General features: G+C 39.3%; 1 protein-coding gene and 1 pseudogene across 1 annotated transcript; one reads left to right on the forward strand and one right to left on the reverse strand.

Moving 5' to 3' along the window:
* Nucleotides 1–69,836: 69,836 nt before the first annotated feature.
* P3H2 (prolyl 3-hydroxylase 2) lies at nt 69,837–224,192 on the forward strand. Its single transcript, XM_037131756.2, has 15 exons — nt 69,837–70,910; nt 191,572–191,724; nt 192,648–192,837; nt 198,327–198,458; nt 199,760–199,902; nt 200,226–200,315; nt 202,192–202,232; nt 203,936–204,030; nt 210,731–210,858; nt 211,366–211,461; nt 212,024–212,174; nt 212,973–213,090; nt 214,000–214,075; nt 218,591–218,731; nt 223,170–224,192. The coding sequence occupies exons 1-15, from the start codon at nt 70,437–70,439 to the stop codon at nt 223,260–223,262; spliced, it is 2,121 nt and encodes a 706-aa protein (XP_036987651.2). The 5' UTR covers nt 69,837–70,436; the 3' UTR covers nt 223,263–224,192.
* A 48,636-nt stretch (nt 224,193–272,828) lies between these two features.
* Nucleotides 272,829–273,351, reverse strand: LOC119039089 (COMM domain-containing protein 3-like; annotated as a pseudogene).
* Nucleotides 273,352–281,085: the final 7,734 nt, after the last annotated feature.

The following is a 281,085-nucleotide window of genomic DNA, read 5'->3' on the forward strand; positions in this document are numbered from 1 at the left end:
TATATAATATGAGTGGATTTCCCTAGATCTGTTTTTATCTCCAACTAATGACTGGGTGAATATTTCTCCAACTTTAATATCTTACTCAGACATTAGTCTGAAGATCTGGTTGATGTGTAAAACAGTTAATTAACTTTCTAGAGCTTTGTTGCCATTTGTAAAGTTTGTTTCTCCTAAATTTTCTGGCTTCTTTAGAACAAATCTTTTTCTTGCTTTTCATGTAGGAAAATATGTTCCTGAAAAATTTAGAACTAATTATTATGTTTTAATTGAGTAATGTATTCTCTTTTTTTAAACTACAATACCATTCTTTAAATGAACCATTACTTTGCTCTAGAAGCATAAGAATCCAACTTTTATTTCCTTCTGTCTCTGAAAATATTACATTTCTGTGTGTATAGGCCTGAAATAAATATGAAAAATGCAGTACTTATTAGGGACCTAGAATATGTCTTAAACCTGCACCTCAGAAAGCTTTGCAGTGATTTCTTTACAACCCATAAATGGCTTTATTGCTTTGATTCAGCAAAAGCTCCATATCTCTGAAGCAGGCATGAAGAAGAATGTTATAATTTTACCACTTCTGATTCACTTCGTCACATTGCTCCATGAATATTGTTTTAACTGGTACTGTTAAAACTATCCAGTACCTAAAAAAGCACAACAAAACTTAAATATAAAAATATTTATCTGCTTTTGTAAATTTCCCTTTTGCTTTTACTTTAATAAATGTAGACACATAAACACATGCCTATGTAAGGAAAATAACCATTCTTCTCTTTGATAAATATATAATCTTCTAAAACATGATTTAATATATTATAACTAAGTTATATCTAAGAAATGTCCAGTTTCGGATTTTTCAAAAAATAATACCTTTTAGATCTTAACTATCATAATATGCTGTTAGAGGAATCATTGGTTAAGTATTAAAATTATCCATGGCTCTTCATTCTGCTAGATCAACATGATCTACTGGTCCCTGGTCTGTGGCTATGTGTTTAGAAAGTCGTATTGTTTTGTCTGTGGGATTCTACTTCTCTATGTGTAAGCTGCATCTATTTTCTACCCATGGTTCTTCACCACAAAATGAGGAAGAAAAATGAGATAATGTCTGTAAATGTTAAATGTCTAGAATTTACTTTCCAATAAGTATAAAAGACATCATTAGACATGCAATATTAAACAAAAAATTGTTTCTAAATCTAAGTAATAAAGGGGAGAATAAGGAAACAGACTATTTACTTCCATTTCTTTATTTATTCATTAATTTATTCAAAATGTCATTGAAAGCAGACTGTATCATAGCCATTGTGTAAAGTATCGAGTATGTGAATTACAAAGATAAAAATGGTGCAGTCCTGTAAAAAACATAGTGGAAAAACAGATACAGGAACAAGGAGTTCTAACAAAGGAAGTGGTAAAGGGCGAGTGACTACCAAGGGTTTAGGGTAGAAAAATATCGGTGAAGAAGGGAAGGGGAAGCAAGAGTTTTTGTAACTAACTTATTTTTGTTAAGCTACTGGTAATACTCTATAGTGTTTACAAAGTGCTCTAGGAAATAAAACATTTTAAAGATTATACCAGCACTATAATATCAGAGTCTGTTAGTATTTTTAAATTAATTATAATTCATCTTAATTAATTTTTCTTACCTAACATAGGAAGTTTCTATAAATTTATTATGCGAAGTTAGCAGAGCAAAAGGGGAATCTTTTTTTTTCATTCCCCCTAGTTACCACCTTCTCCCCCTCCTCAGAGGAACCAACCCACTGGCATGGCTTGGCATTCATTCTTGTAGTCCCTTCTATGAATCAACACGCAAGCTCGAGTAAATTACATGCCTATTTCAAAAATAAATGAGATACATTGTTATGCAATTTGCTGTTTTTCATTAAAATTGTTTCTTGGAAATTTCTGTGTTTTATATCAATGTACCTTTTCTTTTAAATTACCATTGCGTATAATTCTACAGTAAAATTTATCTTAAGAATGAAGTATGAGTAAGTACATAGATGTTCCAGGAATATATGTGAATAGAGAAAAAAATTGATTTCCAGATCTTCCACTTTCAAGTATGTTTTTTTCCCTACAATTGCTTTGCCTGAGAATGTGCCTGTGATCTGAATGATCTCCTCTCCTCTTTCCATTTTCATAAGCAATGGACTGTTATTCTCCTACTTAACAGGAGAAAAGCATACTTCTCACCAATTCCTGTTATTTTTCTAGGATAATAGTAAATAACAGCCTCAAAATATAAAAGATTTGGGGCTGCAAACCAAAGGAAAATTAGAGAATGAATAGCTCCTGGGGCAAGGGACCAAAAAATACATTAAAACCAGATGCGGTTTTAATGTATTTAGGGGGTAACATTGATTTCATGCAGGCAACTGGATTAAGTTGGACTTAAATTTCAAAAGTGAGATGACTGTCCTGACACAGATATTTGTCTATTTGAATTGGAAATGAGAGTAAATATTTTTGACACAAATATGAGGATTGTTATTGCTGTCTGGATTATATGGCAGACATTATCCATAAATTGAGTGAGCAAATTGACAGCACTTATATTCGTATCAAAATATATTTAAAGCATGTGCATAAAATATTAAAAGCATTAGAGGACACATAGTTTGCAATAAATCATTATGATTAAAATACAGTTGATGTCATAGTTTCTCAAAACTCTTCTGAAGAATACTTGAAAAAATCAAATACCATTGCCTTATAATACTTTATTATTGATGGATTTCTAATGTCTCTTCACTCAGCAAATACTGAGCACCTACTATATACCAAATAATTCTTTTAAGAGCTGCATGTACATCAGTATATAACAGTAAACAAAATTATAAAACTAATCAAACAAGAAAATCAGGCAAAAAAATAAACTAGTTTCAGCAAGCATAAAATTAATATATGAATTCATAAAGCATAAAATATGTACTATGTCAGATGATAATGATGAAGTGTACAACTTTAAATAGGCCGGTCAGGAAAGGTTCAATGAGAAAATGACAATTGAGTAAAAGCTTAAAATAGGCGAGGAAATAAGTGGAGAAGTACAAGAAGAAGGAATGGTAAGTGCATGTGCCCTATGGTCAAGGTTATGCCTCAGCGATTTGAAGATTTCAAAGGAGAGCAGAACGTCTTAAGTAGAGTGAGTCAGGGGAGAGTGTTGGTAGGTAAGGTGAGAAACATTGAGGGAGAGGAGCTTTGGGAGGAGAGAGTAATTACGAATGAAAATAATGTTGAGTTATGATTTAAAAATTATTTTTAAAACTCTGGCCTTTACTCTGATATAGAAAATCAGTGGAGAATTCCAGGCAACAGAGACTGAATCTGACTTTCATTTTAAAAGAATCACTCTTTCTGCTGCATAGTATTCCATTGTGTAAATGTACCACAGCTTTTTGGTTCTCTCATTTACTGATGGGCACTTAGGTTGCTTTCAGCACTTGTTATTGTAACCTGTGCTGCTATGAACATTGAGGTGCATAAGTTCTTTTGGATTGGTGTTTCAGAATTCTTAGGGTAGTGTCCCAGCAGTGGAATTGCCAAGTCTAAAGGCAGTTCCATTTTAGTTTTCTGAGGAAGTTCCATACTGTTTTTCACAGTGGCTGCACCAGTCTGCATTCCCACCAACAATGTACTAGGGTTCCCTTTTCTCCACAACCTCAGCAGCACTTTTGTTTGTTGATTTGTTTATGATGGCCATTCTGACCAGTGTGAAGTGGTATCTCACTGTGATTTTAATTTGCATCTCTTTGATGGCTAGTGATGCTGAACATCCTTTCATATGTTTCTGGGCCCTCTGTATGTCCTCCTGGGAGAAGTGTCTGTTTAAGTCCTTTGCCCGTTTTTTGGTTGGATTGTTTGTCTTCCTGGAAAAACAATGTGAATTGTTTATACATTTTGTAGATCAAACCCATGTCTGAGATATCATTTGCAAATACATTTTTCCATATGGTTGGTTTCCTTTTCATTTTGATGTTGTTTTCTTTAGCCATGATAGTAACCAGAGGGGAAGTAGGAGGGGAGAATGGGGGGAAAAGAGGGACAGGTTGTCAAGGAACCATGTGTAAGGGACACATGGACAAAGCCTAAGGAAAGTAGGATCAAGGGCGAGAGATGGGGATGGCTGGGGTGAGGGGGAGGGATGGGGGGAAAATGGAGACAATTGTACTTGAACAACAATTAAAAAAAGAATCGCTCTACTGTCTCTATTAAAAGCAGACCACAGCAAGATAAGGTGGGTGTTGGGAGACCAGTTAAAAGGCTATTTCATTCATCCAGATAAGAGGTAATGGGAGCTCAGATCAGAGTATTGAGATTGGGGGAAATGGGAGATTATTGAAGTCTTCATAGATCTTTAAAGCCAATAATATGGCTGCATAAATTGCTGATGAATTGCAGGGAGGAGAGGACAAAATGCGATTTCAAATGTGACGACTAGAATTTTCGTCTGAGCTACTGAAAAAAGAAGTATTTATTTACTAAGATCTAAATGATTAAAACTGAGACCAAGTTTGGAAGAGAAGATCAAGAGTAGTTTTTTAATTGTATGTGTGACACATACTAGATATAGAAAAGAAGCCCACAAGCAGATAGACATATGGACCTGGAGGCCAGAGGAGGAATCAGAGCTAGAAATGGAAATGGTCAAGTGGAGAGTAGTGGATGTCAATCAGAGAGTGTTGAGACCAGATAAGGTCACCAAAGAAGTGACCATAGACAGAGAAGAGACCTCAGGACTGAGTCCTGGGGAACTATAACGTGAGGAGGTGGTGGACATGAGGAAAGACCAGGAAAGAAGATCTAGTCCGGCTGGCCATAGAGGAAGGGAGAAAGCCAGGAGCATGCAGTGTTTTGGAAAACAAGTGAAGAAAATCCTCTAACTTTAAAGTGCTTTCCATTTTTCACTATTATTTTAAAAAATAAAGCAATGAACACATATGTGAATATATGTGAATTTACTTGGGATTGATTCCAGAAATAGAATTGCTAGGTCAAATATATGTGAATTTAACAATTCTAAAGATTCTGCCAAACTGCCTTCCAAGACCGCTTCAACAACTATTCACTTTTAAAGTGTATTTGACAGTGCCTGTTTTCCCAAGTTATTATGCATTCTTGATAGTACCAAATCTTAAAGTGAATAAAATACCTCATTTTAATTTGCATTTGTCCAAACAGTGTTAAATTTGAGGATCTTTTTATCAGTTTTTTGGCCACCTGTAATTCCTCAGTGAAACCCAGTTCAAATCATTTGCCCAGTTTCTCTTGACTTATTTCTTATTGATGTGGAGATGTGGAAACACTTTTATACTCTGAATGCAATTTCCAGTCTATCACTTGCTGTTTAGCTTTGTTTATGGTACCTTTTGTCACAAAGGAATTGAAAAGTTTTATGTAGTCAAGTATGTCAAACCTTTTCTTTATGGCTCTGGACCTGTGCTTTGCTTGGATTCTCCCTGCCATATGGTTACAAATATTATCCTGCATTTTCTTTTGAACACGTCTGTAGTTTTGATTTTTGCATTTAGCTCTCTAAGCCATAAGGAATTTGCACTGGGATGTGGCTTGAAGTTGAAAATAAATACTTTTTTGCAAATGTATAACACATGTTGACAGCACCATGTACTGCATACTTGCTCTTTTCCCCACTGATTTGAAATGATGCTTTGATTAATCAACAGCTGAAGTTCAATACATTTCATGATTCTGTTTCTGGACTCCATATACTATTCAATGGGGTTACTTATTTATTTCTGCATAGTTTTACATTTTTTAATGACTGTTATTTTAATACTTTGAAAATAACTTAAACATGTTGTCTCTTTATCTTGTTCTTTTGGAGGGTTATTATTTCACATTTTTCTTTATTTAAATGGTAAAACCAATTTATAATGTCACAATATACAGACAAAAAAATCTTTGGGGATATTGCCTGGGATGTCTTTGAATTTGTAACTGAATTTAGAAAGATAATGCATATTTATAATAGTGAATGTTTCTTCAATAAATATGATATACCTTCATTAGTCTGTGTTTCTTGGTAGGGTTCTGTTATTTTCTTCATAATTGTCTTTTTCATGCCATGTTAGGTTTATTACTAGTTAATATGTTTTTTTCTAGAATTTCATAAGGAAAAATATTCTGTAAGTGTGCTCAATCTCAACTTTAAGAGGAGGGCATGCCTCAAATTTTTATACTTATAACCATATTGACTGGCCTCCAATATTCACATAGCAGGAACCATAATTAAAATGTGTCTGGGTAAATTTTGGTTTCGATTTTTCCAGCACAATAAAATTGACCACTAGATGGCAGAAGAAGCCACCTTTCCTGGACTTGTGTAACCGGACAGGAAATACAAGTGAGGCAAGACTTAGGGGGGGAGGAACATATTTTGTACATTACGTAAAAATCTAACCACTGTGCTGTACACCTAAAACTATATAAGACTGGATGTCACCTGTAATCAAAAAATTAAAAATTAAAAGGAAAACCTCTAGTTCACAGCTTCACTAAGTGAATAAACTACCTTATAGTCCACAATAAAACAGAATACACTGATAATAATATTGATCTTTAAAAAGTCAATATAAAATAGATCAATGATTTATGACTCAAAAACAATTGCCATAAATTATACTTTATTAAATTATCATATAAACAGGTTTTTATGCTTTTTCTCTAATTCTTTTTCCTTACTCCACTGCAGAACTGTTATATTCTGCAGTTTATTTTTGACCTTATGCTTTGCTGTGCTCATTTGGTTTTTCTACCTCTGAACAACTATCTAACACAAGCCATCATCACTGTGGCCAGAACCCCCAAACTGCATTCATGACTCTGAACTCACTCTGATCCTCAAGCCTCATACCTTTAACAGCAGACTGACATGTCCCATAGTCCATCTAAGTCTTTCTTGCCCTCTAGGAACACAGACTGGTAGTGTGCACCTCTCGTGGTGAGCTCTTGGCTGGTATTTTTCAAGCAACTAGTAGATTGTGAAATCAATTTAGTTAACTGCATCCAGCAATGTACAAAATAAAATATAATGTAATAGCAAAATGTCAGAGTGCAATGCCTATACTAGTAAGGACAAATACTCCTTCTATAGGATATTAGTATCAGCTAAATACGTGCATCTATATGAATATGTGCACTGGTTTTGAGAAAAATGTGTATTTTTTTTACTGTGGGCCATAGTCAAAGTATTTTTTTTGTTTTACTAGAATCCCTCAGACTCCATTTTACCTATATAGTCAGGGATCCCAAGTCTTCACTTTCGGAAGTGCACCAGGTCACTTTATACAGTAGCACTTTGGTCTTAGCACAAATATTGAACTATTGCTGTATGCTTCTAGGCTGATAGGACTGTGAAATCTGCCTTAAGTGTTGTAAGTCCTAGCCTCTCCAGAGGTATGCAGAACCAAACTAAAATAGAGTCACTTATGTCAAGGACAGAATGGAGACAGTCAATGCAGGTATGTGTCTAGTAAATGTATCCTAACCTTACAGGAATTTACAGCTATTCTCAAAAATTAGCAAGTACATCGGCCAATCAGTCCCCAAAGGCCAACGCTGTTCAGGTTGTCTCCAGACTTCGATGTTCCTCTGACTTTCCACCCTCATCCAAACATGAATGAAGACCACTAGGTAATGAACTGGCTGAAAAGCCACTCACCATTCTGTTTTGTTTTATTCAGTGTGTAGAGTTTGGCTTTTGATAGATGCTTATGGGTGTCATGTTCTCCCATCTCTCCTACCATAATTAGCTTCAGAGTTGCTGCATTCTCTCCTCGAAGACCTGCTGAGGGCTATATCCTTGCCTGACATTTTTGCAAGAGTGTGTCTAAGCTTTATCCATTTTTGAAATCCCATTGGACATCCATTTATGTGTTTTACTGTCATTTAAAAGTGAGCACATTTGAATCCTCACTCATTTTCCTTGTTTCAAATCAATTCATATCTTGATTTTTATGGTATTAATTCTCTCAATCTCTTAATTACTTAGTCTTGATATTTTAAAATGAGTATTAGATTAGATGTTAAGAGTATTAGCTTTGGGCTCAGAAAAATCTGCCTTTTAATATGAGCTACCTCACTTTTTCTCCGTGTGTCTTCAAGCAAGTCAGTTAGCATTTCTAATTGTCATACTTTCTCATCTGTAAAATGGAAGTGATAGTAATACCTATGTTATAAAGTCATTGAGAAGACAACGCTGTAACACTTTCAAAGCACTTAATGGGGAAATAGTTAAGAAAATAAATGTGAATTATTGTTTTCAATAGTAGTGGCAGTAGTTATTATTGTACTAGTGGCAACATAAATGAAAGAAATCAACAGAACCTTACTAAATACTTCTTTCACTTTGATATGGTCTGGATTCTTTGAGGTTTTTTTTTCCTCCATAATATTTAGCTTAATGTCTAGTATTGGGTTGGCCAAACAGTGCATTTAGTTTTTTTTATACTATGGCTCTAGCAGTACTTAGCTGTCTTTAACTTCATCTACTGATGGACACTTGGGCTGCTTCCACATCTTGGTGATTATAAATAAACAATGTTGTTAGTGTGTGTTGTGACAGCTGTCATGTCAGCATGCATTTATAAAAAACCTTATCAAAACCAGTGAATTTTTGTGCAGCTATTTTAGTACTGAAGATGGAAGAAAATATACAACATTTTAGCTTATTATGCTTTATTGTCTCAAGAAAGGTAAAAATACAACTGAAATGCAAAAATAAAGATTTGTGCAGTGTATGGAGAAGGTGCTGTGACTGATTGAATGTGTCAAAAATGGTTTGGAAAGTTTCTTGCACTATTGGCATTTTGACTAAATAATCCTTTGCTGTGGGGCTGTCTGATGCATTGGAAGATGTCTAGCAGCACCCCTGGCCTCTACCCACTAGAAACTAGTAACAAGAGATAGCCACTGACATGCTCAAAATATCCAAATCAACAAAGTTATTGGTGAAAATGAAAAATGCATCTTTTATTTTATGGAAAAATTCTAAACTAACTTTTCAGTTAACCCAACACATAAAATTCACTCAATAATAGGGTATGTCTGTTATGTGAATATTCTCCAAGTACTCATTTTAGTTATGTAACTAATCTTTCAATATTATGTTTTTAGAACTTATATTTACCATTTATATTAGAGAATTTATTTTTGTTCAAAATGCTGTTTCTACTCCACAATTTTGTAGTGAAAGTGTGAGATATTAGTGTTATTCTTTTTTTAAAAAAAGAGAAACCTATGTAAGTTGTATGTTTTTAAAGATGACATTAATAAAAACCATTATTCCTCATTACAAAGTTCATGTTCTCAGTGTTAAAATGCACAGAGTCAGGGCCTGAATGTTGGGCTACTACTCTAAAATGACTCATGGTCTCTTTTCTCAAATATTTCATGTGTTTGGAAAATTTAAATTATTTTTCCTTGACATTGTCAAGATATCCTGGCAAGAATATATCTTTAGTGTAGTAGGGAAAAACATGATCTTTAAAAATATTTTGTTCCCTGCTTTATTTCTATACTGAATCCAGTGTCTGGTGTGGTGCTCAACAATATTTACAGAAGGAAGGAAGGAAGGAAGGGAGGAAGGAAGGAAGGAAGGAAGGAAGGAAGGAAGGAAGGAAGGAAGGAAGGAAGGAAAGAAGGAAAGAAGGAAAGAAGGAAGGAAGGAAGGAAGGAAGGAAATCAAATCCTCACTTGGTACTTAATATTCTGATCTCAGTCAGGTTATTTACCTCTAACCTTAGTTTTACTCTTTCCTAAATGGGGAAAGTCTACTTTTTGGCTTTGTTGTCATGTAAAACAAGGATTGCATAAAAGCATATAATAGGTGGAATTGATGGAATAATAAATCTTAACTATCCAAATGTCCAAGTTAGTCTTTTTTATTAAATCTAATCTTTATTGTATTTTTTCCATTACCTTTAGTCCCCTTTACTCCTCCCCCTCCCTCTAGCACTCACCACACTGGTGTCCGCATCCACGAGTCCTTTCTCCTTTTTGCTCAATCCCTCCCCCCGCTAACCTCTCCCCTACCCTACCCAGCTGTCATCTGCTCTCCATCCATGAGTCTGTCTCTGTTTTCCTAGTTAGTTCAGTTTGTTCCTTAGATCCCATATATGAGTGAATACCAAATATCATATGGTGTTTGTCTTTCTCTGACTGGCATTTTTCACTTAGCACAATGTTCTCCAGGTCCATCCATACTGAAGCAAAGGGTAAATTTTTCTTCTTTTTTATGGCTGAGTAGTATTCCATTGTGTAAATGTCCCATAGTCGTTATACTTAGTCATCTACTGATGGACACTTGGGCTGCATCCATGTTTTGGTGATTATAAATAAATAATGCTGCAATGAACATAGGGGTGCTTACAAGGTTTTAATGTTTTGGTAAGCATTTATCTGTATAGGATACATTGTAACAAATGACTCCAAGTTAAACATTAAATACTACTACGAGTTCTAAAAGGGATGTTAGCTCATTTCGTCCTATTGCTTCATTTTATAGGTGAGGAAACTGAGGCACAGAAAGGCAGAGTAACTTTCCCAAGTTCCCACAGCAAGTGAATGTCTGGAGTGAAACAACATTCCGTTTTTTTTTCAATTTAAGTTATATTTTATTATTTATGCTATTACCATTGTCCCAGCTTTCCCCTTTTGCCTCCTTCCACCCAGCCCTCCAGCCCCATTCCCCCAGGCAGTCCCCTCAACGTAGTTCATGTCCGTGGGTCTAGGTATCCTAATGCCCAGCACAACTCAAGATAGTTTTCTTTCTCTCTCCCTCTCCTTCCCTGTTTCCTTTCACTCTCTCCTTCTCTCCCCAACCCCTCCCTTTGCTCCACCAGGCAGCATTCCAAAGTTAGAGTCAGATGATTTTTGGCCAAGAGAGACCCACCAGAGAAGACAGCAAGACAGCAGGCAAAGTTAAGACACAACATCTGTTAATGTTTTATTCTTGAGTTCAACATCAGCTATAGACTAAGGAAGAGCTCTCTGGGGTGGCCTGAGTCGGGCATCACATTCAGCACCAGCCACCCACTTACCCTGATCTTTGAGACTTGGAAGCACTGAAGAGTGGCTAGAGGGAAATGCAAGAGTCAGCAGTTAATCAGAGGGCAAGTCTGTTCTGAGTGATCAGATGGAGAAATCTAACTGGCGCTGCGTCATGTATCACCGGCATCCCACATACAGTAAACATTGAATTCTTGGATTGGTTAAGTATTTAGATATTTTATCAGATTATTTTTTCAAAAAGTATTTTATATTTACTTGTATTAAGGTTCATGATTTTAACTATGTGTCCCTAAATATTTTAACAATGTATTTTATACATAAAAATAAACTTACAAAGAAATTAGTAATTATTTTACTCATTTAAAATTTTAATTTATTATAATTGCATTGATCTTTTAATTGAAATATTTTACTGATTTGGCCACCTCCCTTCTCCAGATTTTTTTCCAAAATACCTTGGCATTTGGTAAAAAGGTGTTAGTTAAAGAATAAAGTAGTTTAAGATTTCTATTTTAAAATAATCAATAAGTTATCATAGCTTTAACTGACTTGGAATAAGTAGATAAAGTAAGTATCATGTTTTTGAGAACTTTTTAATTTCATTAGGAGCTGAATTTTTTCAGATCCAAAGAAGTGGAATTAATTATATTTTAAAATGTCAGCCACTCATTCATTCAGTCAATTACTGAGCATTTCTAGTCTCCAGTCCCATGCTAGGACTTTCCTTATGGTATTACTCTCCACAACATAGCTTTGCAGTAGGTATTAGTCCCACATTCCAGATGAGTAAACTGATATTTAAAAAGCCCAAGTCATCTTACCAGTAATAGGCAAGGCTTGAATTCAAATCCAGGATATTTTGTGCTTTTTTCATTGTCCCATAAAGTCTCAGTAAACTATTAACATTTAGCATTTTTTTAGTAGTTACCAAGTACTAGACATCATTACAGATATTATCTGTTTTTCTCACACCACCTCACACACCGGTAAGTAATATAACAATCAGAAACAGAATTTCTGAAAGCTCATAGTTACTTGTTGCAGAGAGATATTGAAATCTGAATCTCAGTCCGTTTGATTTTAAATTCCATACTTTCCAGGGGTTCTTAATCAGGAATGTAGGGATAGAATTCAAGGGGACTATTAACCTGGATTCAAAAAAATACTGTCATTTCATACTAAACTTGAACATTTTTTCAACCATGAATGGTGACAAAAATAAAAAATAAAAAGCACACTAGTGTTAGAGGTTCAAGGCAGCCACAGGTATCCAGCTTATAAAAGGTTAAGATTCAAAAACTTCCATACTGCCTCTCAAAAGTCTTGAAATGTCTACCCTGTCCCTAGCACAGTGTTTCATAAACCAACAGAAGAACATCACCCCTAGTGAGCTCAGAAATGTGTGAAGAAAATAGATAAATGTGTGTACAATTAAATTTATATATTAGCATTTAAAGGCCATGATAAAGGTGGTGAGACCAACCTTACCCAGGAGAGCTGCACAGGAAGAGAGGCAATCAGGAGACACTTCTGAAAAGAAGAGCTACTGGAGCTTCATCTTCAAGAATAAGAACTCCCTTTGCGAGAACAGTTCAGAGAAGAAGAGCAATTTGGCCAAATAACAACTTATGTGAAAGTTCTAAAATAGGAGAGGCAAGGTGCAACTAGAGAACTCCAAATAGTTCAGGACAAGTGGGCTACAAGGTTTACGTGAGAAGAAGGTTCAGAAGCGGAGGCTGCAAAGGTGGGCAGGGGTCAGTTTGTATTTACTCTACTGCAGTATAACTCTGAGTCCAGGGAAGAGGGGACAAACTCTGAAAAAGTAACTATCTCCCACGGGAATAATGAATAAGTGATCAGGGCTGATCTCTACACATCTTCATTATTTCCTGACTTTACTGCCTTTGGAAGACCACTTGCCTCAATCCCGCTTTAAGCACTGGGTGGTTGATTTCTTAGGGATGCAGCAGACACAGCCGAGGTTGACGAGGTGCCCCTTCCAGTGAGCTGGAGCTTCTCAGGGTGGGGTCCAGGGCTCTGGAATTTAACCAGATGTTCCGACAGAGCCCAGCTTGTTTCCCTTCTGAACATGGTTCTCACTTTACCGCGTTCACTCAGGTCTACAGCTAAAACAGAGAGGAAACGAGGGCTTGTATGGGTTGTCAGAGACGTGAAATCAAACCTTGACTTCTGTCCCAGAGACTAGTGCAGGGCTTCCCACACTGCTCTGAGAGGAGCTCACAGCTTTATTTGGAAAAAAATTAAATGACATCTTCTAAAACTTTTGAGCAGCACTGGTCTGGCTAAAATTGAAATAGGATACGCTTGTGTACCAATAGGGGCCAGAGACAAAATTTATTACAATAATTGTTGTTGGTTCCTTTCTGTATGTCAAGCACTATGCTAAACATTTTACAAACATTAGATCACTTTTTCTTCACAGTAATCCCATGAGGTAGGAATTGCTGTTTCTTATTTTACTGATTAGACAGCTGTGATTAGCAAGGTTAAGTGGTTTCTCAGACTTCACCTTATTGCCACCTGTGTAAAAGCCAAAATTTCACCCAGGGCCCAAAAGTAGAATTTTTAAGGAGTCAATCTGTGTCTAAGTTCTCTCTCTCTGTGACTTAATTTGCTGCAATATGTGGGTTGTCATTTACTCTTTTTCTTCCTTGCATGCAAAATAGAATTAATAATAATTTTATTCACTACAGATATTTGTTCTGGAGATCTAATGAGTTTAGGTATATAAAAGGTTTTTGATGTTGTCAAATTTTATGTTAGAGAATTCACATATTTTTTTATTTCTTTCGAAGCCTCAGTTTTATAACCTATAAACGTGGGATAATTCTGGTCTTGCATAACTCACATAGATGTTGGAAGAAACAACTAAGATGATCTATAAGGAAGTACTTTATAAACTGTGAAGTGTTACAGAAATGAGGTAATGTGCAAGCAATCACCTTATAATTCTAATAGACTGTAAGGAATTATAGTGATTACTGTCAGTTCCTCTGAGACTAATAACATGTATCACTACTCAATATTCTTTCATTTTTATTAGGTTCCTTCTATTGCTATGGTATATATTCTCCAAGTAACTTGGCATGGAACTTGCTCCTGTCCCCTCCTTCCCTCTCCTAGCCCCTTTGCTGCTATAAAACAAGATGACGCCATTATCAAACTGGCAGCATGTTCTTTGAATGACCTGCCCAAGTCAAAGCCTCGTGTAGGGCACATTCTAAGATCTGCACATGCATTAATGCTATAAAAGAAGTTTTGTGAGAGAGACAAATACAAACACCATGAGGTCACTTCTTCCAGAGTATAACAGGATGCAGACTCTTGGAAGAAAATAGTATAAATGTCTTTTTGGAACATTTTGTCTCTGAGCACAGAACACATTATAAGTTTTCCCAGAACCCTCCAACATACAGTACATCAAACAGTGTGCCTTTTCTTTCATTCCTCTCTCTCTTTTTTTCTCTCTCTCTTTCTCATAGTTCTATTTTAAGAAAAAGTAGGGAAATAGTTCTATTTTCAGAGAAAGGAGGAAAACAGGTCTATTTTCAGAGAAAGGAAGAAAAAATTGGGAGGGAGCTTTCAGTTACTAACGGTTTTCAAAGTCCGTTTCTGCCCTTAAGGCCCTGGTCTGTTAGCAGAGAGGGCAAGGTGATGAATCCAGAATCAGGGTGCCAGACCCATTTCCCCAGCTGGGTAAAGAGTTCCATTTTTCGGCCATCTTCATCTGCCAAGGAGGGCAGTAGGACACAGAGTTAAGTAAACAGCAAAGTAGAAATCAAGATATCTGGACTCTTTAAATAATTCTACAAATAATTATGTGACAAAATAACTACTTTTAATAATGTCTGCTAACTCATGGTACCTACCACTTGGCAGAGGCTCAGTAAACAGTTGTTAAATGATGGAACATAGAAGTATATTATATATATTAAAATATATACAAATGTATAACATTAATAATATATATAAAATAGTCAGTAAGCAGTAAGCAAAATTTTACTGCAGGCATTCAGGTCATTGTACTTCCAGACTTCTGGAGGTGCTGGAGGTGGCATGTCACCTGTTTCTGAACATGAGGATAACTCTAGAGGACACGTAAGAACTGTGAGTTGAACTCAGGTCTATTGCCTTCACTGTACTACTGTATCTCCTCTGATAAACAAATTGCCCTCTCTGAGCTTCACTTGTCCATCTATAAATATAGTTAGACTAGATAATCCATAAGACCACCACCAGTTTTGTGAGTCTACTCTTATAGTGTAGCACGTAACAAGTATGAACCCTAGACTTAGAGCCCTGGCTGGTATGGCTCAGTGGATTGAGTGCAGGCCTGTGAATCAAGGGGGTGCTGGTTCAATTCCCAGTCAGGGCACATGCCTGAGTTTTAGGCCAGGTCCCAAGTAGGGTGTGTGTGAGAGGCAACCACACATTGGTGCTTCTCTCTGTCTCTTTCTCCTTCCCTTCTCCTAAATAAATAAATAGATAGATGATAGATAGATAAATAGATAGATAGATAAATATCTTTTTTTAAAAAGGTCCCTAGACTTAGAAAGAATCTTTAGTAATAAATACTTGAAGCTAAATTCCCCTTCTAAGATGAATGACATCAAGCACACAAGAGGTTGTATAGTCTCTTCTTAGGGACAGTAGTGCCATGATCTCCTTTGGTGCCTTACTTGAAAGTCTGGCTACTTTGTTGACCATTAACCCCACATGCACAAACGTTTAGTGCCTTTAGTGCTTGACATTTTTCACTATCAACCTTTTCACTTTATTAAAAGCCTCAAAGACAATGACCTGCTAACCTGCCACAATTCTACTAAAACTTGGGAAAATTACAGCACTCTCCAGAGGAAGTCAGCCCTTTTTCCCACTAGCAAATTACAGCAGTTTCTAGCAGTTTCAAAGACCAATAATTAGAATGTCAGTTTTGATAGTTTACTAACCCCAAGCTTTCTCAACTTTAGCACTATTGACATTTTGAGTTAAATAACTGTATGCATTGTAGGATGTTTTGCAGCTTCCTTGGCCTCTACCCACTAGAGGCTAACCCCTTTTCTCCATTGTAACAACCAAAGGTGTCTCCAGACATCACCAGATATCCCCAGAAGGCAAAGTTGTACCTAAACTAGAAGCACTGATATAGCATCAGGAAATCAATGAGAGTGGTGAGGGTAGGAGATAAAGTTCACTGATGCGGACACTGGCCTGCAGTGTCTGTGTCATTATGGATGAAATGAGACATTCACACAGACTACTGAGTCTGGTGGAGGAAAAGGGACAGCATGGCTTCTCTCTCAAGGGGAGCAAAAGCCCATGGCCTCCACCATGACAGGCCTTTATTGGGTATCTCTGCACAGTACATGATGGTCCTCATTTACTATGCACAGGTTGCTTTAGGTGATTACCTTTTACAGAAAACAATGCCAATGCCACTAATTATATCACAGACGAGGTATATTTGCAAATGAAAAGGGCAAAAGTGGTTGGAGTGGATACACTTGTCCTAGGAAGGTCCAGCATGGATTTTAGGAAGTTATTTTGCAGTAAATGTTTGCCACTGGGGGCTGGGCCCATGCCACACAGAATGGTCTCTAGAGTTCATGACTCTGACTTGGTTATTTATGTGAAGGATGGTGGTACCTTTAACTGGATTAGGGAATAAAGGGGGAGTGTAACCTTGAGAAGACAATGAATTTAGGTTTGTGGTGTGGATTTTGAAATATCCAAGGGCCTTCCCTGAATGGGAAGAACATGGGTAGAGTCATCAGAGGAAATGCCACCAAAAGACTAGAAGCAGAGGTTCTCTGGAATCACTGTGACTCTGAGAGAATGTCACAGAACTGGGTATCAGAAAGAAATTCTTTTAATTTGTTTATTATGTTCCAGGAACTTCTTAAGATCTATTATAAATGGATGTCATATTAACTAGCATGACCCTTTTACTGATGAAAAACTAGATTGAGAGAAGCTGAGTAACTGTTCAAAGTAAAACAAACAAAAAAAGAAGAACAACAAAACTCTTAAGTGGCTAAGTTTGGCCTGTCTCTGGAGTCTAAAGGCTTTCTATAATCTTTCTTCTTTTCTATTTTTTCTTCCTTCCTTCCTTTCTTTCTCTCTCTCTCTCTCCCCCCTTCCTCCACATCTCTTGTTTTCTTTCTTTTATTATCAACTATAAATGACCACATGTACATTAAAGTAAGGTATGGTACATTATGTACTTTAATGGTACATTAAATGACCATGTACCACATGTATGTTAAAGTAAGGAATAGAAACAGTCTTTGTTTCTCATGAAGTTTTCAATGTAACACCAAAGAAAGAAAATTTAAAAAGGAATAATAAACTGTTATTTATTATACAAAAAAATCATAGTTCACAGGATGACAAGATCATTTCTTCCAGTCTTATCTCAAAAGGAGAGAATAGGAAAGACTTCCAGCAGAAAATGACATTTAAACTAAGATGTTACTGATGAGTAAGAATAGAAAAAGAGGAGGGAAAGAATGTTCTATGGGGTCTGTCTGGAAAAAGTCCAACCATTGTTAATATAATGAGAACAGTTTCAGGAACATTGGTACAACCTGGCAGCCAAGGAGAGTGGGCTGGAATGCACACATGTGAACAATGATGACTACACCGCACTAGTCAGTGGGGGCAGGACATGCCGTTGAGTGAGCACATGTACTGTGTGGCCATCACATTCAAAATGACAGAGTGAGTAGAGCAATGAATGAAATGGCATCCAATCTTGTGTTAAGCTTGAACATTCTCCACAGAAACTATTCAGGTGATTCAGAAGGCCACAGCTATTGGCAACTGTTGATTGGCAGCTTCATCACAACAGCATACCCATTCATGTATTGCATCTTGTGCAGTTTTTTGGTGAAACATCAAATCACCCAGGTGACTCAGACCCCCTACAGCTCAGATTTGGTGCCCTCTGACTACTGACTTTCCCCCAAACTAAAATCACCTTTGAAAGGGAAGAGATTTTAGACCATTGATAAGATTCAGAAAAATACAAAGGGGCAGCATATGGCGATTGGGAGAATTGTGTGAGGTCCCAAGGTGCCTACTTTAAACGGGACTGAGGTGTCATTATCCTATGTATAATGTTTCCTCTATTTTGTGTCTTCTTCAACAAACGTCTCTATTTTTTATCATATTGCATGGCTGGATACTTTACAGACATGCCTAGTAATCTTAAGTCTAAATTCTTTTATTTTCTTTAATCTCTAAAACCAATAAGGTTTATATCAGTTTAACAGGTAACTTCATTAAACCACATAAATATGTGATTGTATTTATTGAAAGTACCTTTATCTATATTTCAGTTGCATTGTACAAGGAGAGGCAATATAGCTTGGTGAAGCTTTGAAGCCTAGATTGAAATCCCAGATCTGTAACTTCCTAGAAGTGAAACATTGAGTAGAAAATTTTCATACTGAATTTTACTTTTTTTATTTGCAAAATGGCAATGGACTATTGTAAATATCATATAAGATAATATATATGGAAATGCTAGGCTCTTACTAATAAATGGACTATTATTGTGCCAGCTCAAAGGATCAGCATAAAATGTGAACACAAAAGGTATATTCAAGAAAAAGCAAAAAATCCACATTAACTGGAGCCTTGACATTTTATTGCAAAAAGAGACTGAAAATAAACTTAAGCAGTATGTTAATGGGCCTTAAACACCAGGGGGAGGAGCCTACTGAATTTAATAGGTTATTTATCCCATGTAGATTATGGCTCTTCATTGCTTGACACCAGAGCAAGAGCCAGTGTTTTCTGGGGATCTTTATAGCATTTGGCAATTTCTAGGAAACTTTTATAAATAGCAACATATATGCTATTTATCATATATGCTATAAATCAGTTGATTTCATAACTGATTCAGTAGCAGTTTAAATATTTTTTCAATACCCAAGTATGCCTGGTTTAAAGTTTGGCTCCAGAAAGCTGTTTACAGATGAAATAACATTCCTTGGGTACAAAAAAAGAAATATAAATATTAATCTAAATTTAGATATGTCATAGGATTTTCCAGAATATGGTATGTAGTTGTCCAGCCAAGAAGCTTCTGTGTATATGGTGGTGGAAAGGGTCACAACAATCAGAGAGATGCCTCGAGGATCAGGAATGTGGCTTTGATAAATTTGCACCGAGACACAGAGCTGAACACTGGTGGTGATCTTGAGAAAACCACTGAGAATCATGTCTCTGGAGAGAGGACCCCTGGGGCTGTTGAATGCCCTGGTCTCAGATACACACAGAGGTTCCCATTTAGAAGACCACTTGAAAAATGTGTAATTCAGGAAGGAGACATTGCCTGTAATTCTGGAGTAGGTCTGAGAGGTCTTTTTGAAGAGAACAGGGACACATCTAGTATTGCATAAAAAGCCTGGGTCCTGCCCTGGATGTTGTAGCTCAGTGGATTGAGCGCAGGCCTGCGAACCACAGAATCGCGGTTCGATTCCCAGTCTGAGCACATGCCTGGGTTGCAGGCCAGTTCCCAACAGGAGACTCACGAGAGGCAACCATACACTGATATTTCTCTCCTTCCCCTCCTCTTTAAAAATAAATAAATAAAATATATTTTTAAAAAGCCTGGGTCCTGAAGGCAGAAGACACAGTTCCGAGGCCCAGTAAGCACCTATTGGATTGAATCTTTTAGAAGTCACTGCACGGCCTTGAGACCCATTTTCATTATCTGTCAAATGGAATAAAGTTAGAGCCTTATTCATGAAGTTGCTGTTGTGAAAAACAGTTGATATTACACTTTAAAATATTTCTATTTATTTATTATATAAAAAATAAGGCATAAAATGTTAGTCACAGACCAGAAAATGTTATTGAAAACAGGCAGTGATTAATTTTGTCTTAAATTTAAGATAGCATGTATGTATACAGGGGTAGACAAAAGTAAGTTGACAGTTGTGAGTAAAGAAACACAGATTTAGAAATGCTCAACATGTATGCAGTTCTTGCACCAAGTGTGGTTTAGAATTTAGGATTCTCTTCCTAATGGGAGAAGAAGAGAAGAGCCTAGAGTTGAGGGAGTGTTTAAAATGCACTTTAAAAGACCTTCCCAGTCCAGGGACCTACCCGTGTTGCTTCACTGCTTTCACTGTGAAATGAGTTTCTGGGACAGTCAGAACACGAGGCCCCAGTATTCTCCATCTAGAAGCTAAGTATCTGAAAGTGGATCTTCTCGGATAAAACAATATACGACATTTGTTAAAGTTTTACATACATAGTTAAACTGCCAGTAGAAAGCTTTGTGTATTTTAAATTCTCATTAGTAGTCAGTAGTACGGAATGTTCATTTCCTCACTGCACTGTCAACATAAGATGTTAAAAAATTTTCTTTTAATGTAAAACATCTGGTGTGCTACAAGAAGTTTTAGAATATGCAATACCTGACTATTTATTTAGTCAGGAAACTGATGTATTTTCCCTTAGAATGCCAAATAAAAATGACAGTAGCCAACACAACAATAGCTGTCCAGTGTGAATGAATCAAAATTATACCTATTTCTTGTCAGATCAGCCTAGCATATAATATAGTTTGGATGTGCCACAGAATTTTAGTAATTAATTAATGGGTGCCATGAGATAACAAAGGTTGAAAATCACTTTTTGAGTATAAACAGTATCTTACTATTGCATTTGGTATTTCTTCGAATATAGATAAATGGACTTTTTATCTCAAGAATTTTTTCAATTGTGAATAAAACTACTTGATCAGTAGGTAATTATATTTTCATTTATAAGATATTCACAAATCTTTCTTTACGGCCTTGCAAATTATATCAAAGTGTCTGTTTCCATGCATCCTGAATATTATATTTTTCAACCTTCACCTCAAATCTTTAAAAATCTTATAAAAATAATTTATTTCTTTAATGGGCATTTGAAAAAGTATATAAACAGTTATAAAAATTAGCTTAAAAGAAGCAATGAGAAAGAGAATTAGGCTATCTGAAGAACAAATTAATGTCTGGGGTGAATAAGGTAAAGGTCAAATTACATGGGAAGTTCAAGCTGGATTTAAAAGCAAGAACACTTTTTAAACCAAGATACAGATCATATAGGAATACAAGAGGCAGAATTAAGGAAATATGAAAGCAGACAGGAAAAAATAAAACTGCCCATCGACAACTCCTATGTAATATGTTCAATGACCAATAAAAGAAAGGCACTGCACTATTTTCCAGGATTTTTCTTCCTCTGCTGTCCGGTGCCATGCCACTTTACATTTTGCACTTAACCCTTGATTACATTTTCATCTTGTGGCCCCCCTTCTGCCCTTTGGACTTGATATGAGCTCTTGGAATCCCTGGCTTTGGACTTTGTTGAACACTGAAGACTTTGGCTCATACTCACTTTTCCGATTCATTGTTCTTAGATCCCTTGGCTATTATCTTTTGGATCATGACTTAGCCCTTATTTCAGACTGCAAAGTTCATGAGCAACACTCACACTGAGGTGCTGTTTGGGTATATTTAGATAGTTTGGGTAAAAGAGGTGATGATGAGCAAAGGTATGGGCATTCTTGATCTAAAAGATTACCTGAGCCTTGCATCTTTTTCTCATTAATGTGTGTGTGTGTATGACTTTTAATAACAATCATCGCTCATAATCCCCGAACATGGCTCTGTGTCTTTACTGCATGCTATTCCAAATGCAAACAAAGCTTTTAAACTACTCATCTACTCAATTAGCTCCTTCAAGATATAACTTGAACATTACCTCCTTTATGATGCCTTCCTTGATTCACCCACTCTGCTTGCTAGTTGTTCTGTTATCTGGCCTTCTGTAGTAGTATGAAGCAACAGACAGCAAGTTCCACGTTGTTTTGTAATGTTTTCAAATAAATATGCATCCCCATGGCCATACTATAAATTTCCTCTGCTTTGCCAAACCTGGGGAACAGCTCTGCATACATCAAGCCCTAAGTAAATCCTTCCCAAATAAGCCTTTAGCAACACCTGTGAAGGAAGAAAAACAAGAAAATTGACCTTCACTCTATAAAATAGATGAAGTAATTGAGGAGTATGAGACAAAAAGCCCTGCCTCAGCATGACCCTGAGAGGTAGTATCAAAGCCGGGACTCAAGTCCAAATTCTCTGAAATTAATCATAGGATTCTGTCCCTTCAAAATATCATCCTCAAGTCAAAATGGGATGATAGAGTGCTTAAACAGAAGGAACCAGTGGCCAAAAGCTTAGCAATGTAGCATCAAGGTATGAAGAGTTATGGGTTTGTAATCTCAAAGAAAATGTTTCTAAGGTTAACAATCCACTTTTTTTTAGTTACGTAAGAGGAAACATTATATTCTTCCTGAGCTTATGTTAAGGGGTGGGGTAGTAAACAGTTTATAAAACTCGTGGCATCAAAGACGTTCCAGACTGGTGAAGCACCTCACAGATTAGGATTTATTTTTTAAGTTTTATAAATCTGTTGTTATGTGTCTATGGTCATGTTGAATTTGCACAATGTTTTATGTGTACTTTAAGTGGAGGTTTCTTGGGGCAGATGTGCAAAGTAGTTTGATATAATATTTCTCCCAATTATTAAATCAAAAACTCAAGTACAGAGGCTATGGAGCAACTCAGGGGCAGAGACTCCTGTCTGCAGACGTTTCCTTGGCTCACTGTACCAGATGACAGGACAAAGAGCCATTTTAGGGCTAAGACTTCCTCAGCAGAATCTGTTCTGCGTCATAAAGTTTATTTATTCAGGAATATCTGTGGAACGTTCACAGCAGAACTGGTGGTCTCAGAGTGTGCCTTTAAAGAACAACAGACTTCCAGCTTTCGGAAAGCATCTTCTCACCCACTGCTGTCCACCCCATGACTCCCCCATCCCAAAGCAAGTCTTAAATTCTCTGTCCCAGTGAACCCACCATACCCATCGGGTATCTTGAGATCCAACTTCAGTGCTGTCTTTGACTTGTTTTTCCATCCCACATCTAATATCACATCAGGTCTCTTACTTCTTACTACCAAACTTCTTCAAGCTGTCCTTTCTTCTTTCTCATTGTGACTGGGTTCAGGTCCCAGTATTTCTACTGGGAGTCCCTGCCCTCACGTCTTGCCCCATTCTGATCATTTATATATAGTTAAGCCAGACTATTCTAAATAGAAATTAGACTGTGGCTGTTTGGATGCTCTCAACACCTTCAGTTTTTTTTGGTTGACCTTCCTTTTCTCCCCTTACCTTTTGCCATAGTCTCTTCCACCCCTTCTCTAGGATAAAGTTCAAACACTTTAGTATGACTTAGGAGGCCTTCATAATTTGTTCCTGTGTTTCACCACCCTCCTCTTTCCATTCTTGTACTCTGTGCTCTACCCAGACTGAACAACTTACGGTCCCATGAAGGCACCTGGCTGTTGTACCCGCCCGGTTCTCTGGCCTGTGTAAGTAGTTTCCTCTAACGGAAACATCCTTTTCCCTATTCTCTACTCCGTTCCTTCTCCTTCCACTCAGCCTGGGTAATTTCTACTTGGTTTCTGACCTCAGCCAACTGACCAATTCCTTCAGGAGGCCTTCCTGAGCCTTTTAAGCTGGGTTATGGCTCATGTGGTAGGCTGGTTGACAGCTGTTGTTTACTTCTAGCTAATACAAATGGCATTGCTTTAAAATTGCACATGTATTGTGTGTTTTCTCTATTATACTGTCAGCAATTTGAGTGCAAAGACTGTGCCTTGTATTATTTGTGCAGCTCCACAATAGTTAGCATAATGATTAGACATGGTAGGCTTTCAACAAATATTCATCGAGAGAATAAATAATCTAATCAGTAAATAAAGAATTGATATTATGAAGGTCTTTGTAAATGAAAGTTCTTTTATCTAGAAGAATTAACATATAAATACCTCCCTAGCTCTTGCCTCTAATGCACGTTAATAATATAGAGCAAATTGCTAACATTATGTAACCTTTGCATATGTTTATTTTTGCTGGTTTTTTTTCTTCAGTGGGAGTAGAGCTGAAGGCAACAGTGGAGCTGTGATAAGCAAGGCAGATTTTAAGGGTCCTTGACATTTGTCTCAGCTTTGGCAAAGCTCAGGCTTTATTCTAGCTTTGCTTTAGATGTTATCAGTCAGTGGAACCCTGAGCCAAAGTGATTTGGCACTGATTAAATAACCACATTTTTGTTTACTGAAAAGTGAGTCAGAGTCTATAAATTAGTTTCTGGTAGTGTTTTAGGGACATGCTTTTCAAACTGAAGTATGTGTAGGAATGTGGAGAAGCCTGGAAATTACCTAGTCCCTGTCCTCAAAGATACTCGGGACGTGGTTCCAGAAACAAGCCCATGCACTTATTTAATGCACCAAGCTCATTTAATACTTGACAAAGGAAGCAAGAACATACAATACAGTAAAGACAGTCAATTTAGTAAATGGTGTTGGGAAAATTGGACAGATACACACAAAATAGTGAAATTAGACCATCTTCTTACACCACACACAAGAATAAACTCAAGATGGATCAAACACTTAAATGTAAGACTCAAAACCATAAATGTCCTAGAGGAAAATAGGCAGTAAAATCTTAGACATTTCTCATAGCAATATTTTTTTAGTATATCTACTCAACCAAGGAAAATAGAAGAAAAAATAAACAAATGGGACTACATCAAACTAAAAAGTTTTTGCACAGTAAAGGAAATCATCAACATAAAAAGACAACCCACTGAATGAGAGATCATATTCATTAGTGATACATCTGATAAGGGGTTAATATAAAAAATGTATAAAGAACTCACACAACTCAACACAGAAAAGAAAATGCTACCATTAAAAAATAGGCAAATGACTTGAATAGACACTTCTCCAAAGAGGACATACAGATAGCCAGCAGACATGTGAAAATATGTTCAATGTCACTAATCATCAGAGAAATGGAAATTAAAACCACAATAAGATATCACTTCACACCTGGCAGAATGATTATTATTAATAAATAAACAAACAAGTGTGGAGAAAACAGAACCCTCATGCACTGTTTGTGGGAATGCGAATTGGTACAGCCACTGTGGAAAAAGGTACAGAGTTCCCTCAAAAAATTAAAAACAAAACTGCATTATGAACCAGCAATTTCACTTTTGGCAATATATCTAAAGAAACCCAAAAGACTAACTTGCAATAATATATGCACACCTATGTTCATTGCATCATTATTTATACTCCTTAACATTTGCAAGCATCCCAAATGCCCATCAGATGAGTGGATATAAACTGTGGTGCTTATAGTACTCATGGAATAGTACTCAGCTATGATGAAGAAGAAAACTTTACCTTTTGCGACAGCATGAATGAACTTAGAGAGTATTATGCTGGGTGAAATAAGCCAGTCAGAAAGAGACAAATACCATATGATTTCTCTTATATGTGAAATCTAATTAACAAAATTAACTTACAAACAAAATAGAAGCAGACTCATAGATACAGAAAACAGACTGACAGCTCAGGGGATATGGGAATCGGCAGGCTGAGTGAAAAAGGTGAAGGAATTAAGCAAAAAAAAAAAAATCCCCAAAACTCATAGACACAGAGAATAGTATGATGATTTCCAGAGAGAAAAGTGGGGGTAGGGTCAGGGAGAAGAGGATAAAGGGGTGCTAAATAGTGATGAAAAGAGACTAGACTTTGAGTGGTAAACACACAACACAATATATAGGTGATCTACAATAGAATTGTAGACTTGAAACCTATATAATTTTATTGACCAGTGTCACCCCAATAAATTCAATAAAGATTAAAAAAGCATTTGCATTTCTCACATCTTTTAGGAAAAGCTGGTGCTAGCAGCCCACAGTCCATTGCCTACCACTGGTTCGGTAACAGCAGTCAACAGTTACTTGCTGAGAGTTTTCAGTGTGAGAAACACAACTGGTAGGGAAAGATCCTGCCCAAGGAGACACAATCAATTCCACAAATACTTGCTGAGTGCCTCCAAGTGCTGGCTTATACACAGGGATTCAGACATAAATAAGAAGCCTCCTCTGCTCTCTGAGAGCCCCTAGGGTAGTGCCAGAAGCTGACATGGGTGACTGAGATTGTGGTGCAGGCTGTGGTTGTTGAGATAAGCACTTGGACTCCACTAGAGCATGTCTGTATGTGCTGGGCAAAGACAGGAAAAGGTTCAGGCCAGATCATGAAGGTCTTTGAATCTCATCTTAAGGAATTTGTACATGCTTTTGTTTGCCGTGGGGGAAACAGTATTTTTTAAAAAATAGGATGTGATGTTAATAGCTTCTTGGATCACTGATAGCAATTTGCATGGTTACATACATGGACAGAGATAAGGAGGCTGTTATGGAGGTGCATGCTATGATTCCAGCAAGAAATAATGAGAGAATAAAGTTGGGAGCAGTAGAGTTATGTCATCAATGCAAACACATAGTGGCCTTCACGCACAGCAGTAGAGAGCCTGGGACCTTCTTACTCCTCGGGAATATTTAAGGCCATATGACGGGCTCATAAACCAACTTGTTGGCTCTTTCTTCATGTTGAAATAAAAGTCTATTTTGTTTATTAATGTATTTCTAACACATAATAAAGTTCTTGGCACATAGTAGGTGTTAAATAAATATATAATGATTGATTGCCGAGCTGGAAAAGGCCCTGGGTATCATCTAAAGTTATCCCTTTCTTATTTTTTTAATAAACAGTGAAACTGAGGCCAAACAAGTGGATTTGGCTAAAATCATTCATTTGGTTACTAGTGAAACTAGGACTAGAATCCACATGTCTTGACTTCTAGTCCAGGTTGTTTTTGTTTATTTTAACATCACACCAAACACCAATCCAGCTTCCATTAAAATTGATATTGTGTTAGAGATAATGAGTTACTTCTGCATAACCTCATGTTGTCTGTTTGCCACATGCTGTGGTCTGGCAGATAGCGACGCAGTGAAGTCATCTTTCTACAGCCAATGGCATCCTTGGCTAAGACGATCAAATGTGTTTTTCTCCAACCCATCCCTCTTCGAGTGGTTTGTTTTTCTGGTATTTCACTACAAACAGATTGCAACTTGATTTTATATGCCATTCAAAGAGAGGAAATAAGTGGCTTAACAAGCAGTAATTGCCAAGAGATATTAAATCCTCAAACCACATCTTCAGTTTAAAAAAAGTGTATCACATGGAAAATGCACCAGGGTGCCTTGGCCAAACCTTGTAAAGTGCCTCTGTTGTGAATGTTCCAGGCCATGTCCCCAGTAAAGTCCCTCAACAAATGCATTGTTTTGGCTGCAGTGTGTGTGTTCTGGAGAGAACAGAGAGAAAGGGAGCAGTAGTCCTAGGGCTCCCGGAGGAAAACTGGCCAGCTTTCTACCGCAGCAATCCCCATCTGAACAGTGCCGTGGTGTTGTACGTGCTTCACAGTAATATTGAGCTTCCTGTGTCTAAGATAAGGAAAAGCACTTTGGATTATATAAATTCCAAAGTCATAGAAATTGGTCACTTGATTCACAGGGTTTGTGGCCTCAAATCTACTTTAACCCTTTGCGTTAATTTCCTTATGCCAAAGGAAATAGCAACACCTTACTGATTCATTAAGACAATTTAAAGAGAAAATGAATACAAAAGTAAATGGAACATCCAACACAGTCATGTATTTAAACAGCTAGTAAGAAAAATTGATGTCCCTTGGATCATTTTTATGGCTTTATAACTATATCATGGGGTATAAAAGTGGATGATCCTTGTTAGTAACATGTCAAAGGCCTCACCTTTGATGCCTTTGACATGTTCATCACCTTCTAGCATCACCAGGTCATACGTTTATGTTTCTTTCAAATATAACAATGGCCTTTATTTATTGAGAACTTACCATATGCTAGACACTTTATATGGATGTTAACATAACAGTGATAATAAAATGTGGTCATTATCTTCGTTTTGCAGTGAGGAAAGCAGAGCTCCAACAGGAAGGTCAATTACCAAGCTCAAAGGCAAAAGTTTAGACATGATAGCGCAGAAATTCAAGCTTGATATGTTATGAACTCTATTATCTTTCTTACACCACATTACAGCCAACCTAAACCTTGCCTACTGCCACATTTCATTTAAGATTAGGCAAATCTATATATTTTAAATTTTCAGAAATAACTAATGTACTGAGTTATCTATGAGATAAAAAGAATAACATTAAAATATTTAAATATTTTCGGTGATCATAATGTTGGTGACATCGTTGTTATGGCTTTCTGAGACAATAGAATGCATGCTATGAAGAAATGAAATGCAAAATGAGTGTGTATTCTAATTATATCATTGTTGATGTACTTGACAGCCAAGATTTTTGATAGTTAAAGAAAAAATAAAGGTGTAAGAATAAATTAAGTAAAAATCTGTAGTATTACATTTTAATTTGATATAACACTGAAGAAATGACATATGAATGGTGACAATGTTAACTAAAATTATTTTGGTGATCATTTTCCAACATACACAATATTAAATCATTACATTGCACAACAGCAACTAATACTTGGAAACTACTAAACAATGTTATATGTCAATTTTATCACATTTTTAATCCACTCTTCCATTGCTGGACACTTAAATAATTAATGCTGCAGTAGATATGGGAGCACATATATCTTTTCAAATTGGTGCTTTTGGTTTCTTCAGATATATTCCCAGAAATGGATTGCTGGATCATATGGTACTTCTATTTCTAATTTTTTGGGGACGTTCCATCCTGGTTTTCACAGTGGCTGTACCAGTTTACATTCCAACTGACAGTGCACAGTGTTTGCTTTCTCCACAACTTTGCCAACACTTACTACTTCTTGTCCTTTTTATCATAGTCATTCTAATAGGTGTGAGGTGACATCTTATAGTTTTGCTTTGTGTTTCCTTGGTAATTGGTGATGTCGGGCATCTTTTCATGAGCCTGTTAGCCATCTTTATGTCTTCTTTAGAAACATGTCTATTTAGATCCTCTGCCCATTTTTAAATCAGATCATGTAAGGTTTTTTGCTATTGAGTTGTATAAATTTGTGTTATTTTTAAGCCATGCAGTTTTTGGTGCTTTGTTTAGCGGCTTTAGAGAGTGAAGACAGCACTGGATATTTTAGTATTCATATAAAGTCTTGAGTTTCGTCCTGTGATTCTGCTAAATTACTTGGAAACAGTTTGATCTTTGTGAATCTTGCTTTTAAACTTCTCTGGGAGAAAGCAGTATTTATTCTAGAGCTAATTTTACCCTACTACCAAGACAAGGCCCTTTTTCTGAACACTGCACCAGATGCTCCATAAATTAGGAGTTTTTCTCGTGGAGGAAAAAACGAAGAGACACTCTTCTCAACCTTTCGTAAACTCCAAGTACTGTTACTGCCAGTTTCTTTCGGGTCGATCTTTCCCTTTCCTCAGGTAGTTTTCTTGTAATTACTCATGGATCATTTCTCTGCTGAATACTTAAGGGAGACCCCTTGCAGATCTCTGGGGTGACTGCAGACAGCTGTGCTCTTTGGCACCCTGCCGCTGGAACACCGGCTGCCTCTGTCCTCCCGGCCTTTCAGCTTGATCTGCTCCTTCATTGAGTCTCTGGGCTCCTCCTGTGTCCTGGCCGGGAGCTCTCTCAGCAGTAAGCTGGGGCAATTTTAGTGCTTATTTGTCTCTCCCTTTGTAGTGATTGCTGCTCTTTGTTGCTTGATGTCCAGTGTGTTAAAAACCATTGTTTCACATTTTTTGTCACTTTGTCCAGGTTTTTAGTTGTTTCAAATGTGTGTGGCATGAAGAAAAGAAAATCCAGGCATTGTAAGTCCACTGGCCAGAGGGAGAATTCAATCTTTACTCTAGCATGATGGATCAACACTTGTTTTCATTATTGAGGGTTTTTTTTTAATCCTGGCTCCAGGATATGCTTTTTTTTTTAAATTGATTTTAGAGCAACAGGAAGGAAGGGACAGAGAAAGAGAAGGGAGTGCAAGAGAGAAAATCAATGTGAGAGAGAAACACCTCCTGGTTCCTCCCTTTACATGCCTCAATGGGGGATCAAATATGCAATGTAAGTATGTGTCCTGACTGGGAATCACACCCTTAATCTTTTTGGTGTATGTGATGATGTTCCAACCAACTGAGCCACCCAGCCAGGGCTTTATTACTGAGTTTTAAACACTTTCTTTCTACTTTCCAACTCAGTATTATGTCGTACACAAAAACAATTCAAATGCCTTTAAAATTGCCTGATATGTTGTGTGAAGTTGCATACTTTTTTGATCAAATAATGATCGTACCACATACACTGACTTATTGATGGAAAATGTAAGTTCTTTGTCACGGGAACCCTTTTTTTCTTCAGGCCACTTCACTGTGCCAAAGGCAATTTTGCACGTTGCTTTATCTGGAAGATTCAGGCTTGTCAGGACAAGGGGAAGGAAGCAGGTATGCAGAGACATGACCCCGCTGGGATATACAGGACTTGAACATTCACTCACAACTTTACTCACTATTGTAGTACTTCTAAAGATTTATCCCACCAAACACAGATATTACAGTGCATTCTACTTCACACAGTTCCTGACCAAATAAAAAAAGGAGGGACGATGTTTCCATTGCATAAACTGTGATATTACATATCTTTCTATCAGGAGAGATTTCCTTTTAATCAGGTGTTGATGAGAATTTAAATGTCTGTTTATAGCTTTGACATCTGATGTTTGAAGGAATTTTTCACTCACTGTCTTCTGGATCAATCAGTGCATTTCAAACCTTGTTTCGTCTTCCAGTACCTTACCGTTCACCTGCTGGGTGCTACAAGAGCCATTTTTAGCTCACATGACCTCTGACTCTGCATCTTCATGCCGCATTGCTACACAATAGTAGAAGGACTCCTGAAAATCATTCCTAGGTGAAGGTTAGCACAAGTGTAGTTTATTTTAGCTTTTAATTTATACATAACTAAATTTTACAGAAAAGTTTCAAATATAAAAATGATAAAAGAATAGATATATATATATATATATATATATATATATCTGAATTTCCCTATTGCTACTATTTTACCCTACTTACTCTATTACATTTTAGGCTTTCTATTTTTCCCAATTATTTACTTGCTTATTTATTATCATGTGGGTTCATAAATTCCCACTTATCCACGTTTTATAATTAATTACTATATTCAATTATTTGGGTAATTATATTGTCCCATGTATGGATCAGTCATTAGAGTCCCTTCAAGCTGACTCCTGTGTTCTTGAGGGTGCTTCTATACTCTTTGAGGTACCTTTCTTTCTGGACTAAAAAGTTGTTCAGCAGAGTCACCTTGACCTTTTCTAACATTGGTTCCATTCATAACTTGAGAATACCCAATTCCTTCCAGTGGAGTTGGTATTAGAGACCAAGATCTGTGTGTTAGATGTGCTCTTTGCTACTGCCATGTAGCACTTAAACCATTTTTAAGTAACTGTGTGCCAATGAATATATTACACTAACACAAACTAAATGTATCCCCAACGCAACTTCCCTGTGGCCACTCCAAGACCACACTTCATGAATGAAAGTGTAACAGAAGGGAAGTAGAGAGAAAATTTTATAAACTTTATAACAACATAAGACTATAGGATCATCACGGAAGGGCTCCTCTGGGACTTCAGGAGGGGTCTAGAGAAAGCTTGTCTTCATTGGCTCTATGGGCAAAGTCTGCCTTGATCTGTTGGAAAGTTGATTTCATTTCTAATTATGGGAAGGACATGGACCATTAACAAGAAGCCCTTGCAAAATTAACAAAAATATATTATTTAACTGGGACTTTATGAAAGTTTTTTAGTTCACATTTGTGGCTTTTTAAAAACTCTTTAACATCACTTTTTATTGTCCACCATCTTGACTCTTTCAAATGGGTCCCATTTCATTCCAGCTTCTTATCCCCTGTGCATTCAAAATAATTAAGAGAAAATAGATAATTTAAAATTATTTTGTATTAATCCAACTCTGTAAAAATATGCTTTTATGATATTTTTTGTGACAGAAATATAGGTTTTGGGACCAAACATGCCTCTGAACAACTGTTGAGTAACTACGACTAGTTGGAATTAAGGAGTTCAAAGCCCAAGGGTCCTGGCTAAGATGTCCATCTCTTTGCCCTCTGCAGCCTTTAGCAATAGGTAGTGTCATTTTTATGGCACTAAGGGAGAATCTGTTCTTCTATGACAGAGAGATATTGACTGTTGGAAGAGAATGGTCCCTAGTTTAATCAGAGGTAAGTTAGGTTTATCTTTAGTTTCTGGGAATTCTGTGCACATTTAAAAAATCAGTACTTTCTGAACTCATATTACTCAACATCAAAATTATAACAACCCAATCAAAAATGGGCAAATGACCTGAACAGACACTACTCCAAATATAACATACAGCTCTCTGGCCAATAGACATAACAAAAAAATGTGCAACATCATTAATTATAAGAGGAATGTAAATTAAAACCACAATGAGTATCACCTCATGCTGGTCGGGACAGCCATCATCAGTGAACAAGTGCTGGTGAGAATGTGCGGAAAGGGAATGAATCCTCAGGAACTGTTGGTTGGAATGCAGACTGGTGCAGCCACTGTGGAATACAGTATGGAGTTCCCTCAAAAAATTAAAAATGGGCCTGGCTGGTGTATCTCAGTGGATTGAACACAGGCCTGTGAACCAAAGGATCCTGGTTTGATTCCCACTCAGGGCACATGCCTGGGTTGTGGGCCAGTTCCCAGCAGGGGACACACAAGAGGCAACCATACATTGATGCTTCTCTCCCTCTCTCCTTCCTATTCCCTCTGAAGGTAAATCAATAAAATCTTCTAAAAAATTAAAAATGGAACTGCCTTTAGACCCAGAAAACCCATTTCTGGGAATATATTCAGAGAAACCCAAAATGCTAATTCAAGAGAATAAATGCATCCTTTATGTTCATTGAGTCACTGTGTATAATAGCCAAGATCTGGAAAAAGCCCAGTCCAGCAGTAGATAAATGGATAAAAATACTGTGTTACATTTACTCAGCCATTAAACTTTAAAAGAAAAGGAAATCTTACTTTTTATGACAGCATGGATAGACCTGGAGATCATGTGCTAAGTGCTTATATTTTATGTGATAAAATATAAACAGAAACATGGGTACATGGAACAGACTGTCGAGGGGATGGGGGTTGGGAGACTAGAGGAAAGTAGGTGAAGGGATTAAGTAAAACAAAATACGGGTAACACACAGCCACAGACAAAAGTGTGGTGATAGCCAAAGGGAAAGAGGGTAGTGGTGAGTGCAGGTGGGAAAAGGGGGCAAAATGGGGACAGAAAGGGACTTTGCTCAGGGTGACGGGAGCATGACGCAGTGTGCAGATGATGCTTTGTTGCGTTGTACACTGGAAACGTGTGTGGTTTTGTGCATCAGTGCCACCCCAATAGATTTAATAAAATAAAAAATAATTTAATTTAATTTAAAATATTAAATGAATGCTTTCTAATATGACTATAAATTTCTAGTATTCTTTTAGGAAAATATTATAACTCATGTATATTCTATATAAAATGAATCCATTTAGAGCTTGGACACTTTGAAATCATTTATAAACTTTTTTCTATGAGAAATTACAAACTAAGGTTAAAATTTCTTATCTAGAAATCAACATTTGCATCACTAATATATCAACACACTGATTACTTAAAAACTAACTGAAGATGTACTTATACCGCGCATAATTTTGTTAATTATACTAAAATCTATTCAATATTAACTTTTTAATTATTTGTATCTAACAATCAATAGTACGTAGACCAAGATATAACTGAAGAATTAGAAAGTTTACCTGAGCCCTGGCTGGTGTGGCTCAGTGGTTGGGAGCTGGCCTGTGAAGTCTCTGGTTCAATTCCCAGTCAAGGCCCATGCCTGGGCTGCAGGCCAGGTCCCCAGTAGGTGATGCACCAGAAGCAACCACACATTGAAATTTCTGTCCCTCTCTTTCTCCCTCCTCTCCCTTCTCTAGGAAACAAATAAATAAAATCTTTAAAAAAAAGAAAGTTTACCTGAGTAATCTAAGAACTTAAACATCTTTAATATGTGGAGTTGTTTGTTTGTTTTTTTTTTCAATAATCTGTGAGTACATAGCAACACGTAAAAATTATCAAGGTCAGTTAAGTGGTTAATTCCCCAGGGAGAATTTAAGTAAGAAAGCAAAAATAAGTGTCCTCAGTTCGAATATCAGTCTGCATCCAGATAAAAAAGAAGGAATACACAAATCATAAGGACTTGCTATATTCTGGACTCCTGAGTAAAGTCGAATATTAAAGTGGTCATGTTCAATGTGATCATTTAGCAAAACTAATACTCATTTTAAAATACAAATACAAAAGCTGCATTAAAGTTTTCATAGACTTTCTTATCTTTCAAAGCAGGTTTTTTGTTGTTGTTTTTGTTTTGTTTTTTGAGGAAAGAGCCCAGGAAGTTAACTCCTAAGTGTTTTTAAATTTATATAAAAGTGAAACATTATTTTAACCTGTTTGAACTCTGTCGGTGACTTGCACAGGTGTCTGAACTGCACAAGTGTCTTCTAGCACCTCTGCATGTCCTCACTCAGAGTTAGTTAGTAAAGGAGGCAGACACTCTATTGATAGGAGCCCTGGAACTGAATAATGGGAGCCTTTAACCTCTGCCCCGTAAATAGTCTGCTTCTGTGTCCTTGTGATATAGGAAACTTAGAAAAACCTCTGTTTAACCTTTATTTGCCCAGGCCCCAGGCGCCCTGGGGAGAATGATGGGGCTGTCTAGGATAAGTAAACAACAGTGCATTAGCTAGGACTGAGATTAACACCCCTGCTGTTAAAACTGACCCTCAGGTTTGGCCTTTGTCCTCTGCTTCTACCCCTTAGCTAGAACTAACCTCCGCATTCCGCTTCTGTATCCCGCCTTGCCACGTAGACAAGAAGACCCTGTAAACTATAAAAACCCCAAGAATCCTTTGTTCATTGCTCAGAATTTGGAGGCTGACTCCTCTGAGCCCATGCATGTAAAAGAAATAAACCTCGTACTCCAAAATCCCTCGGTGTTTGGTCGCTTCATTTCCCACAACACTATGACCATGGACACTGGCTGAAGCACCAAAGGTCGTGGGATCGGGTCCTGCCTCTGGTACCAGTTGTCTCTGTGATCAAGTGAGTCACTTCTCCAACAGTGTCAGGGGTGAACTGTATTAGTGCTACTCACTGTATAACCCTTAGACTCATGTTAATTCTTAAAATTTGTGTTACTAGTTTGAGACAAGTACAAACATTAATAGCAAATGTTTAAAAACATTACACAGTCTCCTGATGGAGTAATTTTTATTTCTTGTGAAGATCTGATAAAACTTGGGGCCTATATTTTGCGTATCTTTTTTTCTAGTAATTCATTCTAATTTTGTTTTTCTAAAAGTGTTAATATTAAATAGCTGGGTGTTGGGGTGAAATAAACAAAAACCCAGTCCTTTTGACAGAAACACGGGACCAAATGATCACCAAAGAGCCTTTCTGGTTCTAATACATTCTACCAATTTATGATTATAACAGGCTCATTAGAAAGACAGCAGTTGTCCAACTCTCACTTCCCTCCCAACTAAGCAATTTATAAGAGCACAGCAAAACACAGCTTTTGCCAAAGTTCTTGCTGTTTGCCAACCAATTTTGATTACGAAAGGCTGTCTGGGCTAGCCATATAGTAGCTGATTTGGACTTGTCCAGACAAAAATCAAAAAAGCATTTATGAGGCTGGCTTTGGTACGAAGCAATGACTAGAACACGTGCTATGTTTCCAGTTGTTTCAAGAGAAACGTTCTTTAATTCTAGTTCAGGAAGCAGTGCCAAATTTCCACAGGAATCTACTCATTAATGTTTAATGCAGAAAGTGAAAAGATATTGCTGACTAATTATTAAGAGACCAAGACGTTCATGTGATTTGGCATTCAAGAAGTTTAATGTATAAAAATTTATACATATATGGTACCTGCTCTAAACCCATATAAAACAAGCTTATAACGAGAAATAGTATCTAGACTTCTAGTAGGCATAGGTATTATGTAACAGAAAAATCACCAGGCTAGAATTTGGAAGACAAATTTGAGCTTCATTTCTGCCAGTGATACTGTTACCGAACAAGAAGTCCGAGGGAGGAGGGGCAGTATTTGGCCCACCTAGGGACGCCAAAAACTGCTAGAGAACAGGGGCCCCTCCCAAGGACAAAATACTGGTAACTACTGGGCTCTTCTGTACGCCGCCAACTGGAAAGACATCTCTCAATGCCAGAGATTTGTGAAAAGGAAACAAAATGTTTATTTCATGCTATTTAGGCCTAACGCCTCCACTAAATATCAAAGTCCTTTAGGGTATACACCTACGCCCACACAGCGCTCCCTTCTCCCACTGTCCCAACTCCGGGTATTGTAAATCAGGAAAAGAGCACACGTCTGTGTTGCAGACTGCTGGTATGTCAGCTGTGTCAGGCAGGATCTCCAGTTAATCCAAAGTACTGTGGCAACCTCTCACGGTCTACTGGCAAGAGTTCTTTGTACCCAGTTCCAGTCAAAGTCTCTCCTGCTTTCCAGGCCCCGCAGCCAAAGGGGGCACCCCAAAGCTGTGTGGGCCTCTTCTACCAAAGCTACAGGGGTTCTCACTCCACCAAAGGCACGTGGCTTTCTTCTTCACCTGGCTGCAGGGATCTCCATTCTGGCAAAGCTGCCTGGTTTTCCCTTTCACCTGGGAAAGAGGGGTCTGCACTCTGCCAAAACCACATGGCTCCCTCTTTCACCTCACCAAGAGGGGGTCCTCATTCTGTTGAAACCACGTGGCCCTCCCCTACATGACTGCAGGGGTCCTCACTCTGCCCCAAACCACATTGCTCTCCCTCTCATCTGGCTGCAGGGGTCCCCTCATGTCCAGGAGCCAGTCTTTTCCAAGCTCTCACACCGGCACCCTCACTCAGGAGCGCAGCCCCTAGTTACATCCTGGGTACAAACCACTCCCTTCTCCCCTGGCTCAAAACTTGACCACCGCTATTTAACATATCTATGAAACCAGTTAAAGGTTATAGATATGTTAACTAATCATTCCAGAGGTTAGCTGCAAAACTGTTGCAATGCAAAATAGCTCTCAATGGCCCTGGCTCTATTGGTCTCTTCCCCCGGGGGGGTGGGGGGTGAGGACATCTTATATGTCTCTCCAATATTCCTATACACTTTGAATTCTGGACACCATTCCAAATCTTTTATTTGGGCCCCCCCCCTTGGCTGCACCCTGTATCAATACTTGATCACTTACCTCTCCAGGACACAAAGGAAACATATGTTAAGTGAGTTTATCTGTTAAACATGTTAAATCAGATTATCTGTTAAACGTGTTAAATGAGATTGTCATTTAACATATGTTACATTAAACAGATAAATCTAAAGTGCTTCCATTTCTAATGACCTGCATTCCAAAATAATCTTATGTTTTGCTTCCAAAAGGGAACATTTTATTTTTATTTTTACTTGTGATTGACATAAAAGCCATTAGAAACCAGCAATTGTTTAAAACAATAGCAAAAAACCTTTTAATTACTATTTTTAATTCTTTCTAAACTTTGAAACTCAAGATAATGATATCTACTAGCCCTTTTAAAATTGCTTGTGGTACTTTTATACTAGATGACTGAGGTCTTCTAGTACATTTTTAAATTAGTCAATGCTTGCGGACTGCATCAGAATTCATTGGTGAAATTTTAAAAATATAGATTCCTTCTAGTTGTAATCTCCTGTTGTTTTTGGGACTTCTGTTTAGTAGATCCAATCACTCGGTCTGTATTTTTGAAAAAGCTACCCAAATTTTGTGAGATCATTAATTTGTGAAATCTCTCATATGGTTCAACCATTCCTCTGCAGACTGAATTCCCCAGCGAGTGCTCAGTATGAAGTAGAATTTTACCTCTGCTTAAATTCCTCTACTGATGGGAAATTCTTTTATATTTAGCACTGGGCCTGTTAGGGAGTAAATACTCAACAAATGTGTGAGAAATGACTGTACAGATCAAGAAAGGAAGGAGGGATGGAAGGGAGGAAGGAAGGAAAGGAGGGAGGGAACGATTAAGGGGAATAGAATAAAACTATCTCAAACCACTGCATCATTGAATTTGTGCTGCACTTCGAGTGTTAGTGTTACCGAACAAGAGGAGGTGGTCCGAGGGAGGTGGTGGGCAATACAATATTTGGCCCACCTAGGGATGCCCAAAACTGCTATACAACAGGGGCCCTTCCCAAAAACAAAATACTAAAATCTACTGGGCCCTTCTGTCCGCCGCCAATTGGAAAGACATCTCTCAATGTCAGAGATTTGTGAAAAGGAAACAAAATGTTTATTTAATGCTATTCAGGCCTAATGCCTCCACTAAAATATCAAAGTCCTTTAGGGTATACACCTACACCCACACAGCGTTCCCTTCTCCCACTGTCCCAACTCCGGGTACCGTAAATCAGGAAAAGAGCACACGTCTGTGTTGCAGACTGCTGGTATGTCAGCTGTGTCACTGTGCAGGATCTCGAGTTAATCCAAAGTACTGTGGTATCCTCTCATGGTCCACTGGCAAGAGTCCTTTGTACCCAGTTACAGTCAAAGTCTCTCTTGCTTTTCAGGCCACGCGGCCAAAGGGGGCACCCCAAAGCCGCGTGGGCCTCTTCTACCAAAGCTGCAGGAGTCCGCACTCCACCAAAAGCATGTGGCTGTCTTCTTCACCTGGCTGCAGGGATCTCCCTTCTGGCAAAGCTGCGTGGTTCTTCCCTTTCACCTGGGAAAGAGGGGGTCCACACCCTGCCAAAACCACGTGGCTCCCTCTTTCACCTCACCAAGAGGGGGTCCTCACTCTGCTGAAACGGCGTGGCTCTCCCTTCATCTGGCCAAGCGGGGGTCCTTCATGTCTTGGAGCCAGTCTTCTCCAAGCTCTCACCCAGGCCTTCTCACTCAAGAGTCCCTTGTTACCTTCTGAGTCCAAACCCTTCTCACTCAGGAGAGCAGCCCTTAGTTCCCATCTTGAGTCCCTCAAGTTCCATCCTCAGTCCCTGCTAGTTCCATCTTGAGTCCCCCAGCTGCTCTCTTCTTCCTGGCTCCAAACTTGGCCACAGCTATTTAACATATCTATGAAACCAGTTAAAGGCTATAGATATGTTAAATAACCATTCCTCCAGAGGTTAGCTCCAAAACTGTTGCTATGCAAAATAGCTCTCAATGGCCTGGCTCTATTCATCCCTTCCCCCTGGGGGGGGGGGTGGTTAGGACATCTTAATATGTCTCTCCAATATTCCTATACGCTTTGAATTCTGGACACCATTCTAAATCTTTTTTTGGGGGGCCCCCTGGCTGCACCCTGTATCATTAGGGTTTGCTTTTTCTTTTTTGTTTTTTCTCCTCCATAATTTTCACCCTTTATTCCTACTCTATACAACATATTTTTAAAATAAGTGATGTAAAATTTAAGGGTTTTTTACATACTGCTTTTGTATGCATTATTTTGCTAAAACACCTTAAAAATACAGGTATTTTACAGAAGAGAAAATTGCGGCTGGCTCAAAGAGATTAAACTATGTTGTTCAACCTTATACATAATCATAGAATAGTACTTAGTCACTTAGCATAGCTAAGATCAGAAGACTAGTACTCTTTCCACTAATAATTAGAACTAATATATATATATAGTGTTTGCGGTATCCCGTTGTTTTTTAAGGTCTTTACCATTAATAACCTTATGAGATAGAGGCTCTATTATTACTTCTCCCTTATCTGTGAAGAAACTGAGACACAATGATATGTTGAGTCATTAAATAATCAATGAACTCTTCAGATGTTACGCAGTTGATTAACTTGATGGAAATTATAAAATTTATAATGCATGAATAAAGTCCTTGAAATGTGAAGAGGAAATGGAGTTTAGTGCACAAGTGAAAATTCTGACTTTGAATAGGGCAGCTCATCATTTTAACAGAAAAAATGGCACAGAATATCAATTCTAATACAGCTAATATATGGTTTGTTGGAGGGAGGATGGCCAAGCTCTATCTACATGGCTATTTTTATTTGGATGAATATTAACAGCAACTCATATGCATCAATAAGGATACGGGGAAAAGTGTAAATTGATGTCTAAAGAGAGGAGATGGGTATAGGGATTGATGGGATGTAGTTAGATTGCTCAGTAGTGCTGAGGTCACATGTGAGGTCTGTGTTGTTCATCTAAAGTAGGTTGATGGTTGATTTGTTCTTTTCCAGGTTGATAAAGTAGGTTGATTTGTTCTTTTCCAGACATATTTGATTACTCAGGTTCCAACATGAAGTAATCAAAAGGTCACTTTTACCCAGAAAGATCAATGGAGAGAGAGATAAATAAGTCCCAGAGAAATGCATTGGTTTTTGAAGCATGACAAAAGTCAACTGTGGCACCTGTCAAGAAGAGGCTCAGTGACTGAGAAGTAAAACCACCATCTCACCTCCCACTTCCATCACGGTCTCTACCACTGTAACCTATTCATAATAACATTGTCATTCATCTTAAAAGTAAACCTGAAAAAAAAGGCTTACAAAAATGCAATTTTGAAATTCAAGGTTGCTGCTAGAAAGCAATCACATTTCTTTTCTTGGTTGATTAGAAAAGAGTAGTATAGTAACATGAACATACTGAATACCTCCTTTGCTCCCATGTCCCTTACATAAAGCTTCTCTTTCAAATGATCATCATAATAATTGTCATAAGTGGTCATTTTGTCCTTGACTTTAACTATAAATAAACTGAAGATTTGGGAAGGTAAATAATTTGCCCAAAGTTTCATTGCCAGTAATAAAAGAACTTTATCAAACTTTTTCTATACTGCCCCTGCCACCAATCTTCCAAGCCCAGAGCTGAACACTCTTGGCAAGACTAAGAATAATGTTCTAGATTTTGCCTCTTCCAAAATCTTTCTTTATAAAGGAAATACAGACTTTACTGTCAAAACTCTGAGCCATGAAAGATGAGTAAGAACTTCTACCTCATCACAAGAGAGATAAAAACTCTCTGATTGGGTAAAAATGTTAGAAACAAACAAGAACCATAAAAATAGTTCAAGATAGCAGCCATGCACCTAGCCTGTACTTCAGGAAGCCTGAAAAACGCCAGGAAGCCTGAAAAACGCCAGAGCCCACCCACACACTGATGGGAGAATTACTTGTTGCCAAACTCTCAGATCTATTGGTATCAGTTGAATTCCACCCATAGTCATCTGATTGGGTCCTGAACTACTGCTCTGTGCCAAATCTTCTATAGATCGGAGACCACATTTGGATCATTGGTCCCCTCAAACACTAGCAGGCACACAGGAAAGTTTCAGAGACACCTTAAAAACATTACACTCTCTTTGTTTGAATTAATGGAAGGGATTTGAAGGACTCTGAATTGGCAAATTGAACCAAACTCTTGAGTTATACAGGGGTAGGCAAAAGTAAACCTACTGGTTTATAGTTGTATTGTGATATTCTTTTGAGTTCATATAGCTATTGTAAAAGTCATAACCTATATGTCTTTTTCCATGTGAGCAACTGTAAATCTTGCTCCCAGACTAAGGTGCAATTAGTTGAGACAAATAAAGTTTACCTTCAGATGAGCGGGCCCTGGAACCAGTGAGGTGAGGCAACTTATAAATAACTCATGGGATGAAGGCATGTGACTAAGGCAAACTCAAAAGCCTGACACCAAAACATTGTTCTTCTACAGAGTGAGGAGCGTAGGGTGGGGAGCAAAAAAATAAAATCCATCTCAGCCAGAATGTCATTCAAACAAGTGCTTTCAGGGTCCTTGATGGTTTATTGCAAATCCTCAGTTTTCCTGTGGAGGAGCCAACCTGTGTTACCACTCCCACCAAGGTGACCCACCCTTTGGCAGGTTCACCAGAATTTTAACGGTGCAGTTACAAAGGCCCCCTGTTTACAGTAGAACCACTCAAGAAAGCTGTTTTTGCTTCACAAATAAATAAAACCCTTTTGCCTAGAGTGTTGATTATATATTTATTTATTCTTTATAATGAGAAATAGTCGACCAAAAACTTTCCCTGCTGGGTAAAGAGCAACTTTGTGCTCTATGTTTCTGGTTATTTTGAGCCTCAATATTGGCTTCTCTCTGGAGTAGCCATGAGTAGGCTACTTCTTCCAGATTCTACCTTCAGTTTACCTTTGAAGTTTGGAGGCCATATTTATAATAGCTGATGTGAAAGAGACTTTATCTAAATATTGCCCATCATCTAGTAATGTATGATGAACGTCTAGCACTTTCATTCTTGCCATTCTTCCTTCAGGTTTACAATTTGATCCATCATCCATAACCCCAGCAGCATTATTTTCCTGAAATGCACCCTTGTACCCCAAACTTCTTAATACGGCATTCCAGGTTCTTTACTAACTAACCCCAATCTCCAGATCTATTTTCTGCTGTTAACCTCTACAGTTCATATGATCTAATCATACAGTACTAAGAATTGTTATTAAAAATACCCCTCTGCTTTATATCTTATTATCTTTTTATTTGTGCTGGTCTGCCTTCCAAACACCATCTCTAATTTTGCCTGCTATTAAAACTACTTTTATCAGTGGCCAATCTAAAATGTTCCAGTCACATTATAGTTTTCTTTTTATGTTCCCTTTACTTAAACAACATTAATATCTCTTTTATGTTTGTTTTTGTACAAGTTTATATTTACATTTATAATTAGGTTCATATGATTATTTTCTTTATAATTGTGCCTGTGTGTATTTTAGATATCATGAGCTCCTTGGGAACATAGACTAAATCTTGTCCTTGGCATCCTCAATGTCCTGTATTCTATTTGTTAAATTGAATTAATACAATTACCAAATGTTTTGACAAACAGCTTGTGATTGAGTTTTCTTCTGATTATAATGCAGGGTCTGGCAGAAGTAGCACCTACTTGAAGGTAGTCAGTAGGGTGATAATATGGGTATAATAATTTATAGTTTTAATTTGAACATTTCACCTAAAATGTCATATGGTATGCTTGAGTGTGATATTGTTATGTTATAGAATTATATGCTTATGATTTTGTAATAAAATATTTTAATAAAAGGGGTGTTATTTGTTCTAGATGCTGTACTGTTTTTATTGGTTTGTTTTAATATCAATAAAGACAAAATAAAATATATAGACAACAATGATGAGCCTATGAAACTGATAATAATATATCATATATTCTTCAGATTTAAAAAAATAAAATGTTACACATCAAGTTGTGATACCATGACAAACTTTAATTCCCTGTCCAGATGCAATTTTTTGTAGATTTAGCATATATGCAATCTATATTTTTATATCTTTTCTAAATAAACATAAGTATCAATAAATAAAATATATTACTCTTCCATGTGTTTTTTAAAAATATATACATACTACCATACTGAATGTATTTTTAACTTTCTCTTTTACTGATTATCTACAGATGTTAACTCTTACAGTTTACATTTTAATTTATATATGATATCCCCTCATATAAAAGTATTATAATCAATTTATTCATTCTTCAACTATTAGGACTATTTCTAATTGTTTGCTTCATGTTAACATTTTAATGAGCATTCTTATAGATATCTTCATATGCACACATGTAAGAATTTTTCTAGAAGTTATGCCTAGAAGGGGAATTGTTAGGACATTTTCTGAAGCTAGATTATTTCAGTTCTTCAAAGGGACTATATAAACTCTTAGTATATGACATAGTTGTGTCTCTATAATCTTGTCACACCTTATTGTTTTTGTATTTTCCTTATTATTATCATCATCAGCAGCAGCATCATTATTATTGGTCAGTATTATGGCTTCTCACCTCCCCTTCTAATTTTCCTGGTCCCTAAATGAGCAGCAATTGCCTGGAACCGATTCTTCCCTGAGAACAATGTCTCTCTGTGGTACCCTTTATTCATATAGCCTCAACAAGTTTCGTTGTTGTTTCTTGTCTCCATAGCATTGAGGAAAACACTGAAGAATAGTCCCTTCCCACTGTCTGCTCCTAACCCTCTACTCCCTGCTGACTGTGATTGGTTATCGTATATAATTCTTACAGTTCTACCTTTATCAAGTAGCAGATCAAAGCGCCACCAGCCACTATCCCTGGATCCTTTTTCTTCTCTGCTAAAATATGATCATTTCTAATGCTCTCCCTGGTGCCTCAGCAGCACTTCCTAGGCAACTTCCCTTCTCCCACCCCCAAGAGTCCCATGGGATACTGGTCAAAATTCCTGCCAAACCCCTTCTGTGCCCTAAGAGGCCTCGAGCCCTTCTCCCACTTCTCCATTCCCCTGCTGTTTCCCACAGCCTTTTCCTGACCATGATCTGGCCCTCCCGATCTGATTAGCTGATTCATCATCTTTTTAGTGTCTATTTTTTGGAGCCTCTTGGCTATGACTCAGAAATAACAATATTTCCTCTGCTGCCTCCACCCACTGCTAGTCATCAACAGCAACCATGGCACCTGGTGTATCCAGCCTACACAGGCTCCTGACATACTCATGCCCTGGCAGTTCAAACCCCTATGACTTGCAGGGGTGTTGGCTTTGTAACACCTGGACAAAAAATGTGGGTGGGTGGAGTGCTCTTCACCTCAGAGCAGGCACTCCCTAGGGATGATAAATAGGGTTAGTAGACAAGTTTCTAGTTACCTGCCATACCCAAAGTCCCTAGGAGGAGAAAACTTTTATTTTTCATGCCTCAGCTTACTCCTCCCCTCCTCCTTAGCCACCACAGACGAATGAATATTTGATCAAACATAGCAAAACCCCTTGGTGGTCAGATATATATGACTCATTTGGCTTGGCTTCCAAAGATGATCTATATCATTGGTTTACTACCCTGCTTGAATTTAGAATCATCTGGGAAACTTTTTAACAATGTACCAATGCCCATGTACCTTCCTAAAAACAAATATTTAATTTCCCAATGTGGGATGATGTGGGGCAACTTTGCCCGCAAAGTCCCCCAGTCCGCCATGGATGAAAGTGAAACTACCAAGATGTGATCTGCTTGGGGAGGAAAGGTGGCCAATCTCTCACAGGAGAAGGGCCAAGAGCTTTTTCCTCAATGGGCTTTTACTGGGTTCGTTTGCACAAGAATACAGGTAAGGATCAAACAATAGATAGCATTCAAAGAACTATGAGAGTTTATTCTCAGTCAGGGTCAGATAGCTAAAGAGCCATAAAGCTTTGAGGAACAAACTTCTTGCTTGGACCCTTATCATTTAAATGAGAGCATTCCAAACAAAGCAGATTTCACAGGATTTTACCTATTCTTTCTTAGGCTGGATCACCCTAGAGAACCTGCCCTTTTCAGCACAGGGCTGCACTGCCTTCCCCATCATAGGTTTTTAGGCTTAAGTGGATTAGAGCAAGGAAGAGCTTCTACCAGATGGAAATGGGGACTCGGACTACATCAGAGTAGCCAAGTAGGTGGGGTAAGGGGAGGGTCCATCACTCCCTCTTGGTTGCAGCCCCCCCCTCAAGTCCTTCCATGATGGCCTCCCAAGTGATCATGTCTGGCTTAGGTTGCCCCTCCTCTGAGGAGTCTTACCTGTGTCTGAGTAACCGACCATGCATTGGGGGGAGGGGAGGAAGCAGAGACAAGCTTTATCTCCTTGTAGCTAGTATTTCAGAGGTCTATCATTCAGTCTAAGCCGTGGGGGGCAGTTACAACTCCTGAAACTAGGCAGAGTGGTTCCCAACAGGATGATATATATATGTATTTTAGTGTCATTTCTCCTCCTGTTGATTCTAATAACAGCCAGCATTGACAATTGAAATGCTGGCTTTCGATGGTACACAGTTTACTGTCTAAATTAGCATGATATTAGGAAACTCTAAATCAGGAAGGTAACGTTCCAAATAACTTCATTATTTGTTTCAAGAACTATTGCCCCAAATCCATTTATCTGAACAACAACAGATTATTGAACTATCTCTGTGCATTCCTCCTTAAGACAATATATAAATTCAATAGGATCATCAGAAGACTGTTTATTCAGACTCTTAGAAACTCTTGCTCCTCTGTGTCCACCAACCCTAAATTATTAATTATGTCACAAACTTGCCTAAACTCAAGTTGACTCCAGCATTGAAAGCCTTACCTTAAACTAGAGCTCCACATCCTCATATATATCCCATTCTTGCCATCCCTCTTTTACAAGGTGTCACTATGACTGTCAAAATATTTATGACTTATAGATGTGTAGAAACTCTGTTTCCTTAACATGACCCTTTCTTCTTTCAGTTCATACACTTTCTTCCTTAATCATTAAGCCCTTTGGACATAGATTCTGGTCCTTATCAAACTGTGGTAGGAACAAAGCCTCAGATCTGTTGACCACAGAAGCTGAGTTTCTATCAAGCTAGAGATAGCATCTTGACTTCAGTTGTGTTTCAGCCCCAGTCCCGTGAAAACAGAATCACCCTAAGGACGGACGACACCATCAGGAAACCAGACAAAACGCTGCCAGGCTGGCAGCAGGACCTGATACACCAATCGGCTACTCCCTCCTCTGGCTCCAACCAGGCAGCAGAGCCCACGACCCCGACTCCTTTAGTCACCATGATTAATGATGCTTTTCCCAATTCCCTGGAAGCCACTGGGGAGCCAGGTGTCTAAGCACTAGCTTGCCTGAGACTCCAGGCTTGGAGCCATTTCCTCAGTGAGGAAACCCTTACTTTCTTACTGGCTACAAACTCCTGGTTGTTTTTAATGGGGTTTTGATGCATGCATGCAAATGGACCTCTTTAGTCTGGTAGTCGTCTCTCTTATTGTGCTAAGCAGTAAACGTTGCTTTCCTTTATCATCAGCAAAGAGGTTACTTTGCTGGACAATAGGTTATCTTGTTGATATTTCAGGAAATTGAGAGTAGACAGAACCACTAATTTGGGCCAATCTAATTGTCTCTGTGATCTAAGAGACCCAGAGACTGTTGCAGCTGAAAGTAGGGGCCAGACTTAAGACATCATGTTATATAATTAGGGATCACAGTCATACTCATTATTTGCAAGATGAATATGCATTGGAAGCTAAATGGCAAAGAGGGGAATAGAGCATTGTTCCAATAGAGGAGGAGCAATGGGAGAAACAGGGTGGTCTCTGATGGTCTGCTCAGTACCCAGCATTCTAGGTCCACATTATGTGAGCCCTTGGTATAATGCTTTATTTCCTCACTTGGAAATCTGTTCAAGTGACTGTGGTGCTTGACAGGGCAGGGAGACTCTGTGTTTTGGGCTTTTATATATTTACTTATTTTTGCTGCTTTATCACGAAGTCCCTGTAGTCAAATGTTGATGTATTGAGAAAGAAAGAAATCACTCTCCCTTCCCAACAGATAGAAGAGAGCAATAGTTGTGTTTCTAATGATCTGACCTCAAACATTCGATGATGATATAAAGTGTATTCTCTGTTGCTAAGTCATGTGGTTCCCTCTGATTGGCCATGAAGGTCTCTCTGATTAGTTATTATGCCCACGCAGAACAAGAAACTAAATAAGAATGTACAAAAGATAAAGTGTAAAAAAAGAGGGGTCACAAAAGCAGAAAACGAGCTAGGATGCTTTATGGACTCCATCCTTCAGAGTGGGCCATTGGTGGCCTGTGGCTTATAAGCCAGCAGGGCCTGAGGACCTGCAGAAGAACCATTCAAGTGCTCACAGCTGTTTTTGGCAGACCCAACTCAGTACTTTGGCCAGCTGTTGCTCACTTAGAAAAGCTTGCCCTGGTGTAAAGAGAAATGTTGCCCTGCTTATACTTCTGATTCAGACATCCAGTCAAACTGTGAGTGAATTAAATACCCACTGTGCTTCAAGTTTTTATACACCAAAATCAGTGTTCTTATGCCTGGTGAGTCAAGGGGTATGTCCTTCCAAGTTAGACTGAATATGCTAGTATAATAAAGTTGAGAATAGAGGAGAGTAGACCTCCCACCCCCATGAAGATTATTGTCCATTCATCTCTTTATTTGAACTAGTTTATGTTCCTTGCAATCAAAATTTGTCACTAGAATAGTGATCTTATTTTTGTAGGGTAATAGACATTTCTAAGGCACTTATTAAAGATTGAATGCCTTAAGCTTTAAAGTAACTGTGGGAAGTAAATGTACTCAACTCCAACTTACTAATAATTAAACATATGTTCCATTTTATTAACTTGACCAAAGTCAGATAGCAAGATGAAGGCTGAATGAGTCTAACCCATGTCTTTGTTCCCCATATTACCATCCAGACATGCCCAGGGCTCCTTACCTCAGCAGGACCAAAGCAGGCAGGATAGCAGTTTCATAAGGGGGATAACCAAAGTCACAGCAAAGCTTCACAGCAGTTCTTTTTTTTTTAAATTACTGTATCATTTATTTGTCCACGGCAGTTCTTAAAGCTGAGCTATGGAGAGGAATTCACAGAGAACTATGAAAGTTAACATTATTTTTCATGGCTCAAAACATTCCCCAAAGTTTCAGATCTAATAGTACTAAATAAATGGAACATTTCAGCTGAAAAAGAAAAAACAAATTAAAAAACAGAAAACTTTTTTACTATTATTTTCTTTTAATGATTATCAAGGTTTTTTAGCAGCTGCCTTCTACAACTTCAGAAGGTGTCCCTTTGAAAAATAATTAAATTGTTTTTGAATGTCAAGAAAATCAGTTTCCTTTTTGTTTGGGTGCTTTTCAATCCCAATTAACCTTATTACTTTTGAAGAATTAATTTAATATTACATTTATTTATGAATCAAAGTGTATATATAAAATTTTACTTTATTGAACTCTGTGTGTATTATAGTGTTTTATTCATATTCATTATAACTACAGGGTAGTTATAATTAGAACTCATTTCTAATTTTATCATACCGTTCAGTGTGAATACTAAATAATTTTGTGACCTAGCTAATTTGATCGATTATAAATTTTTCTTTTCTCTCTTTGAGGCCTGGAGCATAATGATTGGCTGGAATTTTCTGAATATAATGGGGAAAAATGGCTACCACCAATAAGTTACCCACATGGAATGATTATAAAGATATTTGCTTTCCTTTTTGAACATAGCCCAGTATCATTAAACATCTAGCAGAATCCAAATGCTTCTTTAGTCTGTTTTTGTTACAAATTCTTAAGACTTTAATAAGAAAATATTGACACAGTAATGTGTAAACTGTGCATATTTCTGTGCCTGGCAGAGCTTTTGGAGACTTGTTGGCTATTCAGACTTTATCCCTTCAATCATCTACCTCAGCAAAGTTGGCCATCTGCTGACAATATCAAAAAAGAGACCTCTTTTTTAGTGATCTAGTTTTTAGTGTGTAGCCAGCTTATCTGTTCTCTTCATCTGTGCATTCATCAACCATGCTAAATTCTTGGGAACCAAACTAAATAGATTAAAGTCCCTGGCTTTGAGGGCTAAAGGGGAAAACAAACATATAGACACCCATTTGTGGGAACCTAGTCACTGAATCTGAAAACACAGGAGGTAGAACCCACCTAAGGTATATTGGGAACATTGAAGAAGGAATTGCTCATCATTGACAGAATGAATTGAGAAAAGCTTCCGAGGGAAATGTCGGTTCAGTTGACTTTTGAAAGAATAACAACAATGAACATTTAGTGAGTTTTTATGAAATCCAGACATGTTTTAAATTTCACATGTATTAACTCACATAATTATCAAAACAAGCTTAAGAGTTAAATATTATTATCCCATTACCTCATTTAATTCCTCATTTTAAATGTGGGGAAATTGCAGAGTGGTTAAATAATTTGCCCTGTGTCACTTGGTGAGGTAATGAAGGAGATTAGGATAGAATTTTCTTTGCTTTGGTTTTGACTGGTGTGAAGTGAGGTAAATATTTGTTATCAAAGTGTAAGCTCTTTCCCATCAATATGGCGTTTGACATAAAATGATACGTGATCTACGGAGTCTCTTGGCCAAATGAGGAATAAAATCAAAGACTGCAAGAGAAAGCGTGACCAGTGGATTTGCAGACAAATTTCTTTGGCAACGTGTTCTTATGCTCTAAATACTCACCCCATTCATTTGGGGGGAGGAGACTCACTTCTTTATATAAGGAGAGAGGTTTCAAGGCAACAGCTAAAAGAACTCTGAAATGTGTGTTTAAAAATTGGGTGGTGCATAGCATTGTGACAGCCTCTCTCCCGAAGAAGCTTTCTCAAGCTGGAAACTAGGAATTCTGTAGGACAAAGGCAGGCTTGGTGTCGGTGGCAGAGCCTGGGGAGAACTTCTGCATAGGTATTCATTCCTCACTGGCTTAAGGAAGGCTTGACCCTTTCCAAGGGTCAGGTAAGAGTCACAGGAAAGAAACCCAAAAAGGTTCTTTTCTGATCCAGTCTCAAAGGACTGATTGCCTGGAAAATGGAGAGGCAATAAGAGAAAGAGACTGAATGTGTAACCTTAAGTAATCAAGTGTTGAAGAAAGAATTGCAGTCATCTGGAATAGAGATGCCAGGAAATTTAAGAGAAATCCAGCAGAACTCAAACAAACTTTACCAAGAGAATAAATTCAGTTCTTAACATTCCTATTCCTAGAGCAGAAAGCCACCCCATCAAGAAATATCCTACCTATTATCTTCCTTTCTTTGTCCACTTAGACTTCAGGAGAGAAGGAAACCTAGTGAGTGGGTCAAAAAGCAAGCTGGGAGAGGTGAGAGAGCAAAAGGACCTTTCACCCTGGGCCTACCCCTTTGTCCAAACCAGATCTCCAGCCAGAAGTAGACCAGCTTTGCCCAGTAGACAAATTAGGGGCTATGATAGGTTCAGGAATTTAACTAGGCTAGGACAGAACATTACAGTGTCTAAATTCAAATTGTGTTTATACTTAAACACAAGTAGGTTACAGTCTTGTAAAGTAACTACAAGACTGTAACCTAAGAATTGAAGCGTTGGGGTCTCTGAATGTGTCATCCAGAGTCTGGGAAAACTTACACCCATGCTAAAAACTTAAAGGGTAGCAGGAGACACACATACAGTTATATTTCATTTACATAATGAATCCAACATATAAGTTATCCTAGTAGAAGTTAAAGTCGTTGTTTCCAACTGTCTTGGTCCCTGAAAAAGAAACAATTTTCCAGATGTTCCCCAGGGAACAATTGATAACTACAGGTGAATTTCCATGTTTCCGTAAGTCTGGCTTTTCTATCTAAAACTGCCTTTTATGAGAGAAGAAATACTGAACATGGAACTAGGATTAGAATAATTCTATTTAAGTCTCTTGGCACACATGTTGGTAACTCATTTAACATCTCATTTGTAAAGTAGAATAAAAATCCATGCCTTGCTCCTCTTATCGTGTTATTGTCAAGAGGAAATAACAGTGGCGTTAGGTAGTATGCACAATGGAATGGGGTGAGTGTGTGCATACCAGTACGGATAAAATTTACAATATAATATTTAAGTAAAAATAAAGGCCAGAAAATGTGTATAACTTAAATTATATTGTAATGAAAAAATAAAGTTCAGAATAACATGTACAGTATAAAATTATATAGAATTTAAAAACCCACACACAACACAAAATAGTAGTGTATGTTGTTCATGGATACATGTGTGTATACATGCATGCATATATACATTTATACATACATTACACACATGCATATGTACACACGTGTGCACATCCATTTGAAAGATATGTGTGTGGAGGTGGATGGGGAAATAATCAAAGAGAACCTTACTTTTAGCTAGAGGGTGTTCATACTTTTTTATGAAGATGGCAAAACACTTTTTATTACCAGGTTATGAAAACTCAGAAATTTGTTATTCTTTGTGCTTTTTGTATTTTGAACTTTATTTTTATAAAGTTCTCCAGAATGGGAGAGATATACATAAAGAGCAAACTAGAAAACAGATGTGAAAGTGCTGGAAAAACTGTAAAAAGCTACATAAATATAAGGTGGTGTTCCTAACATATAGTAATTTTCAGTTTTGAGGTTTAAACTGTGTCTAAGTCTCTTTTTAGATTTCATTAAAGTAAATGACAAATAATAACAAGTAGTTATTTGTTATTATATGCCTAAATATGTCATCAATTGCTGCATAAGAAATGTTTTGTTTTAATTACATAGGCTAACATATGGTCTGTAATTTTAAAAAGTTGGGAGTCTGGGCTTTGTAAATATTAGTTCAAATGTCTAAGCATGGCCCTCTGTTTTTAAAGGGTCTTTCCTGATTTCAAATAATTAAAAGAATCTCAATTTTTGAAACTAACTAGTGTACATTTTTTCTGTTTGTCATAATCACACATGATGTGTGGGAGATTCACAAAACATAAGAGTTAAGTTTTTAAAAATTGAAGCAACCATAATTCCACTTTCTAGAGATGACAACTTTTTTGAAGTACTTTCTCTACAAATACACAGTTGGTATTATTATTTCATGTGTACCTATGTATTTTGTTCTTATCTCTCAACCCTGGCACTTATCACCCAATTTTATTCAAGGCATGTTTTCCTGTGATATGCCAGTATGTGTTAATGTCATTGTTTATCTTACAATCTCCTACTGCTGAAATTACAGGTTATTTTTAATTTCTTAATGTGAGGTATAACAATGTGATACATATCCTTACTTACAAATATTTCTTCATGTTACTGACTTTTTTTTTAGAATAAGTTCCTGAATGCATTATTATTAGGTCAAAAGTAGAACTTTTCTAAGACATTAGATAAATACTGAAATTTTTTTCTCCTCTCCAAAATTAAAGCCCAGGTCCACAATCCCTTATACTTAGAGTCATATATGTTTGAAACTGAGATATTTTTGGACTTTAGAAATATAATACGTTGCATTTACCCTATACTAACAACTTTCTTTAGGAATAGGAAACACATTATATCACACACATTCACACCTCCTTAGCAGAATGTATTAATATTCTCACTAAGTAGGATAAATAATAGTTTCATGTCAATTTAAGTCTGATTTTTCCACCAAATAAGCTATGAAAAACCTTTGAATTTTGTAAGTATAGATGAGGGATTGCAGATAAGCACCAATTTGTAGTATACTCCTCCTCAGAGTATGTGAGAGTAGTAATTCATAGAATTTTTAGCCACTATTATTTTTAAATTTTACCAGTTTGATAAGTGAAAATAAAATATTTCAAAAATGTTACCACTTCCCCATATGTTGTTCATTTGTATTTTCTTTCTTTCAGTGTTCCTATTATGTCTTTTGCTCTTTAACAGTTGAACAATTCATTTTGATTTACAAGAACTGTTTACATTAAAGATAATAATCCTTCACATGTACCATATGCTGAAACTTTTTCACAGTTGATTGCTTATCTGTAATTTAATATTTAAAATATGCACATGTAGTTAAATCTATTGATCTGTTATTTTGTAACTTAATTATTTGCTTTTATATTTCAGAACTTCCTCATTTGTAAATCAAATACTGACTTTCATATTTTCTTGTCCCCCTATGGCTACAGATTTTACATTTAACTTTGACTCTATTAAAATTTTATTTGGTGTATTTGATGTAAGGGAGGAGTTTTATTTTCATGTTTTCTCTGTTAAAAAATGGAACCATTTTAGAGGATATTTAGAAGTCAGTCTTGAATTATATTGGTATGTATGTGAACTGCAGACCTCAGGTGCTTTGATTTTCAATCAGTTGGATGAAAAATATATGTTTAATAACAAAATTTGAATACACAGTTATAAAATATTTTCAGAAGTAAAATTACACAATTGGCATTATTTACAAATATTTAATTTTATCAATTCAAATTATGCTTTATGTTTAACATGGATTTGATTAGCTTTGTATGGATAACAATAAGAAGTTTCAACTTTACTCAAAATGTCAAAATCCATGCTAATCCTTTTCTTCCAACTCCTACCCTCAACTTGCCCTAATTTTTTTATTTTCTATCATTATTAATATTATTATCTGACTTTGGTTGAGTTTTCCGAGAAACAAACTCTGAATTAAGGATATGAGAGTAGGTAGCATATTTGGAAGGTAATTCCAGTAGGAACTAACTGGAAGGGAAGACAAGAAGAAAAGCAGAAAAGAGTAGGAAGCCCATGAAGGATGTGATATGCAGCAAATTACTGCTGTGGGCAACAGAGGCTCAATTCCACTGGAGAAATTATACAGAATGTCCAACATGCTGAGTTTTATCATGACACGGGCTGACTTTTCTTTTCTCTCCATTCCCTCTACCTCCTGCATTTGGTCTGTAGTACCATTTCTTGAGCATTTAAAGTAATCAATCATCTCACTGATAACTCCTCGTTCAGTGGTCCAGAGTTTCCCTCTTTAATACAATTATTTTTCAGGCCACAGTCTAATCTCATAAATGTACAATTGCCACATGCAAAAGAACATCAATAGATTGTCATCCTCTGTAAACAGACTCTAAACCCTGAGAATTAGCCTCCAAAAGTTACCGTCAGCCCTACTTACCATTTACAGCTTACTGCTTCTCAAAACAAGCTCCAATAAAACTGGGCTCCTTTCTATTTCCAAAATATCTTCCGTGTTTTCTAAACACGTGCATCTGTCATACTCTTTTCTCTCCCTGAAGAGCCATTTTCTCCCCACCCCCATATCACTGTACTGAATTCCTACCTCTCCTACGAAGTTCAGCCCAAATACTACCTCTTCTATTTAGTTCTTTGGCCACTTAGAAGCTAATTATATGCCCTTTCGAAGTTTCTTAAAACACATGTCACCTTTTACTTTGCATTTTTTTCTATGTTCCCTAGATTGTTCTCTTTGAGGACAGGTTCTATTAATCTATTCTTGCTTACTCCATTAAATCAAACAAGCCCTTTGCACATAACATATACATAAAAATATGTATTAAATTTATGCAATTTTTTATAAATTGCACTAAAGATGGAAGGATTCAGAAACAGCAAAAGTTGTTTCCAAATATCTGAGGACATGTCAACTCAGTGGAATTCTTTATTCTATTAATCTCACAGGCAATGATTAAAGAAATGATGGAGCCAGCAGGGCTCATGAAGATTAAAAAAAAAAAAGCTGTCCCTGAGGATTTCAGAGTACATCTCCCCTGAATATTTGTCACCTTTTTGTCTACTTACTTTATTTGTTGGTAGGTTCTTTCACTTAGTCAATTGCTAGTGTTAATATAAGTCAGGCAGTTTTATAGTTTCTGGACACACAGTGGTGAACAAAATATCTGGTTCCTGCCTTCATAAAGCAGTGATTTATTAAAGAAAAAATACAAAACCAAACACAAAAATATACAATGTGGCCAATGACACCAAAAATGACAATGTACTTTGCAACAGATTATGATAAGAATTTAGTATTAAAATTAGTATAAAAACAGATCATGATAAGAATAGTGTTAAAATAGTATTACTTAGATAAGTAATTTCTATTAGTATAGAAAAATTCTTCTGAAAAAGTAACATTTACATTGATAACTGAAAAATGGGAGAATCACCAAAAGAGAGCATATTTTGTGGAAAAGAACTGAGATGCAAAGGTATAGGAAATTGTCAGAAAATGAAAGATGTCCAGTAAAAATAGAGAATAATGAGTAGGAAGAAATTTGTAAGAGGTAAATCTGAGTTTGGCATTGTCCACAGCATGCATTATTATTTTCAAAGATTTTATTTATTTATTTTTTAGAGAGAAGAGATGGGGGGAGAAAGAAGGAGAGAAACATTGATGTGTAAGAGAAACGTCTATCCATTGGTTGCCTATTGCACATCCCCAACTGGGGACCTGGCATGCAACCCAGGCTTCTGCCCTGATTAGGAATCAAACCAGAGACCTTTCAGTTTGTGGTATGACACCCACCCACTGAGCCATGATAGTCAGGGCTAAATCATACATTATCTTTTAGGAAAATTGCCTTATCTCAATTGCAGTGGGAAATCATTAAAGAATATTAAGCTGGGGAATGACATGATCATATTTCTATTACTTTAATACACCATTTTTCTGCTTTATGAAGAACAAATTGAAGAACAATCATAAAATTTAGAAGACCAGAAAGAAGGCTATTTCAATTTACTAAGTGACAGATTATATGTGATGCTTTGCTCTAGAGTGGTGGTCTGGATTAGAGAGAAAGGAAATGGATTAAAAAAATATTTTTAATTTTGAGTGGAGAAAGCTGAGTGATTAGCTATTGATTATGAGGAAAGGTGGATCTCAATAACAACTTTAGTGTTTGAGTTTGATCAACTAGGTGAACGTTGGTGGATTTAATGATATTGGGGAAAATTTGAAAAGGACAGATGAGACTGACGGGCAAGACTTGAGACAGAGACACTTTCTCACGCCCCCGGTGTTCCAAAAGTAGTTTGGTTGGATTTACCCAGTCTGCTTTCCCGGGATTATCCAACTTGCCATTTGAATGGAATGTTATCATTCAGAGTCCATCCCTGATCTCTTCTTGAATGTTCTTTGTGTTTAGGTTCATCTTCAGACTCTAGATCTGCTGGACTCAGGTTCAGGTCTGCTGATTATAGTAGCTCTAATTGCTTTTTGGGGTATCTTGACTTGTAGCCTAGAAGTAAATAATATCTCCTTCCATGGAAATCTGAGCACACCACAAATGCAAGGGAAAGTAGAAGCAAAAGCAACTTATAAAGTCATGTGCAGTTGAACAATATTGATGTTTTCAACTTTGGACCTTTGAGAAATTTTGTACATTTTTGTTGTTGTTGTTCTCAGGAATGTCTCCTCCCCAGATCCCACTTGAACTGTCCTGAGTGTGTGTTGGCTGAAGTATGGCATCTTTGAAATAGAGTTTTTTTTAAAGTTTCAAAACAGCAGTGTTTTTTATGTATTATATGCAAATAAAGTCCAAAAGCTTGGGCTGAAATGGAAGCAGGGGTTCTAACAGGTCTCAGGGACTTCTCAGCATCTCACGGAAAACAGTCTAATAAAGATTTTGAGGAAATCAGCAGAGAGAAGTCCAAATGTTAATCTTGATAAGGTTATTCTAAGACAAAGGCTTTGTCTACAAAAGTGTGATTTCCATGCTAGTTCAGCTGCCAAATTACTGTATACAAGTCACTTGCTTTTCTAGGCCTAGGGGTCTTCAGCTGAATGAGGAATCTATACTAGATGATCTTAAAAGTTTCTCTCACCCTGGAATATCCTGTGAGTGTAACTATTCAAGCTTGACTCAGCTGAGGAGATACACGCAAGAGCGTGTATATATAAAGAGCACATATAACCTCTTTAACTTTCCCTTTGAATGATAAGTCAGTGTGTAGTTAGGGGAGGGGAAGGTAGTGGGAAGTTTGCATAAATATGCTACCAGGAGGTTGTGTGATTTGGCTGGTGGGGGTCCTTCATTCACTGACTTAGTTTGGGCTTGTTGTGAGACTGGGAACAAGCAAGTCTTTGGGTCATGATCTTATTCCATTATCAGAAAATTTGAGAAGTTTTGATCTGTACCCATGGGGAAAAGAGCAGAGATTATGAATAAATACATACTATGGCCTCATTGTTCTATTCTTAAAATGGCAGATGGAAAATTCTTTTAAGAGGGATATCACTGAAGAAAAATGAATAAATGAAAAAATTATCTCTGGCTTTTAGTGTTGTTAAGACTTGTCAGAAATCCTTAGTCAAATATGACATAATCTTTCAAGGAAAAAGTTATGTTTTACCAATTAAAGTGAGGCAGCAAATGTAATACAAGGATAATCTCCTGTTTTCATCTCTTCTTTTCTGCTATCCTGCAATAACACAGAAATAGATCCCTGGAGAACTTGGAACTTTGTGATACAAGCTGAGGTGTGGCAATCCTTCAGATGGATAGTGTAGGGATTACCCTCGTTTCTTAGTGGGTATGTCAAGGACAGAGTGGGGAAGAAAAATAGAGGAAAGGGTCATTCAAGAATAACTCTTTGATATAGCTCAAAAATTGGAAATCATTTTGGTGACATTTATGTTTTAAAGTGCTGCAATATCTCTAGAAAATTATGTATATTGTTTCATTAAATTGTTTCCATCCTAGAACATTTTCATTAATGAAAAATATTGAGTGGTGCTGTTGAAAAAGAAGGGGGACTGATTAGTATAGAGTATCTAGTCTGGACTAGATTGTTTTCTGTTTGCTCAGAGCAATCCTAGGGGTCCAATGAGATTTTTAATCTCTTCTGCTTTGCATTATAACCCAAAGCCCTGTGTGGGGAACACGTGGGAGACCGGAAGAGGCGGAGAGACAGCTCCTACCATTTTACATGTGAGGAAGGGCTTTGAAAATAATCAACTACTACAAAAATGAAAGTGATGCTATTTTTTTAAATAGTAATTATTATTACACCTGGAATGCTTATTTGTGAATCGAATACAAAGGTTCTGAGCCCTTAGAAGACTGACTTCAGTCCTTGCAATATTTTTAATGTGAGTGATTCTTTATCTTCTGAGAGTGCACCTGACCCCAGGAAACATCTCAATGTTACCTAGGTTGATTCTGGAGAATGAGTTAAGAAAGACTCTTTTTTTGGTAAAATTCAGTTTTAATTGTAAAATAATATGCGCAATTTCTCTGCAAGTCCTTCCCAAAGCAATATGGCTTCCCAGGGTGTCTACCTTGAAGGAAATTGACTATACGATTTCTTCTTTGTTTATTTCAACAAATCAACTTCAGATGTCATGTTTTGTGGCAGAATCTGAAGTCTGGTATTCTTTCAGAGGCAGAATGGCCAGTTGGTGACCTATGATTTCTTGTGGGCATATTGGTACTGAAGTGGGAAAAAAAACTAGAGGTTTTATTTATGCAACTTGCGTAAGATTTTATTTATACAACTTACAACCTACTTTCTCGTGAAAGTAAGAGGAGGGAGTTGTGTATAGAGTTTTTAAGCATACATATGTATATTTTTATAGTACCTTATAAATAATAATTAAAAGTTCAAAAGTGGTTTGGAGATTAAGTTAATTTTTCAATGTAAATTGCCCCATCCCTCAAGTATAAATGGACACTGGTCACTTTATTACTTACATTCTGAATTCTTTCATGGCGTAAGATGGTGAGAGGGTAAGATTTAATGGAAGAAAGGAGCTAAAATATTGGCTTGACCAATTATTCATTATGTTTCTTTTCAAGTGAGCTGTTTTATCACTGCATGTGGGCCTGCCTTTGTCCATTTATCAAGTTGGATGGGAAAGTGGCCAGTAGTACTTCTAGTTACTATTTCACGTAAATCCTGAACTCTCCTCGTAATTTTTTTCCTTTGGGTAAATGCAGAAGGAGAAGACATGCTGGACAGACTGAAGCAAGAAGTTCCCCAGGGAGCTGGTGCATGTGGATCAACTCTGCTGTGCCCGGAATTGTCATTATGCCACCAGAGGCCTCAAAACAATAACGCCAGTCTCCTGCTCTTCTGGCCGAGGTTGGCTGACATTTCTAGGCAAAACCAACAAGCTCCGAGTAAGCTGAGACTTTTAATGACCCCAGAGAGAGCTTGGAAATTTTCTTGGGAAACAAAGTTTAACTTTATCCCAGACATAGATGTAGGGAGAGGGGCAGTAGTGCCTTGAGAGACCTATGGGAATGTGATGACATTATTTTTTAGATGAAAGAATCAGAGAATACTTATTGCTGGCAGGGTTATCAGAAGTCTGATTCTAGACCTTCTTCATTGATGGGGGAAAAGAGGCCCCAAGAGAAGTGCCTTGTGCTGAGGTATCACAATCAGTTCATGGCAGAGCCAGAACCAGATCTGAGACACTCTGATTTCCTGTCCAGGATTATCCTACGTACACGTCTCTTTTGAAATACCTTCGTTTTGTTCACTCATTTAAATAGCATTTTCTGAAACACAGGCACAGTGTTGAGATCTACTAAATCTCTTTCTTCCCTAGAGGTGAAGAAGATGATTACCACTCCGTATCTCCTTGGGTGAGCTTCCATTTGGGCAGTCTGCACATGGTCAGGCACTGCTGAAAGGTCAGCTAAATGTGGACACAGCAGGAGCACACTGATGCGGGGGAGCATGGTTAAAGAAACCATAGGCAGCATCCTGCCAGGCTGGCAAGGAACAGGTGGTCACGTAATCAGGAAGCTGGACTCCATTTCCAGGGGAGCCGGAATGAGTGGTGAAGTCAGAATCTAAAGTATTCAGGTGTGAGTGACAAGCTCTCCAGCTGAGCCACATTGGTGAGTGTTAGGGGTTCTGCCAATGCTTTCATTCAAGTGAATTTCTTAAAATCACTATAATAAGCAAAATAATCTATTTTAAAGACTTTTTTTTGTATTTTACCTTTGCTAATTTTATTTTGATCACTAAGGTGTATTGAATCGTTTGAACATTCCTGGGGAGGACACTTTTATTTATTCAAAAGGAAAGCAAGCTGCTTTTCCTTCCAACCTTTTTCTTTCATACAAATATGTGTATATATTTGTCTTATTATCTAATTTCCTTTCACTCTATAATTGATAAAAAATCATATGGTTTGTTAATCTTTGTGTCTACAAATCAGACTTTGGTTAAAAAATAGGGTACTGATTTTTATATATATTGACAATGAAACTATAATTGTATTATTATTATTATTATTTATTTTACTTTGAAAGCCATTTATCCTAGATTTTCTGCAGACAAAACTGTGAATGCAATACCAAGATTTCTGGGGCCGGGAGGAAGGACTATACATGTCCTGAGAGTTGGAGGGACCACATGCTGCCACTGATTGGTGTGTCTGCTAATACCTACCAGTCACTGGGGAACGGAACAGAAGAATGGTCTCAACAGTCCTGGCAGAAACACATTTAGATGCTTCCCAGGGAAGTGGGGATACCAGTGTGCAGGGTACAAGATGAGGATATGTTTGGAGATAGTCCAAAGAGAGGGAAATGTGGTAAGTGTGGGCAAAGCAGACTAGAATAATGAGAGAGGCAGGCAACCAACACTAGAATTTAGGGGCTTGTGGTAGCTGAGGCTTAGTGATGTAATATTAGTGCCTTTTTATTTCCCTGTGATCCCAGCAGAAGGTGAGCCTGGAAGCTACCAGAGGGACACTGGAGAGGTTTGCTAGAACGTATCCTCTGTTGCAGATGCTAAAAAGAATTCTTGTCTGGCAACCTTAACAAGAGAAGTATGAAATCTTCAGTAAAGAAGGCTCTGGACTCAGATTCAAGTCCTGACTTCCTACCTTATTTTCTTTATATTTTAACGTTTTCTACCTAGATTTCTTTATTTGTAAAGTTTGCCTAATAATATATTCTTAATGTCTTCCCATCCTCCAACCTTGAGGATCAAATAATATAAAAAAATGCTTCCAGCTCAAGATCTCAATTAGTGCTCCTTAAACCTAAACAAAGCTGAACATTTAATGCTATGAAGGAATTTAATAAAAAATCTCCACCAATCAAGTAATAGCTTTGTATTTCTTCCTGCAGTTTTTGCAGTTTGAGGGGCTTTCCAACTAGGCCCCCAACACAATGTGGAACCTGCAGCAGCCCAAGGTTTTTTGTTTTGTTTTTTTCAAAATGTGTACATGATTGATGCACCCACTGACAAGCAGTGCCTGTAGCATCATGGATGAGACATGAGGCAAATTCACATGAACTGCCAAGTCCTGTGGAGGAAGGAAAGGGCCGGCGAGGCTACTACCTCAAGCGGGGAGAGCCTCAGAATGGCCTCGCCACTCTCTCAAGGGGAGAGCAGCTTGGAGAGGCCAGGAAATTCTCTCACCAGGGTAGAGAGAGTGCCCTGACCCTTCCCTAGTCAGGTTTGTATTGGGATTTTTGCACAGGAGTTCAGGTACAGCTTATCAATCATTGTCAGGCAGTAAACAGTAGATCGTATACAAAGAACCATTAGGGTTTCTTCTAAATCAGGGCCTGTCAGCTAAAGGGCTACAGAACTTTGGGAACATAAACTCTTCTTCTGCTTGGGCCCTTAAAATCTAACTAAAAGCATTCTTTAAAAAAATATTTATTTATTTTTAGAGAGAGGGGAAGGGAAGGAGAAAGAGTGGGAGAGAAACATCAACGTGTATTTTCCTCACATGTATCCCCTACTGGGGACCTGGCCTGCAACCCAGGCATGTGCCCTGAGTGGGCATTGAACTGGCGATCCTTTGCTTCACAGGCCTGTGTTCAATCCACTGAGCTACACCAGCCAGGGCTAACTAAAATCATTCTTAAACAAAGCAGGTCTCACAGGGTTTCATGTATTCCTTCTCAGGCCTAATTACCCAGGGAGCCCGCCATTCCCAGCACTAGGCTTGCACTGCCTTCCCCATCATAGATTTTTAGGCTTAAGTGGATTAGAGCCAGGAAGTACTTCTCCCAGTGGACATGGAAACTCGGGCTTCATCATAACCAGCGGGGAGAGGGTCCATCACTCCCTCTTTGTCGCAGCCCCCGAGTCCTTCCATGATGGCCTCCCGAGTGATCGTGTCTGGCCTAGGTTGCCTCTCCTCTGAGGGGTCTCACCTGTCTCTGATCATCCGACCATACTTTGGGGGCAGGGAGATGAAGATGAAGCAGGGACAGCATCTGCTGCCAGAGACAAGCCTTGTCTCCTTAGGGGCTCACATTCCAGAGGTCGCACATTCAGCCTTAAATGGTTGCAATTCCTGAAACCAGGCAGGGTGATCCCCAACACATGATACAATTCATTTGAAGTGATCTTCTCCAATTTTTCCCCAGGAAGCTGAGGCCAGAGAGGTGAGTCATGTACAGCTCTGTTCTAGGGAGGACAGGCCCCAGAGCCCGCTTGCAGACCAGTCAGAAGTAGACCAGACCATCCAGAAGGAAGGTCCTGACAGCTGGTCTGAAACACTTAGGAGGGCCAGACTCAGGGGCACAGTCTCAGCCAACAGAGGGATGAAATGCAGCCAGGCGTCCAAGTGTGGCTGTAAGAAGAGACAAAGGGCACAACAGCAGAGAGATGAAGCTCAGTCCTAAGCATTCTGTCAGCTAGAACGAGGTGCTGGTTCAGGCTGGTTACTGTTATTAGTGATGTCTGACAGATGGAAATAGGGACTTGCTTTAGGGAAAGTCTTAGAGTGAGCAAGAATGAGCAGGGGTGCCGTTCCAGAGGATGTGGGGTGATTATTTTCATTAGATAAATAGAGAGCTGGAAGGGAGCTCCTATTTTCCTTATCTGTGTTGATGAAGTTCTAGAGTAACACTTCAGTAGGTCACCAGCTTGCTCTGAGACTGGACAGGTAAGTTTGAGTTGAAGCTGTGGGTGGCAGAAGTAATAAAAAGATTATTTACTGCATATTAAAATATATACTCTTCAAACCTGCTTTTCAATAAAGGTAATTACATGGGTATTTATTGCTTCCATTTATGGGTCCACCCAAGTCGTTCCAAAACTGAAGTTGAAGAAAGAGAAGTGATTAATTATACACCTTAATATGTCCAAAAAGGAGCAGATAAGGGTTTACATTCTAAGACAAGGACTTAGTTTCTAAGACAAGGATTCAGGTTCTAAACAAGAGTTCAAAAGCAGAACAGGCCATGAGGAGAACACTATGCTTCAGAACATGAATTCAGAATCAGTTCTGCTATGAAGCATTCAGGAATGGAATTGGGAAGGGGGTCCCAAAGATAGACAGGCCACGAGGGAATCTCAGAATGATGAATTACATATGCATACAGAATAATCTTCTCCCCCAGAATTTCTGATAGGCAAGGTTTTTGTTTGTATCCATCCAAAGCAATCTGGCACCTCTTATGCAGGAATAAATTGAGACCTATTTACTCTTGTGGTCATGACTGTTTCTACCTGCATTACGTCACCTGTCAATTTGAGTTCACAGTCACATTCTGCTTCTGTCTAGTACACATCGTTTCTCCCTCTTGCTCCTTCTCTCTCTCTGTCTCTCTGTCATGCACACATACATACCTGGTCCACATTTATTTTGAAAAGCATGTTATGTGTGTGTGACTCTAGCTGAATGAGGAACATAGAGCAAAGTTGGTGACTAAAGAAAACATGTGGTCCATACTCATTAAACCAAATCAGAACTTTCACAGGAGCTATGAAGACCATTTTGGCTTAGAAAGAGGCAGCGTAGACCAGTGGGGAAAGCACTAAACGAGCTTCAGTCCTGACCTCATAGCCTGCAAACTGGACTTTGGCAAGTCATTTCTCTTGTGTTAAGACTCAACTTTCTCACTGGCACAATTATAATAATAATGCCTTATTCAAAAAGACCCTTAAAACTTAAATGACAAAATTCTATGAAAAGAACTGGGTTGATATTCACCATACAGGGTCTGTGCAATTCTCTAGATTTCAATCTGAGAGTGTTGTGGTTTTAACTTAAATAATTTTGAGAATAATTAGTATTCTTTATTTCACTTTTTTCTTGTTTGCTTAAAATGTGAGTCTCCCAAGGAATAGAGTTAGAATGCCTCCATTACAAGAGTGTATGGACAGAGTGTTTGTACTGTTTTGCTTGATTTGGAGTTTTAAAGCCCAATTAGGAATTAAAGTAAGTACAGGGACAGAGCTATTAAGGAACTTGGAAAGGAACAGACAGTCTTGGAATGTGGCAGCTCCTGTTTGATTTTAAATGTAAGTTAAATATTAATTTTTCTAAAAAAACACTCTTCTTCCAGGGAGTCCTTTTTTTCTTCCTCTCCCTCTCTTATGTTGACAGACTGTTGGTGGCTTGCCTTTCACACTAACTTATTTGGAGGAAAGAAAGTCTTCAGATGATTCTATTTGTATAAGAGGAAAAAAAAGTCTTCAAAACAGCTCCCTTGTCGCCAGCATCAACAGCAGCTGAACAGGGTTGGGTTGTTGCATATTGAGAATTATTCCTTTCATTTCAAAGGAATCAAAGATGTTTGGGGCAAGCAAGAGCGCTGGTTGCACATGATCAAAATAAACTAATATTAGATTTGCATATTGAAAGAATCTACTGTCAATGAAGTCTACTGCAGAAGTTTGAGTACATTTTTTTTATTGTTCCACAAGGATTTTGGAGCAGAGAAAGGCATCAGCTTTGAAAACCTAAGCTGATTTGGGGAAAATAAGAAACATTTGAAGATCTCTTTTCTGAATCCCTTCCTGCTGGAAGTTCCCTGGGCAAGCTGGAGCCATGCTGCTGTTGACTTGTAAACAGAAATCAAAAGGATATTCAAGCTTCTGTCAAGATTCACTCCAAATGTAATAAAAAAGGAAGTGATTGAATCCTTTTTAAAGTTTTTGAATGGACTTTCTTTGTTCTCTGCATTTATAAGAAATGGGAACAATAGAGAAATTATAGGCTCCTAGTTCATACCTATCTGAGCAGAATTCCAACATTGTATGCTTTCAGTGGCTCCTTTTCCCAAATCATTTCTTTCCTTCATGCATATTTGTTTTCTTTCTCTTTAAAAAAAAAAACCCTCACAACACTATATCATCCGGTGCTAGCTATATGACATTCAATGTCCATGTTTAATATTTTGGTATATAAAATTAAGCATACTACTTTTTTCACTGCCTAGTTATATGACCTGTGGGCCTAAATTTCCTCATTTGTAAATAAGAGAATTGAATAAGACTTGCAGCTCTAAAACTACGTTTTATCCCAAGGTTCTTCAACTTGTGCACTCTTGATACTTTAGGCAGGGTAATTCCTTGTGTGGGAGGCTGTCTAGTTCATCCAGGGATGGTTAGTACCGTTAGATGCCAGTGGTGCAACTCTGCTACCCTACCCTAGTTGTGACAACCAGCAATGTCTCCAGGTGGGAAATCACTCACTAAAGCAGTGGTTCTCAAACAATGGTGGGTATCAGAATCCCTGGGGAACTTGGTGAAAATATAAAGACCCAGACTTGACTCTACTCTAAAAGCCAGGGCCTCTGTGTTATTATTAGTTTATTTCATACCCAATAGAGTCTGACAACCACTCTTCATAAGGAACAGTATGAATGAAGTGGTTCCCAATGTATGGTTCTTACTCCAAGGGCCTCGGCATCACCAACGAACTTGTTAGAAATGCACATTTTGGAGCCTCCACCTAGAATCAGTAAATCAGAAGCTCTGAGTTGGGACCCCATTGTTGTAGTAGACCACTCTGCCTAGTTTTAGGAATTGTATCTCTACCCCTTGTGGCTAAGGGTGAGGGACCACCTTTGGAATGCAAGACACAGGAGACAAAGCCTGTCTCTGGTAGCAAAGCTTGGTCAGAAGTCAATGATGGGTAAGACCCCTCACAGCGGGGGGAAACCCAAGCCAGACTCAATCACTTGGGAGGTCTTCATGGAAGGACTCAGGGGGCTGCAACAAAGAGCAATGGACTCTAATGCCCCCCTACCCTTTGTCAAAGCCCAAGTCCCCACGTTCTCTGGGAGAAGTGCTTCCTGGCTATAATCCCCTTAAGCCTGAATACCTGATTGGGAGAGGTACAGTTCCTTGCCTTGCTAGAGCTTGTCCTAGGGAAAACCTGGCATCACAAAGACTTGCTGATAAACCTGTGAAATCTGCTCTGCTAAGAGTGCTTTCATTCATATGATAAGGGTCCAAGAGGAAATGAGTATGTCTCCCAAAGTTTCTGCAACTCTCTTCCTGACAGACACAGACTCAGAACTCTTTGTAATGTTATCTACTGTTTGATCCTTGCTGCCCTGTATTCCTGTGTATTACAACCCAATAAAAGGCTATGGAAGAGGGCGCTCGGGGCCTTTTTCTCCTCAGAGGAACTGGCCGCTGCTGGCCTTTGTCTCCCCTGAGAAACTGGCCACAGCCCACTCCTCCTCCCCAAACAGATCTCATCTTGTCTCGGCCATATTTACTCATTCACGCGTGTCCGTGGCACCGGGGGGACTCGAGAGAGAAGTCACCCTCACACCATCTAGAAAATATCCCAGGTAAAGAAGAGCAATCTTGATATGCCCAGCAAGATATTCAGGAGCATGAGGGATCTAGGGAGGACTGTCTTCCTCAACACAGAGTTGATACCATTGGCTAGAGCATTGCTTAAAATCAACTTCTCAGCCCTGCATCACTCTCATCCCCATAATCTCATGAACTTTGGTCCTGATTCGGGCTTAAAAGGCAGGTCAGATTGTCCTTCTTGGGAAGGGGAGATCTGAGGAATGGCACATCTCAGATGCATAAATTCCCCATAGAACCTGAAGCTCTAACTCACAGACTTATTCTCTGAGCTATGATGTTAACATCAGACCAGCAGTTTTCAATCTTGGCTTCATGTTAGAATCACCTAGGGAACTATTAAAAAAATCTTAGTCCTCAGGCCATACCCCAGACAAATTAAAGCATAGTATCTCAGAGTGAGAGACAGAATCAGTATTTTTGACTTCTCAGGTGATTTTCATGTTCAAGAAAGTTTAAGATGTTGATTGAACACTTTCTATAAAGTCAGGCAGGATTTATATAGAGGGAAATAAAGTAGTAGTAGAACACGTAGAAGGTTTGGAAAGCACATGGTCGGTTTGCAGATCAGCAGAAGTTTGGTAAGTTTTGACTCTGTGGAAGTGTCAGTTCTTCCCCTGAGTTTTCCTAGATCCTTGCACCAGAAGTCAGTGTGGGCTCTGAATTTCCATTTCGCTGTGACTTCAATATGACATGTATAACCGAACAGGGGCCTGGCCCTGAGTGGGCCTGCCAAGGGCGAGCTATAGTGTGTGGGTTCTAGACTTCCTGTAGGAAAGATTTCACGACATGAGTCCAGGTGACTATGAGGATACATTTATTAAAGCTGGGGACAGTGACATGAGGAAGGGCTTAGAATAGAAGAAACGACAGGAAAGGCTAGCCTGGGCTGCCTTGGTTCACTGGGAAGTCAGAGAAAAGGGTGCTCTGGAGACAGGAGCAGGGATCAGTCTGGGACAAGCCGCCAACTGCCCATTCCATTGCCTTAAGTTTAGGAGACACGTTTCTGTGAAGAAAGAAGTGGAGGGTGGGGGAAAAAAAGAGCAAGAAATGGCCCCTGACTGCTCTCCAGAGGGAGAGTGCAAGAGCTGGGAGTGAGAGAGATGGGTCCTTTGTCTTGAGGCTTTTATCTCTTTCTTGCAGTTGGCAATCTTAGGGAATATCTCAGGGTAGGGTTTCAGTAGAATATTCGTCAATTCCCCAGTGTGTCCTTTCATGGTCATGGTCTCCTCTGGCTGGTCAGTGACAGCGCAGGGGGCCTTTAGTCATTGCAGCAGGTTCTAGCAGAGCTCGCCTGGTTTTGCTGCTTTTCTGGGCCTGGAGCTGAAATACAACTGAGGCCTAGATGTTATCTCCAGGGAGGAAAGGCCAGGGGAGGAGAGGTTGCCTGGGGGTGAGATTCTTGTTTTCTTTTCCACCAAGCACTGGGGATTTCCGGCCTGGTGACAATCTGCATCTCGCTATAAATTGCTTGGCCATTGTATTCAGCTATCTGTCTCATTTTTCCCTATTCAACATGCCAAGGAATTTCCCTAGGTTCTTACTATCCTGTCTCTCATGTACCACATTCTATCTTGTATCATAGTTCTGTATATAATATTTGTCTCCTTTATAACATTGTAAACTCCCAGGAGTTTACCCTGGCTCATTTGCCTCTTCTCCCCCCAGGAACACTTATTTTGATAGTAGGTATCCAAAGATATAAATTTAATTGAACAAACATTAAATAATGTCTAAATGTCAAAGAATGTAAAGGTAATCTATGGCAAAGTGTCCCCCACAGTGGGACTTCCCAACCTAGTATGCTTTAAAACCTTCCACAAGTGGATTGATAACTCTGGACTCTAAAGTCTTGATCTGACAAGAGAGATAATTCCTAGAGAAAATGGGCAGATGGCTCAAGTGCAAGTTCTGGAAAGTTGAATATCCAACATTGAATACACACTCAGCTCCAAACCGAAATTTCTCCATCAGTGGAATGAGGCATAAAAGTGAGGTTTCATGGAGGAAAATAATAAAGAAATTATTCTTTGGCATGTCTTAGAGTTACAGAGTGAAAGTATTCATAGTCAGAGTGCTTAAATTCAACAAAATGAATGAAGGGATGAGCATGAGACTCTGGCAACCGTCTGTGCAGAGTGGTGATTCCTCACAAAAGCCTTCTTTAGGAAATTCACATCAACTACGTGACACATGTGGTTCTTTCCCATTGCTCTTGCCTTGCTCACCATTCCAGTAACCAGGAGGGCTGGTGAAATCGCTACAGGCACTAGAAGACCACAAGAATGCCTTCAGGGGGCAGGCTGGAGTCAAGCGTCCTTTGCTTAAGCTCTTAGGCATCCTTGTGAGACTGTGGAGCCAAAGAACAGGGAAGAGGGAACATCTTGGCTCGGAAGGTGTTTATGAGAGAGACGCAAAAGAACAGGAAAGGCTTCAGCTAGTCCTTTGGAGTCTGGCAGCCATTTCTGTCAGCTTTCCCATTCCAAGCCTGATACTCATTGCTTAAGTCCTGTGGGTACTGGATATATTAATTTCTTCTTTGTTCAACTCTTAGAAGAATTTATATCTGAAAACTATTTGACATGTTGGGACATTTGTCTGCTGTAGGAGATAGAGGACTGAGGCTAGGTTGCACAATGTCACAGGGCGGGTGAACAGAGAAGGCAGAATTTTAAGTACAGCGGCTCCTTCCTTCAGCAGTTCTCTGGGTCCTGTAATATATTGCCTTCTGCATAGAAAGGAGGACTATTTATAGTTCCTCCTTAGCCCCCAACTCCCCCTCCACTGCACAAACACACACCCACACAAAGTGGGATGCGTAGCCAGGGGAGGGCCCCTTCCCAAGGGTAGAAACTGTAAGCTTTGATTCCCAAGTCCCAGAGGGTGAGGTCTATAAACTAGGAATAATCGCTCTTCTGAAGCCTCCGCAACCGGGCCAACTGGCCCTTCACTGCTTTCTCACAGTCAGAGAGGGAGCTTCAGTGCTTCCCCTGAAGGTGAAGGTCCCTGCAAACTGCGAGGTCATGTTATCAATTCCAGAAAATGATAACGCCAATCTCACTGGCCCGGACTTCCTTCCTCTCCAAAAAGGGAGTAATCATATCCAGTTTACAATCTAGAAGGGGACACCTCGTGTAGAGCTTCGCCCAGGTTACCCTCAAGCAGCGCTGGCACAGGGGTGTGCAGCCCTTGGCACCCCGCGGCTGCGGCCAGGAGCCGGCAGGGCGCGCGCTGAGCGACGGCGGAAAGCTCTCGAACGCTCGGGCAGCAGGAGGAGCGTGTGAGCTGTGGGCGTCCCTTTAAGAGCTGCCGGCGGACTGGCCTCCGCCTCCCAGTCCTCCAAGCGCCTGTGGTTACCTGGGGCTCGCTGGACAGCCAGATCGCTGCAGGACCAGCGGTCTTGCCCGCGGAGGTGGGAGAAGAGGCCGGGACTCCGGGTGCGGGGAGCAGTCTGGGAAGTGTGGCCATCCTCCGTCTCTCCGCGGAGGAGAATGCGGGAGCGCATCTGGGCGCCGCTGCCGCTGGTGGTGGTGCTGCTGCTGCTACCGCCGCCACTGTGGGGCGGCCCCCCGGACAGCCTGCGCACGGAGCTTGAGTCGGAGCCGGGGCCTCTGCAGCCCTTTGACCAGCTCTACGCCAGCGGCGTGGCCGCTTACTATAGAAGAGACTACGAACTTGCAGTGCGCGACTTGGAAGCAGCGCTGCACAGCCACCGCCGCCTGCGGAAGATCCGCGCAGGTTGCGCTCGCCACTGCGCAGCCCGCAGCCCGCTCGCGCCCCCGGGCGCTGGGCCCGGGGCGGAGCTGCCCTTCTTCCGCTCACTGCTGGAGCGGGCGCGCTGCTACCGCAGCTGCCAGACCCAGCGCCTCGGGGGCTCCGCATCCCGCCACCGCGTCAGTGAGGATGTGCGCAGCGACTTCCAGCGCCGAGTGCCCTACAACTACCTGCAGCGAGCCTACATCAAGGTACCAGAGAGCACACCTAACGCTCCCTGAGGCTCCAGGTGCTCTCGAGCCCACTCCACTGTTCTTGACTCCTTGCTAGTTTGAGTCTCCTTTAATGTTTCTTTAAAAAATATATTGAATTTATTGGGGTGGCAATGGTTAATAAATTCTACAGGTTCAGGTGTGCAGTTCTATATAATACATCATCTGTATATCGTATTGTGTTCACCAACCCAAGGCAAGTCTCCTTCTATCACCATTTAAAAATGCTCCCCATTATCCACTTCTACTCCTGCTCTTCTTTCCCCTTGATAATCACCATACTGTTGTCTGTGTTTGTAAGTTTTTTTCTTTTGCTTAATCCCTTCACCTTTTTCACCCAGCCCCCAACCTTCCTCCCCTCTGACAACTGTCAGTCTGTTCTCCTAATCTATGAGTCTGTTTCTATTTTGTTTGCTGGTTTATTTCTTTTTATTTGATTCCACATATGAGTGAAATCATGTGGTATTTGTCTTTCTCTGACTGGCTTATTTCACTTAGCATAATACTCTCCAGGTCCATTCATACTGTTGCAAAAAGGAAGATCTTCTCTTCTCCTTCCTATTCTTCCTCTCCTCACCCTCCTATTTTTTTTTTACAAATGAATAGTAAAATAGTATTCTATTCTGTAAATGCACCACAGCTTTATATAGAGGACCCTGAAGATTCCACCATAAAAATTACTAGAACTGAGAGATGAATTCGGTAAAGTGGTAGGATACAAAATAAATATCCACAATCAGTTGCATTGTTATATACCAATAATGAACTATCAGAAAAGGAAACTAACAAAACAACCCCATTTATAATTACATCAAAAAATAGGATACAATACCTTGTAATAAATTTAATTAAGAATTTAAAAGGCCTGTACTTTTGGGAAATTATAGGACACTGAAGAAAGAAATTGTAGAACATAGAAGTAAGTGGAATCATATATGTGCTCATGGACAGAAAGAATTGACATCCATAACATCCAAACTACCCAAAGCAATCTATAGATTCACCGCAATTCTTATCAAAATACCAGTGTAGTATCTCAGAGAACTAGAACAAATATCCCCAAAACTTATATGAAACCACAAAATGATCCTGAATAGCCACAGCAATTTTGAGAAAGAAGAAACAAAATCAGAGAAATCACAACCAAACAATAGTACATGGCCAAAATAATTCTTTAATGTTTGTGTCTTCTGTTTGTGGATTCAGGTGTCTGGTGGCAAGAACTCTGTAACCAACATTAGATGAACCTGGGCAAGTGGTTAGCTCCATTGCAGTTAACCTCTCTCTCAAAAAGGACTGTTACTGATAAGGTGATGTTTAAAGTTCCCACTAAGCACTAATTCTTGAGAGTTTGTCAGAACTGAATCTACCATAAGGTCTCCCTTCTCTTGCTTCATTTCTTGGTGTAGCCTCACAGCCATTTCTCAGCTGTCTCCACTCCTTTATCCCTACACTAGTGTGTGCGAGCTCCTACACACTAGTCTGCACCTCTGCTCTCAGGTTTTTTTAAAAAACATTCCCAAAACAAAGGAGTTAAAAGTAGATTCACTCTTGAACAAATCTCTCCCTTCCTCTGCATCTACAAAATATTAAGATCAAAGGTTAATTAAAGAGGAGGAAAGTTTGGAAAAGGTGAATTCTGTGTGAGGCAATCTCATTAGGGCTTTCTGTGTCTGGAGGTAAGCATTGGATTGGGTTTTTCAACATTAGATGCCCAGTGATCTCCTTCTGTTTTTATTTCTGTCTGTTCAACTTGCCTGAACTTAGTGTCAGGGGGCATATGGTGTATGTGAACATTTCCCCCAATGTCCACAATTTTGAAGATCTGTCTGGATGCTTCAGCAGAGAGAATGTAGCTTGTGTTCCTCAACCCTACACCCACTCTCACTCATTCATGTTGCTCTTAACTTGCATTTTCCCCCCTTTCTGTCTCTAGTTCTATGTCACTCTGTCAATGTCTCACCTACAGCTTTTGGAGAAGTGGCAGGTCTTGCCAGCCAATGGGCCAGGCTGCTTTTCTGGAGTGGTGAAAATACGCCACGTGCAGATACCCACATAGGTTTTGTAGCTCCTTCCTGAAGATCTGCCCCCTCCCAGGTGATAGGATACTTGGTAGATTTGCAGTTGTTGTTGGAATTCAGGAAATCATAACAGAGACAAACACTTAACTCTCATTGCTGTGGCTAAGGTGCTGGAGTTCACTATGTTATCTTGGGCAATAAATCAGGAGAGAGCCAGAATCCTTTCCAGGATTTGTCTTCTACTTACTCGTGCCTCTTGATAGATTTGCAAAGGCATGCATTAAGTATAAATCTGATTTCTTTTTAATGAGTAGACAGTTTTTGGTGGTTTTACAAAAATCAGTCAGTTGTAGGCAGAGAGGGGACCTTGAGTACCTGACAGGGGAAGACATACATACTAACCTAGTTCCCAGAGGAGAATGCATGTGGTCCCATAGCATACCCTTCCCAGGAGTCTGGGATTGAGGCTGGCAGTCCCACTGATACTTCTGTCACACATCTTGGGCAGATTTTTTTTCCTCAGGCCCTATGAAAATAAAGAACCACAAGCTAACAAAATATGCATTTCTTCAGTTCTGTTATTAAGCTTCCTTCATTGTAAATGTTAACATTTATCATTCCCCTGTGCCCTGGCTGGAGGTCAAAGAAGGTGAAGTCGTAGGTTTAACATGCCTCAAATCATTGCAGTGAGTTGATTCCAGGAGTTAGCCATTCATGGGCACTAGGTTGTTGAACTACTAGGTGTGGTCTATTGAACCAATAAAGTTTAAAAGTTCTTTTTAAAATACGTGAATTCATGTAGGAAAAATACCAGGAATGTTCTGAGAGCAGAACAAGTTTTGCATCTTTTCCATATTCATCCCTACTCCTACAGACAGTGTTTCTTGGATCCACATAATTTACAATCTCTTTGGAAATTCATTTTTGATGGTTGGAGTTTGCAGGAATGTTTTTGTGAATGTTGACTACTGTGCATCATGGTTCTCTCCCCTCTTTCCACAATTTTAGCCTTTGCATGGCTTCCAATGAATGTTACACATACACACTATCTTTCGAAAATAAAAAAATCTCAAATAATAACAGAATATCCTCGGGTTTTGACAGGCATGGATCCTAAAATACTCATTTCCTGATGACAGAATGAGGCGTTCCCTGCATGTGTTTGGATATGATCATGTTGTTGTTGAATGACTTTTGATCAGTGACCAGTTTGCACTTGAAAAAGATAATCTTGGGCCAGATTGAATTCAGTGAGGACTTTGCAGCCAGGATTTGAGAATTGCAAATCTTATAATAGAGTCAGAGCTAGCAGGCTTCCTGGAGATAAGGAAGTACATTTATTCTCAGCTAAGGCTCTACAAACTGTGGAAGCTCTTGGGAGAGGATGCTTCCCTCGCCTTCCCCACTGTCCCACACACACATATCGCAGGTGCTGAACCACTCAGGGAAGCAGATCTTTTATGCTGGCTTGTTGGAGGGGAAAAATTAAAAATTGTAAAATCTGAGTCTGGTCCAGATCAATTTCTCATTTCACAGACAAGGCCAGGGAGATTCAGAGAGGGAAAGGGGCTTGCCCAGTGTCACACAATCTGATTTGACAAAACGAGCACAGGAGTGGGATTCAGGAGTCTGCACTCTGCCAATAACTGATTTTCATGCCTGAGCTGCGCACTCTGCCCCATGGGGCTGCCTCGGGTCCCAGAAAATGCTGTAGTCTCCAGGGCTATCTTTCTGCCAGGTTTGGACAGCTCCAGGGATGAGCCGATCCGTGTCCTGTGGGATAACAGACACACATTGCATTTATCCCACGGCCGCCTCTGTAGAATCATCTCCAAGACCTGGCATGTTGGGAATTCAGCTGAACAGCTCTGAGGCAACTGTTCCACCTGGCTCTTAGCTACCCTTGTTTGTTTAAAGGCAACGCAAGACTGTTCAAACTTTTGATTTTTATCATTTCCTGTTGTAAGATATAAGTCATGATTCATAGTCTAAAACCTGAAGTAAAGCTTTTATCATAGTATTCTTTGGGAAACCTGCAGTGGTTTCCCCTTGCTACTGTACAGAGACCACGTAGTTGAATGCAGCATCTACAGCCTGGCTCCCCGTAGCTGAACGGCTCTGCCTCGCCCACCTCTGCCACCATCCCAGTCAGAGGCAGCGATGGATGCCTGGTCTTCCGTGTCTGACACTTTCGCACATCTGGGCTTTGTTTATCCTTCTTTGGGAGGCATGTAGGCCCTGGAATAAGATAGCTCTGGGGTTGAATTTCAGCTCCTCAATCTCTAGCTATGTGACTGTGAACAAATTTCATACAATTTCTGAGCTTCACTCGCCCCATCTGCAACATCGGGAAATGATAGGACTTTCCTAACTGGTTTGGATTGGGTTTCAGAGAAGATTTATGTAAAGTGCCAGGGAGGGGGCCTCCTTTTCTCCAACACTGGCATCGTGTTTCTGCTTTATATTAGTTCTAATAGATCTTTCCTTCTCTACGTGTTGAAATGGTAACCGTACTAACACGAATGTACCTATTTCTGTGAGGTCTTCTTTCACCCCCGGTGTAACTCCTAACAATCCAACACTTCTCAGTCCTCTAAATGTCCATAGCAAAGAATGTGTTCCTATTATATCATATTTCACTTTTAATCTTGGTGTGGGGGAAATTCATATATCTTTCTATCACTTATGTGAGCTCCTGGAGATCAAGAAGTGTCTTAGTCATTGTTACATCTCCTAGGGTAGGAGTTCCCAGGTCTGGATGATTATTAGATACATGATTATTATTACTAATCATCTGGGCATTAAAATGCGATTAAAATGAGAGATTTGGGTTCAGTAGGTCTGAGTTGGATCCTCAGAATCTATAAATTCCCCAAAATACCTAAAAGAAGGGGCAATCGCAGCTAACGCTCAGTAGTATCTATTTGTTGAGTAAATAATAGCTTGGTTCCTCGTGCAGGACATGTTGCTGAGAAAGGTTGAGGTGTGGCGGCCTCAGGCTGGTTATTTGCTTTCCTGGTTGACGGGTCAGGGGAGAAAGTTACAAAAGGGCTACAGATTGTTTTACCAGCCGTTCTTTCCTACATGCAGGTCCTGGCTGGGGTTGCAAACCTTTCCTTCCCTCTCCTTTTATTTTTTCCTCATTTAATTCTTATGACTTAAAACTATATTTCAGAAAATCTTTGACACATTGTGCTTGCTTTATATACATTTGTTGAATTCAAAGGCATGAAAAGAGAGCCCTTTTTTTTAGATCGGTGTGCTTTATAATATGGGATACTTGCACGCTTATCTGTTTTTCTCCTGCCGTTCCATCCATTTAAGAAAAACAAACAAACAGTGCTCTTTATTTATTTATTTTTTCAACTTAGAAGGAGCCGGCCCCTGCATGCTTCGCTTCTGAGTCGGCGCTCTGTGCCTTCTGACCTTTGTTTTTTCTTCCCAGGATTAAAGGGGGAACAAAAAGAAAATGCAATTAAGTTAGGGAATTTTATTTCCTTCCTAAAGTCATCTAAGCTCCCCTTTTCTTGACTGTAATTTGTTCAATTAGTGGTCTCAAAAAAAAGTAAGTTCAAGTTTTCTCGCTTTTATTCTGTTTTATGAACTTCTGTCTCTTTCTAGAGGAATGCTTTAACCACAACCAAAAATTGAAACCATAGGCCACAACTGCATGATATAGATGCTGTTAGTTCTGAATAAAAACCTTTTCCAAACCCCATAGTTAAATCGCCTTTCACCTCTGTGTAGACTGCGTGCCTTCTGTTCTCCAAATTATTTCACGTTGGAGGTTTATGTCTTCTTGCGAGAGCTGTTCTAAAATCTTGCTGGTGGTTATTTCCTCAGGGGATGAGACTTTCCCCAACCCCTTCTAACAATGGAGCCTTTTGGGGACTTGAATCATCAGAATCCCTGAGTCACCATCTTTCTGTCTGTCCCACGTCTCAGGAAGGAAACCTGGGTCATTCATTGTCTAGCCGGCTCTTAGGTCCTGTGTGCCAAGGAGTTAGAGTCCCCATTGTCCCCTCAAGGCCGGTGTCCACTTGAAGGCCCAGTCAGCTCTTTATTCATTTCAATGGCAAAAAGTGCCACCTAGGTTTAAAATTCAATTAAATGAGGCTAGCAACTGCTTATAAGTTGTCTCCTATCTCAGTCTGGTGAATCAGGGATTCCTTTCCAGGTTTTAATAAAAGTAAGTAATAAACTGCTTGTCTCTCTTCACTGATCCCATCTTTGGGAATCAAATGCATTCTGTCACTAATATCATTTGCTCACCGATAAACTCCCAAACGATAGCCCTGTGGAATTATTTTGGGAATGTTTGATAAAATGTCATTTGCTTTGTGAGTGGGGCTTGAGAAATTCTGAAAGGCAGGTGGGTTCACCTGAAGTGTAAATTCATCAGATTTGGGGTAATAATGGTTCTTCTGTATCGCTAAGGAATTGAGTAAACTGTGAGCTTCTTAGAATCAAAGATTTTAGAGCTCCTAGGGACTCCAAGAGAACTTGTTCAACTTTCCCTCTTCAGTTAAATCATTGCTTTCGAGCAGTGAAGTAGGGGTGAGAGAGGGAGGGGTGAGTACCACACTCTGTTCAAGAAATGTGGTCTAGCAAGGGTGTGGAGTGGTCATTATTGCAACTATAAAAAATGTTACAGCTCGAAGATCCCACAGAAATCACGGAGAAGTCAGTCCCCGTCACTTAATAATGAATAGCACTGGCTTCAGAGGTTCCATGACAGATCAAGGTGGGTCATCAAAGAATGCTGGGTCCAGAATGCAGGTATTCTCTTTCCAGACTCCGCTCTGGCCATGGCTACCCCTGTGTAAATGGGCACGGCGGACGCTGTGTGAAGGGGCAGTGCGGTCACCCAGTGATGAAGCTGGGACCTACAGTCCGCCTCCTGCCTTCAGAGACGGCAGACTGGAGACAGAGCTTCCTGCGCTGCCCCACCCACCCTCCATTTTCATTCACATGATACATAGACCACTCAGCCAAGAGTCAGAGTTGTCTGGTGGAAAATTTTGCATTTCTCACTGGGAAAAATAATTTCTGTCTTCTTTTTCCATTCAGCTTTTCTGCTGTCATTCTTTTTCTTTCCTTTTATTTATCCCTCTTTTCTTGCTGTCTGACTTCCAAGCTATGTGATTTCCATGAGACCTGGCCCTCATTTGCCAAATGGCCCAGACACATCTTTTTAAAAAGTGATTCAAATTTAGCCTGAGTGGCACACATTAGTGTGGCGTGTGTGATTTTCAGTTTTCAAAACTGCTGAGGGCAACAGACTATTGTTGGAAGAAGCCAGTTTCACTTGACTGCATTCCTTTCTGCTTTATTTAGTTTTCTATAATTGTGTCTGTCTTTCTCCCTCTCCTACCCCATCCCTTGTCCTATTGGTGACCTGCCTCCGGAAATGACATCTGGAAAGGAGAGGCTTGAGGAATCAGTAGAGGGAAGAGAAATGCAGGTGAGGGTAGAGGCAACGTCAGGTTTCTGGCTCTAATACAATGAAGGCCGTGGAGCTTCTTTTTCTTTAATTTTTTTTTACTACTGTTCAAGTACGGTTGTCCCCATTACTCTCCCCTGTCCTACCCACTTCCACCCCCCATACTCAGTCCTCTCCCTCCATCATTGTCTTTGTCCATGGGTCCTTTATACATGCTCCTTGACCATCCTTCTCCCTCTTTACCCCATTATCCCCCTCCCCGCTCCCCACTCGTCATTGTCAGTTTGTTCTTTATTTCAGTGTCACTGGTTCTATTTTGCTCACTTGTTCTGTTGATCAGGTTCCACTTACAGGTGAGACCATATAGTATTTGTCTTTCACTGTCTTCTCTAATTTGGTATACAGACATCGTCATCTACATCTTCGAAACTCTTTTTGTGTCCCCTTTCCTCATACACCTGTGTAAGACTTGGGCGTGTGTTGAGGAAGGTATTCCCCTCCCCTCTCAGCTCCCTATCTTTCTTCAGCTGTTCCCTGACACATTTATGGAAAGCGAGGGCTCCAAAGGTTCCGTTTTATAGATGGGATAATAAAGCCTAAAAGAAAATCAAGTAGTCCACATTTATCCAGCAATTTAATGCAAGAACCAAGATTAGAATCCAAGAACCCTAGTCTCTCACCTCTGTAACATTGCTGATGGCCAGCACTTGTAATACCCACACTGAAAACATAGACTCAACAAAATTAAAACACATAACATGCCACTGACATTATTTGCTAAATGGAGTAGACCCGCCTCCTTATGTAATGTTGCTCTTTGTGGTACTATTCTGCCCAATTCTGGGGGAAAAAAACAACTCAGAAATGGAAACCTGGTCAGTGCTGTACCCCCATAAATCTGATGAAAATGAATAAGGCGAAATCTTCTTTGGAAGGGAAGTGAGAGAATAAATGCCAGATAGAGGGAGGTCCAAGTTGTCAGATTTTTCCAGAGGTTCAAGGCTATCACAGTGATCCCACTGGAATTCATTATCTGCGAATAATGGATTCAATTTTTGTGCAACCAATGGGACCACACTGTTGAAAAATGAAGCACAATTATCCTGGAACCCCAGAAAGGAATGGGGAAAAGCAAAGGATAGAATAAAATAAATAAATCCAAAGCAAAACAGAGAAACTTTTAACAAACCTTGAATCATAAAGTTAATTGAGCCAATTTTGATTTATTCTTGCTTAAATGCTAGATTTGTAGCTTTCACTCTGCCAAGATCAATAGACTTGCATGAAGAAATCAACACATAATTAGGACTACAGGCACAGTGAATTACCTTAAAACCAAATTTGGCTGTTTTAGAAAATGATCTCAAATTATAATATCAAAGACTAATCCAGAACACCATACTAATTATTTCTCCAATGAAGCGAGAACTATTTCTTAATCACATTTTTCAGATTGTGTCCAGGATCAACAATCAACATTTGGTTCTAGCACATACCACCAGGGACAGGGGCTTTCACAGTCACTCACGAATTTTGTAGGATTACCGAGGACTCCGTTACACTGTAGAGGCTACGTGGTTCAGGTCAGCAGACCCTAAGTCCAGAGTTTCTCAACCTTGGCTTATTGGTATTTGGGATGAACAATTCTTTGTTGTGGAGGGCTGTCCTGTGCCCACTGTGCCCAGTGTAGCGTGGTTAGCAGCAACTCTGGCTGTTACCTACCAGATAACAGTTTTGGCACACTCCGCCCTGCTCCAGGCTGTGACCACAGTAAATGTCTTCATGCACAATGTCCCCTGGGGGTCGAAATCACCCCACATGGAGAACCACTGATTTAAACACTTAGCCATATTTAACATACCTGGACTTTAAGGTTAGACAAGTACAAAATCAATTTTTGACAATATATGTTAGATGGCAATGTGCCCACTGATGAATCATGATATTTATGAGAAAGTTTGGCTGCGGGGTGGCACATTTTCTCAGGAGAAATCCAAGGGAAATGGAGCCTCTTTTTCCAAGATGCAAATCACTGGGCTCATGTCGCACAGCCGGCCCTCCCCTGTGACTGTACTCACTCAGCTTCCCGAGGGTCTGGCTTCCCTCTGCTCACTATCTGAGCTTGACAGGACAGGCTCCGTTAGCAGTACAGACCAGCACCTTTTAGCCATGAGCTCCAAACTCCAGAACTAATATAGTTCACATATATCCATGGAAAGCAGCTTGATCAAAACCCCAAATGTCAACCTATAGGAGCCTGGAAAGTGGTTGAAATGAGAGGGGCCAGAGGAAAGAAGAGTGACATGGAGCTGGGGAGAGAGGCAGAGGAACTCTCAGGCTGCTAAAACAAAATGCCCATACGGAGACTGGGCAGCAAACATCTGTTTCTCACATTCTGGCTGCAGGAAGGCCCACAGGTAGAGGCCTGCTTCCCAGGGAGGCATTTTTTCCTATAGCCTCACATGGTGGAAGTGGGCAGGAAGCTCTCTGGGCCCTCTTTCATAAGGGCACCAAATCCATGATGAGGGCTCTGCCTTCATGACCTAATCACCTCCCAAAGGCCCCACCTCCTGACACCAGCAGTTTGAAGGCTAGGTTTCAACATAGGAATGTTGAGGGGGGATACGCACATTCAGACTATAACAGATTGTGTGGCGGCAGTTTACGGATGCTTTGTTTCAAAGACATGGAATTACACATGGAAAGGAGGCACGATTTGTGGTATATGAGAAATTCCATTTAGCTGGTAATAACTTTTAGTAGGAAAAATGGAGTAAGAAAGAAAAAACGAGTGGAAGGGGCAAGCAAAGGAACACTGATAGAAGACTCCTGGGCATGGACAATGGGGAGGGACTAACTGTGGCAGTTGGGGGGGCAGGGCAGGGATGAGCAATGGGGAAAAGGTGGGGCAACTCTAACTGAACAGTAAATTTTAAAAAAAGAAAAAACATTGGAAGTAGACATAATGGAAAATTTGAAGAATTAATTTACTCCTGAGTATAGGATGTTTTAAGGATAAATTTGAGTGATTACATTTTTAAATAATATGTACTATTCTGAAGCTTAAAAAATCAATATATGGTAGTATGAAATGATGATGCCTTGAGGGAATTTTACCTTAATTATAGCTGTAAAATACTTGTTTGCCACCTCAAAGCTGAGTCCAAGTCAAGTGTGGTTTTAGTGACTTCTTAAGCTTGTTAAGGGAAATGCCATTACATGCTTTCAGGTTTCTTTGAAATCCTAGATGTAGTTTGACCTTCTCTTTTACAGTTTTCCAAGTTACCTACCTTCTTTTGGACTCATTATCTATCTCTATGAAGAGATAGATAATAATAAAGGTAATAATGAAACTTCCTAACTCACAGAGTTGATGTAAAGATAAAATGAGAAAATATTTTTAAAAGTCATGTGTGAGGGATAAGCATATAGAAAAATGAGGAATGAGGAAGAGGAGGAAATAAAATCCCAAAAGAAGGCTAAATCATGTACATTAAAGCAAAAAGAGAATATTCATCACTTCATACAGCTGCAATGTGTTAAACAATTTTCTGACTTTATCGGATTCACTTATTGGGTCTTAACATCAAAACCCACTTACATAGTCATAAAACCCCTGCCTTTTGTTTGTGGCTGGCCCGCGGAGCTCAGCATGTGAACCTGAGGTTTTTATCTGCGAAGGAGGGAGGATCATCATGCCAACTTTACAAGTCCCTTGTGAGAAGTTAGTAAACACACAAACAAAGATTGAGGCTCACCTAGTCCAGCACTGACATGGAAGTACTTGTTCCATGCTGCAGAGTTTGCTGGTCAGAGGGCAAACTTGTGAGGGAAGATGAAAGGCAAAGTAATTGGCCAGTACATCATGATAGACCGAGATAACGTGAACACTCATAGTAGGTACAAAAACTTAGGAACACACAAAACAAGAACTTGATCTGCTCAATTTGATCCCCTGACTTCATGTTCAACTCACTATACCTTGGAGAGCACAACAGCTTCCTGTCACCATTGGGCTGAAACAGAAACCCCCTCTCTTAATGAAACTTGGTTTTTTGTTGTTGTTGTATCAAGAAAAGTCCTTTTGTTCTCTTCTCTACTACATTCTTCAACCTTCTGATTTCACAATTTCCATGAGATCCTGGGTTATTCTTTGTATTTTTTTTTAAAAATGGGACTCTGTTCAAACACATTCCAAACCTTCTTTGTTTAATGTTAATAGATAAAATCTTTCCCTGTAGACCAACACATCTTCAGTCCCCAGGGGGAATAGCTTACATTTGGAAATCAACAAACATATCATCACAAACACCAAAAATGAGCCTGCCTCTTATATAATAGGTAACTGGGGAAGGAACTCAAAATGAAAATCTAGAGGGTTATAAGGCCAGGAATCAAGCAATTTAAGCTCTAGTTCTGTCACTAACTTTGCTCTCTAGGCCTGATGTCTCCATTTGGACCTGGGCCACATTGGACCAGATGATTTATAAGAGCTCTTTTACTTTGCCAGCCAGAGATTCTAAAATAATTCAGTGGACTGGAAAAAAAGCCAACAATCTACTTATGGAAAAGAAAAAGTGATGAGATAATATAGTGGGATACAAAATAGAATGGAGGTGAATGGAGTTTGAAAGGCCGTAAAAAAGCAAGTACTTCCAGTGTGTCTGATGCTCATTTTCATCTTTGGACAATAGTCAATCACTTTAAAGTAAACCTTTCAAGAAGGTCACACTAGTGTCTAGTTTGGTAGCAATTTAAGAGATACAGGATAAACTAGTGCATGTTCAGGCAGGACAAAAGATAGCTATAAGACTCATGTTATTTGAGAAACTGTTGAAATAGAAATGAGTAGACTAATCAAAAAAAGAAAAAGAAGGTTTTAAAAAAATCATCATCAGAGACCATCATTCTTGATCTTTGTGGGACTGAACAACTGAAGAGCTAGAACCAAGTAAGAGAAATTCCAGAGAACAAGATCTTGGTTCAAATACACCAGACTTTCCTAACCCTCATTGTATCTGTTCAGATATAATAGCATGTGTTTGAGCACGAGTCGGACAAATGCTTAACAGGGAGGTTACATTTAATGTTCAAGCAATGAAGTAATGTTGAAATAGATAAGATTTTATAGATTTTCCAATCCAGATTTAACAAGACTCCATGATCTTATGAAACCAAAATTTGTCTTGACCCACAGATGGTGGATCATTTAAAAACTATGTCATTGGAAAATACAGACAATTCTCTCTCTATCCTGCTTCTTAATTCTGGTTAATATAACATTAGACCAGGGTTATTAGCATACTCCTTATAAGTAACTCACATAATACAAAAAAGGAAAGAGGAAAAAAACAGTACCAAGGCCTTAAAACATATGTAAGAACACACACTCACAGAATATCTAGCAGTAACAATATCCACATGTATGATCTGTATCAGCCTTGTGGTTTCGGGCTGAAGCGTCTCTGAGATGACATCTAAAAAGAATTTACTGATTGAAAGAAGGTGAAGGGATTAGTCAAAGAACATATATGCATAGCCCATGGACATGGACAATGGTGTGGGGATTGACAGTGGGAGTAGGGGGTGGGCTGGGTGGAGAGGGGCAAAGGGGGAAAATTGGGATAACTGTAACAGCATAAACAATAAAATATTTAATATAAAAATTATTTTCATTTACAGAGTACCAACGACTATTTTAAGTTAAATGTACTAGCTGATCAGAATATCCACACTTAGGAATTGAAAGTGGGTTCATTTCTCTTAGAAAGTACATCACAATATACTCAGAAAAACCATTTTCATTCACAAAGTGTTTACAGAATGAGTCTAATTTGCTCTCCATTAATTGTGTGGTATGCAGAGGCCAATCTAAAACCTGACCATACTGCACATTGTGGTTCAGTTTCGAAACCTTTTGCCAATGTTCATTTGCACATTGGGTTGTTAGGGAGTCTGCCTAGGACTTCATATTTAAGGATATTTAACATTAAATATTGCTAAAGAATATTTACAGGATCTTTTTTATCTGGCTCCTCCTCTCTGAGATCCCTCCTTTACTCTCAATTTGAGAGGGGGCTGAGGGCAGTTGGAGTCCAGGCTCTCTGCTCTACTGCTGACCAAGGTTGGAGGGTGTGTGTTTTAATTCCATGGTGTTTGCCTGGAGTAGGGCAGGTGTTATCACATTTCTATTCTGTTATGCTTGACTTTCCTGGTCCTTTAACTAGAAAAAAAGCATGTTTTTGAGAGGGAAGGGACCTTATTTGTGTGCTCCCAGTGGCATTTCCTGGTAGCAGGGTTCTCCAGAGTCCCCTCTGAGATACACGACTACATGAAAAACAAAAAGAAATCCCAGGAAACATGCCACCATGTTTAAGTGCCAGATCCCTCCCCATCTCTTCTTGCTGCCTCTCAGAGTCTTCCTGCGTTTGCCTGTTGCAGTGCATCCAGCAGTTTTAGGTGTACTTAAGGGGAAGAGGAAGAGAAATTAGTTGACATCATCTTGTTCAGATCCGAAGTCTTTTTGCAGACTCTTCATACAATCTTTAAATTGTAATGATGATGATGAATACTAGTTGAGTGGACTTGATCTCCAAACTCTGGATTAACTTTGTTACCAATGCTTAATTGCAAAAAGCTACAGAAAAGCCTCCCTGGTCTCTAATAAAAATCTCTTGTCAACTTTCACTGCCACTAAATCAAACCTAAGTAGATCTACTAGACTGTTCTGTGGTTCATGTAAAGTCATTAAGAGTATTCTCTCCTACTCCTGCTTTTGAAGTGTAAGATGTCCCCACACTTCTGCGGAGTTGCCACAGGCTGTCCTTTCCTTTCACCTATTCATAGGTCCAAGGAGGAGAGCCTTCTGGAACATGGTGTTTTAACTCTTCACAAATAAATGAACAGTTGTTCATCCTGGTCCATTTTCCCACTATGATACCTAATAAAGTTTCACCTACTATATTATATATGTGAAACCAATTAAGGTAGGATTTAAAATAAAAGAAATAACCCTCAGTAATGACCCCCTTTTCTTTCTCCCATTTTCCCGGAGCAGATATGAACCTCCCTTAATTAGCATCTCCTATGTTCCAGGTGATTATGTGTGAACCTCTGTCCTAAACATTCACACGGCTGACTTCACTGCCTGAGTCTCTGCACTTGGTTCTGACTCAGTAGGTTTGTTGAATTTGAATTGTCACTGCTCCTAGAACATGGGTTTCTCCCTATGATACTCCTCATAATTAGGTACTTAAAATGCTGATCTGCACACTTGATCATAGTTTTTGAGACAGCTCTTGCATGGGGGTATCCATGAAGGATTATATGACAGATTACTCATTTTGACTATAAGTCAATGTAAGAATACTAACACAAAGTTGGGTGGGATCTATTGGAAATAGTGTTTGGGTAAGGAATCAGGAAACTGCGGCTCTAATTCTAACTATGCCACTAACTCTGTCTTTATGATGGTGGCCCTTTCTTGGTCTCAATATCTTCATTTATAAATGCAAATTATTAAAATATATAATCTTGAAGGTTTCCACTAGCTTTACTGTATTTTAATGTTTTACATAATATTTCTTTTGATAAAACAGTATTAAATGTTACTGAATTATGAGACTCTCAGCAGTGGAATTGTTTGCTCCTCAATTTGGTCTCTCTCTTTTTTTTAAATTTTATTTATTTATCTTTAGAGGGGAAGGGAAGGAGAGAGGGAGAGAATATCAATGTATGGTTGCCTCTCATGGGTCCCCTGCTGGGAACCGGACTGCAACCCAGGCATGTGCCCTGACTGGGAATGGAACCACAAACCTCTGGTTCACAGGTCTGCACTCAATCCACTGAGCTACACCAGCCAGGGCTCAGTTTAGTTCTAATAAGTCCTAGTATCTTGCCTACACCATGTTTGATATGTAGACATTAAAATGATGGCTTGGGCAATATAAACTACTGAATATATTGCATAAGAACACTAAGTGAGCAAGCCCTTTGCAATCATATAAATAGCTTTTTGTAGCACTATCAGTGGCCTGAAGAAATATGTTGATCTCATCACTAAATTCAAGAATGATGTCTCTGTTCTTTTAAACTGCATCTCTCTCTTCTGTAACTTCAGTGTTAGAAAAAACTTGCTACACGGTTCTGAAGAATGACCTCTGAAATGATGTAAGCTAATGGTTTAGATTCAATTTTATTCAAAATGTTCACTATTTCCTGTAATGCTAGATCAAGATCAGCGTGCAAGTTATTAACACTGGCTGTACTTTCTGAATAAAAGCACTTTATGTATTGGCATGTAGTTGAGACTTCTTACTTGACATGCACTTTTTTCCACACACACACACATGCAACAAAACAGAACCAAACCAGTGCTCTGTTACCCATTTTGATTTCAGCACATCTTGTTCCAAGACACCTATGCTGTGATTCACACAGCACTGTGAATTATGCCAGAACTCCAAAGTCTGCATGGGCTTTACAAGAAGTTTTCTCCACTTAGGTGTCTTACATGTGAATCAATTGTCCAGACCAGTATTTGTTACTATTTTTGTCTCTAAAACTGGGCTTCAGTGAAGCACTAAGGAACTAGGTATCTTTTTATGTTGGTAAATTGGAGTTGTAACAAACATAACATTAATAATAAAGTCACACATTTAATAATGGGAAACAACATGTAAATGGTATAGAGTAAGCAAGATTAAATGCACCTTGATAATTGAATGGTAGGAGACAGAAAACACCTAGTGTGGTCCTGCTACGTCATGGCATTTGTAAGAATGTCATGTTTATTAAGAGCATAACTGGGATTTCTGTGAAAATTGTAATTGAACATAGATTACAAATTAATGTAATATACCTAACCAAATCACTTTGAAGTCTGAAATTTTTGTTGTTTCATGTAATAAGTCATGACTGATTGATGTATTTTAAGAAACACCAGTCTAGAAAGTAAGTGAGATGGCATTTTATCACCTGCAGCAAATTAAAGTGTTTGGGAGAGCAGGGTGCGTCACAAAGATGTTGTGAGGGTTTTGTGAGACAATACAGTGTCCAGCAGAAGTAAGGCCTGGTTGACTGTCGTTGGTAGGGTAATAACTTGGGTGTAATAATTTATCTTTTCAGCTTGCACATTTCACCTAAAATGTCATATGGTGTGCTTGAGTGTGATATTGTTATGTTACAAGATAACACATGCTTATGGTTCTGTAATTAAAAAGGGGCATTATTTGTGCTGGACCCTGTAATATCAGGTGCCAAGGAAAGCACCTGGTTCATGGTATAGTCACTCAGTAAAGAGTAATTGTTGCTGATGATACATGATTACCACTATTGTTTTTTCTAATGGACTATCTACTCTTTACTAATCTATCTCATGTCTTGCTTATATGAACCAGGAAGACTTGTGACAGTTGTTCTTTTCAGACTTCACCTCTTAATTTTTAATTTCGTAGCATGAGCTGAACTCTACCCTGGCATTATTTAAAACATAAATGGCACACCATCTGAATACAAAACAATAGACTAGTTCCAAAGATCTCTAAAGGATTATTTAATTTCTTTGAAATTCAGTTTTTCTTTCTGTGTAATGGGAATACTACTAATATTACTCTATCTGTAGGATGAGTTTATTATAAGGACTGAAGAAAGTATTTTGAAAATATTCAAGTTCTATGCAAATGTAATATAAAAGCAATTTTTATTTATACAAGAATATGTATAGTTTGTAAAATTGTTGTGCCTTCTAAAATTAGTTACTATATTAATAAATATTTTATTTTTATGCCACATTAATTTGTTCATTTTTACTTGAATAATGACCATATGGATATGGGCCATAAAGTTCATTAATATGACTTGAAAGTATTTTTTTTCAAATGCTTTTGAGCTTACATGTATCAAATATGGGTTGTGCAGACACAAGATAGCACATGTGGACATTTCTTTTTGTCCTTGAAAATTTAAGGATCTCTGGCTTCCTTTAATAAGTTCCAGACCCACGCGTGCCTTTATCTCTGGGGGTGGGGCATGGGGAGTGGAAGCTGTTGCTTAAAACAACACTTGGAACGGGAATTGTTTGATAAGGCCAATGGTTAGAATATTTGCAACTTCTTGTTTTGAATTCCTATGATAACATCAGCTTCCAAAGATTATCTGGCAATTTGTGGAAAATCCAGCAGCAGTAAAACTTGGGCCTGCAAGACAGACTTTGTAGACATGCCACACGAGCTAGAAAGCAGCGGAAGAGTGTGAAGGTGAGGGAGGTCTGGGTTGGCCCCAGGGTGCAGGGAGTCTTGTTGCTCTGTGAGGGATAACAGGCATGAACGCAGGGCTGGATCCGTGTCGGTGCTGTTCCTTCTTGGGGGTGTTCTTCTTTTTAATCAATAACTTGTTTGTTTTTTGAGTCTGTCTCTTATTGACTTCTTTGTTGAACTGCATGTGAGAAGCCAGCACCACTATTTTTGATTCATAAGTATATGGAAAGAATCGTGTTGGAAAAATCAGATCAATGTCTTCCTCAGGTTTTGCAGTTTATCGTCCATGACAGAGTTAGGGCACACAGAGTATGTGTCAGCACTAAGCTTCCTGAACTGGTTCTATCTGAGTGCAGAGAATTACAAGGGGATGAAGATAATCACCTCTTACGTTTGTACAAATGTGAAGGACGTTCACACAACCACATCTTCACCTCCTCATGAGGGCCCTATGACAAAGCTGAGGTTCAGTGGTTGGCCCAGCCAGACACTGAGCAAATGGCAGAGCTGTGGAGTTTTCTGGCTCCAAGGTCAGTGCTCTTGACAACATGTCGTAGCTGCTGTCTGTTCGGATTTGAAGAGTTCTTTGTAGCCACAAAGCTATACATTCTGAGTTTCCATTTCAAGGCCCACATGATATCACCATTCTGAGTCTTTCTTTATCTTCTCTAATATGTGGTATTTCCAAGCTAGAGATTATAATCCAGTCAGTTTTCCCTTTCTTTGATATATGGGGGCTTTTGGCCCCATTGGATGTCTGTTCTCATTGATCCATAAAAGCCCACAAAAGGCTGGTGTGAGAATACCATTTTCAGTCAGCATGCCATAGCACCGGTCAGTCACCCCAAAGCGTGTCCCATCTGAAGTGGAATCCACACCCCCTCTTACTTTCTGAAGCCCTCTGGGTAAAGTATTGCAATAATACTTCCAATTGTCCATGTTACATAAGGGAAATCACAGTGGTTGGAACCTTGATTACCTTCCTAGTTCTTGATGTACATTAGTGTTTGTTTCCAAAGATTCTTTTTGTGCTTAATGTACACACCGATGCACAGTGATGGATTTCATTATCAGCTAAAGGACTACATGATTTTCGGTATATAAGATGGTACATTGAAAGAAATGGTTCAAATTACACATGTTTTTTGTTGGCATTGGTTTGTTTGGGTATTTTATGTGATATTTACACATCTTTCCCTTGAGTTATAGTAAATCAGAATTTTTTAAAATTTTCTCCTAAGTTGACCTTTTTTCATGGACTCAGCCCCCATTCTTGTTGTGGTTCATTATATGCGGCCCAAGAGAAATTTCAACCAAATCTCTGTTGTTAAACTTTTGGATGGGGCATGTTGTTCTTTCACACAGGGGAATTATAAGCAAAATATTAAACATTGTATCATTTGGAAGAGTAATTCTTCATGTTTTATATACTTCGAAAGAGTTTGGCTTTGATACACAATTCCACTTCAAACTCTCATGCATAGTTTTGTAACTTTGGGCAAGTTATTTAATGTCTTCAAGAATCAGCTTATCATCTTGAAAATGAGCATAATAAATCTCAGTCTTCTTGTCTGAAAAATTGAGCAACTCCTAGAAATATTATGGGAATTAAATGAACTAATTCATATGAAGTGATTAGATATGCATGACAAGTCATAAGCATGAAGCACATGTTAGCTTTTCTGTTAAAACTAATGGATCACACTCTGGAAAATACTCATTGTATTTTTTCAAGTAAGTTTTTGAACTTTTGATATTAATTAGACTTGACTTGGCTATGGCAGAACTGTCTTGATAAACAATCATGGATGAACAGTCAGGAAATCCAGCAGCTATCCTGCTTATTCCCTTTTTAGCTGAATGACTTTGGACAAATCATTTTACATCTTTAAGACTCACGTTCCTCTAATAATGAATAAAATGCCTACTTATATACTTGGTCTCTTTACAGGATTTTCTGGGGCTTGTTTCTTTATATTGGTAAGTTTTATGCTTTGCAAATTACAAAGAACTGCATACATGTGGCTTCTTATTATCTAAAAATTACTATTTGGGGCTGGGCAGAATGTCAGAGGCACTCAGTACGCTACTGCTGTTGGTGTATTGTGCTTAGGCACAACCCAGCTGCTACATCAGGGCTCTGGACCCTGAGCGAGCCTTTCTAAGGCCACAATTGTCCCAATACTTAGGATCTGTGCCCGGGTCCTCTAGAAATTATAGGGGAAATGTGAATCAGTGGGCTGTTGTACTTGACTGCTAAATTTGGCTCACTGTTTCATGAATTAAGACAAATCTATCTAGAGTAGTTCTTTTGCCACCAGCAACCAGGGCCACAGAACTGAAAGACATCAGATATGCAAGATAAATGGAAAATAACTTCCCGAAGACATTCTTTCTGCAAGAATCCCAAGGCTAGTTGCAGGGTTGAAGAAAGCCTGAGATTTCCTGCTTGTAACAGAAAACGGATGTTGATGTGGACATGAGGATATGGTCCAAAATTTTAATTCCCTGGGCAGAAGCAATGGCATCAGTATTAGATTGCTAATTAGCATTTTTTGCAACATATCTAGCTCCACAGTCACAGACAGCAGAACAGAGATTAATTTTGTAGATCAGCTCACTCTCAATTCTGATTTTACATATAATTTATATTATATTTATTATATTATATTATATTATATATCAGATTGTTACCATTGATCTGTTCCAATGTTTCTGGAATTCTCAAAATTAATCCAACTTACTTTGGCTTATGCTATACCATTTTCCTTCACGGAGGAAGAGGTGGTAATTAAGAAAGGATGTGAAATTTTTATCGTGTAAAATAAAACCTAAATAGCTGTAATCTTTCATTGAACAACATAAACTTATAACATTTAACTTTTCATTTTCATGGGATTTTCATTGAAGATTCATGTGATGAGTTTTGCAAAACTTAAAGAAAAAAGTCCTCCAGCTTTTCAGATGTTGCCAAGGGTATCCACTGCTAATCCTGATGACAGTGGTATTAAACCAAACCAAAAGAAAGCAGAGAAATGCTTCTTGTTGTACAGTCACTTATTTTAACAGCCACGTCCTCTCGTGTTCTCACCAGGGCCACTTACTGCCCTTCGTCCTGCCCTCTGGACCCCCTCCTGGACAACCTCAGCTTCAGCTTGTGGTTTCATCACAGTCCTTGCTTTTGTCCAGGTCCCAGCCTCTGTGAGTTTAGTAGCCATGAGGATATTGCTTCGTTTTTCTTTAATCTCCTCAATTTTTTATCTGATTTTGCCCTTACTAGCTACCTAGTTGTTACAAACTTCCCGTGATGCCCTTCCCACCTATCTTTATTTACCTTTCTGTATAAACCAACCCCATGGCCGATCTCTAACTTTGTATAGAGGGATATGGGCATTTGCATTGCAGTAAAGATTGCCATCACGCTTTCTTTTAATTTTCCATCTTGTCAAGCTTTGGCCTCTTCTCCAAACACTGCAAACAAATGTCGCATAGCCATGCCTTTGAGGTCTTCTACTAATTTTCACTGGGTACTCACAGTGTTTTTTAGTGTTTAGTGTTAGTGTTATTATTGAGCAATTTTCTGCTGTCGGGGTCAGTAATTTTTTCCTCAAAGTAGATGTTCAAAATTATTTATAGTCCCCAAATCTGTAATCCTCCATGCTCTGTATGATTTTATCTCCTATATTAGCAAAGCAACTTTGAATAAAGAACAAAATTCAGGGCAGCATGCTAGGGAAAGAGAAAAGAGGCACACGTGTGTGAGATACTAAGAAGGTGAAATTTATAGGCATCTGTACCTTTTTATGCATAGGAAAGTAAAGGTAAAAGAAGGGGGTCAGAACTGACCCACAGACTTAGAGACTCAGGGACTGATGGACTGTGATTCTGTGAATAAAAACAAGAAATACTAGAAAGGAAGTAGAGATGAAGGATGTGATTTTTCCCTTCTTATTTCTGGTCCTCTTTGCCCTTTGTAAAAGTGTAATTATTTGTGCTTATGTACCTTAAATAAAATTTTTAATAAAATTCCTTGAAATGAGAGAGCACAACCAGAAAAACTTTAAAAGAGAGAGAGAGAGAGGAAGGAGGGAAGGGAGGGAGGGAGGGAGGGAGGGAGGGAGGGAGGGAGGGAGGGAAGGAAAATAGCACATAACCAGAAAGACTAAAAAAAGTTTAGGTCCCAACTTTTGGAAAGAGTAATCAATCTTGATAAGTCAGATTTAAGCTCCCTAATGTTAGATAACTAGAACAGCGTTCTTCTGTCTTTGGAAAAGTGCTATCCATCCTTTCTGTGCCTTCTCTCTTTAAAAATAACCGTGGAATTGAGATGCAGCAGGTCTTAATGGGAAAACTTTCTACATTTTATGTGGTGCCATGAGCGCCAGCTATTTTTGCTAAGCCCACTATCTTCTCAGAGGGTTTTGCAAGTCAAAGACTAGGAGAGTTGGTAGGAAGTGACACAGGACATGAGGGTTATTTTAATAGCAACTTGCCCTGAATATCCCCGTGGTCCTTGTATACTATTTCAGCTGAAACATTTCCTCTTTGATAGAAATTTAGTGTGGCTAAGACTTATTGGAAAATACTTTTAGTCCAATATCTGGCTTCATATCCATAATACATTAGTAGAATACATTGAACTCCAGGTGGTTCCTAAGATACAGCTCAGGTTTGATTCTCTCTTCCATTCTTATGGTGTTTTCCTTACTATCCCAGCTTCTTTGTAACCCACCTTCCCCACTTCACAGAGACACCAAAACGTGAGAAATAGATACTGAATTACCATCTTTTGCTCTGGTTCTGTCGGAATATGCTGCCAGTCTGTGCGTTCTTTATATACGTCATGTGGTGTAGTTCTGTCCACAATGATGCAAGTGGTCTCTTTGTTGGGGTCTGGCTTTTGTCATAGTTTGTTTTAAACTTTTGTAGATCAGTATTTTTAAAATATATTTTATCGATTATGCCATTACAGTTGCTCTATTTCCCCCCTTCATTTCCCTCCACCCTGCACACCTCTCCCCCCATTCCCCCTTTTGTTTATGACCACGTGTCTCAAGTTCTTTAGATTCTATATTTCCCCTACTATTCTTGCCCTCCCCCTATTTTCTATCTACCATCTATGCTACTTATTTTCTGTACCTTCTTCCCCCTTCTCCTCCTCCCACTCCCCTGTTGCTAACCCTCCATGTGATCTTCATTTTTATGGTTCCACTCCTGATCTATCTGTCTTCTTAGTTTGCTTTTGTTTTAGGTGTGGTTCTTAATAACTGTGAGTTTGCTGTCTTTTCACTGTTCATATTTTTTATCTTCTTTTTTCTAACATAAGTCCTTTTAACATTTTATATAATAAGGACTTGGTGATGATGAACTCCTTGAATTTGATCTTATCTGAGAAGCACTTTATCTCTCCTTCCATTTTAAATGAAAGCTTTGCTGGATAGAGCAATCTTGGTTGTAGGTCTTTGGATTTCACGACTCGGAATATCTCTTTCCAGCCCCTTCTTGCCTGTAAGGTCTCTTTTGAGAAATCCACTGACAGTCTGATGAGTACTCCTTTGTAGGTGACTGTCCCCTTATCTCTTGCTGCTTCTAAGATTCTCTTCTTCATTTTCATCTTGGCTAATATAATTATGATGTGCCTTGTTGTGCTCCGTCTTGGGTCCAACTTCTTTGGGACTCTCTGAGCTTCCTGGATTTCCTGGAAGTCTATTGCCTTTACCAGATTGGAAAAGTTCTCCCTTATTATTTGTTCAAATAAGTTTTCTGCTTGCTCTTTCTCTTCCCCTTCTGGTACCCCTATAATTTGGATGTTGGAGTGTTTAAACATATCCTGGAGGTTCCTAAGCCTCTCCTCATTTTTTTGAATTCTTGTTTCTTCATATTTTTCTGTTTGGTCATTTTTTTTCTTCCTTCTGGTCCACTCCCTTGAGTTGAGTCCCAGTTTCCTTTCCTCCACTATTGGTTTCATGTGCATTTCCCCTCATTTCAATTAGTTTAGCTTTCATATGTTCCTCTAGTTTGTGACTAAAATCAACCAGTTCTGTGAGCATCCTGATCATCAGTGTTTTGAGCTGTGCATCTGAAAGTTTGGCTATTTCTTGGTCACTTAGAGTTATAGGCTCTGGGGCTTTGAGTTCTTCTTGAGCCATGTTTTTGTCTTTTTGCACCTGTTACATATGAGGAGCGGAGCCCTAGGTCTTCACCAGAGCAGGGTACTCAGTTGCTGGGTTGTGATGCTGTATGTAGATCAGTATTTTTAAGACAGAAATTCTAGGATAGGTTTATAGGATAATGCTAGTCCCCTCTATAGATATTGAGCTGCATCTTTTCCTAACCTAAATTGTCACTTGCTCTGGACGGGTATAATAGCACTTTGTTTCTTTCCTTATTTAGGTGAGAAATAGCCTGGATGGCCTATTATATTATTTCATTAAGTATGAATTCAATGTTGTAAGTCATACTCGTGACATTGAGAGTATGTATTCATGAAATCAAGTTACTGTTGAAGTAACAAAGTGTTCACTTTGTGTGTCCATGTGGCAATTGCAAATCTTAGAACCACCTCTGTCAATCTGGATGCTTCACATCAGACAAGAAAGAAGCCATTCAGCATATACAAGTTTAATATTGTCTCATGGCAAACATTTCCTAGAAGGCAAATTTGTTTCCTCAAATCAGAGCTAATAATATAAGGCCAACACACCTGATTTGGGGATCACTTACCTGCTTTTTTACTTATTTGTGGCTGATATTTCTCTTCATTTACATAATAGAAAGCTAGCCTCTATATTTAATTTATATATAGGATAAGCATTATATGCTAACATGGCAGAATCCCTATCTTAAATGTTCATAGCTTTGGGAGAGGCCTGGCAGACATGTATTTCAGTACTAAAAAGAGCATGTGAGAAGGACTGTGATAGTACTGTTCGGCTGGCAGGTAACTGGGTGAGTCAAGGAAAACCTCTCTGGGAGTTGACATTGAAGTGAGGCCTGTCAAATATGTGAGAGGTCCCTGGACCGAGGACACAGGATCAGCCCATCCGCATGAGGCAGTAACCTGGGTAAAGACCAGGTGTGTAGGTGCTGGATGAGGAATTCTTCTGTGTATGAATAATGGTCCATTCTCTAAGGTAATAGCTGGTGCAGAGTTTTTGAGTCTGTAATCTGCTCAGTGAGAACTGCAGAAGTTATATGCCTAAAATGTTAGCCTGTTTACCAGATTAATATTTGTTTTCAGTAAGCATTTTACTTAACATGCTCTCTTGGTACCTATTATCTGATAAACCCTAACGAGAAAATAAATGAAGAAGAAACACATGACATCTTCTTAAAAGTTCCCAACTATTTGAGGTGACAGTGTTCCTTATTTAGGTAAGACATGTTTGACCTGATATAAAATGAGCAAGTAAAAGATGCCGCTGGGACATGAAAGAGGGAGCCATTCTGGGGACTGACTTACAAGCCTTAGGCAAACCTACACACAGAGAGGATCCATTGACTTCGTATTCTTTCCACTTTATGGGACAGACACCAGACCACAAGTCTGTTCCCTCACCCACCGCTGAGACTTTGCCAGGCCCAGAAAACTTTGCCCACAAAGGCCCCCATTCATCATTTCTTCACTCTGTGACCTAAATGTGATGAGGTAGCAGGCACTACTAGAGCTAAATATGGGATCAAAAACCTCAGTTGCACTAGGGTGGTAGCTTTGTGGTAGCCAAGTCTCCTTTAACAGACCTCACAAATTGGACACCCATCTTGTCCTGCCCAGATTTATGACTCTGTGGGGCTGGAAGGCCCAGCATGACAACCAGCACTTGTCTCCCAGTTTCTGACGTGCTTCCCCTCACATGTCTCAAAGGTCTTTGTGGCTCATTCCTATAAATGCTACATCTCTGCCATGAAGAGATACAGGAAGAGGGAAGGGAGAGAATGGGGTATAATGCAAACATTTGTGACCACCCTCTAGAGTCAGGTCAGACTGTCCACCAGTCCTGTCTTTGATTTTCAAGGCAGAGGAGCACAAAGTTGCGAGGAAGAGGAGATGAAAGTCTTAGTAATCTGGCTTTGGAGCAAGGGGGCTCATCCTGTGTTGTTCTTGTTTCCAAAAATTACTTTGGTAATTTTAACTCTGACATCTATCTGATTCACACCATTGGAACCTTCTTCAGTCATTTTGTATGAATGATGGTAGCAGAGGTCCTAGGACATAGAGGGACTGTTTTTGTGGCAGTGTATGTGCAAACATGTTATTGAAAATTTTTCATATTCATAAAAATGAATTTCATTAATATTTCTTATTTTATTTTATTTAGTTTCTTATTTTTTAAAAAGTGAGAAAATATCTAAGCACAGGAATCTTTCTTTTCAATCTTCTAATTGGGTTTCATGTGTTGGGTTAATATTCACCCCAATACTGCAGTTCTCAAGAATGAGCTCAGAGAAGGGTATGATATTAGACACAGATTTTGTCCTTTCATCCCCAGCTCTGACTCATTTTGTTTATAATCAGCCCAGTCACAAGGGAGACTCACATGTTTTTCTTATGCATCAGCCTTGTAGAAAGAAGCACCCACTTAGTTCACACTCACCCCTCTCCAGACCAGCGGAGGAATATGGAACTTTTGAGAACTTAATGAGTAATTTGCCTTCTCTTCCTTTCTCTCAGACATCTCAGAAGTTTTTAATGTGGTCCCGTACAATTATTTCAGTCAGTTTTGCCAAGAGATTTTATTCTACAGCAGGATTATCCAGATGCAACATTAGATGTATTATTATTCTGAGGGAATAATATTTTTGTGGTTCAAAAAATTTAAAGGAAATGTTCATTTTCAGGACCCAAGGAAGAACTCCTGTAAAAATGGCTTTGACTTTTATGTTTATCACAAAGCCAAACTCTAGATCTACTAAAATAAAGATTATTTCCTTGTGTTCCATATGGGATTTTATGTTTGATCTCTGCTAAATTTACCTTGAACAAAGTCAAATTCAAAATCCAGCACATAAATTTTAATAAGAAAAACCTTCACAGTGTAATCCACGTGTTGAGAAGTCAAAAGGCAATTACTTTTAAGTAGTTTTTAAAACCTTGGGCCAGTGCCTTTATTTTCTAGTATTTGTTAATATGTGAAATCTAAGAAGGCAACTTTCAGATTAGTAGTCTGTGAAACTGTGGGTGCTAGCTCTGCCTTTTATTGATGGTAATTCAGATTATGTTTCTATTTGACTTTTTTCTTCCACTACCTGCCATTTCCCCCCACTCATTCCCTATCCAGGAATCAGGATCAAAACTAACAAAACCCCACAAAAATTGGTACTATTATGGAGTTTTGTAGAAATGAATTTGGAATTACAAATCAATCCCTCATCACATATACCAAGATCTTTAATTTATATTGAAGAGCAGTGTAGATTGACATGACATTGATCTATCACTGAGGAATTTTGAATTAATACCAGTGATACAGATGTATAAATAACAATGATAGAATTTTAACAAGTATTTTCTAGAGGCAAATCAGAGTGCTGAAAAATATGTATAAGAAGAAATTTTTTTCTTCCTAACGGCATGTGTAAGGCTGAGACCTTATAAGAGGGGATGAACTTACCTGGGTCTGTATAGATGAGTAAGAATTTACACAGTATTTAAGGTAGAGTGAGTAGCACAGACTGACATTTGGGGTTGCAGATTTATCACTAATACTCACTTGTGCAAATAAGTTAAAATGTGTGATCCTTAATAAAAATGTGTGCTTCTTAACAGATCTAACTTCCCATACTACTAAATAATGGGATCAGATTTGGGGGTATGGAGAGATAATAAGTTGGTAAAGTAGGGTAGCAGATTTGAAGAATAAGAGGAGGCAATGGGTCCAAGATGCATTAGAAAAGTTAGCGTCAAACAGCTTTAGTTTGAATTTGGGGATGACTAGTTGAAAATGACCTCAACATTTGTTGCTTGGGTGATGAGATACTTAGTGATGCCATTGATCAAATCATACAATTACAGAGTAACAAGTTTGGGACTGACATTAGGTCAGTTTTGGTAATTGCCTTAGTCTGCTCAGGCTGCTATAAAAGAATACATAGACTGAATGGCTTATAAACAATAGAAATTTATTTCTCACAGTTCTGGAAACTGGAAGTCCAAGATCAAGGCATTCACGGATTCTGAGTCTGGTGAGAGCCCACTTCCTGGTTCTTGGATGCCTGTGGTTTTGCTGGGTCTTCACATAGTGGGAGGGGTAAGGGAGCTCTCTGGGGCCTCTTTTATAAGAGGACAAATCCCACTCAGGAGGGCTCCACCCACATGACCTAATCACCTTCCAAAGGTCCCACTTCCCAATACCATCACTCTGGGGATTAGTTTCAACACATGAATTTGGAGGAGACACAAATATTCAGTCTTCAGCAGTAATGAAGAATGAATGTTACTTAAAGTTTTTTAGTATACTTCACTCAATAGAATGAAGTTCTCATTCTATTGGGAAAGTTCTCATTTCCCTTTGTCCATTAAAAAGTATTGGACTTGAGAAATTTACAAACAAGACTATGACACATTATCAATTTTGTAAAATTACTGGGAATATATAAGATTGCAGATCTGAACATTTGAGACCTACATTAAAGAGGAACAAATCAACAGAATAAAAGTATATCATATTTTTATGATCTATGTTAATGAATGGAGGGGTAATTCACAAACATATTAAACAGACCAAATAATTCAAAAGTCAATTTTCTATGTAAACATTAGTATTTTCTCTCTTTAGGTTTTCTAATCTGTTCCAAACAAAGGGTTAAAAGTAATTGTTATTGAACAATGAAAGACGTGCTACCACAGGGAAAAATGTAGTTAGCTCCACTAAGGGTAATGATTGTAAAGAGTCATTTGTTTACAAGGAGTGTGTTTAATCTATTGTATTAGACTGCATGGAGCTACAAATGATTAGATAATTTGTGCCAGCACTAGTCAAGCAATTGGAAGAATCAATCATTTTTCTGCTGACAGCACTTCCGTTCTCCATTTAAAAGCTTATGTGTTTAACCACAGTGTATCCAGAGACTTGTAGGATCTCAGGGGTGTGTTTTTACCAACAAAAATTGGCATGTCATCATTTTGGCCTTCGTGGCTCACATCATGCTCACACTAAAAACTCTCGGTAAAAGCAACATGTGTCACAGATGCCTGCATCATTAAACAACACAGCTGCAATTCCTTAGTAATCTCTGTTGTAGCAGAAAAAGCGTGGTCCTGGCTCCTCCCCCGCCCCCTGATGCCCTGGGGCCTCAGGAAAGTCACAGTTCTTCCCTGGGCCTCAGTTCTTAGATCTGTAACAAGAGAGAGTTTCGTCAGAAGCAATATAAGAATAATCCAATGTCCAATGCACAAAGGTCCTTAAGCCAATCCTACATATGATCTCTAATTTAACATTTAAGATTAACATAACCTAATATTTTTCTCAAAAAAACAGCATAGTTTTTTAAAATCTCAATAAAAGTTAGGAGAGAGAGATTGTCAGTTCTAGAATTGAGGAGAATACAGCTCAAAAATTTAAAAGATTGGTTCTGAGGTGTTTCCCCAAATCTTGTATATTTTGCATTGTTTTATATTGTCTCCTCATGGAAAAAGTGGAAAAAGAAATAGAATAAAGAATATCATAAAGCTGATATATTTTATATTAATATGTTTTTATATATTTATTTTTTATCATTTAATGAGATTTTAAAACTGCAAGACCATTGGTCAGAGTAATAATTTTACCTTTAGCATCCATAAATATTCATCAGTTCAGTTGGCATTTGGTTTTATAGAGTTTTTAGTGTTGGGCTTCCCTCCCTTCCCATATGCCTTTAGGACTATGACTAAAGATAAGAGTTCTAGCCAAGAGAAGAAGAAAATTAACACACATTTCTGAATAAATTAGACTCACACAAGGTTACATGTGTGTTAGATGATGTAAAAAGCTCTTTAAATGCTGTTTTAAATGGTGGATAATGTTGGTTAAAAAATATCATTTGGTGAATTTGCCATTCATTTTCCTTGTAGCAGGGACCTCTTATTTTTGTCATCTTCCTATTCTAATGAAGTTAGTATGAACATGAAGTTTGTTAGCCATAAACGCATTGAAGAGATTTTGGTGCAAGGCAAAGAAACTTAATAAGGAGGAATTATTCAGGAAATGTAACTATGCTCATTATCCACAATATACAGCATACGCAGAGGACTGAGCCCTAACCTCACAGGTCGATTCACGCAAATCCTGACCATGCCCTTTAGCTGCTGGTTGACCTGAGATAAAGTCACTGCTCCCAAAATTGCCCCTGTCATGGACTGCTCAAATTGTGTAGACAAACAGTTTTGGACTGTGAAACAATTTTTTGAATTTGAGATTTTTGTTTTCCAAAATAATGAGCACAGAGCACATTACAAAGGCTCTTAACCTATTAATTGCTACTCTAATGAAAACATTCAGATTCTCATTTTCTAAAATCCAGCCAAGTTTGTGCCTATTTTTTCATTTTTTAAAAAGCTAGTTACTTTGTCTGAACTCACTACAAGCCCAATGAGAGCCACAGAGCAGGATTCTCTTCTATGGAGACGAGCATTGCTCTTGGGTGCAACTGGCAAAAGGGTGAAAGGGTTTGATGTTAATTGGAAGGGTTTCTGGAAAGCTAAACAGTACATGATTTGAAAATGGATTGGACCTCTATGGGGGCCTAGGGAAATTTTATACTCAGTTAATTTTAGAGACAGCTTTTATTTAGGGCTGTTTTTATGCCTATGATGGTGCAGGCCACACCACAATTACACATTTTTAGAGGGGAGGATTCTTTGATGACAGATGTAATTCCTGCCCCCTCATTTTTTTTCAGTTAAAAGATTACCATATAAAAATCCTTTGAAAAGGGTTTGATCCTTTTTGCACATGCAGAATTTTTTTTCAGTCTTGAGGAGATTTATGCAGAGTGCAGTTTTTAGTGGAAAAGAACACACCAGGGAGCTGAGTCCTTTTCCTTATCCAAAATAGAAAGGGCTGGGTTTTCCTCCTTTGATGTGGGTGAGGCACACCTCCTCCCTAACACTTCTGATGACTTCAGTGTTTCCTGCTATTTGGTCTTCCTGTGAGCATCCCATCCCATTTCTCCCTGTCTTTACCTTAAAATACCTAAGATGTTTTTCATTTCTCAGGCCAGATGTGATCTTGGGTAAATTAGGTTGAAGAAAGAAGGCTGCAAATTAATTTTATAACTGGTTTTTTTAAATTGTAGAAAATCAATTTTATTATAAAAGAAAGGCCTAGACACCTTGATTAGCTTCTTGGTTTTGATGATTTTAGGTGAATGCAGGTAAGTTCCATAATTCTCTGTCTTATGGGATTCTGGTTACATATATATACTCATTCACTTAAACTTGAAGTATTATGTTTTTAACCAATATACTATAATAATAAAATTTCAATTCCTGTTGAAAAATATGTGTGTATGTATAATCCTCCCCGAGAGTGATTCTCCATTTCCCTTTAGTATTTATACTAGTAGTGGTAATTAATCATTCTTGAACATTTATTCTGTAGAAAATACTCGGCTAAGCACATATAGTTCATTAGTTCATTTATTCCTCATAAGAACTATGAGGTCGGCTTTATTATTATTCTTTTTCATAGGTGAAGAAGCCAAGACTACCTTCTGCATGTTCGTACGTTAAGAGAAGGTAAATTCAGGCCTTGCATCCAGGTTCCTCTCACAACAAAATCAATGTCTTAGACACAAGTTTGTTTAGCCTCCTCAGCTAAATGCCTTGAGTCTCATGGCTCAGAACCCTGTAGCAATACAGAACATTTTTGTCCCCCATGAATTATAATTTTATTGGAATGAGTGGCTGGGTGTTGTCATGTTGTTCTCCCTACCACTGCTATCCTATCAGTGACTCTTTGAATTCCTGTGATTTTTCTGCATTTTATATTATAATTTAGTTTAAATTTTAAAGTAGAGTTGGTTTTGACTACAAGTCCCATTTTAAGGCTTCAAGGAATACAGTGCAATGCAAAGCGATGATATGTAAGACAGGGACAGAATGCCAGCAGGTGCGTCCCAGTGCTTCTCCTCTAGACCAGAATGATGGGACTAGAAAGTCCCTGCTGCTCTCAGGACTGAAAGGGAGGACATAGTTAAACTGGACAGTAGTTCACTTTAAGAATCAGACTCATTCCCCTGAAAAAAAAATTGAAAGCTCTTTTCCCTTTCTCAAATCATTCCTTTTTTCCCCAATATATTCAATTTCAGGTTTTTAAACATGTAACACAACTCAATGGAGGAAGCCCTTCTATTATGGCCACTTATTTTGGGGTCAGTGGTAACATGAAGTTATAATTTTTACCTATTATGATATAACAAAGTAAGAAAAAGCCTATAAAAAATTTAGACTTTTATTTGAATATGCAATACTTTCTACAATCTCTGTATTTATTTCTAGTCTGTCATGTGTCAAAGTGCTCTATGTACATGAACTTCTAATAATCAATGATGTCACATAGCATATAAAGGCTTTATATAGTTTACACACTGATTTTTGTTCATCAGATTATTTGATAATTTCCAGAGCTCTATGAAAAAGACAGGAATGTATGTGCTTTTTCTATGATGGAGGAAACTCCAGAAACTGAGGCACGGAAGTGCCAGTTCCTTGCTTATTTCACTGGAAAGAATGAGTGTACTTGCTTGTCATGCTGGCCACAGCCATTCACATGTAAGCATGGTAATTTCAACCCTGAACTTCTTTTGAAGTAAATTATTGTCTGTGTAGGAATGAAACATCAGCACGTTTCTTTTTATTTAATTAAGAGGTTCTAAAAGGCATAGGTGAATCCAACAGATGGGAAGGACATTATTTTTATTTCATTCTCCCTCATTTCTCATCACAGACATTTTCTGGAACATCATCTTTTAGTGATGTTCCTTTCAAGTTTTCCAGAGACAATAGATAGTGGGGGTAGAAAAAATAGTTCAAGTTGCATTCATTCTCTTCCAGGTTTGTCAACAAGATCATCTGAGAACAAATGGGTAAAGACTAAAATTTTTAGTCTTTAAAATTTTTAACCATGACACCCAGGTCCCTCACACAATGTAGCCTGGGTTACATTGCAGCCTCCTTGCCCATTGCTTATGCCTGTATCTTATTCTGCAGCTCTAATCAAAGCAGTATTGGCATTGCTAGAACTCATCATGCTCAGTTATGGATCTGTAGTATTATCCATACTCTTCTTTTTGTTGGTCAGGCCCTAACACCACAACCTTCACTGATGTAAAAGACTGCATAGCCACTTCCCAAACTCATCATTGCCTGTGAATTCCTTCTCTGTTTTTTTCTGCCTTTACGATAAATTTAATATGTAATCTGTTTTTCTTTACTGTACTATATTAACAGTGAAGTTATTTATTTAACAGTTTTATAATCCAAGCACTATCCTAATTACTTTTCATATTATTTAAATGGTCTAGCATAAGTCTCTGGAATTGCTATTAATATCCTCCCTCCCTACTATAGATGAGAAGAATGGGCACTAGGTCCCCTAGTAAATGATAGGCAGCATTTTTAAGTCAGAGTTATCTGCTTTAAAGCCAAGGCATTTTACCATTAAAACACACTACCTCAAGTCAGTGAATTAGGAAAGAGGAGGTTCACTGTCATTCATTTCTATAGACCAGTTCTTAGCCCCGTGTTCTGGGGTTCAGATGCTCAGTTAAGAGGGTGGAAAGTATGATGCAAATGGGGCAGTGTCTTTCTGTGTCTTTGGGACATAGTAGACTCTGGTCCCAGGAAGATCAATTACTAAGGAAATAAGGTGTCATGCGCTGTGGATATTATCCAATGGGATGCTGCCAAATTATATGCTTTTAAAAAGAAAATTTAATTTGATTTGTTATTTATTTGGGCTTCTGTGCATTAACTCAGTTCTCACAATAATCTTTTGCGTTAGACATTTTATGTCCCTATGATACAAATGTGGATTATTGAGGCACAGAGATGTGAAGTTCATGTTGATGCTCACATAACTAGTGTGTGACTAAGCTAGGACAAAATCATGGTGGACACATGGGCATCAGAGCCCACACCTCCAACCACGGTGTATGCAGATATGATCCTTTCACTCTCCTATACCTCTGAGTGAAGACCCCACGGGAGCTGTCTGATCTTCTTGCACCCTTTGGCTAAGATTATTAATTCATGCACTCTGGTTTCTTTGCTGGTTTCCTGCAAATGCAAAGTCTTAGTTTGCCCAAAGTAGATGGTGATTTTATAAATAATACATAAAAAACAACAAAGGAAAAGTTTGAGGATGCAGTCAGAGCTGAGGGAACTGAGTTTATTTTTTGTTCTCTGTAAAATTGAGAGCAAGGATAATAACACTTGAAATTGCTGAAGTCCTCTCCAGTTTGTGGCAGTTGGTCTCCTGTGTGTGTTCTCCTGTCTCATGAGGCTGCTGTTGCTTGTCAGCAACCATCTCCTTTGCTAGATTATGAAGCACCATGTGATTTATGTATATTGTTTAATGGTATTGGTTTTAATGAAATTCATCATAAGTGCAATTAAAACTGTTAAAATGAGCAGTATTATAGCCCAGACTACTGAATTTCTTCTATCATTTAATGCATATTTATTTTAAATTTACCAAATAGTAGGCCCTGTTCTAAGCAATTAAGATACAAGGATAATATGAAAATAAAACAAACAAAAAAAGCTCATTATCTCTGGATTCATGAAGCACAAACTCTAAAGGCCAGAGAGTTTGAGGGCTGATCAAGTTCTATTCTCATTGGGAATTTCTTCACCCTGCCTACCTCCCAAATCTGGTCTGCTTTATTATCGCTTAAGAAAAAGATGGAGAATATTTAGAGTAGGTACCCATCAGAATTTCCATGATACCTTGAGCTATGTTGGAGGCAACTGGAAGGGCCCTTAATTGATTAGCATTGGGCCAACCGGAGTAGTTTTGAACCATAAGAAATTGTCAGACTTATTGGCATTTTGCTTTTCCTGGTCTCATGTTCCCCATCACTGTAATCAGTACTCTCTTTAGACCCCTGGGAGGCTCTGGTGAAGCTTGACATTCAGATAATGAAGAGAGGAGAAATTTCAGTCATTTCATGATTGGAGCTGTTTGACCTTAAGTGAATAATGACTGTTTTTCACAGGTCTGCTTTGTTGTGTCTCTTCCTAAACTATGCGTCTAAAGGACACTTCCTCTTACTTGCTCTGCTCATTGTTAAAGTTAATACAGTTGTGTTAACTAACATCTCTGCACTAAGTTTCAAAATGTTATATCATTTATATCTTGTGCCTTGCAAGAGCACTGTGAGCCGGATATTTATGATTTGCTTTTTACATGTTCAGGTAATCAGAGGTGAACAGGCATTCCTGAATTCACCAAGTGAGGGGTATCCATGCTTTTTGTACTGGGCAACATGACCATTACTCAAGATAAATTATGTTTGCTGGTGGGCGTGGGATGTGCATGTGTGTATTTGTGTAAGAGACAGCAAAGAAAAGAGAGGAAAGGGGAGAGGGAGACCTAGGTGGGAGATAAGAAATTGAATTTCAACTGGTTTTCCAGATCTGAATCCAGACCTCATACACTTTGATGGCATAGAAGAATTTTTGTTTGTCTGGACAGAGGATGAGAGAAGGACAACCATGAACAAGAGCCAACTGCTACAGATGACTAGGTAGAGAAAATGCTCATCGTTGCTAGGAGACCAGTTCTGCTGTCAGGCTTAGGAATGAGAGCATGTCCAGTGGAGGGCACTGGGCTAGAATTCATGTTTGACATAAATGGTTGAATCACACATGCCAGCAGACTGAGTCAGAATCCACCAGAGCTAAAAAGGGTCAAGAAAGTTTTCTTGCCTTTTATTTGTTTCTCCTCATTTTACTTTTTTCCCAGATACAAATTCTTATTTACACATGCAACAGTAGATATGGGATGCACAGAAATTTTTAGTGTCACTCTGAGGTAGACGGTAATGTATTTTAAGGCTTCATTCAGGATGAGAAATCCTTTCTCCAAAAATAGTAAGCCCAAGGAGAGTTTTAACTTGCTTGCCTTCAAACTTCCTTTGAGGTAGTCTAAATCGTTGATCAAATGAATCATCGCTGCTGAGTCAATGGCAAAGTTCTTTGCACTGTTTACAGCAAGGGTGTGTATTCTTACCTGTGCTCAACAGACCTCATTACTGCCTCCTGAGCTTGCACCCAATAGCCTGTGTAGGCTTGCTCATGTCATTTTTTTCTTTTTTTTTAAATTTATTTTTTTTATTGATTATGCTGTTACAGTTGTTCTATTCCCCCCTTCAGTCCCCTTAACCCTACCCCCCCATCCCCACCATTACCCCTCCTTTAGTTTATGACCATGTGTCTCAAGTTCTTTAGATTCTATATTTCCCATACTATTCTTGCCCCCCATCTATTTTCTATCTACCATCTATGCTACTTATTTTCTGTACCTTCTCCCCCCTTCTCCTCCTCCCACTCCCCTGTTGCTAACTCTCCTTGAGATCTTCATTTCCATGTTTCCACTCCTGATCTAGCTGCCCTTTTAGTTTGCTTTTGTTTTAGGTGTGGTTGTTAATAACTGTGAGTTTGCTGTCCTTTCACTAGTGTTCATCTTTTTTATCTTCTTTTTCTTAGTTAAGTCCCTTTAATATTTCCTATAATAAGGGCTTGGTGATGATGAACTCCTTGAATTTGATCTTATCTGAGAAACACTTTATCTCTCCTTCCATTCTAAATGAAAGCTTTGCTGGATAGAGCAATCTTGGTTGTAGGTCTTTGGATTTCATGACTTGGAATACCTCTTTCCAGCCCCTTCTTGCCTGTAAGATCTCTTTTGAGAAATCCGCTGACAGTCTGATGGTGACTCCTTTGTAGGTGACTGTCCCCTTAGCTCTTGCTGCTTCTAGGATTCTCTCCTTCATTTTCATCTTGGCTAATATAATTATGATGTGCCTTGGTGTGTTCCTTCTTGGGTCCAACTTCTTTGGGACTCTCTGAGCTTCCTGGATTTCCTGGAAGTCTATTTCCTTTGCCAGATTGGGGAAATTCTCCTTTATTATTTGTTCAAATAAGTTTTCCACAGGTGGCTGTTCCTTTCCCCCTTCTGGTACCCCTATAATTCGGATGTTGGAGCGTTTAAAGATGTCCTGGAGGTTCTTAAGACTCTCCTCATTTTTTTGAATTCTTGCTTCTTCACTCTTTTCTGTTTGGCCATTATTTGCTTTCTTCTGGTCCACTCCATTGATTTGAGTCCCAGTTTCCTTTTCATAGCTATTGGTTTCCTGTGCAATTCAATTCATTTCAGTTAGTTTCGCCTTCATATGTTTGTCTAATTTGTGGCTGTAATCAACCAGTTCTGTGAGGATCCTGATCACCAGTGTTTTAAACTGGGCGTCTGAGAGTTTTGCTATTTCTTCATCGCTTAGATCTATGGGCCCTGGGGCTTTGAGATCTTCTTGAGCCATTTTTGGTCTGTTTGCTCTTGTTAAGTCTGAGGAGCGGAGCCTTGGACTCCCAGGTTGCTGGGTTGTGACTCTGTATGTCAAGGCGGGGTCAGAGCGGGGAAATGGCGGTCCCCTTTGCTGTTTCAAGCCGCTGGGTGACGAGCAGAGCCTTAGGTTGTTCACCGGGGCAGGGCCACTTAGGTCGCTGGATTATGACGCCGCATGTGGAGGCGGGATTAGAGCGGGGAAATGGCAGCGCCCTCCGCCTCCGCTTGCCGCTGGGGCTGCTGGCTCTTGTCCAATCGCCCACTCCCTCACTTGTCTATCCATACACGAATGCGCGACCACAGTCAACCCGCAGCCCTGCTCCCTTGTTGTTTCCCCGAGGTCACTCGCTGGGTCGCTCACTAGGTCCAACCCTGCGCCTGGATTCCGCGCACCTGAGTCCATCTGACTGAGTTTTCCTGTGCAACCCCGCTCTGCCAGCTGCTGCTTTTGCCCCTCTTACCGGTCAGGCTGAAGAATTTGTTGTTATCAGACTTCCAAAAAGTTCAATTTTCTGTGTTCTGTGTTTTCTGTTGCTATTATTAAGTTGTCTCTAAAGTTGGTTGTGTGAGGAAGCACGGCGTCTCCACCTATGCTGCCATCTTGGCAGAAGTCTCATTTTTTCTTTATGGATTGCTTTTTTCTCAGATAAGTGAGGTCAGAAATGTGGATTATAATACTTAATGGAATATTTGGCTTTATATGATTCCAGGACCACAAACAGGTATCACCAACCAGGATCCACTTAGATTCAGTCTACTTGGGTCACAAGGTAAACTGGGAAAGGGAGATTGTGTGGATCCGTAAGTAGGCACTCTCACTTTGCCGGAGCTCTGTGTGATGAGGGTACCACTTGACTATTTTGAAGAACAGACCACCATTCCATTTCCCAGAGCCAGAAAGCTACTTGAGGGAATGTTCTGGCTTTTGATAGCTTATGGTCAAACACATTCTCTTCCTTGTCAAGATTCCAGGAACCAGGGAGCCCTTGGCTCTTGAAATCCACTGTGCTCTGCCAAAGCACATAAATTCCTCAAAATTAAGGACACTTGTTCTTAATTGCTTCAGTTTTAACATATGTGTGTGTGTGTGTGTTTGATGTCTTAAAACTTAAAATAGCTGGAAGCTACTACTGTTGATAGTAAAGGTTGATTGAGCCAGGAATAAACAAACCCAAAGTTGTCCAAGAAATAGTAACAGTAGAGATGAAATTAAATCTTCTCAATTTATATCTAATGCCTTGCAGAGCTATGTTTAATTTCCCAGGAGGCTTTTCTCTGAAAGGTAGCTGGTACATCTTTAGAAGAAATTCTTAAGGTTTGGGTAGTTTATCTCATTTCAAAGTACAGATCCATTCCCATTGTTCCACTAATATAAAATCTGATGATTCCTATAGTAGAAAGACTGACTGCCTTAGCCTGGAATTCAAGGCTTTCAGGCTCTGACTCTCTGACTCATTCAATATTTTAGCCTGATCTTCCACTCCTCCTTTTCAGGTACCCAAGTACCTTTCCTCTTCATCTCCACACGTCTAATTCTACCCTTTGTTCAATGCTTTTTTCCAGTTCTGTATCTCTCAGGAAGCTTTCTCTGAGCCCTGAAGTTTGGAAGAAAGCTTTCCCTTCTGAGAAACCCCATACAATTATTTGTGTACCTGTCAAGGTACATTTATTCATTTCTACCTTGCATAGCAGTTACTTGTTCCATGTCGTAGTTTTCTTTGCCCTACTGGCCTGTGAGGTCCTTGAGAACAGAGTGCCTCTCTAGTTTACCCACCCACATCACATCCTAAGAAGTGATTGTGGAGTGAAGAACACTCTCTGGAGGATGTGCTGTTTATCACACATCTTCATGCAGTTCACCAGAGAGCAACACCATGAAAAATCACAGGACAAATCCTGTCTAACCAAGAGGAGAGGTTTTTGGAGTCAACCTCTCCTCTTGGTTAGAAGTGATTGTAGGCACAGCTGTTCTAATTGTCCAAGGGCTTGACTATGTACATTCCTCTCTTTATTTTGCCTTCAAATTTTTCCTTTGTTAATTCTATTTGTATAGGGCATTAAAGGGGACTTAGAGGAGGCATGAAGTGAGAATCAGTGTTTTAGACTTAGATTTGGTCTCACTGGATTTAATGAGAGGTCAAGTTTAAGTGGTACAGTTGGATACTGGAGATATCAGGGGAACACTTTATCAAGTATGTGATTGTCTAACTACTATGCTGTACATCTAAAACTAATACAATATTAAATGTAAACTGTAATTTAAAAAAATTAAGAATGTAATAAAGATTAAGCAGTCTAATTACACTTTACTAATGAGTAAATTGAAACAATACAAGATGGAATGCTTTAATTAGAGTTACATATATTTTTAATGAAGACTCAAGATTAAAATCCAAGTGTCCTGTGCTATCTTTTGTTTGTGCAGTACTATTTCTTAATTTAGTGATAAATCATTCACTGTATAATCTGCTTCAATATTTGACCCACACAAAACTGAACTGCCCATAAAAGTATTGTTTGTAAGTTTTATTTACAATTTAAAAGATTCAGCCAAATTGTATCAGCTGCAGAGATACTTCACTAGTCTTATTTGTAGCCAATTTGTGGTATGGCCTTAGTTCAAAAAGAGCAAAACTCTTTGGTTGCCCTTGAACTGTTTGCTTCCATTATTGCAAGCATCTCTTCTTTTAGCCTGCCTATATTAGGCACCCATATGCTACTTTACCACTGGCTTCAAAAAAGAAATCCAGTTTGCCATCAGCTGAGCCTGAGAAATTCTGGCCCCACTTCTGGCACTTGTGCTACTTCTGTAGACCACACTACAGATTCTGAGCACACAGCTGTCATCATCCTTCAGTCATGACCACCAGAGCTGCTGTGACAATTGTCATTTCCTGGCCAAATGGCAGAATGCATTGTAGGCCTTAGTGATTGATGATCCTTTGGCCATCTAAGTATGTCTGTAACTGATTAGCTCAGACTTGCCTACAAGCTGAAAAGAGGAGATTGTGGTTCACTGGGAGAATTAACGTTTTATCAGTGGAATGGCATTCCAGCCGTTGTGGCATTTCTTATTGTAGCACTGAAGGAGTGAGGGGAGCAGTTGGGTTCATTCTAGCTCTGCATCCAGTCTGTCATAAGCAAGTCAGGGGTCAAAGGCCAGAGTTACTTTTAATCTTTTTGACTGAAATAGAACATACACACACAGCAAGTTTATAGTAAGAGTGTGCATTCATTTAATGAAGACTGTTGACCATAACTTGCAATCTTTTCACAACACCAAGCTAGATACGTCTGTTCATCAGTGCCAAATCCTGATGATCAATGTGTTCACAGGGCTGGTTATATTACTGTATACATTGTCTCTGTATATATCATGTAATTTTGCTTTTGCTATTTTCAGAGAATATAATTGCAGTTTTAAAATAATACAGGAAGATAGTAACTCTGATATGCAACCATTACACTAGTTGTTTAAGAATATTTACTTTTTTCTGGACTAATACATGTTCAGTGTAGATAATTTGCAAAATACAGAGGAGCAGAGTACACAAAGAATCTAAGTAATCAATACTCAACATTGTCACCTAGACCTACCCATTCAAAACACTTTAATATATATAAACTGCTTCAGATACACATATACCACATGCATACATGTGTACACATATGCATAAACTATATGTAATATTCAAATCATATTGTACATGTTTTCCTGTAGCTTTTATTGATGCAAATATAAAATGATACCTCTTACATCTTTATTTTTATTTATTTTAAAATTAGATATTCTTGATTATGCTATTACAGTTGTTCTGATTGCTGCTTCCCTATTGCCCCCTCTACCCAGCACCCCCCACTCCTCAGGAAATGTCCCCACCACTGTTCATGTCTATGGGTCATGTCTATAAGTCTTTGGCTACTCCATTTTCTATGCTGTACTTTACGTCCCCATGGCCATTCTGCAACTACCTATTTGTACTTCTTAACCCCTCACCTCTTCATCTGTTCTCCTCCACCACCCTCCCAACTGACAGCCATGATTCTGTCTCTGTTCTCATTGTTTGCTTAGTTTGTTTTTTATATTCAGTTGCTAATAGATGTATATTTTTGCCATTTTATTGTTCATAGGTTTGATCTTTTTCTTAAATAAGTTCCTTCAACTGTTCATAGAATAATGGTTTGGTGATGATGAACTCCTTCAGTTTTTTCATGTCTAGGAAGCTTTTTATCTGCCCTTGGATTCTAAGTAAAAGCTTTGCTGGGTAGAGCAATCTTGGATGTAGGTCCCTGCTTTTCATGACTTTGAATATTTCTTGCCAGTCCCTTCTGGCCTGCAAAGATTCTTTTGAGAAACCAGCTCACAGTCTAATGAGAACTCCCCTATAGGTAACTAACTGCTTTTCTCTTGCTGCTGTTAAGATTTTCTCTCTAACCTTTGGCATTTTAATTATGATGTGTCTTGGAGGGGGCCTTTTTGCATCCATCTTGTTTGGGCCTCTCTATTCTTCCTGGACTTTCATGTCTATTTTCTTCACTGATTAGGGAAGTTTTCTTTCATTATTTTTTTCAAATAGATATCTAATTTGTTGCTCTTTCTCTCCTCCTTCTGGCACCCCTGTGATGTGAATTTTGGACCTCTTGAAGTTGTCCCAGAGGCTGCTTATGGTAACCTCATTTTCTTTTATTTTTTTCTTCTTGTTCTGATTGGTTGATTTTTGCTTCATGATGTTCCAAATCATTGATTTGATTCTTGGTTTCATCCACTCTTCTGTTGTTTCCCTGTAAATTGTTCTTTATTTCAGAAATTGATCTTTTTTATTCTGCTGAGGTCCTTACTAAGTTTCTCAAGCATCCTTATAACCAGTGTTTTAAATTCTGCATCTGATAGATTGTTTATCTCCATTTTGTTAAAGCTCCTTTTCTGGAGTTTTGATTTGTTATTTCATTTGGGCCATGTTTCTTTGTCTCCTTGTTTTGGCAGCCTCCTATGTTTGTTTCCATGTATTAGGTAGAACTGCTTTGACTCTGTGTCTTGGTTGTGCAGCCCTAATGTAGTAGGTATCCTGCAGGATCCAGTGGCAGAGCCCCCCTATCACCCAAGCTGAGTATTCTTGGTGCAGCCTTTGTGTGGGTTGAGTACAGCCTCCCCTTGTAGTTGAGCCTTGAATGCTTTTGGCAAGTCAGTGGGAGGATTTACCCAGGACATTCAGCTGCAAGGACTAGCTGTGACCACTGATCACCAATCTCCACACTCTGTAGAGGGTCAGCTGTGCAGGGGCAGAGTGGTGGTGCTCTGATGTGGTCTATACTTGTCCACTGGGTATGCTGACTCTGGGATTTCCCGGGTGGTGCAGTCCAAGGTTAGCCCCTACCTGTGTTTTGCCCAGGACTACCCTGTTTGAGCTATACAGCAATCTGAGATGGCTGCTACTGGTGCTGGGCTTGGAGATTCCCAGGTGATGCCAACATGTGGATCCAGGCTGGCTGCTGCTAGTGCAGGACCTGGGATCCACCGAGGAGAGTTATTGCTTGTTTGAGAGGATTTAGGAAGTTGTGAAGCATGAGCCAAGACAAGCCATTCATATGGAAAAACAGGTCATATGGGCCAGTAAGTAGGGTGGGGCAGAGTCTCTGGAGATCATCAAGGCAGGTCAAATAATGTTAGCCAGGTTGATGGAATCTCAGATATGGCACCAGCTTGTCAGCTGTGTCAAGGGAAGGTTTAAAAAAGGGACATTGACTTCTGCTCACCTTCATGCCAGATACTTCAGTTCTTCCCTTTATGCCACTGGTGCCTTTCAAGCTGCTACCCTGGTGCTGGAACTCAGAGAGAGTGAGTCTGAGTAAGTGAGTCTGAGTAAGTGAGTCCGTGTATGGTTTCTTTAAGAGGAACTGCTTTGGGTTCCAGAAGTTTTTTCCCTCAATCCCTGCTGTTTTTTCCAGCCAGAAATCGTGGGGACTTATCTTTGTGGCACTGGAATCTAGTGTGGGGCTGGGACTCCTTGCTCCTGAGATATCCCTCCCAAATTTTCATCCATCACATGTGGTGAGGAACCAGCCCATTCTCTCTGTGTGCCCCTCCTACCAGTCTGAATGGATGTGGTTTCTTTAATTCCACAGTTGCCAGGCTTCCATTCAACTCAATTTCTGCCAGTTCTGAGTGATGGTTATTCTATATTTTAGTTGTAATTTTGGTGTGGTTGTCTGAAGAGGCAAGCCATGGCTGCCTGTGTTACCTTCTTGACCAGAAGTCCTCCCTCTTACATTTTTAAATGCTGTAGTTGACTATTAAAGGTATCCCTTGTGCTTCACAGATAAAAGATTACAACTTGCTGAAGACTCAGACATAGTTAGCATTTTTGAGCAATGAAATATTTTAAAATTAAGGCATGCACATTGGTCTTTTAGATATAATGTTACTACATACTTAATAGACTGTAGTATAGTATACTGTAACTTTTATAATCACTGGGAAATGAAAAAATTCCTATGACTCATTTTATTGTGAAAACTTTTTATTGTGGTAGTCTGGAATGCAAGTTGCAATATCTTTGAGATATGTCTGTATATATATATATATATATATATATATATATATATATATATAAAATTTATTTAATAAATATCTACTCTAGTTACTTGGGCTTTGTTCTACTTTGATATCTCACAAATACTGCTTGAGGCTCATTATTTTGTTTAAGTAATCATTGCTTATCATTTCCCTAAAGTACTTTCCTAGCAGTAGAATTGCTGGATCAAATAGTACATACACTTTAGGACATTTTGTATATATATTGCCAAAAGGTCCTTTAGAAAGTCAGTACCACTTAATCCTCCAAAGAGCAGTGGCTGAGAATCTGTTTCCCAGAAACACTGCCAGCTTTCTAGATTATACTTAAATTAAACAAACAAGCAAAATAAACTATGGCAATTTGATGGATAAAACATTTATCTTGTCTTATCAGGCATTTCTTGATTATCAATATGAATTTTTTAATGTTTCCTGACAACTATTCATGTCTTTTGCCCATTTTACTGAGGTACTATTTTCCTTATTTTTATGTATAATTTACTTATATGTATATGCCTCAAAAGATCCATGATTAATTCAAGAAGATGGTGACTGTGATGTTTCCTGGAATGGAAAGTAGTAAATGAGCCCAATAGTGCTTTTAAAATTCTTCCTGAGATTATTTGGGATAAATAAAATTATCTTTTTTAAACTTTGTATTAAAAATTCATAGTGCCTATCAATAAATATTTGCTCATTGATTAATGTACTGAGGGACTAATAATTCCTCAGTACATATACTGAGGAATAACTACTGCTATTAGTTAGGAATTATAGAAGTAGACTGGATTTACATGTCCCTAAAATGGCAAGCAGAGCTAACTGATTTGCCAGGAAACACTTATTGAATAGTTTAAGTTGAATGTTTATTCTAGGTGGCAGATTCCCTTTAGGGACTGTTCCCTAAGGGAATAACATCACTGTTACTGAAAAGCCTATTTGCTGTGGTTCGCAGTAGGATATTACAAAATTAATGTAAGTCTTTTGGAGGAACCTTACTTCAGCATTTACCTAGCAAACTTTTGGATACTGTCTGAATGTCTAAAACAAATTATGATAGCTAAAGCCAATTTCCTAAGACTCTGCCTGGTTCATCAACTTTCATATAAACATGTCATCCTAGAACACGCTGGTATTTTCTGGGGAAGTTCGGTACATCAGATGTGATGGATCTCTTGGAAGCTGGTGAAAATACATCCTAGGATCCAGATTAGAGCTAAGATTGTCTTACTTTCTAAAATTGCTCTAATAAATTATTTTCCTTGATTTAATTTATTCTGCCTGCAAATCATTTAAGAAGACCTTGTGCAGTCTGTGCATTATATGATTCTGTTCTGGTCAACTTAAAGAAGAACAGTTTGGACTCAATGAGCAGGAGTTAATGAAGTGAGGGCATCACGTAAGTGTGAAATATGAAGCTGCAGCAAGAGGTGGGAATTTGAGGCAAGTTTGAGGTAATGGAAATTCCTGCTTCAGGCACACAATATGTTTTTACTAAAGATAACTTTTTGAGAAGACTGACTGTTAATATGGCTTGTGAGAAATAACAGTGTTTAATGTTGGAAGTAGAAATTGCTATACAGATATTCAGGATTTACTGTCCTGTAAGCTTTCTCTTCCTTGCAGTAACTGTGGGCACCCCCTCCTTGGTGGGGCACTCCTGATTACAGCTCCTGGTTTTGCAGAAAAAGAAAGGGGAAGGCAGCATGACTAAGAGATGTCCCAGGATAATCTTTCACACACTTGACATTCCTAGAACTGTCTATCACGCTGAGTGCAAAACAAGAAAGTTGAACCCTTTACTTTCTGGAATGCCTTCTGTCTTTTAATGTCTGTGACTTCCAAGAAAATGAGATAGATGTTATTAATGAGAACAGTCTCAGCTTTCACCATCAATTCCACCAACCCATTAGCTTCCTTAGGTAGATAGATAGTGCTGTTTTTCCTCCTAGCTCAATAGTAATAGTAATAATAATAATAACAACAATAATAATATGAAATGACATAAAATAATTTGTAGATGGCATCAGTATGAGGTCAAGATTTTTGACTAGTACCCTGGATCTAGCGTATTTCTCCTAGACTTCCAAACCATTTCATTCATGCAATTACCCTTTTTTTATTTCTCGTGAATCATCAGTTTCTCTATAGCTATTGAATGATTGCCAGTAGCTCACAAACCTACCTTAATGGATGCATTTTAAAACAAATAAGTCACCTTTGATCTCACTTTTCTCTTATCACAAGGTTCAACACTTGTCTGTACTTGCTGTCCCTCATTACACTTCCCTCATTTTCTCCAGAACTCTTGCTAAATGGATTTCCATTTATATCACCCACTGAAAGGGTGCTTGGCAGTGTCCCCAGGGGTCTTCTTCTTGCTAGGGATAATGGTCAGTCTTCTGCCTTGGGCTTTCTTGCTCTCCCAGCAGTATTTCTCTCTCATGACATTCTGTCTTGGAGCCCTTCTTTCTCTAGGTTCCTTTCTTCCACTCTTGCTTGATTTCTTTTTATTTAATTGTTATTTTCTATCCCCTTTATTGGCTCATTTTCTACTGGACCTTGGGATTTTTAAAAATTATTTATTTGAGAAAAACCCTGACTTCATCTATTAAAAGAGTAGCATTAGATTTCTTGGAACAGTATGATCTGATTGTTTTGTTTGTATTTTACTTTTTCTGCTTCAAAAAATCTAGATATAATACCTATCATTTTTTTCATATCTTGAAGCACAGTAGTGATACCCATAGAGAGCATTATGCTAAGTGAAATAAGCCAGGCAGTGAAAGACAAATACCATATGATATCACCTATAAGTGAGTCAACAAAACAAACAAGCAAGCAGAATATAGTCAGAGACATTGATATGATGGACCTTGGAATGCTGGGGTGCCTGGACATTTCAGTGGTTGAAGAGACAAGGAGAATTTTAACACACAGTGATAAAGACTGTGAAGAGGATAGGAAGGAGTAGAGGTGAACACATTGTAAATTTTACAGAGAAGTTCTGCTTGGTTGGAGCTTAAGGTAGGTGAAGAGGAAAGTTACTTATGAAAGGAGTGTGAAATGCCCCATAAATATATATAATATCTACTTTGAAACTAGGAAAAGTTTTCTAGTGATTATAATTTCTCAATTTTTTTTGTAGCCCTGCAATTGGTAAAAAGTCAGCAGCTGCCAACTCGGTAAGGTTGGTGAGCTAATTAGGCCCCATATTGAAGGTAGCAATTTTCTTTTATTGGAAACCAAAGTCTTAGCAATGCCCCAGAAGAGAAACCAAGAATACGTCATCATAGGCTGTCTTGTCCTTGTTGATATACTTTCTCCAAAAGGTATTCTAGGGTCTAAAGCCAAACCACATGGAGGCCAACATTCATTCCTTAATTCCCCAAATATTTATTGAGCTGCTACTATGTGGAAAGAACTGATGGGTGAGGCTGTCTTGGATAAATATACTAGAGAATGGATTTTTTGTTGTAAGTATTTAAAGTGCCACCTATGAAAATACTGACCTCATTGATATGAAATATTTTTTCCATGGTTTCTCAGGATACCACTCGACCTGAGATGGTCTATGTACCAATAGTTTAGAAAGTCATAATAGAGGATTAACTCTCATCTTTAAAAAAAAAACTGTTTGCAACTTATTTGTAAAAGTCTTAGAAATTATATTTTCAGCTTTTTAGATATAAAAGCATCAATATGTAGGAGAACTGAAAATTATTGCCAAAGAAGAAAATATGTGTTATGTAGACCAGCAAATATCAATCTTTCCATTGAGCAAAATAGGTAACCATTTAAAATAAGCCTTCTCACTCAAGAAATTCAACTGTTTTTTATAAAAGTGCCCTATGTTTGCATCTTCATCCAGGAATACTGCATTGGTAGATTGAGTAAACACTAGTTTTACAAAGAAAAACTATGTGAGGAACTGTTTCCTCACATAGTGTTACTCTAAGTGTCTTTGTCAGGGCCTTATAAATGTTAAAGAATAGGAAGCTGTTCAGTTTTGGCATCAGTTAGGGTTTGGTGTGAGCCCATTTTACCAAATCTGGCATTTAAAGACTCAGCAATTTTTTTGAGAGAAAAATAGGGGGATAACTTTTTACCATTATCTGTGTCCGGTGGTCTGAGCACACCCTTGTGTGTTCAGACCACTGAGAACCTACAGAGTGACTACCAGGGTTAAGGTATCTGGAGGCTTATAATATTTTAGAGGAGGGGCAAGCTTAGCTTGCCAACTTTCTTCCCAGTTCTTGTTATGTTGCTGTAGCTTTTGGTTTTGTTTGTTGAAATTCAGCCATGTTAATTTTCATCTTAAAGTCCCTTCAAAATGTTTGGTGATAATGTATTGTGTTTAAAGTTCTCAGGAAGGGTTTTATAAGTGATGCACAAACTTTGTCTTAGACGGCTCTTGTAAATAATTAAAAATCCTTTTTTATCAGGTTCATATGGGTGGGAAGAATAATAAGTAAGATACTTAGTAGATGTGTCAACATCCTATGGAAATTCATGTTAAATACCAGAGAATAACACAGAATTACAATTTATCCTAAAGAAACCCCTAAAGAAATGAATGGTAGAAAAAATACTATGGATTTGTCTCTTCACTTTTATGCAAGAAACATGGAGCTCAAGGTCCTACAGTGAAGATCATAAAAGAGGATCTCACAGTTATTTATATCTGTTGCTTGTCCTCCTCTCCCTCCCTTTTATTTTTTTTTATTCAATAAATAGTTCCTAAATGCCACATGTAAGGAATTGTAGTAAGTAAAAAGAAAGATTTGACTCAAATCACATCTATAACAATTTAAGAATCTGATGGTGAGACATCTGCAAAAATATACAAATTATAGTTAAATGGAAAGTGAAAGTACTTGTGAGCAAAGTGGAGAGAATTATTGTTTAGTCAGTGACCCTTGAACTGGATGTTGACTGACAGGAGGGAAGGGCAGACAGAAGACACTTAGATGGGAGGAACATTGTGAGAAAAAGCACTCTGAGGGCTCTCTGGTTTTTGTAGGGAGATCTGAGTAGACCAGGCTAGAGATGCAGGTTGGAGCCAGATTGAGCATGAACTTGAACAGCACGGTAAGAAACTTGTACAGTAAATGATAATCTTAAATCTCTTTTAAGCAGAGGAATTTCACTGTCAGATTTATTTCAAAAGTTGTATAGGGATGATAGATTGTAGGACATACTGATAGGAGACCACACAGGAAGCTATATAGTAGCCCCGAAAGGCTTTCTCATTTCCTCATGACAAAGACAGATATGTGACCAAATATTGTTGGGACATTTTATGTAAAATTAAGGAAATGACAAAATAAATCAAACTTAATATTTTATTTTGAATCCTATGTTGACCAAAGTTTAGGCTGGAGAAAGCAAGCTTTTAGTTAAAACTCCATAGGAGCAGATGCTATAGACAGGGTCTGGCAGAAGTAATGCCTACTCGAGTGCAGTTGGTATGGTAATAATATGGGTATAATAATTTATAGTTTTAATTTGAACATTTCACCTAAAATGTCATATGGTGTGCCTGAATGCAATATTATGTTACAGAATTACATGCTTATGCTTTTGTAATAAAAAGGGGGCATTATTTGTGCTGGACTATACATATATACATATATATATACACATATATATACATATATATATATATATATATATTCTTTATTGATTACTATAACTGGCTGTTATAAAAGAGACACTCCTGAATCTCAATGGCTTCAACTATAAAGGTATCACTCACATCAAATCCAAGCGGTGGTGGGTGGTGGTGAGGAGTACTGCTTCTATGGCACCTTCAGCAAATGGCTTCCAAAGTCATCCTGGGAATTGACAAAGTAATTGGTAGACAAGGGGGAGAGAGAAAAGGAGAGTTCAGGATTTCATGAGAGGTTTTTATGGGCTTGGCCTGGAAAGGGAATATATCACTTGCACCCATATTCCATTTTCTCACTCAGCCTTGTAGCCTGATTTAACACAGAGGAGCTAGAAAACATGCTCCAGCTTTGTTTCCAGGATGAAAGCAGGTCTAGCAAACAACCAGGCAGTCTCTGAAATACTGACGTTGCCTACACTGATCCTGAAAGATACTGGATTCCTTAGTGGGTTTGTGCTCTCCTGAAGACCCTTCACATCTTGTATTCTGTCTGGTACAAGAGGTGTTTTGGCACGGAGTCCTCCAACCTCTGGGAGCCAATCTACCAAAAAACAAAGAACCCAGACTGTCTATGAAAAAGTAGGCTTGACCTTGAAGGTGGAATTTGCTGAACAGCCCAGTCTCCTGTTTGTGCCTAATGAGCCTGCATTACATTTGGAATTTTGCTGCATCTGAAGCCTGGCTGGCACACATCAGGAAGGCTCACCTTATGTCCTCTGATAGGTCATCCTGTTCCCTTCCCCTGCCAGGAACGTGCTCAAGACACCTTTTTAATTTAGGTGAGATTTACAAAACTCTACAGAATGACTCAAATGTTATCTGTTTAAAATGTGGATGTCTTTGATTTTATACGTACTAGACACATTCAGAGGTCACATCAGTGAAGTGTGGGGCTGTGCCAGTTTTGCCCTGCACCCTGTGCCTGCCAGAGTGCCTAGCACACCCCGAGTCTCAACAAAAATAGGTAAAATAAATATACATGTGAATGCACAAGGGCTGGACATGTGTTTGAGATATTAATTGGATGTATTCAAGTTACAAAACATTCCCCTGCTTGGACCTGTCAGCTCTCCCCTCTTAATATTCACATCCTGATGTGACCCACCTGTCCCTCCATCATTACCATGTTTCCTGACTCACCCCTCAGAAGATCAGAAACAGAACTACCTGAATGTGTCCAGAACTTTGTCATTGAAGCTGTTTATTCTAAAATTGCTTTTATTTTTATTGAGGGAAGATTTAAATTCAACTGTTTAAATACATATTCAGTTAAATATAAAGTCTCAAATTTAGCTCATGACAGCACTGGCCAGGTAGCTCAGTTGGTTAGAGCGCCGTCCCTACGTGCCGGTGTTATGGGATTGATTCCTGTCAGGGTGTATATAAGCATCAACCAACAAATGCACGAAAAATGGAACAAGTCAGTCTATTTCTCTCTCTCTCTCTCTCTCAAAGCAATACATTAAAGAAAAATTAGCTCATGACAAAAAGAGAATAGAGGATCCTCCATTTTCTTCACTGTAGAAAGTAGTTAAGTAGTTAGCTGCCCTTGGCCTCTCCCTTCCCAGTCTTTTCCTGCAGAACTTGGCGGTAGCTCGAGTTCCGGGGCCAGCTCAGGGGGTTTCTGTTGGTCACCACGTAGGCTTCCCTCATTTCAAAAATACTGTTAACTATAATGTCAACAACCATGACAAGGGGTGGAAAGTCTAGTGGAGCACTATCTGAATCTCTGACAAAGCACACAGCTGGTATTTAACACAACAGTAAATATGTAAACAGAGCCTTCCAAACTTAGAAAAAGTGAAGTGGAAGTCTGGAGGCAACTGCTGATAGGACTTTGAAAAGTGACTTTTCACCAAGCAATATCTGGTATGGTTGTCTTAATTAAAGAGAAACATTAATCCCCAGTTTGTCCCTCACACGATAGCCAAATGCTCCGACCAGAGCAGGGGTTTAGCACAAGGCCTTTGTCCCAAGAACATTCGTTGCAGCCTTTGGCATCTGGGGAAGTAGAGGTCTGTTCTCATGCACGGAAATGATTAATTCTGAGTCTCTTCCTGTCAGAATTACTGTTTACATTGTAATAATCCACAGCTTATACTATCTGCAGATTATCACTGAATAACTAGAAGCAGCCTGTTTCATACCAGTAGCTGTATTTCACACATGGCACATTTTTCATGGATTCTGAAGCAATTTATAAAGGTAGGACTGTTAACTTTAAAGTAAAATAACTCAGGGACCATTTTTTTGAAAATTTGATTTAGGAACAATATACTGGTTTAAAAGAATACTACCTTGGCATAACTTCCTTAAATACATAACAATCTTAATAATGGAAGCCCAGAACTAAACATAAAGAAAATTGTTTAATAGGATTTGTACATAGCTCCTAACTACTGCCTGTCACTTTTATTCTTGCTCTTAATTCTGGCATTATCCTACTTAGGTCTTCTCTTCTCACCAGTTTATTACCTCAGGGATCTGCTCCCAGTTGAAGTTCTTGGTGACGAACCAGGTGGAGTATGGGTTTTGCAGATATCAGAGATAATTGTATTGACAGGGAAAGAAAGCAAACATGTGGAAGCAAGATATTACTAGCCCCATTTTACAGATGACAAAACTGGGAGCACAAAAAGATTAGGTAACTTGTCCAAGGTTACATAGTAAAAAGAGCTGGAACTTCAACACAGGCAGTCTAGCTTTTCTTTTAAAATAGCAGTGCATCATAATAGTACTGGGGTTATTATTAGTGATCAATAAGTGTTTATTGGAAACTCATTAAGCCCATGACATACAAGTATAGATATTCTATATTTGAGCAACAATAATGTATGGCCCATGGCATTTCAGTTAATAGAGCTAGTCCTTGAGGGTGAGACATTATTTTATTTATTTATTTAATTTTAATGTATTAAATGGGGCTATTTCATGCAAGGCACTTTGAAATTAGAGAGTTAAATAAAATGATATTTTCATCAAGGAGTACGGCTGAAGGGAATATGATATGTCCCATACATCTGAACAGAATCCAGAAGTGCCCAAGATGAGTAAATATAAGGACCTCTGAGAGTCATAGGAAAATGTTGGGGAAGGAAGGATTTGAGAACAAAGAGATGGTATTCCAGAATCTTGAAGTATGGGTGGTATTTGAGTATGATTGATACAGGACTGTGTGATGAGGGATGAAGGACATTTCAGGCAGCTGGGGTGGGGCAGGAGTTTGGGGTGGATACTTGAGGGGGAGGATACTTTTGCTTGACTGGTGTACCTTGAGGAGTAGAGGCATGCTGAGATTGGTAAAATAAATTGGCATGTTTTGTAGGACCCTGAGGGGAAGGAAAGTCCATTTGTCATTTATCCAGTACCTAATACATGCCAGGCATCTTATATGCTTTTTCTCTTGTGATTCTGACAATCACAAATAGTCGCTGTGAAAAACGGAAGCCTAGACAGACTAAGGAACCTGCCTGAGGTCAGTTGGTAATACACTGCGATTCTAATCCAGACTGGGAGGGTCCTAACATATGTTTTTTCCTTTCATCATATGGTGTTTCTTCTGACATCAGTGAAGAATCTTTAAAGATGTCTGAGGGAAAGAACACATTATAACTGGCACCAGTTTGCAATAATGAGTAGGAAGAAGGCAAGATTTAGAGGCACTGGTAACCTCAAGCAGAGCAGGAGCAGAGGAATGGAGAATAAGAAATTGTGGTTAGGACGTTGTAGAATTAAACTCTGCAAGGCTCAGTATTGTTCAGATTTTGCAGCAGTGTAGAAGGAGGGGTTACACGCACTCGGTGACCTATTTCTGACTCTGCGCTTTGTGGTTATACCCCCCCCCCATTCATTCCCATCACCCTGCTCCTGGTCTTTGTAATTCCTGATTTTTCCTTGAGCAACCATTGTCCTCACTTCTACCTTGTCACTGGAGATTTTTTTTTAAATTAAAAACATAGACCCTATTGTGCGAGGTAAAATTTAACCATAAGCTCCTGGCACCAACCTTTCAATGGGATGTGTGTTCCTATGGGACAGCAGTGCTCCCCGAGTTGGGATTAGTGCACAGTAAACTCCCGAACACAGCACACTCGTGACTGCTGTTCTGGGGCCCAACGGAAAGAGACTGGAGGGTCTATGGCAATTGTTGGGGAAATAAGAAGAAGGGAGAACAGGAAAGGAGTTTTAGTTTTGTTTTTGATTCCGGCTCAGTCACCCTTCACACATGCCCCATGGTCAGAAAGTGTCACTGGCTGTACTGAGAGCCCCGAGTCAAAGATGAAGCTCCTTGATTCCCAAACGGGTGAGGGTAACTGTCTCTGCCATCCCTACTCTCCTCATCGCTGCATTTCTGCAAAGTTAATAGATGGATTTTAGTGTGCAATTCAGTTTTATTTTCTGAAGTTTGGGGTTTTTTTTTGTATTTTTAAAAAGATTTTGTTTATTTACTTATTTATTAGAGGAAAGGGAAAAGAAGAAAAAGAGTGAGAGAAACATCAGTTAGTCACCTCACCTGTACCCTGACCAAGGACCGAACCCCCAACCCAAGCATGTGTCCTGACTGGGAGTTGAACCAGAAACCTTTTGCTTTGCAGGATGACATTCATCTAACTGAACCACACCAGTGAGGACTCACTGAAATTTTTATAATTAGGTTCACCTATTTATGAGAGAGCGGAACAAAATAGCACCAAATTATAGTTTGATGTGACGTCTTTGCTTTGTCTCTTGGGATGCACTTTATTTCAAGAAGTAGAAAAGATCATATTTTACATTAGGCCATTGTGACTAAGATGCAGTATCACATTCAGTTACTTTAAAAAAAAAGGAAGAAAGAAAGAGAAAGGATGACTTGACTCAAAGCATAGACAACCATTTTTTAAAAACTAAAAATGCCAGTTGGCATTAGAACAAGTACAAGGGAACTGCTACCATGAGTCACTGACCATTGGAAATGTCCAGGAAAGTTTTCTTGTCTGATTTGGCATTCACGATCTCTCTAATTCCCACAAAATTAATACATGAACTTGAACAGATTTTCTGTTCACTTGTAAACTTTCAGAAACATGGACTCTTTGGCTTCTGAATTACAAGTTAGATAATGAACTTCCTTACAAATTGTAAGCCTAATTTCATAACTGATGCCCTAAATTAGGATTTAGCCTTGTGCTTCATTAGTAGTGGTCCATATTGTACTTTTCTAGTAGCTACTTCTTTCCCTTAACTTTTGGGCACTTTTGGAACTCGCAAAGGGGTGAATTTCAGTGACTTTGCTTCTTCCAAAGGCTGCTAAAGGGCAAAAATTGCAGCTGTTTGTTATAAAACCCAGGTATTTCTCAGGCATTTGACAGGAAGTAAGCAAAATGTTTTCATCAAAATGTTAGAAACTAAGTTTAAGTGACTTAGATAAAGCCCATTCTTGTAAGAAAATATTCAATTTTAGCCAAAACTTTATAATACCTCAGCAGTCCAAAATTCCTTTAATTTTTTTCTTTCATTAATCTATTGCACCTGGTAAAAATTTATCTTTTCTCTTAGAAATGGAACCATACCTGTTAAGGTTTTCCAGTGTATCTTATTTACAATCATAATGGTACTCCTTGATGTTACATGACCTGAGATTATGAGCAGAAATCCTCACTCCCACAGTATGAGAAAGAAATCACTTAGATTTGTGAGCAAGGGGATGGTGTGAATGGAGAATGGTTAGGGTTCTCACAAGGATACTAAAGAAAATCCAGGAATGTATTTGTCCTGGTACCTTGGTTGTCATTCAGTTGTTCTTTCCCATCCTAAAGCACTACCAGACACAGGAGGCCAGCATAGTGGAAATAAGTGGCAAGAGTTTTGGGGAGGGTGTGGGTGCCCACGACTGTGGAGGAAGAAGGCCCTGGAGGAAGGGTAGAGTTGTGAGGGAAGGATGTAATGATGAAGAGGAAAAAGTCACTTTTTCCAATTCTGGCAAGTCCTGCTTTCTCATTCCCTTGGCCTTTGCTTCTTTTAAGATGACACGGTGGCTGGAGATGCAGGGGAGGGAAAAGGCCATCGTGACTGAAACCAGTGACCTTTCCAATTTTCCATTCTCCAGTGTTGGATAACAATGATTTGCTTTGATATTGCCTGATGCAACTATGCTGGAAGTGCCTTACTCATGGAGACTGTTTTTGTACTGCATCTTCTAAAGACATATCGAATACCCATTATGTGCACCAGCTTTATAAAAGTGTAGAGTACATAGACCTGCTGCTCAAGGGGCACACAGTCAGTGGGGAAGAGAGGCACAAAGACAGATAAGTATGGTATGTAACAGAGGCGTGCCTTCAGGGCTACAGAAGCACAGGGTAGGAAGCCACTGCTGCCTCCTAGCTGCAGAGAGCAGGTGCTGCTTATCTGGGCCTGCTCTCTCGCTCTCTGGCCCAGCCTTTGTTCAAGGGAAGGCTTGGGTAGCAGGAGGCAATCCAGAAAGGTGTATCGATGAAAGAATGCCCAGTGTAAGAAAAGTGAAGCAAAATCTCAATGGATTGAGAAAATGCTCCAAAGAGTGGCAGTTTTGCAGCTTATTCTATACATCAGAATCAAAAGGAGAAGACATAAACAGGGGTGGGTTACATGAAATTTATTAGTAGTATATTAAGGGGGTGGGAGAAAGCAATGTGGGGAAATCTCTGGGGTTGGATAAAAAGTACAATAGAGAGATTTATACTGGTGGTTACAGGACAGTTAGGAATCAGCATTTAAAGCTCGTAGAAATGGTATTCGGGGAACAAGGCAACAGTGAGCTGCTGGGGTCCCTTGCTTTGGTGGGAGGTTGTATCCTGAGGGCCCTGAAATAGGAGAGTACTCTGACATTTTATTTAAATCTTTTTTATTCAACTTTTGATTACTCTGACATTTTAAAGTTATGTTATCTTAGATGCAAAAAAGACAATGGACAGTCTCAGTTTAGGTAAAAATTGACCTTTGTCTAGGAAGCTACAGGTCTAGGATGTGACGATCCACCATGACCCAGACCTACTTTTTACATTCAAACCATAATGTGTGGTTACTTTCAGCCTCTGAGTTTTTAAGGCCACCCTGCAGGCCTTTCATGAGCTGGTCCCTTTTTTGTCCACAAGTGGTTATGAAAGCAGAACTTCCATAATCCACTAAGCTAATAGTGAGACAGGATAGTAAGAAGCTGGGAAAATTCCTTGGCAAATGGAAAAGGGAAACTGAGACAGATGGTTGAACAAACTGACCAAGCAATTTACAGCAGGTGCAGATGGTCGCCAGGGCAGAAGGCCCCAGTGCCTGGCAGGGGGCAGAACTGGTAAAACAAGGACCTCACCCCCAGGGCAACCTCTCCTCCCCTGGCCTTTCCTCCCCGGAGATAACATCTAGGCCTCAGTTGTATTTCAGCTCCAGGCCCAGAAAAGCAACAAAACCAGGTGAGCTCTGCTAGAACCTGCTGCAATGACTAAAGCCCCCCTGCTCTGTCACTGACCAGCCAGAGGAGACCGTGACCCTGAAAGGGCACACCTGGAGAACTGAGGCCTTCCCTAAGATCCCTGCCTGCAGGAAAGAGATAAAAACCCTCAAGAAAGATAAAGGAATGCCTAGTGCCATTCCTTTCCCTTCTTCCAGCACTTCTTTCTCCACAGCCACATGTCTCATAAACTCTAAGGCAATGGGCAGTTGGCGGCTGGTCCCAGGCTAATCCCCTGAACCTGTCCCCAAAGCTCCCTTTTCTCTTGTTTCCCAGTGGACAAAAGCAGCTCAGCCCAGGCTTTCCTGTTGCTTCTTCTATGCTGAGTAAGCCCTTCCTTGTTTCACTGTTCCCAGTTCTAATAAATGTGTCCCCATAATCACCTGGACTCGTTATGAAATCCTCCCTACATGAAGTCAAGAACCCCCACACTACAGCTGGCCCTGGTCAGACCCACTCAGGGCCAGGCCCTGTCCAGTAACAACAGGACAACAAGAAAAGGAGGCAACACTGTATGTCACTACAGAGATTCTCTGGCAAAAGCTAGTCATTTCCCCTGGAATGAAATCTGGCCTTTGTTTGGTGAGTTTCCTTTGTGTGGTGCATTCCCTCGTCTTTTGCCAACATCCTTTTGTTGTAAGGGACAAAGCACTGTGACCCTTTGCACAGGGTTAAAATAACAGCTGTGGCTGAAGCAAAAGTTGAATTTTGCTGACATTTTTATATTTCCCCTATAACTTGTCTGCGTCAGCAAAGCATACGGGCCTTTCTACCCTCAGCTTCTACCACGTTGTTGAACAGGTCAAAGCAATGGTCTTTGCTCTTTTAAATCGATATCAACATGCCATTTGTTTCTATTCCCAGTCATCCTCTCGCTCCCGCTCTGTTACCAAATTGATTCTTATATTCTGGGAATCATAATTTCCCATCCAACTTCAGAACTTTGACTCAGACTCTTAAGAGCGTGTCTCTAACAGTTTCTGTGGATCCCAGCAATTTCTGCCACCATTTCAGGCATGTTTGTACCTCCCAGAAGATCACCAGTACTCCTCAACTTCACTGTGAGGTTAAAAACTTGATCCATAGAAATCGATAAATGCTACTTACCTATACGCAGGAGACTATAGCATATCACGAACTTAATGGAAGAGGAGTAGGCCTTCAACAAGCCTGTTACCAGACCTGGATTGAAATCTTCTGCACATTGGCCCTGGCTGGTGTAGCTCAGTGGATTGAGTACGGGCCTGGGAACCAGAGGATCGTGGTCCAATTCCCAGTCAGGGCACATGCCTGGGTTGCAGGCCAGTTCTCAGCAGGGGACACACGAGAGTCAACCACACATTGATATTTATCTCCCTCTCCTTCTCTTCCCCTCTAAAGATAAATAAATAAAATCTTCTACATCTAAGGCACTGTGCTGGCCCCTTTGGGGTACATGTAGAAGGTATGCATGCTCCTCATTAAATCTGGAACTGCTGGGCTGATCTTGGGAATTTTCATGCTCTCCCTTGTATATTTGAAGCAGGAAGGCAGTGGTGTGTGTGTTGGGGGTGGGGAGTTGCTTAATGAGGGCCTTTCATCCTGCTTTTGATCTGCCCCAGCTGCTTCTCCATCTCTACCACCCCCATCTTCCAAAGCCAGATCCCAAATTCTTTTCTCATTTCTGACTATTTCAGGTTGAAGGCCAACTATGCATTAATGTTGGGAGTGACTGAGAAAGAGAGGGGAAGAAAGAGGGAGGAGCCCCTAATGGCGACTCTCCATCTCTTCCTATTCCTTCATCTTTCTCTTCGCTCCCATGTTTCTATGGAAAGATGCTCTTCATAGGCAAAGTTTTTCTTTTTACAGAAAGGTAGATGAATTTAAAGTTCTGCCTCGAAGACCTCACCCCACACCATCTCTATCTTCACCACCCTTCAGCAACTTTGAATTTGGTCTCCTACAGGAGGATCCTGTGAGGTCAAGTGTGGCAGCTTCTTCCTCCTTTCTCAGCGTCACCATTATTTACCAATAGGAAACCCCCAAACAACCAAACGCTTGCTTCAGATAGAGAAGATGTGCAGGATTCGGTTCCCAGGGGATGAGAGAAAGAAATAGCCCTGACGGAAGGGGTTCAGGGGAGGGACATCAGGAGAGACCTGTTGGAGGGACGATAGAGTTTATCCAGGGCCTGGCTGGGGATCAGAACTGGTGGTTTCAGGTGCTTCTCCCAGGACTCAAACCAGTGCTCCTCAAACTTGCATGTGCATATAAATCCCCAGTATGATTTTATTAAAATGTAGCTTCCATTCAGCAGGTCTGCGGCAGAGCCAGAGATTAGCACTGCTAACAAGTTCCCACCTGATAATGCCTCTGCTTCTGGTCTGAGGATCCCACTCTGAGTAGCACGACTCTAAACTACCCATCACTATGTAAAAGGACAAGAAGATATTTAAAGTCAAACCTTCCCAACCTTTCAAATTGATTTATAGGTAGTGCAAACTCCAGTTCCCCTCCTCCCCCTTCTCCTCGTCTGAGGCTGGCAGCAGCTCCACAGTCCTCTCTGCTATAAGTGAACCCAAGTTACCCTGGGATGAGGTCACTTTTTCCAAAGACACGTTCCTAGTCTGTGGTGAAGGGGGGAGGGTCTGTCTGAGAGTTACAGCCTGGGGAGTGTAGCCTGCGTAAGACAGAGCCGAGTCTGGGTGGAGCGTGGGTTTGAGGACATTCCCCAGGCAGAGGATGTGGGGAGGCCTGAGCGGCTGCCTGTGCCTTTCTAATCCAGTCTCCTGGATTCATGGAAATAGATTCCGGCCTGGCATGTCTAAGGCATCCCAGCGGCCTGCAGCCAGGAAAAAGCCTCTGTCATTTCTGTTGATACCAGAACCTTCATTTGAGTTTAAGACTCTTAAAGAGGAGTAAATTAACCCAGATCACCATCCACACCTTGAAATTATGCTCCCTATAAACATGAATTTTCAAATGGGATACTGTGATTTATAAGAAATACATATTTGATCTTTGTTGGTAGTTCCTGGTTCACAATTGCTAGAACACTCAGAATGTCCTGTAATAATGGTGGTAAAGGTGTCTTTTATATGTTAATGAGGTGACTTTTGGAAATCTTTAGGTAATCTATCGATGAGGGCTGATCTCCAGGGGAACCACCTTGTGATCAGAGGGTTAGAACTTTCAGCTTCAGCCTCTGGGAAGGGGAGTGGGGCTGGAGATTGACTTCAGTTGCCCATGGTCAGTGGTTTAATTACTCGCACTTCTGCAGTGAAGGCTCCGAGAAACCCCCAAAGGTGGGGGCGTTGAAAGCTTTCGGGTTGATTGAACACCTGGAGACGCAGAGCGGGTGGCGCTCCTAGGGAGGGCGCGGAAGCTCTTCGCCTTTCGCTGACACCTCGCCCGATGCCTCTCTTCTGTTGGACTGCTCTGAGTTGTACCCTTTTATATTAAATTGATAACCTCAGAAAACGCAGGTTTCTTGAGCTTTATGAGCTGCTCTAGCAAGTTGATCAAACCCAGTGAGGGCATCATGAGAACTTTAGATTTATAGCTGGTCAGACAGAAGAAGTAAAGGTAAGAGCTCGGGCTTCTGACTCAAATCTGTAAGACTGAGTCCCTCCCCTGTGGAATCCCGTGTCATATCCAGGTCCGTCACATTAGAATTGGTATAAATGGTAGGGCAGCGAGCTGGTGTCCGAAGAACTGTTTGTTGGCTTAAGGAAAATTCCCCCTGCCCCCAACATACACATGGGGATTTGTCTCAGAGCTAGTTATAGAGTCCCAGGATCAAATATTCTGTATAAAAAGAGAGTACATAAAGGCTTCCCAAAATTCATTTCATAAAATTCTAGTTAAAATTATATAATTTTTCCTACATATTTATTGGGCAGCTGCTCTGTGGAGTCCCCGTGTGGAGTACTGGGGAATACAGCTGTGAACCGAATGGAGTTATTAGCTGCCCTGATGGGACTGCCCGTAGTCTAGTCGAGGGAAACATCCCTTTAATGTGTTTTAGTTCACTGGGGGTCAGGGGACGGGAGGGGGTGTCCTAGCAAAGTACCAAGATGGTTGGCTTTAGTGACAGCCATTTGTGTTTTCACAGTTCTGGAGGCTAGTTCAACCCCAAGGTGCCCTTTGATTAAGTTTCTGGCGGGAATAGCTGCCTTCTCACAGTCCGCATGTGGTTTTTCCCACTATACACACACAGGCAGAGACGGAGAGAGAGAACGCTCCTATGTGTCTTCTTATAAGGACACTAATCACATAGATCCCGGCCCCACCCTTACGATGTCATTTAACCTTTCCCGGAGGCCCTTTCTCCATATGAAAGGGCTTGGGCTTCTACACAGGATTTTTTTTTTTTTTTGCCAAGGGTGGGATGTGGAGGCACAAACATTTAATCTACAAAACAAATACGATACCTAATTACAAAGTATGGTACATGCCAAAATGAAAAAAAAGATAGATGCTCTTTTTAGAGCTGTATTCCACTTTATAATGATTACTTTTATTATCCACCAAATATAAAGCAGTAAAGCCAGGAGGATAAAATTGAGAATGATAGTGTATTCTATATTCCCTCTTTGAAAAGCAGAGTCTATTTTATTCATACTTGCTACAGTGCCTACAGTTATCTTTGACTTCCTTCAAGAGAACATAAGCCTTTTGTGAAATATAGCTATGACCACTGCCTGACTCTTGAAATGTAATTAGCAGATGCCTTAAATATCTAAGTCCTGGGCCTTTTGGTATTTAGTGAAACCAGAGAAAGGGAAAAATAATACTTTGTATCTGGCAGAAGTCACTGTCCCAGAGTTTGATTACATTTTGTTTAGCATTTAAATATCCTTGTTACATGGACTGAAAACCTTTTTTTTTATTAGTGTGGTTGTTATTCAAGTAAAAGGGTGTAATTAAAAACACATTAATGTGAATTCCAATTTTCGAACTTAGTTGTATAAAAATTAAATATAACGTCACTCTTTGGCAGAAGAAAAATCAACTTGAAATTTTTTAGTTTTTATCCAAACCCAAACAAACTTGGATAAGTAAGGAAACTACTGATCAAGAGACCATGTATTATGTGCTCCTGGTTATTATTCTGAACTCCGACGTGCACCATTAAAGCTTGTTTATGAGCACTGGGAGGTCAGTGTGCTCCAGTGTCACACGTGATAGCAGCCCTTGTTTGTTACTTGTGTACAGGACACATGTTAGTCCTGTGACTGATCGAGGCCCCTTCTTCACAGAGCAGGAAGGGTGTCTGAGAGGGGACCCCAAAACTGTATTTATAAAAAATTATGAGTTTATTCTTGCATGTTTAAACTTGTCATTTTTAAAGTATTCTCCAGTTGGTCTGATACATCTATCAAGATATTTTTTCCACTGCTCAAAACAGGGTTTGAACTTGTCAATTTTGAGGCCTTTTAGTGCTTCTGCTGTTTTTTGTTTAGCCTTCTCCACATTGGCAAAACATTTCGCTTTGAGGACATTTTTTCATTCGAGGAAACAAAAAAAAGTCACTGGGGCAAGATCAGGTGACTAGGGAGGGTGGCTCACAGGGGTCAAGACATTTTTGGTTAAAAACTGTTGAGCACTCAGCAAGGGGTGGGCAGGTGCACTCGTAAATCACCCATCATGAAATGGGAAATATGTCGAAAGAGTCCTCAAAAAAAATTCACTGAAGCAAATGCAGCCTCTCACAACAACGCCAGCAGGTGCACTGATGCAGACGGGTTCCTGGAACACTAGCAGAGGAAGCCTGTATACTGGGAGGGGCATGCCCTCCAGAAGATAATTCCAATCCTTCTCTGACTGCTGAGGAAGGCGGGAGTGCTCAGGGATGCCTGAAGAACAAAGCACTTGATTTTCCCACTGTACTTCTTATGAGACCATTCCTGGAGAATTGTGTTTTGTTTGGGGCTAACCACTTTAGAAACATACCGAAAAAGGAGAACTATTCAAGATGAAGAATGAGATGGAAGGGGCCTACAACTCCATAATATGAACAAGGGGTAATATCAAACTTAGCTCTTTTAATAATTCTGGGCAGGAAGGGAAGGTCAGGACAGTACCTGAGAGTGTCTTCATTTGCCTGATGGCCAGGGAGGTAGAATCCATGTGGGGCTTCAAAACTTAGATTAATACATCAGTGTTTCAGGATCACAGAATTGTACAATGTGAGGAAGAGCTTTAAAGCTGTTAGGAGTGTCCATAGACAAATGGGCTGCCTTGGGTACAGGAGGGGGTGAGGTTGGGTTCTCTGTAGGGGTCCAATCAAACCTCCTGACTGATTGAAGACCTTATACGTGACAAAGAGGGCCTTGAGGTCAAACAGGTGAACTGTAAGCCCAGTAGCATCGCTCCCAATGCTGAGATTCGAGGATCTCCCCCCTTCCACATACACCCCAAAAGAAAAGACACAGTCAAATGTCCCTTCTGACGGGAGCTCTATGATTATACTGAATAGCTGCCAGTGACTTCACCAGATGTTCAGAAAGAAAGCCAGTTCACTTTTAGATTATTCAAAATTTAGGTTCCTCTTTTTGACCACCAGGTAAGCCAGATTCTTTCATTGCCTAAATTGCTTTATGGATGACACACTGAGCATTTAAAAATTAAAGCATGGGGGCAACTCTGAAAGGGCATTATTTCACTGCCTTCCTGGTTGCAGGAGCAGCCTCAGAGTATAATACGGCACAGAGGTTAAGGACGGAAGGGAATAAAGTCCAGGGATAGTGACCCAGATACGTGGTCAATTGATTTTCAATGAGGGGACCATGACAATTCAATGGAAAAAAATATTTTTTTCAGCAAGTGGTGAAGAAAAAATTGGATAGCCATGTGCGAAAAAAATTAACCTCAATCCTTATATCACACCATATACAAAAATTAACTCAGATGGAATATAAAACTAAGTATAAGAATTATAAGTTTAATTCTGTTTGCTTGCTTGTTTTGTTGTTTAGTTTCCTGTTAAAGGTGAGATCATATGGTATTTGTCTTTCAATGCCTGGCCTATTTCACTCAGCATAATGCTTTCCAGTTCCATCCATGTTGTTGCAAAGGGTAGTAGCTCCTTCTTTCTCTCTGCTGCATAGAATTCCATCGTGTATAAGACACTGAAATAGAGAACAAGTGGGCAGCGACCAGAGGGGAGAGGGAAGGGAATTTAAGGGGAAAATGGGGAGGGATTTTGAGGAACAAGTATGAAAGGCACAGGGATGAGGACTGGGGGGGGGGGAATGGGAGAGAGGGGGGAGACAGGGCAGGGAGGGCTGGGATGGGAGAAATAGACAAAAAACTGTACTTGAAAAATAACTAAATAAAATTTGAAAAAAAAAAGAATTATAAGTTTAAAACTTCCAAAAGAAAGCAGGAGAAAAAATTAGTGACTTTGGATTTGGTGGTTATTTCATAAAGGGAATAAAATGTGCAAATTATAAAAAAATAAGAAGTTACATCCTATCAAATTTTTTAAAGTGTTCCTTAAAAGACATTTATGAAAACAAAAAGGAAGCCATGAACTGATAGAAAGTATTTGCAAAATATGTATCTGACAAGACTTGTATCTTGAATATATAAAGAATCATTACAACTCAATAATAAGATAACCCTTTTTAAAAAACAGGAAAAGATTTGAACAATTTACTGAAGATGATATAATGGTGGCAAATAAGTGTATTAAATTGTGCCCAATATCATCAGGGAAAGTAAAAACCTTTACCTAAATATTTTTAGCATCGTTATTTGGAATCGCTAAAAATCAGAATCAAATGTCTATCAATGAATGTATGGTGAAATAAATTGTAGTATTGCCACACAATGGAATACTATTCAGCAATAAAAAGAAATAAACTATCAATATGTGCAACAACATGCTTGAATCTTAAACTATTTTTACTGAGTGAAAAAAGCCATATTTTAAAAAAGTATATGCTATATAATCCCTTTTCTATAAAGTTCTTTTTAAACATGTATACTAACCTATGGAAACAAAACTGACTAGTGGCTGCTTCAGAATGAAGAGAGGAGAGGGAAAGAGATGGATTACAAAGGGTACAAAGAAATTTTCCGGGATGATGGATATATTCAGTATCTTGATTGTGGTGCGCTCTCATGGTCAAGTACATATGTCAAAACTCCTCAGATTGTGTTTTTAATATGTGCAGTTTGTTGGTCTTAGTAGAGACTAAATGTGTACATGTATGTGCATACATGTATACATACATACACACATGTGTGGGAGTATATACACACAAATATATATATACATATACATGTACTTCTATATACCTGCACACACATGGCCAAACATTCTTAGGTTAATAACCTCTCTGCCCTCACTTTATATTTGTGTAAAATGGTGATCTAATACTGCGTTGGGCAAAAAGTTTATTTAGTTTTTTCCATAAGAGACATATTTTTCATTTTCACAAATAAGTTTATTGATTTGGACATTTTGAGTATGTAGGCTATCTCACTTGTGATATAATGTTGACTGTTTTCAATTAACATCTCGATATGATTACTGTCAGCTTCAACCGCTCTACCTAACCATGGAGCATCATCCAGTGAGAAATCTCCAGTGCAAAATGTTACAAACCACTTTTCACACATTCACTTAGTCACAGCACCTTCTCCATACACAGCACAAATCTTTTTTTGTGTTTCAGTTGCATGTTTACCTTTCATAAAATAATAAAGCATAGTATGCCAAAAATGTTTTCCATATTCTTCCATCTTCAGTACTAAAATGGCTTCACAAAAATTCACCATTTTTGATAAGTATTTTTTTGTGCACTGGTATTACAGCCATCACAATACAATCTAACAAAATCGTTTTGAGTGAAGTTCAAGACAACGAACTGCTACGAGCGCCATCTTGGCAAAAAGCCAAATGAACTTTGTGGCCAACCCAGTATTATTTCCCTCCTGAGAACAGCAGCGCTGAAAACACAGAGCAAGATCTCAATAGATGTTAGTTAGCTACAATTATTACCCTGCGGTAATCATTTTAAACTATAAATGGTTTGTTTATTCCACCTCTCTGTTTTTTTCTTCATTTTTTGAGAGTGTCTGTTACCAGGAACAAAATTGTGTTCCCTCAATAACTTTTTTTCTTTTTGGGGTGCAAGATTTGACCCTTGTGGCAGCATAAATAGGACACGTGGGAGAAGAAGCCTTTCAAAATAGCATTCCCAGGCCTGACAGTGGGAGACCTTGTGCTCAGAAACTGCCCATCCTCCTCCACAGCTGACACGCCTCCTTGGCTGAAATGCCTCCCTCAGCGTTTCTCTCTTGAACTCCCTTTCTTGGGGGATCCTAACCCAGCTGCAAGAATTTGCTGTAGGCAGAAACTTGGCAGATTAAATCTTGAGGAGGGAAAGTGATTTGAAAGTAATAGTTGTCCTTGAAATGACAAACAGGTGTTACAGATTTTCATTATTTTCTTTGTGTCCATTAAATTGTTGGGGATTCTCCAGATCAACAATAAGACACTTGAATTTGCCTAATGGAAGATTTCTTTTGTTTCTTTTAATTTTTTTCAAAAGAAAGTAGATTAAGCTATAACTTCAAAGTCAGCTGCCTTTTAAGTAAAATCACTCAGGATTCGTATCTATTTTTTGAAACTGAGGAGTCCAGTGGTACAGCAAGCTGAGAAAATTGTCTAATCTTTTTCATATTAAATCATGTTGTTTGAACAAAGACTGAAATGACGTTGTTTATTTTGATGCCATAAAATTCTATGTTACCTCTTTTTCCACTTGCATTTTTTTAATAGAGAAAAACAGCAAAAACAAAAGGCTTATTGTGTATTGGTTGCCTATTATTGTGACTATGTTGATTTTTTTCTTTAGTGCTTTCTCTCCTGTTGTTGGAAGTGATCTCTCAACTACTGAGAGCCTACTTCCTTCAGAGACTTGGGGTTAACATCATCCCGGGGTATCCAAACTTTTGGCCTCTCTGCTCACACTGGAAGAAGAGTTGTCTTAGGCCACACATTAAACACCACTGTGATGCCTAATCACAAAATATCTCATAATGCGTTAAGTAAATTCAGGATTTTGTGTTGGGTCACAGGTTGGACACCCTTACTCAGATCAGATTACATGATGATACTATTACTGATGCCGTAGATGGTGAATTAATAACAACTGCATTATCTACATCAATGAAAACTAGCTACTTAGATTTGCATATCAGGAAATCACTACAAATGAAAATCCTAATCTCAGAAGGCATTTGACTGTATTTCTACTATATTCTACATTCATGACTGGCTTCGGAAATTGTTCCTGATCGGTATTACGTGCATTTGTAACTGCTTGAAAGGATTTCTGTGGTATCAGTTAATGACTTAGTATTAAACCGGAAGGACTGTAGTAGTAACCTTCAGAACAGTGCACCCCAGTCTCTTAAAATGATGAAATCTGCATGAAACCAAGATGACTTTATAAAATAACTGAGAAAAGACAACCAGTTTATCTTACAGAAGTGTCTCCATGATGGAAGACAAATGGAATCTAATGGACTTGTGTTTTCCTTACACTCCCCCAAAACTCATGCATGTTCACACATGTTTAGCCACAAAACTTATGAGAAGGACTCAAAAGTTTTAGGAAATTAATGGGAACCAATGATTTGGCATATCTGCCAGACAAAAACTAATGAGACCCAGGACTGCATCTGTGAAAGCACATCTGAATTTGTGTGTTCATTTTGGGGTGCCTTCTCCAAAGGAGACATTCAAATTCAGAGGATTACAGTATGTGATCTGACAAGTTTGTTTTAGAACTGAAGTTTGTTTTTTTTCCTGTAAAATAGAATACCATGGGAATGAAATTGTTGCCTTCAAATATCTGAAGGGTCGTAGAAAAAAGGGACTACATTATTCTTGTTTTTGTTGTTCCAAAATACAAAACTAGGAGCAGTGGTAGAAGTTAGAAGGAAGATGATTATGGTTCAGTGTTGGAAAAATTACATTTGCCTTAGATTCTGTGTAGGAGAGAATGGACTTTTTCGGAAAGTAGCTATTTTCTTCACACAGGGAAGGTTCAGCCAGAGACTGGAAAGACACCTCGGGTTAATTTAGAGCAGCGTTTCTCTCAGCAGGCCCTGCAGATCACTGCTCTCATGAAGTGTCATCCCAAAGCCTCCGAGTCACCCAGCTTTGAGGGACAGTCTGTGTACACAGCTCACCTGAACATTCCAATATGAGCCAGCATGTCAGGTTCTGAGAGTCCCACCCACAGGGAACACATTTACCGTGGTCTAACCCAGCACTTCTCAAATTTATTTAATTCCTGATGACTTTGGTTCCATGAAATCACTCTCTCTGTATTTATTAACATATTCACAAGTTAATTTACATGTGCATGTGTGGCCCTGTAACTTACATATCAGTTTACATGTGTGTCCCTGTTACATAGTTTTAATGATCAAACAATCCTTTCAGGATCCCAACTGCCTCAAGAAAACTACAATTCTTAGCTTTCCCTCAGAGGGGTCATGAAAGCCAAATGTAGTCGTCACACATCATCAACGGCTCATCAACAGGGCAGTAATACTGTAACCCCAGAGCGACTTTCTTCATTTTCCCCTTTCCTGCCCTGTCATATTGGCAGAAAGCCAATTTCTGGAATGTGTGGTGAGGGGTGCAAGAAGATGTGAGAGAATACAGGTTTGAACCACATCTTAAACATCTGGTATTATTTACGTACAAGCGCTGTGCTGCACAGAACTTAATCAATAACCGTGTGTCTATTGAAACATTAGACAAGCCTTATTATGTATATTTATCTTTCCTAAACACTCTGACCCTTTGCTCTTCATCATACCATCAGGATATAGTTTTAAGCAGGAGTTAGCATGAGCATAGCAGTTTCTTTTTCTCTTCTCTTTTCTGACTATTTTTCCGCAGTATTCTTTCTAGAAAACTACGACTTTGGCAAGGGTTGAGGTCTGAGTCATGGATGCGCCCTTACTCACATCTTCTGTAATTTGAAACCAGAATCTGAAGCAAATTTCAATGCAGCTGTGACAGGCAGCTGTTCAGCTCTTGAAATGCTATATGCACACACCTGCAAAGCCATTTTTCTTGTTGCTCTGGAAAGGTCGGGGGCTGGAGGACATGTAGACAGGAGGCAGCAGGGAGAAACCTTTTCCTGTCTCTTACAGAGCTTTTTTTTCTTTAACTTGTCAGTGATGTGATACTGATAAGAAGAAACATTGCTTCCAGAATATGTTGCAGCTGATCTCCAGCTGTTCCTATAACCTAGTCAGTCACGAAAAGCTGCTCTGTGATAAGCTCCTCCAGGAGAATGTTTGGGTGAATATTTTAGGTAAATATTACTTATGTCAGTACAGTTATCCTAAGAGATGGAGAGCAATAGCTTTGAATAGGCCAAAGACATATCATTAAGCTTAAATCTCCTGCCCATCCTCCACTTATTAATGTTAGGGTCTATAAATATTAATAACATACCAAGCAAAAAGGATCTCTAATAAAATGAAGCAAAATCTAGTGTCATTATTTTCAAACCAGTTTTCTTAAGTTAGCAGAAGCCATTTTTCAAGTTAAAACTTATGAATAATTGTGACTTTTTTAAAGAAAAAATCAGTAAAAGAAGAGAGTGTGTTTGTTGGTGGAACTGCCTCGTCTGTGTTCCGCAGTCTTTGAGGCGCCTGCGTGGCACTTGCAGGAGCGCAGCGTGACGGCCGCTGCTCTAGAACGTGGGAAGTCAGAGGACTTGTATGCACAAGGAAGGAGAATGAGTTTTCTGTGATACAATATGAGGCAAATCTAGATCAAGAACGGCCCCCCCAACAAACATCTTTTTTTTTAATATGACATTGCATATATTTTGCTTTCTTATGTCATTGCATTCCAAACCCCTGAAACATACAAATGTGTTCTTAGGTCAGATTTCCCAAGCAGTGCTGTGCATCAGGATCACCAGGAGCTTTTAAAATACAGGTTTCTTGTTCACAGCCCTGGAGGCTCAGAGTTGGTAGGTCTTATGCTGGGCTCCAGCATCTGAATCCAAAAAATTAAAATGATTAATAAGACCTCACAGAAGGTGAACTTTTTGTGCCCACAGGTTAAGGAACTACTCTAGGTTACCTTTCCCTCCCAACAAAGACATAATCTCTTACAGCCACTGGACCTTTATTCCAAAACAGTCAGTACTTTTGACTGTCAGCATGATGATGATACTGGAGAACTAGGATGGAAGCTTTAGTCTTAAAGTCTGTGACTTTTTCTTTTACATTCAGATTATTTCAGTTCTATTCAATATTTATTGAGTGCCTACCAAAAGAAAAAAATATGAAAACTGTAGGGTTTTGCAAACCAATGTCACATCAATAAATTCAAATTTAAAAAAAAAACAAACAAGGAGAAATCTAGCTCTAAAGAAGAAGATGGCTTCAACTATCTAGGATTAAACCAAGCTGTGTTAAGTACCATTATAGAGTGAAAATACAATTCTATGAGGGTTTGATGGGATTGACCATAATTAGAGGGAACTGGTCACTCTGATAAGCTATTCCAGCAATAGCATCCTGGACTAGACCAGCCCACACATCCAACCTAGGTGAGTGCTCTAGAGCTTCGATCTTGACTTTGTCATCATCTACCGTGAGAGTGTTAGGCCATAATAATGAAAGTTGGCCACATTATATCTGAGTCAACCATTCTTTCTTTCACCATCTTCTACATAATTAAAATCGCATTGTGTTATCACAGAAGTGAAGGGGTGATATTCATCTTTATCCCCTTTAGTGTTTGGCACAGGTTATCTTTAAAGCATGACTTCAAAGTGAGTTTAACACCTTGTATCAGTCAAGTTCAACCAGAAAAATAGAATCAGGTACATCATAAGTGATTTACTTCAAGGAAATGGCTACCATGTTTGGGAGGCTGGCTAAGCAAGTCTGAAATCCATAGGACAGTCCATTCAGGAGGGGTGTACTTGAACTTCTGGCCATAAGCTGAAGTTGTCTGCAGAAGGAATTTATTTTTCCTTCAAGAAGAAGAAATCCCCTTCTCAAGCCCTTTCAACTCATTGAATCAGGCTCATTCAGATTATCTAGAATAATCTCCTTTACTTAAAATAAACTAACTATGGACTTTAATCCCATTTACAAAGTATCTTCACAGCAACATCTAGGTTAATGTGTGATTAGGAACCGTCGCCTAACTAAGTGGACACATAAAACTGACCATCGCATTGTTCTCTCTCTGCCTCTCTGTCTTTCTGTGTCTCTCTCTGCCATAAGTGGAACTAAGATTTATGAAGGAATTCAGGCAATTCAAGGAATTGCCTCCCAGGTGGGAGGCAAGAATAAAATCTAGTAAACAAGAAAGCAAGTTAATGGGAAGAAGAAAAATTGAGCTGATTTTTTCATTTTCTTAAATGACTTTCTAACAATGCTTGCTCTATTTTTCCTTGTTGAAAGGAAAGCAAATTGAGAGATCTCAGCAGCTAGAAGGCTCTGATATAACTAAAGCCCCAAATCATTACTTTTCAAATTATTTAGATATAAATCCAAGTTGCTTACCTTGGTCTACAGTGCCTTAGATGATCCGGGCCTTGCTTACTTATTCAGCCTTGCCTTACCTTATTAAGTTCCAGATACTCTAGCATGCTTTTCTTTTCTTCAGAGGTACCAAGGAGCCTTTGCACTATTTTCTTTGCTTTGAATATTGTCCTCTAAGTCTTCTGTCTCTTGGTTTTGTTACTGAGGTCTCAGCTCAAATATTTCCTCCTTAGAAAGGCCTTCCAGACCACTCTGTTTAAAAGAGTTTCCTCCTCCCAAGTTAACTATTTCACTCTCCAATTTTAACTTTTATAGTGAAAAGAAAGATCTGTAATAATTTTATTGCTTTAATAGTTTTCTTAGTTATCATATATCTCTACTTATCTTCATCTTTGAGGCAAAAAAATCTTTTTCCCCCCACTAAATTACAGTGATGAGTTCCTTAACCTGACATCTAATAGGGCTTCACTCCATACTTGTGGAATAAATGGATGGATATATTGCAATGTACTTTCTGGATACAATTAATCACATATGTATAATACATATTTTATATATTTATAACTTTATATTAGATTCTGTCCTTCCTTGTAATACTTGTATTCTTGTTCCATACATTTTTATTGTAAGCTACCTTACAATATTAATTATGGAAGTTGTATGTATTTACTCTGTTGCAGAATTAATCAAGTATCCTTGGTATCATGCTCCAGTCCTGAGTAGAATATGATATATCCATGTCTTAAGATTCTTACTGTGACCAAAAGCGAGGCAGTCGTCAGAACTGTATTCTAGGAAGAGGTGTGGCAGCTGTAAGGGAACGGAGAGCCCTGGGAATGTGCCTTGGCTGAAATGCGCTTATGCTGTATCATTCCACCGCGCTGACTGCTCTGTACTGTATAACTAACCATTTGGCATCTGGTTCAGCCAAAGCTAATGTGTTAGAATTATGAAGTGTGGTGAGAAAGCGGTGAGTATCTAGGGAATAGCTTCTACTTCTAACTAGTTCTGAAAAGCATTGGCTGATGGTTTTCAAAATATCATGGGAATGAAGTTGGGCACTTATTCAATCCCTTGTGTGTGCTTATGTTTTGTTTTTATTTTAAACACATTTGTGTGACCCTACATGCATTTTAACAGATGTTCAATATGCTAGGTAAAGATAAAATGTAAACAATTTTATTTTTGATTTTTTTACGCTTATTTGTTGTGTTTATTTTTATCTGGGAAGTCCAGTAAAGCAAGATATTTGGTTATTTGTTTTGACTTGATTTTTCCCTAAAATTCATACAGATAACATTCCAAACTCTTATGTTAATAACAAAGACCTGATTGTAAGGCACATTTATTAGAAAAAATGATTTGTTGTTTTAAAAAGGTCTGTTCTTTTTTGCCGCTATCTGTGTGTTCAAAAATGAAACCTGGGTGTGGTGGCGGGGAGTGGTGGGGGAAATGGAGACTACTGTACTTGGACAACAATAAAAAAAATGAAGCCATTTTATGGGCAGATTATAACTTCAAAGTTTGAATATTACAGCTAGTAGATATTATGAAGAAAGTTTCACTCAATTTTCTCTGTTACCTAATTGCTTTCCTGTCCAAGGGACGTGAACTTACATAAATTATTAGGATATCATTAAGATTGTTTTGGTAATAGATTAATTATGTTCCTCTCTAAGAATTTCTGAGTCAGAAATATGCTGCCTAGACTATCACTAGCTTCTGCTCTTATAAGCAGTAGACACCAAGTGTTACAGAACTCTGAAGAGATAATTATGTATTCTAGGATTATCAGAAATAAACCTTGTGATTTATGATTGCTGTTGTACAGCTTTGAGTGTTCCAGTTTCAAAGAAAGTTTTCACAAATGCCTTTTGCTTTCATAAAGACACTCTTGCAAGAATGTAATTTCCTGTTTGTCTTTCAATGCACTGAGCCCACCTATACTGTCAGCACTGTTTGAATTATGAAATAATTTAATTGACCGGATTTTGTTTGTTTCTGGAAAATTTAACTAGCATAAAGGCAGGCAACTCATTTATTTACGTGTGTTTATTGTGTATGTGATTGACCTTGACCTGTGTTCAGTAGCTTTACTAATGTTTATAAACTATAAAAGATGTTTTATCTAGCTGAAGTTGGTTTAGTAAGTTGTAGACCTAAAATGATAAGTAGGAGAAATACTGCAAATGGAGATCCAAATAGCAGTATGTTATAGATCTTTGGATCACCTTTGGACACGATGAAAAAATGTTATCAAATGACTCCCCTTCAAGTGTCCTGGCTCTGTAGTTACATGGGATCCTGAATTGGTTTTGTGGCATCACAGTGAGAGCCAAACACAAGTGTAGTGGTTGCCAAAGCAGGGAGGGGGAGTCAGGGACTTAATTTAGCTCTAAGAAACAGGAAAGTTTAACTTGGGAGAAAAGATAACATAGGCATTGGAGAGCTGTCTTCAAGTTCTGGAATGACTTTAAGTAGAAATATGACAGGACTTCTTAGAAATGGCTGGGAAAGTCCTAACCAGTACCAATGGGAGGATTTTACAGGGTTATAGCTCAGTCAGTCAAATCCAATCCAATGAGCTCTTCACCTCTAAAGGTGTTCACACAGAACTTGTCCAGTGGCGTGTAGATGCAAACGTGCATGAGAAAAATGACTGGAGTCTTTATAAAGCCCGGGATTTGTTTTAAGGCTCCACACCTCCCTCAGGCATTACTATTTACTGAGTGTTTAGTAAATGCAAAATATTGTCCTAGCAACTAGGAACAGAATATATGCATGTGTTATATCCTAGGTAAACTGTAGATAAGCAAGCAAGGAAAATAGAGGCTTAGTATTCTGCCAGTAGTTAAAACTGGGACTCAGAGGGAGGCCTTGTTGGTTTCAAAGCATATTTTGTTGGTTTCAGTGTTTGTTTTTTTTCCTCTTCTGTCAGAATGAACTTGCTGATTTAGTATTCCAGTTAATTAGATTTCCTTATCGCCTACTTCCTCTTCCTGCAGTTGCTAGAGAACTAAAAGGGAGTGTGAGTTCAGTGGAAAGAATGGACCAGAAAAGCTGGATTTTAGCTCTGATTTTGCTATTGACAACTCAAGAACCCTGAACACACCTCCTGCCCCTACCCACCCCATGCATCTCTCAGCTGCAGTGTCTCTCCCGGAAGTTCAACTGGGTGGCCTCCCATGCTCCCTTTCCGTCCAGACCCTGTCACTTTGCAACCCCAGGCTTCTCTACCTAACTCTGCGAGAGGAGAGTCAGGACCTGTGAAACGTGCTGGCTCAAGGTTGACATTATTATTCTAATTAGCACACCAAGTCACGTTATATAAATGCCTTCTTGATATAAAAAATAGTATAAGGGCTTGATAGAGGTGTATCATTTTCCTAATATGATCAATTTCTACACAATGAAAGTTTGCCTGCATTCTGCCATTCTCTCTTCCACCTGCATAAAGTCTAGTTCAAGGACAATAAGAAAATGCTGAGAGCTGTGAATTACCCACAGCAAATCAGAATTCTTTCTACTCATCATGTCCATTCTTCAGGGTGTTCAACATGGTCTTCTGGATTTAGAGACACTAGTTACTTATTCTGATCTGTTGCTTTGGGTCCTAGAGGATGAATACTGCCTGCATTTCCTCCATGAATCATATAATAAGCCTCACATGAGATCTTACTATAATTAACTGAAAATGTGATAAATGCAGTGCTCCATCAAAAGACACACACACAGTGTATCCGGTTCTGTTCTATTACTAGAGAATATTTTTGGAAAGCATATATAATGACCATTTCTAATGCTTATATTTCAAATAAAAATATCTATCTGCCTTTATTTTCAGCATTAGATGAAGGTGGTCTCCTTTCCTCCTCTGGCTTCCTACCAAAGTATTCTCTTTTTTTGGGTGAGAAACAAACATGAGTGTTCACCAGTTTCCTCCAGAATGGGGAGCTCTGGGGATGAATTTTCACTGCCTCTTCTTACTAAGAATAGTAAGCATGCTGGAATCTCACTTACCCTTTAAAACAAACAGCAACTGTGCCAATATAAAATAGGAACCATTTCTTTGATTTCAGGCCAAGAGATTTAGGATAAGGACTGGAAATGATGTAAAATTGAAAATACAGTATTTGTATCCTTACCACTGTCCTGAAGAAGATGCTACATTAATTTTTAAAAATCTTTCCTTGCAAATGTAACATACTCTTACATTGCTAAGAGCTTAAAAGTTTGTAGTCTGCTTTGATATACTTTGATACAGCCCACAATACTCCCAGGAGATAGATGCCAAGATAGAGGATGTTCTGATGAAAGACACAGAGAGTAAACAAGTAAAAAAAAAATTAAACGCTGGACTCTTTCTGCTATTTACACAGAAATTTCATGGACACTTGAAACAAAGTTTATGGGCTGGATCAGCTAAAAATAAGCCAGTTCCTCAGCCCCCGACACAGTTCACAATCTGAGATTCCTATTCACGTCTATTAGGTCAGTAATGCATCGGGGATCCTGCAGAAAGATGTACAACAAAATGAATCATTTTCTTCCTTCCTGTCCCTTCACTCCTCTACCATTGCATCCAGACAGTAGGGGCCTGTTTAGGGTATTAGAGACAGTGGATTGCCAGATAGCATTGAAGCAATTATAGACTTTAATTCTTTGGGGACTATCTGTGATTCTAAACTGAGAAACTAGTAGGAAAACTAAAGTAATTGCTTTTTTACATGTAAAGAAATTTCAAAAATTTGAACTTCTCATCACCATGAATTTTAAAGTTTTGTTTACAGTATTTCTTTCTTCTCAACAATTAAAAATTATCTGTGTTTCTATTAAAGACAGATTCTCTCTCTCCCTGTACTTGGGGGCATATAAAGCCCTATAAAAGCAATTGGGATAAATTATTTAATTTAAGTTTTAAAATGTTAATAGAGGGCAAACCATGACCAGACCAGATGTCGAGCTTATTGACCTAGGTTTGTGCAGCCTTTTGGGTTGTAGAACAGCTATTACTCTCTTTAAGCACTCGCTAGTCAGGCATGGAAAGTTTTAAATAGGCTCTGACAAAAGTGCTGGATTTCATTTGTAATTGCACTAAGTAGAAGCCAGCTGTGAGCCTCCCAAGCCTCTCTTATTGGACTGAGATTTTTTAAACATTTTGCTGATTAGGCAGTAAAGTTTTTTTGTCTGCACTCCTACCCTCTTTGTGAAAACACTCTTAATAAGCTTAAAGGAAACAGGATATGAAAAAAAATAAATGAACAACTTATGTTGAACACAGATTTTATTGTTTACCTAAAGCTCACATGACCCACCATATGGAACTTAATTTATGGCTATTACATGCTGGCTTTGTAGTAGATGTTCAATAAATATTTGTTGAATGGATCATGTCATTCAGCTGAATTTTTGTATATGGTAGAAATATATACAGTCTATCTGAAAGGTCAGTAGCTTTCCACAGATATTATTAGTTCAACTAAGTGAGGGCCACTCTATGAGGCCAACAAAGTGAGATATATGGAAGACTTAAGTCAAAAGCATCACTGATCCTAGAAAAATGCTACTTTGCATATTCATGGTTATGAAGATGAATTATTACCTTTTTAGGCTATGGATATGACTTTTTTAGCCCATAGCTATGGTGTCCTTAGGTAACCATTTAGATCAGATTTCACATACAAGATTTTGATTTGTAAGACATACGTATTTGGTCATTCAGATGGCAAAATACATATTTCTCATACATTTCATCTTCATCCAGGGTTCCTGGCTCACAGCTTCCCAAACCCTTGGAATTTCCTGAATGATAAGAGCAATGGGAGCATCTTTCATTATAATATTTGGTCTCCTGACTTTCTAAAATTGCTTCAGAGGCATAAAGTTTAAGCATGTGTCCTGTCTTGTTTTTTATAACAAGCCTCTTTCCACCAAAACAGAGTTTATATTAATGAAGACGGTTTTGAGAAAGCACCTAAGGATGAAAGCTGGTTGCCAGGGAAACCAAAGATGACTAGAGGCTCACCCCCTAAGTTCTGGAGAGGGAAGAGGGATTAGAGATTGAAACAATCACCAATAGCCAAATAGTTAATCAATCACACCTATATAATAAAGCCTCCATAAAAATCCCAAGGATGGAGTTTGGAGAACTTCTGGGTTGGTGAAGATGTGGTGCTTTGGAGAGAGCGGTGAGCTTGGAGGGAACTCAGAAGCTTCAGGCCCTTTCCCCATCCCTTACCCTATGCACTTCTTCTATTTGGCTATTCCTTAGTTATGCCCTTTTATAATAAATGGGTGATCTAGTAAATAAAACGTGTCTCTGAGTTCTGTGAACTGCTCTAGCACATTAATCAAGCCTGTGGAAAAGGTTGTTGGAATCTCTGATCTGTAGGCAGCTGGTCAGAAATACAGGTAACAACCTGGAATTGTGATTGGCATCCAGCAGTGGGCAGTGGAGGAGGGGAAGATCAGGAAGGAAGTTTTGTGAGACTGAGTCTTTAACCTTTCAGATCTGACTCACTCTCCAGGGAGGCAGAGTTCTAACTGGGTTGAACCATAGGACACCCAGCTGGTGTCAGAGCATTGCTTGTTGGTGTGGAAGACCCTCCTCCTTCCCCACAAAACACACACATTGGAATTGGAATCAGAAACATTACCACGTCTTAGGAAAAGATAGTCCACATTGTGTTTTGACTCTAATGGAACAAGCTGATTTTGCGAAGTTATTCCGTAAGTGGCAGATTCAATAACCATTAGTTTGCATTCTCTTACAAGCCTGGAGTAAGCTGTTTTTGCAAACAGGTTTGTAGACTCCATGAACAACACAATCATTTATAGACTCAGTAAAAACAATTTCAGTGTGCTGATAGTGCTTTGCAAACATTCCCATTCCAGAGCTTTCAAACTTCCCTGGGATCCACGTATATAGTTGTCTTATAGTTGGTAGGTCTCCTGAATGCCCTTTGATAAAGTATAAGACTATGGACATTATGACACACAGGGATAGGCAAAATAAGCTTACAGTTGTAATACAAATAAATAATACAATAATGAATAAATAATAGTACAAGAATAAACTCTGTGATTCACATATCCACAACTGTAAACCTACTTTGGCCTGCCCCTGTATGTGTGGAATCATTACAGGGTAAAGGATTAAAAGCTTAGTATCCCTTTAAGAAACATCTAATGCAGCTGTAGTGACTGTTCTCATTTTTGTGTAGTCCAGTGAGTTTTTGTTCTGTTCCTTATTCTTAGAGTACATAATACTCATTTTAGCTACATCATATAAAGAAATACAGAAGCAAACAACTTAATGCATTCACTTTATTTTTTCCAACCAACATGTTCTGAACATCTATAGCATGAAGTCCATCTAGAAAGTAGTCAGCCACATAATATGAAAAATATAGACATTTACAGAAGAAGATACAAGATACTAGAAACATTGTACACACGATACTGATGCCTCAGTCTCCTTCAAAGTAGTCACTCAGGGACCTGCCTGACACAGTTCTCCCAGTCGCCATCAGCTGCCCCATCATGTTTTCCTGAATCTCAGTGATGGTCTGAAGTCTCTTTCCTTTCAAATGTGATTTTAATTTTGAGAAAAGCCAGAAGTCACAGGGTGCCAAATCTGGGCTGTAGGGATCTGGGTCTCCTGGATAATTCAATGTTTCATAGAAAAACTCTGCATGAGATGGGATGCATGAGCACGTGTCTTATGAAGAAGCTGCCAATCACCAGTTGCCCATAGCTTTGGCCTTCAAAATCATCCAAATAGTTTCCACAGAGGAATGTTCAAGCTTAATGCAAAATTTGATGCATATTTGTTGCTCCACTCTCTGAGTCATTTTGTGATGGCCACATAGTACACATACTCACTCAAAGGCATCTACTGCCCCCACTGACTAATACAGTGAAGTCATCATGCACATTCACATGCACATTCCAGTCCACTCTCCTTGGCTGCCAGATTACATTGATGTCAACAAACTGTTTTATATTAAAATAGTTGGGCTTTTTCCAGACAGACTTTGTATTTTAGGCTCTGTGAGGAAATAAGAATGAATAAGTCTTATTTTTTACCCTTGACAAATTCACTATCAGTAGTAAATAAACTCAAGTAATGGCTTATGTTAATTTCTCCCTCACGTGAGTCCCATGCCATCCTGGAGGCTTTTTCGGAGATTTACTGTAGTCTATCTTACTTTAGATTCTTATGTGATTTGTTTTGTTTGTTTGTTTTTAAATGCTCCTTGGTAGATTTAGAAGTCCTATAAAGCGAAGATTGTATTCCTCATCTTTGTATCCCCAGTTCCAAGTATTATTGTTCTTAATATATTTTATGAGCTTAACATGTTTATTAAAATGAATGAATGATCTAACACAGCTTTGCCACTAGCAATCTATGAGACATTTAGTTAGTAATCTAGTTCCTCTGGGTCCTTTTTCCTCATCTGTGAGGAAGTAAGGATAATGCAAGTTACAATACATCTTATAAAGTTATGACATCAGAAATAGAGTCATTACATTTTGCAAACTGTGAAGTACTCTTATTAACATTAAATATGTGCTGTCAATGAATCGGTGAGTTGCCATTTAGCCACAGCTGGCAGTGATGTGTGAGGGACTCTGAAGGACTGTACTATTAGAGCAGAAGTCCATTATATGTTCCATAAAATTTGTATTTCTTACAATGCTCAGTTTTTTTTTAATAAGATTTTATTTATTTATCTTTAGAGGGGAAGGGAAGGAGAAAGGGAGAGAAACATCAATGTATGGTTGCCTTTTGTGCGTCCCCTGCTGGGAACTGGCCTGCAGGGAACCTGCCTGCAACCCTGGCATGTGCCCGGACTGGGAATCGAACCGCGATTCTCTGGTTCGCAGGCCCGCGCTCAATCCACTGAGCTACACCAGCCAGGGCCGCTCAGTTCGTTTTAAAAAAGTAAAAAATATGTTCTAGTGAAGCATACTAAGTCTAGTTCATTCTTCAAAACTTTTAACCTCTGTTTTGTCCATAAAATGTGAATTATTGTGGCAAATGGTTCTATTCAAGGTATGATGAATACTACATGTACTTAAGGAAGGAAACTATAAGGTATGTTCCTGGCTTGTCATGAGGAAGAAATAAATGGCCTATTCAGTCATTTCTATTTTTGGTTTCAGTGATTAACGCATCCTAGAGGAACAATTTCCTTTAAACTACAATGCCAGTTTTTATCCTTATTTCATCCTTGCAGTTTTAGATGGAATGTGAACTGGAAATAAAATTAACTTTTATTTTAGATGCCTTTTTTTTCTACTCCTGTTTATGTTTTTCACATTTTTCTTTTTTTCATTCTGGAGTGGCTTATCTTCTTTTTTATCTGTAGGTTTTTATCTAGGAGGATACTTGAGTCAAATGAGATCACACAGAGTGATGCCCAGGGCTCTAGTTCCAGCAGGCTCTATGTGTCTTACCACATCGCTCACTCACAGCCTTCAGGAGGCTCAGGAACAATCAGGATTACATGTTAGCTCCAGGTCATGATTTGGTGGGTCCTGAAGTGTAGAAGATGAACGTCTTGTGAAACCATTTGAGCATGTTTTGTGTTCTTTCATGAGATGATTTATCAAGTGCAGCTACAAAGGAAGACACAGGAAAACAAATGTTACTACATTCACAGGTTTTACAGAGAGAATCACAATCTGACATACAGTGAGGGGCATACTGGGGGAGAACCAGGAAAGCCTGCCTAACCAAGCAGTAGAGGAGCAGAGAGTGCGAGGACCCATGCCCACATGGATTTATTGGGGATCAGAGTGGAGGACATAAGCAAAAGCCATGAAAGGATTTCACTGATGTGTTTGAGTGTCACTAGATCACAGTCAGAGGGCAAGAAGGGGAACTTTGTCAAGGGAAAGCCTTATCCCATTTGTGCACATGGACACCTGGAAGGGTGTTCAAAGCCTTTTCATGGGGATGGTGAAACAGCAAACTAGTACGTTTTCATATTCATAATATGGATTTGGTGTCAACAAAGATTTGCTGTAATTTGTTTCTAGATTTAAATATATCTCACTACCAACTCTAATTCATTTTAATTCTTATTTCTTAAAAAGATAGATTCTATCACCAGTGTGAGCTACCTAATATCAGGGGTGTTCTTAGATTTTGGAGGTCTTTGAGATTAGTGAGGAAGTAAACCTTTAGGAAAGGCTGAAGTATGACTTTGTTATGAGAATAAATTTTGGTTATAACATAGATAATATCATTTGAACCCACCTTTTGGGGCTTATGTTGCTATAGAAATAATCCATTCTCTTAATTATTGAAATAGTGATTTTATTTAACAAATGTTGAGTGTTGCAATATGACACTGAAAGAGATGCAAAAAATTAGAAACAGTATCTATAATTAAGTTGCTTATAATTTGATTTTATCAAAATATCATACCATGGAATCATCAACATTTTCATTTCCAAAGATAATTGTGCATTAGTAATTTAAAATTACCTTTAAGAGCATGCTGATTGCTTGATTTCTAGTCAAGATGGTGGCATAGTTAAACATGGCTCATCTCCTCATATAACCACATCAAAATTACAAGTAAAACATAGTTGTACTGAACAACCATTGCTCAGTACCATCAGAAATTGACTTGAATGGAAGTCTGACAACTATGGAATTAAAGAAACCATACCCATCCAGACTTATAGGAGGGGCAAAAATGCACAACAGGCTAGTCTCACATTCATGTGTGGTGGATAAATATTCAGAAGGGATATATTGGGAGCAAGATGTCCCAGCCCTATATCAGGCTGCCTAGCCTAAGAAGATAAATCACCATAACTTCCAGCTATAAAAACCGGTAGAGATTGAGTCAGTGGAAGAAACTACTGGAAGCCCAAGCAGTTCCCTTTAAAGAATCTACACATGGACATATCAGATAAACTTTCTCTGAGCTCCATCACTGGGGTAGCAGCTTGAAAAGCACCAGTGGTGTATGGGGAGGAACTGAAGTGTCTGGCATCAAGGCAAGAGTTGGGAGACAGCTTTCTCCCAGACAGAAAGGGCAGAGGTTACTGTCCCTTTTCTGAATCCTCTCCCATCAGAGCCATAAAGCCTGCAGGCGGGTGCCATATCTGAGACTCCATCAACCTAGCTAATACCATTTTATGTGCCCTGCAGGTCCCCTGAGACTCCCACCCAACATACAGGCCCACCCAAACCTTTAATCATAAGTTTTCTGTATGAATGGTTGGTCTTGGTTCATGCTTCGCAACTTCCTAAACCCTATCGAACAAGCAATAGCTAGACTCAGTGATTCCCCCAGCCCAAATGTTCCCAGGCCTGGAACTAGTAGCAGGCAGCCTGGATTCACAGCTTGACTTCTCCTGGGAATCTCCAATCACAGCACAATTAGCAGCCATCTCATATTGCTTTATAGCTCACGTAGGATGCCCTGGTCAGAACACAGGTGGGGGCTGACCTTGGACTGCACCACCTGGCAAACCTCAGGGCCAACACACCCAGGATACAACTATAGAACACCGTGGAGCACCACCTTCCTACCTCTGCAGAGCTGATCCTTCACAGTGTGCAGAGGGTGGTGGTCAGTGGTCATAGCCAGTTCTTGCAGCTGACTGGCCTGGGTAAATTCCTCCCATTAACCTGCAAATAGCAATCAAGGCTCAAATATAAAAAGGAGCAGGTACTCAACCCACAAGAAAGGTGCACTTAAAGTACCAAGCTTGGGTGATAGGGGAGGCCATGCCACTGGACCCTACAGGACACCTACTATATTAGGCTACACTACCAAGACACAGTGTCAAAGCAGCTCTACCTAATACACAGAAACAAACACAGGGAGGCTGCCAAAATCAGGAGACAAAGAAACATGGCCCAAATGAAAGAACAGATCAGATCAAAACTCAAAAAAAAAAAAAGAGCTAAACATGGAGATAAGCAATCTATGAGCTTCAGAGTTCATAATACTGGTTATAAGGATTCTCAAGGAACTTAGTGAGGACTCCAACAGCATAAAGAACATCCAGTCAGAAACAAAAGATACACTAATTGAAATTTACAGGAAACAATTACAGTTTACAGGGAAACAACAATAAAGTGGATGAAGCCAAGAATCAAATCAATGATTTGGAACATAGGAAGAAAAAAACAACCAATCAGAGAACAATAAGTAAAAAGAATCCAGAAAAAATGAGGACAGTGTTAGCAACCTCTGGGACAACTTTGAACATTTCAGCATTCACATCAGATGGGTGCCAGAAGAAGATAAAGGGAAAGAAAACTTTCCTAATATGGTGAAGGAAACAGACATGCAAGTCCAAGAAACACAGGAAGTCCCAAGCATGATGGATGCAAAGAGGCCCACTATAAGGCACTTCATATGTATGTATGAGTTTACTTCCGGGAAGGAATCTAAATCTTACTAGATTCTAAAATAATAATCTAGTAATACTAAGAATCACTGATGCAGATTTTGATTTGTAATATGCTTCTCCTTTTAGGGAAGACACTGTAGTTGGTGGAAAGATCTTAGAAATGGGGTGAAAAGGCATAAATTATAGTCCTTAAATTTTCCTTTCTAGCTGTGTGCCCGAAAAGAAATCACTGAACTATAGTATCTTTATCTTTACAACTGGCGTATACTCCCTCTCCTCTTGAGAGTCAAATAAGATAGGGGATGTGATTGGCTAGAATAAATAATAAAAGATATGCACATTTAGGGCTTATTACTATTGTCTTAAGTGGTTTAGGCTTCTGCCACTGCCAATCCAAGACACTTTTCTTTGCTAGTTGAAAATTTTGTTCCATTACCAAGTGAATATATCCTTCCCACCCTTCCGGTGTTGTCAGCTTGGTTTTTCAAATATTGATTGTACAGTTCATAGATTTTCCATACCTTTGGAGGCCTTCATTTTTGAATGAGTCTTGGTAAGTATCTGATACACCATGGCCAAAGCCTGGTCTACGCTACAGTCTGGGTGTCGTGTTGGGGGCTCAATAAGGCCGGGGCAGAGCCTAGGGTGCTCCTGGCCTCTGTCAGATTCTATTGTACAAAGGAAACTTGAGAAAACTGATTTTGTTTTCTTGGAATAAAGGTCAAAGATAATTTGAATGAGTGAGATTGAGGAAGAAATGAAAAGAGAAATGAATGTGATTTGACACTAGATTCTGAGTTGAATTCCCTGCCTTGTTTCCATGTAATTGTTAGTGATATTCTGTCTGAGACTCACTGTTACTGTTTTTAAAGTGGAGATGAAAAGGAATGATCTCCCAAGATTATATTAAGCATGAAATACTTATATCTGTGGGATACAGCTTGTCAACTATAAATTATATACCACTTTTAATGTTACTGGTCATTAAGGAATAATTATTTCAATACAAAATAGTTGGATTGCTCCCTTGGCATTCATTCTGATGGAATTTTACTAGTATTTTGTTTATTTATGTATATATATTCCATATGTATATATTTACTATTTGTTTATGGACATATAAGCTATGTAGAATGCATCATTAGTTAAATGCAGACTTCTCAAATAAGACAGCAGAGAAAATTAAAAAATTGAGAAAGAATTTGAAAGAAAAGGGAGAGTCATGCAGTAAAAAAAAAGAGAGAAACTAGCACTTAGTGTTAGAAAACCACAGAGGTAGGAAGGAGCTGGTGGTGGTAACTAAGACTTTCAAAAGTAAACTTTATTCTGAGTATGAAAAAATGGGAAGCCAAATGATTCGGAAGTAGAGCAGTACAGATAGTGATTGCAATACAATAACATAATTAGTAGAAAATTCTCATCCAACTCACAAATACTTTCCAGGGACTCTTCACTCCAATTTACTATGTATGACTTAAACTAAACTACTTAACGACTGGGCACGTGCCTGATGGACCTCTCATTCCTGCCTCCAGTCTAAACCTCACTGCTAATTAGCAGCACATGTTTACGAAAGGTCACTAAGACATTCCAATATGAGATCTGGGTTTGCTTCAATTCCCCAAGTTCCGTAAGTTCAACAGATGGTGCATGGTTCTTTGCTTTTTGTTTAAAAGGGAATAATTTCGAGTTAACAATAGTACAATACTCCCATTCTGCTGTCTTTTTAGTGAAAATTAAGGCAAAGGGTATGATAACAGTATCAGCAAAATCTCAGAATGAAAAGGGAAACCCATAGGATCCTTGACAGGTGACAAAGAATTGATATATAGATCATAGGTGGTAGATTAAAAGGGAATGACAAAGAGGATATCCTGAGAAATGAAATAAAGCATTTGAAAGGAAAAAAAAGTTCTGTAAGGATTAAGACTGTAATCTTTAAGACGTTGAAGCTTTTTATATGTCTTTACTAAGCTCTATGTTCATATAAAATTTAATTCTTCTAATAGGATGCTATATAGATTAACTCAGTTCCCAAATACTGCAGGATAGGTCAAGTGTCAATTATCCTTATACCAGTTTTATATATAATAATCCAGAGAAGTTAAACCATTTTCTTAAAGTCACAACAAGTTACAAAGAAGTCAAGGCTCAAATGCTGGTCCTCTGATGTCAAGTCTTGTGTTCTACCAATTATTCCCATTCGCCCAAGAAGCAAATTAAAAACAGGGAGAAGATACTCATTCAGCCAAATGTTTTCAAATATGTAAAATGTATTCGTTTATTTTTAATTTGCATATAGTAAAATGTACACTTTTGGTGTGCAGCGCTATTACTTTTGACAAATGGAAAGAGCTAACCACCACCACCAATATTAAGATACAGTAACCATCACCCCCCATCTCCTCATGCTGCCCTTCAACAGTCAAGTCCTCCTGGCTCCGGGGCCCTGATCGCTGTCAATCCCATCTCCGTGCCTCGAGTTTTACTGATTCCAGAAGGTCTATACATGGAATCAAACAGTTTGAAGCCTTTTGAGGTTTCTTTCTGTTTTTCAAATATTTTACTTCAGGGATTGGAATCATATGGAAAATATATGTTTTTTAAATTATTTTATTTATATCTGGAACTGTGTAATCTTGTAGAAACTGCCATATTTCTATAGTTATTGTAAAAAACATGATGCTCAAACTCTCAAGCAAATCATTGTTTTCACATACACCACTTAAAGTCTGCACTAATACGCCTAAAGGAATTAATACCACCACTGAAAATGCAAGCCCGTCACTTTCTTTATCTCCATCATTCTTAAATACAACCCTCAATTAAAAGTATGAGGAGTAAGTATTGATATGTAATTAGATATATTGAATACATCTTTAAACAGCCCTCTGCACAATTTTACTTATAAAAGAGAGCCATGCTAATGTTTAGATGTCTTTATATCATGTATGTAGTTATTATGCTACCACTACATTAAATAATTTTAGAACTTTTTGCTAAGTTTGAACATTTGCTTTAGAAAGTATTTTGTAACATGGGCTTGAATTTGTCAGTAGACCTATTTCATCTTGAGTGACAGATTAAGAATATTACTCCCTTCTGCTCAGAAAAATAAAAAAGTGGAATTTCAGGATAGATGGGCTTCTGCAGTCTTTTGTAAATTGCTTAAATCATGGGGATTAAAAAGCAGAACCACAGACAGGTAATTCAATTAAGGATTGTCTTTTTTTCTTGGGAACTTCTAGAGTTAGAGAGGGATGGTTTGCAGATGAAAAATGGAAATGTTCTTACCAGAAAAAGACAGAATGGATGCTGGGCGGGGAGAGCAGTGGACAAGTGCTGAAAGCACCATGGCAACTAGGGAAAGATTTTCTCTTAAAAAATACCCACAAAAATCAGGTGATTTACAGTCAAGGAATATGAAAAAAGTACCAAATTGGAATAGATACTTATTTTCTTGAATAGATTCTTTTGTACGACTTTTCTAATTTTTAACATTAAATTTTAATAAAATTTTATATTCTGGTTGTTTTGGTTAATAAAAGGTAAACTTCACATTATTTCTAGCTTAGTTGATCACACATATTAAGGAAGCCATAACTTAATACTCTATTTTGGTGATTAGGTACCCTCTGTACTCTAGTGATAATTAATCTAATTGCAGGCAATGTTTCTAGGAGGAGATAAGACAGCCTCAAATTCTGATCTTGCAAATCCAAAGCTCCAAATGTACCATGTAGATGCTAACGTTGTTCTACTCTTCTTATGGCTTCCGAGTTAGTGTTCAACACTTTTGTATGTTTGAGCCTGCCTTCCTTCCTTCCTTCCTTCCTTCCTTCCTTCCTTCCTTCCTTCCTTCCTTCCTTCCTTCCTTCCTTCCTTCCTTCTCTTCCTCCTACTCCTTCTTCTCATCCTTCTTTTTCTTCTTTTTTCCCCTTCTCTTGTTACCAAAACCTTAACATTTAATTTTTATTCTAAGTTTCTCAAGGCTTTATAAATCACAGAAATTATGGAACAAAAATCTTCAAGTGTTCCTTTAGGACAAAGAATGTAGAATCTCCCCAAAATTCTAAAGAAATCTGTGTATTAAATTCTGTACTTGAGTGGATGAACCAGCATTTTAACACCTCAGGATTTATAGTGACATGAAATAATTATTTTGTCTTTGAGAATGACTAATGTGGACCTGGGAGTTCTACCATAAACATTTCTGGAATTGAAGAGATAACAAATACTTTAAAAATATCCACTTCAAAGCAGAACGTGGGAAAGAAGTACATTCCCCATCACTGGACATAGATTTCTGGGACAGCAGCTAATATCAATTAAATACTGTTATTTCCTCAAAAACAGGGGACTTGTCCTAACTATTCTTGTATCCCCATGTACAGAAGTAGGCTTGGCATTTAATAGGCAGTCAGTAAATGTTTTTGAATGAACTAAAAAAGAGCAGCAAGGGAAAAGCGTGGGAAAAGAAGAGAAGGAAAGAGGAAGTGTGATGGCGTCTAACAGCCTGTCGAAGTGAGATATTCAGGTTCCCATCTGACCACACTAACTCCCTGTGAGATTCAGTATACAGCTACTGAAGTTCTCAGCTTTCTTATCTGAAAAGGCAGAGTCTTTAAAAAAAGATTTTTTTCTATATTTTGTCAAAATTTTCTTAGGGTTTTTATAACCTACATTTTATTTTAGTATCTGATCTGTTCAATGAAATGCATTTCCCATTAAAGTAAATGACCTCCTCTTCCTGACCCTCAGCAGGGATGGCACACTGCCTTTTATTTTGCACTGGAAGCACAACAGAAGTCTCTTAGGCTGTAGTAAGAATATGTAAGTTCGCATTAATACTTCTTGGGGTTTAAAACTTAGTGTTTGGGCCCTGGCTGGCATAGCTCAGTGGATTGAGCATGGACCTGTAGACCAAAGGATCATGGTTCAATTCCCAGTCAGGGCACATGCCTGGGTTGCAGGCTGGTTCCCAGCAGGGGACGCATAAGAGGCAACCATACATTGATGTTTCTCTCCCTCTCTCCTTTCCTTCCCCTCTAAAGATAAATAAATTTTAAAAAATTAGTATTTGTACTTATACCTTGAAAAATTATAAAATGTCTCTTTCAATATTTTGCAGTTTCTTTGTCCTCCACTTAAAAAATGTATTGACACATTTTTTCTTGACTATAAAAATAGTATTGGCTCTTTGCTTAAAAAATTGAAAATAGGTAATTCCTGGTGATAATTTTTGTGGTAGATTTAATTTTATTCCTTTTTCTTTTTTAATTAATTATTTATTTATTTATTTTTAGAGAGAGGGGAAGGGAAGGGAAGGAGAAAGAGTGAGAGAGAAACATCAATGTGTGGTTGCTTCTCATGTGTCCCCGACCTGGCCTGCAACCCAGGCATGTGCCCTGACTGGAAATCGAACCAGTGACCCTTTGCTTCATGGGCCTGTGCTCAATCCACTGAGCTACACCAGCCAGGGCTTTATTCCTTTTTCTAAGACATTCATATATAGTTTGTAATTCTTTGATTCTTATGTAACTGAGCTAGTTTTTTTTCCTCCCGAGAAAAACTTTGATAACATAAGACAATTTTATTATGCTTTCTTTTATCCCTTTTAGGCAAAGGACAACTTAATTTTGAAAAATACATTAGAATTACCAAAATCTATCAGAAGTATGGTGTCCTTTACCCAGTTTCCATGTTATCAGTTTATATATCATGGCACAATGATCAAAACCAGCAAATTCATATGTGATTCTGTTATTTTAACTATAGGACTTATTTGATTTGCACCAGTTTTCCCACTATCGGTATTTTTCTGCTCCAAGATCCAGTCTAGGATCTCACACTGCATTGGGCTATTGTGTCCCCTTAGTCTCCTCAAGTCTGTGACAGTTTCTGGGACAATACTTGTCTTTAATGGTTTTGGCACTTTTAATGAGTCCTGGTCATTCAAGTATTTTTGTCACAAATTTAGCTGAAATTTTAAATGTTTGTTACCAGTCTGTGTTTGTTCCTTTGTGAATTATCTGATTATTTATTAGAGTTTTAGTGATTTCACTTAAAAGTTACAGAAGTTCTTTATATATTAAGGTATTAACATAAATTAACATTTGTTTAAAATATTTTCCCATCATGAGTATATCTTTTAAAGTATTAGGGTTTATCTTTGTTTTATTTTTCTAGTTCATGTGTATATTTGTTGACAGACTTTTTCCTATATACATCAACAAGTGCATATAACTTTTTAATCTACCTGTAGTTTATTATTTCATATGATATTAGACTAAGATAAAAGTAATGTTTTCTAAATAATTAACCAATTTTTTCTAACATCCTTCATTGATTTCATGTAGATTGTTATTTTCTCATTTTTTTACATTAAGTTTCTTTGTATCCCAAGATCTGTTTATGGTTTATTTAGTTAGTTCCATTGATTTTAAGTTCAATTTTTCTCACTAATTGATTATTTTAATTACTGTGGCTTTACTCTTGCGAATATACTCTCATTATTTTTAGTTTTTCAAAATGTTATCTCTTTTGCCTTCTCATTTTTGATATGAACATCAGAATCATTTGGTATAGTTCTAAGAGATTTTCATTGTATATCTAATTATTTAAATCTTTTAGTGAAATTGTATAGTTTTCTTCATGTAGATAAAACACATAACATATAAAAACCATTGTTTTAAAGTTTTGTTCATATAATCTGTAGATGTTATCTTTTCCCATTATATATTTAAATTGTTTAATGGAGGAATATAGGAAAGCTAAACTTTCTTATGTAATTATCTTTTAATACAGCTACTTAATTGAATTCTATTTAACAATCCTAATAATTCAACATAGTTTTAGGGGGATTCAAATAATGATAAATTTATCTCTTTCTTTTCTAACACTTTTTATTATACCTTGTTTTATTCATCAAATTTCTAAAATAGGGTTAAATAAACTGAATAAGAATTTCTCGAATATTTTGTCACTAAATATGATTTTGAGTCAGAAATTATGTTGAATGTAGGGCACAGATCAAACACTTTAATAAAAAAAGAAAAATGTAGCCTTGGCTGGTGTAGCTCAGTGGATTGAGTCCTGGCCTGAAAACCAAAAGGTCACTGGTTCCATTCCCAGTCAGGGCACATGTCTGGGTTGCAGGCCAGGTCCTCAATAGGAGGTGCATGAGAGGCAACCACACATTGTTTTTTTGCCTTTTTTTCTCCCTCCTTCACCTCTCTCTAAAAATAACGAAATAAAATCTTTTAATAAGGAAAAAAATAAGGAAAGTCACCAGTTTCCTTTTGCTGGTGCATTTCTACAGAGTTATCAGTTGTGAGAGACTAACCACAACTTGACATGTAAATATAGTTTCACTAAATGAAACTGTCAAGTCGTGGATATGAAAAATTGAATATGGGTAAGGGTATTCAGTTTGTTTTTTAATCTGGATGCCTTTGATCTCCTAATCACCTTTGTAATTATCAGCAAGAGATTAAATAAGAAGTCTACCTCTGATATAAGGACTGAATGGTGAGTGGAATCAGTAGTCTCAGTTGTTGGATCACTGGCTTCAATGCAGAGATTGGGAGTTCCTTTAAATCAGATAATATGCACATGAGCTGCCAGCAAGATGCAAGGTTCACAATAGACACTCAGTAAATATTAACCATCCTCACTCCAGCTTTTAAGAGACAAACTATTTACTAAAGAAACTCAGGCCAGCACTTTAAGAGTTTGTCAAAACCTGAAGAAACCAAAAAGGCCTGTAAATGATTTTGTGAGTCAGTTATAATTCAGCCTTTCTACCTTCTACTTTGAGTCTGGAAACTTCTTCCTTGATTTTTCTCAACTCTACTCTCTTTAGACGTATTTAACCTAGGTGCAGACACATCACCATTTGTTTCTCTTATATTTAGCAGAGATGTGTTTGGGCTTTTAAAGACTAAACCTTGTAAGCAAACCAAGAAAACCAAACAAAGATGAAAATAGCATTAAAATTACCATAGAACACATGGTCTTCATTCTAAATTCTTAGAATGAAGAGTTTCAATTAATTCTGGCAGTGTTCATGAGTATCAATCTCTATGGACAGCGCTGCAAAGATTTGGTCTGAGTCGTGGCTGCTGATCTGGGTGCACCATTATAAGATCATCTAAGCAACCATCATTCTCCTTCAATTGTGTCAACTGGAAAGAAGAATGGAGGATTTCTAGACTTCAGTGGTTAGCTGGAATAGCTCTCAAAGATGAATTTGCCTGTTCCCCCAAATCTCCCCTTTGCTCTAGTCCCTTAACCCTGTCTTTGCACTCTACCAGAGTCAAAGTGAAAGGAAATTCCAATCACCTATCTTTATGTTGGGCTATCCTGGGTGAGATGTCTTTCCTGTTCTCTTGATAAAGATAATAATCATCGCTTTAAGGATATGCAACCTTTATTTTTTGTCTCTTATTGGGCATGATACTATCAATTGGGTTCCAGATCCTGGAAAAGGTAAGAATGATCAGTTGCTCTTCTAGGAATGTGAGAAAATAGAGGGAACTTTTTGTTAGGAATAGAAAAGCTACTCTAAATGGAAGGCCAAGGTGTAGAATGCAGAGGGTTCAGGGAATAATATAAATAGAGAAGGTAACAGAGCTTGATCTTAGAACTGTGGTCTGTGATGTTAGAGAGGAAGCTGGATGCTTGAACCCAGCACAGAGGACCTCCTGTATGCAAAACCCAGGTACCAGCATGGAGGTGGGGTGGGGAGAAGAGCAAAGCAAAATCCTGAGCAGAGAATGATGAATGGAAATTAATAGCATATGAGTCCATTATGTGTTTAAAATTCACTAAATATTAACAGTATTTTATATCTACTTTATTGAGATAATTGTTATATTTTAGTGAAGGTATCACTAATATTTATAAGCAGTTGTTTAGGTTAACTGATGACCTCCTCTATATCTCACATTGCATTATTAGGTCATAATTCCTCAGAAGGAATTCTTTTATTCTAAGATTTTTCATGTACCCCACCACTCTCTCACCTTGGTAAAGGATGCATTTATTACATTTTAAATAGTGGGGAATTAGCTGGCTGTGATTCCCTTGTCTGGTTGCCCTTATGGATAGAACACAGAGATAAGTTTATATCATCCCTACTTTATAGCAAGTTATTAATGTTTGGGAGTTTCTCTAGAGCTAAGTGGTAAGGATTTAATTAAGCATCATAACTTAAAATTAAATGCCTCAGAACCAACTGCTTGGGTTTGAATTATGTTCTCTATGTTCTCTGTTATTTCTAACCTTATCATCTTGGGCAAGTTCTTTTTACTGCTCAGTGCTTCAGTTTTCCAACGTGTAAATGAGAATGACAATGGTGTTTAAGTTATGATTGTTATGTGGATCAAATGAGTTAATATTTGTAAATTACCTAAAAACAGTTTGTGGCTTGTGGAAAGCACTGATATTTGAAATGAAATTTAGAGATTTTCTCCTAGCCTAAATTTTTCATCCTGTTGCTTTCTACACCCAGCAAATTTCCATTGAAAAACCAGACCCAGGTATTGGAACAACTAATATCCGTGTGATATGTTCAGTCTACAAAGCTCTTCTCATTTCAGTTTAATTGTTACAATAGTATGAGGAAGGCATGTAAGAATTCTCAAGAATGTACTTCTTAAGTAAATAGGGTAAGAGAGAGCAAGTCAATGCGTCAGTGGATGGTGGATGGATTGGCAGATGGACAGCTAGGTGGATAGGCTTCTGGTGATATGAATATTACAGATTTGTTCAATGTAAGCTTTAAGTCTGGACTTAATTTTCAAAAACTGGATGGGAAAATTTACATAATCTAGGAGTAAAATGTTTGCAGAGAAGAGAAAGTTACTGTTTGGAAAAAAGGACATTATGAAAGAAAAAAATGTGTTTGGTTTGGATTAATGCATTCTAACAGTGTTGACAATCTAATTGTTATAAAACCAAAAATCAAAAAAAGGAAGACTTTAAAAACAAAGCGAAACAGGCCAATTGAATTTCATTTTTCCAGGCTTAAAAAATGCCAAAAAAATAAACAGACAGAGGGAAATCATTATGATTTTAGTGAGCTATGACGATGCATATGAAACGGAACCACTTTTGTGCTTCTTGATTGTGTTTATTTCTCTACCAGATTAAAATATTCACATAAATGGTGTGAAATCTCTGAAACCACCCAAATGTTTATTGTTGTATATTAACTTTTCAATCCAAATTTCTGAATGTTTGGAAACACCTTATATTGGGTGTTGTTAAACACAGGTTTCCAGATGGGTGTAATTTGGTGTTATTTACATCTGGAAGACTCTAGTCTGGTGTAAGGCAAAGATGGTTAGTTTGGGTCCTGGAGACTGATGTTTCCCAAGGGACTCTGGGAGAATCATTTCCCCATTCTAGATCTCAGTCTCTTACATAAAATCGAGGGGTTGGGACTAACGCATACCTAAAGCATCCTGCAGTACATAATCTGCCAGTTTTCATTCTAGCATTTTCACTGGGGCTTTGTAGACATTACTTCCTTTTGTTTGGCATTTGTGATGGAGTCCACTCCTCCTTGGAAAATGACTCCTCAGGAAGCTTGAGGCCAGTTAGGCTTCAGGCACTTCAAGGGGTTTAAAATAATCAACACGTGTTTGTGGCAGCCACCTAGCCAGACCACGCACTGGAAAAATCACCCCACCCCTGGATGGGCTTCACACTAACGGCCCACACTTAACTGTGACCCCATTTAATTTTGCTATGTATCTGGGACTAATCAAACATAGACGGCTTTCATGAAAGGGGAAAAGCTCTGACTTTTAAGATGAGACCTGGAGCGCAGGCCTGTTTAGCCATGAAAAAGATGCTTATGAGGGAAAGTCCTTGAAGGACTCATCGTGGCTTCTTTGAAGTTACTGCTGATGCTATATAAATAAATTTAAAAAGAAGGGAAAAAATGTTGGATTAAGATGGAAAAGAAGAGACAGACTTGGCTATTAGGAAAGTTTTCCCACTCTACCTCCAAAGGCATATTTTAATTGGTTTTACTTTTTTCCCCCTAAATCTCTTTTGACTTTTCTATTATCAAGATGACATATTTGTGTGCTAAAATCTATACCTGACTTTATATCCATTGCCGTTGAGATACCTGATGCAGATTTCTTGAATCGTGACCTCTGTTTTCACCAGAAACCTGGTGTTGAATGCCTTAGCCTTTCTGGAGGTCGCAGCCAACACAACTAATGGAAGAAATTTTGAAGTAACTTGATAGCTGGCTGCTTTGTTACAGAAGTAAATCAGCTGTGAAGCTTACTAATCACGGCCCTCAGCCTCATGTCTCCTCCTGCTGCCAGTGATCATGAGTACTGGCAGGATCGTGTGCACCGGGCAAGGCGTGTTAAATTTCATTCTCATCAACATCATTCACATCCACCAAAATTCTACCCTTCCTAAAATCTCCAGATAGCAAAAAACACAAGTTATTGTCATCACAATGGAAAGAAGACATCTTTAAACAGAAATAATTACACTGACACCAATTGTAAGTTTGTGGGTTTGTGTCTTTTTGTGTTTTGCCACACACACAAAAAAATATATAGATCCACAACAGCAATGCCACATAACGGCAACCCCTTGAGGCAAATCAACCAGGGGTTGCCATTGCTGTTGTATTATTAAGGTTATTAAAGAGATTAGAAGGGCAGAGTTGTGATGTAACCTCAGTCCTACAAGTGGAAGACAGACCCGGGGGCATGTGTCTACTTACTACATTAAAAGTACGAAGTTAATGGTATTGGAAACGACCATGAGCATTCTGACATGGGTTTAGGAATTGATGTAGGAATAGAGGAATATCTTCCTGTAAGAAAATAATTAAAAAGTCACTGGATCAATACCCCTGATTTGACCATTACTCAGTTCTGGAAGCCAAGCTCACCATGTTTGGGTATTCTGAATATGAAGCTCTCACATCATACTTTTGGATTGGAAAGAAATACCTTGGATTTGGGCATAAAATAGGCATTTATTGTAGGTGAGTATGTGCTTAAAAGTAACATCAGACTCATTAACCTTCATTTTCTGAGAGGAGTATGCCTTCACAGACACTATGAGAGCCAGTACCCTTTGGGTTTTTTCTCAGTTATTGAAATGAATGGCAGTTCTCTTGGCTTTCTCAAGGGAGGCTTGGTCAAACTGTGTTGCAAGTCTGCCACGTGTGTTTTGGACAAGGATGAGTGGGGTAGAATCTGATAGTTCTTCCTGTATCAGTCACAGTGGCATTAATATCTTCATATGTATTACCATAGTAGTTTGTTACATTACCAAATAGTTTGCAGATGTCTATATTAGAATGATATACAAAAGTATTTACTCTCTCTTAAAACAGTGAACAATTTAAAGAGAGGTGTACAACAATCTCAAGTGATACATGCAGAAATATACCCACAACCACTTATCATTCATTTCCTTCTTATGTCCATATAAATCCAAACTAACAGCATGAAGTAGTAGAGTTAGAAAGACCTAAAATATTAACTTAGTTGTGGTTTTCTCACCTATAAAATGGGACTATTGGCACCCACCTTATAGTGTTGTTGCAAAAACTAAATTAGTTATAATGTAATTAAAGTGCTTAGCAAGATAATACAACATGTACTAACTGTTATTGTTATTATTATTACTTTGTAGAAATGGGCATCTGTATGCAAGGAAGGTTAACTGGTAAGGAAATGTGAGTAACAAATTCAGCAAGACAGACCACAATGACTGAGAAAATACAGTAGGTGTCCTCTTGTTAGAAATTGTCTTTACAAAGCATAGCAATACTTCGTTATAGAGATCCATGTAATGATTGAGTGGCTGCATGTAAAACCTTTCATTATAAGAGGATGGATTCATGAAAAATTGTAGCTAGAATTGGTCACTATATCTTCACTCACATAACAGTATGTGAGAAAGACAAGTTAAACATATTTACTTTCACCAACTTATTCAAAATCTGTTACACTTAGGTTAATTACGTACATGTGAATATGGACCAATTTTCACCGTTTCAATGTCCCAAGTACTGTGGCTTTAACTACAAAGACAAGATCATTCAAATCAGAGAAAGACATTTTTCAGGAAATAGACTGCAGAGAGATAGAGTGTTCATCTCTTTGCTTGTGGGTCCACAAACAAAGCTTGCCTCCTGGTCCAAGACTAACAAGGGTCATAGCATCAGCAGCTCTCAGCATCTTGCACCACATGCGCAATGCATTGTGGCCCAGGGGTGTGGCGCTGAGGCAACCACGTGACTGTGTACTGCTGGCACTGACTGGGCTAAGGAGAAATCCAGAGGAGAATTTCTTTTCAAATCCATTTCCCATTATCCAAGCTGTCTTGGGGATTTGTTTTGGTTATTGTCAGGAGGCAGATGTATTTACCGAGCTGTTGCTGGCTCCATGCAGTCAACAAATCTTGTGTATCCCATGTGTGTGCTGTTTAGCCGCTGGAAATAATATCTCTTTTTGAAATATTTTTGGGATGATTCCCTAACTTTTGTAACTGGAGAACCAACAGTAAAATATTTTTTTTCTTTCCTGAGAGAGCAGCTGAGGTGGCTTAAACTTAAGCTACTAAGTAGAATTTCACTGCTCAAGTCACTGCTACCCAATTTATGAAGGAAAAAAGATGGCATTGCCATCTGACACGCTGCTTCCTTGAACACAGTTCCTTAGGATACGTGGAGACCATTCCTGATGGACAGAGCATCTGGGAAGGGACAGAACCTAAGGGAACATGCAGAGAAGATGGGGCGGGTTCCATGACAGAGAAAGTTCTTCCACCCAGCTGGCTTCAGATCTACCATGTACAGGACATAGCCCATGATAAAAATATTCTTAAAGAAACAACATTTTCTACCAAAGGGACTCATTAGTTTAGTGCCCCTATGTTTGAAGGGCTCCTTTAGATCTATTTGGAATGGCTATGATGAGTGAGTTGGAGACCAGCTGGCAACAATTCTAACATAGGTTCTAGTCAGCATAAGACCGGATGTTAGAATAGCCAAATCTGTCTAAAGCTGGAATGGGCTGCTTTGGAAGATGGTGAATTTCTTGTCACTAGGGTTATTCAAGAAGAAGCAACATGCCCATCAACAGAAATTTTCAGAAAATTCAAGCACCAAAAGAAGGGGTGGGGCTTTGGCCAGCTTTGTTCTCTCAACGTCTCTTTGATCTCTGAGATTCAATGGAAAAAGTAGTGGGAATGTAGTGAAGTCATGTTTGATCTGTAATTAACAAACTTGTAACTTTTTCCACAAATCACATCCAGATTAAAAAATAAAACTAATACAAAATAATACGGAATGTAGATTGTAAGTGAAAAATAAAACAAAATAAAACAAAAATCAAGCATCACTATAATTCCTGTTATATATATATAAGGCAATTAAATTAAGAGAGATTAGGATTTACCACATACCAAAAGCAGTAAAAGAATAGGAAATTCCCTCAACGATTTTGCATTGTGATTTCTTTTCCCTTCATGATAAACAAGCCATGGGTATAAGACTGATGATTGAGGCAGAGAACTGAGAGGTGCACCATCTCTCACAATGCCTGAACTCTAGAGAAAATATTCGGTCATGAAGCAGAATGCCGGCGCCACCACTCTGCCCCCATGGCACATGTCTGTTTACTTCCAGTGGACCATTTACCTCCAGCCCTATCCCTTAGGAAAAGTTTCAGGCCAGGAAACAATGTAGCAATTATGATCTTGTTCAAAGCAGTACTCTGAAGGTACAGGCTGAACACTAGCTCATTCCCAGAATACCCAAAAGATTGAAGTGTCAAGGGACCCCCTCTGCCCTCTGCAGGATAAGCCCAAGGCAGGTGAGTGCAGTGAGGCTGAGCTAAATCAGAGCCTAATGATACCAGCTTGGGAAACATCAGGAATGCTAGATCCATTCTCAAGTGGATCGTTCATCTTAAAGAGTAGTTCAAGAATGGTCAAATGGGGATAGACAAGACAGACAAGGAAACTGAATGTCAGACTCCTAGATCAGTGTTATTTCTTCTGCAGAACACAGTCTTTTATTGGCAAGAAAGGTAGGTTTGGGATAAGAATGATTCGTCCTTCAGTGAGTGAAGCCAGGTTGGCAGAGCCAAAGTGTCTCTGGGTAAGGCTTGTTATAGACTGAAGCACCCTTTCAGATTTTCACATTGTAGTTATTTTAAATGGATTAAGCTGATTATCCTATTCATGTCTTTCATTCCTGGAATGTATGCAATCTATAGCAAGCTTGAAGTCATCTTAAAGAGCATCTGGCCCAACCCTTTCACTTTATAGATGAAGTAGCAAATTCAGAGATGCTGATTGGCTTAAGGTTACCCACCAAGTTTCCAGCAGAGCCTGAACTAGAATCCATGTCTTTTGTGCTTTGGTCTCACGTTTTTTTCATTACCCGAGTGGAGAAAACTCTGGGCCCCAGAGATGGTGGAGAAGACAGTGAGCTCTTCATTTTGCATTCAGTCCACAGAAGCTGTGGGATTTGGGTTGGTGTCCACATTCATTTGAGTATATTCACAGTGTAAATTTCTCATCCAGCCTAATTTCCCAGTCTTGCCAATTAGCTTCAGCTGCAGCCAAATGGAACTTCTCTCTCAGTACATAACCTGTGCTTTTAGGGCTGCTTTTGTTGGTTACAATGGCTTCTCCGAGAATACCTTTTTCTATCAACCTTCAGCTGCCCATCCCTGTTCATCTGTTGAAGTTGATCCCAAGTGCCACTCTTTGTGGAGTCTTACTTTTCTCTCCCTAATAATACACTTTCTCACAGAGCTGTATCTGTTGGTCACCTGTCTACTTTCCTCTCAGAAAGAGTAAACATTATATGAATAAAATTGGAGAAAATAATTTTAATGACAAGAAAATATAATTCTCTCACTTCATGAAGGCCTGCAGTAGGCATGCATTCATTAATTTATTCATTTCTTCACTCATTCTTTCCATATTTTAGTTTAACAAACCTTTGCTGAGCACCCACTTCTCATTTCTAAACCACATCTTTTCCTCAAAGATGAGCATAAACTTTGTATTCTTCATGAATCTCTCTCTAATCCATCACCAGTAAGCAATAACTGCTTCTCATAAATCAGCTATTTATTGTGTGTATTTCATAACCAAAAGTTTTTTCCCCAGTTGATAGTAAATTACCAGAAGAGTATTTTTCTTGGGGAAAAATATCAAGGAAATATGAATATAACACATAATTTTTCCTATTGTTTTTAAAATAGGATTGAATCAGGTCTTACTGATAGCCTACCACACTAAATTCTTGGTCTCGGTGCAATAATTCATATGCACAAACGATGAGGCGATGATTTAATTGACTCTCTCTCTTTTCTTTTCTTCATAGGGAATTTTCAAACCATCAGTACTTGGCAGCCAGGACTGTTCCACTTACCCTCTGGTTCTGGAAAAGATATTTGAAAATCCAGCAGCATTCAAAGCTAGGGTTGTTAAAATCATCATTTCCCCAAAGGATGTCAGAAGTCCTAAGGGGAAATATTCACAAGGAAAAATCTGTTTTCTCTTTGGAATTTACAGATTTTATTTGTCTATTTTTCTCTTCTTCCATGTCTCACCCTTGCCTCATCCCACATGGCAGGGAGCAGGTCCAGTTGTCCTTCCACGGGTGGGTTTGTCATCCAGCAGCTGACTGAGAGCTGTGCCTCTTTAAGAAAATGGTTTGCAGTTAATCAGAGTTTGCTAACATTATCATTAGTTCGCTTTAATTTTTCAAAAGTGATTGACAATGACTTGGTAGTTCCAGTTTAACCAAACAAACTTTTGACAAACATTAGGCAACTTTAAACCAGCTTCTACAATTTTAAAAGCTCGATGCTGTGCTAAATGGCATCTATGTTGAGATGTGTCCTTTCTGTGTGTTCCCACACCAGTATAATTTCAAGTTAAAAACAAGAAGATAGTTCTGTTTTTCTGCAAATTTGTTATTTTATTATTGTTTTGTTTTAGCCTGCAAAATCTCGATCTTCTTCTGTGGCAAACAATGTCTTCAGGACTCGGCTCCCAGAGAACCAAGGGAGTGAGCACTCCAGCATGTCAATGGATGGTTGTGCTACTCTGAGGGAGGCACTGTGTTGGTAGCTCATGTGGTTTAACTAGGCACGTAGGAGTTGGTTGTTCATGGCAGACACAACAGAGGAGATGATGCCTGATCAAACTACCAAAGATGGTTAAGAAATAATGAGGCAAAGACTTGGGGGAGAGTTTTCCAAGGAAAAGAATACTGCAGACTCTCAGAGGGGAGAGAGTAAACAGAACTGAGATGAAATCCAACAGGAGCATGGTCTAAAAAGCAACAGAAAATACTGAGCAGCAAGTCCGGCAGGTAAACTGGGACAAGCCAGACAGCAGCTTTTGAGTTACTTAAGGAATTTGAACTTTAGCCCGAGACTAGGGGGTTACTCTTTGAAAGGTCAAGTCAGGAAGAGATAAGATCAGATTTGCATTTTAGAAAGATCATTCTGGCTTGTGTGCCAAATAGATTAAGGGGAGCAGGAGTCCACAGGGAAGTTCCCCACAGTTATTTTCCTTTATGCATTTGAATGTGATGCCCTTCGTGCACAGGTGTGTACTCACATGTACACATGCGCATGCACACAGCTTTTCATAATTCCACTCAACTTATTTAAATCACATAAATCAAATTCACTGGTGGGATTTACAGACATGTTTTGAAGATTAAGCTCTTCCTAAAATGTGTATATGTGTGTGTATGTGTGCGTGTTGTTTTTTATTCAGGAAATCATGATAAACCGTGATTCTTGCTTACTTTTTCACTCAACTTCCATTTATTTCTTTGTAACACATATATTCCATATGTTTGTTTTTTGAAAATGAGAAAGCAAGATAAAAATAATAATTACTAAGTCCTAAATTAAGTCCCTGCCTCCACTTGAACTGAGCTACTATTAATATTTGATGTACATGATTGGATTTATACTATACAATAGTGTTACACAGTCTGCTTTGTTCTCGAGAGTATATCATGAGCATCTTTCTGTGCTTCATTATTCTCAGTGGGCATATAATATTCTACCATATGACTGTGCTATGATTTAGCTCATCCCTGTTATTAGAAACTTCACTTTGATTTGACCAGATCAGAGTTTATATGACTCATACAAATTATTTTTCACAAAATTGAGATGATATTTTCAGGCAAACTTCTCTGTCTGATTGTCTGGTATTATGGGTTGTCAGCATTTTGGGAACTTTACCACTAATTTAAGTAATACCAGAAGCACTGTCCTTTGGGGAGTTTTCTGCATTAGTGAAACCTTTTACTTATAATAAAGTGTGAGGAGATACTTAGAGGAAGAATCTTGATCAAACTCTTCTTTTAGAATAAATCAAAATAGTAGACTTATATACCATTTAATAAAAACAAATTTACATTTCAGAATGCCTGGAAGAGAAGATTCATTTGCCTTGAAATTTTTTAGTCTTGTCTAAGAAATTATAAAACGAACCAGGTATTTTAATTTTCATTTGCAGCTTTTTTTTCTTAACCTGTTTCCCAGCCAGTTTGAATGTCTAATTCCCTGTACAAAGAACACTAAATTAAAAGTTAGAGTGTTCTAATTTAGTTGCTAGCATTGTCATTGATCCATTTATTACTCGAGAGAAGTAGCTGGGAAATTATAGGCCCGAGTTCTGGCAAGACATCATTGGATTCAAAGTCAGATTTGATTACTTACGCTTTTTAGTTCTCTTAATTATAATTGAAGTTAGTGATTCCTACTTCACTGTTCATTTCATTTTTAAAATGTGGTCTGTTAGTTCAAGATGAAGGTGTCTGTACTGTTGGTTTCTTCAGAGGCCTGTCTCTGGGCTGGCAGACGGCACCTCTCTGTGCGCTCACAGGGTCTTTTCCTCTGTGCACCAGTTCCCGGAGTGTCTCTCTGTGCCCTAACCTTCCTTCCTCATAAAGGCACCGGCCATGTGGGGTTAGGGCCTCCCCTGAAGGCCTCCTGTTAATTACCACTAAAAGTCCCTATCGGAGGGACTTGCAAATGCAGTCACATTCTGAGGCATTGGGAGTTAGGGCTTCAGCATATGCATTTTAGGGAATATAATTTAGCATACAACATAGTCTATCTAAAACATTTATTTCAGTTCTCTGACGTATGCTCAAAAATAGTAGCAACTATTCTTATCCTTTCTGAGCTTCATTTTTCTCATTGAGAAATTGGAACATTAATATCCACCCAGGCTTTATATGATGATGGTTTGAGATAATTTATGTCAGATTTCTTTGTGAAATAAGTGGTAGGAGGTTATTGTTATTTCTGATGTATACTTATTGTCTCCTGATGCATACTTACTGTCTCCTCTTTGAGAATATGAACATTTCATCCAGGCATTTACCCTTAGTTTCTTTCCCATTAGAGCTGGAATTTAGAAGAGTCAGATTTAGGCTCCCATTCTCCATTTTATTCTTTTTTAAATAAAAATTTTATATATTTATTTTTAGAGAGGAGGGAAAGAAAGGAGAAAGAGAGGGAGAGAAGCATCTCTATGTGGTTGCCTCTCACGTGCCCCCTACTGGGGACCTGGCCTACAACCCAGGCATGTGCCTTGACTGGGAATGGAACTAACGACCCTTTGGTTCACAGGCTGGCACTCAGTCCATTGAACCATACCAGCCAGGGCTCCATTTTATTCTTATAGGTCTCAGCATTCTCACCTCTCTAAACAGAAAAGCAGAGGTTAATAATCACCAAGTAATACAGCCTTTCCCATAGAGACTCTGCGCATATGTGGCATGAGACAAAAATTAATGAAAGTGTAACAGAATCTCTCCAAGTGCAGGCAGGTGAGAATTCCCCTAGTGCCTCATGGGAGTGTTTTCAAACGAAAAGAATGAATACTGCTTGTATTATTTTGTAATAAGACCACATGTTCTCCTGGGTAGAAAGAGTAGAAGTGGCAACTTCCAGATGGAAGGCTGTGTTCATTTTAATGATTTGGCTGGGATTTCTCTCTAGTTGAAAATTGGACTTGCTATGAAGTCTTTAAAATATAAAAGGTTTTAGATTGACAGAAGTTGAGTCTTCCAGAAATGGGAACTATAGCATTTTAGCACTTTGTTGGCATGCCTGATGGACTTTTGGAGTGTATGTGGCTTGGTTCCATACTGCTCAGGGTTCAGGGCCAGTGGAGACCTGACTGGAGATGGTAGGGTACACTGGCACCTGGAGCTTAGTGGGGCTGATCTAATTTGCCTGTCACTACAGATCATTCTACATTGCTAGTATAGCATAGTAATTTAAACTTCTTTCCAAAGAGATGGAGATGTTTCTAGAAGAGAGCTTCAAAAGATCCAAGTCACTCTATTGCTCTGAAATGTTCAAGTACCCTCCCAAATATGACAGCATATTTACTTAACTTCAAACCCACCCTACTTTGGCACCAGCCTACTTTTCATGTATTCTCAGCTTCTCTAAACTGCACTCTCAATGTTTGCACTCCCAACAAACTAATCTTCACATTTGGATGACAGTTTTTCCCAGTGTCTTGCCCATGGTGAAATGCCCTCCCTGGAAGCAGTGTTGAAACCCCATCCATCATTCAGTGTTCATTACAAATGCCATAGTCATAATAAGACCTCTATGAAGGCTCTCTAGATCCAAATCAACCTATTTAGAAGTGCTTTTTTTTCTATGTTGAATCCTTATAGTATTTGTTTTTACTTCTTTTATGGACCCTTACTTAATCCTGAATTATAGGTGTTTCTCCCACCCCCCACAGTGGCTATTAAAAAGCAGGAATTATCTCAATTTTATCCCCTCATCCTCACCCACCCAAACTTAGCACAAGCCCTTCATTAAATGTTGGTCAGGTTGAACTGAAAAGGCAAAGAGTCATTTGAGCCTCAGAGTCCCTGGAAATACGGAGTTTACAGCGCCCTATGCTGATGAAGTGGGAATGTTGGACTGCATGTGTGGAAGATCATAGTGGCAATCTTTTCTTAGTGCAGATCAACCAAACATGCAACTACTAAATTCAGCCATGATATTACATTTCAAGGAGAAGGAAGCCAATGTAAACCACAGTATGTGCAAAGTCAAAATCAGAAGCCCTGAGTGTTTTAACCACTAAATATAATTTTATAGTCTATTTGATACGATTTTTCTAGGCTGTGGTTCAGTTAAACAAGGCTCTTCAATCAAACACAATCCTAATTCTCTTCTGTACTCTTTAGCCGCCACTTTTCAACTTTAATTTTGACTTATTCTGGGTGGCACAGAGAAAAATATTATTTTATGACTTTTGGAGAGATATAGGTGGGTTTAACTTTTTGATATGCACTTGTCTAAAATGCTCTATTCTTTATTTTCCTGCTAATAAAGAAGATTGGTCGACCTGGCTGGCGTAGCTCAGTGGATTGAGCGCGGGCCTGCGAACCAGAGTATCGTGGTTCGATTCCCAGTCAGGGCACATGCCTGGGTTGCAGGCCAGTTCCCAGCAGGGGACGCATGAGAGGCAACCATACATTGATATTTCTCTCCTACTCTTTCTCCTTCCCTTCCCCTCTCTCAAAAAATAAATAAATAAAATATTAAAAAAAAAAAGAAGATTGGTCTCTTAATCTTAGGCACAATGAAATTTACCAGAAAAACATCATTAACTTTGGTATTAGAAGATTAGGTTGTAGATCTCAGCTCTTTTATTAGGGTCCCCATGACCCTGACAACTATTTCTTACTTGTCCACCTAAGTATAGGAGAGGAGGGGGGTCTTACACCAAATAATGTCTAAGGACCATTTCAGTCTTTGCACTTTGGGATCACTTATGATGATTTAACAAGTAATATCATTCTTTTATCAAAGTTAATTCAGTTTACCAAAAGCATGTTGCCATATATATATACCAAGCAAGTTGAGTTTCAAAAAGATAATTTGTCTTTTGAGCCACTCTGAAGCAGGTGAGATAATTCTTTGTTCAAAAAAAAAAAAGGAAAAATGTAGAATAAAATATCTCATTCATGGAAATTAACTATTGGAGTAGCATATTAAAGATTCTAAAATATTATTATAAGTATGTTTAACTTTTAATATAGTTTATCTTGTACTTAATTAACTATGAAAACTTCATTTTTATTAACCCATGACCATCTGGGTAATAAACTTCTTAGCAAGATAATGGCCAACTACAAACCCAAAGACATTTCCCCCTGTCCCTCTGTGTTGCTCTGAGCAATTTGTAATAATATATAAATGATAGACATGGACAACAGTGTGCTAAATATGGTGAAGAGGGGGGATATAAAAAAAGAAAAAATATATAAATGAGTATGCCTGCATTCTGGACTCTTCTCTTGCTTTCTCTGAGCCAGCAATCCCCAGTGTACCTCAAGTAAATGAAGACCCTGCCTAACTCAAGTCAAGATTCTTTACTACTAAAAAGCTGTATTCCTTTTCATGCCTTCTCATTATATCAACATAACTAGTTCAAAAATGAAATGGTTGTTTTATCCAACCCACAACCAAATTTTGGAATCACCTAAAAAATATTGATTTGCATCGCTATTTCCATTATATTCTTAATTGACTGGTTTTGACATTTTGAGGATGTCCTTAACTTTCACATGTCCTTTGGCTAATGCTATGGGCTGAATTGTGTCCCCTGCCCAATTTTTTGTTGCATCTTTAAATCTCGGTGTGATGGTGATAGTATTTGCAGATGGGGCTTTAGGGAAGTAATTAAGGTTGGACGAGTTCATGAGGATGGGCCCCTCGTGATAGGATTAGTGCCATATAAGAAGAAACAGCAGAGAGCTTGCCCATTCTCTAGCATGTGAGTGCACCATGAGAACGTAGTCATCTGCTAACCCGGAAGAGAGTTCTTACAAGAACACTCTCATGCTGACACGCTGATCTTTGACACCCAGCCTCTACAACTGTGGGAAAACAAATATCTGTCATTTAAGCCACCCAGTCTTGGCAGCCAAAGCTAAGACAATCAACTTGTTTTTTCTTTCTGTGAAATATAGGATTACAGTATTTTCCAAGAATTTTGCCTGTTCTACAGTCTACCCTTACTGGTTATTGTAATATATAGTCTATCCTATAATAACCAGGCTAACCTTTGCACAAGAGGATTATCAAGTTGATAATACACCTCCATTTTCTTTTTTAAAACTTTTTTAAAGATTTTATTTATTTATTTTTAGAGAGGGGAAGGGAGGAAGAGAGGGAGAGAAGCATCAATGTATGGTTGCCTTTCAGGTGGCCCCCACTGGGAACTGGCCCACAACCCAGGCATGTGCCCTGACTGGGAATCAGACCAGTGACCCTTTGGTTCACAGGCCCGTGCTCAATCCACTGAGCTATACCAGGCAGGGCAATACACCTCCATTTTCATACCACTTTTTCCGCTGTGAAATAAAAAGTATTTCAGACTTCTCATTCCTGGTTCTGCTTATAAAAAGCTTGGTGTTGCCATTCCATCCTGCCAACAAGTAAAAAGCTGAAAAACTGAAAAGCCAATAATTTTTCTAAAATTCACTGAAAGAAGTGAGAGCACAGTATTTAAAACAAAACAAAGCAAACCTTTCTGTGGGAAACAATTTCAAGAGAATTAGAAGACAAGCAACAGGCTAGGAAATAATACTTGCAAAAGACACATTTGAGATATGGAATCGTTATCCAAGACACACAAAGAGTTCTTACATCTTAAAAAAGCACCTCAATTAAAAAATGAGTCAAAGCTTTAAAAAGATACCTCATTGAGGAAGATATACAGTTGGTAAATAAGCACATGAAAAAAATTCTCCAAATCATATATCATCAGGAATGGAAATTAAAGCAATTATTTTCCACACCACATCTATTAGGATGACTAGAATCCAGAATACTTACTGTACCAAATGCTGACAAGGGCAAGGAGCAGCAAGATCTCTCATTCATTGCTGGTGGGAATACAAAATCATGAGGCTTCTCCAAAAGACAGTGTGACGGTCCCCTACAGATTAAACTGATCTTCCTTATCATCTAGCAATCTCACTCTTTGGCATGTACCCAAAGGAGTGGAAAACTTATGTTCACAATAACCTGCGTATGAATGTTTATAAAAAGCTGTATTTGTACTTGCCAAACTTGGAAGCAATGAAGGTTTCCTTCAGTAGGTAAATGGATAAACTGTGGTACATTCAGACAATGGAATATTATTTAATGCTAAAAATGGATGCTATCAAACCATAAAAAGACTTAGGAGAAATTTAAATGCTTATACTAAGTGCAAGAAAACAATCTGAAAAGGCACAATACTGTTTAATTCTAAATTGTGCTATTTTGAAAAAGACAAAACTGTGAAGAGAGTAAAAAAGATCAGGGTTGGGGTGTAAAGGGATAAGTAGACAGAGAACAGAGGAATTTTAGGGCATGAAAATTCTCTGCATGCCACTAGAATGATATATACCTGTCATTATACACTTCTCCATACCCACAGAATGTACAATAGCAAGGGTAGAACAATGAACTTTGAGTGGTTATGATGTGCCAATGTAGGTTCCTCGACTCCAACCATTGTATCCACTCTGGTTGAAGATGTTGACAATGGGAGAAGTTATGCCTATGAGCAGGGTGCATATTGGAAATCTCTGTTCTTCCTTTTCAGTTTTGCTGTGAACTTAAAATTTCTCAAAAAAGAGTCTTAATTTTTTTTTGGCCTTGGCCCAGTGGCTCAGTTGGTTGGAACATCGTCCTGTCACCAGAAGATTGAGGAGTTGATCACCATTCAGGGCACGTACCTCAGCTGCAGGGTCAGTCTCCAGGTGGGGTTTGTACAGGAGGCAATCAGTTGATGTTTCTCTCTAACATCCACGTCTCTCTCTCTCTATCGCTCTCTCTTCCTCCTTTCTCTAAAATCAACAAAAATATCCTCAAGTGAGGCTTTTTAAAACAAAGTTTTTTTTGTAGCTACCTCAAATATTGTAGTTCTTATTTTTTAAATATTTTTGGAATGAGGTAGTGGATATGTTCATGACTACAGTCATATACATGCACACGTAGATACATCTGTTTCTCTTTTTCCAAGAATAAAACTCAAACACCTCAGTTTAGTGTTCAGAGGTCTCCATAATCTGGCCCTGTTCAACCTCATTTTCCATTACTCTGTGATCTAGACCTTCAAAATGAGCCAGGTCAGTCCAATTACTATTCTGTAAAAAACATCTGAGTTATTTCTACTTCTCCCTTCTCTGCCTATTCCGCATCTGAGACATCCACATAGTTTATATTATTGAAGACCCAGTCTCAGTCCCACTTTCTCAATGAGGCCTTCCTTGAGCCTTCCCAGTGTCAACTAATAGTTGTTGGTACCAATTAAATACCAACAGGAATCACAAATGTGGGGTGTGGTGAAAATGAAAACTTTATCCAGTGCAAAAACAGCTCAACTGTGCCATGACCAGCCTGTGGAAACAACATGTCTGTGAAAGAGCTCCATTATGATAGAGCGTGGCTGTGAGGCAGTCCTGGGGCCAGTTCCCTCTCTGGCGAGACAGCTCGGCTCTGCTCTCCACTGGTCTGCTTTCCACTGCACTGGTCCTGCTCTGCTCTGCTCTGCTCCAGATAGATATCTTGGGTGTTTCAGCTCAGTCAGGGAAATGTAGTCTTTGGTCTTCAGAGGAAAGGGAAAGTGAGTTCCAAGAGCAAGAGGGAGCTGGCTTATATAGACAAGTCTCTGCACCTGGTCTCAGACTGATTGGTCCTCATACAAATGGGGCCTCCGAATCCTCACAGTTTTATTGGTCCAAAAAGCACTTTCCTAATTGATCAGAATAGGGAAGCTCTGCTTAGTCTGTGAAGATGTTGATGGGGATATAGCTGCACAGCTCCAATTGGATGAGGTAAGGCTCAGTCCTCTTAGTTGAAATTGGTCTCCTGGAACTCCTTCAAGAGGGCTGGCACAGATGGTGGAAACACAGTGCAGGCAGGGAATTTCAGTACAGTGGCAGGTAGTTCAGTGCAGGCTTCTCCATGAAGTAAAGTTTGGGTGAGAGACCCTCACGTAGAAATGGCTGCTGTGCTCTGTTCCTTCCTTTCCTCCCTCCCTTCCTTCCTTCCTCCTCCCTCTCTTCCTTTTTTTCCTCCCTTTTTTTTTTACTTAGAGCTCAGTAAAACTCCATCAGGAGTCCTTCTTAGTAGGTATCTTGTCCCTCAAGGACCACAAAGGTTACGGTGATTTCAAATTTCTCACAATTTCTATAGCACCACGTTGCCTGTTAACCACTTACTCTGCACTCTAATTCTGTAGAACCAAAGTTCTTAAGATTAATAATTTGTGTATATCTCCTTGTCCTACAGGACTGTACATAATAAAAGATCAAGGACCATACTGCAAATATTTTGTATCTTCAGGGAGCATCTATCACGGTTCTTTCTAGGGCAGTAGTGATCAACAAACACTTGTTACATGGACCAGATGTGCACACACACACACACACACACACACTCACTTCTACTTTGAAATAGATTAAAATCCCAAATGTATGTTTGTGAACATTTTAATAAAAGATACATATTATACCCATAGTCTTAATACTAATTTTCTGTGCAAGTCCTTCCTTCACCTATAAACAAGGCAGAGATACTAGATGATTTAAAGAGAATTTCTAGCCCTGGTTGCTTACGGTTAATGAAGGTTAGTATTCAGAAGGCCAATGCAAGTACCACAAAAATTACAAGAATTAACGCTACGTGATATGTTTAGTAAGAGCATTGTGTCCAAGCTTTAACCTTCTCACAAATTCAGATGGCCTGAAACTTCTTTCCAGTGTAGTCCATTGGCTAAGGTACAAAGAAAACGTTTGGGTTTATATTTAACCTGTGGAGATGGCAGGGATATTTAATTTACAATGCAGCCTGAAGGTTATCGCCATGGCTGAATGCTTGAAAAGTGCAGACGTGATGCCGGAGGAGCTTATGAAACTTTGAAAGAACTTTGTTATCAAAACTACCTCTTTAATAAGACCACGTGACCTGCCAGCTTAAGAGTATCCATTAGTCAGCTTGATGGGTTAAACACCTGAAGGGACTTTAGTGTCTTCTCAAAATCTCCTTTAAGGGAGTCTTTAGAGTGAAACTCCCTTTGCCTTGTAGCCACGGTGCATTCCTTTACATGAGCTGAAGTGAATGTTTGCAAATACTTTTTGGAGTAAATCCTCCAACCCTTATAAGTGCAAGAGAGAGTTTGTATTTCACAGGGGAACATGGCATATTTTTACCAAAAAGGTACAAGTGGAAAAGCTTTTGATATGCTTGTTTACTTTTCTTATATTTCTCACAGTGGGCTGATTTGGTGGAGTGTTAAATTTGTTTCATAAACACAAAATTGGTGACCAAAATGGAAGGGAGATATTAGAAACAGGAATTATAGCATTTTTATCTATACGCTCACTAAGCCCTAAAGTCCTCTCCAAATCACCAGTTTGGGCCAGCTCTCTCCAATATTAGCCTAGCACTGTTACAATTTTTAACAAGGTAAGGCACAGTTTATCTCTTCTTTCCCCTGCCCCACATGCCTCCATCTGCAAACCACTGAGGGAAGGTGGGGGCCTACGAGAGAAGTAGGAGAAAAACCTGCACTTCGGTTCTCAGTTCTCTGGCTTCCCATTCCTTGTCTATGATACAAGCATTTTATGCCTGTCATTTTAGTTTGTAAAACAATGTTGCAGACGCACAATATAGTTTTGAAATTTTTATATTCTGAAGGTTAGAAAAATCAGTGTTATATCTATATTAAGCTATTACTATGGGGGAGGAAAAGGGAGAAGGGTTTTCAGGAACATCTATAAAGGACACAGGACAAAACCAAAGCTCCACGGGAAAATGGAGACAACTGTACTTGAACAACAATAAAAAAAGGAAAGAATATCTTAGAAGCAGAAAACCCAAGTCTACAGTTAATTGTCATTTGGCAATCATATTTGACAACTAAATTCAAATGATTGCAACTTTGTAGAGTGGGGGTGGAGGTCAGGAATGCTATCTGGCTGCTAATGGCAGCAGAGACATAATTCTGGTAGTCAATAATTAGGAAGCTGGTTGTTGGCTCTAAAGAAGTGATGGCCAGATAGAACTTTCTTAATGGGTCACTAGGGAAAGACAACATTCATCTCTATTTATCGTAATGAAAACCAGACAGAAGCAAAGCATGAGTGAATGGTTAGAAAAACAAAATTTATTTTTGTACCATGAAGTTCATTAGGGGCAACTCAGTCTGTCCCAGAACTAGTTTCTAAGTGAGGTAAGAGTTCATTTTCCAGCTCTTTGAAAAATTTTAGGAGCTGAGCAGACACTCAATAAATGATCATTCTTCATTAGTAGTATTGTAAAGTGTTTCATAAACTATACAATAATATGCAAGGGTAAATTCTTATTAACCTTATATACAAGATCATGGTCACCAGTATGAGGGTCCCAAAGGAGAGGAGTATAGTTCTGAGCTCGCATAGAGTGACATTGGATCTCTATGTATGTATTTTCAAAGTCAGATACCAATATGATTTTTTATTTATTAAAGTGGTGACTACTGCAGTCGTCTTGGTAAGCTGGCACAACTGGAGTGTGAATTGAGTGACATCTACCTTCCAAAGAAATTTCTGAAGAGAATTAAAGCTGTGGTTTCAAAAACAGTAGCAGGAAACAAACGTCAGACAGGTCTTGGCACAAACGTCCTTCTCGGTAACCATTAGTCAGCCTCTGACACCTCAAGGGAGACTTCTGGACAACACCGCAGAGGTTGAGATGCCTGCCCAGTTGTTCCGTCTTACCCCGTCCTGATGTTCAGAACCAAAAACAATAGAAACATACTGATAAACCACACACACTAATTTCATTTGATCCCTGGCAGCGATGATTTGTCCACGTTGCATTGCCGAGATAGTGTTCTCTCCCCCTCACACAGCAGGCATTGGAGTCTTGGCTGTTTTCTTGTTAGGAAGTTAGACGTTACCCAGATGGCTTGAAGGATTTTGTCCAATTAAGCACACACTTATTTTCTGGCTGATGCATTGAGGTTTTGTTGTTGTTTTTTTCTTTCAAAAACTTCAGGGATTTTTTTTGTTTTAAATAGTCTCTAACCTGAAATATCATGTTTAAAAAATTCTTCCTCTTCACCTTATTTTTTTCCTTACCCAGAAAGAAGGTTTTTATTTAGATAAGAAAACTTCTAGCCAATTTAGCTGATAGAATCTCTTGTTCCACTTTGCTTATAAGGATAACCTCATTTGACAGGGGCTAGTCACCATCAGTGTTTAACCTTAACTTGTAAACATCAGATTAAAACTTCACTAGAGTGTTTAGAAAGAGCAGGAAGATATTAATCATGCTTAGGACCATAACTAATTGAAGAAAAGATCATGAAGAGTTTGGCAAGAGAAAGTGCTTTAAACAGACGTACCCTTTCTTTCCAATTTATTCCATAGAGAAAATGTTCCTCTTTAGAAATGCCATTTCCCATCTAATCCTTACCAAACAGTGATGTGAAAGCTGTAAATATTTACTTATAACCATGGCTACATCTCAGACTAGCATTACATAAATGCAAAGATAATTTTATTTTGTATATTAGCATGAATGTTTAACTCGTGAATTAATATGGGTTCTTTAAGGCTGGAAATTTCTAAATTTTCTGCACTGAAATATAGGAAAGAATTTAATTACTAGAAGTTTCCTTACAAGAATTTGTTTTTTTTTTTTAACAAATTTTACCTTTCCTGCATTTTAACAGGACTTTGAATTACCTTGCTAAAACAATTATTTGTATAGTTAGATTTTTGAAATGGAAACAAAAACAAAAACAACTAAAAAAGAGGAATATACCAGCCTTAATATAATTTGTTTCTGAGCTTTCTAGTAGTCAAGGCAAAAAGGACAGTACAACATATTATATAGTCATCAATGTCTGGTAAGTGAATTTTATAAATTAGTCAAGTTATTTTCCATAACTGAATTATTAAATAATTTAGTGCGTGTGTCTTTTTGCAAGTTGTATTATAGCTTAAAGGATAGTCCCATCACCAGGAATTGTGAAATACAAATGCAAAGTTGTTTTCCATATGGCTATTTTTTTCTTTTTCAGTTACATTAGACATTCCATATTATTTTATATTAGTTTCAGGTACAGAGCATAGTGGTTAGACATTTATATAATTTATGAAGGGAAACTCCAATAAGTCTAGTGCCCACAACATAGTTATTACAATGTCATTGACTATGTTCCCTGTACTCTACATCCCGTGACTACTTTGTAACTCCCAACTTGTACTTCTTAATCCCCTTACCTTCCCCACCCAGCCGCCCCACTCCACCCTTCCCATCTGACAACCATCAATTTGTTCTCTGTATATGAGTCCGTTTCTGCTTTGCTTGTTTATTTTATTCTTTAGATTCCACATATATGTGAAATCATATGGTATCTGTCTAGCTTATTATACTCAGCATAAAACACCCTAGGTCCACCCATGTTGTCACAAATGGTAAGATTTCATTCTTTTTATGGCAAAGTAATATTTCATTGTATATACATACCACTACTTCTTTATCCAATTATCCATTCATGGGCACTGAAGTTGTTTCCATATCTTGTCTGTTACAAATAGTGCTGGTCCTATGTGCACTTGAAAAAAATATATATTCTAGTGCTTTATGGTAAAATGCTAAAAAAATCAATTAAATCTATCTGGTCTAATTTATCGTTTAAGGCTGCTATTTCCTTGTTGATTTTCCACGTGGAAGACTTACCCACCCATTGACTACAATGGGGTGTTAAAGTCCCCTGCTATGACTGCATCACACTTGATCTCTCTCCCTATGTCCATTAATATTTGCTTTATATATGTAGGTGCTCCTGCGTTGGATGCACAAATGTTTATAAGGGTCAAATCCTTTTGTTGGGTTGATCCCTTTGTCATTATGAAATGTCTTCCTCCTTTGTCTCTTATTATTCATATAGCTATTTTTTGACCCTCTAAAAATTTTACTCCCTTATATAGAAATCTTTAGGACTTTCCTAAAATAAGATTGAATTTTGATGAACTAGCCTGGTGTTTACATTTGAAACACTATAATTTATAGAATTTAGTTTACTCTAGCAGTTCAAACTGCTTTCAAATTTTGTTTAAAAATATGCTGGGTCTTCATTTTTAGAGTATTCTATAATATGTGTTTAACGTTATTTTAATTCAAGAAATTAACTCTGAGCTGGCAAAAATTTAAGGTAAATTTGAGGACATTACCATGTACTAAAATGCCTACAAAAATGTCTGGTGTAATCTTTACTGAAAAGCAAACGAACAAAAAAAAAATTTGCTGATCCATAAAAGGAAGACTGAAGTGTTGTAGACCATACATTTTTAGCATAATGTATACACTGTAATCTGGTGAACTTTCTTTCTCTCCAACCAGTATGTTTATGCTGTAAGCAGACTTAAAAACTTCTGCTTAGAAACAAAATGTCTTCAGTATCCACCTGCAAGCTGCACAGTGTGAAACCTCATGTGGGGTTAAAAACGGTCTGGAGTTGCTATGTTGTGAAATTTAAGTAAAGAGTCAAGGCAGAAATTACAGCATTTTATCAAAATGCAATGCATGATATTAGATGAATTCCAAATGTTACAATGAGGAAAATAGAGAAATAATTTCATTCTTTACTGAAAATGTTGATGCTTGAGTAGGAGAACAGGAATTATTTTGGGCTTGACATTTTACCATGATTGTATAAAAAAGGCTTCAGAAGACAGAAAGTGATCTTAAATATTCTTTTTTTAGAAGTATGCAGTGTTTTTTATGTGTTTTAATAACTTTAGGGTATATTTTTTTCTTTCCTTGCACATGTCTTACAAGCTGTTTTAAATTTCTAATTCGAAGTATTTGACATTCATATTTCTTCCCATTCAGAAGAGAGGGAATTTGTATATTTTCCCTAAAATATGCTTGGAAATTTTATAATTGTTTTCTTTTGTGCTATATGTTTGTCTTCTGAATTAAGAGGATATAGCAAGGATGAATAGCATAGAAAGAAAGGGAAAGAGAGATGGGGTAAAAAGGAAGGATTCCCAGAATAAGTCAGAACCTATTCTGTCCTATTTTTATTTTGCAAAGTAAAAACATGATCTCTGACTTGGATTATGCACTATTCTCCTGCCTGCCACCAAAGATCTAGTTTCCAAATAGCAGACTGAATTATTACTAAAAAATGCGTATCAGATAATGTTTAAAAGTCTTTACTAGTTTTCGCCAACACTTAGAATAACATTCAAACTCTTTACCATTGCCTACAAGTGATCTGTTGTCCTCTAACTTCTCAAATCTCTCTCCTTAATTTCTGCTCTGCTTTTAAAAAGTATCAAGACTTTTTCCACTTCAAGTCCATTTCACTTGACATTCTTTTGCCTGGAATGCTCTTCTTCCTGTTCTGCTCATGACTGACTTCTCGAAAATGCAGGTCTCAAAAATCCTTTTGCAGAGATGTGTTCTTTGACTAATTTACCTAAATGAGTCTTGCTTTCATTCCAACCCCCAGCAGGTTCTTACAATATTTTGTTCATTTATTTCTTCATGGCACTTAGCACAATCTAAAATCATTTCTATCAATGATTTATTTACTTGAGACTTGTCTCTTTGGTTGAGACTGTAAACACCTAGAAAGCATGGTCTTTGTTTTGGTCATGTAAGTATTGTCATTGATTATCACAGTGTCTGGCACAGATTCTGTGCAAAATAAATATTTGCTGACTGGGTGAATGAGTTAAATAAAAAATTTGGATATGCCCTGGCTGGTGTGGCCCTGCTTAGGGCCACAGCCCTAAGTGCTGGCCTGCTTAGGGGGCATGCAAGAGGCAACCACACAATGATGTTTCTCTCCCATCTTTTTCTCCTTCCTTTCCCCTCTGTCTAAAAATAAATAAATAAGAATATTTTTTTAAAAAGAATCTGGGAGTGACTGAAGTACTGAGCCTATGCGTGTTTTCTTCAATAGGAGGATAGTAAATTAGAAAACTTCTAGAAGTTCTTCTAGAACATTTTTTGGGGAAAGTTTGCACAATGACAGATAGGAGGAAGTTATGCTAGGAAGTTAGGGTAAGGGCCAAATCCTGGACGTTCTTGAATGTCACAGTGCATGGTTTCTGGAATAATCTCTTTTGTGGTCAGTGGATAGCTACTGAAGATTTTTCAGTAGTCTATGTGTACTTCTGAAGTGCTCCTTTATTATTAGCCATGGAAAATCATTTGTGTCTCAGAAGAGTCTCATTCACTCACCAGTGGACAGGGTAACTTCTGCATGCCAGCAGGGTGTTGATTTCATCAGCACTCATTTCTTTTCCATGTGGCATGACTGCCACGTACAGTCGTGGTGCTTCTGGGCTGGCAGGAGAAAATGTTTGCTTCATTCTTCATAGCCAGAGGTGAAGTGAATGACCAGTGCTTCGTGGAGGCATTTCTCACCCCATTTCGCATGTATCAGTGGAACAGTGGGCTCCCTTAAAAGTGATACCATCTTGTGGTCAAATCATTTCCCTTCCTTCAGTTCTTTATTTTGCCACTTGTTTTTCTAATGCATAGAGTTACCTTCACATTAGAGTTCTCCTCTCCTGTGCTTTGTCTTGTTTTGGTCTTAAAAGAAATCCAGTTTGGAGCCTTTAATACAGTTTGCTTTGGTTTGTTTTAACGGAGTAGTGGGTAGATCCTTCCTTAGCTGAAACCCAGTACTTACAAGGCCTTGTACTAATCTCCGGCCAATAGTGTGGCATTATATGTAGCATACACATGTTCACCTGGACTTTTCCTACCACTTTCGATGTGTGTATCTAATTTCTAAAATGAAGTACAAAGGTACAAGCTTCCAGTGAAAGTAATGGTCTGTTTTATAGACTCTGGCAGCCAATACTAGTTTCCTGAACTGGTTCACAATAATTTAAAAGCTTTGGCCAGTTCACAAATAAGTTTTATGGTTTAACTTTAAGTCATGGAATCTTTTTATACTTAGATTGGGGGTGATGGTAGTATGTTCAATACGAGGTTATAAGTAAAGAAAGCACCAAATAAGGTGTGGTCAAATTTAAGAAATGGAACTGGTATATTAACATTATCTGACAGTTTTCAAAAGCTACTGGATCACATTCGTAGATGGTAATCACTATTGGAGACTGTCAGTGGAATGCTGACTTCTGAGATGTACTACACTTACATCCTTTTAGTACATTATAGCTTATGAAGCACACGCACATGTGATATACCAATATGCCATTGGATTTGTGTGTAAAAGATTTACTTACTAGAAGTTCTTTTTTTTAGACTTGCAATAGACATCATCTATGTGCAAAATAGGAAAAAAAAAGATAAATCAGTCATATGGTCCCTTTCCTCAGAAAACTCTACCAGGAGAAACAAGCATACTCAGGCGGATACCGTGTATGACAGCATGTAAATGCCAGTAGAGGAAGAGGGACAATATTGTATTCCTTGGCTATAGGCATAGGATTGAGAAGAATCTCTTAGAGAAGAGAGAATTGAAGTTTGCTGTATAAGATATGTTAGATTTCAATAGGAAAAGACCAAGGGGGCAAACAACCTCTAGGCCAGTGAAACAGCCTGAGCAAAAACATGAAGACGAGAAGATGAAAAACATAAATATTGATTTATGTTCCATTAACTATAATGGCTGATGCCATGGGACCAGAGTATGTCCCTGCTCATTTGCTTTGTTCGTAACTTATAACTTAACTCTTAACTGGAGGCACTTTATACCATTAGAACCTTACGAAGCTTTATCAGTTATGTGTCCATGACAGTTCCAGACTATACTCATCATTAAGGAGAGCATATTTAAATACTTGAAATTGAAAGATCATTTGTATGTCATGTTCTATTGTTTATTTTACTAAAGTTTTAGTGATTTCTGAAGCACAATCTTATATATATTGCACAATTAATTTTTTCCAAAATCTTATGTAGTAAATGGTGATGTGAGAATTTTAAGGGTGTTTTTCTTAAAGGATAAATGAGGCATGAATGCTTAGATTACATTTTCCAGGTTCACTTGGTTAATAAGTGTAGACACACACCCAATTTACAATCTGTTCTTCTTCATCTATAGCTATATACTTGTTACTTTGTAGACACCTTCAAAACTTATGTTTGATGTGGTGTGTGTGATAAATTGAGAACATTTAAATTAAGAAAGAAACCAGGTCCAAAATTAGTGGTTTTGATAGCCAAAATAATTCTGGGAGCAAAAAAATGAGAACAAAAATAAAAGTGGCGGGGAAAGCTGATTTCAGACCAGTTTTAATGGAAGAAAGGTCAGTAGGTAAGAATATGAAAATTAAAGGAGAATATTATAGTATTATTAGACAAAGTTAATAAGGATGTCAGCTCTTGAAATTGGGAAGTTGGTGTTTTCTGTGGTGAGAGTTAAGATTCTTTATATACCAGAAGATGGTAATCACCGGAGGCTTCGGGACCTACTACTTCTTTCTATATCTTACTCACACTTCAGTGGCCGGACCATCAAAATCAAACTCAGTTGAATCTTATATGTTGCTCCATGATTTTATATTTACTTGTTCAGGAACAATGAGGTTTTTATAAAGATTTTATTTAGTTCTCTTTAGAGGGGAAGGGAAGGAGAGAGGGAGAGAATATCAATGTATGGTTGCCTGTTGTGCATCCCCTGCTGGGAACTGGCCTGCAACCCAGGCATGTGCCTTAACTGGGAATAGAACCACAATCCCTTAGTTTGGGGGCCCTTGTTCAATTCACTGAGCTGTACCAGCCAGGGCAGGAATAATGAGTTTTTATGTTATATTTAAAAACAGATCAAATATAATTTAAATTTACCATGAAAAATGATTAAATGTTCAGTTTCTGGATATGGAGCAAATCGCTCTATCTACTGATGTTCTTCGTGACTAAAGCAAAGAGAAATGTCTTAAATTGAGTAATTTTAATTTTATTTTATTAAAAAATACATCACTGCATGCTACTTGGAGAGCAGTACATAAGTGGTTTAGGAGACAATTTATAGTCTCTATGTAGTAACTATTAAAAAGTCTTTTTTTAATTAATGACAATCAGAGTTTGGAATTGAATGCCGGAATCAAAGAGGTGGTAGAGCAGGTCTGTGCTGTGTTTAGCATCCTTTATTGGAATAATTTACTCCTTCTAACTTTGTATTTTTCCCATTCTAATGGCTGGAAACAGGCTTTGGTGCAGTGGAAGGTGCACCCAGTCCCATCCTGTGGAAAGTCATAGTTCTGTTTCTGCTCCCATGGTCAGGATTCAGGCAAAGGAATAAAAAGCAATGAAGAGACAATGAAAGACAAAGAGGTTGAAAATATGAGTTAGAAGCAGCACAGCACTGGCAGCTTCCTATTTTGATTAATTATAAAACAAACAGAGCATATAAATTTAATTTCCCAGACACAGATGGCTTAGAAAATAGGGGGGGGGGATGAACTTGGAGCAAAGTACATGTATCCATTCTCACTGAAGTTGAAATAGCCACATATCATTTTAAGAGTACTGTTGATTTACCCCCTGAAGGCTGAGTACAGTGAACCCCACCCTGCTACTTTCAAGCCATAAGACCTTGGCATAGTACTGAGCCTAGCTTAGAAATATTTGTCTTTAATTGATCCTTTTTCTTCTTTTTTTTTCTCCATAGCTTAACCAGCTGGAAAAGGCAGTGGAAGCAGCCCACACATTTTTCATGGCCAACCCTGAACACATGGAAATGCAGCAGAACATCGAGAATTACAGGACGATGGCTGGCGTTGAAACACTCCAGTTGGTAGACAAAGAAGCCAAACCACACCTGGTGAGCTCCTGGCCCTCCTGCCAACCATGTGGCGCTAAGTGCTCCTAAGTTTTATTTGACTCAAAGCAGATTTCTATGAATGGATATCGCAGATTGGTTCCTGATTTCCAATACAGTAACATTTTTATACTTTTGGAGTTATTAGATGAAATGTTATAATTCTCAGGGCTGAAAAAAATTGAGAGACAAGGAACATTAATTTAGAAAATCAGTATGACATGGTGAAAAGTAGAATATAATATAAGTATCTGTAACCCTTCCTGAGCTTCAGCTCCCCCTCTAGCACTTATTTTACACCTAAAATGTGAAGCCAATGTGAATTGCACAGTTCTCATCATACCTGTCTAGCTCCAAGTCTGGTGGTTTTTCCATTGTATCAGTACTTTCAAACTCTGTTTGATTTTTTTAAGCCACGTAATTATTTGTTTAAGTGAAATCTTACTTAAAATCATGTTGAAAGGGTTTCTTTTACAATTTGAGATGTCGCTGTTTTTAACATGTGCCCTCCAAGCTGACTGAAGAAAATGATAAAAGAGGAAAATTTAAATGGAAGCCTTTTTTAAATAACTGAGCCAGACCTGGAAATGGTTGTCAAGTTCACCCACGTCAGTCCTCCTGCAGTTTGTTGCATGGCCCCACCTACATTCAGAGGGGTTAGAAAGTATGGTCTTGAGTATGCTCGGGAAGAAAATGGCATAGATTGGTGCCCCAGTAGTTGGCTTGCCCAGTAAGTCAGTTAGCTGGGGCCAGAGCAGTCACACTTTATCTCCCAGTGCAACCCCCTTTTTTTTATCCTTTCACAGCACAACAGTCCAATACCCCTCCTACCTAAGTGATCTGGAATCGGCCTGAACCCTGCTATTTAAGTGCCCTGCAGGTGCTCTTTTTGGGGGAAAAAAAAAAGGTTTTCTGTTTCTTTGCAGGAGAGTTACAGTGCAGGAGTCAAACATTATGAGGTCGATGACTTTGAACTAGCTATCAAGTACTTTGAACAAGCTTTGAGAGAATATTACAGTGAAGATGTGGAGTGCCGAGCCCTGTGTGAGGGGCCTCAGAGATTTGAGGAGTATGAGTACTTGGGGTATAAAGCTGGTCTCTATGAAGTCATTGCAGGTAAAGCTTATGTTTCTTTCATTTATTTTATGATTATAGATATACTACGTGCAATCTGTAAAAATATTCCAAAACTATGTTGTAGAAATATATATTGTAAGAAGTGATTTTCATATAACTAAGCAATCCTACGTCCTACAGATAAATTTAAGTAGCTTAAATTTAATGACTATGCTCCCAAACATTGTCATGTGTATATCTAAATATTTATGTATTTATTTTTTTATATTTTATTTTATTTTATTTATTTTTTTCACATTTTTTAAAATTTATTTAGTTATTTTTCAAGTACAGTTTTCTTTTGTCAATTTCTCCCATCCCAGCCCCCCCTCCGCCCCGTCTCCCCACCTCCCTCCCATTCCCCCCCCCCACAGTCCTCATCCCTGTGTCTTTCATACTTGTTCTTCAAAATCCCTCCCCGTTTTTCCCCTTAAATTCCCTTCCCTCTCCCCTCTGGTCGCTGCCCACTTGTTCTCTATTTTAGTGTCTTTGTTTTTATTCTATTTGCTTGTTTATTTTGTTATTTAGCTTCCTGTCAAAGGTGAGATCATATGGTATTTGTCCTTTAATGCCTGGCCTATTTCACTCAGCATAATGCTTTTTTTCCAGTTCCATCCATGTTGTTGCAAAGGGTAGTAGCTCCTTCTTTCTCTCTGCTGCATAGAATTCCATTGTGTATATGTACCACAATTTTTTGATCCATTCATTTACTGACAGGCACCTAGGTTGCTTCCAACTCTCGGCTATTGTAAATTGTGCTGCTATGAACATTGTGGTGCATAGGTTCTTTGAAATTGATGTTTTAGGATTCTTGGGATATAATCCTAGCAGTGGAATTGCTGGGTCAAAAGGCAGGTCGATTTTTATTTTTCTGAGAAAATTCCATACTGTTTTCCATAATGGTTGTACCAGTCTGCAATCCCACCAACAGTGAACTAAGGACCCCTTTTCCCCACAACCTCTCTAAATATTTATGTATTTATTTATAATAATTTTATTTTTATAAAAATAGGACAATGCTATAAGTACTGAATATTGGCATATTTTTGTTTTTGTTTCATTTTATGCTTAACGATATATTGTGGATTTCTTCCCATGTAAGTACATGTAAATCTATCTTATTATATTTAATGGTTACATAATGTTCCATTATATATAGGGATGACACAGTTTATTTGGCCAGTTCTTTAGTGGTGCATATTAAGGAAGTTGTAATTTATTACTATTATAAACAATGTAGTAGTGAATCCTTTTTTATGGACTTCTTTAATTATTTAAAAGAGTATTTTACTATATGTGGGAATTTAATGTGTTACAAAGTAGTATTTAAAACAGTAGGTAATTTGCCTTCTACATTAATTGAGGGGATTGGCTGGTTTTGTGGTGGGAAGTGAATTTTCTGCTGCATATGAAAATATACGCATGAATTCCTTTTATATTAATAATTTCAGGGTAAAAAACTATTAGAAGAAAATGCAGGAAAATATTTGTATAATATCAGGAGAGGCAAAGTTCCTTGTGTGATAAAGCAAGAAGTATGAAGAAAAAGATTTTAATAAGACTTATAAACACAAAAGATACAATAAATCAAACTGATTTATAAATGACAAGTGGAAAAATTGCAAAAGACTTACAGTTAATTTTTTAATGTTTAAATAGAACATGTAAATTATTACTAGTAATTTACTTGTCATTTGCCAGTAGTAATAATAACAAACATTTATTTAGCAATTACAATATAGAAAACACTTTACTTCTTTATATCTCTTTTAATTATCTAAATAACTTCTTATGTAGGTAATAACCATTGTTAGTCACTCTTTTCTTTTTTATAAATGAGGAATTTGTACCCCAAAAGTTTAAGTAGTGTGATTAAATTGAAACTTGAAATCAAAACTAGGGTTTCCTCACTCTACAGCCAGAAATTTAAAGACCTACACAACTTAAAAGTGGACAAAGGGTAATTTATTCAATAATAAATGTTTAACAAATAATTCTTGAGTAGACAGTGTGTTCCACATTGAAAATATATGAAAAACAGTGATTGACTTCACATATACTCATAGAAATGCAAATTAATAAAGTCAATATTCTCTCCCCAACTTCCAGCATTTTCTCTCTCCATGGAAAGTACCACTTACTTATTAGCTCAAACCAAACCTCGAGAAGTTGTACATCTTTCAATCTGAAATTTCCCTAAGTTCCCGCCACCCTCTGATTTGTTACCAGACTTTGATTGACGTTACCTTCTAATGGCACTGAGCTTTCTGGGTTCTCTCCTCCCCTTTCATTACCATCCTGGTTCAAATCAACAGTATATTTTAACGAAATCATTATGTCCTCTTCATGTTTTACTCTGTAAGGCAGACAGAGCAGTCTTCAAAAAGCAATGAGTGTCTGCTCACGCACGCGCCAAAAATCCTCCACTGGCTCCCACTGCACCTGGAATAAAACCCAAAACCTTTAACAAGGACTTTCGAGACTGCACACTCGTGTGTGTTTTCCTCTTTATTCTTTTTTTCCTCTTTGTGATCCATTCTAACTATAGTGCTTTTAATCCCTTGTATATGCCAAGCTCATTTCCACTTACCTTTAAAATATTCCTTTTGTCTATCACTTGGCTAATGCCCTATCCTGGCCAGTGCTCAGTCCTCAATGCCTAAGTACAGTGATTGGCAAATAGCAGGTTCTTAGTAATTGAGTGGGTAAAATGACCGAAGTAGAAGGTATCTCCATCAGTTACACTGCAGAGATTAAAATGGCTAATAATAGAAATAATATAGAAAATAAATATTTTATATTTGTGAAAATGTAGATCAAAAATTGTTCAGGTCCTTTAGCAGGGCAATTGGGGAATATCTACTAAATTAGACAAGAGAAGTTAGACTGAGAATCAATTTGTCAAATGACCAATTTGCCACACACTTAGTTACCCAAAATCAACTAAATACACCTAGAATCAATACCAATATCTAAATTATTGAGGATTTCCCCCGCAAAGTTGTGTTACACTGGGCTTCTGTCAGAGCCATTTGCCTGCATTTTTGTGAGCATTGTGGATTTGAAATTCAGTTTCATGTGTTTTGCATTTCCATTTGCTATGTATTTCTCTAAAGAGAAATGCCTTTCCTTTATTACAGTTCACTATCTTGCAGTTTTGAGGGGACATGTGTCCTGCCTCCACTTCCGCATTTGCCTCTACCGATGGCCACTAAACAGCCTTGAAAATGTTCCAACACCATGGCCCCCACTTCCTATAATGAAAAATGATTTTAAAAAGTCATAGTCCTTTCAGTTCCAGCCAAATATTGTATATTATAGAAATATGGTGAGTCTTCTTGGGAATTTGAAACCTTCCATTTTCTATGACATGGAAATTTTAGAAAGGATTACTATACAGTCTTCGGATATAAACTTATTAGAAACATATTAATTGCACAATAACATTTGGTATAGTAAGGAAGCAAGGAGCACAACTAATAAGTGATGTTGTAACTGTAAATTCTTGTTTGGTTCAAAGCTGTGCTAAATTTGGAATAAAGATGGATTTTAAAATACAAATGTATTTAGAAAGTCAGAATATTAGAAAGTCAAACTTTAGAAAGTTAGAATTTCACTGTCAGAAAAATATTAAAAACTAGAGGAATATACAAATGGCTTGTGAATGCCATTATTTATTACTAGCCATGCTTGTTGAAGCCCTAAAATATATTACTGTGTCACTTTTATTTTGCTGCTATTTATACCTTGCTTTGAAAAGTACTTTTAATCAGATTTTGATTTCCTGGTAGGTGTATTTCCCACCTTTTCCTTTTACTTGTCATTTGGAATTTAGGAGGAGTGTGTATAGGAAGGTAAATGGCGAGCTAACCAGGAGAAAACAGTTGAGGGTTGTTTTTTTCTTAAATTTTCTAAAATAATTTCTAAAATATTTTCTAAACAATTCTAAAATTTTTTCTAAAATATTTTCTAAAATAGCTAGCTATTTATCTCTAACATGCTAATCAAATAAACAGAACTCATTCTTTCCCTCACATTTCCCCTTTTAGAGTTAAGACTCTTTGAACTGCAGGGATTCTATTAGCTATGCTGCATTGGATTGAGTTGGCCAGGTTATGTGACAGTTGGCACATTTTCTTACCAGAAAATGTATCTTCCCTTCCTGTTGTGTTTTGGGGTTCTTCTTCAAGGTCATCAAGACACAATCTGAGCTATCCTACCTTTTGAAAGCAGGCAGTTCTGGTAAACCAAACTGTAGAGTCATGAAGTCAGATAATTCTAACAGCATTCTCAGGAGAACCTGCTCACTCAGCACAAGCATGAACAAACTCTTCTTTTACTGGAAAAGAGACCTCCATCTTCATTGTAAAAATCAAAGTTGGGACAAAATATAGGAAGTGTTTTTCCTCCATTTCTGGTTTACTAGTCACTTGTGTTTTCTCAGCTCATGCTTAGGAGAGTTAGAGCCCAGAGCTGAGGGGAACAGGACAACCCCTTCGCTTCAGCATCTTGGCCTGTTTGCAAGCAAGGAGAATGGAAATAAAGAAAGTAGAACCAGGAGAAAGAGGCAAAGTGTTTATTTAAATTCTTCGGCTTTCACTCTTCTGGTATTTTACCAGTCCCTGTCAAGGGTGTCCAACCTGTGGCCCACAGGCCACACGCAGCCCAGGATGGCTGTGAATGCGGCCTGATACAAAAGCATAAATTTCCTAAAACTTTTTTTTTGCTCATCAGTTTTTGTTAGTGTTCATGTATTTAATGTGTGGCCCAAGACAACTCTTCTCCTTCCAGTGTCACCCAGAGAAGCTGAAAGGTTGGACACCCCTGCTACAGTATTAGGATTTAGTGTAGTTAAATTCTGTCCAGGTGATGGACTAATTTATAATTGGTCAAATGGGTTTCTAAGCAGTAGTGGTAAAGGAATATTGTTTCTATTTCCCTTTCAGGATAAGTTGCCTGAAAATGTTAACAAGCAGAAAGAGCATTCTGGTTCACTTCTCTGAAGTGAACTCCCCACCAGGGCAGTTCCTTTCTCTCAACTGATCCTTAACAAAGCCAGACCTGACCTTCTGCTCCTGACTGTGGGAATCTCCAGGCTACTGAAATATCTGAAAAGAGGCTCTGAAGTTGTTACATACAGAAAAGTCAACTATTGGGCTGGGTGTGAGTGGGATGAGACAGCCTATGTCACTCTCAGGAGATATAGAAACAAGACACATGGAAGGGAAGAGTGCAGTACACAGGGAAGACCAGGAACCAGAAGATCTGGAATCTACTATTAATTAGCTTTAGTGAGCACCAGCTGGGAGGCCCTGGCAAGTCACTTAACTTTCTTGGTGAAAACAGTTTTTGCTCATGAAGTGAGGATAGTAGTGACACGGTTCTCAGAATGTGGTGAGGTGAGGGATGCCCCGTGCAACTGGCTCTGACTTTGAAGTCTGCAGCTTTGGCCCACTGCAGACGTCCACTTGTTGGTTCTTGTCTCCCAGATCACTATGTGCAGGTGCTGGTGTGTCAGCATGATTGCGTGAGGGAACTTGCCACCCGCCCCGGCCGCCTCTCTCCAATTGAGAACTTTCTTCCCCTGCATTATGACTACCTGCAGTTCGCCTACTATCGAGGTAAAGCGTGGGTTATCCGTGAAGGCCTTTGGGGGAGGGGTGCGCATCACTACAGAACTGCTCCCTCATCTCACATCGCCACGGCTCGGAACAAGAAGAGCAGCAGGGGAAACTGCGAATGGGCAGATGCTGTGACAACATCCGAAAACTATACTAAGACTGACATTTTATATGATTTGTTAAATTTACTTTTTTCAACTTAATTTTAAAGGTAATATATTCACAAGTTCAGAGACCAGATATCCTAAAGGCCTCCCTCTCTTCCTTTCCCCCAAAACCTACTTCCACGTCCTGCAACCCAGTTTTTGTATTTATCCCTCCAAAATTTTTATATAGAAATGATGCGCACACATTCTGACTTATTTCTGCATCTTGCACAAAGAAGACAGCATATTATTTACACTCTTCCCTACATTATTTTCTTTACTTAATTATACATATCAGGTAATTTTTAGTTAGGTTGGACCTACAAAATTACCATTTGCTCAGGTCAAATTTTGGTAATTTTATGGTTCAACCTAGTTGTATCAGTACAGACACCTTACTCATGAATTCTCTTTACATCTGCATATCTTCGTACTAGAACTTATTTCATGTGATCTCTTTCTGGCGGGCATTGTGCTATTTATAATTTTTTGTTATGATAATCAATGAAAAATGATAGACATCATTTTACATTTGAACATAAATGTCTATAAGATGGATTTCTATGAATTAAATAGTTTTATTCTTTTGTAATTTTGATAGAGGTTGCCAACTTTTTTCTTCATGGCACAAATTTTTCATTGCTCATCAACAGAATGTATTATCAAATTATCAGATATTCACCAATCCATTAGATAAAAATTATTTTCTCAATATAGTTTTACTTTCCCTTCATCTTATTAAGAAAGAGAGAGACTGAGCATCTTTTCTTATATTCAAGAACAATGAATAGAATTTGGATTGCTCAAATTAGTCACATATCATGTTGTCAAACTCAGTACAAAAATCAGAACTAACCCCTAAAATTCTGCTCTGTGTTTTTATATCAAGTCATGTAAGTTGTCAACATACATCTTCAAGTGGAAACTTTTGATAATTTGTGCAAAACACATAGCTCCAAAGCAGACCAAGAGTAGTACCTTTGGAATACCTGAAGTCATGTTCTCTCAGCTGCCTGTAACTATTTCTGATTCCTTAGCCCCACCTTTTCTTCCCTTATTGATGTTTAATGCTGACCTCTCATAGACATGTTGAAGTTCAACATCCTTTAGACAGACCTAGGCTGACTCGAATGCTTCAATTCCTTGGTCTTTCAGTTGGTGAACATGTGAAAGCCCTGGAGTGTGCCAAGGCCTACCTTCTCCTCCATCCAGATGATGAGGACGTCCTGGACAATGTGGATTACTATGAGAACCTGCTGGGAGACAGCATGGACCCAGCATCCATTGAGGCCAGAGAGGTGAGACCAATGTCCTCAGAAGAAACCGGGTTCTGCTACGTGCTCTGGGGAGTTAGTAAAAATGTAACACTGCACTTAAATATATATAACAGTGTAGTAGAGGTTCTAGAACTCCGTTTTTCAAACTTTATTAATGCTGGAAGCGTATTTCTCTCATGTGTGCTAGCTTGTAAGAATCCATTGAAATGGAGGTGTTTTTTTCAGCTCTGAATATGTAGTTTGCTGCTTTTTGTCTCTGTCTGATGAAAACTTCCAATTGAACATTTATTATATCTCTTAGCTATGATTTAAATTAAAATTTTTCTTTCGTTTTCATTCTCTAGGATTTGGCAATGTTTGTGAAGCGTCATAAAGCGGAATCAGAACTAATAAAATCAGCTGCAGAGAGCCTGGGATTTTCATACAGTGAACCAGTAAGAGCAAAGAGGAAAAGGAAATGTTTTTAAAAGAACCATTCAGTGGACCTTTTTGATTTGGAATTTTTATTACTCAGCCTCATTTGTTGGTGATTCTAATCTCCTGCCTTAATGGAAACTGGAGATGTGCATGAGTGTGTGTGTCCTGGGGGGGGGGGGGGGGGGGGGGGGGCTGTTGTTTACTCAATGTAAGTGATAAGCTTTAAGAGGTTTGGGTCTCTGAGATCCAAAGTCAAAAGCAAATATATTTGGATAGAAGAGAAGTATCGTGTATGTGATGCATTTGCCTTAGGTTTGTTTTATTCCCTAAATGATGGATGCAACATTTTGCATTTTCTCTTAAACATTTCAAACATTTAGAAGACTTCAAAAAGAACAAAATCAATCACAGTTATACAACACAACTTGCTTACTTTTTTTTACTTCATACTGTCTTGAAAGCATTTTTCATGTGAAGACATACCTTTGGCTGAACCAGTGCTGTAGTATATAGATATCTTTCTGTTTTGATTTTTATTTCAGAAACCATAAACAATTTTGATATTTCTACAGCTTCTAAAATTATTTTAGCTACATATATACCGTTGATATACAATGAACAAACTCTCCTTCTAATGTTGAACATTTGATTTGCTTTCTCTTATACTTAATATATTAACCACTTTTTCTCTTTTTCTGGTTTTGTGTAAATTCCCAGGAGTGGGATTACTCTGCCATCAAGGGATATGAGAAGCTTTAAAGTTCTTAAAATTGCTTTTCTAAGACAGTTTTCTGCCACCTTTATTGCTCCTAGCAATACATAAAAGTACCAGTTCACTACGCACATCTCAGCAATGAGAAATAACATTTTAAAATCATTAGTATTAATCTGCCTTTGCTGGCATGGCTCAGTGGATTGAGCACCAGCCTGCAAAAAACAAAGGAGCGCTGGTTCGATTCCCAGTCAGGGCACATACCTGGGTTATAGGTCTGGTCCCCTGTAAGAGGTGTGAGAGAGGTAACCACACATTGCTGTTTTTCTCCCTCTCTCTCTACCCCTCTCTCTAAAAATAATAAATGAAATTTTAAAAAACAATAAAAATAAAGTAAAATCATTAGTTAATGTATTATGAGTTAATATATTAATCATATATTATTTAAAATATGCCACATCATTGCTACTTTATTTTGCATTTCTTTGATGACCAGAAAAAGCAAAACTTTCACATATTATTATAAATTATTTTTCTTCTAATTTAAATTTTCTGGACATACTTTTTGTTCATTTATCTCATGTTCATAAAAAGTACTATTTGCAAAACATCCTATTTGTAACATACTTTTTAAAAATTTTGTCTTAATTGTCATGTTTTATTGGCACATTTTAAAAATTAAGTTAATTTTAGTTTCCCAATTGTAATATAACATTACTAATAGTTTGATCAGATCCTACTTATGATTTTTTTTTCAAAACTGCTTTTTCCAAAGAAACCCCAGAAAAAGCCACTTAGTCACTTTATTGTCCTGTAGAGAAGTTCAATCAAGCTGGACTTTTTGTTTGTTTGTTTTATTTACAAAACATAAGAGGTTAGACTGAGTGGTTTTTTAAATGTCTTTCCAATAATAAATTCTAAATCACTTTCTTGGACAAAAGAATGCACATCCAGGATAGTTCTATGCAATTTTTTACAAATCTGTGCATTACCTTGTCTTTTTCAAAATTGTGTCAACCTTAACCTTTCTTTTTATTATTTTTAAATAAAAAATGTATCTTTATATATTATACAAGTTTCATAACATTATAGGTCTTTGGGGAACTTTAAGGTCATTCTATTTATGTAAGTGATGTGTTAGTGGCAAAACCACTGAGTTTCTTTTTTTTAATTTAAAACAGAATTATTGGATTCGATATGGAGGACGACAAGATGAGAATAGGTGAGTTCTTCATTCAGAACACCAACTGTTTATTTCTGAAATTTTTTCAAAAGTATAATATTTCTTTAAATTTAAAAGAAAAATTCAATTATGGTTGCCGGATATGGGACTGGGGGGATGGGTGAAAAAGGAGAAGGGATTAAAATGTAAAAAATGCCAGTTATAAAAACAGTCATGGAGATGTAAAGTACAGCATTGGGAACATAGTCCATAATGTCATAATAACCATGTATGGTGTCAGATGTGTATAGCTTTATTGGGGGGATAACTTCATAACTTATATAAATGTCTAATCACTATGTTGTACACTTGAAACTAGTATATTGTTGCATGTCAACTGTTTATTTTGTATTTTTTTCTAATCATAATAGGGTTTATTTATTTTTTCTTATTGTTCAACTGTTTATTTTTAATGAAAAGAAATGCCAAGAGTCATACCTATTGTAAGGAACGTGGCTCTATGAATAAGCAAAAAGATATAATTTGGAGAGTTCCAAACTGGGAATAAAGAGCTCCCATCCCGGTCTCAGCTGTTCCTGTTACTCTGTGTAACCTTGATTAATTTATTTTCCTCTTTGGGTCTCAAGGTTTTTCTCAAATTAAGGAATTGGATCAGGTGATCTCTGAGGAATAAATGCTCTGTAATTCTAAATCATACAAAATTGGATTTTTTAAATGCATTAGTTTAATAAAACTATGACATTTTTTGTTACCGCTGAACTCCCTCACTGTGTTTATTTGAAACAAAAAGCTCAGAAAACTTTACTGCCAGTTAAAATATTAGGTGTCCCTAACTCAATTAAAAATGAAGATAATGTGTATTTTGAAATGATAGAAGTCAAGAGTCAACTTACATATTATGACCCGTTCAGGGAATCGTAGCATGTTGGGGTTGAATGCCAGAGATCGCATGGACTGGCCTTTCATTTTCAAGTTCTAAAGCTGAGGACCTGGTGAGGCAAACCACCGTCTAGAGTCCCATACCATGAGGGACTGGCACATCCAGATCTTCTCACTCAGAATCTTGTGGTCTTTCCCTAGACTTCAAGGACTCAACCTCAGGGTGGCCTAGAATTATTGTAAGAGATCCAAGAATGCATATGCACATTTGGATGCATTCAATCTGTGTATATTAAAATAACATCATACAACTGTAATAGCATAATCAATTAAATGTAATTTAAAAAACAATGGATGCCAGAAAGACTTAGATAAAAAGAACATTGTGCTGTCCTGTGTGTGTTTGCAAAGTTTGACAGAAACTTGTGTCTTCCTTCTTGAAATAATCAAGAACCACTACACTAGGATATGATTTATTTCAAGTCAGCCATTGTTCAGGGATAAACACTCTGTGTTCAGGACATGTAACGTGGCACTGTGAGCATAATACAGATGCACATGATGGTTCTTTCCTGCTCCATTGTGATTCAAAGTCTAAAATTGAAGGGGTTAAGTTATGAATACAATTAGCTGTAATAAAGTTTGCTAAGAAGATTTAGAGAAGTAAAATAGAGCATACTCACTGAAAAAATAGGAAAGCACTTCATGGAGGCAGTGACATTTAATTTGATCTTGAAAGATAAGTGTAATTCTGTACAAAAAAGTATAAAATGTGGAGTCATAGTCTATCTGGGTAAAGTATGCTTTGCCTTTGAACATTTATTCAATGGGAAATTTCTATCTCAACTTATTTGAATGGCCAGGGTCCCTTCAGGAGTAAATGTGGAGGGGGCAGAAGTTCATGGATTGTCAATGGGGAAAAAATCATCACTCAAGATAGAGCGAGACCTAAGAGAGGGTAAGTATCTGTGTACTTTTACTCTAAGAAGGAGGGTGGGGATAGGATAGGACTTGACCAGTTCTTACTCAGATCTAGGCAGAACCCACTTTCTCTGGAAAATAAAGGAAGGACTAAGCTACTCCAGTTAATGGAATTCTGAAAGCAAGGCTTAAAAACAAGAATATCTCAGGTTTGTGTACCATCACCTTTGGTTCCCAAGAAAAGGACCTCTGTTTCCCACAGAAATCCTGTGAGGCCAGGCAGGGTTGGTACGATCATTGCCATTCTCAGTTGAGTGCCTGAGGCTTAGCGAGGTCACGGGGCTTACTTCTCTCACACAGCAAGTGAGTAGAGCTAGGTAGTATGGAATAGACTATGTATCAGTGGAACTTGAAGAGACCAATTGCATGAGATATTGGATTAGTTAATCCAAGGTGCTTGAGGCACATATGTCTGAGCAAAGCTAGGAGAAAAAAGTAGAATTTAGGTCAAATTGACAGAGATATAGAGGGAGCCATTTTAATGGATTAAACAAATGGAATAAAGGCATAGAGACAGAACAGAGTATCATAGGCCTACTTCAGTAAGATCAAAATTAATGGAAACAAAAGTAGTTTGTAAATAAATCCCAGCATTTGTTATAATAATGAATTATTAGCAGTAGTAGTACTGACTGCATAAATAATCCTTAACAATTATTATTTCTGTTTGATAATTTTTCAAGCAAATTTCTTTTTAAATTATTTTTAAAAATTTACAATGAATATTATTTTATATTAGTTTCAGGTGTATGGCACAGTGATTAGAGAATCACGCACCCCGCAACACACACAGTTCCTTTGAATACTGACAGCATCTCACAGGAGAAAAGTATCCCCACTTCATAGACAGGAATGACGAGGCTCACAGAGATTCAGTGACTTGTCCAAAGTCTCACAGCTCATAATAGGTCGAGCAGCCATTTGAACCCAGGCTTTGGAATACAAACCCCATGTTGTCTTTACCTGATGATGGGCCATTGAAGTGTCTAGATATTCAAAATGTACCCTATTGATTAAATAACTGCAAAATCGGCAAGGGGTTTTCAAAAACCTGCATTGAGAAAAAGTACAGTACTCCTTTCCCAGACAAGAAGTTTGTCAGCACATTCTTCTAGCTGATTTGAAAACTACTGGCTCTCCATAGTTCATATTTCCCAGCCCTTTCCTTCCTTAGCTTCCAAGTCAGTGTGAGGCGGTAAACAGGATAATGCACTCATCTAATTTAACCTGGACTGTAATGTGTAGCTACAAAGCCCAAGCTCTTTCACAAGCGCCAGAGAGCTTCACGGTCAGCCAGAGTTCATGTTGCTTTTTAAGCTGAGAAATCACCCAGGAAATACGTGACAATAAGCCAGAACTGTGCCGTAAAGGTTTGGGAAACTCCAGGAAAGTTGCCAAATATCAAAGCATTGTTTTTTTTTCTTTGGCTACCAGAAATTCTGATGTCCAGCAACTGACTAGGAAGATTAATGAGAAGAGTTGAAAAGATTACACAGGGTGGAGAAAGGTCACCATTATCAAATTCTATCATTTCCGCAGAATTTACTTAGTTGAATTAGGCTAATGGATCTTAGGATGTTCTCTGGGAATCCACTGGAAATCTTTCCATCCCATCACTGGAGACTTAAATAGTGTCTAAATTAAGAACAGTGGTAGTCAGAGGCAGAGTTCCCAATCAGAAAACACTTTCCTATCTTAGGCTGAAAGCAGATGTCATGGAGACAACAAAGGACGCTTGGCTCACAGAGCAGAATGTATTCCAGCTTTTCTCATTTTCCACAGAGAGGTGGTCATCCACTCTGGTTACCTAACAGTAGTTAGTCACATTCATATTGGATGGCTCCCAAGTGTTAAGATGGGAGTGGCCCAGGGTGACTCCAGTCCATGGAACACATGTGTCTACTTCCAGAAAAAAAAAAAACAAAAGACAGTCTGTCACTTACCCATTCTCCTTTCAGCCATTAACTTTCCAAAGGTCCTGCCCTGTAATAATCCCAGAGTCACTAGAGACTCACTGGAGACCCTAGTTATCATTAGAGACTCAATCTCCCAGGGCCCTCTGCCCCTCATCTGTAAAACAATGACAGCAACTGTTGGAAAAGATGAGTGTGAAAATTCTTTTGTAAACTTTAAAGGTTTGTGTTCATATAAGGGCTTGTTAGTCAGTACACTGTCATGACCTCATGACATTGCAGTATTTACAGCAAAAGGACTTTCTAGCTGTGAGCCACAGACAATGAGCACAAGGATTATTTTCCTAGATGATCCCTCTTTATTGCAACTGGAGAGTCAGAGCCAGGCACATACTTTATGAATGAGAGAAGCATTACGTTGTTTAACTAAATCTCCTTGGGCTGTGGTTAAGAACTGGCCAAAGCTGTCAGATCAGGCCCCAGGAACCACAACTTATTGGACTACATTTTTATTTTTATTTTAATGTTTTTCTAAGTCTAGTACGCTACTAGTCATTTGTAAGTTGGTCAGTTTGTATTTTTGAATGGCAGGGTTTATTTTTCCTCCTTCTGCCCCCCTTTTGCTTAGTGAGTGGGTAGTTAGTTGTCTTTCTGTTAAACGTATATGTGGGAAACCTCTGTATTAAACTGTACAGTGGTAACTGAGTCAGTTACGTAAAGGGCAGATTTCTAGTACAGACTCTGCCTGACCCTGTTAGGGTTTAGATATGTAATGTTCCATTTGCATTCTGCTCCTTTATCTGATCTGTGTATGTTACTTACGGCATGGCTAGGGGAGTTCTCAATATCTCAGTTTTCTTTGAGATATCTCAATATCTCAGCACTCTTTTAAATATATTTCAGTTATGTTTATTAAGATATCTCAGTTTGAAGTTAACATACCAGGTGTATATTACTAATCCAATAATAATAATAATAATAAATATTTATGTATAGCTTAAGAATGGTAGGCATTTTTCTAAATGGTTTCGTTTTAGTAACTTTTAAAGTTATATATTTTTAAATAAGCTAATTATATTTAAAGCAATACATTCTCAGTGTAGAAGACAAGAAAAACCTGGCCAAGTACAAACCAACCTGGTCCACTAAACTCAGTCTGTCTTCCATTTCTATTCTAGTTTTATATGAAAAAAAAAAAGCTTTTTAGTGAACCTATGAGTATCTTGTCTTTGTTGTTGAAGGCAAATCTCTTTTCATAGTTCTAAATGAGAGTTGAACATGCAGTTGACTCTCCCAAACATTTGAGGGATGGCCTCTTTTAGGCTATGTATCCTAATCAACTAGATTAGAGCAGCCTTTCCCAAGCAAATTGTGTTTTATGTTAAGAAATTCCATCATGGGAAAACAATCTACTTGTTTTTATATTGCTATGAAAAATGTTAGCACAAATGCGGCAGCTTCAAATAACATGCATTTACTAATTCAGTTTCTCTGGGTCAAGAGTCTGGGGAGAGCTTAGCTGGGGTCTATTGCTTCAAGCTCATATAAGGCAACCGTGGAGTTTTTGATTGGGGCTGGAGTCTCTTCTAAGACTTGACTGAGGAACTATCTTCCTCCAAGTTCAGATGACAGCATTTGGTTCTTAAAGGATTACGGGACTATGTTCCTCAGTTCCTAGTTGGTTGTTGGCTAGAGGATACTCTCATTTTTTTTTTACCACATGAGCCTGTCCAATACAGCCACTTGCTGCATCAGACTGCAAGCTAAGAAGGCAATAAACTGAGTCTGCTAGCAAGATAGAAGTTTCAATTTTATGTAAGGCAGTCATGGAAGTGACATCTTATCATGTTTTCCATATTCTACTGGTTAGAAACAAGATCCAGGCCATGCCCACACTAGGAGGCAAATTACACAAGCCAATTCCAGGATGCAGTGACCTTTAGAGTCCATTTGGGAGTCTCTCTGCCATAGGAAGGAAGGAAGGAAGGAAGGAAGGAAGGAAGGAAGGAAGGGAGGAAGGAAGGAAGGAAGGAAGGAAGGAAGGAAGGAAGGAAGGAGGGAAGGAAAGAAGGAAGGGAAGGAAGAATATTGTGCTGAATTAAGAGTGAGAACTACTATATATTGTATTGATACTTAGAATGTTCATAATGCCTATTCTAAGAAGTCCTCTTAAATTTTGTTTAACCCAGTACTTCCCAAACACATTTAACTAAGAAACTTTTTTTCATCAAAAACTTTTCTGTAGGAAAATGTTTGAGGAACACTGAACTGCAGAAAAAAATGTTTTTTTCTATTCGTCCAAAAGATTTGGTACTGACACTGGGAGCCACTGGTATATCCCCAAATTCCAAGAAATTTCATATTCATAAATTCCAGTGACAATTTAAAATATTGAGAGGCAACTAGTGGGTCATATGAATAACCACCTATAACCAAACACTGCCATGAGGTTGCAAACCTCGCTGATACGGGTGCAGTTACCATCACATTGGCAGCACTTAATAATATTCAATAGTTGAGAATAGTAACAGTACAGATAGACCCAAAGAACATTATGCATTACTTATGCATTACTTAGCATTACTTATGCTAAGTAAAATAAGCCAGTCAGAGAAAGACAAATACCATATGATTTCCTCATATGCAGAGTCTAATGAGCAAACTGAACTAACAAAATAGAGACAGACTAACAGATAGAGTCAGATGACAGGTAAGGCAGGGGAGGGAAAGGGGTGGAGGGACTGAGCAAAAAGAAAAAGGGACTCATGGATGTGGACACCAGAGTGGTGATTGTGGGGGGTGGGTATAAGAGGACTAAATGGTAATGGAAAACACAGAGTAAAAATTAAATAAGTAAATGAAACAAAGTAGTACAAATTGATAAATAATGGAGCAGATGAAGGTCAATATCCACTGTGGTATGCTATGATTGTGTGGCAGCTTCAGCAGAGAAACGCCATGGTGGAATAAATGGGTCATCACCCACCAGGAGCAGTAGAGGAATTCTGGCTCGAAGAACGGAGGCTGGATTGGTTAACAGGATATTTGTGCGGACTGTAGCTTATTAGTTCCCATAAAACAACACTGATAATTTCATTAATATTACTAATTTTAATTTAGATGGTTTATGGTCTTGCTTTTATTTAATCTTATAAATTGGTTTTGGTATTATAGTTGTTTGAAACCACAAAATTAAGTACTGTATTCCTAGTTTTATCATTACAAATATGTAAGTAAAATTTCAGTACAAATAATTTGTCAACACCACAGTTCCTCAGGGAACTTTTTTTTTAAATTTTATTTATTTATCTTTAGAGGGGAAGGGAAGGAGAGAGGGAGAGAAACATCAATGTATGGTTGCCTTTTGTGCGTCCCCTGCTGGGAACTGGCCTGCAGGGAACCTGCCTGCAACCCTGGCATGTGCCCTGACTGGGAATCGAACCGTGATTGTCTAGTTCGCAGGCCCGCGCTCAATCCACTGAGCTACACCAGCCAGGGCCTCAGGGAACTTTTATTTTAACGTTCCTCAAGACTGAGAAACGCTGCCTCGTTATTTTAGCATTCCATTGACCGTGGCCTCTAGTGACTCTTCTGTCCTAACTGGACCAATAAACACTTAGTGCTGCTCCCTGATTTGACTCATCTGCTTGACAACCACAGAACAGACATCAATGTCAACAGGCTCGTCTCCCTTCAGCCGACGTGTTTTAGACCAGTGTGTTTGTGACCGTTGCTCGGCTGTGGGGGGAAGGGCGTAGCTGAGCCCTCTCCACTCCCTCCACAGTGAGCTGTTGCCACTGAGGGCACATACCAGGTCTTTTAGGAATATTAGAAAGAGTAGAAAAACAGTGTTTTTCATTTTCTGTTCACTTTTCTGGTTCAAAGTGGTTACACTTGACTTTGTTAAGTCTGAAGATTTCCTCACCATCAGAGGTTTCATTCTTTAATCCTACTTCCTGCGAAGAAAAGACCGGTCAGGTCTAGATTTTGTAATTTCATCTAAAACTTGGCCCAACTGCGTCATTCTCTGAAGAGCCTGTGAGGGACTGATTCCGTAGAGTTGTGGACTCTCTCCAGGGAGAGGGCAGGTGCCTACAGGAGACCTCTGCACAGACAGGAGGTGTGCTCAGAGAGCGGGCAGAACAAACATGCCAAAGGCAAGACCATAGAGTCAGGCAGTGGCGGAAAGAGGAGCAGGAGGGCGTTGGGTGACTTGGGTGTTTGGGTGTTGCCTGTCCTGATGGTGTGCATTCACCACCTGCATTTCCCGGTGAAGGCATTGCTCTCAGACGCTCGAAGCTGAGATGTTTATGTCTGGGAACACAGGCATGTGATCAAGTAATTGCACCTGATGGTATAGCAGCAGGAGGAACCAAGGGCTGTGGAGAAGGATGGGTTCCGTTATTGAGAGAATTCTGGAAGGTCTTCCCAGAGGAGAATCCTGGGAGCTGCCCAGTCTGCTCTGCAGGATCATCACTGGAATCTAATAAAAAGATAGTTGACCAAACCCAAGGTACTGCACAAATGTAATGTATTATCATGGCACTTTGGAAACACCTGGGAGGCAGACAGACAGACAGCTGCCTTTTTCCTGAACCCATGTTGTGTTTATCAAATTCCAAATTGGTCATTTGTCTTAGTGTTCCTAAATATTTGTGAGGAAAAGGACTCTCCTGACCTCCACATTGCAAGCTGTTGGGTGTTCTGTGCTGCACTCCTTGGGGACAGAGGTAACAGAGAAGACAATGTGCCCTGTCCCTTCAGGTGGCCCTCTGCTCTACGAGAACATCACGTTCGTCTACAACTCGGAGCAGCTGAACGGGACGCAGCGGGTCCTCCTGGACAACGTCCTGTCGGAAGAGCAGTGCCGGGAGCTGCACAGCGTGGCCAGTGTGAGGACCGGGGAGGGCGGGGGCCTGGCGGGGTCGGTCTGGTGCGAGCCTGGAGCCAGAGGGCCAGGCCTGGAACGTCACTCTCTTTGCCCACAACGTTGGTTGTGGAGGCACTTTCATAGCCTGTGGTTTGAGCTGAGTTTAGTTTTTCCCAGATCTGGATATAGCTAGTGGATCTGAAATAGTTAGTGACTTCACTCCTAGGACAGCAACTGTCCAGCCTGTGTCCTACCTACCACATACAGTTGCTGAGAAAGTCCCACTGTATAGACATACACAAGGTATGTCTACAAAAGGGGTCAAGTTTTATGGTAAAAATTAAATGACTATATCCCTTTTGACCGGAAAAGCAAATGATACCAGGATGCTGGAACAAAATGGGGATGGTTCTGAGTATCGACGTTGTTCTTAGCTTTCTGGCAGCCAAGGCAGACAGGGAGACCTGGTGAGTTTGTAGCTCATCAGAGAACATCATTAAGAGAACATTGTCCTGTGTTGTGCTTCCAGGGAATCATGCTCGTCGGGGATGGATACAGAGGGAAAACTTCGCCCCACACGCCCAACGAGAAGTTCGAAGGCGCAACTGTGCTGAAAGCGCTGAAAGTAAAGCCTCACCTGGTTTGGGTTCAGGTTCCTGAGTGCCAATCCGGGACCGTCTGTGAACGGCGGACTCGGAAAGAGAGGAGCTCAGAATATAGTTGCATCAGGACAGTTGAAGGGGGCGTGTGCGACATGGCACCTGCAGTGTTTTTAGTTCTCCCTTCAGTCCTCCACTCCGTGGTCGATTTATCAAACTGAATGTTTCCTAAATGTGTGCCTAATAACATAGCTCTTGCCCTGCCCCCCCTTCTCAGGGAGTTCATGGCCCTGCGATGAAAACATACCCTAGAAAGTAATTACTCTGTGTGGCCAGCAGTGTTGTTAGAGAGGAATGGGAACAGGGTTATGAGAGAAAAGAGTGATTAGCTTTTCATGTTCTCTCAGTGACTAGAAGGCTTTCTTCAACGGTTCATTTTCCTAACCCAGATTCACAAGCGTGTAGCAGTATCGTCCCCAGTCAGCACAGAGATGACCATTGTACACACTGGCTCAGGGAAGCCCAGCGTCTCTTTCTCTCAGGCTCCCAGCCAAACCCACGGTGGCTAACGTTCTCCTTTTTCTTCAGTTTGGTTACGAAGGCCGAGTCCCACTGAAGAGTGCCCGTCTGTTTTACGACATCAGCGAGAAGGCGCGAAAGATTGTAGAATCCTATTTCATGCTGAACTCGACGCTGTATTTTTCCTATACACACATGGTCTGCCGAACGGCCCTATCTGGTGAGACTCCGGAGTCTGAACTTGTTTCCTTCTGTCTACAGGGACATAAGAAAGAAGGCAAAGCTCCATTACGTGGCAGATGAGTGGTTTAGAAGAGTTCTATGCTTCTAGCACAAAAGAAACTTACTCTTATTTTCCCTTTCCTCCTGTGTTTCATTTCCATCCCTAAATCCATCAGTCTGCCTAGTCACCCTTTCAGTTCAGTTTCTACTTTCTAAAGTTGCACTGAAAAATTCTTTTCTGCCCTAGGGCACTAGGAACCTGGGACTTCCAGTGTCCTATTCCATCTATAGCATCCAATGGCAATGGGAAAGGAATTGTTGAAATAAATATTTTTAAAAAGCCAGAGACCTCCCCGCTCACTCCCTGCTGTCACCATTTCTTCCCTAGATCTTCTCTTCTCTACCCCCTGACTAGGAGGGGAAGGATAATGTCACAGGGTGACACTTTGACACTTGGGAAAGTCTCAGCTAACTCAGACCTAATTTTTTTTTTTTACATTTTCGTTTCATCCTCCTTCTGTTATTGCTCCACATGAACTACAACCCATGAAATGCATGGAATGTCTATATGTCTATTTATATCAGCAACCTTTGTAGCTGAGGCAGCAGGTGTGGCTTGCTCACAGTTTTGCATCAAGCTCATAGCAAAGCAGGACAGGCTCTTTCGACTGCTCGCCCAGGGCACTTTCATCCACTCTGCTGGGCTTTCTGTCTCCCCTAATTTGCAAGGGCACAAGGGCGGCTGCTGGAAGTCAGTGCCCTCCTTCTCTCATTCTCCCCTGTCCCTTCCTGGCAGGTCAACAGGATAGAAGAAATGACCTCAGTCATCCCATCCATGCTGACAACTGCCTGTTGGATCCAGAGGCCAACGAATGCTGGAAGGAGCCTCCCGCGTACACGTTCCGGGACTATAGGTACAGCCAGCGCCTGCTTCAGTGCCGAGCTCTGGCCCAGTAGTTTTCAAACATCCTTGGAATACAGAAAGCTGCCCTTTTTGCTTGTCATCACATTCACCTCTACAAAGCAGAGGTTCTCAAATGACCTTCTGAAGCAGCTGTCCCAGCTGAGAAGTGACTTCATCATCTCCTACGTTTATCTTAAAAATACATGCATGTTTTTCGTATCCTATTCCACAAAATATTTTGTTTTAATATAAAGTTTATATATTTTATGATCACTTAGCTTTCATTGAATCATAGCTTCTGTCCATAGGAATCTTATCACATCACTTATCTATGTCTGCACATTACAAACTAGAAACTGGGAACTCAGGAGGGAAAAATGTGTTCTGTTACTGAATGATATTTTAGTGTGTAAAGAGAAGAGTCAGGAGTTGGAGTCACTGTGTGTGGATAATAAATAGTGTGTGATTATTATTCCACGTTCTCTTTATACAGAAACAGTTATTGAGCGCCCTCTATCTGCAAGGCGAGGCTACACCCCTTGGAGCTCTCCAGCTAGTTAGGGAAAAAATACATTGTTTAGAGTTACTAGTAGACAGGGAAGAAGAGAGTTGTGAGTAGTGGGGGCAAGTTCAAAGGGCTAGATTAAACCCAGTTAGGTATTTCTCAAAGGAAGTAAAGTGCAAGGTGAGCTGTAAACTATTGTTAAAAATGTAACGTAAGTGGAATAAATACTTTAAGGGTATGATCCAAACTACCTATGATCTTACTTTTGAGGGCTAGGGGGACCAGTTATTTCAATGTCTAGTTCAGAGGACACTCAGTGGTCATGCTGGTCAGTTCATCACCAGTCTTCAGAGTTCTGTGGCCATGTTGTTGTCACCATGTAATAGTACAGGTGACTCCCCTTCTTTCTCATAGTGCTCTCCTGTACATGAACGACGACTTTGAAGGAGGGGAATTCATATTCACTGAAATGGATGCCAAGACTGTGACTGTAAGTAAACCTCTCCTTGAACATTTACTTACTATCTTTTATCTCAGTCTTACCACCATCTAAAGACTGAGACTGTTGGATTTCAAATATTTCTGAGCTTGAGAATTCAAGAGGTGCAAAGAGGTTCAGTAAATGTATACATTGTAAAAGGTAAGAAATGAAACCACCAATGAAAATCTTCTAGTCATATTAAAGATGGGTAAATGAAAGACTAGAAATATTAAGCATTCCCTAATCCTCATATAGTAAGTTCAATTGGACTTGGAACTAGAACCTTAGTGTTCCGACTGTCAAATAATCTGGTGGAAACAAAAACACTAATTCCTAAGTCACCAAACCCTAGGACAAGTCAAATAATTCTACAGAGTGTCTTTCAAGTAACCTAGGACTGTACGTGTTTGGATTGATCATTGGCCTCCAGACCCCTAGTTCTCAAAATTATTGTATATGCATGCATGTATGCATTTGTGTGTGTGTGTATGTGTGAATGTGTATATAATTGTGATCACAAGTAAACCCTGAAAATAGATATGTGCACATCCATGTACACATAAGTTTGTATGTGTGTTCACATGACATGTTTTGAATGAGATTCTAGACATTCCTTCATAGATAAAAATCAAAAGTTTAGTTCAACCACCATCTTCCTAAGCAAACCGATGCCTTTGGAAACCAGGCCTGCAGAGCATGTACAGACCCCATGGGCAGCATCTTCTGGTCTCTAATCCAAAAGGGACACTTAGGGTCGAAGAGCAAGTTTTCTATGGAGAAGATAATCAAATCCTAAATAGATTATGAGATACCTCTTTCCTCCAGACAAATCTAAATAGTTGAGACATGCATGTAATTAAACTTCAAAGAATTTGTATTATATACGCTGTTTCCACAACATTTTCTTAGTTTCCCGGTTTTCTCCTCATATGTTTGCATCTTTTCTTAGTAGTGAAACAGCCATATATTATTCATGACATACCACTGGAATGTAAGCAGACGATATTCAAAAACTGTGTGTTACTGTAGAAAAGAAACTCCTTTGGAGATTCTGATTAAAATTGTTATAATTAAGAAAAAACATTCTATACATTTTAATACAGTAATGTATATTTAAAAGGCTATGTGCCTATACTTTTTGGTAAAAACCTTAAATACTAACATGGGAGTAGTTAGAACAAGGTTGGTGGTATGAGTTGGAATATAAAGTCGCTATACAAAATTCTCGTTTTTCAAAGAAGAGCCTCTGGGCAGAAAGGATTTGATTTCTGAGCTCTGCTAACACCGAAACCCAGATTCAAAAATGCTTGCACCTCGCACAGTGGAAATTCACAGGTAGTCAAAAGTATTTCTTTGCTTCTACTCCTCCTAGTGGCCAAATTTGGAAATGCTCAGTGTTTGAAAGTAATTGATGCCTGAAATACCATGTATGAAGAAACAATTCATTAATTGTTGAATGCAAGTTAACTGGAATTATTTTTTTTAGAATTGAGAGATTTTATTCTTATTTTAAAAAGATTGTTATTGGATTTACTTGGGTGACATTGGTTTAAAAATTATATAGGCTTCTCGGGTGTACAGTTCTACAACACATCATCTGTATATTCTATTGTGTGTTCACCAACCCAAGTCAAGTCTCGTTCCACCACCATTTATCCCCCCTTTATCCTCCTCCACACCTCCAACCCCTGTCCCTCTGGTAATCACCATACTGTTACCAGTCTATGAGGGCTTTTCTCTTTACTGTTTAACCCAACACTCCACCACCACCCTCCCCTGGCAGCTCTCAGTTTGTTCTCTGTATCTATGAGTACATTTCTATTTTGTTTGTTAGTTTATTTTGTTCATTTGATTCCACGAATAAGTTAGTTAACTGTAATTCTGCTTTTCAATGATGTGAAAGCAGATAATATTTTAATAGTTCCATCCTTTTAATATAAAGTGTAATTATTTCAAAATTGTTACCCCCCAAAGTAAAAGAGAAACCTCATTTAAACAATGTTTTTATTCAAAAGCTCCAAGTTGGGAGATTTATTTCCCCAAATTATTTCTATTTCTGATTAATTTACATGGTAGAGTTCTCAGGGCATTGTGTAGACAATCAAAGTCCTAGGTAACCAGTCTTAAGAGCGAAGAGAAGGGGATAGCTTTCCTTTCCCCATTCCCTCCTTTGACTCTGGAGAGGCAGAGGAAGCAGGGAACCAGTCCGAGGCAACATAAGGCAGTAAAGTCTTCTATGTCCTTTATTTTTGAAAAATCTGGAAATTATTTAATTAACTGAACAGTGGCTGAAAATGTACATTTATTCAAGAAAAGTATGACACAAAAGCTTCTCTTGCCATTTCATCATCCATTGGATGAAAAGCATACTTGGAAGCTCTGTGGATTATTTCAACAGCAGCGTTTATTTGTGGAACATGGGTATTTAGAGATTTGGGTTTCTCTGTGCAAGTTTCCAAAAGAGAAAATGTAACGAGTTCCATTTGCTCCATGAAAAAAGAAAATCACTGTGGAGCTGTGTTCGTGAGTATGTGCACAGTCATCTGTTGGTGCCCCAGGCCGGGTTTCCCTGTAGAAGCTTCTTCACTCCTCCCTGCACCTGATGGGTAACAGGTGAGGCCGTCCGTAGGATCGGAGAGGCCGTCCGTAGGATAGGATTAGTCCTAACCACGCCTGTGGGCCCACACACCTGTAGTCAGCTGCACCGGCTTCAAGCAGTTGGTAGTTCTTTTCCTGAACTTTTCCAAAGGTCTTCACATGTAAAAATGGTTTCCATCCTTCCAGTTTCGTCCACCATGCCCCTGCCCTTTCTTTAGTGTCGTCAGATGCTGTTGCCGTGGTTCAGTAATCACACAGAGGTGACCCAAGTTCGTGTGGCTGAGTCCTGACCAGCACCAGGGCAGGAGCAGCAAGGATACTTGAAACGAGTTCCTAAAGCCACGTGTACAGGACGGCTTTCCTATTCCATGTCATATTGTCGATTATTGTTTATTTTGCTGTTTTATGTGGAAATGCACAGCAAAGTCTTTTGTTAGAAGAACTAAGTCAGATTTATACAGAAGGCACCAGGAACTACTGAACTCTCTACATTTACATCAGAAAAGTCCCCTAGGTGAAGCCACTAAACAAAAGCAACTGTCTCTGGTGACAAATCACTCCTCAATTACTGTGAATAGAATAACCGGAAACTGACTGATCTTCTCTGCTCTTTCCTTTAACACACACACACACACACACACACACGCACGCACACACACACGCACACGCACGCACACTCCCAGTCACACCTGCCTGGGTCTGACTTTTTGATTCCTCCACCTACCTCCAATCCCAGCCTTCCACACGTGGGGCACACAGTCTGGGAGTACTTATGCTAAGAGGCAGCCAAGGACTTCAGGCAACTTCCCAAATATTTCTCCCGCAACTGTCTTTGAAAATACTCAGCCTTCCCATTTTATGGTAAAGGAAACCAGAGAGTCTTCTAAAGGGCATGTATCAACTCAAATCAATTCAGAAACTAGCTAGTTAGAATGGGCCCATCTTGCCAAAAAGAATGGTTGGTACCACTTTTTTGCTTTTACTTTTCCAAGATCTATGATGGAATGAGTCAAGTGTCTGTGTTTTCCAAGAAAGGAAAATTTACTTACATTTAGACATTTCTTTTGACGTGTAAGCAAGGCCCACATCCGTTCCTCAAGCTAGCTCGACTTGGAAAGCCTGCTTGTCTGATCTAATGCCTGCCTCGGGGTATTAGCCACATCTCCTCCCTTAGACCCTTCTCTACCTGAACATTCCCAGACAGCGCCATCCGAACGATGCACAAGCTTGGGAGGACTGTCAATCATTGCAGAGCCCTGGACGGCAGGCAGCGGGTCACCCTGAGAGGCAGTGTGTTCTGGGGACTGGAGGCGTTAAAGCGTTGGCTGAAGATCACTGGTCAGGAATATTGTAACAGGAATCCAGTGGTCATATGGGAGTAGACTTGGCTTTTTAAAGTCTTTGTACTATGGAAATTTCACAAACCCTAAATACACGATTAAGGCATTAGAATGGGTACGTACACCCAGGGAACCACAACCTGGATCAATAATAAAAATTTACCAGCATTCTAGGTGTCCACTTAATTTGTTTGCGTCATCCCACAGATAGTGAACGCACATCTGCATGGGCCAGATGCCGTGTTGGTGCCAGAGTTAGAGGAGTAAAGTAACGGGGAGAGAGAGTCTTGGCTTCGCGCAAAGCATCAGCTACCAACGCAGCGTGTGCTGAGCTGCCACTTCCTGCCACGGCTCTGACAGTCGTTTTACCTGGATAATCTCATCTTCTGAGCTACAATTATTTTGACCTTAACTTTGGTTTCCAGATGAGGAGATTGAAATAATCTCTGTCTTCTTCAACGTCAGGATTCCATGATTCTTTGATTCGAAAGTGGACCCAAATAACCCTGCAGAAGGATGAAGGATGGGGGTTGTAGAGATGCTTGTGACAGAGGAATCGAGGGTCTAATTTCCGCTTTTTTCTCAGGCCTCCATCAAACCAAAGTGTGGACGCATGATCAGCTTCTCGTCGGGCGGCGAGAACCCGCATGGGGTGAAGGCAGTCACCAGAGGTCAGAGGTGTGCGGTGGCCCTGTGGTTTACCCTGGACCCCCTTTACAGAGAGTTGGTGAGTCTCCGACCCACCCGGAAAGCCAGTTAGGTGCCCCCCAACCTGCTTCGTAAACTGGTTTCTCTGAAAAGTCCTATTAAGTTGATTCATAACGCTTCAGAGATCATGGAAAACAAACTGATAAAAAGCATTTCATAGCTTTTGTGGAATGCTTTCTCTCTTGTTTCTGACACTGACTGTTTCTTCACTCAAGATCAAACACATTTTCCTGATATCTAATGTTCGTGGTGTGAGGATGAGGGAGAGATGAGGGACTGTGAAGGCGACTCTTAATCACGTGGGCTCTAACAAGGGAAGGTTTGAGGAAGCCTGTTCTTCAGCGGTAGTTGGCAGTCCTTAATTCACCTTGACCTTTATTAAAAAACTGTAGCGTCAGGAGAAAGGAACCACTTTCTACAGGTTACTAGGAAGAATGATTTGTTTTCTCAACAAATCACTAAAAGCAGCACTAATTTATGAAACATGTACAAGAGGTGAGGGAACCTGAAGGTTCATTATTATGTATTACAATTAAATTAAATCTTAAATAGTAACAATTGTTCTGATTATACGGGAAGTAGCTGAGGACATGTTAGCCTGAATAAGAGACCATGGCCTTGCCCTTGGGCACAGAGTGCAGTCTCTACCTGTGAGGCTGCAGAGGAGTGGATTAAGACCAATGGATAGAATTTCCTATAAGAAAAAACAGGGCATAAAGAATAACTTCTAAGTCATCACCACTGTTTGGTGGAATTCTCTGTTTTAGAAGTAGTGAGTTCCTCGTCACTACTGGCTCCAATCAAAGCCTCAGCAACTGTTTGGCTTGGAAGGCAAAGACTGAAGTGGAAACTTCATAGCAAGGCTTCAACGGGATAACCTGAAAGTCTTCTGCCCCAAGTGTTGATGAAGCCAAGGAATTCTAGTCTTTAAAACGGCACTCCAGCCAGTTTTCCTCTTTATATTCCTAAATTGAATCAAATTTGATTAGAAGCTGTTTTGAATCAATCCAGTTTCTCATACACTTTTACCATCAAACCTAACTCACACATACCCTAAGCATTCTTCCCTACATTTACCAAATGTTTTCAGCAGAGTCACTGTTGCCCTGGGAAACTCTGCTAGGCAGGCCCTGGAGCTCGAGGGGGAACAAAGCGTAGTCCCTGACCAGGAGGCGCTTGGAGAGTCGACAAGGAAATAGACGGTGAGAAGGTAGTGTGAGTTCTGTTGGAGAATCAAGAAAGGCATATCAAGGCGCGGTCCTAGGGAAGATGATAGCGAGGCCCGGAAAGAGAAAGGAAAGGTCGTGACTGAAGGAGCAGAGCGCAGAGAGTTCCGAGCGGTCTCCGTCATCTGCAGCTCCTTCCTTTCCTGTGCTTCCCCACCTCCCAGGCCAGCGCGCCCGCACAGCACTGGGCTCTACAGAACCCAGACAACTCAGCAGTGAAGATAACTGGTTGAAAACTCGCCTATTATTTTCTCTTAGTGCTCAGTGCAGCAAAGAGTTAATCTGTTTATTATTTAGTACCTTAGCCCTCCCTTCCAACATATTTTCTATCAAAATAAACTAACACACAAAAGAGTTCTCTTTCCTCCTTGTTAACCAGTAAACATCAATGCAAACACCTCTCCTCTGAAGGGCAAGTATTGGGAAATGTCTTCCGTCTGGGCAGTAGCGACATCTAGTGGCCACAGGCCAAAATGACCAGAGAGTCGCAACTACTACCAGACAATTCAGCCTGTGATGTGATTCCCAGACTCTGATCCACATTGGAATCACCTGGGGAACTTTCCCAACCACTGACGTCAGGCTCCCTCTCCAGGCATTCTGGCTTAATTGGTATGGGGTGTGACCTGGGCATCGGGAGTTTTCAAAGTCCCCCAGGTAATTCTAATGTGCAGCAGAGTTAGAAAGTCCCTGAATTCTGTTCCTCTTCTCGATTGAATCCCTGAGCAAAGTCACCTATGAATCAGTCATCAGAGCTGGCGACTTCCATGCTTGTTACAGATTGTTTTAAAGGCATCTAAAGTTCTTAAGGAGTATTTCGCACCATAAACTCTTAAAGGGGCCCAATATCGGAAGCTTCAGTTTCTTGCATGTAGAGTTCCATCTCTGGGATGTCTTTCCTTTCAGGAGAGACTGGCTGCAGCCATCGTCTGTGGCGGTCCAGAGGGGGAGTGGTGTGTGCACACCAGTTTGTTAGGCAGGTGTTTGATGTGGGCATCACAACAGCAATTTAGATTTCTGTTATTTAGTATATTTGGTCCTTTTAGCTGTGTTTAGATCAACGTCATTTCCAATTGCTCGCTCTTGAATAAAAGGGGCTTTGTTTTCAAGTTGCAAAATAGTTATTTTCATAACATACTGTGTGAGGCACTGTGCCAGGGACTACCTGTAGGGGATAAGAACGAGGTGAGACATACCCCCTATTTTCAAGGAGCTCAAAGTCCAAGTGGGGTGTTAAGCCAGGTACCTGAGTAATTAAAACACAAGGCACGGTTTGGTGAGAATCCTTAGAGGCAAGGGCGTGGTGCATAGGGGTCTAAACAGGAAGCCCGGAGAGGCTTTGTGGAGGAGACGAGGTTTGACAGGAGTCTGAGACGATGCGCAGTTTCCTTAGGAGGAGATGGTGTAGACAGGGCAAGCCCTTTGTTTTTCACTCGTCCATCAAACAGAACAGAGAGGCCTTGCTCAATGTCAGGAGCTTTTCTGCTCCCTGGAAATACAGCCATGACCAAAAATGACAGGATTCCTGCGTTCAATGACGCTCACCTTCTAGTGGAAGAAGACAGACAACAAATAAGTAAAAGTAAATAATTGAGAGACTTTTGGACACGGGGCACGGGCAGGAGGAGAAGCAACTGATTTGAGAGCATAGAGGAAGGAGAGGCACACTGAGGGCCCTCCAGACTGAAGACACTTGAGTCGCCACCTGAGTGACAAGAAGACACCAACTACTACTATAAAGGCCTTGGGAAGAGAATCCAGGCAGAGAACATGTGAGGAAGGCCCAGGGACAAGAGGGAACTTTGGAGCAACCAGGAAACAAAGGGAGCCAGTGTGGCCGGGATGTGCTGAGCAAGCTGGAGAGTAGTGTGGGAGAAGGCAGGGTTCAGACCCCACAGGCTGCTTAGGGAATATGAATCCTGCTCTAACTGGGCATGTGGGGCGGGGGAGGCTCCGTGCCCTAGCCACCTGATCTCTCCCAGTCCTGGAGAGTTACAGGATTGGGAAGGGTAACAGAATGACTTTGGCTAACACATTGCTGACTAAACTGGTTAGCGAGAAGGTGAAAAACAGGAAGATTTGAGATGCAGTTTGGAGATAGACCAACTGTGCCTGCTGATTGATTGATGTAGCAATTGAGAAAAAGCACAGGATATAGTAGGAACACCCAGAGGGGCATTTAACATAGACTAGAACTGGGGGTTCTTGTGAGAGTGCTGGATGCAGAGACCTTGAGGTGAGTTGGGAAGTTGGAGTGTAAGATGAGGTGAGAGGGGACAGGTGAGCTGAAAAAGAGAGAATGGTGTAAACAGACAGCTCCTGATAAGCACACCAAGAAGACTGGACCTGGAACTTCAAGCAAGAAGAATGCATGTCAGGGTGGTGGGCAGTGAGCAGAAAAGTGATGAGGTAACTGCAGGGGTGTGTGTGTAGAGGGGTCCGTTAGACGCTTGTGGGAGTAGACTGTGGAACAGATCAACTGGGCAGCTGCTGCAGCAATTGAGTGGAGAGATGATGACGGTCTAAACCCTTGGTTTTCAAGCAGAAGCTGTTTTCCTCCTATGGCGCATCCGACAATGTCCAGACACATTTGGGGGTTGCCAGAACTTTCAGGGAGGTGCTACTGGCCAGGGTTGCTGCTAGACACCCTCCAGTGCACACAGGACAGCCCTCATACAGCAAAGAATCATCTGGTCCAGAATGCCAGTGGCGCCAAGGTTGGGAAGTCCTGGCCTAAGCTAAGGTGACAGTAAAGTGCGCAGAAAAGGAAGGGACGGACACAGGAAGCAGGACAGAAAGAACTAGGTGATTAATCAGATTCGGGAAACCAAGGTCAGGCTTTTAGGGGCAGGTGGTTGGGCAGTGGTAGTCTTCACTGAGAGAAGGACTTTGTGAAAAGGAACAAAATAGAAGGAAACGGTGAATTCAGCTGGAAGACTAAACCGGAAACTGACTTGGAAATATCTACGGGACCAGAACATGGAAAGGGTAGTGAGGAGCTGAATCTGTGAGGCTTCTTGGCAATAGAGAGATCTTGGAAAGTAATTGCTTAGGGCACAGGGGAGTCGGCAGAAAGCGCTTGTGCAGGGATGAGGTGAGGCTCCATCCTTAACTGGCTTCAGCATTCCTTCCACGTACAGACCGGTGCCTGCAAGTGTTTGGGGAGGCACCTGCCACTGGGACTGATTGTGTTTGCTTGTGACGGAAATGTGCCAATTGCCTTTTTTGCAGGAGCGAATACAGGCTGATGAAGTGATCGCAGTCCTGGATCAGGAAGAACGAGGGAAGCACGAACTGCATATTAACCCGAAAGATGAGCTATGAAAGTGAGAAAGTGTTCTATCAGATATTTATTTAAATTGTTAATCTTATGAGAACCTTTTTATTTTTGTACAGAGCCATGGTATAAATTAACAGGTTAATACGAGTCACCATCGCTCCCTTCTGTTCCTAAGGATGCTTGCCTTGCCGCACTCTGTCTGTCTGTGTGTCTTGGTTTTTGATCAGTTCATTCATCTCTCACAACTCAGTCACCCCCCTCCATCACACACACACACACACACGCACGCACACACACATTGCATTGGCTGCAGACCCAAAAGTTCAAGCAGAAAGAGTAAATCCATTTTGGGCAAAACTACACTCCCATGCATGCTGTTGTTCTAACGCTAGTGTGTGATTGGGTCTCACAAGGCGTCTCTGGCTCTGAGCCTTTCTGCAACCTCCTCTCCCGGTGCTGATGGCTATGAGTTCAAGTCTGCAGTGTCTAGGTAACTGTGGGGCCTGCGCTGCCTGCCCTGTCCCTGGGCGGAGGGGCCCCAGGCCCTGAGCAGGAACTGCCCTAAGGAGAACTGTATGAGAAGGAACAGCCCGGCCTTCCCAGGGCCTTGATGGAATTGTTGGCTCTGGTCTTTTCACCAGAGAACAAACTTACACTGGAAGCCTCCACTCGCCCTCCACAGTGCTACAGAAAGGATGCCTGTCAGTTGTGTCTCTAAAGAAGTTGTTTGGGGGTTTCAATGGCTCTTCACTGCACTGACTTTGAAGAAAAAAATCCTGAATCCTGAATTGGGTCCATCATCTGAGGGTGGAGGCCGCAGGTTGGAGGAGAATTTTACTTCTGAGAAAAATGGATTCTTGGTGCATTTCAGCCTTCATCTGCGTAGAGTTTTGTGGCCCCTCCTCTTTGCTGCTGTCCAGCATGTGGACCTGCTCTTGTGTCTGATTTGTTTAATAAAGGGAGCCTTATTTTAATACCTGGCGTTTGTTTTTTTTCTCCCAAATGTTTGAGTTTTTCAGGTAATGGTTCTGTGGTCCCTCAGGATCCTCTGGGGACAACACGGGGCAACCCTGGACGATGACTCGTTTTCCCAGCAAACGCTCCGGGCTGCAAGGGAGGCGGGGCATCTGCCTTTGGAGAAACAGAAGTGCTTGGCAAACAGAGGTGTTCGTGCAGACAGCATTGGGGCCGTGGCACGAGTCTAAGGAAGACACTGCGATGTCACCCTTTGGCGGGGGGGCTGAGGCTGTTCTGGCCCAAAGGAAACCGCCGCCCTAGCCAGTGGGAGGTCACCTGCCTCTGTGCGGTAGAGGTCATAGCCTTTCAGAAAAGCAGCAAATCAAACGTTTTCCTAAATACCACATTTACTTTCTGCCACTTATCATCATAGTGGTCAGAGCACTCATCCTCTGAGACTGAAAACATGAGTCATGGTGATTTATGAGCTGTTTTCCGCCCAGCCTTCTAGCTGCATTTTCACTGTGGGAGAGTGGAAAGGAGCACTAGATTCCAGCCCCAGCCCCATCGACTCTGCCTGCTGTGTGACCTGGAGCTGCTCTCTTCCTTTCTGGGCTTTCGTCTTCTCTGTGGGTGACATAATTGGTTGTGCTGGCTTCCGAAAGCCCTCCCTTTGGCTCTCTGCATCCAAAACAAAGCAATAAAAAACACAAACCAAACTGACTTGGGATTTATTCACAAATACAACCACAGTAACTTCTACAAACATTTTGAGACTTATGAATGGGTTCATTATAGGTGCGTGCAGTTTTAAAATGTTAAACCCAATTTTAAGGCTATAAAAGTCCCTGAGCTTTGAAAAAGTAGATTGTTATTTGTTTGCCGTCTGGCTGAGAAGTGTTTGCTGGCACTGAGATCTGCTGATAGGAAGATCTGGGCAAGGATCTAATTTCTGTTTTCTGGCAACAAGGCATCAACAAAGACAAGCCTTTGGCTTCTTGCAGCCCCACTTCCTGGGTGCTGTGGGCGCTCCGGGAGAGGCAGGGGCTGCAGCACTGCTCCTGACAGTCAGCCCCACAGAAAGTGGGCGAAGGCCTCCATTGGCGTCCTTTCGCTCGATCCTATCTTGTGCCTTTTGCTGGCAACAGAGGAGTTATTCCTGTTTGATGGGTTACCAATAGTGTTTTACACCTGAGACATCGTATATACAGTAAAGCATTTATATTTTTAATCTGTGCTGCATCAAACCATATACATATTTTCATTCCAATAACTAGGGAGTGTCATCAGTTGAATTTTAAAACTTGAGCTCAACAATTACAGTCTGTGTGCTAGAAGAGCCCCCTGGAAGTTTTGTGGCTTTTAGAACTGAAGGTGTGAAGGAGGCTATTGAAGTCACTATCCAATTCCATCGGTCCCCCTGGGCGGAAGCTGAGGCTCAGAGGTCAGAAGAATGACTCAGTCCCTGGTTATAGACTTTGAGTGATATGAGAATCCCTGGCTTGTGGGCCAGGGGATCTTGGCTCAGGTCAGCGTCCACTAGAGGAAGGGCTGCCTTTTGGTTTTCGGCAAAGATGGTGCTTTCTCCCCAGGCTTTGGACCTGCAGAGACGGGCCAGTCCACAGGGCGGCGCTTTCTAACTCACTCTACAGCATGGCAGGTGCGTGAGGAAGCCCAGGCTATCCACCCCAACTGTTACGACTTCAACTCCAGGACGCTTCATTTATAGCTCTTGGGGAACTGTCACTTGCCTAGTGACTCTGCAGCCCCTGTGTAAAAAGTCTGGAGTTCTACAAAGCATTTATTTTCACCGGCATGAGTGCACTGAATGCTTGTCGCACACAGCTTATTAACACACCAATGGGAAGCCCTGGAGGGATTCTGGGCGTGGATTTTGATGCCCATTTTGCAGGTGAGGAAACGGAGAGACTGTAATTGGCGAACTCGGAGGGTCCATATCCAGGGCAGAAGCACAGTCTTTTGGACAGGAGGGGACAACAAAGCACCCAGGCCGGTGCCTCTCAGCCGTGACTCCAGACATATCCAGTAGTAAATAATGCATTCGTGTGAAAAAAATGGGTAATTTCATAAAATCTATACTTCTTCTCTCTTTTATTATCCTGCTGAATTGTGTGTTAAGGCACATTCACCCTTCTCCTCTGAGATATGATGAATATGGGTTGCATAATTCAATTAGATCAGCCCCATTTTTGAGCAAATTCAGTGAGCCAGGCACTGCTTTCATGATACTCACAAAAGGAGGAAAGAAGGTTCTAGTCAGGATTCATTTCCCTCTCCCTCTGAGCAGAAAGAACCTTGAACTTGAATTTCCTCTTGAGAAAAAACAACTGACACAAGACAGAGGGGTATTTTTGGATATGTAGTGTGCTTCCTTCAGATCCCTGAATGTAAATTGTTTGACAAGGAAGTTTTAGTTTAATGCAGTCTGTGGACATAGCACTTTTTTTTGGCACTTACTCAGCTGGGGAGAAGCCATGGAGTCACTACCATTTAATAATTTTTACCTATGAATTTTAATTGAAGCATAAATTCTGAATTTTGTAAGAGCCACAGCCAACAACTCTCTAACTGATATCAAGAAAGGACATAACAGGAGACACCACACCAGTCCTCTGTGCCAAAGGATTAAAATTCTGAGGTGACTGACAATGGTATGGCTGAGAAGTGGGAGGAAATTGAACTGTTGAACATCTGGAACTTTGGGGAAACCGGAGCCATTTGGCAAAAACCCCGGAGCCATAAGCCAGACTGGGCCCCTGGTTATGGTTCCTCTCTGGCTCCTGCCAAGGAGCCTGTGATGTAAAGTGGCCACACCACATAGTCCCACAGCCCACCCACAAATCCTCCAACCTCAGGTAATTCAGTGTTTCCAACATGAGACGTAAGGGCTCATTTTGTTTTGAACCTGGTTGATTTCTTCTGACGCATGGAAACAGGTAGCATCACCCACCTCTGAGCTCACTGCTGGGCTGAGCTGCAGACTCACGCTGTCAGAGCTCCCCCAGGTCTCCTCCCGCTGGGAAATCACAGTGTTTTCTGTGCCCGCTGCTGACCTCTGAGGCCAGACGACGTCAGGCCTGGAACAATCCGATCATTGATTCTGCCTTGCTGTGCCATGAATGATGACATCAGCCGTGTGAAAAGTTGGCTTAGTGAGTCACCCCTTCCTTCAGAGATCTTGTTAAGGGCTCACAAGAAAAATAACCAAACAAAATGTTCCTGCCCTCTATTTTCCTGACACGCATTAATGAGGAGGAAATGTGAGTACTCTGTTCAGTCCATATACAACACATGTCTTTTTCTGGCCACTTTATGTGATTTACCTGGGGGGACAGGGAAGAAAAGGTGAATGGAACAAGTCTAGCCCTCCAAAGGCAGGTCACCACAGAGAACGTCAGGGATATGGGAGAGCTGGACAACCTTTTCAGTCCTTGTCCTAAATCGACTTCTGCTCTGGAAGGGCTGACCAGCTGCCTCCTTCATCAAAGTCTCCTCTTCAGAAGTGAATGGGATGCCTTCGATCTATCTGCGAACTCTTGCCCTCAGCCCCTCCTGTCAGATTTAGGTGCCTTCCCTGTTGATGACAGGGTGACGGCATGTGTCCTGGAAGCTTTATCTAGACCCTACTTAAACCCTCTTTGCTCTTCCCAAGTTGATGTTTTTACCTCTGAATCACTATCTGATGGTGGGTGGGGATAGAAATGAGAACCAGGCAAGAAGCATTACCTGCTATGTCTCACCTTTTTCCATTTGTAAATCATATGCCCCATTGTTTCAAAGGGTTGTAATCATGGTCAGCATTTATTAAGTTCTTTTATGGTCTTGAAACATTTGACGATTGTACGTAACTGCACAATTATCTTGAGAGACACCTCAGTGTAATGTGCATGCTGTAAACAGAGAAAATGGTCAGGCATGGGGAAGGTAACATAGTGAAATGAAGCTCTGCCCATTCATGAACTAATTCTGTAGTCAGTTGCTGAGTGGCTACTCAGTAGTGGTTTTAGGGAAGTATTCAAAAATGACTAAGGCCTTAACCATTTCTTCATGGAATTCAAAGTAGTGGGAAAAAAGACGTAAACACATGAAAAATATAAAGCAAGGCAAGGGCTGCAATAGAAAGGTATGGCAGAGGAAAGAACAAAACTGGCCATCAAGTTCAGAGAAGGGAGTGGGTGGAGATTGGGGGGCTTCACCAAGCAGGTGACAATCTGGGTGTCAAGTGCCAGTTCTGCCACCAAAATGCAGAAATAAATGAGCCATTTGATCTCTCATTCACCACTGAAAAAGTGTTGAATTTGGACTGGATGATTTCTTGCATTCTATAATGTTAAGCTTTCAGAGTAGTTGGAAGAGCTCATACTAAAATTGGTCTTTTGGAAGTAGGGTGGATTGGGATCTTTACCACAGATTGCCCCCAAGAAAAGCACTGTAATGAATACTGTGAAAATCCAAGTAAATACCAGTTTAAAATGAAGTTTTGTTCTCCTGTGAGGAGGTATAGTTAAGTGGGTGCGGTGCAGCCATCAAGAACCATGCTTCTTACTAAGAAGCAGGTGAGCAGCAGGTGTCAGAGAAAGCTGACGTGAACCCCGTCGTTCAGACTGACGTTAATGAGCTCTCCCAGGGGCATTTTCTTCTGCTGCCCATGAGTCCAACAAACTTCACATGCCCTGGAACCAGTCTGTTCATTCAAACCCTTACATGTTCATCTCAGAAATGGAAATAATTAATAGAGTCTTGCCACCTGAGGATATTCAGGTGTGTTGTCTAAAAAGCCTGAAGAAGTTGGTAACATCAGTCAAGTTCTTATTAAAACCAGAAAGCTATGTAATGCTTTAGTAAAGACATCGAACTAGTATAAAGAACACATGGACAACAACTAAGGGGGGTGGAAAAAGGAGGGAGGTGGGGAGCACTGGGGGGGGGTAGGCTGGGATGGGAGTAAAAAACAGAAAACTGTACTTGAACAATAATTAAATAAAATTTTTAAAAGAATGAAAAAAACAAACAAAAGAAAAAGTAAAGACATCGCTTCTAATGTCAAATGGAATAAGGTGTCAGAAGCTTTGGGAATGCTTAGAAGCAAATAATCTCCAACGGGAGTTAATGAGGCTCATTGAAAACTAGACAGCTAAATAGGAAACCATGCAATAAATATCCAACACTTACTATGTTTGTTCCTTGTACCTGCTTTTGGTTCCTGAAACTTTGAAAATGCCTTTGAAGGTCTTTGGCAATCATACTGCTTAGATTTAGAATAAATATGGAGTCTGAGGCTTCGAAGCCAACTTCACTTCTGCTAGTCACCAGAGTAATGTTCTGGGCTTTCACAATATTCCAGTGTTTAGCTACATTTACCCAGAAGATCCCAGTATTTCTATTGTACTTGAAGTTCAGAGTTTCAGGATGTGTTTTTCTGACAAGATAATCGGAATTAGAATTCTACTTCCTTGAAGTTAATATTGAAAATTAAATAAAAACTATTTAGTCATATTTTCTCTCCTCCATATCCAAGAAGAAAGTGTAACAACATTTTTTTAGCAGAATTGCATTCTGGGTGGTCTTAATTTTCAATTTATTCCCCCTGTAGCTGCTTAACACCAAGTGAAGAACAGGCATGAAGGCACTGACTAGAGACAGTCAAGATTCATAGAACAATGTCCCACGTTCCTTCTTCAGTCACCACTGTGATCACTAAGCATCTCACAACACCCTGCGGAAAAAGAAAGCCAGAGTAGGTGAACAAATTGACTTAAGTCAAAGTCACAGGGTAGATGTGTTTCCTGAGTAAAAAAAAAAAATGGTTGTACACTCTAAGGATATTTTGCAGTTCTGACCAGTTTTTATGAATAGCTAGAAGGCTGGAGGAATTAGTACAAACTTCAGTGACCCCAAACCTCAACACTCCTCCACACCCTAGTGGAAATGCAGAAGGAGGCTGCTGTCTTCAGCAAGAGGGCTGCTGCCGCTCTGGGGAGTGTGCCAGGTCTGCTCCCAGCCCTGTCCAAACACGCTCCGGCTGCCTCGCGGGGAGCGCTTTGAGCCTTCTCTGAACTTCCAGGCCACAGGGCCGAGCACAGGGTATAGTTCGCTTCCAGACGTTTGGCTTCTGAGTAATGTTTTTCTTGTCTCTAAGGGTAATAAAATTGTCAGATGTTGCTCCTTGTACCATGAACTTGGCTTTGAAGCACCAGTGAGCCACTTCAAAGGCTCAGCACCACTTGGAGATGTTTTTTCTGGGGACTCTGTCCTGTGAAGGTGCACCCATTCACCTGGGACACATTGCCCACTGAGGCACTTACCAGTGAAAGCCTGGTTGTTGAATATAGCAAATGTGACAAATGGCATGCTGAACTTCACACTGCCCTGCCTTTGCATTAAAGTAGCTGGGGTTATACCAGGATTCTAATGCCATATCACATGGGTATGATTTCCTAGCACAATCGGCATAGACTATACATCATGCTTTGGACACTGTGGGGGAAACATGCATCATTTACATGCAGAATGCCTTACAAATTAAATAGGAAGGTATCTGAATAGCCTGCAAACTCATAGGTTCTTTGGGTGAACTGATTGTTTATCTGAAGTCCACATTGAACTATTCAGAGCTGGTTAGACTGGGAAGATCAAGTCTGGGGTGGCCCCTGAAGAATGACTCACCTCCACAATGAGGCTTTATATTTGGAGCTCCACCACTGACCGCCACTGCCAGTACAGGCTCCGAGGTGGAAGGGGCCTTAGAGAGTATTTGGTCTGACAACTCTTATTTAGAGTTGTGGAAACTGAGGCCCAGAAAGGAAATTCATTTATTCAACTTGACTACAAGTTACTGGTAGAATCTGGATTTAAAAGCATGTAGCCCAAATCCCAGTCCAGAGCCCCATCCTAAGAGGAGTCCGAGGTGAATAGCAGCCAGGAGGGCAGGCTTGTCCCCCCAGGACTTAAGCCCCTTGCAGGCTCTCATTAGCTCAGTAATACAGACACATTTCTTCTCCTCTTACCTTCAATGTCTTCATCTCTAAATGGATAGCGATACCTACCTGATGAGTTAGCAGGAGAGTTAACTGATACAATAGAAGGAAAATGCCAAGCACACAAGAAGCAGTCATTAAAAGTCAATTGTTATTTTTACTACATATGAGGACACCTGAAAAGAGAGAAAATGAATAGGGCTGTGATTAGCAATCCTTTTCTAGCTCTCATGACTTTTTTTTTAAATGCATTCTCCCATGAAGCATCTTGTAGTCTTCAAAGTTAACTTTCATGTAATTAGATTTAAAAATCATCTCTGGCCATAGCTAGTATACTTTTTTTTTTTTTTTTTTGCTGGGAGAAGGGCCCAGGAGAAGAGAAACTTGTTATACAAAATCGAGAGAGTGTTTTAGTTCCAAGCTGGTTGTCAATCACCAGTCTATAAAGGAGATTCTCCATTGACTCCCGAGTGTCCCCTGCACTGGACCTTCCTGCAGCCTTTCCTAGTCCTCTCTGTCCCAGCATGTTAAAAGGCACAATTTTCACCTATTTCTCTTCCTCATCATCCTCTCACTGGCTTGTCTACTGTATAGAAAACAGACTCACTGATAAGCAGCAGAGGGCACTATCAGCATATTTTGCTTTAAGGGGTAAAAAAGAGGTGCCTCTGTGTATTCATTCATTCATTCATTCATTCATTCATTCAACAAATCCTGATTTAACATCTGTCTTGTGTTCAGCATTGACAGGGAGAGTCAACAAGGCTAAGAGGTGGCACTTATAGTGCAGGTGGGAAGACTGCATGATGTGTGCGGTACCTGTGTAAACACAAAGGAAGTATGTTTTGAAGGTTTTTGAAGACAGCAAAGTTCAGGGCAGGCCTAAATAGCAAGGGAAGGAGTTTTGAGGAAGTTGGACCAGAGCTCTTCCTTAAATAAAGAGTGGGGCGTGGAATGGCCAAGATGAAAGGAATGGAAGGAAAAACGGACAGTGAAGACAAAGGGTTTGCAAGCCTCGCGTGAACATCAACACTAGGACTGCGACAGCCACTATTCTGACACGTGTTATCTCCAACACTTATAATAATCATCATGGTTCACACGGGCAGTTGATTTCATAAGCATGATTATGGCCCTTCTTGCAATTCTGGGAGTTCGGCTTTTCAGGTCTGTTCATCTAATTTGGCTAATGAGAATATTGAATTTCTCAGAGGGAAAGTGACTTGCTTAAGGTCACACAAGCAGTCTCTGGTACTGCTGGGATCCAAAACTGGATTCCTCACAGTTAATGCAACAGGAAACCAAAGCTCTTGTGGCACAGATTCGCATAGCAAATGGGGTCTGGGGTGCAGAGTAATAGGATAAGTTTCAGCTGTTGGTCCGGCTTCAGGTTACTGAGGGCTTGACTGAAGACTAGACTGCGGTATTGAGGCTTGATCTTAGAAACCTCAGGAAGGCTTCTGAGGTTTGGGGAAGCTAGAGATGGGTGGTTATTTACTATAGTTGCATAGCAAAGTTGGCATAGGAGGGATTAGAAGAAAAAGGACAGGAATCAGGGAGACCAAGGAAGAAAACACAACAGGATTAGAGGCCAAAATGGGAGTAGGGGGAGTGGCCTGCTCCAGAGAAGAGGCAATATTATCATTGGCATCAGCGGCTGGCACACAGAAATATTACAAAGCAAACTGGCTTTACATCGATTGTTTTTAAGTTCCCTACAGACAGCACATCCCCTTACTGCCCACACCCAGGGAGGTCTAACCCCACTTCTGCATCTCCTGCCCCCACACATAGGCCCTTAGCCCATCATCTCAGGCACCAGGTGAGGGCAACCTGATCAGGCTCATAGACATGGGGCTTAAAAGGTAAGAACACAGGAGAGACATTTTGAAGAAAAAAGCAATAAAGATGGTGCCTGACAGAATCACCAAGGAAAGAATATAAAAATCATGAGTCTGAGACTTTGAGGTTAGTAAAACAATAACATTATTAATACAAACAGGGAAATGGGAAAAAAACAAAAAAAAACTAGTTTTATAGGAATGTGACCTTATTGGACATGAGGACTTCCAGGTCACAACTGAACACTCAGTTGGAATGCTTTGATGCAAATTTATTTCCCACTCTATTTATTAATGTCTTTCTTTTCAGCTTTCACCTGAAACTTACAAAATATGTTTGTTTTTATAGCTCTACCACAAGTAAGGAAATTGAGGGGAGGGGATAAAACTGCCAAGTCATTAATGTCACAACCCTTACTGGTGGATAGTGTGTTTGGCGTGATGGGGGAGTCTCTGCCCATTGGCCAGGGTGGCAGCAGGGGAAGGCTCTTATACTGAGTGCACAGAAGGCTAGCAAGATAATTGGGTAGAGGAAAAAGCCCTCTCCCCCCTTCTAGTACCAGATTGGGAGTGGGACCAGGGAAAGGCAGACACATGTGCCATCGAAGTCAAAATGGTGGCTGGGGAAGGTGCCAGAGCAAAAAGGCCCGTCAGTCTAGCCAGGGGAAAGAGGGATTGTTTGGAAGGTAGACCCGCCCACAGCATGAGAAAGCACCTAGTCCATCCCACACTCAGACTAACATAGTCTCAGAGGAACAAAGAAGCGCTTCTCACCCACCTGGTGACGCACTGGCCAGTGAGTCTGTGCTGTCTTGAGGGCCCAGCAGCCACATGGCTCGTGGCCACACGGGCTCCACGTGCAGGCTCCAGGAGGGACGCTAAAACAGACAGTAGCCGAGAACAAGCAAAGCTACCTGGACGACCACACAGCAGCTGCCTGCAGGCTTCAGTGGACTGTATTTTATGTTGGAGCACGGGCTTTTGTCTTGGTCTTGCTGAGGAGATGGGCTTTGAGGTGGGAGTCTGCCATTCCCCCAGACAACGCAGCACATGAATAAAACCTCTTTTCTTTTTCACCAGCATCTGCTTCACCAGTTTGGCTTTTGTGGCAACAGGCAGCCAATCCTGTGTATTTCTTTGGTAACAAATTGTGCTTAAAACCCCTCCACTGATGTCAAAATGAATTCAGTGACTTGTTTGTTCTTATGGCTCACAGGACTTTGCACTTTGGGGCCCTGCCTACCTCCTCTACATGTTGCCATCTCCCCACTTTTCCTCCCAATCCCCAGTTTCCCCCTCTCCTCCCTCTCAGTTGTTTATAATCTGTTCTTTGCCCAGAACACTCTCATACCACCCTCCACCTCTCCAGCTTTACTGGGAAACTCTCACAATACACTAGCCAACTGGCTTGCTCCTACTGGGACCGAGGAGTCTTAAACCCAGAATAGTCTCAGGCAGACCTGGAAAGCTGGTCACCCTGCATCTGGTGGCCGCCTTTTCCCTGCATACTTCTCCCTCTAGGAAGTCTCCCCTGAGCCTACACAGCTCCGGGCTAAGTTCTGTCTCCCTGCCGAGCAGCCCAGCTCCACCCTCCACTCCCCTTCCATGACCCTTCTCATTTCCCCAATTACAGACTGGGTTTTCATGTCCATCTCTCCTGTTACTCACAGTGGCTGTCTTTGTGCCACCTCCAGATCATGTCACTCCTCTGCTCAAAATCCTCCCCTGGCTTTCCATCTTACTGGCTAAGTCACTGCAGTGGCTCATAAGATCTGAGCCAGTTGCCTTTCCACTCTCACCTCCTATAGACTCCAGTGAGCTCCAGGAGCCCTGGCCACCCTCCTGTTCCCACAACACACTCAGCACACTCCTGCCTCTGGGCCTTTCCATTTACTGCTCTTTACGCCTGAACTGCTCTTCCCTCTGGTGTCCACGCAGCTCATCTACTGTGTCCATCAAGTAAAGATTCAAGCTCTCTTTCTTGGGGAGGTCTTCCATGACCTTGCTTTCTACTTGAGCTCCTCCACCTGACATTCCTTCTCTCCATTTCTGCTTTATTTTTTCATAGCACGTATCACCATCTAAGCTTCCTATTAACATTCCGTCTAATTTATTTTGTCTATTGTCTGTCCCTCTTCACTAAGAATATAGTTTCTAGGGCAGGAACTTTATTCATTGCTTTATTTCCAGAGTTCCGAGTAGATCATGGCATGGAAATTTGGAAATATTTATCACATGCAAACGTGGTTACATGAAGGAGAGAACCAACACAGTGGGAGAGGTGCTTGGCTAAGTCACAAGTTTTAGCCTAGCTCCTCAAGGATTGGGATGATTTTGATGAAACAGCATTTCCCCTCTAGTTCAAATTTTTTCCAGCTGTAAAATGAAGGTACTGGACCCAGGACTCCTTAAGGATACACAAGCAGTGGTCTCTTCGAAGTCCACCAGTTGTCATTGAAAGAGTAAGAACCAGAATCCACATTTGTTGTTAAACAAGGCTCAGAAGCAAGATAACATCAACAAGGGAAAGATAAGCATTGCACAAGTTACAATTAAAAAAAATGTTTAAGAGACGCGCAAATTTGATTCATAAGGAAATGTCAAGAAGGCAGATGACTGAGCCCAGCTGACACAGACGGTTCATGACAGGCTGGGACTGAGCTCAATCCAGGGATTCGTTGCCCCCACAGCCTGGTAAGGACACCCAGGGTGAGCCAGCCCCCATCTGATTACAAAGCCCTACCTGATACAATTTATGATTAGAGCACTGCTTGGAAATCTTTGCTCGTACTCGCCTAATGGCCTCCAGAGTGGGCGGATTGTCAAATTAGTCATATGAGAACAGAGGTTTAATAGAACCGAGATCCAATCTAGGTGCTTTCATTTGGAAAGCTATCATCCCTTCAAAAAAGGAAAGTAATTCAAGATGCACACTGTTTTTTGTCCATTGCATGCTGTCTCAGGTGGGAGAAATGCACGGGTCACCATCTCAGAGACGATACTTGGAGAGATGGTAAAAGGGGCTCAATTAGTCCATTTAAAGAAGACATTGCAAGTGTTACAGCTGCCACACCCTGAGTGCCAGGAACCGGACTGGTTATTCAACTTCTCCTGTGTAGCTACCGTGTAGATACAAACTTGAGCCCAATAAGGTCAGTGAGTTACTTGCAGTAACCAAATCCACAGTGTTGCGGTGATTATTAGGGTGGCCTGCCTCTGGTGTTGTGGTTGAATAGGATCTACTAGTGCCACCTTATCTGTAAGTGTTAGTAGCAAGTGTCGCAAGTTTAATTGTCACTGTTGAAATGTCTCCTTGGCAGTTCTGTGTGTGTACATGTGTCCCACCCCCCTCAGTCTTTTCCAAGAGGCTCTGGGAACTTATATTCTAACTTGAGGAAGTAATCATGGGCTGGATGTAGAGCCAGCTAGTAATCTCACACCCCTGGTTCATAGCGGGCATTGCACTGAATGCTTTGTAGTGTTCTAACACCCTGGGGGATGGTGCCATTGGTTCCATTTCACAGATGAGGACACAGAGGCTTGTGGAGGCTAAGAAGCCAAGTCAAGGCCCCAGTGAGAACAAGTTGCCAAACCAGGATTTAAGGATTTGTTCCCCAAACACCTTTAAGAAACATTTCTTAAATAAAATTATGGGAAGAGTACCACTGTATAAAACAGGAAACATCAGGGCTGCTTGGGTAGAAGCAGGAATCAGGACTTTGGAGCCCTGTCCACTTGGCTTGCCTGGTCTGCCTCTGTGGGCTCCCGAAGACTGTGGGGGACATATTCCGAAAAGTCTGCTGGGGGAAGTCTAAGTTGCTCCCAGCTCCAAAGCTCTATGCATCTATGATTGTGAGAAGCTCCTACTCATATTAGATGCAGGCAATCAACTCCTTCCTCTGGATGAGTACTGGAACTAGTCCAACCTCAGATACGGGAATCTGAATATTTTCATAATGTACAGAATCATACATAGGATGTTAAAGGTGGAAGAGACCTGGGAAATCAACAAGTCCCAAAACTTTATATACTTAATATTATGAGAGTAAATTTAATTTTTATTGACTGATAGAAGCCCAGAAAAAAAGAAATGATTTCCTTAGGAAAGTCAGTTCATCAGTTTTGCTCCTTCTCCCAGACAGGTGACCTTTCCAACACACAACAGCTAGTTTGTTCTAACCAAGCAGAACAAAGTGCTGGGGTGGGGGCAGGCAAGGCCTTTCACGGCAGGATTTACCTACTGGATTGTGAGAACGTGCCAGGGGCCCCAGAGCAGGGATGGAGGTGGCTAACACAGCAAGGGCAGAGATGGTCCAGGCCCGGGGCTGGGCTGGGGGAGGTGCTTATGTAGAAACAATCTGAAATCATTTAATAGCCAGTACAGCCATCCTGGTACACAATAGTAGGTCATCAGTCCTAACCTTTCAGAATTCCTGCAGCAGAATGCTCAAAGTTGCAAGGTTTCTTAGTGATTGCTAAAACTTTTAAGGCAACTGGTACGTGCTTTGCCTCACTGTCGATTTGCTTTTTTTTTTTTTTTCTCCAGGAGGGGATAAAAGAGGAAAGGAGGAGCAAAATTTATGCCAGCCAAGTGTCACATCAAAGAATTCCACCCATATGCACCCAGGTGCAGACACCTGAGGGGTATTGCCAGGAAGATATAGCTCTGTCTCTGGTAATTGGGTTGACATCATCCAGCAGCCTCAGAGGATTTGAATCCCTTCCATGACTCCTGTCACCTCCTGTCTGGTTGGAAGCTGGGTAATTATGCAAAAATAAATGCAAGGAAACTAAAAGCCTCTCCTAAGGGAGAGACTTTCTCCTAGGTTCTGATCCAGACTCTGAGGAAGAAAAGCACCAAGGCCCGAGTCGCCTTTGAATGGGTACGAAACAGGGCCGAGGTTGTTCACAGAATCATAGGCTCATGGGGTTAGAAGACTCTTTAATGGTCACTGGCTCCAGTCCCCTGTTGAAGGCAAGAATCTTCAAAATGAGCCATCTCCAAACCCAACCAGAAATTAAAGGTGCTCTGTTCCTGAATAAGCCTTGGTCTCCCTTGCTTTCAGGTCTTTCTCTGTATTGTTTCCTCAGCTTGCAGTGTCCTTCCTCTTTCCCTGCTGCTCCTTGGGCCCACGTCCTGCTTGCTTTCCAAGTCACATTCCAGGAAATATTTAGATAAAAGGATGCAGTATCTGTCCCTTAGAACATTTCTGTAGCCACTGGAACTTCAAACAGGTAGCATGTTTTCATTCTTTCCCTCATTGGCTATGAGCTACATCAGTGGAGAAACGGCTCTGTTTGCTTATCCAGCAGGGCCTAATACCAGGACTACCACAGGATCTCATACAACAAAGGTGTTCAAAATTGCAAATAAATGAATGAATGAATGGATAGCTACATCCTGACAGCTAATAAAGTTTTTACATTCATAATCTAATATTATCTTTCTACCATGCTTAGGAAGATGGTAAGACTTTTTTATATTTGTAAGAAGTAATACTTTATTTCCTACTCTATGAATGAGAAAAACAGACTTGGAAAGAAAGGAAAAAAAACCCCTGATGTATACTTAGAATATATGTGAAATATTTATATTCATTGTGCTAGGTACTTTCAAAACTTTTATCGTCTTTACCTTATGATTAGCCTTTGAAAAGTTATTTAAATCTCATTTTTAACAAGTATTCATGTTTCAAATGCACACACCCTTTTCAGTGCACAGTTATGTTAGTTTTGACACCTGCACAGAGTCCTGTGGTCGCCACTGCACCCATAACACAGAACCAATCCGTCACCCACACGCTGTCCTTGGCAGCCGTTCCCTCCCAACCCACATTTTCCGGCAGTCATGGGCTTGTTTCCAATCCCTAGAGTTTACATAATCCCATTTTTAAGAAATAAAACCAAAGCTCAGATAGTTTAAGCAACTTGCTCAAGGTAAGCAGCTAATGGGTGATTAGATTTTGCCTTTGAAGCCAGACTTCTGATTCTCTGTAAAGATGGAAAGCAGATGTGTGGAGCCAAAGAAAGCACATCCCTGGCTTCATCCCTTACCTACCTCCCACCTGCCAGAGTGGGCCCTGTCCCTAGTCAGTGTTGTGTGAGAGGCACACACAGCCTCATTACTGAGGGCAAAATCTGATAAAGCTCCACCTCTGATCATTCAATAGGTGCTGAGGGAAGACTGTGTTCCTTCCTGGTGGAATCATTTGAAAACCATTGTAATCTGCAGGCTGCTTGGCAGACTATGGTATAAGAGGTTGGTCTTTTTCCAGTGTCTTCACTGATCTCCAAGACAAGAGGGTTCTGAGAGAAGGTCACTGCTAAACATTTAGCCTCCCAATTCACCAGCTTCCTCACCAAGGCCCCAGGGCCCTTTTCCAGACAGGGGTAAGAGAGCAGGTGAGCCTTGCTTGCTCAAGGTGGGTGCTGCTGCTAATTGGGTTGATGTAATTGATTGTCACGACTATTCACCTGGGAAGCCAGCCATGGTCTTAGCATGAGCAGCCTCACTGGGCTAGCCTGCTGCTGTGAGCACAGATCTTACTGGAGCTCTGAAAGCAAACAGGATTAGAGGCAGTTTCAAAAGCGGGAGACGGCCATTTTCCTGGGTGGTGCTGGCTCCCAGGGCCAGGAGGGATGGAGAAGTCGTTTTATCTTCCTACTGCATTTAATCAGGGGTAGCAGGATATTGGTGCTCCTCGAGTCTAAAGATAATCTCTTTTCTAAATAAAAAAAGAAGTACTTGTTTGGAGCTGAAGGAAGGTAACTGAGCTGTGATCAGCCCTGGCAGATAAAGGAAATAGCCATGAGTGTTCTGCACTGCATCTATCCCAGGCCACACTGCAGCCTTCTCCACCAGCCTGAGACCCCACCCATCTGTCTTTCTTCCCTCAGAGGACACCTTAGGAAATAATTTGCAATTCATGAGGGCTGATCCTTCCCTTCAGGTGACAGCCTTTGCTGCAAAATGCCATCCACCTAATGAAGTTGCATTTGCTTGTGAGGGCTTTTTTAAATCATTAGCTCTGACATTTTAGGGGTAGGGGTCTCCAGAGAACCCAACCTTTGCATCCTGTGCTTTCTACTCAGGGGCTGCAGCAGTGATCATTGACCAAATCCAAGGCTCTTGGCCAAAATGGAATAGCACAGTTGGCTGGAGAGTCATCGCATACACGAAAAGTTTGCAAGTTTGATCCCCAGTGGGCGCACACTTGCAAGAGGAACAAACTGATGTTTCTCACACTGATGTTTATCCCACCCCTCCTTTCTCTAAAATAAATTTTTAAAACCCCACAGTGAGGATTAAAGCAAAAATTTACAGGCTGTGAAAATCCAAGTTTCTGGTACAGTTACTAGCTAGCTGGGTGATCTTGAAAGGCTTGCCTTCTGCATAACATTATCTTCTCATCTGTGCAATGAAATAAATAATACCTATCTTACGGAGTTGTCTAGAGCCTATCCCATGCCAAGTGGCATACAAAACACACTCAACAGCAGTAATTATGATCATCCCTATCATCCTTATCAGCATTACTCAACACAGTTTAGTTTAAACAATGTTTGGGTATTTTTGTAAATTATATACCTAAAAAGTTCTCTGCTTTTGCTGCCAATCCACAATATAATACATGGAATGCTCCAGGTAGTGCCCCGGCTTTATTACTGAATGGAACTTCTGCCCTGACAGCCTGTCATCGTTCACCTTAAACTTGGTTATACAACCCAGAGCGCAGAGCCCAGGGCCAAAACTTCAGTCCTGATGCTTTTCTTCCACACCTTACCTTGGTCTCTCTAGTCCCTAGATTGAAGTTCCTTCCTAAATAGAAAGCAACTTCTAGCTAAAATGAAAATATGGTGAAAACAATTTCAAGAGACCACAGGCCAGCAATGCAAAAGTGAAAACCCTGAATCTTTTCCTTTTCTTATGCCAACAATGTTCTCAATCGAACAGTGTAGGTACTGAAGGTGGGTGCCATTCCTCAGACCAAGACTGGGTATTTGCCCATCTCCTTCAATCTTTGCCTAGTTCACACAGAATTCCCTTGTCATGATGTCTGGGCATCAGAGTAGAGGGTGTGAGGCCCACAGAATATGTATATTCAAATCATAAGATGTGAGATTATTTGAACACAGAAAACTATCTTTCTTCTACTAGAATAGGGCTGGTTGATGGCTTGATTCACTCTTTGGCTATTCCCAGAATCTAAATGGTAGCTAATCCCTTGTCTCATTAGGTTTTGAGCTACCATACTCCCTTCCCTTTTTAGACCTAAAATATTGGGCCAAGTGCCCTGACCAGTGTGGCTTGGTTTGTTGGGCAATGTCCCACAGAACAAAGGGTCACGGGTTGGATTCTGGTCAGAGCACATGCCTGGGTTGTGTGTTTGGTCCTGGTAGGGGCACGCACAAGACACATTGATGTTTCTCTCCCTCTCGTTCTCCTTCCTTTCTCCTCTCTCTAAAAATAAATAAATAAAATCTGTAAAAAAATGTGTGCCAAGTGAAGAAGGCTATGAATCAGGTAAATAATTAACTCATAAGACAGTCCCTTAATTTATACAAATCCTGGCAGTTTGTCTGAAGTTAAAGGTTAATTTAGCTGGTGTTTTTTACCAATTAAACACACATAAAGTTTTCATCACACAATTACTTGAAATTTAAAGATCAATCTTTATCTCAGGGCTTTGAGCTAGCATTGACGTTGACTCTGAATTCTCTTACCTCCTTTGGGAGAAGAGGGAAATTAAGGATCAGGAGAAATTTTAAGATGTAGGAAATGATCAGAGGACTGAACTTACCATTCTTAAGTTCTTCTTCCAGGCACCTTACAGTCTCACCACCTTATAGTCCCTTGCTCACTAAATAAATATCATAATTACTCTTTTCTTAAGATAAGAGAAACTGTATTTAAAACATATGAAGAAGAAATACCTCAAACCAACAGTACTTATTTCTAAATGGTGGGATTATAAGTAAACTTACTTTTTTCTTTTCTTTCCATATTTTCTAATTTTTAACACAGGAAAATTTATCAATTTTATCCTAAATAAATATAATTCCATATGTTTAAGGCTGTGTACAGCAAAATACAAGTCTTTTAAGTAAAGAGACATAACACATGTGAGTGTTACTGCCATTCGGTTATTGTTCAGTATCTCAATCATTCCGTAAATTCTTAGGCCTTGTGGCACATATTCCTGACAACTAGACCCCCTAAAGGGCCCTAGTTTCAAAGGGTACTCAGTGAAGCACATTGTCCTCTCCTAGTCATTTAAAGACAGTCATTTAAGACCATGCACTCCTGCACTGATGCAGAATGTAGCCAGTAGCTCAGTCATATAATCACATCAGTCTATTTCAGATTCTCAAAGTCTAGGCCTGGCAGAATGAAGACAGCTGATGGGTGAAAAAATCTGGGGTAGAGAATAGGGCACTGCGTCATGACATTCTCACCAGATGTTAACTGTAAAGCTTCAGCCCACTCAGCAGCCTTAGGCAAAGTCCCTTGGCCATTGGTTCACCACCTGTGGCCCCCAATGCTGACCAACAACCCCCCAGGCACCTTATAAGGGAAAGCCAATGAGAAAACTCACCTTGCAAAAATGTTGCAGAGAGACCTATCACAGGGGGTGAAACCACAGGGCCCAGAGGCACTGTGACTCAGTGGTGGAGCTCTCTTCCAAACCTACTTCTGATCACCCTCCAGCCAAAAAATGAGATGACCTACCTGACAAAGGCCAGGAAAATTCACATGGAGCAAGCCACAAGAACAGTACATGGCAGTGGCAGGTCCCTAAAGTGATCAAGAAAGCAGTAGTTACACCTGCAGTGTCTGGAAGAAAAGGGAAGAGAACAACCGACTCATCTACTCATTTGTTTATTTTATTAGTGTATATTGTCTGCCCCTAATGTGTTAAGAACTGTGTTATTTGCTATGGGGAAATCAAGATGAATCACATAGTCCTTGCCCTCGGGTCCAATTAGAGGAAAAGATTAACCATACAATTTTAAATGCCTTATAATTTCTATGAAAGAAAATACACACAAAAGCCATGGAATTACAAAGTTATGAGTAGCTTTCAGCTGAGAGGGAAAATGAAAGCTTCTCATAAAAGTTAATTTAAGTTAGGTTTTGAGGAATGACTAAGATGTTGCCTCCAGTTTCTGAAGAAGCCCCTTTTCACCCACAGTTCCCACTTTTGGTCAGTACAAAGCATGCCAGTTATAAGGACAAATGTAAATAAGCGAAATAAACAACTAAGGCAGAGTAAATGAGCTTGTTTTTTTAAAATTTAATTTTATTTTCTAAACAACATTCCATGGTTCTCCCTAGCCATGTCATTCTCTAAAATTATTATGAAAGGTTCACCTCTGTACTTAAAACCCAGAGGAAGATTGGTGTTCCCAAAGTAGTCCAGCAAATCAAGAAAGAGAAAGGGGGAAATGTAGGAGTTGATTAATTTAAGGCATCCTCAAAGAAAGAAAAAAGAACCCACACCCTTTCACTCAAGGCTCCAGGATGCTTTATCTTAGCATTCAGAAACCCGTCCTAAGTTGGTTCTGGGTGATTCTTCCACTGCATTTGTCAACTTAATTATTTGATATAGTTTTACACCAGGATGGCTGGGAACCACCCAACAGCCATCTGTGTGCATATATATTTCCTAAATATTGTTATTTCTTGTTTCATCTTTTGTTTTGTTTTTGTTTTTCTTATTTCCCACTTTACCCTGGCTGTGGGTATGCAAGGAGATGCAAACCTTCCTGTTTGGCATCTTTGGGAGACAGTTCTGTACCTTGCCTGCATGGGAGTCTCCAGTGCATTGATGTTCACTTTTCTCTTTCTTTTCTGAGAATAACAGCCATGAGCAAAGCTGTGATATCTTCTACTCATTTCAATTCTTTTAAAGAAATAAGGAAATAAGATGCAGGAATAACAGATGAGAAGAGGTAGATACTTGGGAGACTGGAATGCATTTTCTTTCCTTGTAGGCAGATAGGAGCAGAGGTAAAGTGTGGCCCGACGAGCACGGACCATTGCCACTTATTAGTCAGCAGATCATGGGGACATTGAAGTTATATTCCTCTCAAGCCTATTCTCAGATGAGAAAATAGTATTTCAGGGAACTTATATTACTAGTAGGAATAATGAGAATAAACTTCAAATATTCTGACAGTAACAGTGCTCTCGTACACTTGTAGTGTCAATGCAGGAAATGTCCAACCTGTAGAGAATTTTTATACAACTTTATGTGAGCAAAAACTGATGATAGTGGCCAAGAATCAAGACCAAAACGCTCTGGAGAATCAGTTTTGCAGTTTCTTTTATGCATTTTAAATGAAGGAGGGACCACAAGGAAGATTACATGAAGGTGGGAAAAAGCAAGGCAGGACTTAGATTATAGGATAGTTAATAAGATTATGTGCTCTCTTGAGGTTGGTTACAATTATTTCAAAGGTGTGTTAACCTACATGCTCAAAAACAATGGACAGGGCTTGCTTAAGGCAAAGATAAAATCTTTTACTAAAAAAAGTCATATGCCTACCCACCATGACGTGGCCACTTGGGAATTATAATCAGATCACCTTGTAAGGTTACTTTTTGTAGAATCCCTTTTTTAACCCACAATTCTTACTTTTAGCCATAAATCATTCAGAAGGATACACTAATGACCAACTTCAGTCAGATATCGAGGCCTCACAGTGCTAGGAAGGCTTATCCCCAGGAGTTCTCATTATCAACGTCATCTCGTTGACATGGTGGACCACTAGGGGTGGCACAATGACATAGCCATGGATAAGAGTTTGTTACCGAACAAGTGGGGTCTTGCTGCCCGCTGCCAACCTCTAGGCCAGGGGTGTCAGATTCATTTTCACCGGGGGCCACCTCAGCCTTGAGGTTGCATTCAAAGGGCTGAATGTAATGTTAGGACTGTATAAGTGTAACTACTTCTTAATAAGGAGAAAGGAGCTCAGCACTGCTGCCTAGAAACAAGGTTCCAAGCCAGATAAACCAGGTGGAGGGCCGGATTCAGCACTTGGGCCTTGTGTTTGCCACCAGTGCTTTGGGCAAAATTCCAGAGGCGAGAGTTTGGTGGTAAAGGAAAGGAGTCTTTATTCAAAGGATTCACAATTTTAGAATAACAGCTTTCCACACGCATTAGTCACTTAAGCCTATCAATTACTACTAAACTCTTTAACTCTTTATTTACAGCTTTAATCACTTAAGCCTATCAATTAAGGTTAAACTCTTCCACACCTGAGTTCTCATACCATTCCCCTTGTTAGTTTTAATTATCTTATTTCTATAGGGTTCATTTACAAACTAAAATAACATAAGATACAAAAGCTATACAATTTTGGATGCGTGGCAGGCTTTTTCCTCAGAGCTAGTTCCATCTGGAACACCCAAAGAAGAATAACCCTGCCACCCTCTGCCAGGCCAGCCCTAGTCTAGGCTGCACCTCGAGTTTCTTCTCATACAAGGTACCCTCTGTTGGAAAACGCCAGCAGCTGCAGCACAATCATCCAGGCATCCTTGAGGAAGAAAAGAGAGAGCCAATGAGTCAGCCCAAAAGCCCTAGAGCACAGGTGGCAAACACAAGGCCCTGGGGCTGAATCTGGCCCTCCACCTGAATCCGGCCCTCCACCTGGTTTTATCCAGCCCCGCACTTTGTTTCTGCCCAGCGGCAACACTAAGCTCCTTGCCCCTAGTTAAGGAGGAGTTACATTTATACAGTCCTAAAATTACATTTGGCCTTTTGAAGGTCACCTCTCAGCTGATATGGCCCCCGGTGAAAATGAGTTTGACACCCATGCCCCAGAGCCCTAGAGCTCCAGCACCCTAGAACCCTAGAGCCTGAGAGCCCTTCTTTTATTGCAAATCTTCTGCCCATAGTTCCACGCACCCTGGAGCACTCAGTTTCTCAGCCAACCTTGTCCTAGACTGCTTACCACTGCCTCAGGCAACCTCCTCCTTTCGCTCCTCCATTCTTCTCCCCAGTGATCTGATCAGATCTTTCCATATCAAATTGAGGACAAATTTTCCCAAAAAGGAAAAGCAAGGGTAAGTCGAAGGCAGTCACATCTTTTGGTCTTCATTGCAGAAAACCCTCGCAATCATTTCTATTCTGTGAACTATCATGATCCAAGTTTTGCCATCTGTCACATTTTCTGTATTTTGCATCTAATATAACATTTACATAAGCTATTAAAAGATTACTGAAAGTAATCTCACACGTGTTCAGTAATTAGAACTAGTTGGACTGTAGTAGGAATGAAAGGCCAGGTACAGAGGGTAACCAAAGTGGACAGCCCTGGGTACCTAGTAATGGTCAAAACTACCAGCCCTTGAATGACCACTCCCTTAAGCATTAACTCCAGGAAGATGAAATCTAGGCTTCAGCTGTGTTTCAGCTCCATACCCAGAGAAACAGCAAAATCAGACTGAGTCATGCCATGGCTGATAGGCTGATATCAGGGCCAGTTGCATTGATTAACAACTCCCTGGCCCTGACCAATCAGTGGAGACCACAAACAAGCAAACCTGGAAAACCGACGAATGTTCTCCTGAGATACTCCGAGGCCCAGCTAGCCCTCAGGACAGAGAGCCCAGTGCACACTGTCTCTTTTCCAAAGCACATCTGCACCTCTCCTCCCTCTTTTGTCCCTCACGGCACATACCTCTCTCCCTCTTTCTCCTAAGCTCCATGGGCCCTTCTCCTACTTCTGTACCTTTCTCAATGAGGTTTCCCTTATAGTTTGAGCTTCTTATCTCTAAATTTTTTCAAGTTAAATTCAAGTACTGATGTTGCTGAACCAAGGTCTGGCCTAACTGATCACCAGTGCCTGGTGCCATTTTTCTACTGCTAACAGGATTATATAGAAAAAAAAGTGTAACTGTTATGACTAATATCATTAACAGACAAGGAAAGGCAATAAACAATTCATTTCTAAGTTCAACATCCATTCCTGGGTACATAGGCCTTGTTGATGTCTTGGGATAGCTGCCTGCCTCTGATGTCAGTGGCTTCTCATCTTTTAGGTCCTAAAGTCTCGGATTGTATAGGAGACTTTGAAGTCTGTTTTAGGTGGAAGCAAGTGTCAGAGACAGGTAGACGTGCATTCATTGTTAGGTGCCAGATAAAGTCCCTTCCAACAAGGCTGGAGAGTATCTTTTTATTTGATGTCATATCTAATGAGCAAAATCAGTGGCAGTCAGTCAGTGATCTTTAAAGTCTTTGTCTCCTGGGAGCTTGGTGTGAAAGAGAGTAGTTACCAATTTGGCATTTTCTTGAAGTGACTTTATCAAACTTTGGCAATAGTGTAAGATGTCTCCTTTCAATAACAGCTTATAAATCTCTTCATCTAACCTAAGTCCAGCTTAAATACACTATGATTCATGAGGGAATGTAAAAATTGTCTTTAAAAAATGGGGTTGGTCAACGAGGCTGAAAGAACCACGTGGCTGTCCTGGGTTTCCCACAGTCCTGCCTATTTGTTTGATTTACTACCATTGTTTGTTTACCCATGCAATATACTCTAGAAGTTTTTCATCATTCATTTTACAATGCTTCTCATGCAAATTAGTATAAAAGACAAATTTTTGAGATGTTCCAGGGGCCCTTCTGGGACACCACAAGTAATTCCTAGTCATATTAAAATTTTAATTCTTAAAACTTCAATTGTCAATGAAACTTAAGTAGCAGGTAATTAGCATTCTTTAACTTGAAAGATCTACAAAGACATTTTATAACCTTTTACAAACATAAGTTCTTCTACTGACAAACACATTTCACAAGCCCAAAGTAAGTAAACCTATGCTCAGTAATCAATGATTTTTTTGTAAACCCAAATAAATAAAATAATAACGTGTCTGTTTTTATTTAAATCCACAAACACAAACTAGCTTATCATTACTACGGCTTAACCTTAGATCACATGAACTTGATGCGTATTTGAGTTAGTTTCTATATTTCTGAGAATTTTAGAGTGCACAATCTTTACAAGTCTTAGTTTTAAATTAATTTTAACAGTATCATCTGGAGGTAAAAAACTGTCTCTCATTTACAGGGTATATAGATAAACATACATATAGAGACACAAACAAAGGCCTTTTAGCCATGAGAAAACCTCATCAGTTTATAAAGGATTGATTGTATCTAAATTTTGTTTTGGAGGCATTTACAATTATATGTTTCTGACAAGTCAAGTTCCAAATGACCTCCCTCTTTTAAAACAAGGACAGCCATCAGCCATTTTAATGCCTCAAAGAATTGAGTTGACAGCTAAATGACATCATAAATTAATCCATTTATCTAAATCCTCTTTTTAAAGCTTCAAGAGGCCAATTAAATACACTTCCCAGTTATTCGGCATAAATTCATTGCTGGCTTTTTCTAATAGTGCCTGCAAAAGGTTTTTTAGAAGTATCAAAGGAGCCTCATCTCTGCCATCTGAGTATGAATGGGAGGTGTACTGTCCTGGAGCTCATTAGCCTCAGACGCATGATGTCCCATGTTCATTTTAGTTTTTCCTCTGAGACCTGTGGAATCTGAACACAGTCATAGGGAAAACCAGCTTTTGCGTGCTCGTCTCCAAAGGAGCCAAATGCGGTGGTTATACTTCTAGGACCACTTCACACCTTTCAGGGGTGACTAACCTTCTGCCAGCTGGCCGCATGCAGCCAGGATGGCTGTGAACGTGGCCCAACACAAACTTGTAAACTTACTTAAAACGTTATGAGATCGTTTTGTGATTATGTGTCACAATTTATTTAAAGTATGGCCCAAGACAACTCCTCTTCCTCCAGCGTGCTGCAGAGATGCCAAAAGGTTGGACACCCCTGCTTTTTCTCTTCAGGCAGCCTCACAAAGATTCTTAGTCATACAAGAATACCTGAGCAAGGGACCACAGGAGCTTCTCAGGTGCCACAGGAGCCACAGCACTTTCCAGGGCACAGACCTCTCTTTCAGGATACATCCGTTTGGGGCCCCATCCTTCCTGGGGCTCTGGCAGGCTTCTCCAGGACCCGTTGCATCACCTCACCAAAAGTCTCGCTGCAAGCATCTTCCCCACCTACAGATTCTGGGGTCTGCATCAACTATTGTTTCCCCTTCATTAGCAGTGGAAAAGCAAGTGTCTTTTTTTTTTTTTTTTTTGGTGTGGGGGGAACTAAAGAAACTTTGGTCTCTCATTTAACTGCCAAAGTATTTTGTTTGTTTGTTTGCTTTTCAGACTCTTGTTAGGTAAAAGTTTAGGAGGAAGGATGGGAGGATGGGAGAGGGTCCATAGTACTTGCAGGAAAAGCTCATAAATAACTTCAATTAACAGCCTTAGGCCACATATCTAATTTTAACAGAATAAGAGGTGGTCTGGAGCAAGATAAAAATCTGAGTTAACAGACCACCACCTACCTATACTTGTGTTCAGGAGGTCATGTTCTCCCACCAAATCAATATGTAGTTCCCTCACCCCACCCCACAAATTATATTAGTCCTCAGGTCCAAGAGACTGAGTGCCCATGCCTTTGTCATCCACCTTGGCTAGGCCAGTTCTCTTGCATGAGAATGTATCACTAATAAACTTTGCTTACATACTAATAGCCTCGCTGACCTGTAAATCTTTACTGATTTGGCAAGAACTGAAGCTTTTATAACACTCTCAGTGAGTAATACAATTAAAAAGCTGAAATTAAAAGCAGCCACTTATTTTTCTTCTCCTCTTCTTGGATTATCTCAACCTTCATTCACCTCAACTATTTTCTAAAAATAGCCCGAATTAAGTTAGACTTTCCTACTTAAATGAAGAAGGTCTTGGATTCTGAAAGAAAAATTGCCCGAGTTCACCCAATGCAGGGCGGGGCACAATGGGCCCATTGCTGGTACCTCACATCAAGTCCAGGTTCATGGGGTGGTCCTGAGTGGGCTTCTTTTGGAATTCTGCCAATTCTTTCAAGTAAATGTTGACATAAGAAACATACAAATATGTAGAAGATTTTTATGAATTTGAGTCCAAACTTGTGATAATTGTTGGGATGCAAGACTTCAAATGCTCTGGAGAATGACAGTTTTTCAGTTTCTTTTATGCATTTAAAATTAAGAAAGAGCCACAAAGTACAACCAGAGGCTTTGAAATAAAAAACCGAACTGACAGTAACCAGAGAGGAGGGGATAAGAGGGAAATAAGGGAAGGGTCAAGTCAAGGAGCATGTATGAAGGACACATGGACAAAGCCAAAGGGGGGCAGGATTAAAGGTTGGAGGTGGGGATGGATGGGGTGGGGGATTGGTGGAGGGGGATGGAGACAACTGTACTTGAATAACAATTTAAAAAATAAAATTAAGGAAGAGTCCTGGCTAGGCAGCTCATTTTGGTTAGAGCATTATCCTGATCCACCAAGGCTGTAGTTTGATCCCCAGCCAGGGCATATACAAGAATCAAGTAATAAAAGCATAGATAGATTGAATAACAAATTGATGTTTCTCTTTCTCCCCTTCCTCTCCTCTCTAATCAATTAATAAAAATTTAGGATAAAAAATAAAATTAAATTAGTAAGAAATATAAGGAGGATTATAGGAAGGTGATAGAAAGTATGGTAAAAATTGGATTACAGGATAGTTAATAAGATTATGCGCTTTTCTGAGAGTGGTTATACTTATTCAAAGGTGTGTTAACCTACATCAAAAGGATGGACAGGGATTGCCGAAGGCAGAGATAAACCTTTTGCTCACCAAGTTGTATGCCTGGAATGTGACTACCCATCCTGACCCTGATCAGTTAGGAATGTGCCACACCGGGACCTTACTTTTTGTAGAACCCCTTTTCAGTCCACAGTAGTGTATTACCTCAGACTACCCTCTCTGTGCACAAAAGGGGGCTACAGATTTCCACATACAAGGAGACATTTTGTTTCCAATCCTGACACACTGGGGCCTCCTTAGGGTTTTCTGGATAATAACAATCTTACTTGTAACAGTTCTATAATTTAGAAAATGTCTTCTTCGCTTCAACATGACACTGAAAACCCACAACACATTAGTCATTCAGAATTACTAGCTCTACTTTGTAGATGAGGAAAATGAGACTCAGAAGGGATGTGTTAACTACCAACAGTTACGTAACTAGATTAAAGCTACTCTCTATACAGCTCTTCATATTCTTACCACAGAATTAAGTTTGAAGGAAGTATGGAAAAGAACGTTGCCATTTTGTGATGTTGCAATGGGATCAATGGTGGTGGTAATGGTGGGTCATTATTGGAGATGATTTCAAGCCACCACATAATGAAGGGAGTGAATTGTAAGACTGATGCTCTGGTGCAGATAAATCTGGAGACTGGAGCAATGTTGCAGGTCCAAATGTTTTTGAAATTATCAGAAGGCTGAAAATGATAAAGTCTCTGCCAGGTCATTTTGGTTCAACGTGCTCCTCAGTCGTACCATGTTTCTCTTTAATTTCAAGATAGAGTTGGGGATAGATGCTGATCTCTATCAAAAACAAACCATTGCCTCCTTTAAACCTAAATTAATATTTTATGAGGTAAAAGACCTTATCTAGACTGGCGCCGGAATAATTTAATGGTTTTCTGAACTAACTGTACCCAGAGGCATGTGTATGGAATAAATTAAGCGAGATAAGCTATGTTTATACCCACGTTGGTAACACATTTCTTCTTTCCACCATCTTCTATTGCTGTCATCACCCAAGAAATGTGACTCAGTCTCCCCTGAAGGGAAATGGAACTAGGCGGTTGGTAGGGCTGATGACACGTGGTTCGTGACTCAGCATTCCCAGAAACGAAGGGTTGATCTTTCCCCCGTGGCAAGGTGCAGTGTGGCAGCTGCTTCCCTGAGACTCCCCTGACTTGGTTGCCAATTTCCTTGATCCCAGCCAGTGAAGTACTTAAAGGAACAAATCTATGTTGCAAGACTGTCAGAAAACAACCATTTGACAGCTCTGCTCATGCCAATGGTAAAACATTGTTGATTTATGGTGAAAGTGGAGCTGATCTCAAGGAACTGATTTTACAGCAGTGCTTTATAAATCCTTGGTAAATTCTAAGGACATTGAGCCATTTAAGGATGGTAAAAATTCAAGAATTGGTAACTCCACTATTCTTGAACATGGGTGCACATGGAAATTGCCTGGAGAGTTTTAAAAAATTATTAGTGTCTAGACATTAGAAATTTTGAAAGATTTCCCAGGTTCTATGACAAAGCAGAGTTTAAGAACTAATATAATACCCTTTTATCGTGGGAATTTGTTTTCCATGCTTTCTTGCTTTTAATACCCCATATCATTGCTCTAACCTTGTGTACCATGGTCCAGGTGTAATTTATTTCCATTGTATTGAAGGTATCAAGGTTGTTAGATCTAGGCAGGCCTACAAGGAATGAAAATCACCAGGCAAGAAAATGGCACCATGGGAAGCTGCCTGCAGACCCTACCTAGGAAGATTAGGGTTTGAGGTTGGCTTATCCAGCATAACAGGATACAGCTTTCACCCAGCAACCAGCTCTAGCCAATCAGACTCTAAGACCCCAACTGCAGGTTTAAAAACCTGATCTAAGAACAATCAAGCAAGTCCCGCCCTCCCTTGGTTGGCACCCCAAACTTCCTTGTTTGGCCTACTTTCCTCTTAACCTCCCTCGATTGGCTCCACTTTCCCTCTTTGTTCCCCCCGGCTAACAAACCTTGCTCTCCTTAGCTCACTGCATCCATCCAGTTTCTTGAGCGACTCTGACCTAACAAAGGTCACACAGCTTGTCAGAAGCTGATGTCTGAATTCTAAGTTGATGCTTTCTTCTATTTAACAGCTAATGTTCTCCTTGGAATGAGTGATGGATAACTGTTAGGCAGATGTGTTCATGTTTAAAAGAACACATTTGTATAACAGTTGACATTTGTGTTAGAATATTTGGACTCTGAAATTTTTTCACTCTTTTATCAAACAGCTTACGTTAAAAAAACATGGCAGCAGAGAATTATTTCTAATGGTATTTGCATTAAATTCACCTTAAGAATTTTGTTAAAATGCAGATTCTAAACCCCAACTCGAGAGGATCTGATTGGGTCAAACTGCACTTTAGGGCTCTCTCTGGTGGCTCTTCAATCTCCTGGAGCTGGAGAACCATTTTGCAGTGTCCTTGCCTGTTGTCCAACTGTCTACCTAGTGGTTCTTTACTCTGGGATTTAGAATGAGATTTAGCAGTTCTGTTAAACCCTTTCTCCAGTTCTGCAAAGCAAGAACCTATAATGTTGGGGGGCATTGATAGCCATTTTAAGACACAACACAGTGAGTAGAGATTGATTTGTTTTTGCAGCCCAGTGGCTTGTTTTTGCCCAAAGAGGCCAAAAGCCTCTTTTGACGTCTCTGGACTATTTATTGTCTACATGCCAGAGATAACGCTCTGCTCCTTCTGCTTCTTTAAACTGCCTCCTGCTTTTGCATCAGAAGTAAGGGTCTGAAGGACAGGCCTCCCCCCCGCTCTATCCCACCCCTGCTCTATAAAATAACTGCTTTCCCTTTGTTCAAGGCCTAGAATTTGGAAACTGGCTCCTCTGGGTCTGTGCATAAAATAAACTTCCACTCTGTACACCTGAAAGTGGCTGAGTTGTTTTCTGTAACAATAACACTCCTCAAAATCTGGTAGTTGACATACTAGAGGTATTTCTCCCAGAATTTCAATATGTCTGAGTGTCAGACAGAAACCTGGTGAAAATAAGAACCACGGCAACACCATAATATGTCTTTATATTGATATACAGGTTCTGGTTATATGGAGTCAAGAAATGTCTTACGCTTCTTATGTAAAATCATATTTATTGCAGAACTATACATGGCAGACTACAATGAATTGGTAGTACATTCACTGATTGAATTTATTGTCAGAAGAATTGAGCCATAAGTTCTACTAATTATCAATGTATATTTGTATAAGTCACTTAAATTTTCTGATCTCCATATTTCATTTCCAAAAATCTATCAATGCCTGTCATACCAGTATAATAATGTATTACAAGTTTCAAATAATATGCTCAGTATGAAAGAGCATAACTTATTTTTTTTATTCAAGAAAACATTGATTTTGTTTATCTTGTGTTAAGCCATTTTATTGCACTCTCCTTTTTTATAGGAAAAATGGAGGGATTGAGCAAAACAGAAGGACTTAGACATGATGACAGTGTGGCAATTGCTGGCAAGAGGGGACATAAGAGGACTAGAATGTAATGTAAAATATATTTATATATAATAAAATAAATTATATGGTAAAATGTATTATTTTATTCTGTAATTCTATACAATTATATTTAATTAATTAAAATGTAATCAGACAAATGATAAAATTATACATAACTATACATATCAATAAAACCAATTAATTCTATATAATTATAGTCATTTCATGGATGATACAGTGGAGTCTTTTTTGGTAGTCTTCAAGAATTAGAAACTTGCTTTTCAGTAGACCACTGTTTTCTTGTCTGTTTTTTGAGATGGATGTGTAAATCTCTCTCCCTTTTTTTTAATCCTCACTTGAGGACATTTTTTTTTTTTCATTTCTTTTACAGGAAGAGGAAAGCAGAGAGGAAGGGAGAGAGAGAGAAACATCAATGTGAGAGAAACATCAATTGGTTGCATCCTGTCTGCACCCTCTGGGGATTGTATGTGTCCAGACGGGGGTCCCATGTGCCCATGTTCAGAGTGGGGATCAAACCCACAACCCAGGCATGTGCCCTGACCAGAAATTGAACCTGTAACCCTTTCAGTTATGAGACAAAGTTCCAACCAACTGCACCACACTGGCCAAGGCAAAGGATGTGTAAATCTTAAGAGAAAATTCCTTTGATAATATTTATCAATATAGTACAATGAAATAAATCTGGGAACTATACTATTTATATTTTTATCCTGGAACCAATGTAATATATTTTATTATAGTTAGTCTGAATTTGTTTACTGACACATAATGGAATTTTATGTAGTCACTTAACAGTCATGTTTTCAAAGAAAGTTTATAGACATGTTCACGGTGATAAATAGAAAAAAGAAGCATGTAAATTGTACATATAATACTTTACCAATGGTACTGAAAAGAAAGTGGGGTTCTGCCGCTGGCTGCCCAGCGGGCAACTCTGAAGGCATAGGTTTGGTGAGAAAGGAAAGGGGTCATTTATTCCAATGTTACACAATTTGTCTTCTGCTTTAGAGCCCATTCCCTCTAAAACACTCAAAGGTAAGTAACCCCACAACCTTTAGCCAGATTAGTTTAAAGCCATGCCTGGAACTCCTTCTGCCATTTAAAATACTGGCCTTTGGAAAAAACATGCAGCTGCAGCACGATTACCCAGGCAGTTTTAGAGGTCCCCAGTTGCTGTCTGTGTTAAGGGGTCTTTCTGGAGTCGGTGTGCTCCCTGGAGTCCTGCTTGCTGCACACTGCCCTTTCCTCTGCTCCTGTGTACGTGCCCCAGCACCTGTGCCCTGTCTCTCTGGCCATCAGTCAGCCAGTGCATCTATGCCCCCGACCAAGCAGGACCACCATGCAGCGCAGTGCCAGTTGCCCACACAGCCACAGCTTCTCACACTGGGAGGGCTCCAGTGTCACTGCCAGACCACATGGTCCTCCAGGCCTGCTGGCCTGAGAACACTTGAGTCCCTGACCAGGCCACCAAGGGGAAACAGAGGGTCTGAGGTTCCACCTGCCCTCTGGTTTAAAAACCTGGGCCCCAAATCCTATATGCTCCACAAGCATCCAGCTTTTCTAGCCAATCCTGGCTTGACTGGTGGGTCTGTACCTTCCCCTGACCACCATGACAAACTGGTACAGTGTCGCTGTGACCTCTCCAGCCCATGCATACCCTGTGCAAGCTTCCTACCACTGTGTCACAAGCTGGCTGGTTTGTTACCTTTACCCAGGGATATGCAAATCTATGGCGTGTTGGCTGGGGCTTCAGTCCACCATGCCAGGCACTTCACCACCTCTCCCTTCGCAGGGGAAGGCGGGCTCTCCTCTGCCACTTTGGGTTTCCTCTCACTCCACAACGATCTTGCCAGATTCCCCCTGTGACACCAATATTATAATATATATAAAATACAAATTAATTCAACAAATATTTCTTAGTACATTCTAACATAATGGAGAAATTCTCTCAGAGTCTTTGGTGGTAAGCACAACTGTTGGATAAAAAACAGTCCATTGTATAATTATGCTATAACCTGTTTGACCAAGCTGTCCTTAATGGCAATTTTGGTTACTAGTATTTATTTATTATTGTTACTGTAGGGTGAAATCACAACAGAAACCCTAACTCATCAAAGGATCTTCCTTGAGCCCTTTGAACCTGTACCTCCCATTAGACAATAAGCAATGCTGTCAAATTTGTGTCTCTGTGTGTATGTGTATAATACATGCACATGTGTACTGCTTGGTATCATAACATTTTAGTTATTTTTAGTTTATAGACATTGCAGCTCTGTGAACAACCCAAGATGATGAAAAGAAAGAACGTTAGTTCAAAATGCATCCACTCTGTTGAGATAGTGCCTAGAATCTAAAGAGGAGGATGGAATGACCACAAGAGCATAGAGAGAAAAAGGACCCAAATTAAGAGAAAAGTCTAACTGGTTAGCTCCTGGTTACTGTTCATCACAACTTTGATCAGGCTCCAAGACAGGGCAGTTTCATGGAAGATGGTCCTCTCTGAAATTCTTTGAGGAACATAATCATCATTTTTTTTTGTTTGTTTTTCTATTCATCTGACCATGAGCTGAGGGCTTCCCTAGACCAGGCTTTTTGCCATCCTTAGAAAACTTCTTTCTCTGTCAGTTTAAAGACTGGCAGCAAAAGATTTGAAAGATTGTCTTTGTGTGGGGGGGTGGGTGGAGAGGACAACTGAGTTCCTGACTAGTTCTGGAGGTAAATTGGTAGCTCCAATAGGAAAGTTAAGGAATCTTAATTACCATAGTTTTAAAGTTTAAGTTCAATGTATGTTTCTATTCTTACAAACAAATCATTCAGTGAACTTTCTTATACATAAATATTTACATGTATCTTTGATAAGATTCTCTAGTAGATTATTAAAAGTGAAAATTCTAGGTTAAAGGGTATGATGATTTAACATACTGCCCAGCTGATTTCCTGAACGATTCTGCGTGTTTATATTCCCATTGAAGTGAATAAAGTACTTACTTGATCTGACCTGAAACAGAAGTTAATTACTGAAAATTCATAAACAGGAATCAAAGAAAGATTTTTTAAACCTTTTATTACCAATGCAATTTTGTTGGTTTTTCTTTTACCATTAAGTATAAAGTTACATTCTATTTCCATTGGACAGATGCTGTGTTGTGACAGTTCAAGGCTGGACAGGTTCATGGTGTTCGTGCAGATGGAAAAATATTCACGGAGCTGTTGGGCTGTCTGGCATGCCTTTGTTCATGAGTGGGGGAGCCATGCACACTGCAATCTGCGTGTCTGTCTGCAGGTCTCTGCATGGCACACGTCATGGCCCTTGCTCCCCAGCATGGTACCTGTCATGGCACCTGTCCCCTTGTGTGTCTCTTCATCATCAACCCCAGCAGGGAGTCCCTACCTGTTTAAGTACCAGAGGCCTGTTGAAGGCCAGAAAACTGCCAGAATATTATATAACAACATAATTCTGTGCATGTGAGCACACTTCATGTTATGGGAACAGTTTATCAGACCCAGCCTCAAGGCCATGAGAACACTGGTTATCAGGCCCCTCCAAGGCTGTGGGAACATGGCTTCTCTTAGTTACCCAGACACCTGGGTGAGGAAGCCGGACTGTCTCCATTTACCCTACGGATGCCCTTCTTCAAGTTCAAGAAATTGCCTTCTATTCCTAGTTTGAAGAGAGTTTTTTATCAGAAATTGGTGTTGAATTTTGCATTTGTACTTAAATGATAATCTTTTCCCATTCAAGTTTATGATATAAAAACTGTTGACTAAATGTCTAATCATCAACCAAACTTTCACTGCTGAGGGGAAAGCATTTAGTATAGTATATTATCATTTTTATATATTGCTTAGTTCAAGTTGCTAATACTTTGATAAGAATTTTTCTGCATTTGTGTTCCTGAAGAATATTGGTCTTTTAGATTTTTTATAGTATTTCTTTCATTTGATTAGAGTTTATCATATATCTATTTTTGTCCTGAGTCTTTATATGTAAAATGTTATTTTGTAGACCACATATAGCTGTATAGTCTTTGTTTTTATCCATTCTGATGTTCAGTCTTCCTGAATGTATTTAGACCATTCTCATTTTAAGTGATTATTGATAGATTTGAAACGAAACCTCTTCCCTATTGGTTGCAATTACTTTTTGTTTCTTTTTTTCCTCTTTTTTATTCTTTGATTAATTTATTATTTTACATAATTACATTTATTTCCTTTCTTAGCAAATCTATTATGCTTATTTTAAATTATTTCATGGTTGCTCTGGCCTTTGTAATATTCATTTCAAGTTAATCAAAGTCCACCTTCTAAATAACACTACACCACTTTACCTATAATGCAGGTACCTTATAACAAAGGATTCTCAAGCTCCACCTCCTATTTCTGATGACACTTTTGTCATACATTTTACTTAGCCATATATTGTAATAACCAACGTGTTTTTTATCATATGTTTAAAAAATAGTTATCTTTTAGATCAATTAAGAAAAAAATATTTTATTTTACCTGTACTTGCTCTTCCTGTGATATTCTTCCTTTTAGGAATGTTTGAACAATTTTACTTTACAAGCTATTTGTGTTCAGAAAGTGTTTTGTGAGATGTTTAAAAATGACAAACTAATTTTAAAAAATCAAATGTAGTACTATTTAAATCTCCCCTCATTTCCTGTGTTCTGGTAAATTATGATCTTGGGAGTTTGTTCATTTTATGTGACTTAAAAAATTATTGCTCAAAAATTGTTCTTAACATCCTTTTATTACCTTTTTAATATTTGTATCAATAATGATGCCCATTCTTCTTTCTAATACTGGCAATTTCTACTTTTTAAATTTTCTTGATGAATTATTTTAAAACGTTTATCCATTTCACTAATTTTTTTTTTCAGAAACCAACTCTTGGCTTTTAATATTCTCTAATGTACCTTTGGTTTTTATGCATTATTTTATATTCTTGACTTTATTCCTTAATGTTTTCTTTGTGGTTAATGTTATTTTCCTAATGTTCTAAAATGAAAACTTAAATCATGCTGTATAGCCTTTTTTTTTGTTTCCAGTTCATGCCTGTAAAGCCAAAAGTTATTGCTTTATGTTCATTATAGATGCATACTATGAGTGTAATATGTCACATTTTTGTATGCCATTCAAAATATTTTGTAATTTACATTGTAATTTATTAATTGACCCATGAGTTATTTCTGGTAAATATGCAGACATTTGAGATTTTTACATCATGTTTATAAGTATACTGTGTAGTATATTTTATAGCAAACTTAGGCTCTATTATTTTTAATACTTTGAGACATTAAGATCATGTTTATTAATTATGTAGTTCACACTTCTATTTGTACTGATTTTGTCTGCTTACTCTATCAGCTACTGAAAGTTTTAAATCCCTCATGTTTATAGGTAAACGCAGCTCACCTCCTTGCACAACCACATAACATTTACGAATGTTGAACAACCATCACTCAAAACCATCAGAAATTGAGTTGAGTAGAAGTCTGACAAGTATGGAATTAAAGAAACCACATCCATCCAGACTGGTGGGAGGGGTGGAAATGCAGAAGGGGCTGGTCCCACATCCCTGTGTGGTAGATAAAAATTCAGGAGTTGGAGACAAGACCAGGGAGGAATAAGTGGAAGCTACACTAACCTCCTCCCAGAACTAATCTGGAATTAGACCTAAATTGTAGAGAAATCATTTGGCATAACCAACTGAACCTTAGCAGGAGAGAAGCCTGATAACCATGAAGAGACAGAAAAAACAAAACAAAACACTTTACCACAACATGACTTGTACGAACTACAGAGAGGATTCAAAAGGGTTGGCTGGGCTCCAGTAGGTGGCAGCTGAAGGGCTGGAGGGATATTGGGATACAGGGAAACCCAGTGGCTGGGTTTCACCCTGAGAAGTGTGGGGTATAAACCCCAAACTGGGTTCCCCAGCTTATAGCACCAGAGCCAGAAAGGAACGCAGATAGCAACGAGTTGTGACTAGCAGCTGGGGTTCTGTCAGTCAGGGAGAGAAAGTTGTAGACATGGAGAACCTCTTGAAGGGCCAAAGCACAAAATTTCACTTGCAGTCACTTATCCTAGGCACCAGCAAAGTGAAGGCAGAGTAGACTAGAGATGATTGAGAAGAGTCTGGGGTTAGACCTCTGGGGAGAACAGCTGCCAGGATCCCTGTGCTGAGTCATTCCCCAGGATGTAGGATCCGTCACTCTCAGACAGAGCACTTCTCTCTGAATGGCTTCGGCCTGAGGGCAAGCAATACCCCCACCCACAAGAATCACTCTGCCGCACCCTATGGTGATTAAACTGGGCTGCTGATCACAGTTTGATTAGATTAACAGCTGATCAGTTTAAGGGCTGATTAGTTTAACAGCTAAGGCAGAAAATACAAAGCAGCCACAATAGGAAGACAAAAAAAAACCACAAAAAAAACCAGATCCCATATAAAATAACAAGTAAATTTTCCAGAATAACTAGATGAAATGGAAGCAATCTATTTATCAGAGTGTTTAGAGTAATGGTTATAAGAATTATCAACAGCATGAAAAAAGACATAGAAACCATAAAAAAGGACAAGTCAGAAATAAAGAATGCAATATCTGAAATAAAGAATACCCTGAAAGGAATAAACAAAAGTTAGACAAAGCAAGAGGACAGAATCAGTGTTTTGGAAGGTGAGGTAGAGAAAAGCACCCAAGCAGAGCAGCAAAAAAAAAAAAATTTTTTTTAAAAACGAGGAGAGCTTAAGGAACGTGTTGGACAACACGAAGCATAACAGTGCTAACATAATGGGAATACCAGAAGGAGAGCGAGAAAGGGATTGAAAACCTTTTGAAGAAATAGTGACTGAGAACTTCCCTAATCTGGTGAAGGAAAAAGTCACAGTAGTCCAGGATGCACAGAGTGTATCCCAGAGTGTATGCACAGAGTGTAGACCCAGAGAGGCCTACACTGAGATATGTCATAGTTAAAATGACAAGGCTTAAAGACAGAGAGAATCCTAAAAGCTGCAAGAAAAAAGCAGGGAGTCACCTGCAAGGGGGCACAATGAAACTGGCATCTGATTACTCAGCAGAAACATTTCAGGCCAGAATGGAACAGCATGAAATATTTATTCAAGGTGGTGAAAAGCAAAGGCCCACTACAAAGGCTACTTTGCCCAGCAACGCTGTCACTTAAACTCAGAGGAGAGTATCTCAGATGAGAAAAAGCTAGAGGAATTTGTTAACACCAAACAGTACTGCAACAAATGTTAAATCACTTTCTTTATAAAGAAGAAGAAAAAGAGAAAGAAATTTTAAAAAACAGAGGAAAATAGTCTAACAATAAAATGGCACTATATAGTATCTACCAATAATCACCTTAAATGTATGTGGCTTAAATGCTGCAACCAAAAGACAGAAGGTAACTGAATGGATAAGAAAACAAGACCTGTAAATATGCTGCCTCCAAGAAATCCATCTCAAATCAAAAGATACACACAGACTAAAAGTAAACAGTTGGAAAAAAGATATTTCATGTAAATGGAAGAGAAAAAAAGCTGGAGTAGCAGTATTTATATCCAACAAAATAGACATTAAAACCAAGGCTATGGTAAGAGATAAAAAGATACTACATAATGACAAAAGGAACAATCCAATGAAAGGATATAATCCTAGTAAACATTTACACACAATTTTTGGACATAAAGGAAGATATTGACAGAAATACAGTCATAGTAGGGGATTTAATGCCCCCTACTATTTAATATCCCCCTACTATTAAATCCCCAAGGGGATATAATATCCCCTTGACTTCAATAGATAGATCTTCCAGGCTGAAAAATTTGGAAGGAATAACATAGGAGTGAGAAAAGCCAGCCCCATTCCAGGCCCCACTGCCCAGGGTTACAGAGCCAGAAAGATAAATTCCCCTATCTTCTGGCTCCAAGGACTGAGTCAGTGTGAGAAACTTCTGGAGTCCCAAGCAGGCCCCCTTAAAGAACTTACATATGGACTTATTCAGACCTTACTCAGATGAACTCCCTTTGAGCTCCATCACCAGGGTGGCAGCTTAAAAGGCACCAGTGGCATACAGGGAAGATCAGAGGTGTCTGGAATCAAAGTGAGAGCTGGGGGACAGTTTTCTTCCAGAACAAAAAGCAGACAGAGGCCATTGTTCCTTTTCTAAACCCTCTCTTGACAGAGCCACAGAGCTGGCAGGTAGGAGCTATCTGAGACTACATCAACCTGGCTAACAACATATTTTCCCCACCCTGGAGATCCCCTGAGACTTCCTTCCCACCCAAATTATGGGCCCACCCAATCTGTTAACCCTGACTTTTCCAAGTGAATGGCTTTTCTTGGCTCATGATTCACAACTTCCTAAATCCTATCAAACAAGCAACGCCTGACCTCAGTGAGTCTCTAGCCCCCATACCTCTTGGTAAATGGCCCCAGGCCCAGCACTAGCAACATCAAACCAAGATCCACAGCTTAGCTTCTCCTGGGAACTCCAAGCCCAGAATAAGTAGCAGCCATCTTGGATTGCTTTATAGTTCATGCAGGGTAGAACTGGGCATAACACAGGTGGGGGCTGACCTTGGCCTGCACCGCCCAGAAACCCCAGTTCCTGTGCACCCAGAGGACAGCTATAGACCATGCTGGAGCACCACCACCCTGCCCCTGAACAAGCTGACCCTCCTTGGAGGGCAGAGGTTGGTGGTCAGAGGTCATGACCAGTCCTTGCAGCTGACTGGCCTGGATGAATCCCTCATGTTGACCTGCCAACAGCATTAAAGTTTCAACTATAATAGGAGGGTGTACTCAGCCCACACAAAAGGTGCACCTTGAGGACACAGCTTGGGTGATACAGGAGGCTGTGCCACGGAACCATGCAGGGCACCTACCAGAATTGGCCACACTACCAATACAGCTCTACCTAACACACAGAAATAAACACAGGGAGGTTCCCCAAGTGAGGAAACAGAGAAACATGACCCACATAAAAGAACAGATCAAAACTCCAGAAAAAGAAGTAAACAAGAGGGAGATAATAAATCTATCCAATGCAGCATTCAAAACACTGGTTATAAGGGTACTCAAGGAAGTATCCTTATATCCTTAGTGAGGACCTCAACAGCATAAAAAAGATCCAGTCAGAAATGAAAGATACACTAATTGAAATAAAGAAGAATTTTCAGGGAAATAACAGTAGAGTTGATGAAGCTGAGAATCAAATCAATGATTTGGAACATAAGGAAACACAAAACAACAAATCAGAACAAAAAGAAAAAAAAGAATCCCCCCAAAATGAGGGTAGTGTTAGCAACCTCTGGGAAAACTTCAAGCATTCCACCATTCACATCATAGGTGTGCCAGAAGGAGAAGACAACGGGCATAAAATCGAAAATCTATTTGAAAAAATAAGGAAAGAAAACTTCTCTAATTTGCTGAAGAAAAGAGACGCGGAAATCCAGGAAGCACAGAGTCCCAAACATGGTGGATACAAAGAGACCCACTCTAAGACACACAAAATGCCAAATGCTAAAGAGAGAATCTTAAAAGCATCAAGTGAAAAGAACTTAGTTACCTACAGTGGAGTTCCCATAAGACTGTCAATGATTTCTCAAAAGAAACTTTTCAGGCTAGAAGGGATTGGTGAGAAATATTCAATATTATGAAAAACAAGACCCTATAGCCAAGATTGCTTTATCCAGCAAAGCTATCACTTAGAAAAAAAGGGCAGATGAAAAACTTCCCAGAGGAGAAAAAAACTAAAGGAGTTCACCATCACCAAGCCATTATTTTATGAAATTTAAAAGGACTTACTTAAGAAAGAGAAGATTCAATCTATGAGCCATAAAATGACAATAAATACATATTTATCAATGACTGAATCTAAAAAACAAACTAAGGAAACAAGAAGAACAGAGACAGAATCATGGATACAGAGAGCAATTTGATGGTTGCCAGGTGGGATGGCATGTGGGGAAATGGGTGAAGAGGTGAGGGGATTAAGTATAAATAGGTAGTTACAGAATAAGTAGTCACAGGATAGCCATGGGGATGTAAAGCACAGTACAGGAAATGGAGTAACCAAAGAACTCATACTCATGACCCATGGACATAAGTATTGGCGTGGGGCTTGCATGAGGGGCAGGGGGTGCTGGGTGGAGGGGACCAGAGGGGTAAAAATTGGGACAACTGTAATAGCATAATCAATAAAATATAATTTAAAAAGTCTCTCACTTTGACTATATTTATGCCACATCTTACTTTATATATCAAGATAGTGTTTTCAGGTACAGATTTATAATTTTTACTCTTATTATTTCTTATAAAGCTTTTTGCCTTAAGGCCTACATTGACTAATATTATTAAAGTAACATTAGGTAAATTTGGTTATTATTTGCTTAGTATATCATGTTCCAATATTTATTTTAATGTCTCTCTATATTTAGGTTTAAGCTGTGACTCATTATTTTAACCAAATATGAACTAGGTAGTCAGCTTACAGATAATTTATCATGTACTTTTGAGTTTAAATCTGCCATCCTGCTCCTTGTTTTTTGTTTGCCCATTCTATCCTTTCTTCCCTTTTAGTATTTTTCTTTGTAATTTTTTCAATTATGATTTTATTTTTCTATCTATTAGCTTATTAGCCATAAATTATCTTTTTCTTCTTCTAGTGTTTAAGAATATCAGTATGAATTCTTAAAATTATTAGTGCCAAATTTTAATCAGCATTTTGTCCATTTCTCAGAAAATGTGGGGACTTAAGGGCATACATTCCATATTTCCCTGAATTCAGCCTTTTTTGATACTATTAAGTATTTGAATTTTATCTATATTTTAAATTCCACATTTTTTACACTATCACCATTTGCATTTGTATTGTATACTATTAATAGATATTTTCATTTTATATATAATTTTAGATCGTGAGTTTTATTTTTCAATATTTTTATAATGTCATTTTCTTGTCTTCTGGCTTTCCTCATTTTTTTTAGAGAGCTATTTTGTCAGTCTTTTACTTTTTTGAAAGGACTATGATATTCCTGATGTTTTTAAAATTTTCTTTCTGCCTTTTTAAAGTAGCTTACCACTGGTATGTCCAAGGGTGGTTTTGTTTATGTTCATTCTGTCTGAGATGTATAGAGCCTTTTGAATCTGGATTAATTTCCTTTTGTCAGTTTGGGAAACACTCTTATTCTTTCTGTATGTTTCACCTGTTGGGCTATTTATGTTTTTTCCCCTTCATCATCTGATCTTATTCTTGGCCTAACTAGTAATTTTGGATTGAATACTTGACATTGTATTAAAAACTATTACATCTCCGTATCTTCTTTTCAGGAGGGCATTTTACTTTCTTTTAGGTCATAGCTTACAGGTAGATCATCTCTATTCTAGAAGACATTGTGATAGTTTGAGGCTCAGTTTCAGTCTTGTTTGTCCTGGAACATTTCCAGTTTCCCCTTTCTCCTAACCAAGTCACATGAACTATGTAATTTTGTATTGTTTCATTGTCTTCCTAGAAGTTAATGTTAATTTTCATACTTGAGTACAGTAACTATATTGATTTTGCTTTGTATATTTACTTCTTGTTCTTATAACAAATATTTATTTGCAATTTGTCTTACTGTAGCTGTACCTGTTATTTTAAAGATTCCTGTCTACTCCTTAGAATTATTTAGTCATCATTTATATGATCTGCCTAGACTCTTTGGGGGCACAAATTGGGGTCTAAGTAGGGCAATGAATATAAATTCCACATTTTCCCAACTTGGGCTTGCAGTCAAATATCAGACAAGTTAAGAGGCAAAAAAAGAAGAAGAAGAAGAAGAAGAAGAAGAAGAAGAAGAAGAAGAAGAAGAAGAAGAAGAAGAAGAATAAGAATGAGAATGAGAATGAGAATGAGAATGAGAATGAGAATGAGAAGGAGAAGGAGAAGGAGAAGGAGAAGGAGAAGGAGAAGGAGAAGGAGAAGAAGGGGAAGGGGAAGGGGAAGAAGAAGAAGAAGGAAAAGGAGAAAGAAGGAGAAGGAGACTGGAATTATAGAGTAGAAAAACTATGTAACAGTGCATAAATGATGAGCTGTAAAAATGCAGACAAAGGAATATTATGGCTTGCCTAGAATGATGAAGGAGAACATGAGGGTGGCATTTGATTGGATACCTGAAGAATGAGAAGGATTGCCAGAAGAGGATCATTATTTCAGGCTAAGGTAACCACATGAATAAAAGCATAAGAAGAGAAAAATGGGTATTTGAGAGAAAAGTGTGGTGAAGAATGAAATAAATAATGTGCAGGATATTGTTGTAAAAGTGTGCTGGGAATGAGTAAGGCTGATTTCAAAACAAATTTTTGTAATTCTGAAGCCAGTGATTCTGTTGCTAGAAATAGGACTAATTGTTATTCTTTGGTGATTTTAAGATCTGTGCTGGTTCTGTAATTACCTCCCAAGGGATGTGTTTACTAAGTAAAAATCAAGAAACAATTGCTGCCTCCAGGGCTAAGAGTAACCAAGGAAAGAGAAGCACACCTGCCTTTTTGGTCACCAATGCTAATATTTTACTTTCTTGGGTTTCGAATAGTAAGCTGAAGCCTGAGGTTGGAATGGAATGTAGGCCGCTCTAGGGTGATGATTCAGGCTGACTGTTAGACTTGCAAAACCAAATGTGGGTGGTTTTGTTGTGTAATCTTTTGCCTTAATCTTTCTGCCTTTTAATGGAGTGCTTTGACTGTCTCTTTATGCATATGCCTGTTAGAAGTAGGACATGCATGGAGTTTCTTAATGGAACCTCATCAAATTTAAAGTCATGATTAAAAAATTGTTAGGTTAAAAAAGCCCTATTTAGTTATAGAATAAAAAAAAAGAAAAGAGCAATAATTAAAACCAGGTCAAGCAGTTGGTACTTTATTTTGGGAATTTAAAGTCCAGGAAAGAATAATTTGGTCAAATTTGCTTTCCATTTCATGAAAATTTTAAATATGGAATTTAATGTAAAGAGCTAGTGTTTACATGCAGTGTTAGTGAGCAAATTCAGATATAAAGAGAAAATATGTACTAAATAGTAATTAAATCAAAGATTGAGAATTTTGTTTACCATTAAAAAAATCAAACCTTCTCCCAAGCAGAATGCCATCGCTTCAACTGTTTCTCAATATTTCAGTCAACATTCTTCAGAGAAAACAACAACATGTATTGAGCATCTACCATATGCCAGGTTCTCTGTTAACTTCAGAGATAGTAATGATCACAAAAGTTACATGCACAATTTCTGATTCTTCAGAGCGTCAAGTCTAGTGAAGATCATCGGACAGTTGTTAAATAATCACACATATGAAGAAAGCATTCCGAATATGAGCACGGTACTCTGAAAAAAAGTACAATTCTATGAGAGCCAAAAATAAAGGTGTTATAAATAAAACCTCTACTCTTCTTGGGTCTCAGGAGTGGCTGGCACATAGGGAATTGGTACTGTGGACAGAACAGGAGTTTTAGAATTAGATTGCTGTTGTCAAGACAGTTAGGGCTTTTGCATCATGTCCCGCAAAATCAAAGGTTCCTAAGAGGTTCCTAAAGCTAGGTTTGTTCTTCTCCTACCTAGACTAGCGCCTTCACTAGTCCTTTGCTTTCCTCCAATCCATGTCCAATGGATTGGTGCGGCCATAAAGAAAATTCTAAAACTCAGTTCCTACAGTGCCTCAGTCTGAAGTTTCCTCTTTATAGGGTTGCATTTCTTTGCTTGTGGCAGACAGGGTTCTCCATGATCTTCCCAGGCTTCAACCAGCCTTACCAGATATGCCTTTCATCACTCTTCTCCACACCCCATGCAGCCCAAGTTCCAGGCTCAGTTAATATTTTATACCAGAATCATTCACTTCCCTGAAACAGGCATGTGCAATTTCCTTTCCCTGGGAAGCACTCCCCACCTTCTCTACCTGGAAACTCCCTGCTCACTCCACAATATCAAGGTCAAATGTGACTTTCTCACTGAAGCTTTCTCTTACCCCATAAGGCTGAGTTAGTCATTTTTTTCTTGATGATACCTCAATAGCCTGTTCTAGTTACACCTCTCATCTCATTGTGCTGTAACTATTTAGTTTTGTTTTACTTAATAAATTAGCTGATGAACTTTCTGAGGGCAAGGAGTAGGTCTGATGGGCTTCTATAATCTTACTTTAGCTCCTTCCAGGTAGATACCTAGTACCATGTTTTGCACACGTTAATAGACAATTGTGCAAGGAAAGAAGAGGCCTGGGAATCTCTGATGCCTGCCTTTTAAAATTGCAACTAAACGATGATCCTTCATGTATTGCTAAAGTTTGATGGTTATTAAAAGCAAGACTTTGAGGGCCAAATTAGGGAGTTCTTTGATTCTTAGGACACCAAGAGTGGCTCCTAGCCCCTAGGCAACTGCAAAAATTATAAACGAGTGACATTTTTTCAAGACCTTTATTTCTTTTTATTGGAAAAGTGGCATTACATGCTGGTTTTGTTAGAGCAGAACACTTTTTTTTTTCAGATCTTCATAATTGGTATCACAAATATACAAGTATGTAATATATACAGTAAGGGTTACAAGTTTGAATGTACTGATTAACTTGCATTGACTCTAGAAAGTGAGATTTGGGAAAGAAAGTATACTCTCTGTTATAAGAACAACAGATTCTTGTCTTAAGAAAAACAAATTACAAGATGATCTTCAAATAGACATCACAACCATTATCATCATCAAAAACAAATGCCTACTAAATATCCAGAATATGTAAGCAATTGTGTGAGCCTTGGTGAGGATGAGAGACCATCAGGTAGAATTGATTACTTCTCCATCTCAATGTTTAGATGGAGAAGAAATCAATCAATCAATCTCAACATTATCTCTTCTTTCTTACAGTTTATTATTCCCATCTGCTTTGGATTTTTTAATTATTTTATATATTCTATTTTTAAAGCAGAATCTTCTGGGGCTTAGTGTTATTATTGGACCTAATTTTAAGCCAAGGGGTTATTTTTGGTATTGGTTCCATATGCAACAAGACCAATGGAGGTAGGCAAGTGGAAGAGTCTAAATTGACTCCTAAGTTAATGGATTAGGCAGAAGAGAAGAAAAAGTTCATGCTACTTACCAAAATAATTATTATAGGATAACATGCTCATGCTCATAGGATTTCATGCTCATGATTATATTTTTCCTGGCAGTTTAGCTATATGTGCACATACCTGCCTATTCAAATCAGCAGTTGTTCTAGTCTTAACTATCTTAGGAAAAAGAAGTTTCATGATCAATTAGAAATTGATTTGCTGGTGCTTTCCTGAATTTTGGTTATAAGTTTCCAAGGGTAAATTAGAGAATTTAGACAGAAACAAAAAAAGTTGAAAGAAGATAGAGTTGGCTTTTCACAGCCCATATACTTTTTAAAAATTGGTCAGAAAGAGCCAGGATGTGAAAAGGATGAGAATGTAAGCATCGTTGGACACTGAAGGGAAGAGCCATGCTTCCCGCTCTAAGAACAGAGTCTGAGGAAGCAGCAAGGCTTCAATATGGACATTGTTTTGTGTGAACCTGGGCAGGAGAAGCCCAACACAGACTCAGAGAGATTTATTATGCTTCTAAGCCTGCCATGGAGAGAGCTGCGGGCCTGGATGAGAATTCACGTGAGAGAAAGTTCTAAGAAATAACACTTACGGAGTACTGGCTAAGGACCATCTTGGATCATGGAATTCTTAGCAGATATCTAAGTGGACAGATGGCTGAATAGACCTAAACCCTGTGACAGAACTTAGAATAAACATCAGGCAAAAAGGAAGAAAGCCTGAATTGACTGAGATTTTTCCATATTGGCAAAAGGAGAGCTTGAAATAGAAATTGTCAAGGTTTAATAAAAATAAAAGACAAATTTCTTGCATGTTTAATATCATGGACTGAGATTCAGATATGCTGAAAAGTAGGGGAAAAAGGAGTAGGTGTGTTGGGAATAGACAGAGGTGTGAAGTCAGCATGATTGAACATTGATGGCTCTGATGGGAAAGTCAAGTGATATATGCAGAGTATCTAGAGTACAAAGACATGTATGATGTGATCCTGACCTTCAAGACATTCACAGATGTCCCATATTGATAAATGTGTTCTTTAAAAGATCAGCGATAATCCAAAGGATCATAGCCTAAGTGTAACAACTGCAGAAGATGTTCCCATGAGGAAATGATCAGTGAAGGTTTAGTTGTCAGGGAAGGCCCCACAACAGAGGTGGGACTTAAACTTGGCAAACGAAATGAATAGATAATGACTTAGCAGTTAAACTGCATGATGTATGAGAGTCAGTGAAGACTTGTTGCATTATAGCAGACGATTCCATTGTGTTAGAATATAGGTAAGACGTGTTGAAGGGGTCTGCCCGGTTGAGGGAAGAGGAGGTATGAAGCACACAGCTATGGATTGAACTTCAAACTGTAGTCAGTGAGGAGTCATCAGAGGGGTGTGAATGGAGGAACTTTCTGTGAAATAAGATACATTAAAATAATTCCAAACAGTGTGTAATTTTGCTTCTAGAAAACCAGGCAGGGTTGTTACTTACATAAGATCATCTTGGAGCCGTTACTTTGATGGGAGAGACTCTACTCCAAAAAAGGCAGAAAAACTAGAGATATAAACTGGAAAACAGCAAAATAAAGTAACTGTAGATTAAAAATACTCTGGTGGCACATCTGCAGCCTCATCTTTAATTTAAAACTTGCTTATAAAGACTTGCTTTGCAAATAGTAGAGATCATTACTACTGCTGCCTGAAGGACAACATAACAATGTGAATTAATGAGTAACCAGTGTTTACTGTTAACATTTAGCTTGCTCATTGAACTTGGGGGTTGTGTGAGATCCAGAGCTGTTTCTTGAAAGTGACTTTCATAGATGTTCTTGTGCCCTCTGGAGCACATGGAAAAAACAGTAGTCTTTGCAAAACAACACAGATTTGGCACTGTCAAAACTTTCCACTAATTTCCTATCACTCTCCAATGAAATAGAAGTCACACTGCTTACCTCAGATTACGTGACTCTATGTGATTTGGTCTGGTCCTGGACACTATGCCTTATCTTCTAGTACTCACAACTTGCTTCACTCCATTGTAGGCCCACTGGTTTCTTCTTGTTTTTGTAACATGTTATATTCTTTTCCATGGCCTGAGCTCTTACTAAGAAGTCTTCCCAGACACTACTCAGATCTTTCCGTGGCTCACTCTTCATTTGTGTCTCTTTTCAGTTGTTCTTCCCAGAGAACACAGATCTCAAAAACAAAACAAAACAAAAACAAAAAAAACAAAAAGAAAAAAACTTTGGGAAATGTAGCTAATAAAATGCCATTGAGATAAAGTCTAGATACCCTCAGAACAATGTATTTGAGTTTATTTTTTGTTTTCTGATTAAATATTTTTTCTTAACTATGTGTCCCAGGCTTTGTTATATTTTACTTCCAATAGCCTGTAGTTGTGGCTGCATTTGGGAGATTGCTCCTGGGTCCCTTATTGAAAACATGGATAGCTTAGAAGTTTATATGCTCTTTGGAGGTCTTTTACCAATGACCCAATAGGTCCAGGATTATGAAAACTCAAGCATTTTGTCCTCATGTTGGGACTTTTTTGTGGGAGCTTGACATTCCAGAGTTCACCTTCAAGTTCAAGCTGAAGCTGCTCCCTCCTGCGTTTGACACTGTACCCTTGCTTGCTTGGCATTTCCCCCCTTTCCTTTGCTATCTTACCCACCCTTTTACTGTTTTCCCTTGGAGCACTTTGTCAATAAATCACTTGTACCTCATGAATTTTTTTTCTTGGCCTGCTAGTGAGAACTCTAACCTAAGACAGTGCATCACCTAGTTATGTGTGTAAATGGGAATACATTGGTCACAGGTCATTTACCTTTTGATCAGCATCCATTTACATTCTTCCTAGACTTGTAAATATGAGATTTTTATTCTATGGAGCCAAGTATCAGGGAAGACTTACTGCAAAAGAATAGCATTTTGCAGCAAGATCACCTCAGGGTGTACAGATTCTAGTTACTTGCTTCATGGAGCTCAAGCATAGATTTTACCTAAGTCATTTCTTCCCCACATTCCTGGCTGGTAGACAAGAGCAGGGAGGAAGGAGAAGCTGAGTCACTAAGGCTTAATTCACTTTTCTATTTTGGCCCTTAGATCTTGCTTTAATAGAAGAAGCTTTCAGTTGGATTAACTTTGCCATAAAGAAGCATCCTGGGTCTCCTTTCAAAGTAGGCCTTTGGCTGTATTGGAGCAGTATTAATACTTCAGGCTTTGAAAAAAAGTTTGGTGGAAACGTATTTATTCAAAACGTAAATACTGTGTACTTCCTTTCATAAGACTTGAAAAATGATCAAAATGGATCAATGTACAACTAATACTAAAGATTCAAATACTTAGGCAGAATTTCCCTCTTAACTCTTTCACAAGTATAAAAAAGTGTTAAAATTTATGAACAACATAAATCCAAAAAGATTTTTTTCTTTTAAAAAGGATGATATCCAGCTTACACAAACAATGGTTCTGCAAATGGCAAGGAGTTCCTGATGTTCTTCTAGACCTGGGCAGATTGCTAACTTCTCCAATTATAATTGAGTTGCTCTATTCAAGCTTTTTAAAGCATCCTTAAGTTTCCCCACTAAGTCCTATAATTGTTACATGTTGCAATTAAAACTAATCTCTGGGTGGTATCGGGAATGAGTGTTCTTAGTATTTGATATTTCAAATACCAAGAAACATCAGTTACATGAGAGAGAGAGATCTGCCTACCCAGCAGGGTTTTAGGGAATACTTATTATTCTAATATTCTATACAAAACAGTTCTATTTACTCTCTATCAAATTTACAGCCTCCTAGATATGTGCTTGGACCCGATTTGTCAGCTCTTTGCTTTCCTGCTTCCAGTACATAAGATGCAGCTGCTGCCTGACAGAGTCTTAAAACCACTGGGTGGATATGTTTCAAGTCTGGCTGATCTAACACGGCCTTGTCCCCCTGGGCATCCAGCAGATTTTGGAAAGCTGCCTGGAGGAGAAGCAGGAAGGCATTGGAGTCAAAGGAACCAGGATCGGCCAGCATCTGGAAGCCTTTCTGCATGGACTCCAATATTTAAAGCCTTTGAAGAATAAATGTATGTCTCACCATTGGGGCCCACAGACGTCCCCTTCTCCTGTGTTGTCTCTGTTTCTGCCATAGAAATATTGTTATAACAGTGTTTCTAGACATGTGCTGCTGCAGTGTGTGGATGCAGTAGCACAGGTTACTGCATCAGACTGGAACAGGCCCTTTCCCCTGAGGCCCAGGTGGGGTTCCCAACACTCAGAAGATTTAGGGAAGCACAGACTTGTCTCTACACCATATGACCTGAATGGTGAAGGCAGGTTGCAGACCTGACTTCATATTCTAGGAAGTAATTTTCACTGTCAGGATCTTACTAGTGACTATTGTTTAGCTGAAGCCAAACTTAGCTTTGCACAAGAAAATCAGAGAAGCTTTTAGGAATATTATTACCATTGAGTGATAGAAACAATATTGCAGTAGATGTGAAGAAGACACCTGGAAGTGACCCCAGCTAGATCACTGATGAGCTGTGTGATTTTAGAAGACTTGACTTAAGACACCTGGGCAATAATGTCCCTGTCTGTAGAATACGGTGGTCCCTATGAGGTCATCACTGCAAGCATTCTCTGGTTTAGTCACTCTCTCACTAGTACCAGTGTTTCTCTGATCATTGGGTGGTCCTCTATAAGCTAGTCTCAGCACAGAAGACTGAACAACTACTCGTATGGCATTTACCCCAAGGTGTCAGAGCTCTTCTGCTCTTCCCTTCATATCTTGGGAAATAGAAAAACAGCAAGTTACTTCAGGGGTAATAGAACAATTGCCTAAATATTCTGGGAAGTAGCTGGTTCCAGTAGCAATTTTTAAATACTTAACTGAGTTGTAGAGCACCAGAAAAAGTATTTTTCCAAATTCTGTAATCCTTTCAAGGGCAAAAATTCTTAAAGTACACGTAGCAGCCTCTGCTCCTGGCCTTTAGTCACATACAAATGTACCACTGTAGGTTCCCATTCATCTCCCTAGTTTAATTAAGTCAGATATTGACTGGCTCCCTGCACTCTCACCCAAGTTATGGTTTGCTTGTGATATTCATCACACAAAATAGTCCAAATGCTGCTGCTTCTCTGACACCGGCTCACATCTCTCTAACCAAAAGCACCTTTCTTCCTCTAGTCTTTGCCAGGTAGTTCATATCACCGTCTCACTGTGAAAGCCCTTGTGGATATTCATTTGTGATTCTGTATCTTCTACTACCTTCATATCACATCAAAGAGCTTAAGATATTCTTTGTTGACACTAAATCTTCTCTCCACAAGTGGAAGCATGTCTCTGGTAAGCTGATGGTCAATCAAACCATATATCTATAACTACAGAGGTATAGATATAGATATATATGTAATTTTCCATTTTTCTCCCAGAGGAGAAAGGGTTGTTTATATTCTATACCACAACAATTAAAATTATTTTTGCACTCAGAAACAAAACTAAAATGAAAAAGTCTTCAACTTAAACTAAGTTGTGTAGGTCATCTTTACTGAATCATGGAAACAGGAGTATAACTAAGTGCTATACAATCATTCTCATGGTGGATAATCAGGGAGATGTTGCCATGGAGGTGATGTTTGAGTTAATTCTTGAAAGATGGTAGCCCTGAAGGATGTTTGCTGAGATGGATGAAGATGAAGTCAGGGCATTGTATTAGAGAGAACAGCATGACAAATGCACAGAAACATGGCAATTCAAGAACTGTTTGTTTATTCTACAAATAGGTCTTGAGTGACTACTACATTGGGATTCATCAGTGAACAACACAAAGAACCCTGCCTAGTGAAGATTACATTCTAGCACAGAATGTTGAGTAGTTGAAATTGTTCAGATGACATTAGACTTGAATAGTAAATCAATAACAGGCTTTAGATGGGATTTATCCTGTTACCAATGGCCTTTGAAAGAATATCCCTTCAATAAGGGGCAGGAATCATTGGATGTAATCTGGGGCTGACAGATTCTGCATCTGCCTAGCACAAGACTGCAGTCTTCTGCTTCCTAAGTGTGTATTGTGCAGCTCAAAAGGAGTGACCCACTAAAAATTTACTTGTTAATTTGGAGATAGTAGTACCACATTAAAGAACTCTAAAGTAGAATGCAAAGACTTGGTGTGATCCCTGATTCTACAACTAGCTTTTTTAACTGGGGTGTGTATGTAAGTAACTTCTCAGAGGCTCAGCTCGCTCAACTGTAAACTATAGCTGATAATATTTGCTTTACCTCTGTTTATTTCACAAGGTTGTGGAAATCAAAGGAGATAACTGACATAAAATTTCTTAGTAAAATTCAAATCAGTATCTATGAAAAATAGAGAGATTTAATACACAATTGAGATCATAAGGCCTTTTACCAGGTTTTCTTTAGCTTTATTTTTCTTGGTAGGTTAGTTATTTATTTATAATGAATGATTTGGAAAATTGCCGCTTCTTTTTCCTTGTGTTGACATTGTCTTCTATTTACTAAGAAATTAAAAGAGGATGCCTCAGCTGGGAAAGGCGTGGTATGAAGAGATGATGTTATGGAAAATACCTGTAGCTTTTGCACATATCTTTGCTTTTATCCCAGGGATTTCCATCAGCACCTCCTGCAGCTTTCACCTAAATGATATTAATTCTATGGCCTCTTAATGTTACTCATGTAATGTCCGTATGTAGTCAAGTTCTTGTTGTCTTCCTCAAGTGGTGAACAACCTGCTCTAGAACTGTATGTTTCTAGCGTGTTAATGGTGGAGGAAAACTTTCATTCTCTTAGAGATGAGAAAGATTGAGACCTACTTGTCTTTTCCAAGGATTTACATAAGTTCTAAGCAGAGGGGAGATGAGAATCCATGTTTTGGACTCTCCAGGCTGGGTTGCTCCCATGCCTTATAGCATAGTTCCTTTCATTTCTATCCCTTCTTTCTTCTCATTATCCTGGATTTGAATTTCCATGTACCTCTGAACATGAAATGGAGAAAGAAAGTCTAATATCTTCCTTCTAAAGTATGGAAAGGCCTTTTTTTAGGGAAAGTTCTTCTGCAAAACTTTGAGACTCAGACTGGGAGCTTTAAACTGGTAAGTTCCCAGGACTCACTTATTGTTGGGGGCTGGGATAAGCCTGAAACAGGCTGATACAATCCGACCTGAAGGTTGCGCCTGAATAACAGGATGCTGCGGTTAGGAGCCATAGAACCTCCCCTCCTGGACATGCGGGTGGCACACCAATCAGTGCCTTGATCACGCGCCCACCATGCACCCCCCGGCCAATCGCAGGCTAGAGCACGCCTTGAAGCCACCTATCCACTGCGTTTCCTCTACTGCCCTCCTCTATATAACTCCCTCCATTTTGAAATAAAATTTGCAGCTTGATCAGAATCCTTTGTCTTGCTGCCATTCTTCGCGCCTCCTGTCCCATCCCCCTTCATCCGTTACAGGTATATCGGCGGACCCCGTTGACTGCCTCGCGGGCCGAGGCAACTTATGACAAATATACAGAAGTCTTATTTTAAAAAATTAATAAAATAAAATAAAATGGACATTTAGAGACTATTGAGTACGTTTTAAGCTTTTGAAAATGTTTTGTGGGTATTAATTCATCTAGTTTTCACAACAAAGAATAATGATGTACCACAACTATTCCCATTTTTCATGTGAGGCCAACTAGACAAAGAAGTTAAGTAACTTCTCTAAGGTCACCAACTGGTGGGTGTGGAAGTCTAGATGAGAACATAGGAAGTCAGACTGCAGAGCTTACACTCTCATTCACTCTTTTATTCAGCATAACTTTCCTCTACACACTCTTCAAAGCAAAATACTGACTTACCTACAGTGTGGGAGATGTCATGTGAAATCATTAGGCCCTGGCATTTTCGGGCCCCAGGAGATTGTCCAACTGAGGAGGACACTTGACCCAGTCCTGCTAAGGGTGCTAGGCTTAAAGCAAGCATTATGTTTTTCTTGGGTCAAGGAACACCTAGGTTTTCCAAAAAGAATTTTTGATAGGCAATGGAACTGTCTATATATACATTTTTATTATATTTGATTGATTATACTATTACAATAAATTTTTTTGCCTTTTGCCCCCATTCACCGAGCACCCCCCACCCTCTCAGGCAATCTGTACACCATTGTTCATATCCATGGGTCTGAACACATGTGTATGAGATCTTTGGCTACTCTATTTCCTATACTGTATTGTACATCCCCATGCCTATTTTGTAACTTCCTATTTGTACTTCTTAATCTCCTCACCTACTCACTTATTCCCCCATAACCATTCCCATCTGGCAACCAACAAGACACTCTTGGTATCCATGATTCTGTCTCTGTTCTTCTTGTTTGCTTAGTTTGTTTTTTAGATTCAGTTGTTGATAAATATGTATTTTTTGCCATTTTATTGTTTGTAGTTTGCATCTTCTTTTTTTCCTTAAATAAGTCCCTTTAACATTTCATAAAATAGTGGCTTAGTGATGGTGAACCCCTTTAGTTTTTTCCTGTCTGGGAAGTTCTTCATCTGCCCTTTTTTTCTAAGTGATAAGTTTGCTGGGTAGAGCAATCTTGGTTATAGGTCCCTGCTTTTCATGACGTTGAATATTTCTTGCCAATCCCTTCTAGCCTGAAAAGTTTCTTTGGAGAAATCACTTACAGTCTTATGGGAACTCCCCTGTAGGTAACTAACTTCTTTTTTCTTGCTGCTGTTAAGATTTTCTCTTTATCTTTAAACTTTGGTATAGTAATTACAATGTGTTTTGGAGTGGGCCTCTTTGTATCTATCATGTTTGGGACTCTCTCTGCTTCCTGGACTTGAAGCTCTTTCCTTTACCAAACTAGGAAAGTTTTCTAAAAATATTTTTCCAAAAATATTTTCAATTTCTTTCCCTTTCTCTTCTGCTTCTGGCACCCTTATTATGCGAATGGTGGAATGCTTGAAGTTGTCCCAAAGGTTCCTTATACTATCCTCAGGTAGTAGAGCCTTGGTTACTATTGGCAGGTCAATGGGTGGGATTTATCCAGGCCAGTCAGCTGTAAGGACTAGCTTTGACCACTCTCCACCAACCTCCATCCTCCATGAAAAATTAGCTATGCAGGGGCAGGGTTATGGTTTTTCAAAATGGTCTGTTGTTAACCATTGGTTTCATAGGCTGTGGTGTTTCTGGGTGGTACAGGTCAAGGTCAGCCCGGACCTGTCCTATGTTCACGGCCACCCTGCCTGAGCTATACAGCAATCTGAGATGGTTGTTATTTGTGCTAGGCTTGGAGATTCCCAGGCAAAACCAAGCTGTGGATTTAGGCTGCTTGCTGCTAGTGCCAGACTGGGGGCCCCTAAGAAGTGGTATGGGAGCTGGGAGCTCACTGAGGCTGGCTGTTGATGGTGAGAGAGGATTTAGGAAGTTGGGAAGCATGAGCCAAGACCAGCCATTAGTATGGAAAAGTGGATTGGGGTGGGCCCATAAGTTGGATAGGACAGAGTTTCAGGGGATCTCCAGAGCAGGACAGACTATGTTAGATAGGTTGATGAAGTCTCAGATATGGCACCAGCCTACGGAATTTGTGGCTCTGTGGAAGGAGGGCTCAGAAGAGGGAGAGTGGCCCACCTTTCTGTGGGAGAAAGCTGTCTCCCAGCTCTCACCTTGATGCCAGACACTTCAATTTCTCCCTTTATTGCACTGGTGCCTTTCAAGATGCTACTGCAGCATTGGAGCTCAGAGAGAGTGAGTCTGATTAAGTTTGTGTGTAAGTTCTTTAAGAGAAACTGGTTGGGACTCCAGAAGTTTCTTCCACTGACTCAATCCCCGCTGGTTTTCTCAGCCAGAAATTATGGGGGTTTATCTTCCTGGCACTGGAACTCTGGGCAGGGGAGCCTACTGTGGGGCTGAGACTCTTTGCTCCTAAGATAACCCTCCCGAATTTTTATCCACCACACATTTATGTGGGCCCTACCTGTTCCATTTCTTCACCCCTCCTATCAATTTTTGATGGATGTGTTTTCTGTAGTTCTATAGTTGTCAGACTTACTTTTGACTTGATTTATGGCAGTCATGAGTGACAGTTGTTCTATATTTTACTTGTAATTTTGATGTGGTCATGTGAGGAGGTGAGCCATATTTACCTATGCTACCGTCTTGACCAGAAGTTAATTTTTTTTAATTAAAATGATCCACATAGTTAGAGATGTTGTTAATCTTTAATCCAGGTACCAGAATGGCCATCCCTTTTAATAATTCATAAACAAAATTAAAAAATGAAGTGGTGGAGGCAGCCGAAAGTGATCTGTATAGCACCAATAGTATAAAAATCCATAATTCATTCCAGTACAACTATTGTATGGATTTCAGAGAATTCTTCAAGCCTGGAGTATTTGTGGCTTCAAAAAGCAAGGGGATGAGAAAAGATTAAAGCAAACAGAGGATAAGAGAAAGATTCACTTGCAAGCAGTACCTAAAAGTATTCATTGCCAAGTTCCACTGAGAAGGAGAGAGTAACAAGAACAGAACCAGAGGAGGGCCTTTCTGTAGCACAGAGAAGAAATCTCTTCTAAGTAGAAGTTTGGTTCTGTTTTACGAGAAGTGGGAAAGAAAGGTCAGGATCAACTGGTTAGTCCTGGCTATGGACCACTTGGATGCAGCTCTGCTGTGAGATACTGGACAGTCTCATTTCCTGCCTGGACATTGTTTCCTACTTCATAAAATAAGGAACTTAAACAAGATGATTCCTAGGTTCCTTTTGGTCTGTGCTTCTAAGATCATAATGTGGAATCTTTCTCAAGCCTGAATTTCACACAGTTCCTTGCACAGACCAGAAACTATCAAGGAAAGCTGAACAACACTTTGAACAGAAAACACAAATGGAACCCTCATAGCACCAAAGCCCACATGCCACCTCCGTGCAGACCTTTGCTGAGCTCAGTCTGACCATCGGATTCTCACACGTTGCCAAAGTTTAGCGCTCTGGTTTCCTCATGATGAATGCACCCAATTCATCCAACAGGAGGAGGAGAGCCTGGTATTACACAAGAGTATGACAGAAATAATTGGAGTGGAGTTCATAAGAACGTAGTTTCTCGGCCAAAAGACAGGGACTTTTCCTCGGGGAAGGAAAGAATGCATTACAGTCATGGGAGAGAGGCAGACATTCACCACTGCTATTCACTAAGGGAGGTCAAAGTGCTACGGAGGCTGTGATGGTGAGCAAAGACTGTGGCATTGCACCCCAGGACAAGAAGTAATGAGGCTAAGGAGGTGAATGATGGAAGGGAAAGGCAGCCTAGCTATGTTTCATGAATAAGACACTATATGAAGGAAGGAGAAAGGCAGCACCTGAGAAGACAGAATTCCCATTCATTGTCAAGGGCTGACTGAACACAAGCCAGCCATGGGGCAGTAGTACAATGCCTTCTGCTGAGCCTTGGTAAGACTGTACTTGGATGTGACTTCCCATTCTGTATGTGATACTTGAAGTTATCACAGGTTTGAGGCTGGGGGTCATAAGAGTGAAGAGGCAGGCAACTACTTCCAAAAAATGGCTTGAAACTCCTGGTTAAGTACAAATAACTCTGATGTCCCATCCTATCCACCAGAGAGGGAATTACCACTGACCTAGAAACATCAAGTTTGAGTAGAGAATGAAATAGGATATGGATGTCTTTGGTAGAGAGGAACAGAGGAAGACAGGCAAAGAAATGGGAAGGTTCCAAAGAAAATTATCACACCATTTTGCTGAGAGTCTTTGCTGCTTATGAGTAGATTAGTTAGAGTGA

The sequence above is a fragment of the Artibeus jamaicensis genome, unplaced genomic scaffold (assembly GCF_021234435.1).
Source record: "Artibeus jamaicensis isolate MK-2021 breed Jamaican fruit bat unplaced genomic scaffold, CSHL_Jam_final scaffold_474, whole genome shotgun sequence".
NCBI lineage: Eukaryota > Metazoa > Chordata > Mammalia > Chiroptera > Phyllostomidae > Artibeus > Artibeus jamaicensis.

Bases quoted from the DNA above. Each gene is read 5' to 3' on its own strand.
- P3H2 (XM_037131756.2), top strand. From the start codon at position 70,437: ATGCGGGAGCGCATCTGGGCGCCGCTGCCGCTGGTGGTGGTGCTGCTG. The intron at 70,911-191,571 runs GTACCAGAGAGC...TTTTCTCCATAG, and splicing joins TGCAGCGAGCCTACATCAAG to CTTAACCAGCTGGAAAAGGC. The intron at 211,462-212,023 runs GTAAAGCCTCAC...CTTTTTCTTCAG, and splicing joins CTGTGCTGAAAGCGCTGAAA to TTTGGTTACGAAGGCCGAGT.